At 42.8% G+C, this 262,322-nt stretch overlaps 5 protein-coding genes across 23 annotated transcripts; all 5 read left to right on the top strand.

Annotated features, from left to right (window-relative positions):
- Positions 1-5,421: 5,421 nt before the first annotated feature.
- serinc2l (serine incorporator 2, like) lies at positions 5,422-24,400 on the top strand. Of its 3 annotated transcripts, none has more exons than XM_035750464.2 (11): positions 5,422-5,623; positions 6,372-6,520; positions 9,727-9,888; positions 14,658-14,845; positions 15,437-15,516; positions 17,991-18,128; positions 18,526-18,695; positions 18,872-18,962; positions 19,443-19,593; positions 19,942-20,151; positions 20,490-24,400. In XM_035750464.2, exons 2-11 carry the CDS (start codon positions 6,482-6,484, stop codon positions 20,626-20,628), a joined length of 1,368 nt encoding a protein of 455 aa, XP_035606357.1. In that variant the 5' UTR covers positions 5,422-5,623; positions 6,372-6,481; the 3' UTR covers positions 20,629-24,400. The 3 variants fall into 3 exon arrangements, with proteins under 3 accessions (XP_035606357.1, XP_035606358.1, XP_035606359.1); XM_035750465.2 differs by having other exon boundaries at positions 5,422-5,645; XM_035750466.2 differs by lacking the exon at positions 5,422-5,623 and adding an exon at positions 5,886-6,033.
- A 23,420-nt stretch (positions 24,401-47,820) lies between these two features.
- On the top strand, positions 47,821-150,085 carry LOC118367239 (transcription factor HIVEP3-like). Of its 4 annotated transcripts, none has more exons than XM_035750461.2 (7): positions 49,833-52,935; positions 125,764-130,459; positions 130,745-130,893; positions 142,069-142,244; positions 144,868-144,969; positions 146,648-147,264; positions 147,701-150,085. In XM_035750461.2, exons 2-7 carry the CDS (start codon positions 126,176-126,178, stop codon positions 148,238-148,240), a joined length of 5,868 nt encoding a protein of 1,955 aa, XP_035606354.1. In that variant the 5' UTR covers positions 49,833-52,935; positions 125,764-126,175; the 3' UTR covers positions 148,241-150,085. The 4 variants fall into 4 exon arrangements, with proteins under 4 accessions (XP_035606355.1, XP_035606354.1, XP_035606353.1 ...); XM_035750460.2 differs by having other exon boundaries at positions 49,834-52,935; positions 146,648-147,273; XM_035750459.2 differs by having other exon boundaries at positions 49,834-52,935; positions 146,648-147,285.
- Positions 150,086-168,627: 18,542 nt separating this feature from the next.
- Positions 168,628-176,649, top strand: LOC118366519 (endothelin-2-like). Its single transcript, XM_035749136.2, has 5 exons — positions 168,628-168,783; positions 171,521-171,671; positions 172,070-172,183; positions 175,134-175,199; positions 175,343-176,649. Exons 1-5 carry the CDS (start codon positions 168,696-168,698, stop codon positions 175,431-175,433), a joined length of 510 nt encoding a protein of 169 aa, XP_035605029.1. The 5' UTR covers positions 168,628-168,695; the 3' UTR covers positions 175,434-176,649.
- Positions 176,650-190,188: 13,539 nt separating this feature from the next.
- LOC118367237 (phosphatase and actin regulator 4B) lies at positions 190,189-247,066 on the top strand. Of its 11 annotated transcripts, XM_052493979.1 has the most exons (18): positions 190,190-190,347; positions 190,576-190,699; positions 224,930-225,035; positions 225,135-225,179; positions 228,148-228,262; positions 232,959-233,120; positions 233,466-233,546; positions 234,427-234,945; positions 237,284-237,640; positions 239,315-239,458; positions 240,558-241,083; positions 241,337-241,608; positions 243,706-243,931; positions 244,073-244,128; positions 244,534-244,595; positions 244,934-245,071; positions 245,244-245,320; positions 245,509-247,066. In XM_052493979.1, exons 5-18 carry the CDS (start codon positions 228,205-228,207, stop codon positions 245,522-245,524), a joined length of 2,694 nt encoding a protein of 897 aa, XP_052349939.1. In that variant the 5' UTR covers positions 190,190-190,347; positions 190,576-190,699; positions 224,930-225,035; positions 225,135-225,179; positions 228,148-228,204; the 3' UTR covers positions 245,525-247,066. The 11 variants fall into 11 exon arrangements, 10 of the variants coding, with proteins under 10 accessions (XP_052349944.1, XP_052349943.1, XP_052349939.1 ...); XM_052493975.1 differs by lacking the exon at positions 228,148-228,262 and having other exon boundaries at positions 224,930-225,033; XM_052493976.1 differs by lacking the exon at positions 228,148-228,262 and having other exon boundaries at positions 190,203-190,356; positions 224,930-225,033.
- Positions 247,067-253,814: 6,748 nt separating this feature from the next.
- On the top strand, positions 253,815-260,274 carry LOC118367236 (regulator of chromosome condensation). 4 transcript variants are annotated; one of them, XM_035750450.2, is made up of 10 exons: positions 253,815-254,162; positions 255,077-255,166; positions 255,365-255,552; positions 257,240-257,419; positions 257,875-257,971; positions 258,183-258,305; positions 258,457-258,603; positions 258,977-259,096; positions 259,240-259,392; positions 259,536-260,274. In XM_035750450.2, exons 2-10 carry the CDS (start codon positions 255,091-255,093, stop codon positions 259,709-259,711), a joined length of 1,260 nt encoding a protein of 419 aa, XP_035606343.1. In that variant the 5' UTR covers positions 253,815-254,162; positions 255,077-255,090; the 3' UTR covers positions 259,712-260,274. The 4 variants fall into 4 exon arrangements, with proteins under 4 accessions (XP_035606343.1, XP_035606344.1, XP_035606341.1 ...); XM_035750451.2 differs by having other exon boundaries at positions 253,815-254,166; XM_035750448.2 differs by having other exon boundaries at positions 253,816-254,162; positions 255,028-255,166.
- Positions 260,275-262,322: the final 2,048 nt, after the last annotated feature.

Below are 262,322 nucleotides of genomic sequence, written 5' to 3'. Positions count from 1 at the left end.
TTATTTTCAGTTCAATACTACCATCATCAACATAAATAGTTAGCTGGAATGAAATCAGCTGGACTTTCCCAGGATGGAAACCTATCCCTCAGTGGCTTTCTAAACCTATCCCTCAGTCTTCTAAACCCACTGGTGCAAACATTGCTAGACTTCCTGGAACGCTTATGAGACAGACCAGGCAGACACAAGGGGCTAGGGTTCCGGTCAAGAAGCACAGTTTCGACTGCTCCTGCAATTTTACTTTGGTACTGCAGTATAACGGAGGCCTGGCCCAGAAAGACAGTTTCCATACATGGCCACATAGACATAGAAGATGTGGTGTAAAGTACTTAAGTATAAATTCTTTAAAGTACTACTTAAGTCGGTTTTTTTGTGTATCTGTACTTTACTATTTACGTTTATGTTTGACAACTTTTACTTTTACTCCTAAAGGAATGAATGTACTTTCTGGTCCATACATTTTCACTGACACCCAAAAGTAAGTGTCATTGAATGGGTGAGTTAATTTAATCCTAACATGGGTTTGTTGTACTTCTCTACATGCATGCAATGAAGGATGTCACAGACTTGTATCTTTGAACTTCCTAGGCTATTTAGACATTGGTTGGCATCGAACCAAGTAAGCAAATGTATTTGTGCAAAAAAAGCTGTAACTTGGTAATAGTGTATATTTTAATATTATATTTTGGATATAATATTGTATATTATTTAGAGTATATATTTTGATCCAGGTTGTGTCTCATTGAGATAAAAATCTCTTCAAAGAGACCTGGTTCGAGACCAAGATGGCGCGCAGGGGAGGGGGGTGTCATGACTCTCCTGTGAGGATTGGAATGGGTCAGATCAGCTTGGCAATTGATGACAGTAACCAGACCTTCTCTCACCCACAGAAGAAGGGAGGAGGGAACTGGGCTGATTGGACAGTTCACACCTTGTTGTAAATTACAGGAGAAGAGGACTCTCTTGTCCCCTCCAGTATGAACCAACAAAATGTCTTTGTTAACAGGATTTTCCTGCAGAAACTCTAACAACATTCACAAAAGTGAATACTGGAACAATATTTCTAACATAAGAATGTGGGAAATGGTCAATGGTGATCTAAAGAATAATCATTTCATATGGGTTTTTATTTTGTGATGCCATTCAAAATGGTATAAAGGAAATACTGTAACTTGGAAAGTATATACCCTTTATCTGTCAAGTTTCCATCCAATACGTTGTGCATATAATATGAACAATTATGAAAGTATTTTTGTTAAGATAATAATGTGATTTTAGGAGCCATAAGAGAATCTATCTCCTATAAACTGTGCATAGTAAGTAGCCACGCCCCGAGTGAGGTCAGAGAACGTGTCAGACTGATGGAACTGTCCCCTTTGGCCAGAGTGCATAAAAGGATTGGGTATAGAGATTAACATTAGACCAGAAAGCGTGGAGCGGTCTCTACACTTTTGGAAATATTTGGAACTTTGAACCTCAACATATGGTGAAGAAAATAAACTTACCTCCCAGACTATAGACCAGAACATCACCAGGCTGCAGCTGCACATTTAAAGTGGTTCAAACTCTGGCTATCAACACGTGGTGGAGAGAGCAGAAAACTAGTGATGCACCGACATGACATTTTTGGCCTATACCGATATCCAATATTGTCCTTGCCAAAAAAAACGATGCTGATAACCGTTATTTACATGTTTTTGCGGCTTTTTAGGCATTCTAGTATAGTTAAATAGTTAACACACACACACATGGTCTAAGCATTGCACTGCATCTCAGTGCAAGAGGCGTCACTACAGTCCCTGGTTCGAATCCAAGCTCTATCACATCTGGCTGTGATTGGGAGTCCCATAGGTCGGTGCACAATTAGCCCAGCGTTGGCCGGGGTAGGCCGTCATTGTAAATAAGAATTTGTTCTTAACTGACTTTTCTAGTTGTAAGGGGTGCGTAACTGGTGGCAGGGAAGTCAGACACAGGAGAGCAGCCCTGAGGTCGAAATGCGGTACCCTAGGAAGGAGATGGACTGTTGGAAGAACATGCATTTCTCAGCCTTGGCGTACAGGTCATGCTCCAACAGTCGACCAAGCACCTTGCGCACCAGGGAGACATGCTCAGCGTGAGTAGCGAAGTATATCAGAATGTCATCAATATACACCACTACACCCTGCCTGTGCAGGTCCCTGAAAATCTCACGTTAGTTTTGGGCAACAGGGTTAAGTAGCTGGCTAAATATTTATTTTCATGAACTGAAGTTCAATTTCAATAGGCGAACAACAAGTGGCAACCTAGTTAATACTTACTCACAAGGATTCCTAAATCATTCCGAAGAATAATAAAAATGACTGCAGTCATTGTTTTCAGGCTGGTTGTATTTGGTGCTAGCTAGGTACAAAGCTAAAGCTTTGAAATTGCGGTCGATCAAATGATGCTTTATTACCAACGTGGCATTGTAAACACATCGCTCATGGCCCGTGTTTGCTTGTCTGCAGACTTTTTTGTACAGCTTTGACAGTGCAACTGTATCTTTTTTGACACGCAAAGACCCAAACGGCATTCCATAGTATGTATGTTGTGAAGCTAATAGCAGTGATGCCATTACTGTGTAACTCCGGTAGGTCAACATCTGAAAAATAGCTCACTTGGTAGTGTGTACCGGTTCTCGACCAGTCGGCGAAAGCCAACATCACCCACGACAGAGAACGGTTGATTGTCAAGGGCAATGAATTCCATTATCTTGGCTTTAATGGATGGCGCCGGCCATGGAGCGGGACTGGACGCCGTGCCTGGACTAGGCATCGGCGCAGTGGAAGGCTCCGGCCATGGCGCAGGAAGCTGCGGGCTGTGGACTGTCACTGGAAGCTCTGAACTGTGGCCTGGTGCGTGGAGCCGGCACAGGTTTCACCGGACTGATGACACGATCTTCAGGGTAAGTGCGGGGAGCCAGCACAGGACGTACCGGGCTGGGGAGGCGCACTGGAAGCCTGGTGCGTGGAGCCGGGACAGGTTTCACCGGACTGACTATGCTCTTCAAAACTCCTGCGCTGCAGCATACTCCTAGCCAACATTTCTCTCCGATATCCCTCCTCAAACTTCTCCATCAACTCCATCATCTCTGGCTCTCTCCTCGGCTCTGCCGACCGCCCCTTGTGCCCCTCCCCAATATTTTTTTTCCCTTGGGCTGTTTGTAGCCGCGGACCCCGGCATCATCACTGTCCTCCATTACTCCTCGGCAACTCCCGCCATGGAAGGGTCTCGCATCCACCTAATATCTCCTCCCATGACAAACTCTCCTTCACCTCCTGGGCACGCTGCTTGGTCCTTACTTGGTGGGATATTCTGTCATGTTCGTTGTATAAATAATTGGACCAAGGCGCAGCGTGAGTAGAGTTCCACATTTGATTAATAGTGAAACTTCCAAAAACAACAAAGATATAACGATCGTGACAGACGTAGCACACATAGGCACTAACACAAAACAATATCCCACATCGCAGGTGGGGAAAATGACAAACTAAGTATGATCCCCAATTACAGGCAACGATAATCAGCTGCCTCCAATTGGGAACCATACCCACACACCAACATAGAAACACAATACCTCGAACGCCCCCTAGTCATGCCCTGACCTAAAACACCATAGAGAACTTAGAGGGTCAGGGCGTGACAATCGGGTAACAATTGAACATAGTTAGTTGATTCGATAAATAACAGTTATCAAATTAATGAGAGTAAAGTCATGACAGGAGGTAAATTATATTATATATAGTACCAGTCAAAAGTTTGGACACCACTGCTCATTCAAGGCTTTTCTACATTTTTTGTATTTTGTACATTATAGAATAATAGTGAAGACATCAAAACTATGAAATAACACATATGGTATCATGTAGTAACCAAAAAAGTGTTAAACAAATCTAAATATATTTATATTTGAGATTCTTTAAAGTAACCATTCTTTGCCTTGGTGACAGCTTTGCACACTCTTGGCAGTAATGCATAATAAAAAAATATATATATTTTAAAAAAACAAGGACTCTCGAGCACATCATGTATGCCAATTAACATTTTTTGTGATTAGTGAACAGATTTCCAAGAAAAGTAATTCAAGGTTGACTCCGTTTGTTGGAAAGAGTGGCTATTTGAAGAATCTCAAATATTAAATATATTTTGATTTGTTTTAACACTTTTTTGGTTACTACATGATTCCATATGTGTTATTTCATAGTTATGTCTTCAATATTAATCTACAATGTAGAAAATAGCAAAAAATAAAGAAAATCTCTTGAATGAGTAGGTGTTCTAAAACTTTTGACCGGTAGTGTATATTTGGCTATTTTCGCTGCATAAAATGTAGAAGAGTTCCCTTATCAGGTTTAGAAAAAAATGCCTGCTAAATGCTAACTCCCGTTCGTATAAGCTGGTAGCATAGCTAGCATACAAAAATCAGTGGTGGTAGTCAAAGTAGTTTTTAACTGTAACACACACGTGCACATACACGGACACACACACATACACACATGTAAATACGAGCCATACTTGCACACACATACATGGCCTTGCTGTTATGAATTTTGTTTTCCTTGGTGTCTTTTGTTTTTTGCATTGTTGTTTTCGGTTTATTTAATTATTATTAATTATTTAATTTTATCATGCTTAATTATTTTCTCAGGAGGGGGGGGGTCTGATATGTTGCTGGTTCGTGTCCCAGTTTTTGACCTTGTGGGTGATCTATCGACGTGCCCTTGAGCAGGGCGTTGACCCTGGTTTCTTCTGTGGGTCGTTCTGGATGGGAGTCTGTTAGATGACTGAATAATGTACATGTTGAGTGGTTTCACTTGCAAGTAGATTATATGTTTTAATATTCAATTAAAACATATATTATATTTTTTTACTGTAATGCAGGTGATTGATGACGATGACATGAACATCAATCAGTCAATCAAATGTATTTATAAAGCCCTTTTTATATCAGCCGATGTCACAAAGTGCTGTACAGAAACCCAGCCTAAAACCACAAACAGCCAAGCAATGCAGATCTAAAATGCACGTGCATGTATTGGGGTTTACATCCAGACAAGCATTATGCTCCGATTTTTACCTCAACATAGTGTGAAATACACATATAAACAATAGCCTAAATATAGGCACATGTTTTGGGAGGCAATGGGGATATTCGGGATGGAGATTTTTTACTACATGCTATCTTGGCTGAGCTCCTATGTCAAGCACCGGGAAACGGACTCCAACATCTCAGAAGAGGTAGGTGTTGTCTTTTCATTTAGCCAGCTGTTTATAATTAGCTGGATGGCTATAGGGATTAGCCCTGAATCACTATGAGTGGTGCAGTGCAGACCAATTTAATTGGATGCATTATGACAGCTCCCAGAAGCGCAATAAGTATGAATGATCTGACTTCTGCAAGGCCGCATCACAGTAAATGCTGTCGGATTGACCATGTAGAGCCTTTTACAACATTTTGGAGGCGCTGCGGTATAGAACTTGATTTGGCCTCTGCAAGCCTCCGCAATTTTGTTACACCCTCCTTACGGAGCCTCTGCAATCCATTTCCAGAGTGGAAGAAGGGAGTAACGTTGAAGAAATCATGGTAGTTGGATTAGAGACACCGGTAAATGTTACTCGCCAACAGGGTACTGACTATGCCATTCAAAGACTCTAATTACTATAGCACCTATTGTCATAGGATCTTCTGACTGGGGGAGCCCCAACACTTGTTCTAAACAATAGCATGCATCGCTTGCATTACTGTTTTGGAAACATAAGGAAAGTATCTTTCATATCAGCGAGAAGTAATTTTCAAAAAACTAAAGGTATATTACTACACACCTTAATTGGTTTAAGGTTAGTATTCCCACACTGCCATTATCTCCATGTTGCAGCGCTGGTTTATGGAAGACAGATGGAAGGCATAGGCCACCACCTATGCTAATTAGCTATCTAGTGTGCTCCGAACACCTGTGTGTAAGTTAATTGGGGTCACCTAGAACACAGTGTATGGATCTGTGCAAAACTGCTACAGTAGGTGTATTTTTCTATTTATTTAAGCTTATTTCTCGCTGACATGAAAGATAAGGCCCTTAAACACACACAAAATGCAGTCAGAGTGTAGTATAACTGTAGTTAGAGTGCAGTATGCTGCAATTGCTGCATAAAATACCACAGCGGACTTCAGTTACTGCAGTTTCAAAACTGCAAAAAAAATTAAGGGGGGCATATTAGCATGTTTAGAAAACTGTTTAGAAAGCAATGATTGACATTTGTAAACGTTAATACGTGGTGAATGTAATGGCTGAAACACCTGCTGATGTATTACATCTTTGTATTGTATTATGAATGTTTTTTTCCCCTTTCCCCAGCAATGGATTTTCTTTCGTTCACTACCCGTAAAGTAGGTGGCGGCATGCACCTTTAACATTTGTTTGTGGACCGCCATAATACCAGAGAAGAAGAGGACATCGCTTAGAAAATGGGGGCTTGCATGGCCTTGTGCTCCCTTGCTAGCTGTGTAAGTAGCACAACAAAATCCTTTCATGCTGCCGTTTCTGTGTTTGAGACATCGGGGTTAGCTAGCAAGCAATTGGTCAACGGTGTTAGCAAGCTAGAAAGTCTTATCGCTAGCGAAAGCCGAATCTGGTTTTACAGGAGACGTTGACTATGGCGCTTCTCCTTTATCGCCATATTCCACGTCTCCTGTAAAACCCATATTCTGGTCCTATAGTTAGCTAGACATGTTTGCTTGCTGGCATAAATACGAAGATAACTAGTCTTTAGCTTCATTTACCATTACCTAGTAATGCTTAGATTATTCGCCTTCAGTTTAATCCATAGGCTCCATAGTTTCTGTCTCATAATGTTTTTTTGACAATTTATTTCACCATTATTTCACCAGGGAGACCAGTTGAAAACAAGTTCTCAAATACAACTGCGATCTGGCCAAGATCAAGCAAAACAGTGCGAAAAAACAACAGAGTTACACACTGGATAGACATACAGTCAATAGCACAATAACAAAATCTACATACAGTGTGTAAATGTAGTAAGATTTGTGAGGTAAGGCAATAAATAGGCTATAGTGGCAAAATAAATACAATTTAGCATCAACACTGTAGTGATAGATGTACAGATGATGATGTGCAAGTAGAGATACTGGGGTGAGAAAGAGCAAAAAAAGAACAATATGGGGATGAGGTAGTTGGATGGGCTGTTTACAGATGGGCTGTGTCAGGTGCAGTGATTGGTAAGCTGCTCTGACAGCTGATGCTTATAGTTAGTGAGTGAGATCTAAATCTCCAGCTTCAGTGACTTTTGCAATTCGTTCCAGTCATTGGCAGCAGAGAACTGGAAGGAAAGGCGGCCTAATGAGGTGTTGGCTTTGGGGATGACCAGTGAAATATACCTGCTGGAGCGCTTGCTATGGGTGGGTGTTGCTATGGTGACCAGTGAGTTGAGATAAGGCGGGCCTTTACCTAGCAAAGACTTACAGATGACCTCGAGCCAGTGGGTTTGGTGACGGATATGTAGTGAGGGCCAGGCAATGAGAGCATACAGGTTGCAGTGGTGGGTAGTATATGGGGCTTTAGTGACAAAACGGATGGCACTGTGATAGACTACATCCAATTTGCTGAGTAGAGTGTTGGAGGCTATTTTGTAAATGACATCGCCGAAGTCAAGGATCGGTAGGATAGTCAGTTTTACGAGGGTATGTATGGCAGCATGAGTGAAGGAGGATTTGTTGCAAAATAGGAAGCCGATTCTAGATTTAATTTTGGATTGGAAATGCTTAATGTGAGTCTGTAAGGAGAGTTTACAGTCTAGCCAGACACCTAGGTATTTGTAGTTGTCCACATATTCTAAGTCAGAACTGTCCAGAGTAGTGATGCTAGTCGGGCGGGCGGGTGCTGGCAGCGATTGGTTGAAGAGCATGCATTTAGTTTTACTAGCATTTAAGAGCAGTTTGAGGTCACGTAAGGAGAGTTGTATGGCATTGAAGCTCGTTTGGGGGTTTGTTAACAGTGTCCAAAGAAGGGCCAGATGTATACAGTCTGCCAGAGGTCCGGACAACAGGCCCTCCGATTTGACACGCTGAACTCTATCTGAGAAGTAGTTGGTGAACCAGGCGAGGCAGTGATTTGACAAACCAAGGCTGTTGAGTCTGCCGATAAGAATGCAATGATTGGCAGAGTCGAAAGCTTTGGCCAGGTCGATGAAGACTGCTGCACAGTACTGTCTTTTATCTATGGTGGTTATGATATCGTTTAGGACCTTGAGCGTGGCTGAGGTGCACCCATGACCACCTTGGAAACCGGATTGCATAGTGGAGAAGGTACGGTGGAATTCAAAATGGTCTGTGATCTGTTTGTTAACTTTGCTTTCGAAGACTTTAGAAAGGCAGGGCAGGATAGATATAGGTCTGTAACAGATTGGGTCTAGAGTGTCTCCCCTTTTGATGACCTCGGCAGCTTTCCAATCTTTGGGGATCTCAGACGATACAAAAGAGAGGTTGAACAGGCTAATAATAGGGGTTGCAACAATTGCGGCAGATAATTTAGAAAGAGAGGGTCCAGATTGTCTCGCCCAGCTGATTTGTAGGGTCCAGATTTTGCAGCTCTTTCAGAACATCAGCTATTTGGATTTGAGTGAAGAAGTGTGGTGGGGGGGGCTTGTGCAAGTTGCTGCAGGGGGTGCTGAGCTGTTGGCTGGGGTAGGGGTAGCCAGGTGGAAAGCATAGCCCGGCCGTAGAAAAATGCTGCTTGAAATTCTCGATTATTGTAGATTTATCGGTGGTGACAGTTTCCTCGCCTGAAGTGCAGTGGGCAGCTCGGAGGAGGTGCTCTTATTCTCCATGGACTTTACAGTGTCCCAAAACATTTTGGAATTAGTGCTACAGGATGAATTTCTGTTTGAAAAAGGTATTGGTATTGGTCCCTGACTTCCCTGAAAAGTTGCCTATCGCGGGGGCTATTCGATGCTATTGCAGTATGCCACAGGATGTTTTTGTTCTATTCAGTCAAGTCAGGAGTGAATCAGGGGCTATATCTGTTCTTAGTTCTACATTTTTTGAATGGGGTATGCTTATTTAAGATGGTGAGGAAAGCACTTTCAAAGAACAACCAGCCATCCTCTTCTGACGGGATGAGGTCAATATCCTTCCAGGATACCCGGGCCAGGTTGATTAGAATTTAGGGAGCGTTTGACAGTGATGAGGGGTGGTTGTTTGACCACGGATCCATTACGGACGCAGGCAGTGATTGCTGAGACCTGGTAGAAGACAGGTGTATTTGGAGAGCAAATTGGTCAGGATGATATCTATGAGGGTGCCCATGTTTACTGATTTAGGGTTGTACCTCGTAGGTTCCTTGATAATTTGTGTGATATTGAGGGCATCATTTTTCGTATCTTAAATATATACGAAAAATACTATTTACTGACTCAATTAACACGGGACAAGACAAACACACATCCGACTGCTATGCCGTCTTGGATTGGAGTGACTTCCTCCTTCAATCCTGCTATATGATCCCATGTATAATTTTGTCTTGTTGCTGAGATTCCACCAAGACATTAGCATGCATTGTTCATAAAACAAGTGACTAACAATGTTGTGCAGATGTATTCATTCTGGAACCTCCACCACAATGGTTAAATGACATCAAAATGACAGTCCCATGAGGATCAATGTGTGCTCTCTTTTCTCACTTTTTTCTCCACTAGGCCTCCTGTCTGTGTGGCTCCGCTCCATGTCTGCTATGTGGCTGCTGTCCCTCCTCCAGAAACTCCACTGTCACCCGGCTGGTGTTCTCCTTCTTTCTACTCCTAGGGACCCTGGTGTCTGTCATCATGATCCTCCCTGGCATGGAGGCACAGCTCCAAAAAGTATGACACTCCGATCAGTGTGTTAGTGGTGCTGTTTGTTCAACTGCACCTGCCTGCAATTACACATTACATTTTTTTATTTAACCTTTATTTAACTAGGCAAGTCAGTTAAGAACAAATTCTTATTTACAATGACGGCCTACCCCGACCAAACCCGGATGACGCTGGGCCAATTGTGCGCTGCCCTATGGGACTCCCAATCACGATCGGATGTGATTCAGCCTGGATTCTAACCAGGGACTTTAGTGATAATCTATCCGCAATTGCTAATAAGCCACCCGTAACCACCCGACTATATGTGATCAAGTGAAAGTTTGAGGCCCGCATCCGACCCTATCCTGCAAATATCGAAAATGCGCTTAGGCTACAGTCCAAGATGGCGTAACGATTTTTGACGGGGTGCAGAATTTATTTTCTTCCTAATTTAGATATGTTTCTGCTTATAATTTCCAACATTTTGGTAGGTTATTTGTAAGTGAACTTGTCTAATTAGATCAGAATGTCATCAATTATAGAATGGACACTTCAATCTAAAATCTACACCTGCCAAATGCCGGTAGATTTTGGCATTGGCGGGTAAAGATGTCTATTTCACTAGCCATGTTGGCGGGTGGTCGGGGTTCAACAGTGTGAGTATTTCACTCGCATTTGTGAATAAAAATAGTAAGTCTGAGCACATTTAGTCAAATTAATTCTGCAGTAGCTGTTTTCAAGCATTTCTACTGTTTTGTTTCATAGCTTGTAAATGAATCGCACAAAGTCAAAGAATCACGAACCCTAAATAGCCTATTCCACATTGCGCTGCAACAGTGCCTTGCTGAATTCATTATGCCCTAATCTATGGATTTCATATGACTTGGGCAAGGGCGCAGTCATGGGTGGGCCTGGGAGGGAATTGGCCCACCCACTTGGTAGCCAGGCTCACCAACTCAGAATGAGTTATTCCCCACTAAAGGGCTTTATTACAGACAGAAATACTGCTCAGCACCCCCTCAGCTTATCCTGCAGGTGAAGAAGCTAGATATGGAAGTGCTGGGCTGGCGTGGTTACACATGGTCTGCAGTTGGAAGTACTGTCAAATTCTCTGAAATAACAGAGGCGACTTATGGTAGAGACATTACCATTAAATTATCTGGCAACAGCTCTGGTGGACATTCTACCAGTCAGCATGCCAATTGCACTCTCCCTCAACTTGAGACATCTGTGGTGTTCTGTGACGAAACTGCACATTTTAGTGGCCTTTCATTGTCCACAGCATAAGGTGCAACTGTGTAATGATCATGCTGTTTAAGGATCCGTCCCTTTTTTTCCCCTTTCAATTTTCGCCTGAAATGACATACCCAAATCTAACTGCCTGTAGTCAGGACCTGAAGCAGCAATATGAATGTTTTATACCATTTGAGAGGAAACACTTTGAAATTTGTGCAAATGTGAAATTAATGTCAGAGAATATAAGACATTAGATCTAGTAAAAGATAATAAAAATAAAAAACATGCACATTTTTGGTATTCTTTCACTGTAATAGCTACTGTCAATTGGACAGTGCAGTTAGATTAACAATTTAAGTTTTCTGCCCATATCAGATATGTCTATGTCCTGGGATATTTTTTGTTACTTACAACCTACGTTAGCTCAACTGTCCCGCGGGGGGGAGGGGGACCGATCCCGTAGAGGTTAATCATTTTCTTGATATGCCACACCTGGATATCTTGGTAAAGGAGAAATGCTCACTAACAGGGCTGTAAAGAAATTTGGTCAAAACATTAGAGAGAAATAAGCTTATTGTCTGTATAGAACATTTCTGGGATCTTTTATTTCAGCTCATGAAACATGGGACTAACACAACATATGTTGTGTTTTAGATTTTTGTTTAGTATACATTGTTTTGTTCACAAGCTAGGTTGTTTTTCTATGTTTGAGTTTCAACTTCTAGGGAAGAGAATACAATGCTTCTTCTACTAGTCAGACTCAATCTCAGACACAAACATGATTAGAGTCGGCTACCACGGTAAACTGGCACTGATTTTAATTCAAGTACTTTTCAAGTACCAATTTGAGGAACATGTCTGATTGTCATGGTATTCCAGTACTTAATTTTCAGCTTGTGAAATTCAAGTACTTTAAGCACCTTGTGTGAACCCTGACATTTTTTTGTCTCATCTGTGATATTTTGGTTAAAAATGTCAGGGTTCGCACAAGGTGCTTAATGAATTTGGCATCCCGAAATTCAAGTACTGGAATACCTTAAATCTGACATTGTCTCAAATTTGTACTTGAAAAGTACCTGAATTAAAATGTGAGGAGAACCGAAACCAATTAAATATGAAAAATATACGAAAAACATTTTCGTCTTGCAAGCATGCTCATTCCACTCACACTACTGGTACAGAACTGACTGAAGTGCAGCCAAATGTAACATCGATAGCTAAAATTCAGAGCAAATTTAAATGTAATCCTGCCTGGCAGGATATTGATGTTTATGAATGGGTTTTACCAGACCCAACCAGGGATGTAGTGAAGGGTAAATGCTGTTTACGCATTTTTTTTTTTTTTTTTTAAATAGGCTTTACTCACCTTTTTTATTTGGTTAATTACAGTTTACCCACTTATTATTGCATAGATCAATGCTCAGAAGGCTTTTTGATCTGAGTTCTAATCACGCCTACCTTTGCGAACGAGTGGAATCATGAATGATTCATGTCTACTTGTTATGGTCGCCTGCTACCCCGGATTTGCCTTGTTTAGCAGTGCATTCATTCACCATTCTGTCCAACGGGAAACTCTGCCCACGACATAGGCCGAGAGGTAAAACAAACTAACTCAGCCCAGTCCTGCAAGTGGCAGAGAGACGCCGCTGACAGTGGGATTTCTTTAACATCCCTCGACTCATGCCGTGTCAACAGACATCCCCCAAACAAACAAAAACTTACTATTTGAGAATGAGTGTACAACTGGTAAATAGTCGCTGATATTTCAGTCAGATGTTAAATAAAGATTCATTTGAAAAAATTGCAATTGTTTTTCTTAGGTAGCTCAAGGTCTCTGGCTATTAGCCAGGTAGCTAGCTATAACTAGCTGGCCAGAAGGAGGAAGTTAGAAGCTAATGTAGAATGGAGCCTGACCTCAGCAGGTGAAGTTGACTGAAATTAAGCTAGCTATAATCGAAAGATGGGCTACTACAATTTCTCATAACATAATACCTTTTATTTACAGAGAGTAGTGAGACAGACAGTGGTGAGTCAGGAAGCAATGGAGGCAAATGAGATACAAAGGAAGAGGAAGCATTGAAGCAAGCAGGGAGAGAGGTTAGTAGGACCGTGATTTCCAAACTTTGTGTCCGAGACCCATGTGGGGTCCCTTAAAATGTAAATGGGTTTCCCCGAAATAATCTTTAATCTTATTAAACACATTAATAAACTGTTTCTATTCAAATAGGTATAGAATATAACATTTTAGAGTTAACTAAGGGCCTATTTTATTTGATTTTTATTTCACCTTTATTTAACCAGGTAGGCAAGTTGAGAACAAGTTCTCATTTACAATTGCGACCTGGCCAAGATAAAGCAAAGCAGTTCGACAGATACAACGACACAGAGTTACACATGGAGTAAAACAAACATACAGTGAATAATACAGTATAAACAAGTCTATATACAATGTGATCAATGAGGTGAGAAGGGAGGTAAAGGCAAAAAAGGCCATGGTGGCAAAGTAAATACAATATAGCAAGTAAAACACTGGAATGGTAGTTTTGCAATGGAAGAATGTGCAAAGTAGAAATAAAAATAATGGGGTGCAAAGGAGCAAAATAAATAAATTAAATGCAGTTGGGAAAGAGGTAGTTGTTTGGACTAAATTATAGGTGGGCTATGTACAGGTGCAGTAATCTGTGAGCTGCTCTGACAGTTGGTGCTTAAAGCTAGTGAGGGAGATAAGTGTTTCCAGTTTTAGAGATTTTTGTACTTTTACACTGTCAGATTTCACTTTAATGTCATTGTGTTGGGACATAACATTTTGTCAAATATTAAGGCAGTTTAAATATAAAAACAAATTAAAATTATGTACACTGAACATAAATATAAATGCGTGATGAATACTAACTTAATTCGTTTTTTTCATGAGGTTGTGACGATATACTGTGATCTTGTGGCGACTAGAAACAATTGCATAATAGGAACTATTACAAATTGATGGTCCTTAAATAAATATTAGTGCTTGAAAAAAGTACTTAAGTCCTTGAATTTGACTTGCCACTGTCTGTACGAACCCTGAAATTAAATTAAACAATATACCACATTACTTCTTACTAGTTATACATTTGTTTTAGAAACATTTACAAAGCATTCTAATTTTTTGTGTGTTTTGTTGATGTAATTTTAGAGCAATTTGTTTTTAGGGGGGCTTGTGAAAAATCTGAGTGGCCGGTAGATTTTTTTTTTTATCTACCTGCCACAGTGGCTGGTGAACCAAAAATATTTTATGCCCTGACCTCCACCCACCTGCCCTTCATCTACACAACATTTCATGACCCTAAACCCGCCTGCCCCGTGTATATAACCGTGGGGACTGCGGGTTGGGAGTCAACCCGTGCATCACTAGTTTGTGTGGCGTATTTGTCAGACAATGTCAACATGTAAGAGCATAACACCTGAATGTATTTCCTATGAGTAAAACAAAAAATTGTTCTAGCACTTTCTGTGACGATGTCTTTTTTGAAACGCTACTCAAAATGACATTGAAATGCCCTTTTTATCCTTTCCCCCTCTAGATCCCAGGCTTCTGTCAGGGTGCGAGCACCATACCAGGCATAGAGAACCAGTTTAACTGCGATGTCATCGTGGGCTACAAGTCAGTGTACCGCATGTGCTTCGCCATGACCTGCTTCTTCTTCCTCTTCTCAGCCATCATGGTCAGTGTCCAGAGCAGCAAAGACCCGCGTGCAGCCATTCAGAATGGGTGAGCACCAATTTAAGATTTAAATCACTTCATTCATCAATTGTACACAAGGTCCAACCAAAATTTGACTTCGGCTTTTTCTCAGCCTTTCTGAAAGACACATATACAGGTTGGAGCGGGGGGCTGCAACACTGGGCGCGGAGCTGGTGTTGTGGTGGCGTAAGCGCCTTGCTTAAGGGCACATCGGCAGGCATTTTGAGGATTTGATACCAGCAACCCTCCAGCTTACTTCCCCCCCAGAGTTTTTCCGCCAGACCCGGGATTCGAACTGGCACTCCTCCGGTTGCTGGCTCGCCTTTAACCGCTAGTCTATCTGCCGCCCTACCACCATGCCCTTCACCTCTTGCTTTCCCAGCAGGCAAAATGGTTTGATGTGACCTCATTACAATCAGAATCCGGTTGATATGTAATTTCAACCCATTTTGGGTTGGTACTGTAATAAGTTGTGTACAAATCATATATAGGACATTTTAGTAACTTTCAGGCTCAAGTTCACTGGCTACTCTTTGAGAAGACACATGAAAATACTCAAATACTCGTTTTTTTGACGTACTGTGCTTTTTTTTTGTGAAACCTGTGTTTTATCCCCAGTTTCTGGTTCTTTAAGTTTCTGATCCTGGTCGGCATCACTGTGGGAGCCTTCTTCATCCCGGATGGAACCTTCCATACTGGTACTTTGATGATTAAACTTTAAATGACTGTCAAGTGACGTCTGACAGTACTGGCTTAATCATTGGCAAATGACTAGCAAAGCAGGAACATTATCATGTTCAAGGTACAGTGCATCGGTGAAAAATATTTTCCCTCTGAAAGATCCTCAATCTATAGTGATTGAGTTATTATATGTAAAGTATGCTATTTATGCTCTTGTGAACAAACACAATCAGACAAATAAAAAAAACATTACCTTTGAGGGCTCACAAAAGCTGATTTTAATCTTATAGCCTTTTCCTGGGAAGTAATCAAAGATTGTAGAAGCCAATTTAATGCTGTTGAACTAGCACATGGTTTACTGCACTGTGTTTATATAAACTAAAATAGGACATCCCTCACTTATTTATCCTATTTATTACCAAGCTGAAAATTATAATGGATTTGATAATAGCCACTAATAGCAATTTGATAAAGGAAGTAGGAGAGGGAAAGTAATTTTACCCTTGAATATGCCAGAAGTGAACCTGTAGACAAAGCACAATAATCACACTGTTATATGCTATATATACAAAAGTATGTGGACACCCCTTCAAATTAGTTGATTAGGCTTTTTCAGCCACACCAATTGCTGAAAGGTGTATAAAATCATGTACACTGCCATGCAATCTCCATAGACAAACACTAGCGGTACAATGTCCTTACTGAAGAGATCCGTGACTTTCAACATGCCACCTTTCCAACAAGTCAGTTTGTCAAATTTCTGCACTGCTTAGAGCTGCCCCGGTCAACTGTAAGTGTTACTGTGAAGTGGAAACGTCTAGGTGCAACAACTTCTCAGCTGCGAAGTGGTACACCACACACGCTCACAGAACGGGACCGCCGAGTGCTGAAGTGATTTAAAAAATGGTCTGCAGTGTTGTAAAGCTTGCTGCCATTGGACTCTGGAACAGAGGGGTGGTGAATCACGCTTCACCATCTGGCAGTCCGACAGACAAATCTGTGTTTGGAGAATGCCAGGAGAACGCTACCTTCCCCAGTGCGTAGTGCCAACTGTAAAGTTTGGAGGATAAATAATGGTCTGGGACTGTTTTTTTGTGGTTCGGGCTGGGACCCTTATTTCCAGTGAAGGAAAATCTTAATGCTACAGCATTCTAGATGATTCTGTGCCTCCAACTTTGTGGCAACAGTTTGGGGAAGGCCCTTTCCTGTTGTAACATGTCAATGCCCCAGTGCACAAAGCAAGGTCCATACAGAAACACCTTTGGGATGAATTGGAACGCCGACTGCGAGCCAGTCCTAATTGCCTAACATCAGTGCCCGACCTCACTAAAGCTCTTGTGGCTGAATGGAAGCAAGTCCCGCAACAATGTTTCAACATCTAAACTCAACAAAAAAAGAAATGTCTCTATCTTTCAAAGATAATTTGTAAAAATCCTTCACAGATCTTCATTGTAAAGGGTTTAAACACTGTTTCCCATGCTTGTTCAATGAACCATAAACAACTAAGGAACCCTGTGGAACAGTCGTTAAGACACTAACAGCTTACAGACGGTAGGCAATTAAGGTCACAGTTATGAAAACTTAGGACACTAAAAGAGGCCTTTCTACTGACTCTGAAAAACACAAAAAATGATGACCAGGGTCCCTGGCCATCTGTGTGAACGTGCCTTAGGCATGCTGCAAAGGAGGCATGAGGACTGCAGATGTGGCCAGGGCAATAAATTGCAATGTCTCTACTGTGAGACGCCTAAGACAGCGCTACAGGAAGACAGGACGGACAGCTGATCGTCCTCGCATTGGCAGGTCACGTGTAACAACACCTGCACAGGATCGGTGTGCACACCTGTGTGACAGGTACAGGATGGCAACAACTGCCCGAGTTACATCAGGTATGTACAATCCCTCCATCAGTGCTCAGACTGTCCGCAATAGGCTGAGAGAGGCTGGATTGAGGGTGTGTATAGGCTTGTTTTAAATATTGGTGCAGTCCATGAGGAGGAGACTCACTGCAGTATGTAATGCAGCTGGTGGCCACACCAGATCCTCACCAGACATCACAGACAACAACTTCGCCTATGGGCACAAACCCACTGTTAGTCACGTGTCTGTGGAACTTGTTCAGTTGATGTCTCAGTTGTTGAATCTTGTCATGTTCATACAAATATTTACACATGTTAAGTTTGCTGAAAATAAGGGCAGTTGACAGTGAGGACGTTTCTTTTTTTGCTTAGTTTAGTAGAAAGCCTTCCCAGAAGAGGGGGACCATCTCCTTATGAATGCCCATAATTTTGGAATGAGATGTTCGACGACCAGGTGTCCATATACTTTTGGTCTTGTGGTGTATACTTTTATAAACTATGGAAAACTCACATTTTATCCCCTCACAATACCGTAGTGTTAGTTAAACTTGATGTCAATCAACATGCTGTGGGTTCCAGGAAGTTGGTTGTATTTATTTGTTTATTGATCTGCCTCTTTTCTCCTCCGGCAGTGTGGTTTTACTTTGGCGTGGTTGGCTCCTTCATCTTCATCGTCATCCAGCTTATCCTTCTCATCGACTTTGCCCACTCTTGGAACAAGATATGGGTGGGGAACGCCGAAGAGGGCAACTCAAAGTGCTGGTTTGCAGGTAGAATTAAAGTATTTTCTCCAGAGGACACAGTACCTTAATGCTGCTCAAGAAGTTATACTACCATGACTGTGTTTATTCTTCTAGAGCAGCAGGGTTCCTCAACCCTGCTCCTGGAGACCCACATGGTGTGCATACATTTATTCCAGCTATATAACTAATACCTGATTTAACTAGCCAATCAACCAATCATCAACCCTTGATACGTTGAATGTGGTGTTAGTAGTAATGGACTGGAACAAAAGCCTGCACACTTTGTGGCTGTCCAGGACCATGATTGAAGAACCCTGCTGCTCTAGAAGAACATATACTCGTTCTATGCATCTGAAGAGTATGGGGGTGTTTGTCATACATGACTGTTTTTACCGACCCTCTCCATGTTGCCCCTCTCCCTCAGGCTTATTGTCGTTCACCTTCCTCCACTACGCACTGGCCTTCACCTCAGTGGTGCTGTTCTACATATACTACACCCAGCCTAACGACTGCACCGAGCACAAGGTCTTCATCAGCCTCAACCTCATTTTCAGCGTCATCATCTCCATCGTCTCCATCCTGCCCAAAGTACAGGTATTGTGGCGGTTTCATTGTTCCTTCATTTGAGAAGGAGGGCAGTTTTAGCAATTATACCAGTAATAATTGATACAATGTTTGGCTAGGGAATGCTTTTATTACTCCGTTTTTGTTGAAACAGTGTTGACAATTGTATGCATGTTTACCAGTGCCTATGTTTTTGTGTGTCACAGGAAGCCCAGCCCCAGTCTGGTTTGCTCCAGGCCTCTCTTATCTCCCTCTACACCATGTATGTCACCTGGTCCGCCATGACCAACAACCCAAGTGAGTCTCAGCTTCTTTCCCATTCCAGTTTCAACAGAGTTTCTACCATTGTTGTCATTTTGACTTTCTCCCTCCAGTTTGTTTATTTTTACTTTCCAAACCACTGCAGCACTATGAGTGTTTCCTACTGGTGAGTTTGGCCGACTTTGGTAGTTCACTCACCTTCCCCAACTCGTTACATTTACTAGGGCCTGGAGTTGTTTTCTTGTTAAGTCACATGGTCAGGAAAAACTCCTGGTCCTACTTATGGCTTGTGCTTGTAGTGGATCCGTGGATAAGCTCAGACAGGTGTTGGGGTGTCTCTGCAAGAGCCTGCACTCAAGTGTTGTAATTAAGAGACACTTGGTATATCTGCTGTGGTAGTTGGTTTAGAGCCCTGGCTGTTGCCTTCCTCAAGACTGCAGGTCACTTTGTGGGGGTTTTTCTTCCCCATAACTTTCCTGCATTCTATGGCTGATTTACTGTGTCTGTCTCTCTCAGACCGTAAGTGTAACCCCAGCCTGCTGAGTCTGGTGTCAAATGTCAGCTCCAGTGAGCCCACACCCACCAGTGCCCCAGGACAGGTGCAGTGGTGGGACGCCCAGAGCATTGTGGGTTTGGTCATCTTCCTCTTCTGCACTCTCTATGCCAGGTAGCTAGCTACTCCAATTTTAATCCATATCATGGCTGCTTATTTAATTGTCTGTTATGCTATGATCTTAATAGATCTCAGATTCTCTCTCCCCTTCTCTCTTCTTTCTCTGTCTCGTTCACTTTTTCCATTCTTTCCTTTCCGACCACACCTTTCTAGCTTTGCTTTACCTTAGGGTGCTTTTTAGCCCGTTTTTATTGTTATGCTTTTGTCTTTTATCCTCTTATGTTTGTTGTGTAGTAAATATTTCAGTTTTTATTTTATTTTTTTCCTGTGAAGCACATTGTGTTGCATTCCATGTCTGAAATGCGCTGTATAAATAAAGCTTGATTTGACTCCCTCCTCCAGTATCCGTTCGTCCAGCAACAGCCAGGTGAACAAGCTGATGCAGACCGAGGAGGGCGGGAGTTATGGAGGAGAGGGCGAGGTAGGGGAGGACGGTGTGCGAAGGGTCGTGGATAATGAGGAGGAGGGGGTCACCTACAGCTACTCCTTCTTCCACTTCCACCTCTGCCTGGCCTCCCTCTACATCATGATGACACTCACCAACTGGTACCAGTAAGTACAGCAACAGCTGACCATCAGAGCCACAGCTCTATAGAAATGTTAGAACATTTTACAATATTTCTAGGTGTGATATTGGGTATCTTGTGTATGTATTCCTTGTCAGTTTGAAAGCCATGGGATCAGGGGGATATTTCTTTGGGTGAATCTCAATAGCCTTTGTGTGAAAGCTTTGCGAAAGCAAATCCCTAATAGGCAGCATTTAATCCACCATATTGCTCTGGCCTGTTGTGTTTTTTCAGATCAGTCTAAATTAAGGGGGTGAGACAAGGATATGAATCTACTATAAAGATACACTCTTTAAACTGACACCTTCTCCCTTCATTCCTCAGGCCTGACACCACCACCCAGGCCATGCAGAGCAGTATGCCAGCTGTGTGGGTGAAGATCAGCTCCAGTTGGCTGGGCCTGGGCCTCTACCTCTGGACCCTGCTCGCCCCTCTCATGTTTCCCGACCGAGACTTCAGCTGAACAGCCCCACATGGTGTCACCATGGGCTTGTAAGATGTTGTGTGGAAGTTTATTATATATATTTTTTAAATACGAGTCAGCATTTTTGCATTGGTCTCTGTTGGTGTGTTTAATCTTGTTTTGATTTATTTTATTTGACATGTTAGGTATTTTATCTGCGTGGGGTATGGTTTTCACTACATTAGGTATTATTGGACGCTTTTAATATCATACTGTTTTATTGATTTAGCCATTCAATTATTTTATTTGCCTATATGCAAAACTGCACTTAACTCTGTCTACCTTAACACAATCTTCTGAGATGAGCATCGGTTTGTCCCAGAATGCACATTAGTGAACTATAGCAAAGACTTGATAACAGGCGTTTATTACCTCACTTTTACAATAATATATTACTTGGGATTCCCATGTTGTTAAAGTAGGCCTGGTTCCAGTTGATTGTATTTGTTTTTATTATGGATCCCCATTAGCTGCTGCCAAAGCAGCAGCTACTCTTCCTGGGGTCCAGTGAAATTAAGGCAGTTATAAATAAAAAAAATGTAAACATTACATTACATTCACAACACAAGTGTGTGCCCAAGGTTGGGGATTCCCCCTCATTGGCTGAGCTCCCGCAGTTCTGGAGCTTTAAGAGAGACGAGGGAGATAAACCAGGGGGGGGTTCTCCGAGTCTGAGCCCTCTTACTGAAATAATGTAATATGTACACATCCTGATTTAATGTTCACTGGACTGTGAAGTATCAACCTACCCCCTGCTCTTAACTACATATTTCTGAACCCTGGAGGTCAGTTGTAATACCTCCTACCTACCCCACCCTAAGGCTTAGCTGTCTACCCCAACTATGCCTGATTCACCTAGGGCCGACCTGAAATGTACTGTGCTGGTTCAGATATTTTCTTTTCACATGATCCTTTCCAGCACGGTTCCAGAAACTATGGTGGATGCATATTCAGGGCAGTACAGCTCAGACTTGGTTTGGCTCAGGAGTGTGATAAAGGTACTACATGTTAACTCGAAATGACACAATGAAAAGGTTGCAGTTTAACAAAGTTTACTATACCGTATGAACACACTACAAGGTACCCATTACACTCAAGGCTAAGTCCATCAACACCCAGACTTCCTGCGCATGCGCACTATTGACTGAGTGATAGCGCCGTAATAACAGAAATATAGGGATACTTAAAACATGAATTTAACACTACAGTGCTCTCAACCCCAACCGTAGCCCATTTAACTCTGGTGCTACACCAGGCCCTGTCCCTAAAGACATCTGTGTTTCTGCTCTCTAGCCCTGTTTCTGGGTGTTCTATAGTCATGGGTCAGTGCTAGTACATGCTTGTATCTGCAGTGAGGTGATGTATTCTGAGCCGATAGTGTCAAGCTCTTGGGAGCAGTTTCTCGGACACAGATTATTTTATTTCACCTTTATTTAACCAGGTAGGCTAGTTGAGAACAAGTTCTCATTTGCATCTGCGACCTGGCCAAGATAAAGCATAGCAATTCGACACATACAACAACAGAGTTACACATGGAATAAACAAAACATACAGTCAATGCAGTAGAAAACAAAGTCTATATACAGTGAGTGCAAATGAGGTAAGATTAAGGGAGTTATAAAGGCAATAAATAGGCCATGGTGGTGAAGTAATTACAATATAGCAATTAAACACTGGAATGGTAGATTTGCAGAAGATGAATGTGTAAGTAGAGATACTGGGGTGCAAAGTAGCAAGATAAATGAATAAATACAGTATGGGGATGAGGTAGATGGATGGGCAGTTTACAGGTGGGCTATGTGCAGTGATCTGTGAGCTCCTCAGACAGCTGGTGTTTTAAAGCGTAGTCCTGGACTATAAGATATTTCAATTGAGATTTTCCATTGACCATGGTTTTTAGCCTCCCGGGCTAGGCTTAATCTGTGGCTGGAAAACTCCCTTGAAGTCTGCAGGGGTTTAGGTGAGGAAGTGGGATTCTGAACCTCACTTCTGCTCTGAGAAATGCCATATGTTGCCACGATGTTACTGAGTCAGTTATTTAATCAGTCATTAGTGTACAGATCTATATCAATACATTTCAAGAACGATATGTTGGTGTTCGATGATTTAAATTGTTAGAATTCAATGGATATTGCTTTCAAATTTGATAATTATGAGTTAGATTATTTACCTCTTAATGGATATGAAGTTTCCCAATGTGACTGAAATAAGATCAACATGTTTCACTCATGGTGAAAAGATCGGTGTACTTAAGAGATGTGAAATGTTTAAATTGGTGGTCTATTGAAGAATCTTGACTGAACTATACTAATTATAAAAATACAATATTTAACCTTTATTTAACTAGGCAAGTCAGTTAAGAACACATTCTTATTTTCAATGACTGCCTAGGAACAGTGGGTTAACTGCCTTGTTCAGGGGCAGAATGACAGATTTTTACCTTGTCAGCTCGGGGATTCGATCTAGCCATCTTTATTACTGGCCCAACTCTCTAACCACTAGGTTACCTGCCGACCCAGTACAAACATTTGAGTATTTTGAATTTGATTGTTTTAAAAGTGAAATTGAAGACCATAATTACATTCTGATAAACATTAAAGTGTACAGAACACGTTCCCACAGTCACCCACCTTTTTCCCCTCAGAACAGCCTCAATTCGTCAGGGCATGGAATCTACAAGGTGTTGAAAGCATTCCACAGGGATACTGACCCATGTTGACTTCAATGCTTACAACATTCCAGTTGGCTGGATGTCCTTTGGGTGGTGGATCATTCTTGATACACACAGGGAAACTGTTGAGCGTGAAAAACCCAGCAGTGTTGCAAAACCTAATTACATTTATGCAGAAAATTAGGGGGGAAAACTAAAACTGATCATCCATGATGGCACACCGGTGCACCTGGCACCTACTACCATACCCCATTCAAAGGCACTTCAATCTTTTGTCTTGCCCATTCACCCACTGAATGGCACGCACACAATCCATGACTTAATTGTCTCAAGGCCTAAAAATCATTATTTAACCTGTCTCCTCCCCTTTATCTACATGGATCCAAGTGGATTTAACAGGTGACATTAATACGGGATCATAGCTTTCAGCTAGATTCACCTGGTCAGTCTGTCATGTAAACTCAGTGTATTGTACAGTATATGTTGCATGTGAGCATAATGTATTATGGTTCATTACCCATACAGATGAATTAACCCAAGCATGATTTCAAGTGATGATCCTTCAGTATTGAATGAAGAATTATCAAGGGTGTTTTTGAGAACAACATTGAGTGCCTTTTTATATTAATGCATTTCAAAAAGAGCTACTGGTAGATACAAATTCAAACCTGCACTAACGTGGCTTCCACATTATGTGTTAAATGAGTGTCTCAGATAATTTCATAGTTTGGTTATATAGGTACAGTATCTGCAAATTCTCTTTTTCAATAAAATCATCAACATAATCCCATGAAGGTATTAAAAAATATAATCTTTATAGTATACTATCTATAATAAGTTCTTCATAATTGCAGTAAGATTAGTGCTCATGTTGCCCACTAGGTGGAACTGAAGTTCTTTAAATATTGTTTTCCATACTGTTATCAGAACCCATACTACACAGGAGACTGCATGCAGTACACTACAGAAATGTTATAAGGATATTTTCTAATCAACGGACAGGTTGCTCAGAGCTTTACCCTGTGCTCTGAGAAACTTGAACTGCGAAGAGTGAACGTGATGTCACCAATAAACCCTGTCCTCTGGATGTTGTTGATTGTACAGTATGCTGTTGATCCTTATTGACACCAAAGGTCTCTTTTATTTTGGGAAGTTCACCAGAGGGAGAAATCTATTTTCTGGTATTATGATAGCATTTCCATCAGATTGCTACTGTAAGGGGACCCCACGGTCATCACAGCACAATCAGAGATTAGACTGAGGAGGCACTGGGGATGGATGGGGACAAAAGGGGGCACTGCAACTTTTTGTTTTTCACTGTAGCCTATCCATGGGTCTATTTATCGTGTACAGAATCAAACCTGCACTTGTTTGATATTCATTGATCATGTTATTTGAAACAGAACCTGAATGTTTCTGATGAACCATGGGACTAAGTTACACTGCCAAAGATGTAATATTTAGTTTTTAGGTACCAGTTGTGTAAAAGTAGGTAACCTTGATGTAAAGTCTTCTTTTGGCATTAGTCAAATTAAACCACCTTTTGAATTGATAGTTTCAGTTAAACCTATGCCTTAAATATGACAATTGTCTAGCCGGTGAGTGGTATGGCCTCTGTGGAAATGTTGATTATGTCCATGACAGAATGCCAAGCACATGACTTGAGTGCTTGGTTAACCCTAATTCAAGTTTTAAAGGGTGGTTGCTTTTCAGGTGTATGGGGTGACACTAGGCAGGTTTCCATAGACCCCTTTCTGTGTTTACAAACATTGCCGCACAAGGGTGACGCGCGCAAGTTGGTGGCAGAACAAGTTCGTTTAGAAGTTCGTTTAGAATGCCAGTAAAAAAAGACTGCATGTTGCTTATGAGTGCATTTCACACTACTTTTGGATTATAATTGGATTTTAAATCCCGTATGAATGTCCTGCTTAATATACTGTATAATATTGCAAATCAACTGCATTATTCTTTAAAAAGACTTCAAATAGTAAAATGGCTCTTTGGCTAGCTTTTGCTACAGCCTATGTCAACGAGCGTTAGCATTCTAGCTAACAACTGCTGCATCCAAAATAGTTATTTAGCAAAGATCACAACCAAATATAATCTTAGAGACTGTTCAAGCAAGAATCAAAACATCATTGTAAGCATGTGAGAATCCTAAAAAGTCATTTTGTTTAGAAGTAATAGCCTAGATTTATGTTGAATGGGTGCAGATGGCGTTCTTTACTGCCGTGCTTGACGTCAGTGTGTTGTATACTGGAAAGGGATCTTATGACCCAGGTTTATTCGACAAAAGCAATGTTGTGTAACCGATGTGAAATGGCTAGCGAGTTAGTGGTGGTGCGCGCTCATAGCGTTTCTATAGGTGACATCACTTGCTCTGAGACCTTGAAGTAGTGGTTCCCCTTGCTCTGCGAGGGCCGCGGCTTTTGTGGAGCGATGGTTAACGATGCTTCGTGGGTGTCAGTTATTGATCTTTGTAGAGGGTCCCTGGTTCGAGCCCGGGTCAGGGCAAGGGGATGGACTAAAGTTATAGTTTCAACAACAAAATAATTGCGACGTGTAATGGAAATGGCAGATGAAGAACTGTTCTAAAGATTAAATACATTGATCGGTTCGGCAGTGGTGGAGTTTTCTTTTGTCTAACTTTATTGCGACAAATGATCATGGAAAGTGTTTTTCAAATAAATTATTATTGCCGAATAATTTTGAAGGTAGGCCTACACAGGGCACGTGATGTTATCCCGTAACTATAACACTCCACATTTTGATTCTAAATACCTACTGCTTGCAAAATCCATTTGTTCAACTGTAAAATAATGTTTATTTGCTGGAAAAAGTTTGTCTTGACTTTCAAGAATAGCTGAATTACTTCACATTGCAATTTTAAGTTTCACCATCAAATTGTTTTCTAAATCTAAGTGAGTATAAGTTACTGTGGCAATAAGTAGGCACGTGAGAAATATTAGAATATGGCAAATATTAGAAAATTATTGCATTCTATCCATGCAGGTTTTTGCGGGCTACCTGAGACATGAAACAGATAGGTGGGAGGGCATACATGCTGTCACCACTTTATTAATGAGCAAATTCCCTAGTAGGATCATGGAAACATTTCAAGCACATTTTTATTCCACATTCTATGTGAAAGTTGTAAATGTAGAGAACAAAAAAAAGTTTATGGAAAAAAATATATTGACAAACTAAACTGGAAAATGTAAAGAACATAAAGGTCCAATACAGATGTTTATTTTTGTATTTTTTATCTCAATATTAATTATTTTAAACTTTCTTAAGCTGCTATATAAAACCGCAAGTAAAAGACGCAAAAAACAAACTTACGAAGAAGCCTAGACAAATCGCACATAGATCTACTGCTTCTTAGACTTGTTTTCAATGAGAATGACAGATCTATAACACACATTTCTGTGTGAAATTGGTCAAGTCACCCAAAAAGTTACATATTGCAGCTTTAAAGTGGTCTAAAAGAAACAAAAATAGCTTCTTAGCAATTTCTCATGCAAGAATTTAGCTTGGACTGAGTGAGTGAGTGGTCTGAGTGGGGAGGGTCAAACTGAAAGCTAGCTGTTATTGGCAAGAGGTTTGGAACTCTCTTTCTTATTTGTCTGTTAACTAATTCACCAGGAAGGCCAAAACTCCATCCCACCAAAACAGGCTGAAATTTCAGGCGGTCTCTTCAAACCGCGCTTACACTAAAATGCCATTATGAAAGTATTCACAATTTCACAGTATTATTCCAACCTGACTGCACTGGGCCTTTTTAAATTGACATTCCCTTCTCATAACCTTTTCATTGCCACCAAAGCATCTGAGAATGAAATCCATCCCATACTGTAAGATTTTAATTGCCAACAAAGCATTATTAATATTCCCATAAAACACAGTAGTGTGTTGTATGTTTTAGATTGTAAGATTTTAAGTGGGTCCATCTAGAGTACTGTAGATCTAACCCATTTGGCTCACTAGATGATAGATATAGAGGTTTGTCTGGTCTGTGCTGGTCTTGGTGCTCTATGTTCCAACCGGAGACTGAGACAGGGCTCCATGCAGCTGCCTGCCTCCTCTGTTATTTCCTTCTGGCCTCACTGGCAGACGGGGCATGTTTACTTTGGCTGCTCCTATCACAGACTCCAGTTGGCACAGCCTATGAGTCCTTAGGACATTCTGCCTCTCGTCACTGCTCCTCTCCCTGGCTGGCTTCCCTCAGCCTTCAACTGGTCACAAGGTTTATGCATTGTGTCACAGGCTGACATTGGGAAAAGAGTTCCCAAACAATTAAAGAGTGGGGCCAGATAATCGAGGCTAGACGACTATAGACACACGTAAGTATGAAAAGAGCATTTTGCTTGGATAAAGCTGAACTGTAGATTGGATCCACTGTAGTATGTGTAAGGTTACTTATGTGAGGGCTGTTAGGCAGAAGCTCATCCTACGCTCTGTTGAACTTACAGTACTGCTGGAACACAGTGTTTGGCAGAGTAGAAGTTCTGTGTTGTCACTCAGTGTAAGTACACACTGACCTTGACACATGGTTCTGCTCAGCTGCAGGGGTTCTGTCAGGTCATATGTTGTCACACACGCATGTATACACAAACTTGTACAAAAACACATTCCTGTTGACTGTCAATACACTATATTTCACCCTCTCAGAGCACACAGAGTCATTGCAGACAGTCTCTGATGTGAATAGCAGCGGGATAGTCTAGTCTATAACCTATTCCGCTACAAACCTGTTATGGCCTTTTCGTTCTTAATTGCTCCAGTCTCATAAGACACACAAAGGTTTTTAAAAATAACTGTCCTCAAGCTCTGGAACCTCCTGCAAACCTCCACAATGTTTCTCCTTTCTGTCTCCCTCATTCTCCCTAATGAAAAATCTACAGTGTACTCGTCTCAGAGCTTGCACAGAATAGAACTCCCACTCAGTTCAGCTTCAGATGGCTCATCCTGGCTCTCTAGCTCGCTTGCTTTCTCTCAAAGAAAAACTAAACTAAACCAAATAATAGATATCAGATGCACACAAACACCTTCACATATTAATCATCACCTCATAAACTCCAGCTATCTAAAATGTCAACTCTAGTAGAGCTGTAGTGTACAGGCGAACCGTCTTCTCAATGACAATGCATCTCAGATAGGCTGAGAGCTTCTCCATATTCCCTTCCCTCTATAGCCATTAGTTTCACCGGCATAAATCCCACCTTAATGTCCTTGTGGGATAATTGGTGTAATTTGTAGGCGAATGATAGATAGCATAACAAACCATTCCATGGTAGTCCCCCACCGTGCTTGGTTGAGCCTCATGGCATTGTTCATTACAGACTGTGTTTCCTAGTTACTGCGCCCCCAGAGAGTGACTCTGTCTGTCCTTATCTACTGTAGTTAGACTCTCACAGCAAAGCTTAACCCACAGAGCTCTCCTCCCTTTCTTGCCATTTAGATCAAGTATGCACAGGGGTCTATTCAGAAGGGTGCAACAACACAAACTGTTCAGAAGGAAATACACTGAGTATACCAAACATTAGGAACACCTTAGCACGGACTCTACAAGGTGTCGAAAGTGTTCCACAGGGATGTTGACTCCAATGCTTCCCACAGTTGTGTCAAGTTGGCTGGATGTCCTTTGGGTGGTGGACCATTTATTTATACACACAGAACTGGTGAGCGTGAAAACCCCAGCAGTGTTGTAATTCTTGACACAAACTGGTGTGCCTGGCACCTACCATACCCCGTTCAAAGGCACTTCAATCTTTTGTCTTGCCCATTCACCCTCTGAATGGTACATATATAATAATAATAATAATAATATATGCCATTTAGCAGACGCTTTTATCCAAAGCGACTTACAGTCATGTGTGCATACATTCTACGTATGGGTGGTCCCGGGAATCGAACCCACTACCCTGGCATTACAAGCGCCATGCTCTACCAACTGAGCTACAGAAGGACACACACAATCCATGACTCAATTGACTCAAGGCTTAAAAATCATTGTTTAACCTGTCTCCTCCCCTTTATCTACACTGATTGAAGTGGATTTAACAAGTGACATCAATAAAGGGAGCATAGCTTTCACCTGGGCAGTCTGTCATGGAAAGAACAGTTGTTCTTAATGTTTTGTATACTCAGTATATTTTAAAGAACAAATAGGTTTTTCTGTAAAGTAGCATAGGGAATTGTTTTCTCTATTCATTACATTTCTATCTTCAACATTCATAATGTTTCACCTCATTAGACCCCAGATCTTCAGAGTTTTCCCCTCTGCAGTCTTTGAAATGTCAACCCCCTTTTCCTGTTGGATTCATTCATTGTGCAAGATAGTCAGTTGGAATTTTTCACTTTGTGAACTCCATTTCAATGTTACAGACAAACAGGTCCATTAACAATCTCCTACGGATAATTCATAGTCTTCAGCCATATCATATTGATTTGGATAAGACCCCTGACCACCACTAATTACAAAATGACTGGGAAAGCCTGTCTGATGAGTAATTGCATTTTAAGTGTGGGATCCAGGCACATTGAATTACACTGCACAGAGGGGGATCTTCAGTTTAGGCTCTGCTGGCATATCTATGCTGGAAACATTTAGATCCCAATTAGGCCTCTCTAGGATGGGGAACCTGGCGCTAGGTTAGGGGGTGGGAGGGGGCTGCCTGGTAGATAGGGTCTGTGTCAGGCCCCCTCAACTAGATTCACTCTGACAGGGAGGCCCAGTAGGACTGGTCCAAAACTGTAACTCATCCACCATGGGTTCTGCTGAAGGCATACTGATTGGGTATCAAGTGGAGCTGTACCAAGTCATACATTTTAATTTCATACTCATGGTTATACTATATTTCCATTGGTTCTGTATTTCCATCCTTCACACTCCTATCCCCTGTAGACCGTGTGTGTGTGTGTGTGTGTGTGTGTGTGTGTGTGTGTGTGTGTGTGTTGTGTTGGCTGCAGTACAGATCTCTCTTGTACTGGCAGGCAGTGAGTGCTGGGCGCATGCTCTGGCTAGCTCAGAGGAGCTGCTAATGTAGTTATATAACAGGCAGTGCAGCTGGCGTCTGCTGTGAGCCGAGTGCAAGGCCAGCCTGGTTACGTAAGCCTGTCAGAGTCATATTGTAGCAGCACGGAGAGCTGCACCAGCTTCTGCTCCTCCCACTGTCTCTTGCTCTGTCTATCGCTCCCTCCTACTCTGTTTCTCTTCCACCCTGTTGCCCCCCCCCCTCTATTTTTTCTCTCCCTTCCTCTCTCTGTCCTTCCCTCCCATCTCTTTCTGTTGAGGTTCTGGAGTCAACTGAGGGAACGAAGGCTGAACACGCTAGATGATGCAGATGCATAGACTTAACATGGCTCAGGGTGGTATAGTGCACAGAGGTATTTTGTATATAAACATGACTGCACACTATTGTGAGAGAAAAAACAAGCAAGCATCCCCTCACCCCCATGGCTTGTCTGCATCGCCATGACACCATTTGACATGAAGTAACAGGGGCAAGCGTGCCGTGACTCACCACCTAAGAGCTCTGATGTCCACTGACCTTTAAACGTTTGGTTGGCCCCCTGAGTGATTGCATGCTCCCCAGTACCTTTACTGACCAGTACCTTTACTGACACAGCACTGCCATCCCACACCATCACCATCATTCTTAACTGACTTGCCTAGTTAAATAAAGGTAAACATAAATAAATATGAAGGGAAGAGAGGCAAGCTGTGTGGAAGAGCTGCTGCCTGACAGGAAATGAAAGTAATTTGCAATTGTGATACACACAGAGGTCCTTGTCATTTACATAGTTACTTTGACGACTATCTCTGTGTCACACAGGCTGTAAATGTGCAATCACTGTTTGGGCATGCAATGTGCACGCACGCATGCACACACATTTCTTTAGTGTCTGAGTACGAGAGAACAAGAAAGAGCAAAAGAAGAGAGGAGAGTTTTACTTCCAAAGAAGAATGGCCCAAAGAAAAAAAAAAAGAAAAAGAAAAAAAAAATCAAAGTTAGACAGGCCCACTGTGCTAAAATTGGACCAGCCCAACTGGCACTTGCCCAGAATGTTTAATGGCCAGTCCTCTACTGCTTCCATAGTCAAACTGCAGTGTACATTTCATTTACATACATTACATTTAAGTCATTTAGCAGACGCTCTTATCCAGAGCGACTTACAAATTGGTGCATTCACCTTATGACATCCAGTGGAACAGCCACTTTACAATAGTGCATCTAAATCTTTTAAGGGGGGGGAGGGGGTGAGAAGGATTACTTTATCCTATCCTAGGTATTCCTTAAAGAGGTGGGGTTTCAGGTGTCTCCGGAAGGTGGTGATTGACTCCGCTGTCCTGGCGTCGTGTGGGAGTTTGTTCCACCATTGGGGGGCCAGAGCAGCGAACAGTTTTGACTGGGCTGAGCGGGAACTGTACTTCCTCAGGCGAGCAGGCCAGAGGTGGATGAACGCAGTGCCCTTGTTTGGGTGTAGGGCCTGATCAGAGCCTGGAGGTACTGAGGTGCCGTTCCCCTCACAGCTCCGTAGGCAAGCACCATGGTCTTGTAGCGGATGCGAGCTTCAACTGGAAGCCAGTGGAGAGAGCGGAGGAGCGGGGTGACGTGAGAGAACTTGGGAAGGTTGAACACCAGACGGGCTGCGGCGTTCTGGATGAGTTGTAGGGTTTAATGGCACAGGCAGGGAGCCCAGCCAACAGCGAGTTGCAGTAATCCAGACGGGAGATGACAAGTGCCTGGATTAGGACCTGCGCCGCTTCCTGTGTGAGGCAGGGTCGTACTCTGCGGATGTTGTAGAGCATGAACCTACAGGAACGGGCCACCGCCTTGATGTTAGTTGAGAACGACAGGGTGTTGTCCAGGATCACGCCAAGGTTCTTAGCGCTCTGGGAGGAGGACACAATGGAGTTGTCAACCGTGATGGCGAGATCATGGAACGGGCAGTCCTTCCCCGGGAGGAAGAGCAGCTCCGTCTTGCCGAGGTTCAGCTTGAGGTGGTGATCCGTCATCCACACTGATATGTCTGCCAGACATGCAGAGATGCGATTCGCCACCTGGTCATCAGAAGGGGGAAAGGAGAAGATTAATTGTGTGTCGTCTGCATAGCAATGATAGGAGAGACCATGTGAGGCTATGACAGAACCAAGTGACTTGGTGTATAGCGAGAATAGGAGAGGGCCTAGAACAGAGCCCTGGGGGACACCAGTGGTGAGAGCGCGTGGTGAGGAGACAGATTCTCGCCACGCCACCTGGTAGGAGCGACCTGTCAGGTAGGACGCAATCCAAGCGTGGGCCGCGCCGGAGATGCCCAACTCGGAGAGGGTGGAGAGGAGGATCTGATGGTTCACAGTATCGAAGGCAGCCGATAGGTCTAGAAGGATGAGAGCAGAGGAGAGAGAGTTAGCTTTAGCAGTGCGGAGCGCCTCCGTGATACAGAGAAGAGCAGTCTCAGTTGAATGACTAGTCTTGAAACCTGACTGATTTGGATCAAGAAGGTCATTCTGAGAGAGATAGCGGGAGAGCTGGCCAAGGACGGCACGTTCAAGAGTTTTGGAGAGAAAAGAAAGAAGGGATACTGGTCTGTAGTTGTTGACATTGGAGGGATCGAGTGTAGGTTTTTTCAGAAGGGGTGCAACTCTCGCTCTCTTGAAGACGGAAGGGACGTAGCCAGCGGTCAGGGATGAGTTGATGAGCGAGGTGAGGTAAGGGAGAAGGTCTCCGGAAATGGTCTGGAGAAGAGAGGAGGGGATAGGGTCAAGCGGGCAGGTTGTTGGGCGGCCGGCCGTCACAAGACGCGAGATTTCATCTGGAGAGAGAGGGGAGAAAGAGGTCAGAGCATAGGGTAGGGCAGTGTGAGCAGAACCAGCGGTGTCGTTTGACTTAGCAAACGAGGATCGGATGTCGTCGACCTTCTTTTCAAAATGGTTGACGAAGTCATCTGCAGAGAGGGAGGAGGGGGAGGGGAGGAGGATTCAGGAGGGAGGAGAAGGTGGCAAAGAGCTTCCTAGGGTTAGCGGCAGATGCTTGGAATTTAGAGTGGTAGAAAGTGGCTTTAGCAGCAGAGACAGAGGAGGAAAATGTAGAGAGGAGGGAGTGAAAGGATGCCAGGTCCGCAGGGAGGCGAGTTTTCCTCCATTTCCGCTCGGCTGCCCGGAGCCCTGTTCTGTGAGCTCGCAATGAGTCGTCGAGCCACGGAGCGGGAGGGGAGGACCGAGCCGGCCTGGAGGATAGGGGACATAGAGAGTCAAAGGATGCAGAAAGGGAGGAGAGGAGGGTTGAGGAGGCAGAATCAGGAGATAGGTTTGAGCAGAGGGAAGAGATGATAGGATGGAAGAGGAGAGAGTAGCGGGGGAGAGAGAGCAAAGGTTGGGACGGCGCGATACCATCCGAGTAGGGGCAGTGTGGGAAGTGTTGGATGAGAGCGAGAGGGAAAAGGATACAAGGTAGTGGTCGGAGACTTGGAGGGGAGTTGCAATGAGGTTAATGGAAGAACAGCATCTAGTAAAGATGAGGTCGAGCGTATTGCCTGACTTGTGAGTAGGGGGGGGAAGGTGAGAGGGTGAGGTCAAAAGAGGAGAGGAGTGGAAAGAAGGAGGCAGAGAGGAATGAGTCAAAGGTAGACGTGGGGAGGTTAAAGTCGCCCAGAACTGTGAGAGGTGAGCCGTCCTCAGGAAAGGAGCTTATCAAGGCATCAAGCTCATTGATGAACTCTCTGAGGGGACCTGGAGGGCGATAAATGATAAGGATGTTAAGCTTGAAAGGGCTGGTAACTGTGACAGCATGGAATTCAAAGGAGGCGATAGACAGATGGGTAAGGGAGAAAGAGAGAATGACCACTTGGGAGAGATGAGGATCCCGGTGCCACCACCCCGCTGACCAGAAGCTCTCGGGGTGTGCGAGAACACGTGGGCGGACGAAGAGAGAGCAGTAGGAGTAGCAGTGTTATCTGTGGTGATCCATGTTTCCGTCAGTGCCAAGAAGTCGAGGGACTGGAGGGAGGCATAGGCTGAGATGAACTCTGCCTTGTTGGCCGCAGATCGGCAGTTCCAGAGGCTACCGGAGACCTGGAACTCCACGTGGGTCGTGCGCGCTGGGACCACCAGATTAGGGTGGCCGCGGCCACGCGGTGTGGAGCGTTTGTATGGTCTGTGCAGAGAGGAGAGAACAGGGATAGACAGACACATAGTTGACAGGCTACAGAAGAGGCTACGCTAATGCAAGGAGATTGGAATGACAAGTGGACTACACGTCTCGAATGTTCAGAAAGTTAAGCTTACGTAGCAAGAATCTTATTGACTAAAATGATTAAAATGATACAGTACTGCTGAAGTAGGCTAGCTGGCAGTGGCTGCGTTGTTGACTTTGTAGGCTAGCTGGCAGTGGCTGCGTTGTTGACACTACACTAATCAAGTCGTTACGTTGAGTGTAATAGTTTCTACAGTGCTGCTATTCGGGGGCTAGCTGGCTAGCTAGCAGTGTTGATTACGTTACGTTGCGTTAAAAGAACGAGAATAGCTGGCTAGCTAACCTAGAAAATCGCTCTAGACTACACAATTATCTTTGATACAAAGACGGCTATGTAGCTAGCTATGTAGCTAGCTACGATCAAACAAATCAAACCGTTGTGCTGTAATGAAATTAAATGAAAATGTGATACTACCTGTGGAGCGAAGCGGAATGCGACCGGGTTGTTGAGTGCAGAAGTTCTATTCGGTAGACGTTGGCTAGCTGTTGGCTAGCTAGCAGTGTCTCCTACGTTAAGGACGACAAATACCTTGCTCTTTTCTCTGAACCTCCCTTCACTCTCACTCTAGGGAAGGGGTTAATTGAATCGAGACACATATGTATCTGTGGCTTACCCCTGTAATAGTCCCTTTGTGGGTAATGCATTATGTTGCCATTGATGATCGGTTAAGTGATTTAAACTTGCAAGGAGGCCACAGGCCTAGAGTTAGCTTCAAAGTTGGCTGCAGCCAGCAACCCATCAACTCCCCAGGTACAATCAACTAGTAGGCTATTGTAACTAGAATGTGAGTGATGGGGGTGAGGGAGGTCATAATTCTTGAACACTGGGGGATCCTCTGTTCTAATTGATGCTTTGGATCTTGATGTAATTTGTGGTGTGTATAGAGCTTGCCAGCTTGTAGTACTAAAAAACAGAAATTAGTTACCTCTGGTTCGTTCAGCCATTCCTATGGGGGAAATGAATGGGGAAAGAATGGGGTTTTGGGATAAATGCCGAAAATAAGGTCTGAGGTTTACTAAGGCTTAGGACCTTATACGTTTTGTTCTATGAGATAATATTGGTAAATTAACATGACCTTTATGAATTATGAAGCCTTTATGTGCTTGTTTTGATTACATAATGTCAAGAAAACAATACGTTTTTATGATTCTGATGGCCAGATAGCTAGCAACAATGACAAGAAACTGTCGTGGTGAATTTTAAGTGGCTCGTTTCAGCTCGTTTGATCTTGTTCTTGATATCATGTCGTCTATATTGAGGTGTTTTAACTGTCACATCTATGCTAATATGGCTAACTAACCAACAACTGTAACAATATATTTGTGAGACAAGTGCTCATTGTGCAACTTTATTTATGTTTTCCATATAGTTTACATGTTATTAACAATCTAAGCCAAGCCTGTCTGTTTTGCAGCATCGGTTTTGTAACTAAACAACCAACCCATTTATAAGCTATGCTTCAGAGAGGGCTCCTTGTTGCTTGAGCATGGGTCCATTTGCAGGAAGTGTCATCCATGAAGGTGTATGGCTGGTGCTTTCGTTTCCACATTTATCCCAATCTGTGTGACTTGCTTCAGCTCTTTGAAAGTATTTGTACGCTTTGATAGTAGTGGAAAAAGTTTTTAAAGTTTTAATTAAGCGAAGCGGTGAAATATAGTCAAAGTTCAGTATATTAAAATATCTGGTCTGATTACTTTGATAGACTATATCAACCTTATTACTTATGACTTTTTATAACCTTATTACTTTGGACTGTGTTGAACGCTGAGCTGTAGTCAATGAATTGCATTCCCAGGTGGGAAAGGGCAGTGTGGAATGCAATAGAGATTGCATCATCTGTGGATCTGTTTGGGCGGTATGCAAATTGGATTGGGTCTAGGGTTTCTGGGATAATGGTATTGATGTGAGCCATTACCAGCCTTTCAAAGCACATCATGGCTATGGACGTGAGTGCTACGGGTCTGTAGTCATTTAGGCAGGTTGCCTTAGTCTTCTTGGGCACAGGGACTATGGTGGTCTGCTTGAAACATGTTGGTATTACAGACTCAATCGGGGACATATTGAAAATTTTGGTGAAGACACATGCCAATTGGTCAGCACACGTCCTGGTAATCTGTCTGGGCCCACGGCCTTTTGAATGTTGACCTGTTTAAAGGTCTTACTCACGTAGGCTACGGAGAGTGTGATTACACAGTCTGGAACAGCTGATGCTCACATGCATGCCTCAGTGTTGCTTGCCGCGAAGCAACGTAAAATGTTCTGTGTAAGTGTAACGGATGTCAAACGGCTAGCTTAGTTAGCGGTGGTGCGCGCTAAATAGCGTTTCAATTGGTGACGTCACTTGCTCTGAGACCTTGAAGTAGTGGTTCCCCTTGCAGAGGCTTTTGTGGAGCGATGGGTAACGATGCTTCGTGGGTGACTGTTGTTGATGTGTGCAGAAGGTCCCTGGTTCGCGCCCGGGTATGGGCAAGGGGACAGTCTAAAGTTATACTGTTACATTGGTGCCGTGACCCGGATCACTGGTTGCTGCGGAAAAGGAGGAGGTCAAAAGGGGGGTGAGTGAAACGGCTAGCTTAGTTAGCGGTGGTGCGCGCTAAATAGCGTTTCAATCGGTGACGTCACTTGCTCTGAGAGTGTGTGCAGAGGGTCCCTGGTCCCTGGAGGGTCCCTGGTTCGCAACCGGGTATGGGCGAGGGGACGGTCTAAAGTTATACATAAGTTTCATTTTAGTTGAATGATGAAAGTTAGAGGAAATGTTGTTGATGCAGCTAGCAAAACAGCTGTATCGTTTTATCAGTAGAATACATTTTTGTTCTGACTTCAGATTAGAAAAGTAGAGGAAGATTTCATTCACCCTCACTTTTTGTCTAAATACACTGAACAAAAATGCAACATGTAAAATGTTGGTTTCATGAGCTGAAATAGGATACGCACAAAAAGCTTATTTCTCTCAAATGTTGTGCACAAATTTGTTTACATCCCTGTTGGTGAGCATTTCTCCTTTGACAAGACAATCCGTCCACCTGACAGGTGTGGTATATCAAGAAGCTGATTAAACGGCATGATCATTACACAAGTGCACCTTAATGAAATGTCTCTACCAATGTGCAGTTTTGTCATATAACACAATGCCACAGATATCTCAAGTTTTGAGGGAGTGTGCAATTAGCATTCTGATTGCAGGAATGTCCACCAGAAATGTTGCCAGAGAATTACATTTTCATTCTTCCAGCATAAGCCACCTCCAACATTGTTTTAGAGAATTTGGCAGTATGTTCAAACAGCCTCACAACCGCAGATCAAGTGTATGACGTGTGGGCGAGAGGTTTTCTGATGTCAACGTTGTAAACAGATTGCCCCATGGTGGTGGGGTTATGATATGGGCAGGCATAAGCTATGGACAATGAACACAATTGCATTTTTTCAATGTCAATTTGAATGCACAGAGATACTGTGACAAGATCCCGAGGCCCATTGTTGTGCCATTCATCTGCCGCCATCACCTCATGTTTCAGCATGATGATACACAGCCCCATGTCACAAGGATCTGTAAACAATTCCTGGAAGCTGAAAATGTCCCAGTTCTTCCATGGCCTGCATACTCACCAGGCATGTCATCAATTGAGCATGTTTGGGATGCTCTGGATCAACATGTATGACAGTTCCAGTGAATGGTCAAGGTAGCTAATTTGTTTCTAAAGTCACAATGTTTACTCATTGTCTCATGCTTAGGATCTATCTGCTCCCCCATTGTTATAATTTTATATAATGGCAATTCATTCAACATTGAGAAGTTAGCTAAATTAGTTGATGTGGTGACTAAAACAGCTGCACCTCTTGATTGGTAGTAGATATTTATGTTCTTATTTCCATATTTGAATAGCAGAGAAGTAGAGGAAGATTTCATACCAACTAAGTTTTTGTCTAAATTGCTGGATTTTTTTTTTAAGTAGCTAAATTTGTTGCTAAGTGCTGTTTGAAAAGAAAGTTGCCAGGGTACTATGAAAAGTTGCTAAATCTAGCAACAAAATTGCTAAATTGGCATCACTGCGTCCATCGAGCAGCGCAGCCTTTTACTGCAAGGGGGCATTATATTTCCACTCTGTTAAAATCTGAAATTTGAAATGCATGACGTAACAGAGTGTTTATTGGTAATGTAATCAAGGCTTGATATGCAAAATATTGTTTGCGAACTGCTGCCCCTAAACAATTTGGTCTCGAGTTTGTTGAGCAGAGGCTGTGTATCCTTGGTTCTACAAAGCTGTGTCCATCATAACATACAATAATCAATTAATTGCATTCATTCTTGCACCATGTGATCAATTACCAGTTCTAAACATGCATTTGCCTATGCGCACATGATAGACAGTAGCTGTTCGGAGCACGTCTCCGGAGACGAAAGAGCATGTATTAATCCTGCTGAAGAAATCCGACTGTGGGGGATAGAAGGACAATGGATTAGCGCACATTCAACAAATCTGATCTAACAAAGTGGATATTTGTCAAATCCTTAATGATTGATGTATTGTAACAGACCCACAATGCGGTTACTAAAATCCATCTAGGATAAATTGGGCTGTTTGTGCTGCATAACATTTAGAATTCGGCAGGGGCGGTTAGAGCTTTGGGCTAGTAACTGGCTAGTTGCTGGATCGAATCCCTGAGCTGACAAGATAAAACAAATCTGTTGTTCTGCCCCTGAACAAGGCAGTTAACCCACTGTTCCCCGGTTGGCCGTCATTGTAAATAAGAATTTGTTCTTACCTGACTTGCCTAATTAAATAAAGGTTAAATGTAAAAAAATATATATCTTTATTTAAATCTAAAAAATAAAAATAAAATGTAAGCTGGTAGCATAGAAATCGGTGGTGGTAGTTAAAGTAGTAGTTTTTAATTGTAATGTAGTTGATTGATGACATGACGAACAAGCATTATTCTCCAATTTTAGTGAAATACACAAAAACAATAGGCTAAGAATAGGCTAACATTTAGGCTAATTTCGCTGGGGGAGGGAGGGGGGTTGAAATTGAGATGTTTGAGTTCATTTGTAATTTTTACAGGGACAGTGCACATTAATCAACGCTTCAGTAAAAGTGCCGGTTTTAGCCAGACAGCTCATTTTCAACCGCAGATCCTGGGCAGGTTATTAAAAACAATTACAATATAGACAGAAGTCAGATTGACCATGGAGAATCCTGTTGTGTTCGTTTCATGTTAATTAATTCTGTGTTCCCGGTCCAAAATGACCGCCCCATTATAGCTGATTTATAAATCAATAATAATACATATATTATCACCTAATGTTGTCTTTGATCTTTTATCAACTTAAGTTTGTTTGAACAAGTTTTGAAATTCTATTTGCTATTTATGGCCTGTAGGCCTCATTGACCTGAGCTCATACAATTCATTTTTGAAAAAAAAAAGCATAATGTATGGTTATTTTGACTATAACTGTTAAGGGATTTTTTCTCAATAATGACTAATTATGTACACATTTCAATCAGGACTGATTAATCAGAATACTATTATGTTACTGTATAGATGTATGAATTTTATTTTAATCCTAGTACTGAATATAATGTGTAATAATATGTCATTATAATCAAGAATTAGAACAATGACTGTCTGTTCCTTGGTAGAAACGAATGAACTTATCGTTAAGACTGGCTAGAATGCTTATCTACACAGGAAGAACTTGGCTTGGTCATAAATTATCTATACTGGTGGGGGTCGATGTAGGAAGGCTTGAGAACTATACTGCCATTGTACCGGAGTGGAGGAGAGACGGGACAGTTCGAAACCTAATGATGTCATTTTCAGTTTATAACCTGTTGTAAATTGAATCATGTTCAGTACTCTTGCGAAAAAACGCTAGTGCTTGATTTTGAGACTGGTCTCCGCCCATTTGATGAAAATAAGTTTCTTACAAATCCTTAGAAATGGGCTGAGTGTATTAATTTAATTGGGTATTAAACATATAGAGGAATTAAATTCTTAACAATAACAAATACTCAGATGAAACATATTGTGCTATTTATAACAGACTACTTTGTGTCAAAGTTTAACAAGGACTCTCTCCTCCTCACCAGTGTTTTATTTAATTTATTTATTTCACCTTTATTTAACCAGGTAGGCAAGTTGAGAACAAGTTCTCATTTACAATTGCGACCTGGCCAAGATAAAGCAAAGCAGTTTGACAGATACAACGACACAGAGTTACACATGGAGTAAAACAAACATACAGTGAATAATACAGTATAAACAAGTCTATATACAATGTGAGCAAATGAGGTGAGAAGGGAGGTAAAGGCAAAAAAGCCCATGGTGGCGAAATAAATACAATATAGCAAGTAAAACACTGGAATGGTAGTTTTGCAATGGAAGAATGTGCAAATTAGAAATAAAAATAATGGGGTGCAAAGGAGCAAAATAAATACATTTATTAAATACAGTTGGGAAAGAGGTAGTTGTTTGGGCTAAATTATAGGTGGGCTATGTACAGGTGCAGTAATCTGTGAGCTGCTCTGACAGTTGGTGCTTAAAGCTAGTGAGGGAGATAAGTGTTTCCAGTTTCAGAGATTTTTGTAGTTCGTTCCAGTCATTGGCAGCAGAGAACTGGAAGGAGAGGCGGCCAAAGAAAGAATTGGTTTTGGGGGTGACTAGAGAGATATACCTGCTGGAGCGTGTGCTACAGGTGGGAGATGCTATGGTGACCAGCGAGCAGAGATAAGGGGGGACTTTACCTAGCAGGGTCTTGTAGATGACATGGAGCCAGTGGGTTTGGCGACGAGTATGAGGCGAGGGCCAGCCAACGAGAGCGTACAGGTCGCAATGGTGGGTAGTATATGGGGCTTTGGTGACATAACGGATTGCACTGTGATAGACTGCATCCAATTTGTTGAGTAGGGTATTGGAGGCTATTTTGTAAATGACATCGCCAAAGTCGAGGATTGGTAGGATGGTCAGTTTTACAAGGGTATGTTTGGCAGCATGAGTGAAGGATGCTTTGTTGCGAAATAGGAAGCCAATTCTAGATTTAACTTTGGATTGGAGATGTTTGATATGGGTCTGGAAGGAGAGTTTACAGTCTAACCAGACACCTAAGTATTTGTAGTTGTCCACGTATTCTAAGTCAGAGCCGTCCAGAGTAGTGATGTTGGACAGGCGGGTAGGTGCAGGTAGTGATCGGTTGAAGAGCATGCATTTAGTTTTACTTGTATTTAAGAGCAATTGGAGGCCACGGAAGGAGAGTTGTATGGCATTGAATCTTGCCTGGAGGGTTGTTATCACAGTGTCCAAAGAAGGGCCAGAAGTATACAGAATGGTGTCGTCTGCGTAGAGGTGGATCAGAGACTCACTAGCAGCAAGAGCGACCTCATTGATGTATAAAGAGAAGAGAGTCGGTCCAAGAATTTAACCCTGTGGCACCCCCATAGAGACTGCCAGAGGTCCGGACAGCAGACCCTCCGATTTGACACACTGAACTCTATCAGAGAAGTAGTTGGTGAACCAGGCGAGGCAATCATTTGAGAAACCAAGGCTGTCGAGTCTGCCGATGAGGATGTGGTGATTGACAGAGTCGAAAGCCTTGGCCAGATCAATGAATACGGCTGCACAGTAATGTTTCTTATCGATGGCGGTTAAGATATCGTTTAGGACCTTGAGCGTGGCTGAGGTGCACCCATGACCAGCTCTGAAACCAGATTGCATAGCAGTGAATGTCTGGTGAGATTCGAAATGGTCGGTAATCTGTTTGTTGACTTGGCTTTCGAAGACCTTAGAAAGGCATGGTAGGATAGGTATAGGTCTGTAGCAGTTTGGGTCAAGAGTGTCCCCCCCTTTGAAGAGGGGGATGACCGCAGCTGCTTTCCAATCTTTGGGAATCTCAGACGACACGAAAGAGGTTGAACAGGCTAGTAAAATAGGGGTGGCAACAATTTCGGCAGATAATTTTAGAAAGAAAGGGTCCAGATTGTCTAGCCCGGCTGATTTGTAGGGGTCCAGATTTTGCAGCTCTTTCAGAACATCAGCTGAACGGATTTGGGAGAAGGAGAAATGGGGAAGGCTTGGGCGAGTTGCTGTTGGGGGTGCAGTGCTGTTGACCGGGGTAGGAGTAGCCAGGTGGAAAGCATGGCCAGCCGTAGAAAAATGCTTGTTGAAATTCTCAATTATGGTGGATTTATCAGTGGTGACAGTGTTTCCTATCTTCAGTGCAGTGGGCAGCTGGGAGGAGGTGTTCTTATTCTCCATGGACTTTACAGTGTCCCAGAACTTTTTTGAGTTAGTGTTGCAGGAAGCAAATTTCTGCTTGAAAAAGCTAGCCTTGGCTTTTCTAACTGCCTGTGTATAATGGTTTCTAGCTTCCCTGAACAGCTGCATATCACGGGGGCTGTTCGATGCTAATGCAGAACGCCATAGGATGTTTTTGTGTTGGCTAAGGGCAGTCAGGCCTGGGGAGAACCAAGGGCTATATCTGTTCCTGGTTCTAAATTTCTTGAATGGGGCATGTTTATTTAAGATGGTTAGGAAGGCATTTAAAAAAAATATTCCTCTACTGACGGGATGAGATCAATATCCTTCCAGGATACCCCGGCCAGGTCGATTAGAAAGGCCTGCTCGCTGAAGTGTTTCAGGGAGCATTTTACAGTGATGAGTGGAGGTCGTTTGACCGCTGACCCATTACGGATGCAGACAATGAGGCAGTGATTGCTGAGATCTTGGTTGAAGACAGCAGAGGTGTATTTAGAGGGGAAGTTGGTTAGGATGATATCTATGAGGGTGCCCGTGTTTAAGGCTTTGGGGAGGTACCTGGTAGGTTCATTGATAATTTGTGTGAGATTGAGGGCATCAAGTTTAGATTGTAGGATGGCTGGGGTGTTAAGCATGTTCCAGTTTAGGTTGCCTAGCATCACGAGCTCTGAAGATAGATGGGGGGCAATCAGTTCACATATGGTGTCCAGAGCACAGCTGGGGGCAGAGGGTGGTCTATAGCAGGTGGCAACGGTGAGAGACTTGTTTTTAGAGAGGTGGATTTTTAAAAGTAGAAGTTCAAATTGTTTGGGTACAGACCTGGATAGTAGGACAGAACTCTGCAGGCTATCTTTGCAGTAGATTGCAACACCGCCCCCTTTGGCAGTTCTATCTTGTCTGAAAATGTTGTAGTTTGGAATTAAAATTTCAGAATTTTTGGAGGTCTTCCTAAGCCATGATTCAGACACAGCTAGAACATCCGGGTTGGCAGAGTGTGCTAAACCAGTGGATCGAACAAACTTAGGGAGGAGGCTTCTAATGTTAACATGCATGAAACCAAGGCTATTACAGTTACAGAAGTCGTCAAAAGAGCGTCTGGGGAATAGGAGTGGAGCTAGGCACTGCAGGGCCTGGATTCACCTCTACATCGCCAGAGGAACATAGGAGGAGTAGAATAAGGGTGCGGCTAAAAGCAATAAGAATTGGTCGTCTAGAACGTCTGGAACAGAGAGTAAAAGGAGGTTTCTGGGGGCGATAAAATAGCGTCAAGGTATAATGTACAGACAAAGGTATGGTAGGATGTGAATACGGTGGAGGTAAACCTAGGTATTGAGTGATGAAGAGAGAGATATTGTCTCTAGAAACATCATTGAAACCAGGAGATGTCATTGCATGTGTGGGTGGTGGAACTAATAGGTTGGATAAGGTATAGTGAGCAGGACTAGAGGCTCTACAGTGAAATAAGCCAATAAACACTAACCAGAACAGCAATGGACAAGACATATTGACATTAAGGAGAGGCATGCTTAGTCGAGTGATCAAAAGGGTCCAGTGAGTGGAGAGGTTGGTTGGGGGTCACGACGATTTAGACAGCTAGCCAGGCCATCGGTAGCAAGCTAGCATAGGATGGAGGTCTGTTATTAGCCACCTCTTGCATTCCGTCAGTAGATTAGTGGGGTTCCGTGTGGTAGAGGGGATTAATCCAAATCACACAACAACAACAAAAATAAAAACAATAGATATAGTTATAGAGACCCAAGAAGAAAACATAATAATAATAATAAAAATAAATAAATTGTCCGATTGTCTATTCAGATAGCAGCCGGTAAGACAGCTAACGGTTAGCAGGCCGCAGATGGGCGTTCAGGTAACGGAGGACCCAGCCGGATAACTCCTTCGGGTAGATAATGTCGGCAGTCCAGTTGTGAAGGTCCGGTGGGGCTCCACGTAGGCAGTAAAACGGGTCCGGATAGGTGACTGCAGCCCAGGAGTGATTGACGGAGCTGGCTAGCTCCGGAATAATTGATGTTTGCTCCGGAATCGACGAAAGCCGATAGTCACACGGATAGCAGCTAGCTAGCTGTGAGATCCAGGTATGAATGTCCAGAGAGCAGTTGAAAATCAGGGACATGGAGAGAGAAATTGGTCCGGTATGTTCCGTTCCGAGCCGCGCTGCGCCGTACCAAAATGGCGATAGATTTTTGAGCTAAAGGATAGCTGATGACCACAAACCGTGGTTAGCTGAATACTAACGATTTGCCAATAAAGAAGCTAACTAGCTTCTGAACTAGCTTCTGATTAGCTTCTGGATTAGCTTTTGGGCTAGCTTCTGGCAAGTTTCTGGCTAGCTTCTTGGAGCTTCTGGCTAGCTTCTTGGAGGATTACAGATTTGAGGTAAATAATACTTTTTTTATAAATATAAATTGGTGAGGCGGGTTGCAGGAGAGTGTTTTGAAGATGAGTTGATGGAAAATAAAAATAAAATGTATGTGAAAAAAGTTGTAAATATATATATATATGGGGGTCTGTGAGAGGAAGTGTGCCCATCTGATGAATGGGCATGTGCCTGAACTCAATTTTATACACTAATTGTAGTCTCACCCATTCATTTCTAATGACCGGTCATATATGACCGGGAACACCACAGGTGTACAAAAGTTAAAACACCCAAAATGTTACGAAAATCCTCAAAATGTATTTTGTGTGTTCAGACGCCCTGTGTGGATAAAGTCATGGAACCTTATGACAATCAAAATAAATCAACTACATATTTCAGAGAGAAAAATGGAGGGTTAAATGAACGTGTCACATAGTCACTGTAGCAGCATGAGCAACTAGTGCTAGCAATTCAGTGAACAACTATCCTAAAATGGAAATATCTGACATGAATAACAAATAAACAAGTAATAATCAATCTCTTGAGTACCTGTTAATGAATGAAGTTGACAGCGACCAGAATAATTATCCTACGGTATAGAGTCCTCCTCTGGCATATTCCCTGGTCTGCTGTTCCATCGTTATGGACATTACAGGTAAACTTGCATGCATATCATACAGGCCATGATTTTTTAAAATGACTAAATAAACTTTTACTGACTGTTTAAGAATGATTAAAAGCCAGAACAGTGGTGTATAAATGTGAAGCTAATATTGCATTAGAGCTGTTGATGTTTTTTTCTAATGAGTAGGCGTAGATTGTGATTAATTTATACAACTATCACACCTGTGCATATTATTAAATGACACTGATGTTCAAGATAACATGCTTTTATATTAGTTGATAACTAATATTGAAAGGTGATATGATGCAATCTTAGATTGGAAGGCTACTTCATCCTAATGTGAACTACATGCAGATTAGCTCGCTCACAAGACTAGCCAAATTAGATGCATTGTTGCTTGCATGCGATTGGCTGTGGTCTTGGGGGTGGCACAGCGTTGCCTGTCAGGCATTGTTCAGGGCCTAAATGTCCCAATAAGGCTTAATTGACCCATGAGCTCTTAATTCAAGGTAAGGGACATTTAGCTTACTAACATTTTAACTTATAACGCCAGGACAGATTGACGCCAGGACAGCGGAGTCAATCACCACCTTCCGGAGACACCTGAAACCCCACCTCTTCAAGGAATACCTAGGATAGGGTAAGTAATCCTTCTCACCCCCCCCTAAAAAGATTTAGATGCACTATTGTAAGTGGCTGTTCCACTGGATGTCATAAGGTGTATGCACCAATTTGTAAGTCGCTCTGGATAAGAGCGTCTGCTAAATGACTTAAATGTAAATGTAAATAAACTGATAAGCTCCAAACACAAATGAAAGCATAATGTTAGCAATGACATGTATCATCCCTTAGTGTAGCAATCAATAAAAACATATGCGCTGATCCACCTTCCTCAGCAACACTGTCAATCTATCATCAATACATCCACTCCTATTCATAGATTTTATCTCGTGATATTGACTAAACAACTTTTGTTATGTTGTGTCCATGAGAAAATTATATTGTGATTGACTAAACAACTTGTGTTATGTCGTGATCATTAGAAAATGATCTGGTGATCGACAAAAAGTGTTTTATGTATTGATTGTGAGATACTGTACATAAGTTGTGATCTCGACATAACAATGGAATCTTTTTTTTTGTAATATGTCCTCTCTGGTCTTTCATACTAAACAGCCGATAAGCAGGATGATATCGCCTGCTCGCTAGCTGTCTTGTCCCTGGGGCGGCAGGGTAGCCTAGTGGTTAGAGCATTGGACTAGAAACCGGAAGGTTGCAAGTTCAAACCCCCGAGCTGACAAGGTACGAATCTGTCGTTCTGCCCAGGCAGTTAACCCACTAGGCCGTCATTGAAAATAAGAATTTGTTCTTAGCTGACTTGCCTCGTTAAATAAAATAAAAAACTAGCTAGGTTGGCAACGGGCTGGTTACTCAACATTTGACTTAAAATTCAGAGCTAGAGTTTTGCCTGGGCTGCAGACGGCTAATACAGGACTATTAATGTCCCAGTGCAGTACCCTACTTCCCGTGGCTTATGATGAGAGATCCTGAAAATAGTTTTTCTCAAAACTTCTTCTGTAGCGTCCGAACGGTTTGGCCGACAAACTATTATGACCCCTCTGTGGAAAGACGTGACTCTCACTAACATGAACATATTGGTTGTTTTGCCCTACGACCCTCCACAAGTGTTGTGGGACTCGTCTAAAATCGGTACCACCGATCTGCCAACTTCTGTCTGTAGCGTCTGACTGTGGAAAGGTGTCTCTCACTAACATGTACAGTACCAGTCAAAAGCTTGGACACACATACTCATTCAAGGATTTTCTTTACTTTTATTATTTGAATAGTGAAGACATCAAAACTATTGTGGCAGATGGCAGGGAGAGGTGAGGGGAGTGGTTATTGAAGGGAAATATCTTGCAGCCCGCTGGCTCTACCCCCGAGCCTTATATGGACTTCCTGCCCCAACGAGGCGTGGCTGTGGAACATTAAGCCAATGAGTGCTTGGGGATAAAAGAGGAAGCGGCCTGCACAAAGGGGCAGCGAAAGGAGGGAAAAATGTGTTATGAAGAGTGGGAGAAGAGAGAACAATATCTGTGAGATTACCTGTTGTGACCTGGACTGTCGGATTACCCCCCTTGTGTACCGAACCGTATTGTTTGAGGACTCGACTTTTAGGATTACCCCTGGATAACGGAGCGGACAATGAGAACGGCTCGTGGACTGTGAAGTAATTGGTGAATATATTTGAGATTCTTCATAGCCACCCTTTGCCTTGACAGCTTTGCCTTGTCAGCTTTGCACACTCTTGGCATTCTCTCAACCAGCTTCATGAGGTAGTCACCTGGAATGCATTTAACAGGTGTGCCTGGAATTTCTTTCCTCCTCAATGCATTTGAGAGCCAATATTGTGTCAAGGTAGGGGTGGTACACAGAAGATGGCCCCATTTGGTAAAAAACCAAGTCCATATTATGGCAAGAAAAGCTCAAATAAGTAAAGAGAAATGACAGTCCATAATTACTTGAAGACATGAAGGTCAGTCAATGTGGAAAATGTAAAAGAACTTTGAAAGTTTCAAGTGCAGTCGCAAAAATCATCAAGCTCTATAATGAAACTGGCTCTCATGAGGACCGCCAAAGGAAAGGAAGAGCCAGACTTACCTCTACTGCAGAGAATAAGTTCATTAGAGTTACCAAATTCAGAAATTGCAGCCCAAATAAATAATTCACAGAGTTCAAGTAACAGACACATCTCAACTGTTCAAAGGAGACTGTGTGAATCAGGCCTTCATGGTTGAATTGCTGCAAAGAAACCACTACTAAAGGACACCAATAAGAAGACTTGTTTGGGCCAAGAAACACGAGCAATGGACATTAGATTGGTGAAAATCTGTCGTTTGGTCTGATGGGTCCAAATGTGAGATTTTTAGTTCCAACCACCATAGGTGAATGGATGATCTCTGCATGTGTGGTTCCCACTGTGAATCATGGAGGAAGAGGTGTGATTGGTGTGGGCGTGCTTTGCTGGTGACACGGTCAGTGATTTATTTAGAATTCAAGGCACACTTAACCAGCATGGCTACCACAGCATTCTGCAGCAATACACCATCCCATCTGGTTTGCGCTCATTTGTTCACTCTGAAAATTACACTTTTTAAATAGAAAAATAACAATGCTTAAACCACATCAGGAGACTGCTTTTGAGGTCTGTGAAAAATTGTCTGGGACAAATAGAATTTTTGGGTGAGTGGAGACTGCTTCGCTCTATTGAATCAGAGTAGCAGGAATAATTTACAGCCTGCCCTTCTCTTTGCAGACAGGCAAACTAGGCAGTTCAGTTATTTAGAGAATGGTGCACAATGCTGAAAACTCAGATCTGTGCCTCGACACCTGTCCTGTCTCAAAGCTGTACAGACAATTCCTTTGACCTCATTGCTTGGTTTTTGCTCTGACATGCACTGTCAACTGTGGGACCTTAAATACTGTAGACAGGTGTGTGCCTTTCCAAATCATGTCCAATCAATTGAATTTACCACAGGTGGACCCCAATCAAGTTGTAGAAACAGAATGCACCTGATCTCAATTTCAAGTCCCATAGCAAAGGGTCTGACTACTTATGTAAATGAGGTTTTTCTGTTTAGTTTTTTTCCTACATTTGCAAAAATTTCTAAAAGCCTGTTTTGGCATTGTTATTATGGGTTATTGTGTGTAGATTGATGAGGACATGTTTTTATTTAATCCATTTTAGAATACGGCTGTTTTGTAAAAAAAAAAAAAAGTCAAGGGGTCTGAATACTTTCCAAATATACTGTAAATGTCATAGTTAAACTAAATGCACTGTATTAGCTTCCAAAATGTAAGTAGGCATTATCTAATGCATTCTGATTAAATGGCTTGTCCTGCACTTTGTAAAAACCCAGATTGCATGTTGGGAAAAATATTGGTTATTTTCTAAACATAGTATAGAACAAGAAGGCTACTGTTAAAGCTCCCAATTCACTGCTTATTGACAATGTTTCGATCCGAAACAGATCTTCGTCAGGTCAAACACACTGAGTGTTCACATCCCAAAATATATACATTTCACCTCACATGACCATGATGCATAGTGGGTGCAAAAAAACATTTGTATATCTCTAATAATAATCTATTAATCTAATAATCTAGAGATTTAGAAATGATTTCGTACATTGAGACTTATGGAGTTATTTTGTCCCATAAATGATAAGACTCCAAATGTGGATTTGTCAAGTATGGGTGAGATGAGTGTTCAGACTATGGGTGACACAATGTAGAATGACATTTTCCATAGAATGAAAAAAACCTTTTTGAGCTAAATCCACTTTTTGTCCAACCAGATACAGAAATCCCTCCCTAGAAACATACTGCAGATTGGTGGAAAAATATTTCCAATTTTGAATAAGAAACGAAAATACAGAGTCTACAAGACTCAAGTCTACAAGACCTAAAGAACAGAGGCAAGCATTTGACATTTAAAAAAATGATTCCACTTTGATAGTGAGTAATGCTGACAAGGGCGGAGCTGTGGTGTTGTTAAACCGTGATGACTATGTGAATGAGATCCGGGGACAATGGACAACACCGCTTTCTATCAGAAAGCTTGACTTTACACCACTGTTCAAAGAAGAGATTCACTGCAAGCTGATGTCTCTTATGGAAAGTGGAAACATTATGCAAAAAGAATATGAGTTCATGAAAGTAGACTATCCAATCAGGAGCATCATTCATACCTTACCAAAAATCCACAAACGACTGGATAAGCCACCAGAGAGACCTATTGTGGCCTCCATTGACTGAAAATACTTCTGCTTTTATAGATTTATTTTTAAAAACCAGTGTGGTGTGACTCCTTGCACATGTACGTGATTCTATGGACATGATTAACACCCTCAAGACAATGCACAATATCAATGGGGAGATGTTTATGGCTTGTTTTGACGTTGAATCACTGTATACTAACAGTATACTAACATCCCCCACCAGGGAGGCCTAGAAGCCATGACACACTACCTCAGTCAACGACCCACTGGCAAACTGCTATGGGTAGTAAAATGTCACCGAATTATGCCAATCTGAATGTGTTTTTTTCTTTTTTAGAAGAAGAATGTGATTTTCAGCCCTAATAATTAATTCTTGCGACATATTAGACTCTGAAAATGCTTAATTGATGACGTATTCGTTCTATTTCAGGGCACCGCAGAGGAACTTCATTGATTCCACTCCTTCATCAATTTACAAGCAGTTAACATTTGAAATTCACCCTCACATTTGATGCACATGAAATACGTTTTCTTGACATTTTGAATAAGAGGGATGGGGGGGGTTAGTACGGATCTATACAGGAAGCCGACGGACAGGAATTCCCTGTTACTCAACGACCGCTTCCACCCTACTCCGCTAAAAAAGAGCCTCCCCATTAGCCAATACAGTCGCATATGTAGGATTTGTAGTACACAGAGTGACTATGTCAAACAAACTGACCATCTGGATGAGTGTTTCAGACAGCAGGGTTACCTAGAGGAATGACACATTTTGTATACATATTATTATTTTCTGGAACCATTACATGCACCCATCTCATTGTTTTTTTAAATTATTAGAGATATACAAATGTTTTTTGCATCCACCATGCGTCATGTCTTGTGAGGTGAAATGTGTATATTTTGGGATGTGAACACTATGTGCTTGACCTGACGAAGATCCGTTTCGGATCAAAACGTTGTCAATAAGTGGTGAATTGGGAGCTTTAACTTGTTCTATACTAGTATTCTTTATTATCCCAGCACCTATGTTTTTAAGGATGTGCGTAAGACCACAAACTCTCCTCTCTAAACATAGCAATGCGAATGCAAAGAGGACTTGGTCCACAAAATAGTTGACGTGAACTGGCAAAAGAGTTGAGTCAATGTGAATACAAAGAGAACTGAGTTATTTTGCTCTTTTTTTTTACCCCAGAGTTCACTCTAAATAGGACTGAGATCGGTTCTTTTAAAGAGAACTACATGTGAAAACACCCTTAAGTAGCTGAGAAGTATACCAATGTGTTATACCCTCTAAAGTGCTGGGAAAGTGGTGAAAATGTCAGTTTGTAAAGGTTGAGACAAAAAGTAGTTGATGTGGAAACTAAGCTGTCTTTTTTTTATTGGTAGCAGATAATTATGTTTGGATTCCTGATTTGAATAGCAGATAAGTAGACCAATATGTCACACCCTAAGTTTTTGTCTAAAGTTCTGTGACAGTTGTAAAAATGTAAATTGTTTGGAAGTAGAGGTTAGATTTCATATGCTTTGTGTTTAACTTTAACTTTGGAAAGTGTTCAGTGTAGCATATTTTTGTCAAAAGTTGTGTTGTTCACAGTGAATGGTATGTTGGAAGTCTGGGAGTTGATTATATCACAACAGGGCCTTTAGACCGGTCTACACATTTTAAAGTTTGAATGAGGTGTTTAGCTTAAAGCTGCAATATGTAACTTTTTGGGCGACCCAATTCACATAGAAATATCAATTATAGATCTGTCATTCTCATTGACAGAAAGTCTAAGAAGAGATAGTAGATGTGTTCTATGTGCGATATTGCTATGATTCACGTGATTAAGTTTAATTTTTGCATCTTTTGGTTTTATACACCAGCTTGAAATACGGAAAATATATTTCACAGCAGTTTAGATTGTACACTATACTTGCTTTTTTTGTTGTCACATAAACTGAAATTGGGTAAACGTGTAGAGGAATCGTTTTCCAGGTAGTAATTATAAGAAGTATGACGAATATTTAAAGTGGGGACTTTTGCTTCACAAGTCCCATCTATTTAAAATGTCCTAGCAAGCCAGGCCAATGGGAGACGAGGAAAGGGGGCGGGATCCTTTTGACGTCTCGTGCGGCGGCGCTGAGTGTTTGTGTAGCGCGAGATTGGGTTTTTGTTGTTCTCATCAACTGAATGTGGCTTCGTAGTTCCAGTTTGACAAGGCTTAGGGAAAGCCCCCACACCCAGTTTGTTTAGTGCAAGATCTGCACTGCACACACCGCGACACAGCTGAGGGAATGCGGACTTCTGGCCCTTTCGCTACGGGTTACATTGCTACAGTACCCACACCGTAGCAAGCTGGTAAGTAGTGCTAAACGGTGTAACTTCACGCTATGTATTTTAGTCTTTCGAATGCTTGAGTTCGTGAATAATTTGATGCCATTATGTCCAAGCTCTATGAAATATGAAGAAATGTGGCAGTTCTGGGCTAATGCTGTGAAGTATATTTTTCCAATATTTGAGCTGCTCAAGATTCAAGTTGCCTAATCTCAGTGTAAAGTGGACAGTATTATATTGTTACTGTAACGGTATTGGAACTGTGGTACATGCCGTGAATTGAATTGCACTTCCTGACTGTCAAGTCACAGAGTTTCTAAACCCAGAGTCACAACATCGCAAGACTTTCGGGAACGCTTGCGAAACAGACCAACAGACCAGTTCCAGGTTTGATGTTTGACAACTCAATGAGAGTAATTCTTCCTTAGTTAATGTTCTTGAAATGTAAAGGCACAACCTTGATTCGAGCCAATGTATTAAGTAGTTGAACACTCCAGCCTCTTGAAGGTGACAAACGGACGTTTTCATTTAATTCAGAAACGACTTCATATCGAAGGAGGGCCTTTATCTGATAGACAGCTTGCACATGCGCAGTTTGGCGCGAGACGACCCCTATACCCATTTACGTGTTTCTGCGCATGAGTTTCGCGAGCGTTAACATCGCCATGACATCGCCAAGTGTGATCGTGGATCTCTGATCAACATCTGAATATGTTATGTTATTATTGATAGAAATGTTGAATGTTGTATTTTGACATAGGATAAAACAAGAATATGCTCTATATTTGACATGCGCGCATGTCGAAATATAGCCTAATATTATGCATTTCTAGTATTAATTGTGTGCGTAAAATAAATGTGCATTTTTTTGTTTATGGTTACATTCTTGTGCAATCGGGAAAAAGAAGGGTGTTAAAAAATCGTTCACCCTACCTGCCTTCATTCACCAACGTCAAGTCTGACCATTTATATGAATGAATGTGCTAACTTGCTCAACATAGTCTTGATGATTGCAGTTGATCATGTTATACAGTGAATAATAGCTTAGAATAGTCTACATAGGCCTACATCTGCCAAGATGCGAGTTCCAGAAATATAATCTTGCAATGTGAAAGCAAAGAATGCATTCAACCAGTTTTGGCTTGCTGTTGATGATGAATTCTGGAGAGCGCCCACTGCCCAGAATGAAATTACGCATATAGCCTAGTGATGGGCTGCTTTGTTGGCAAACTTGAGTCGGTGCACTGTAGTGGGTCGCCTGGCTGAAAACACACATTACAATAATGTTGATCGTATGAGATCTCCTTATACTGGTGATATGACATGTTCTGTGCATTGGTCATAGACATGGTCAATACATTTTTGTTATTGTCTGCGTTTGGTGCGTTCGTGGTTCCTTTTTACGCACGCTAAAAGGTACTGCCACCAGGGGCATTTTAGGACAAAAAGTTAGACTATACTGTAGGCCTACATGACATGCCCATGATCTAAAAATGTTTTGAATGAAATCCTGAAGCGTTTGCTTTGCATCTATTCCTTATTTCCTTTTATATTTTATATGACCTAATATATTGATGGGTCATTACTTAGTGTGTGTAATTTTAAAATCTGCATACATTTCTTTCATTTTTATACTGTCCTTCATTCAGAGAGAACTAGCTCGCTCTTTTGGAAGTTTCGAATTTTCACTGCACATTCCTAATAATCTCATTCACAACCCATCAGTGTTTCATTACAAATAAATCTACCCATTTCAATCATCTGTTGCTTCCCTCTTTATTATTTTCCCTGTACAAGTGTCATTACAGTTTAAGTGTAATACTGACTAGCACCACCAAGACATTTTCTGATAGAATGTTTCCAAGATGCTATCTGATCGTCTCCTGCAATTGGTTGGTTGGTCACTTTATTTTGTTGTTCCATTTGATTTATAATTGATTTCTGCCTCCTCTCCTAACAGCTAAGTAGGGGATGTCACTTCAATAAGGTGTTAAAATATAAACATTGTATTTTAAAACAAAAAATTGTGTTCCTCTAGTAACTAAAATACAATTTTATTGGTCGCATTCACATACTGTATTTAGTAGATGTTACTGCGGGTGTAGCGAAATGCTTGTGTTCCTAGCTCCAACAGTGCAGTAATATCTAAGACACACACACAAAAAAGTCAAATAATGGAATTTAGAAATTTTAGGTGTGTGTAGTGCAGTGCATTCGGAAAGTATTCAGACTTTTTCCACATTTTGTTAGATTACAGCATTACTCTAAAATTGATGAAATAAATCATCCTCATCAATCTACACACATTACACCATAATGACAAAGCAAAAACTGGTATTTAGAAATTGTTGCAAATGTATAAAATTTTAAATGGATCACATTTACATAAGTAATCAGACCTTTTACTCAGTACTTTGTATGATGCTACAAGCTTGGCACACCTGTATTTGAGGAGTTTCTCACATTCTTCTTCTCTGCAAATCCTCTCAGGCTCTATCAGGATGGACGGGGAGTGCCGCTGCACAGCTATTTTAAGGTCTCTCCAGAGATGTGCAATCAGGTTCAAGTCCGGGCTCTGGCTGGGCCTCTCAAGGACATTCAGAAACTTGTCCCGAAGTCACTCCTGCATTATCTTAGCTGTGTGCTTAGGCTCGTTGTCCTGCTGAAAGGTGAACCTTTGCCCCAGTCTGAGGCCCTGAGTGCTCTGGAGGTTTTCATCAAGGTTCTCTCTGTACTTTTCTCCGTTCATCTTCATCTTTCCCTCAATCCTGCCTCTGAAAAACATCCCCACAACATGATGCTGCCGCCACCGTGCTTCACCGTAGGTATGGTGCCAGGTTTCCGCCAGACATGAATCTTGGCATTCAGGCCAAGGAGTTCAATCTTGGTTTCATCAGACCAGAGAATCTTGGTTCTCATGGTCTAAGAGTCCTTTTGGTGCCTTTATGCAACACCAAGTGGGCTGTCATGTTCCTTTTACCGAGGAGTGTCTTCCGTCTGGCCACTCTACTATAAAGGCCTGATTGGTGGAGTGCAGCAGAGATGGTTGTCCTTCTGGAAGGTTCTCCCATCTCCACAAAGGACCTCTGGAGCTCTGTCCAAGTGAACATGGGGTCATGTCCCTGACCAAGGTCCTTCTCTCCTGATTGCTCAGTTTGGTCCTGCGGCCAGCTCTAAGAAGAGTCTTGGTGTTTCCAAACTTCCTCCATTTTAAGAATGATGGAGGCCACTGTTTTCTTAGGGATCTTCAATGCTACAGAAATGTTTTTGTACCCTTCCCCAGAAGGGTACCTCTGCACAGTCCTGTCTCTGAGCTTTACGGACAATTCCATTGACCTCATTACTTGGTTTTTGCTCTGACATGCACTGTCAACTGTGGGACCTTATACCGTAGACCGGTGTGTGCCTTTCCAAATCATGTCGAATCAATTGAATTTACTACAGGTGGACTCCAATCAAGTTGTGGAAACATCTTAAGGATGATCAATGGAAACAGGATGCACCTGAGCTCAATTTTGAGTCTCTTAGCAAAGGGTCTGAATACTTATTTAAATAAGGTATTTCTGTTTTTTTATGTTAAATAAATTTGCAAAAAATCTAAACCTGTTTTCGCTTTGTCATTATGGGATATTGTGTGTAGATTGAGTGGGACATTTTTAATTGAATCCATTTTAGAATATGTCTGTAACATCAAAAAATGTGGAAAAAGTCAAGGAGTCTGAGTACTTTCCGAATGCACTGCAGTAGTGTGCACTTCAACTGAGCCGCGGGATCCAAAATCCAAAACTATATGAAATCAAACTTTACAATGAAACACTGTCAGAACTTTACAAAAACAATATACCGAGGTCTCTCGCTCAGATGACATAATAATAATAATAATAATAATATATGCCATTTAGCTGACACTTTTATCCAAAGCGACGTACAGTCATGTGTGTATACATTCTACGTATGGGTGGTCCCGGGAATCGAACCCACTACCCTGGCGTTACAAGCGCCATGCTCTACCAACTGAGCCACAGAAGGACCATCATTGCTTTTAACAATGCAATGCTCACAATAGTAACTAGCAGCAGCAGTAGCTAGCAGCAGTAGGATAGAATATGTATCTGAAGAATACTTAGCATAATGGCTGTCGATTTTATGAGCTCTTAACCAACTGTGCTATTTAAAAAATAAAATGTATTTTTTATTTTTATTTGTTTAACTTATTTTGTACATAATGTTGCTGCTACCGTCTCTTATGACCGAAAATAGCTTCTAGACATCAGAACAGCGATTACTCACCTTGAATTGGATGAATACTTTTTCTTTAATGAGTCGGACGAGAGTGATTTACTCCAGACACCCAAACAGGCCCTCATCCCTGTCATTCGCAGGGAAAACGAGACTGAGATTTCGCGGAAGGAGATTGGGGTCCATTGTGAGGATCCGGTCGACGAGTGGCTAATCTGCCTTTGCCATCGGTACTATTGGCCAACGTACAATCGCTGGAGAATAAAGTGGACAAACTAAAAGCACGTACATCCTACCAATGGGACATTAACTGTAATATCTTGTTTCATTGAGTCGTGGCTGAATGACAACATGAATAACATACAGCTGGTATCGGCAGATTAGAACAGCAGCCTCTGGTAAAACACGGAGCGGGGGCCTATGCATTTATCTAAACAACAGAAAATAACTCTAGACCATCTTTACTCCATACACAGAGACTCGTACAAAGGTCTCCCTCCCTCTCCATTTGGCAAATCTGACCATAATTCTATCCTCCTTAAATTAAAGCAGGAAGCACCAGTGACTCTGTAAATAAAAAAGTGGTCAGATGAAGCAGATGCTAAACTACAGGACTGTTTTGCTAGCACAGACTGGAATATGTTCTGGGATTCTTCCGATGGCATGGAGGAGTACATCACATCAGTCACTGGCTTTGTCAGTAAGTGCATCGGTGACTTCGTCCCCACAGTGACTGTACGTACATAACCCAAACAGAAGCCATGGATTACAGGCAACATCTGCACTGAGCTAAAGGCTATAGCTGCCGCTTTCAAGTACCGGGACTCTAACCCGAAAGCTTATAAGAAATCCTGCTATGCCCTTAGACGAACCATCATACAGGCAAAGCGTGAATACAGGACTAAGATCAATTTGTACTACACCGGCTCCGACGCTCGTCGGCTGTGGCAGGGCTTGTAAACTATTACAGACTACAAACGGAAGCACCGCCGCGAGCTACCCAGTGACACGAGCCTACTAGACGGGCTGAATTACTTTATGCTCGCTTCGAGGCAAATAACACTGGTACGTGCATTAGGGCATCAGCTGTTCCGGATGACTGTGATCACGCTCTCCACAGGCGATGAGAGTAAGACCTTTTTAAACAGGTCAACATTCACAAGGCCACAGGACGTGTACTCCAAGGATGTGCTGATCAACTGGCAAGTGTCTTCACTGACATTTTCAACCTCTCCCTGCCTGAGTCTGTAATACCAACATATTTCAAGCAGACCACCCTGTGCCCAAGAAGACTAATTCAACCTGCCTAAATCACTACAGACCCGTAATACTCACATCTGTAGCCATGGAAGTGCTTTGAAAGGCTGATCATGGCTCACAACACCATTATCCCAGAAACCCTCGACCCACTGGAATTTTCATACCGGCCCAACAGATCCACAGATGGATTCTCTATTGCACTTCACACTGCCCTTTCACACCTGGACAAAAGGAACACCTATGTGAGAATGCTATTCACTGACTACAGCTTAGCGTTCAACACCATAGTGCTCTCAAAAGCTCATCAATAAGCTAAGGTCCCTGGGACTAAACACCTCCCTCTGCAACTGGATCCTGGAATTCCTAACGTGCCGCCCCCAGGTGGTAAGAGTAGGTAACAACACATTCGCCATGCTGATCATCGACACGGGACCCCTCGGGTGCGTGCTCAGTCCCCTCTTGTAATCCCTGTTCACTCATGACTGCACAGCCAGGCACGACTCCAACACCATTAAGTTTGTCAATGACACAACAGTGGTAGGCCTGATCACTGACAACGATGAGACAGCCTATAGGGAGGAGGTCAGAGACCTGACCGTGTGCTGCAAGGACAACAACCTCTCCCTCAACATGATCAAGACAGAGGAGATGATTGTGGACTACAGGAAAAGGAGGACCGAGCACGCCCCCATTCTCATAGATGGGGCAGTAGTGGAGCAGATTGAGCGCTTCAAGTTCCTTGCCGTCCACCTCTACAAAAAACTAGAATGGTCCAAACACACCAAGATAGTCGTAAAGAGGGCACGGCAAAGCCTATTTCCCCTCAGGAGACTGAAATGATTTGGCATGGATCCTCAGATCCTCAAAAAGTTCTATAGCTGCACCATTGAGCGCATCCTGACGGGTTGCATCATTGCCTGGTATGGCAACTGCTCGGCCTCCGACCGCAAGGCACTACAGAGGGTAGTGCTTACGGCCCAGTACGTCACTGGGGCCAAGCTTCCTGCCATCCAGGACCTCTATACCAGGCGGTGTCAGAGGAAGGCCCTAGTCATAGACTGCTCTCTTTATCGCACAGCAACTGGTACCGGAGCGCCAAGTCTAGGTCCAAGAGGCTTCTGAACAGCTTCTACCCCCAAGCCATAAGACTCCTGAACATCTAGACTATTTGCATTGCCCCCCCCCCCTTCTTTTACGCTGCTGCTGCTCTCTTATCTATGCATAGTCACTTGAATAACTCTACCTACATGTACATATTACCTCAATTACCTCGACTATAACTGGTGCCCCCACACATTGACTCTGTACCGGTACCCCCTGTACATAGCCTCGCTTTTCTTATTTTACTGCTGCTCTTTAACCTCTCTGTGCAAGCGTTCCCGCTAGCGACCCACCTCGACAACATCCGGTCAAATTGCAGAGCGCCAAATTCAAAATACGGAAAGAGTCATAATAAACTTTCATAAAAATACAAGTGTTATACATCGGCTTAAAGATTTAACTTCTTGTTAATCCAGCCGCTTTGTCAGATTTCAAAAAGGCTTTACGGCGAAAGCGTAAGAAGCTATTATCTGATGATAGCACAACCAGTAAACAGAGGGTAGGATATTTCAACCCTGCAGGCGCTACACAAAACGCAGAAATAAAATATAAAACATGCCTTACCTTTGACGAGCTTCTTTTGTTTGCACTCCAATATGTCCCATAAACATCACAATTGGTCCTTTTTGTTTGATTAATCCGTCCATATATATCCAACATTTCCATTTATTTGGCGCGTTTGATCCAGAAAAAAAACAGCTTCCAAATTGTGCAACGTCACTACAAAATATTTCAAAAGTTGCCTGTAAACTTTGCCAAAACATTTCAAACTACTTTTGTAATACAACTTTAGGTATTTTTAAACGTTAATAATCAATCAAATTGAAGACTGGTCTATCTGTGTTCAATACAGGAAGACCTCAAACCAAGCTACTTTTCAAGTCTTGCTCAACTCTCAACAGTGTTACAAAGTTCCTAGATGGCCATACTTCTTCATTGCACAAAGGAATAACCTCAACCAAATTCCAAAGTCTGGTGACATCCAGTGGAAGCGGTAGGAACTGAAAACAAGTTCCTAAGAAATATCGTTTCCTAATGAGAATTCACTGCACACAGACTTAAAAAAAAAAAAAAAAAAAATTGGAACGGTTAGTCCTCTGGGTTTTGCCTGCTACATAAGTTCTGTTATACTCACAGACATGATTCAAACAGTTTTAGAAACTTCAGTGTTTTCTATCCACATCTACTAATAATATGCATATCTTATATTCTTGGCATGAGTAGCAGGAAGTTGAAATTGGGCACGCTATTTATCCAAAAGAGAAAATGCTGCCCCCTATACCTTAAGAAGTTTTAATTATTTGTTACTTTTATGTCTTTTTCGTTGGTATTTTTCTTAACTGCATTGTTGGTTAAGGGCTTGTAAGTAAGCATTTCACTGTAAGGTCTACACCGGTTGTATTCGGTGCATGTGACAAATAAGATTTGATTTGATAAACTATACACAACAGCCATGATGCAACATTCAAGAAGACACTCAATGTTTGACACGTGTTGATGTTGGTCGCATACACATACATACTGTATTTAGCAGTTTGGGCCCCCGAGTGGTACAGCAGTCTGTCTCGTGTTAGAGGCGTCAGTACAGACCCTGGTTCGATTCCAGGCTGTATCAAAACCGGCTGTGATTGGGAGTCCCATAGGGCGGCGCAAAATTGGCCCAGTGTCGTCCAGGTTAGGGCTTGGCCGGGGTAGTCCGTCATTGTAAATAAGAATTTGTTCTTAACTGATTTGCTTAGCTAAAAAAAATATATATGTTGGACATGTGAGCCTTTTGTAGTGAAAGTGGAAATAATTGGTGATCAGGCAGCACCACTTGTTGGATATCTGGCCATGGTCTCATTTTAAGAGAGGCAGTGCTGAGTCAGACATGGGCCTTACAGCCCTGAACTAACAGGCAGATTAAGAACATACTCACTAGTTATGTGGAGTGATGTATACACTAGCTGTTTTAGTTTAGCTCTCCCTCAGCACATGCCACCTACAAATCTTATCTCTGGCCTGTCTTAACAGTTCGCTTCCCGCAATCACTGCTGGATTGTGGCGGTCTTGCTTTGCTGAAAAATAACACGCAGGGGTTATCCTTTAGGACATGCTTGGAAAAGCAGGCAAAATAAAATCTAGGTGGATTTATGACTTTAATTGCACCCCGGGCAAGGTGGCACTTGGCTGGTAATACCAGTTTAAGCTAATGAACAGAAGAAGATAAATGCACTATTAATGGGATAGTTCTGTATTTTGGCAATGAAACCCTTTTTCTACTTCCTCAGAGTCGGATGAACTTGTGGATGGATACCTTTTTTTTTGCGATAATGCTAGTTAGAAACTTCCTTCATACTGGACGAGAGACATACAAATGGTATCCTTAAGTTAATCTGACTTGGGGAGGTAGATAAAAAGCCTCATTGCCAAAATCCCAAGAAGAATTTAACAGATTAAGCCTAGTTCTGAACTAAAAAGCATGGTCAAATGCCCCTAGTCTAAAGGCCTAGATCCAGGCCTTGCTACCCAGTCTTTCCTTAGCTCTGGGGCTGCAGTGAAGTCAGTGAAGTACAGTTATGCTCTTGTGCTGAGGGGGATCAGTGGAGAGGCCAATATGAAATTATTTCTTCAGAGAATTGTGTTTGAGCCACTTGTTGTGCTGGTGGGGGACAGCAGCGCTAGCTCAGCATGGAGCCTGGGAGGTTTTGGGTTTGTTTCTTCGGGAAGGTCAATTGTTTGAAGTCATTGTAAAGTAAACCACTTGATCATTAAAACCATTTAGTGCTTACTCCGATAAGCACTAAATGGTTGTGGTGAAAATGGTCAAAAGTTATAGGTTGAGTTTTTATAAGTTGGCAGAAGGACACCTGCTTGTGTAACCTTTTATTTTACTAGACTTGTTAAGTATGATTACTTTGATATAAAACTTCAACTGAATGTTATTGGAGAACATTGCATAACTTTACCAGTGGGTGATTTTTATAGGGGTGAATGCTAAATATACTAGCTATTCAAGATTTTGGCATTCACTGTTTGATAGGAATTTGAATAGTCCCAATATATCAGCACGCAGGCTGTGCAGCACACAGGTACAGGTATTGTGTGTGTGTGGGTGCGACGTGCATGGGTGTGTGCGTGCATCATGTCTGTTCCTGTAGTTCTCGTGTCCCTGGCTCACACAGTGCTTCAGATGGGTGACAGCGATTTTCTGCCAATTAACACAGAACCTCTCTCTCAAACACACACACACACCTTGCGCCCCCCTCCTCATCTCTCATACACCAAATCAGCGAAGCAGGTGACAACATGCCGATTTAAATGCTGTCTGTCCTCTTCTTACTGTGTAGCTTGTGTTTATGTTCCTGTCTGAGAAACTGTGACCATGACTCTGGCTGCTATTGTAGTTGTACATTTCCCTTGCTTTGACCTGCCTGTGTTCATTAAAAGTACACACACACACACACACACACACACACACACACACACACACACACACACACACACACACACACACACACACACACACACACACAGTGTTTATTCCCAGAGACTGGTCCTAGGGACAGATGTAAACAGGCGTAGACAACCTTTTCATGTCCCTGCTGCTGGTCATTAATCCTGTTCTCTGAAACACAAGGGAATAGAACCACTGTGTCCCTCAGAGAAGAGGGAGCCAGGAACAAGGCCTTGGACACACACATTTTTGTGGGGGGCTGAAAACAAGGTCATGAATTAATTGTTAAGGCACAACATGCATCCTTAAAATGTAGACCAGAGATCCTCAATTAGATTCAACCGCGGGCCAAACATTTCTAAAAACATGTTTTCACTTTGCCATTATGGGGTATTGTGTGTACATTGATGAGGAAAACATTTTATTTAATCCATTTTGCTAACAAAATATGGAAAACGGGAAGGTGTCTGAATACTTTCCGAATGCCTTGTATATCCATGGCCCAGACCCATCCTAGTGTGTTGGCTACCTCAACGAATGAGTCTTCGGTAGCAGACTCGACTGATGTTATTGTGGTTGGTTCTGCAGTAAGCGTAGATGGGGAGGATGTTGTTACTGTAACCCTCCTTACTCCCACGTTAATCATTACATGTGCTCATATCTAACAACAGAACATGGGCTTTTGCATGGCTCAGTTGTCAAATAGCTCCCAACATGAAATGGTCTTAATGGTACCAAATGCCTGTAACCACACAAGGCCTTTAGGTAACAGCTCTCCCACTGAGGTTTAGTGTGTGGAGAAAATATTGTCTGTTCTACTTCTGCCTGGGCGATATCTTTGTGTAAACTGAAGTTGGCTGTGACAATCCCTCATTTTATAGGCTCCTTTTGGGAGAGGGAATGCAGAGAAAGTGTGTATGTCTGCTTAGTCTCTTGTGCAAGAGTGGCAGTGTGACTGCAGTGTCATACACCACAATTACTGTATGTCTGTAGTGGCAGGTAAGAACAGTGTTTTGGAGGGGTGTCTTGTTTTAGGAATGGATAAGAAAGCTACTGCCCAGAGCTGGTGACTGGTCTCTTTTATCTCATTGACATGGGATACCATTGAAATGGAGGCTTACCTGTAACCTTCACACGTTACCATTTTTCATGGAATCCTATAGGCTTGTGGATGCAGGGTCCAAATGACCAGGGCTAGATAGTGCTGTGTGGTTGGGGACAGAAGCACCAGATCATCAGCAAACAGTAGACATTTGACTTCAGTTTCTTGTAGGGTGAGGCCAGGAGAGTAGACTGTTCTAGTGCCCTGGCCGATTCGTTGATATACACTGCCGGTTAAAAGTTTTAGAACACCTACTCATTCAAGTTTTTTGTTATTTTTACTATTTTCTACATTGTAGAATAATAATGACAACATCAAAACTATGAAATAACACATGTAGAATCATGTAGTAACCAAAAAAGTCTTAAACAAAACAAAATATATTTTATTTTTGAGATTCTTCAAATAACCACCCTTTGCCTTGATGACAGCTTTGCACACTTGGCGTTCTCTCAACCAGCTTCACCTGGAATGCTTTTCCAACAGTCTTGAAGGAGTTCCCACATATGCTGAGCACTTGTTGGCTGCTTTTCCTTCACTCTGCGGTCCGACTCATCCCAAACCATCTCAATTTGGTCGAGGTCGGGTGATTGTGAAGGCCAGGTCATCTGATACAGCACTCCTCACTCTCCTTCATAGTAAAATTGCCCTTACACAGCCTGGAGATGTGTTGGGTCATTGTCCTGTTGAAAAACAAATGATAGTCCCACTAAGCCCAAACCAGATGGGATGGCGTATCTCTGCAGAATACTGTGGTAGCCATGCTGGTTAAGTGCGTTGATTTTATTTTTTTTTGTTAATCAGAAAGTGTCACCAGCAAAACACCATCACGCCACCTCCGTGCTTTACGGTGAGAAATACATGCGGAGATCATCCGTTCATCCACACCGCGTCTCACAAAGACACGGCGGTTGGAACCAAAAATCTCCAATTTGGACTCTAGACCAAAGGACATATTTCCACTGGTCTAATGTCCATTGCTCATGTTTCTTGGCCCAAACAAGTCTCTTCTTCTTATGTGTACCTTTTTAGTAGTGGTTTCTTTGCAGCAATTTGACCATGACGGCCTGATTCACACAGTCTCCTCTGAACAGTTGATGTTGAAATGTGTTATGCATTTATTTGGGCTGCAATTACTGAGGCTGGTAACTCTAATGAACGTATCCTCTGCAGTATAGGTAATTCTGGGTCTTCCTTCCCTATGGTGATCCTCATGAGAGCAAGGTTTTTTTTGCCAATTTTTTACCTCACACTTGTTTGTTTACTTGGATTTTATAATGTATGTTTTTATTTCCCCAACACCACTTTCCATCTGTATAGCAGGCCCTCATGCCAAATTGAGTCTCAAGCTTAAAAAAAAATCAACACAGCATGAGAAGACTTTGCCTTTGTTTGTTTGTCAATTAGGGTGTGCAGGGTGAATGTGGTCTGTTGTATGGTAATTCGGTAAAAAGCGTATTTGACACTTGCTCAGGTTTCTGTTGATGCATAGTTGTTTTGGTCAAATTTGTCTCCATTTTTGTGGATTGGGGTGATCAGTCCTGGGTTCCAAATATTGGGGAATATGCCAGAGCTGAGGATGCTGTTGAAGTAAAGCCAATTGGACCAATTTGTGGTCTGTATAATTTAATTTAGGATACCATCAACCCCACAGGCCTTTTTGGGATGGGGGGTTTGTATTTTGTCCTGTAGTTCATTACATGTATTTGGATAATCCAGAGTGTTCTGGTAGTCTTTAATAGTTTATTCTAAGGTTTGTATTTGATCACGTATATATTTTTCTGTTTGTTCTTTGTTATAGAGCCAAAAAGATTGGAGAAGTGGTTTATCCATACATCTCTGTTTTGGTTGGATAACTCATCTTTGTTTAGTTTTACAATTTTCCCAGAAGTGGTTAGATTCTATGGATTCATCAATTACATTGAGATTATTTCTGATGTGCTGTACCTTCTATTTCTGTGTTATAGTGATGGCGTATGCTCAGATTTTCTGGGCCTCTGTTTTTGGTTGTATAGGTTTCTCAATTTCTTTCATAGGTTTTTGCATTCTTCATCAAACCATTTGTCATGGTTAATTTCCTTACGTTGTCTGCTTGACAGTTGTAGATTTGCTAGGGAAGCTGAGGTCAAATATACTGTTTAGGTTTCCTACTGCCAAGTCTACACCTTCACTATTACAGTGAAACATATTGTCTAGAAGGGATTGAATTTGTTGTTGCCTAATTGTTTTTTGGTAGATTTCCACACTACTTTCCTTCTTACCTATAGCATTTCTTAAAATGATTCAGTTCTTTTGGCTTTGATGCCTTATGATTGACCATAGCTCTGTTCAAGAAGTGTGATTTTTGCTGTGATCTGATACGGGTGTCAGTGGACTGACTGAATGCTCTAAGAGACTCTGGGTTGAGGTCAGTGATAAAGTAGTCTACTGTACTACTGCCAAGATGTGAGCTAAAGGTGTACCTATCATTGAGTATGTACATACTGTCAAGATGTTGCCCTGTTGGGTGAGGTTTATGACCCCCCGCCCCCAGTAAATACCATGGTAACATCAAAAGTTTTGGGAATGGAACAATATTTTCCCTTCACAACCAGTTGAAAGTGTCCGTTGGTACTTAAAGAATATGATGTCAGATCAGTTTGTTTCTGGGACATTATATCTGATGATTGGACAACATAAATTGTATCTTGGAAAGTCTACACATTCTAATAATCAGATTCACATGGCATTGTTGTGCAATTTAGATGTTTAAATTTGAAACTATTTGTGAAAACATTAAATGTAATTTTAGCCTCCTAAATAAGATAATTGTTTCATAGTAAAATGTAGGCCCACTCAGTGGCCATGCCCAAGTGAACAGACTTTGGTTTAGAACTATAAAACACGCCCTTCTCTCCCCTGGTACAAAAGCCTGTTGGTGGAAGTCAAACTTCGTTCCCGACGACGTGAGAACTGGTGTCCATATGTTTAAAAGGGCTAATTTCAACGTGGAGGTGATGATCACCACGTTGAAATGGAGAATTTTCGACGAGACCAGCTAGAATACAGCGCAAGCTGATTATGGCAACTTGGTATGAACTTTGAATGATTATTCACTGAAGAAGAAGTGATACATCCTAGACGTCGAGATATCAGCTGTAAACGTACGTGGCCTAGGAAAGGACAGACGATCTCAAGAACAACAGGGTACTTTAACCTATTCGCTCTACAACACTACGACCAGAAATATTCTTCAAAAGACAATGGTGATCTCTGCTGGGTAAACCAGTCTTCCATCTTTGACCCATCTATCAAAGCGCAGCTCAGAGGAAATATATTGCATTTTCCTCTTATGAATGGGCTTATTAGAATGCGTAAGACTCTGTATTTACTGTAGCATAGCTTCTCAAGATCCAATAGATTCAATCCCTTTTGTCCCTCAGTCTTCACTCTCTTTCATTCAAACCCAACCCCCTTCCTTTGTGTAGCCAGCTGTCATATCGGGTTAGTCCACTAGGGGCTTTTCATGACATTATTAGTAATCGATGTGTGACCTATCCTCTCTGTGTGTGTGGTTATTTAGCTTATTAGCTAGGGTTTGTGCAGATAACCAAGTACCTATGACAATCAGAATGATGTTTGCATTTTTAAGCCATTTTCCTGCAATGCTACAATTTTCTCCATGGAGCTGAGAGAATTGTTTTAAAGTGATTCTTTGGGATTTTGGCAATGAGGCTCTTCATCTGACTCTTGAGAAGTAGATAAACTCGTGGATACCATTTTATATCTCTGCTAGCAGATACCCATAGACTTCCAATCATTGCATTAACGCTAGTTAGCATTGTTTTGCGAAAATAACTAACTTCCTTCATGCTGGACAGAGACTTAAATGGTATCCACGAGTTAATCTGACTCTGGGGAAGTTGATAAAGGGTTCATTGTCAAAATTACACAATTCTATATTTTCTACATAGTTTATATCTGGTTTAAGTTGACACTGAAAGTGTTTTTCCACCCCGAAAAGTAACAAATAATATGTAAAGGTTTGGGGTCACTTAAATGTCCTCATTTTCCATGAAAACATATTTGAAATGAGTTGCAAAATGAATAGGAAATGTAGTCAAGATGTTGACACGGTTATAAATAATGATTTTTAATTGAAAAAAATGGTCCTTCAAACTTTGCTTTCGTCAAAGAATCCTCCATTTGCAGCAATTACACTCTTGCAGACCTTTGGCATTCTAGTTGTCAATTTGTTGAGGTAATCTGAAGGAATTTTCACCCCATTCCTCCTGAAGCACCTCCCACAAGTTGGATTGGCTTAATGGGCACTTCTTACGTACCATACGGTCAAGCTGCTCCCACAACAGCTCAATAGGGTTGAGATCAGGTGAATGTGCTGGCCACACCATTATAGACAGAATACCAGCTGACTGCTTCTTCCCTAATTAGCTATTGCATAGTTTGGAGCTGTGCTTTGGGTTCTTGTCCTATTGTAGGAGGAAATTGGCTCCAATTGCAAAATTGAGTTATAGCCTTCCTTCTTCAAGATCTCTTTTGCCCTGTACAAATCTCCCACTTTACCAACACCAAAGCACGCCCAGACTATCACATTGCCTCCACAATGCTTGACAGATGGCGTCAAGCACTCCTCCAGCATCTTTTTTTGCCCGCTTTGAGGACAATACAGTGCCACTGACACGGCCCGCAACTAAAACATGCGGACTCTCCTTCACTGCAGCCGACGTGAGGAAAACATTTAAATGTGTCAACCCTCGCAAGGCTGCAGGCCCAGACAGCATCCCCAGCCGCGCCCTCAGAGCATGCGCAGACCAGCTGGCTGGTGTGTTTATGGACATATTCAATCAATCCCTATCCCAGTCTGTTGTTCCCACATGCTTCAAGAGGGCCACCATTGTTCCTGTTCCCAAGAAAGCTAAGGTAACTGAGCTAAACAACTACCGCCCCGTAGCACTCACTTCCGTCATCATGAAGTGCTATGAACCGCTATCATCCAGAAGGCGAGGTCAGTACAGGTGCATCAAAGCTGGGACAGAGAGACTGAAAAACAACTTCTATCTCAAGGCCATCATACTGTTAAACAGCCACCACTAACATTGAGTGGCTGCTGCCAACACACTGACTCAACTCCAGCCACTTTAATAATGGGAAATGATGTAAAATATATCACTAGCCACTCCAAACAATGCTACCTAATATAATGTTTACATACCCTACATTATTCATCTCATATGGGGCGGCAGGGTTAGAGCGTTGGTGGTTAGAGCGTTGGACTAGTAACCGGAAGGTTGCAAGTTCAAACCCCCGAGCTGACAAGGTACAAATCTGTCGTTCTGCCCCTGAACAGGCAGTTAACCCACTGTTCCGAGGCTGTCATTGAAAATAAGAATTTGTTCTTAACTGACTTGCCTAGTTAAATAAAGGTAAAATAAATAAAAAAAATATGTATACGTATATACTGTACTCTATATCATCTACTGCATCTTTATGTAATACATGTATCACTAGCCACTTTAACTATGCCACTTTGTTTACATACTCATCTCATATGTATATACTGCACTCAATACCATCTACTGTATCTTGCCTATGCCGCTCTGTACCATCACTCATTCATATTCATATTCATTCATCTTTATGTACATATTCTTTATCCCTTTACACTTGTGTCTATAAGGTAGTAAGTTTTGGAATTGTTAGCTAGATTACTTGTTGGTTATTACTGCATTGTCGGAACTAGAAGCACAAGCATTTCGCTACACTCACATTAACATCTGCTAACCATGTATGTGACAAATAAAATGTGATTTTCATTTGATTTTCATTTTTTCTGCGTCTCACTTATGTTCTTCTTTGTGATCCGAACACCTCAAACTTAGATTTGTCTGTCCATGACACTTTTTTCCAATCTTCGGTCCAGTGTCTGTGTTCTTTTGCCCAGTTGTTCACTAGTTTTTATTTCTGGCCATTTTGAGCCTGTAATTGAACCCACAAATGCTGATGCTCCAGATACTCAACTTGAGAAGGCCAGTTTCATTGCTTCTTTAATTAGAACAACAGTTTTCAGCTGTGCTAACATACACTGCTCAAAAAAATAAAGGGAACACTAAAATAACACATCCTAGATCTGAATGAATGAAATATTCTTAAATACTTTTTCTTTAAAATAGTTTAATGTGCTGACAATCACACAAATTATCAATGGAAATCAAATTTATCAACCCATGGAGGTCTGGATTTGGAGTGACACTCAAATTAAAGTGGAAAACCACACTACAGGCTGATCCAACTTTGATGTAATGTCCTCAAATCAAGTCAAAATGAGGCTCAGTAGTGTGTGTGTGGCCTCCATGTGCCTGTATGACCTCCCTACAATGCCTGGGCATGCTCCGGATGAGGTGGCGGATGGTCTCCTGAGGGATCTCCTCCCAGACCTGGACTAAAGCATCCGCCAACTCCTGGACAGTCTGTGGTGCAACGTGGCGTTGGTGGATGGAGCGAGACATGATGTCCCAGGTGTGCTCAATTGGATTCAGGTCTGGGGAATGGGCGGGCCAGTCCATAGCATCAATGCCTTCCTCATGCAGGAACTGCTGACACACTCCAGCCACATGAGGTCTAGCATTGAACCCAGGGCCAACCGCACCAGCATATGGTCTCACAAGGGGTCTGAGGATCTCATCTCGGTACCTAATGGCAGTCAGGCTACCTCTGGCGAGCACATGGAGGGCTGTGTGGCCCCCCAAAGAAATGCCACCCCACACCATGACTGACCCACTGCCAAACCGGTCATGCTGGAGGATGTTGCAGGCAGCAGAACGTTCTCCACGGCGTCTCCAGACTCTGTCACGTCTGTCACGTGCTCAGTGTGAACCTGCTTTCATCTGTGAAGAGCACAGGGCGCCAGTGGCGAATTTGCGTTCTCTGGCAAATGCCAAACGTCCTGCACGGTGTTGGGCTGTACGCACAACCCCCACCTGTGGATGCCGGGCCCTCATACCACCCTCATGTTTCTGACCGTTTGAGCAGACACATGCATATTTGTGGCCTGCTGGAGATCATTTTGCAGGGCTCTGACAGTGCTCCTCCTTGCACAAAGGCGGAGGTAGAGGTCCTGCTGCTGGGTTGTTGCCCCCCTACGGCCTCCTCCACGTCTCCTGATGTACTGGCCTGTCTCCTGGTAGCGCCTCCATGCTCTGGACACTACGCTGACAGACACAGCAAACCTTCTTGCCACAGCTCGCATTGATGTGCCATCCTGGATGAGCTCCACTACCTGAGCCACTTGTGTGGGTTGTAGTCTCCGTCTCATGCTACCACTAGAGTGAAAGCACCTCCAGCATTCAAAAGTGACCAAAACATCAGCCAGGAAGCATAGTAACTGAGAAGTGGTCTGTGGTCACCACATGCAGAACCACTCCTTTATTGGGAGTGTCTTGCTAATTGCCTATAATTTCCACCTGTTGTCTATTCCATTTGCACAACAGCATGTGAAATGTATTGTCAATCAGTGTTGCTTCCTAAGTGGACAGTGTGATTGACTTGGGGTTACATTGTATTTAAGTGTTCCCTTTATTTTTTTGAGCAGTGTAATTGCAAAAAGGGTTTTCTAGTGATCAATTTGCCTTTTTAAAATTATAAACGTGGATTAGCTAACACAATGTGCCATCGGAACACAGGAGTGATGGTTGCTGATATTGGGCTTCTGTACACCTATGTAGATATTAATTTTTTTTTATTTTTTTAAATCAGCCGTTTCCAGCTACAAAAATCATTTACAACATTAACAATGTCTACACTGTATTTCTGATCAATTTGATGTTATTTTAATGGACAAAACATTTTTTCTTTCAAGAACATTTCTAAGTGACCCTAAACTTTTGAATGGTAGTGTACTTTATATTTCACACCCAAGGATTACAATGGCAGGAAAACCCCTGCATTTGCATGCCACCAATATACATGTAAGGCTGAAGGTATTTAATACCTGAGCTTCCTTTAGAGCTTGTTTGCACAGCGGCATTGCATCTCCGTGCAAGAGGCGCCACTACCGTCCTTGGTTCGAATCCAGGCTCTATCACATCCGGCCGTGAGTGTGAGTACCATAGGGCGGCGCGTTATTGGCCCAGTTTCTTCCGGGTTTGGTCAGGGTAGGTAGTCAATGAAAAATAAGAATTTGTTCTTAACTGAGTTAAATAAAGGAAAGAAAATGTAACGGAACAAAATGCAGACATTGTGGGTAGGTTATGAATGCTGTGTTGCACGTGCACGCAAAATTTTACGTGACGTCATACCTACGTTTATATAGGTATGCGCAGCAACTTTGACATCGGTTTTTAACATTACCGTTAAACTAGACATGGCCGATACCGATGTTGGCATTTTTAGCTAATATCAGCCGATTCCGAAATGTTCACCGATATATCATGAATCTGTACTTTTAGGGGTGCCAGCTTGTCCAGTGCTGAGAAATCTACCCTGGAAGAGTTCCTATGCTCTATCAACATCCTCACTTTCCATAGCATCAGACCAGTCTACCTGTCCTAGCAGTTTATTCAATTGTTCTATGACAGTTTGAGTGATCTGGTCCTGATGGTAATTGTGACAATTTACCATGTTTTTATTCTTACTTTCCTAGTGCAGTTTATTCCCTTATGAAATTACACCACTTAGGGATATTGTGATTATTGGATACCATAATGAGATCAAAGGCAGTCAGACTGGTTACACAGATTCTTGTGGGCTCATTTATCAACTGAGTAGTTTTGCAAAAGTTAGACGAGGCCTTATACAGGGAACAGCTCATTTTCAGTACATCAGATTGGTTTGCTCTTTGGTAATAATATATCCAACCAAACTGCTTCCATGTGATCATGGTTTAAAACATATGTCCACTTTGAAATAGATGCACAAACCCCCCTCTCCAGTTTCTGTCCTTTCGGGTAATTGGGATGTTTTTCACAGAAGGATCTAGCCAAGTTTCTGTGAAACTTGACACCCCTGCATTCCTCTTTCTGGTGAGCAAGCAAATCTCATCTATTTTTGGCAGTAGACTGAGTAAATTAACATTTTTAAACAAAGCAAACCTCTGGAGGCTAGAAAGAGCACCTCAAGATCAGTTTGGGGCACTTGGTTGAATACCTCCGCAAGTTCTCTTCACCAAGGAAGTCTGCTGACTAAATTGATTGGTACTCTGTCCGCTCTCCCACAAAGGGTTCAACTCTAGCCATCTTCACGCAACATTGTGCCTCTTCCTCGGATGGTGGAGCGACCACCCCCTCCACATGGCACCTGCCAGTGTTGGTCGCAGTCAGTCTCTAGCCTCACTCCCCCTCGCTCCCTTGGCTGTCCTATACAAACATGGACTTGCTGGTGTGACTTAGAATTGATGTCTCAGAGCAGGTATTCCCAAACTGGGTTACAATGCCGTCGGGTGTAAAAAAATAATATTAGCCACATTTTTCCCCTTCATTTTCAAACGGTACATTTATATTTTACAAACGAGGCTATACATTTGGGTGAGGTTTTTTTTCTTCCCCCCCCCCTTGCCTGAGTTGCCTTTCACTGCCAAAAATGGAATTAAACCATCTAGTGTTCAGCAAAATAACACTGTCAAGTACAGGATGCCTAGTTAAATAATTAACATCCAATCACATTAACCGTTACTCTCTCACGGGAAACCTTCACTCTTGCGCAAACATTTAGAAATGAAACATATGAAAAATAAGCCACAGGAGCTTTTTGAGCGAGAATATAGATACATTTAGAGTAGTAAGACAGACATGTATAAAAGCAACATACCATTAATAAGGAGGGGCTAGAACCGTCTTATATAGTGAGCTACTGAGTGGCAGGACAGGCAAGCCCCATACTATTGTGGAGGACTTAATTCTTCCTGCTGCCGTGGATATGGCTGGGACAATGCTGAGGGAAAAGGCCAAAAAACTACAGACAATTCCTCCATCAAACAACACTTTCACGACGCATAAGTGACATGGCGAGATGTTTTGAAACAATTACTGCTTTGCATACAAACCAGTGAATTCTATGCGTTACAGCTGGATGAGTCAACACGGGCCTGGCACAGCTCCTTGTTTATGTCCGTTATGTTTATGGGGGATGGTCAATTAAAGGAAAGTATCCTCTTCTGGAAAACAGAAATTATTATTATTTGTGCCCTGGTCCTATAAGAGCTCTTTGTCACAACCCAGCTTGTAGGACGTGACACTCACTCTTATGTTTAGATGTAGAGTGTGTGTGGCAGGCTTACAATGATGGCAAAAAACAACATTGAGTGTGTGCTGACCCAGGTGCTAAAGGGTGTACGGAGCTGTAGGTTGAATGTTTGAAGGGGTACAGGACTATAAAAAGTTTAGGAACCACTGTTTTAAAGGAAGTAGGCTTTCCCGTGTGTACCGTTGTCTAGTTGCAACTTTAGTTCCCATGGTTCCCATAGGTGAGAAGCACATCAAAAGCAGCGAAAAATGTCAGCAAGTCCTTCTCATTAAATTTAGGCAACAACCGTAAGTTCCCAACAATATCAAATGTGTCCGGGGCACGACCAAAAGAGGAACGACCCCTAGGTAATTCTGGGTCACCTTCCCAGAACAAACTCCCCCTGAGAGCTTTCCTTCCCTAACCAGCTCTAGCCACTCTTGTTACAGCTTGATTTTAGCAGGCTCCAAATCCTGTTTAAATTCCCAATTCCTTTTCATATTTTACACAATCATGCTCTAGCTGTTCAAAAAGAAGACTTCTAGGACTAACAGATGGCGCGGCCATTTGTGCCCGTTACCTGGAGACGGCGAGTCCTCAGTAGAGGCTGCCCCAGTGGTAACTTCAATAATACCACTCTCCAGCAGATTGGCCTTCATTATTAACCTATTAGAATTGACGTTTATCACTCATTTCAACCTTGTAGTGTTCAGCAATCTGCAACAGCTGTTCTTTAGTACATCATTCTAATGGTTCCTCTTATGGAAAGCAAATTAACTCGTCTACATTAGACACTATAGTCAGAAGTAAATACACAAAAATATATAATCTCACTCTTCACCTCTGTCACTTCTCTTGTGGTCTGGTGAGTTCAGCAATCACACTGGGCACCACAGGAGGTGAGATATATATATATATATATATATATATGGAGCTTCCCCAAAACCTACAGTAACTCAACCCTAGTCTTCGTGCAGATTTGCAGTGGGTAATTACACACTGGAGGAAATAAAACCACCCAGCACGCAAGCAGATTCCCCCAAGCCACAGATGTGCCCTGTCTGCTCAGTCTACAGACACCACACAAAAAATTAAACAAAATGGACCCAATGTATTTCAAAATGAAACGCGTCGCTAAGCCTAACGGGGGAAAAAGGCTATAGCTCCGGGTAGTAAGTGTCACTACCCTACCCAAATCTCCCACTGAGGTACACAGCCGACTGTACTCACCTCCTCGGACCGATGTCCCAACAGCGAGTAGATCAAGAGTCTCCAGCCTGGGCAAGGGCTTGGAAACGAACCAATGTACTCTCTCCAATGCAGCACACAACCAACTATCCACTGCAGTGGCAAATTTACCAAACAAACAAAGGTAACCAATAGTGGGCACCAAACATTACAACTCAAACAAGCTGTAACAAAAAATGCAAACAAAGAAGCTACAGAGTCCACATTTTCTCCCAAACACAATACCTTCAAGATCCCGGATGAGCCCCCACTTGTCACGTACCAGCTCGAAGTTCGTAACAAATGGGAAACAACTTGGAGATAAGTAATAACAAAATATATATTAACTAAAGTAAATACAATTAACAATGATGTGTTAGTGGCTGCGTGTATAAATGTGATAATGAGGGGTGTTGAAAGGTGCCATCACAAACAAAACAGCCACAACCAAAATCTGTAAGTGTGTCTGCACGGAGAGAGTCTTCCCAGTGGATGGGGAAGAGGTGCATTTACCCTGGGACACACCCGAGCCCAGGTGTGTACCATTTCGCTGATGACCCTCCCAGCTCCGCCCACCGACATCCTATTACGGAAAACAAGAGCAAAGAGAGAGAATTCGGCAGACAGAGTGGGAGTGCCGTCACATAGCTATATTATGAATACAATATGCTGTCAACATGAGGATATGATTTGAGAGCACTAGTTGGCTCCAATAGTGGTTAGTAACTTTGGCTGCATACTGACAATGCATTCAGCACCATCCAGTGGCTAACCACATTTACAACCTTCATTTTACCAGCTTCCTGAAAAAATATTGTCAGAGGTTGCAACACAAACCAAGGGGTGTGTGAAGGGTCAATTGTAAAAAAATTCCATGACCAATTTTTGGCGACAGGTCTACCTTGTTACTTCTGTGAACTTTCATCATCCTCCCTCATGAGGGGGAGTAATTCTAAACATATCAAAATTTTTGGTAAAGGAATTTCAAGGCACAAGGTAATGCTTCTTACACTTACAGAAGGCAGAATTTTCTTTCTCCAAACTAAATATAAGTGTTAATAATAGTTGGCAGGGTTCTTGTTTTTGATGTATTTCTGAAATGTAAGACTTTTTCTGGTAGACCAGAAATCAAAGCCTTTAAAAAATTGTTGAAAAATGTGTATTTGCCTTTTATTAAAAAACTAAAATAATAATATATACACTCCACTTTCATTTGACACCCAATTTGATATGCTCCTATGAACTTCCCATGTTGGTTTTCATGGGTCCTTTTACATGGAAATGACCTACTGTTCTTAACACACCATTTTTTTTACTGTATGTTACTGTATCCTTGATAGCAGGTTGGCCCCAGCTAGCTCCGGCTAGCTAAGCTACCTGGCTGTCACCAGCAAAGCTGTCACCAGCAAAGCTTGTTTCATGTCGCGGTTGGCTCTTGTAGTTGGGACCGCTGTTTCTGACCCGAGTATATGCAGCTCGGACTCCTCTGATTTGGAGTCGGATCCGGGGATGGACGGCGAAACCATGACATGTGAGACCTCTTTACCCTAGTAAACGAGGAAGAATTTTATTTATACACTTGTTTATTTGCAATTTTTTTTGTACAATGGCTCAAGACTGATTCATTGAACTACTAGAGGAGTACAGGGTCCTAAGAGAATGTATTGCTTTTGCTAAGGAGATTTCAAGATTGCTTTCCATTTTGAACGGGACAATTCTAAATGACTGAGGGGATAATCTGGTGTGCTCTACGAGATTGGGCCACTGAGGACCACTTTCCAGTATTAACACATCCCACCAATGAGAACCGGAGGACTACTGCATCTTTCTCTACATCATCGGAGGGAATTTTGCATCCAATTAGAGGTAGGAATATTCCAACGTGTCCTTTCTCTGATATCTCGTCCAGACCTGCGACTCTCCAATAGTTTTACGGCTCTGAGCCCCTTGACTTCACTAAGGCTCTCCGAGGCCGCCCTCCCGTCCTTCCCAATCCACTTCAGCACCCAGTGCTAGCTTCTCTGGATCTGGTCCTGGGTTACTGAGCCGGCCATCCCCTGGATCAGCCACCATAGCACGTCCCACAGGCTCGCAGTGACCCTCTCTTTTTCCTCCAGTGGTGGTTGTTATAGGGAGCTCCATATTAAGGATGTGGTGGTCCTGGGAGGTCCTTGCTGTGATGAACAAGAACCCAAGTGCTCACACAGTAGTCATTAGTGTTGGTACAAACAACATCAATCTTCGTAAATCATAGCAATAGCCTAGAGGTTAAGAGCTTTGTGCTAGATACCAAAAGGTCGCTGGTTCAAATCTGAGAGACGATCCTATTTCCATGCACAAAACCATTCAAACAAAGTACGTTGGGGTTTTCCCTAAATATTTGCATAATGTCACAAACCGTGCAGCAGTGGCATCAAAATATTTTCTTTAAATAGTGTATGACTTAATAAGAGAAATAATGTATCCTGAGCTACTGAAAACAGTCTTTTTACCAGATGAAATCATGACGGGGAGCGTTTGATTCTTGTTAAAGAGATGGAGTCCAGACAGGGTAATTTAGGAAACTTTTTGAATGGACATATAGGCCTATTGAGAGAATCCTTTAACTCACACATGCAGACCCCAGTAAAAGCACCCGTCAATCAAAGCCACCAGTGTATATCAGACACACCAGCAAATTCTTAAAAACCTAGGCCTACGTTATGCTTCTCTGAAAGTAGGCTATAAGATAATGAATTGACGATTAAAGTATGAAAGCGACAGCTATGCTATAGTATGGCGCTTGTCATCTCCCGTCTGGATTGCTGCGGCTCGCTGTTGGCTGGGCTCCCTGCCTGTGCCATTGGGCCCCTGCAGCTCATCCGGAGCGCCGCAGCCCGTCTGGTGTTCGGCCTTCCCAGGTTCTCTCGCGTCGCCCCGCTCCTCCGCTCTCTCCACTGGCTTCCAGTTGGGGCTCGCGTCCGCTGCAGCACCGTGGTGCTTGCCTGCGGAGCTGTGGGGGGAGCGGCGCCTCGGTGCCTCCGGGCTCTGATCAGGCCCTGCGCCCAAACAAGGGCACTGCGTTCATCCACCTCTGGCCTGCTCGCCTCCCTACCACTGAGGAAGTACAGTTCCCGCTCAGCCCAGTCAAAACTGTTCGCTGCTCTGGCTCCCCAATGGTGGAACACACTCCCTCACGACGCCAGGACAGCGGAGTCAATCACCACCTTCCGGAGACACACCTGAAACCCCACCTCTTTAAGGAATACCTAGGATAGGATAAAGTAATCCTTCTCATGGATGCAGCTCTGTCTTGCCGTTTGTCGTTGTCTGACTGGCCGGTGTTGCCTGGAATTCATTCACCAGGGGAGCCATCTCCTTCCTCTCCTCCCCCATCTGATAGCGGAATTGAAGGAGTACAGCAATAGGAGCATGGCAATCAATGATGGTCGCATGTCTTCAGCTCGTGACAGCGGCCTCCAGCAAAACAGGCTACACTCCCAACCAGAGGCCCGGAGTGGATACAAAAAACGAATAGTTTTGCCTCCCTGTAGCCTGATCTTCCTGCACCTTCGTCGCTTGGGGTACCTGTGTCTGCGGCCGCTGTGCCTACTCCTTACCCTACGATTCCCAAGTCAACGTCGGCAACCTTCCGTCCCTGCTCTGGATCAAGCAGGGCTTCCCATCTGTCGGCAGCCTGCACCAGATGCCAGGAGCTATGGGCTCAAGTTATCCTGCCTCTCGTCGTCCTTAAATGGTTCTCTGAATCCTGTGAAGCATGGGAGTGGGTGGATTTCCTCATCCTCCTTGCCAGCTGTGATTTTGGGTAACTCCATGGTAAGAAATGTCCCTGTTCCTGGTGCAAAAGCACTTATCCTGGAGCTGAGTAAATTACATTCCTAAACTGCTCCCAAATGTTCTATGCATGGTAATCGATTTTATTGTAGTCCATGTGGGTTTTAATGACATTATGAAGGGCAACTCTGAACAGTTGGAACTGGATTTTAAAGAGCTGATTGACTATCTGCTACACACTAATAAAGACCCATCATATCTGTCCCTGTGCCCTCTCTGAATCATGGCATTGAACGCTTTAGCAGGATTCTTTCTCTTCAACTGGCTACGTGATTATTGCAGCTCAATGGGTGTAACTTTTTATAAGGAGGATGGGATCCACCCAAATAATTTTGGTTGATTTCACAGCATTCTAATGCTGTGTTGACTTATCAATGACTCAAGACAATTACTTATTGACCCAAGCCCAGCTCAGTTAATCCCTTCCATTGTTTTTCTGAGTTGTGATAATGCTTGCGCAAATGTACATTATCCCAGAGGCGTTGGCAGACACAATGTAAGTAACCAAATTTACAGTGGTTCCTCAATTTAAAAGTTATGAGCTTATGCTGTGACCGTTTGTGGTAAATGGTGGCATTCTGTCATTGCACCACACTATCACAAGGGGGAGTTAGAATGATGATCTATCAGTAGTCTCAACTGCGGCAATTAATGGAGATGTTTTCAGTCTGAGTCTCTCTCCTCTGGCACTAGAGTCCTGCATCAAGTAAAAATAACAAACTGTCGGTGGTCCAGGAGTTAAGAGAGAACTTGGGTAAATACAATGGGGAAATTTCACTGACGATATTCCCAAAAATAGGCACGGTGGGCTTTTGGTTTCTCTCCCTCTAAAAACAGAAATAAATAATTTAAAATAACAAATGGGCTTTATTTACAAATTAGTAAGAACGTCTCAACCCATGTTCAAGAATGGCATTTCTCCCTTTATTCAGATTTACAATCACTCACTTTTGGTTATTTGAAACAAAATCATCTCAAATATAATTTTTTAAACAATGTGATTATTATTAACCCTGCATTATAATTATATAAAAGCTCCTTAGATATTCTCAGATCAGATTTGCCCTAACAAAAATGCCCCTTAGATATTAATTTAGAATCCTCCAATCCTCTAAATTGAATTATTGGTGGAGAGTCACGCCATTGGAAAAAGCATTTTTAGATATACTGTAGGCCTACCGTAGGCGACACAAGTCTCACTAGTGTTGAGTAATGTATTTTTAAAAGTGTTGTAGGGCTTTTTATTTTTATTTAACCTTTATTTTACTACATAATGGTGTACTTACTCTGCTGGCGTCTTGACCCAGTTTATGCCCTCATTTGCAATGTAAACCACAACTAATTGGGGAATAAATAGAAGGGGCAAGTGGAAGGGGGGAGAGTGAGGAACTTCCCTGTTGGCCCTGGAGGCCTTTTGAAAACATGTTTTCACAAGGGCTATTAGCAGGACAATAGACACGATGTGGTCCCAAAAACATCTCTCTGACATAACGTCCAGCATATCTCGATGATGCTCGGGCTGATTCCTTTGTGAGTTATCTGGCCCAAATGTATTACTTGGGGCTCGGGCTGATTGGGGCTACTCTCTGGCAGATGATTACACGGGCTGCTTTTATATAATTAACATTTCATTATTTATTAATTCTTCCATATTTTCTCATTGTTTCTGTGATCAAAAATATTTACATTTAAAGTCTTTAATATTTACATTTAAAGTCATGTTTAAGTAGTATTTTAGTATTTTGATACTTTGCATGGCAGTTGATGAGCATTAAAAACTTTGGATGGGGCCTCCCGAGTGGCGCGGTGGTCTAAGACACATTGCAGTGCAAACTGCCTTGCTACAGATGCCGGTTCGATACCTGTGCCGGCTGTGACCGGGAGACCCATGAGACAACGTACAATTGGCCGGGCGGTAGGCTTTTGGTTTCTCTCCCTCTAAAACAGGGAGAGAAAACAACAAGCATAGCAGGCTGTGAATTCTGAAATGGGCTATTAAGCAGGACAATACTTTTTTTTCTTGTGTTCAGATTACAACCTCTCACTTCTGGTTATTTGAAAAATAAATAATCGCCAAAATATCATTATATTTTAAGGACTTGAAAATGAGATCGTGAAGTCTGCAAACAACGTTTCCAGTCAGAGAATGGTAAATGACAGTAACACATTTGTTCAGTACATTGGAATACAAAAGAAGCCATCCATCCATCCATTCCGGTAGTCTCGGACTGGGCTATTTAGCTGGACAATAGACTCTTGCCAAGGAGGGTAGGGGGAGAATTGTATCGTTACGGATTAATGTTTTCAGTTGATGCCAAACAAGTTTGATCAGGTTTAAATCAGGAGACCTACATGTAAAAGATGCAAAAAATATTTTTAGATATACTGTAGGCCTACCGTAGGTATTTTATTTATGAGCCGGAGCTGAGAGGATCACCAAAACTAAAGGTATTTTGGTTTAAGTTGAATTTCTTTAAAAAAAATGATATAGCTTATCAATGTGTAGGCATACTGTATAATAAAATTGATAATTGTGTACTAAAAACGTGAATGTGTTTTGACAGAGCTTACAACCATACCGACAACCATCCGTGGAGATCAGTGGACAAAGGGCTGGACAACGGGCCACCCCGAAAAAACGCATGGTTCCACAGAATACCAACTGGGATGAATCCCGAGGAAAATGTGGCTTATTGTTTGTCAGATAAATCATTGGGTTGAAACTACAAAACAAGAGAACACACATGGTTAATGTTATGATTTCTTTTTATATATATATTGGTCATGGCTCCCGAGTTGGTGCAGCGGTCTAAGGCACTGCATCTCAGTGCAAGAGGCTTTACTGCAGTCCCTGGTTAGAATACAGGCTGTATCACATCCGACCTGATTGGGAGTCCCTTAGGGCGGTGCAAAATTGGCCAGCATCATCTGGGTTTTGCCAGGGCAAAACTCTGACTCTGAAAAACATTAAAAGAAAGATGCCTTACGCTTGCTGCAAGGAGGCACGAGGACTGCAGATGTGGCCATGGCAACAAATTGCAATGTATGTACTGTGAGACGCCTAAGACAGCTGATTTGTCCTCAGTGGCAGACCACGTGTAACAACACCTGCACAGGATTGGTACATCTGAACATTACACCTGCGGGACAGGTACAGGATGGCAACAACAAATGCCCGAGTTATACCAGGAACGAACAATCTCTCCATCAGTGCTCAGACTGTCCACAATAGGCTGAGAGAGGCCTGTTGTAGGTCCTCACCAGACATCACTGGCAACAACATCGCCTATGGGCACAAACCCACCGTCGCTGGACCAGACAGGACTGGCAAAAAGTGCTCTTCACTGACGAGTTGCGGTTATGTCTCACCAGGGGTGATGGTCGGAATTGCGTTTATCGTCAAAGGAATGAGCCTGTACTCTGGAGTGGGATTGATTTGGAGGTGGAGGGTCCATCATGGTCTGGGGCGGTGTGTCACAGCATCATCGGACTGAGCTTGTTGTCATTGCAGGCAATCTCAACGCTGTGCGTTACAGGGAAGACATCCTCCTCCCTCATGTGGTACCCTTCCTGCAGGCTCATCCTGACATGACCCTCCAGCATGACAATGTCACCAGCCATATTGCTCTTTCTGTGTGTGATTTCCTGCAAGACAGGAATGTCAGTGTTCTGCCATGGCCAGCGAAGAGCCCGGATCTCAATCCCATTGAGCACGTCTGGGAACTGTTGGATCGGAGGGCTAGGGCCATTCCCCCCCCCCCAGAAATGTCTGGGAACTTGCACCACTAGGAAGGGTATCCTAGTGGTTAGAGCGTTGGACTAGTAACCGGAAGGTTGCAAGTTCAAATCCCCGAGATGACAAGGTACAAATCTGTCATTCTGCCCCTGAACAGGCAGTTAACCCACTGTTCCTAGGCCGTCATTGAAAATAAGAATTTGTTCTTAACTGACTTGCCTAGTTAAAAAAATAAAAATAACTGGCAAATCTGGTGCAGTCCATAAGGACTTAATGCAGCTGGTGGCTACACCAGATACTGACTGTTACTTTTGATTTTGACCCCCCTTTTTTTTTTGTTCAGGGACACATTTTTCCATTTCTGTTAGTCACGTCTGTGGAACTTGTTCAGTTTGTCTGTTGTTGAATCTTATGTTCATTCAAATATTTACACGTTAAGTTTGCTGAAAATAAACACAGTTGACAGTGAGGACATTTCTTTTTTTGATGAGTTTACTCAATTCTTACAAAAAAGGTTTTAAATTCTCTCGTACAGCCAATATTAATGACTGTCAAATGCTTTTCAAAGATGGCCTCTGGTGGTCAAACTAGCCCTAACTAGCATTAATGGCAACAATGGCTGACAATTAAATAACGTGCAATAGAATTCTGCAGTATGATTGCCACTGTTCCTTTAACTGCCCTGAATGCCTCTGCTGATCCTTCAGCTGTTGTATGCAGTAATTATGTTCCTTTTTAACCAGAGTTATACAGTTAGCACTGAGGCGGTGTGCCCTGGTAGGAAGTCCACTGTGTGCAGCTCACCCTGCAATAACATAAACAACCCAAGCTTGTCTACTTCTGCTAAGCTTCCCAGTAAAGCAATGAAAATGATCAAGCATCACAGAAAAGTGCTAAAAATAACCCACATTAACATATATAGCTTAAGAAACAAGGTTCATGAAATCCATAACTTGCTTGTAACAGATTCATTCATATTCTGACGATCTCTGAAACTCACTTAGATAAGAGCTTTGATACAGTGGTAACAATATATGGTTATAACATCTACAGGAAAATCAGAACTGCCAATGGTGTTGTTGCTGTTTGTATTCAGAACTACATTCCTGGAAAGCTTAGAGAGGGTGTCATGTTAAATACTTTTGAAGTAATATTGCTACAGGTTTGTCTGCCTCACATAAAGCCCATTCTTGTGGGAAGCTGCTTCAGACCACCAAGTGCTAACAGTCAATATCTGGATAACGTGTGAAATGCTTGACAATGTATCTGATATCAAGAGGTTTTATTTTCTGGGTGATTTTAAATATTGACTGGCTTTCATCAAGCTGGCCACTCAAGAAAAAGCTTCAAACTGTAACCAGTGCCTGCAATTTGGTTCAGGTTGTCAGTCAACCTACCAGGGTAGTTACAAACAGCACATGAATGAAGTCATCAACATGTATTGATCACATCTTTACTACTGCTGTAGAAATGTGCTTTAAAGCAGTATCCAAATCCATTGGATGTAGTGATCACAATATAGTAGCCATATCAAGGGAAACCAAAGTTCCAAGAGGTCATACAAGAAGTTTTGTAGTGATGCCTATGTTGACGATGTAAAGAATATTTGCTGATGTGTAATGAGGACCAAACAGACATTGTACTTGACACATTTATGAAATTGTTTATTCCAGTTACTAATAAGCTTGCACCCATTAAGTAAATGACTGTGAAAACTGATACATTTCTGTGGATTGATGAGGAATTGAAAAAGTGTATGGTTGAGAGGGATGAGGTAAAAGGAATGGCAAATACGTCTGGCTGCACAACCGATTTGGCAAACGTACTGCAAATTGAGAAATCATGTGCCAAACCTAATTGAAACAAGAAACTATACTATGAAACAAATATGAATGATAGTAAAAAGCTTTGGAGCACCTTAAATTAAATGTTGGGGAAAAAAGGCAAATTAGTTGGCTCATTCATTGCAAAATAATGCCACCACTGGTCATGCCAATTACTTTAATGATTTTTTTCATGAGCAAGATTAGCAAACTTTTAGGAATGACATGCCTGCAACAAGCGCTGACACTACACATCCATGTATAACTGATCAAGTTATGAAAGAGATGCTTTGAAATTTTGAATTACGTAAAGTGAGTGTGGAAGAGGTTACTTTTTTTGTTGTCTATCAAAAATGACAAGCCACCGGGGTCTGACAATGTGGATGGAAAATAATAACGGACGATATTGCCACTTCTTCTATTTGCCATATCTTCAATCTAAGCCTAGTAGAAAGTGTACCCTCAGGCCTGGAGAGAAGCAAAAGGCATTCCGCTACCCAAGAATAGCCCCCTTTTACTGGCTCAAATAGCCAACGAATCATCCTGTTACCAACCCTTAGTAAACTTTTGAAAAAAATGCTATTTTACAGTAAAGAATTTGATATAACAGACTTTCAAGCATGCTTATAGGGAAGGACATTCAACAAGCACAGCACCTAAAACAAATTACTGGCTGGCTGAGAGAAATTGATAATAAAATGATTGTGGGGGCTGTTTTTAGATTTCAGTGCGGCTTTTGACATTGTCAATCAGTCTGCTGCTGGAAACACTTAAAACATAGGTGTTATGGCTTTACTGCCCCTGCTATATTGTGGATAAATAGTTACCTGTCTAACAGAACACAGAGGGTATTCTTTAGTGGAAGCCTCTCCAACATAATCCAGGTATAATCAGGAATTCCTCAGGGCAGCTGTCTAGGCCCCTTGCTTTTTTCAGTCTTTACTAATGACATGCCACTGGCTTAGAGTAAAGCCAGTGTGTCTACGTATGCGGATGACTCTACTCTATGCATGTTAGCTACTACAGTGAATGAAATCTCTGCAAAACTTAACAAAGAGCTGCAGTTTGTTTCAGAATGGGTGGCAAGGAATATGTTGGTCCTAAATATTTCTAAAATTAAAAACATTGTATTTGGGACAAATTGTTAACTAAACCCTAAACCTCAACTAAATATTGTAATAAATCGTGTTGAAATTGAGCAAGTTGATATGACTAAACTGCTTGGAGTAACCCTGGATTGTAAAACTGTCATTGTCAAAACATATTGATACAACCGTAGCTAGGATGGGGAGAAGTCTGTCCTTCTGTGGCTCAGTTGGTAGAGCATGGCGCTTGTAACGCCAGGGTAGTGGGTTCGATTCCCGGGACCACCCATACGTAGAATGTATGCACACATGACTGTAAGTCGCTTTGGATAAAAGCGTCAGCTAAATGGCATATATTATTATTATTATATTATAATAAAGCACTGCTCTGCCTTCTTAACAACACTATCAACAAGGCAGGTCCTACAGGCTCTTATTTTGTTGCACCTGGACTACTGTTTAGTTGTGTGTGCAGTTGCCACAAAGAGGGACCTATGAAAATTATAATTGGCTCAGAACAGGGCAACACGGCTGGCCCTTAAAATGTACACCGTGAGCTAGCATTAAAAATATGCATGTAAATCTCTCATTGCTCGAAGTGGAAGAGAGGTTGATCTCATCACTACTTTTACATCACTAAGATTTTTTTACAAGCTGAATATACCGAGCTGTCTGTTTAAACTACTAGCACACAGCTCGGACACCCATGCATATCCCACAAGACATGCCACCAGAGTATTTGATCCCAAGTCAAATACAGACTAAGGGAGGTGCACAGTACTACATAGACCCATGACTACATGGAACTCTCTTTGACATCAGGTAACTGTAAGCAGTAGAATCAAATTTAAAAAACATAAAAATACACCTTATGGAACATATACACAGGTACAGACACGCATATGCGCATGCTCACTAGCCCACGCACTCTACACACACGTTCATTGTAATATTGTTGGAGATTGGTATTGTACATTTTCTATTGTTGATATTTAGTGGTGTAATAATGTTACATGATGTACTGTTTTTGTTTTATGTGTGATGTAAGTGCCTTAATGTTTTTGGACCCCAGGAAGAATAGCTGCTGCCTTGACAGCCTCTAATGGGGATCCCTAATAAATACAAAGGCATTATCCGCTTTCCCTCGCTCATCAACCCACCCATTCTCCCTTTTTCTCCCACATGATACTTTACTTCATGTTTTTCATCTGTTGTTATGTGTGAAATTAGTTTCAGTTTAGGTTCAGTTGAGGCAATTATTGGGGTGATTATCAACTGGCCACTTTATCCTTCCAATGTCGGGAGAAAGAGCGGCTGCCTGGCTGTGAGCTGTGTGCACTGTGTTTGAAGTGAAGATACATTTTTAGAAGAGCTGCGCACAGGCATACAAGTTGGTCTAATTTACTTAAGTCTACTAATGTGAACCTTTTGTCCTTTGTGTTTCTTGGCTATTTACATTGTTTTGTTCACAAGATATTTATTTCAATGTTTGAGTTTATGCTTCAGCGACGACATCAGCTACTGATCAGATTCTCATGTCACTGGCCGGGACACTAACTGGTGACTCCAGTGGCTCAAGTGCCCTCATTGCCACGGTAACCCCCTGCCCTTAAAGGGGCAGCTGACGATTTGTCTCATCTGTGATATTTTAGTTACTCTGATCACAAAATAATTAAATAAATTGTTGCAATATATCAGATCACTTCTTACTAGTAATACACATATTGTTTTAGAAACATTAGCATGGTCAACCCTTTTTGTTTTTTGGTGTAATAATGGAAAAACAATATTTTGGCTGGTAAATAATCCGAGTGGTTGTTAGATTTTAAAATCTACCTGCCACAGTTGCTGGTGGACTAAAACGTTTGTTTCGGTCCCTGAACTGATCTATTTTGTTACCAAAGCTTGAGTTTTGAAATATAATATGGTCTGAGAAGAACAATATTGGCAGGCCAGGCATATAGCCAATATTCTGTGATAATGTATAACACCTGCCTTCTGCATGAACCTCATTCCTTACAAAACAGTTTTTTGGATGGTAGTAATGTAACATTTTTTTTAAGTCTCGTTTTAAAAAAAACATCTGAGCGATAAATCTTTCTTTTTGACTGCAAAAGTGACCTTTGCTCGGAAAAGATTGGTGATCCCAATTTTAAAAGAACAAAGAGTTCTACAAGCAGTTGTTACAACAAGAAAAGTGTTGTCCAAATGCTGGTGGAGACAACTAACAAAAGAATGCACGATAATATAAATAATAATAATATATGCCATTTAGCAGACGCTTTTATCCAAAGCGACTTACAGTCATGTGTGCATACATTCTACGTATGGGTGGTCCCGGGGATCGAACCCACTACCCTGGCGTTACAAGCGCCATGCTCTACCAACTGAGCTACAGGACCACGATCTGAGCAGAGAGGTCCAGGACCTGAAGAACAGCTTGCAGTTCTCCCAGGGGCAGCTTGATGAGTTTAAACAGGAGCAAGATGACTGCAATATGCAAGTCATTGAGAGAGGACATCAGTTCTCTGTGAACCCATGATGACAATGACAGAGAACTTATTATCTCAAGGAACAATCAAGGTGGAACAACATTCTTGTGGATGGATTTGCAGAATCTCCATATGAGACCTGGATGGAGTCTGAGGACAAAGTGAGGGAAATGATCACTGAGAAACCAAAGGAAGATTGTGGTGGAGAGCGCACACAGGACTGGAAAACTCAGCACTAGCCCATAGTGGTCAAGTTCTTGAGGTTCAACGACAAGGTAGCTGTTCTCGAAAGAGCCAAGAACTTGAGAGGAATGTACATCTTCCTCAACAAGGACTATCCTGAAACTGTGCGCCAGAAGAGGAAATAACTTATCCCAGCTATGAAAGCTGCCAGAGCGCGTGGGGACATTGCTTACATCCGCTATGACAGGCTCATTGTCCAAAAGCCTGGAAGGGATGAGAAAGCCAAGCCTGTGGGTTTGTAGCGTCAACCCTGCAGCACACACACACACTCCAACTGGTTGATGTATTGCTGAATTTTTTTTTCTTCTCTTGCTTTGTTTGTTCTTCTCCATATTATGTCTCTCTGATAAGCTATCCAGGAAAGGGAAAAATAGCCCACATTAATATATATAGCCTTAGAAATAAGGTTAATGAAATCAATAACGTGCTAACATCAGATCATGTTTATATAATTAGCCTTTTCTGAAACTCCGTTAAATAATTCCTTTGATAAAGCAGTAGCTTGAATTCGAAATTCGGCATGTCGCCCCCGGTCCTCTGCAAATACTACTGCTGCACGATCAAGAGTGTCCTGACCGGTTGCATCATGGCCTGGTACGGGAATGGCTCCATCCAGGACTGTGAAGCCCTACAGTGGGTGGTGAAGACAACCCAGTACATTATCGGGACCATGCTCCCATCCATCCAGGACATCTACACTAAATGATGCCTGAGGAAAACACACATCATCAAGGACCCCACAAACCCCAGCCACAAGCTGTTCTCTCCCTTAACGTCAGGCAGATGGTATCGGAGCATGAGGTTTGATACCAACAGCTCAGAGACCGTGTCTATCTACAAGCCATCAGACTGCTGAACACTTAAACTGGACTGACCACCTGCTTTGATTCTCTGCACCTTAGCACACATGCACTCGCTCATGCACACACCCACATACACGGAGTAAACCAAACATTAGGAACACCTTGAGTTTAACCCCTCCCCCTTTGCCCTCAAAACAGCCTCAGTTTGTCAGGGCATGGACTCTACAAGGTGTTGAGAGTGTGTTCCAAAGGGATGCTGGCTTATGTTGACTCCAAAGCTTCCCACAGTTTATTCGAGTTAGCTGGATGTTCTTTAGGTGGTGGACCATTCTTGATACACACGGGAAACTGTTGAGCGTCAAAAAAAAAGCAGCATCAGCACCTAGTACCATACCCCATTCAAAGGCACTTACATATTGTTTCTTGCTCATTCACCCCATTAATGGCACACATACACAATATACAGTGGGGAGAACAAGTATTTGATAACCTGCAAAATCGGCAGTGTTTCCTACTTACAAAACATGTAGAGGTTTGTAATTTTTATCTTATGTACACTTCAACTGTGAGAGATGGAATCTAAAACAAAAATCCAGAAAATCACACTGTATGATTTCTAAGTAATTAATTTGCATTTTATTGCATGACATAAGTAGATCAGAAAAGCATAACTTAATATTTGGTACAGAAACCTTTGTTTGCAATTACAGAGATCATACGTTTCCTGTAGTTCTTGACCAGGTTTGCACACACTGCAGCAGGGATTTTGGCCCACTCCTCCATACAAACCTTCTCCAGATTTTTCAGGTTTTGGTGGCTGTCGCTGGGCAATACGGACTTTCAGCTCCCTCCAAAGATTTTCTATTAGGGTTCAGGTCTGGAGACTGGCTAGGCAACTCCAGGACCTTGACGGCGTAGTGTGTTACTAATGGTTTTCTTTGAGACAGTGGTCCCAGTTCTCTTCAGGTCATTGTCCAGGTCCCGCCGTGTAGTTCTGGGCTGATCCCTCACCTTCCTCATGATCATTGATGCCCCACGAGGTGAGATCTTGCATGGAGCCTCAGACCGAGGGTGATTGACCGTCATCTTGAACTTCTTACATTTTCTAATAATTGTGCCAACAGTTGTTGCCTTCTCACCAAGCTGCTTGCCTATTGTCCTGTAGCCCATCCCAGCCTTGTGCAGGTCTACAATTTTAGCCCTGATGTCCTTACACAGCTCTCTGGTCTTGGCCATTGTGGAGAGGTTGGAGTCTGTTTGATTGAGTGTGTGGACAGGTGTCTTTTATACAGGTAACGAGTTCAAACAGGTGCAGTTAATACAGGTAATGAGTGGAGAACAGGCGGGCTTCTTAAAGAAAAACTCACAGGTCTGTGAGAGCAGGAATTCTTACTGGTTGGTAGGTGATCAAATACTTATGTCATGCAATAAAATGCAAATTAATTACATAAAAATCATACAATGTGATTTTTGGGATTTTTGTTTTAGATTCCGTCTCAGTTTTTTTTTAATATATATATTTTTAAATTAGACTTCTACATGCTTTGTAAGTAGGAAAACCTGCAACATCGGCAGTGTATCGAATACTTGTTCTCCCTACTGTATGTCTCAATTGTCTAAAAGGTTAAATAATTATTTTTAAGCCACCTCCCCTTCATCTACAATGATTTTTAAATGGAATTTAATAAGGGATCATAGCTAAGGGATCATAGCTTTCACTTGGATTCACCTGGTCAGTCCATCTCATGCAGGTGCTGCTGCTATCAGACTCTTATTATACTGCTCAATTTATACACTTGCACCCCATCCCCCTACTTTAACGTAATGCTTTTAAAAATGTAATCAGGGGAGCTCAATTGAGACCAATTGAGACCAGGGTCTTCATTTTCAATGGTGCCCTGAGTAAAATATTAAAATGTGTTTTGTGTACTTATGACTAAGAGAACTTCAACTAGCAATACAAGGATACAACTTCAAGGAAACAATACAAAGATATATATACGGGAAGGTGTTTCTGTATGTATTCAGAGCCATCTGCATAGTTGTGGTTGCAGGTTGACCTGCCTCACCTAAAATCTTCATTTAGGGTGTTGCTATAGGCCACCAAGTGCAAACAGTTTAACTTTTTTTAAACTTTTTCCATATCTTGTTACATTACAGCCTTATTCTAAAATGTTTTCCCCCCTCGTCAATCTACACACAATACCCCATAGTGACAAAGCGGCAAGAATTTATAATCATGAAATATGACATTTACATAAGTATTCAGACCCTTTCATCAGTACTTTGTTGAAGCACCATTTGCAGCGATTACAGCCTTGAGTCTTCTTGGGTATGACGCTACAAGCTTGGCACACCTATATTTGGAGAGTTTCTCCCATTCTTCTCTGCAGATCCTCGCAAGCTCTGTCAGCTATTTTTAGCCTCCAGAGATGTTCGATCAGGTTCATGTCCTTCTTCCTGGCTGGGCCACTCAAGGACATTCAGAAACTTGTCTCGAAGCCACTCCTGCGTTGTTTTGGCTGTGTGCTTTGGGTCGTTGTCCTGTTGGAAGGTGAACCTTCACCCCAGTCTAAGGTCCTGAGCTCTCTGGAGCAGGTTTTTATCCAGGATCTCTCTGTACTTTGCTCTGTTAATTTGCAGTGATTACAGACTAGTCTCCCAGTCCCTGCCATTGAAAAATCCCCACAGCATGATGCTGCCACCACCATGCTTCACGGTAGGGATGGTGCCAGGTTTCTTCCAGACGTAATGCTTGACATGGGATAATCTTCCAGAAGCACAACCAATCTCCACAGAGGAACTCTGGAGCACTGTCAGAGTGACCATCGGGTTCTTGGTCACCTCCCTGACCAAGGCCCTTCTCCCTCTATTGCTCAATTTGGCTGGGTACCCTTCCCCAGATCTGTGTCTCGATACAATCCTGTCTCGAAAGCTCTACGGACAATTCCTTTGACCTCATGCACAGTCAACTTTGGGACATTATATAGACAGGCCTTTCCAAATCATGTCCAATCAATTTAATTTACCACAGGTGGACTCCTAACAAGTTATAGAAACATCTCAAGGAGCTTGATTTCGAGTCTCATAGCAAAGGGTCTGAATACTTATATAAATAAGTTTGTATATTTTATATATATTTTTTTTATATACATTTGTAAAAAAAAATCTAAACCTGATTTTGCTCTTCTCGTTATGGGGTATTGTGTGTAGATTGATGAGGAAAAACATTTATTTAATCAATTTTAGAATAAGGCTGTAACGTAATAAAATGTGGAAAAAGTCAAGGGGTCTGAATACTTTCTGAATAAACTGTATACTTGCATGGTCATTCAGTGACCTGGTATGACCATAGAAATCATAATATGACAGGAGAACTCTAATAATATCTGTTTTCTATGCCCCCTGGTGTAGTTAAACTCTGCAGGCTCAGTTTCATATAAGCTGATAGATATGACCTCGGGGATAGCTCAGTGAGCATATGCAGTGTAGGTTTGAGGGATGCAGTAGCCCAGAAGGCTGTGGTTCAGTTCAATCTGCTTACTGCCTCAGATTAAGCCTCCAACTCACAGTCGGTCAGTATTGGGTGGCAGATCAGCCGTGCATTCCTTGGGAAGAGCTAACAGAAAATCAATGCTTGTAACATCTCTTCTACTTCGATACAGTGCCTCACCTTCCCTACATCTCTCCCTCTCCATTTCGCTCTCTCTCTCTCGAAATGTCTTTCTCTGCAACTCAGAACTCCTTTAATGCTTAACAGAAAGAGTAACATTACTGTAAACAGTGTGTGTGTGTGTATACATTTGTAAGACCTCTGTGTGTACTTGAGCATACTCAAAACAACAATTGCACATGTGCAGCCTCTCTGGTTGCTCTGTCAAATTATATTTGTCAAATGTGCCGAATACAACAGGTGTAGACTTCACCGTGAAAAGCTTACTTACAAGCCCTTTCTCAACAATGCAGAGCAAAAAAGAAAATAACACAATGAAATAACAATTATGTGACTATATACAAGGAGTACCGGTACAGTGTCAATGCGAGGTAGTTGTAGTAATATGTAGGGGTAAAAATTACTAGGCGATCCGGATAGATAAACAGAGTAGCAGCAGCATACGTGAACAGTGTGAAAGTGTTCCTATGTGGGTGGGTGTGTGTGACGTTAAAATGTGTGGGTGTGTTTGTTGCGTCAGTCTAGAATGTTTGAGTGTGTGGGTAGAGTCCAGTGAGTATGCATAGAACCGGTGCAAGAGAGCTAATAAAAGGGTAATAATGTTAGCCATTTATTAACTGTTCAGCAGTCTTATGGCTTGGGGGTAGCAGCTATTCAGGAACCTTTTGCTCGCTCCGGTACACATGTTGCAAACACGGTCAAGAAATAACATGTGCAAGAACATTCATATCAACCTTACAGTTGCGCAATAACAGGCACATGTTTATATCTTGTGATCTGTTTGACTCCGAAGATTAAATTTGGCACACATGCTCAGGGATATGAGTTTAGCTAGTCCACACGATAGCTCAGACACCACTGACCCAATTTTGACGAAACATATATGAATGATGCGTCTTGCCATAGAAATCTGGCATTTCCAAAATTACACTGATTGGCCAGATGGTGGCGCTCCAACGAGATACAGGGTGAGGAGTGTGATCTTTCATAGGTAGCATTTTCAAACTTTGAAAGGTCACGCCCCTTACCCCGTTTGACCTAAAGTCATGAAATTAGGGACATGTGTTCCTCTCCTGACAAGGAAGACATTTGACTCGGGACCCATGTCTTCCATGATGGATTTTCCACCACTTTGAATTTTGTTAAAAAAAACTAACACTTAAAACACTACTCTTCTGGCATGGAATGGTTGATCTGCACAAAACTTCATATGTGGCGTCTGTTCAATATTTGTCAGACTTGTACCTAAAACAACAAGGCTGCTATTGAGCAATAAACATTCACGTGGCACTTAAATGCATATAAAAAAATCGAATGAAATTGTATTTGTCACATGCGCCGAATACAACCTTACCATGAAATGCTTGCTTACAAGCCCGTAACCAACAGTGCAGTTAAAGAAATAGAGTTAAGAAAATATTTGCTAAATAAACTAAAGTTAAAAAATGTAATAAAAAGTAACACAAGATTACATTACAATAATGAGGCTATATACATGGGGTACCGGTACTGAGTCAATGTGCGGGGGTACAGGTTAGTCGAGATAATTTGTACCTTTTAGGTAGGGGTAAAGTGACTATGCATAGATAATAAACAGCAAGTAGCAGCAGTGTAAAAACAGAGGGGTGTCAATGCAAATACTCCAGGTGGCCTTTTGATGAATTATTCAGCAGTCTTATGGCTTTGGGGTAGAAGCTGTTAAGGAGCCTTTTGGACCTAGAGTTGGCGCTCCGATTCCACTTGCCGTGCGGTGGCAGGCAGAACAGTCTATGACTTGGGCTACTGGAGTATTTGACCATTTTTTTGGTCTTTCCTCTGACACTGCCTAGTATATAGGTCCTGGATGGCAGGAAGCTTGGCCCCAGTGATGTATTGGGCCGTACGCACTTCCCTCTGTAGCGCTTTACGGTCGGATGCCAAGCAAGTGCCATACTAGGCGGTGATGCAACCGGCCAGGCTGTATAACTTTTTGAGGATCTGGGGACCCATGCCAAATCTTCTCTCCTGAGGGAAAATCTTGTCGTGCCCTCTTCACAACTGTCTTGGTGTGTTTGGACCATGATAGTTTGTTGGTGATGTGGACACCAAGGAACTTGAAACTCTCGACCCGCTCAACTACAGCCCTGTCGATGTTAATGGGGGCCTGTTCGGCCCTCCTTTTCGGGTAGTCCACGATCATCTCTTTTGTCTTGCTCACATTCCGGAAGAGGTTGTTATCTCTGACCTCCCTACAGGCTATCTCATCATTGTTGATGATCAGGCCTACCACTGTTGTATCGTCAGCAAACTTAATGATGGTGTTGGAATTGTTGCTTGGCCACGCAGTCATGGGTCAACGGGGAGTACAGGAGGGGACTAAGCACGCCGCACCCCTGAGGGTCCTCAGTGTTGAGGATTAGCGTAGCAGATGTGTTGTTGCCTACCCTTACCACCTGGGGGCGGCTCTTCAGGAAATCCAGGATCCAGTTGCAGAGGGAGGTGTTTAGTCCCAGGGTCCTTAGGCTATATGGTGTTAAACACTGAGCTGTATTCAATGAACAGCATTCTCACCTAGGTGTTCCTTTTGTCCAGGTGGGAAAGGGCAGTGTGGAGTTTGATTGAGATTGCATCATCTATGGATCTGTTGCGGTGGTATGCAAATTGGAGTGGGTCTAGTGTTTCCAGGATGATAGTGTTGATGTGAGCCCATGGCCAGCCTTTCAAAGCACTTCAGGGACACCAATGTGAGTGTTATGGGGCGGTAGTCATTTAGGCATGTTACCTTCACAATCTTGGGCACAGGGACAATGGTTGTCTGCTTGAAACATGTAGCTATTAGACTCGGCCAGGGAGAGGTTGCAAATGTCAGTGAAGACACTTGCCAGTTGGTCCGTGCATGCTCTGAGTACACACCCTGGTAATCCATCTGCGGCCTTGTGAATGCTGACCTGTTTAAAGGTCTTGCTCACATCGGCTACGGAAAGCTTGATCACACAGTCGTCCGGAACAGCTGGTGCTCTCTTGCATGCTTCAGCGATCATAAAAGGCATTGAGCTCGTCTGTTAGGCTTGCGTCCCTGGGCAGCTCGTGGCTAGGTTTCCCTTTGTAATCTGTTATAGCTTGCAAGCCCTGCCACATCCGACGAGCATCAGAGCCGGTGTAGTAGGATTCAATCTTAGCCCTGTATTGATGCTTTGCCTGTTTGTTCGTTCGTCTGAGGGCATAGCGGGATTTCTTATTAGCGTCCGGCCTTCACCTCTCCCTAGTCCGTAGGAGAGTTGCAGCAATAAGACTAACTACCAATTTGATGTCACGAAATTGGGGAGAAGTAAAACAAAAAAATCTATATATAAAGTAATGTAATAATCAATGTGTGAGGACGTGGTGCACACAAAATATACTTTTTTGCTTAATTTTTCATGTACCGAATAAAGATCTAAGTTCAATATTTCTCCATCACTTTTTCAACTCTACCGATAGTTTAGTCACAAAAACTTTTGGGTTAAATAGCAAATGTGCCTACTATAGTTTTGGCACGTGCACTGTAGAAAAACAGCTCGCAGATACAGCGGGTAGGCTGTGCGGGTCTGCAAGTCTGCATTATGAGAATATTATGGATAAGAGAATATTTGTATTTGTCAAATGGCAGTCACGCATCGATTATCATGTCACCAAAATAAGACACTCAATATTTATAGGAACAGAGCATCAAGCTCATCACCATGCACTTTCAGCACCCTGTGAAGCATCATAAATGATTTAATCTGTAACATAATAAACTGGATGTCTCGAGTTGTAGTGGGAGGACCACACACCATATCATCACGTGACATGATGGTTATTATATCAATATTTGCTCATAAAGAAATCTGCATTTATAAAATTGTACTGAAACTTCCAGTTTCCATCACAGCTGTCATAATATATATTTTTTTATACGATATGACTTTTGTGGATGGAAACGTGGTTATGAGTAAGACATGGAATCCAAACAAATGGACAAAACCCACCCACGGACACTCCAATCCGAACCCAATAAGTATGCAGTGTCAGTTCTCTATGTCTGACAAGTAGTATGGAGCTGCGGCTCGGAGTATTGTTTCTTTAGCCTATGTAATGTATTCTCATTGAATTTGGGGAGTGTTTTTTTTATCCATGTTCAGAGTTGTTAGGTTTATATCCCATCAAGCATCCTGGTATTACCAGGTTCTGACCACTAGATGGTACTGTTAAGGACATAGGAGAATATCTCTCCCTAACACTATTTCTGCATTATGGCAATGCAGTGTACTGGCCTGGGCAGAGTGGGAACAGAGGGGAGGCTTTTGTCAACGGTAAACCAACTCTGGGTCTGAATGGAGGTGTTTGCCGCTATGGGCAGCGAGTTATTACTTAGATTGTCTGAGCGGTGGTGTGGGTAAACTCCCTCCTCAGCAGGCTGCCTGCCGTGGCAGACTGGGAGGGCTGTTTACCACCGGAGGACCCCTGACATCCAGAAACCTGTTGCCCTAGTTTGAACACATTTAAACGGAGCTCCCACATGTTGACTCTCCCCTGAGCCTGTGTTTGTGCAGGTGAGTGCCCAACGGGTTAGACTTCATTAGCATAGTTTAACATAGTCACAGCGGTTACAAAGATCCGTTGATATGGCGCCCGGTTACACTCAACGCACCAATAATGTTGGCAGGCCTGGGATTCTGCTATACGAGGGTAGCTCTGGAGGGAATTTGAAAGTGATGGGATGTCTTTACTCAGTTGTTGAGTTGTACTGTGAGTTATTTCATTTTTCATATGACTCCCTCTCTATTTTCAAATTCTCATTCACCTCAGATTATGGTGACCTTAGAAGGACTTTATTGGCTCTGTGGGACTATAGGTTGAGTGTGAGTTTTCTCTAGACTGAGAGAGTGTAAGTAGAGGAGTGTGAAAGATGGGGTGAAAGTGTAAAAATATTTGCATGACACTTCCTTTTTCTATTTTTGTCTTCTGTCTTTCCCTCATGCCATGATGCGTCACATTTTCTTTCTTTCCTTTGTGTATCTCTTTTGTCAGTTCTATGTCTGTGGGTTGTTTTGGGTTGGGTTCAGACAGCTACTGTGGCAGTTGAAAAGACTTAGACCGACACTAAGTGTTTGGTTTACTTCTGTTTGCTTTCTGTGTGGGCCTTCTTTGGTTGTCTGCCAGTGCATGTTTACAGCTGGGTCGTTTCACCAATTCAGTGCCTTTTGAGAAGTGTAATTTGGTAAAATTCTGTCATAAAGAGCACATGTTCAACTTCATAAAAAAGGCATGTTTTCCCAAATAAAGAGGTTAAATAAATAAATGTGGCTATTAAGTGGCAAATATAGTAACAGGATGGTTAAGGGGTTGACTATTTATTCTTAAATCAGTCAAATTCCCTTGTAACAAGGGGAATGGAAGCTTGTTGAGGTCATACAAGAAGTTTTGTAGTGATTCTTATGTTGATGATGAAAATAATATTTGCTGGTCTGTGGTGTGTAATGACGAGCAAACAGACACGGCACTTGACACATTTCTGAAATTGCTCATTCCAGTTACTAATAAACAATAATGACTGTAAAAACTGTCAAATCCCCTTGGATTGGTGAGGAATTGAAAATGGTATGGTTGAGAGGGATGAGGTGAAATGTATGGCAAATAAGTCTGGCAGCCCAATTGATTGGCAAACGTACTGAAAATTAAGAAATCATGTGACTAAACTAAATAAAAATAAAATATACTATGAAACAAAAATAAATAATATAAAGAATGATAGTAAAAAGCTTAGGGGCACCTTAAATTACATTTTGGGGAAAAGGCAAACTCGGCTCCATTATTCATTGAATCAGATGGCTCATTAATCACAAAACCCACTGATATTGCTATAACTTAACTATAACTATTTTAATTATTTTTTCAAGATTAAGCAAATTTAGGCAAGATTAGCAAATTTAGGCATGACATGCCAGCAACAAATGCTGACACTACACATCCATATCTGACCTAATTATGAAAAACAAGCATTGTACTTTTAAATTCCGTAAAGTGTGCGTGGAAGAGGTAAAAAAGTATTGTTGTCTATCAACAATGACAAGCCCCCAGGGTCTGACAATCTGGATGGAAAATTACTAATAGCGTGCGATATTGCCACTCCTATTTGCCACATCTTCAATTTAAGCCTGCTAGAAAGTATATGCCCTTAGCTTCTCTCCAGGTCTAAAGTCATTCTGCTACCCAAGAATAGTAAAGCCCCCTTTATTGGCTCAAATATCTGACTAATCACCCTGTTACCAACCCTTAGTAAACTTCTGGGAAAAAATTGTGTTTTACCAGAGTCAATGCTATTTTACAGTAAACAAATTGATAACAGACTTTCAGACGTTTTATACTGTAGGGAAGGACATTCAACAATCACAGCACTTACACAAATAACTGATGATTGGCTGAGAGAAATTTATGATAAAACGTTTGGGGGCTGTTTTGTTAGACTCTAGTGTGGCTTTTGACATTATTGATCATAATCTGCTGCTGGAAAAACATAGGTGTTATGGCTTTATACCCCCTTCTATATTGTGGATACAGAGTTACTTGTCTAACAGAACACAGAGGGTGTTCTTTAATGGAAGCCTCTCCAACATAATCCAGGTAGAATCAGGAATTCCCCAGGGTAACTGTCTAGGCCCCTTACATGTTTAAATTTTTACTAGCTACATGCTTTGAGTAAAGCCAGTGTGTCTATGTATGCAAATGACTCAACACTATACACGTCAGCTACTACAGCAGCTGAAATGACTCCAACACTTAACAAAGAGCTAGTTAGTTTCAGAATGGTTGGCAAGGAATAAGTTAGTCCTACATATGGGACAAATAATTCACTAAACCCTAAACCTCAACTACATCTCGTAATGAATAATGTTGAAATTAAGCAAGTTGTCATGGTCAAAACATATTTATACATTAGCTATAAGATGGGGAGAAGTCTGTCCATAATAAAGTGCTGTTCTGCCTTCTTAACAACACGATCAACAAGGCAGGTCCTACAGGCCCTTAGTTTTGTTACACCTCGACTACCGTTTAGTAGTGTGGTCAGGTGCCACAAAAATTGCAGTTTGCTCAGAACAGGGCAGGGCGGCTTGCCCTTAAAAGTACACAGAGAGCTAACATTAATGACATGCATGTCAATCTCTCATGGCTCAAAGTGGAAGAGAGATTGACGTCTACACTACTTGTTTTTGTAATAAGTTTTGACAAGCTGAATGTACCTAGCTGTCGGTTTAAACTACACAGATCGGACATCCATGCATACCCCACAAGACATGCCACCAGAGGTAACTTCACCCCAGGAAGAGTAGCTGCTGCCTTGGCAGCAACTATTGGGGATCCCTAATAAATACAAATACAAACTGGGAGTGGCAATTGAATGCAAGCTTCACAAAAAAAAAAATGAAATTGCTAAAAAAAATTTAGCCTGTCTATCTATGCTCGACCCGCTTAGTTTCCCACCAGAAACACCAGAAAATTGCCAAAAACAGTAGAACCAGCTCACCTGCTTTTATTTAGAAGAAAATAATTGTATTGTTTTATATTGTGGTGGTACAACATTCAACCCACATAATGTGCAGTGCATTTAATGTTTTATTTTCAAAATACTTTTTTTTAACAGAACCGATCTCAAAAGCACTAATGGCTAGCCAGCACTAGGGAGTTTTAAATACTATTATTAGTCTATTTCTCCCTATTTCTGTTTGTCATTCTGTCCTTTTTTTGTCAAGTGTAGGATAGAACTGCCCCAGGGAGATGGAAAAGAAAAAGGGAAAATGAGAGTGGGGTCCCCAGAGGGTGATAATGATAGTGAGAGAAGGGGAGAGAGAGAGAGAGAGAGGCAGGGTGGTCAATCTGTGTTTTACCAGATAAGATGTCAGATCTGGCTGAGAATAAGTATCGATTGGAATTAATAACAAAAGACTCACATGCAGGACTCCATTAGTTGCCAGAGAAGCTAGTCAGCTTGAACCTCTCTTTCCTTCTCACTGGAGTGAAGCTGTGTGTTTGTGTGTATTCATAGGTGTGTGTTTACTTTTGTGCTTTCTACCTATAAGGCAATACTTTGCCCTGTAGGCCTATGTGTTACGAAAAAGCTACGACATCCCTCAGTGGCAGTTCCTTGAGGATAGTCTATCTGCAGCGTTGAAGTAAGCCTTCTTGTAAGGGGTATCTGTTTTTCACCCCCAGCCTACACAAATACAAAAAACAGGTAGAAAATGGGACAGACCCAGGCAGTGGCCCTCTATGTAAATGTAAACTAGGTGGGCACAGTCTAAATGGATCCTGTTTATATCATAACACCACAGTCTGTGCATAAAGAGGTTCTGCTTAACGTAAACACACACATCTTAAATAGGCTGCCTTCTGGATTGGAGGAATTCTTCAGTCTGCTCCGTTTTGGCCCTTTTTACGGTCTATGTCTCCAGTTTACGGGGTGCAAGTCCGAAAATATGCCATCTGTATTGCTGTCTGTCAAAAGGCAACAGGATAAACAGTAATAGCAGCATAAGTGATGAGTCAAAAGCGTTAGTTCAAAAAGGGTAAATGCAGATAGCTACCTGGACTGTTAACTATTTAACTAACCATTTTGCAGTCTTATGGCTTGGGTTTAGAAGCTGTTCAGGGTCCTGTTGGTTCCAGACGAGGTGCATCATTACCACTTGCCATGCGGTAGCAGAGAGAACAGACTATGACTTCGGTGGCTGGAGTCTTTGACATACCGCTTGGTATGGACGTCCTGGATGGCAGGGAGCTCGGACCCAGTAATGTACTGGGCTTGTACGCATAACCCTCTAGCTCTTTCCGGTCAGATGCCTAGCAGATGCTCTCAATGGTGCAGCTGTATAACTATTTGAGGGACCATGCCAAATCCTTTCAGCATCCTGAGGGGGAATAGGCGGTGTTGTGCCCTCTTCGCAACTGTGTTGGTGTGTGTATGGACCATGATAATTCCCTAGTGATGTGGACACAGAAGAACTTGAAGCTCTCAACCTGTAGGCTGTCTCATCATCATCTGTGATCAGGCCAACACTGTTGTGTTGTCGGCAAACTTAATGATGGTAATGGAGTTGTGCGTGGCCACGTAGTCATGAGTGAACAGGGGACTAAACACGGACCCCTGAGGGACTCCTATGTTCAGCGTGGTGGATGTGTTATTGCCTGCCCTCACAACCTGGGGGTGGCCTGTCAGGAAGTCCAGGATCCAGTTGCAGAGGGAGGTGTTTAGTCTCAGGGTCCTTAGTTTAGTGATGGGTTTGGAGGGTGCTGTGGTGTTGAATGCTGAGCTGTAGTCAATGAACAGCAAGCATTCTCACGTAGGTGTTCCTTTTGTCCAGATGGGAAAGGGCAGTGTGGAGTGCAATAGAGATTGCGTCATCTGTGGATCTGTTGGGGTGCTAGCGAAACAGTCTTGTAGCTTAGCATCCCATTCATCAGACAACTTCCGTATTGAGCGTGTAACTGGTACATTCTGTTTAGAGTTTTTGCTTGTAAGCAGGAATCAGGAGGATAGACTTTACGGTCAGATTTGCCAAATGGAGGGTGAGGGAGAGCTTTATATGCATATCTGTGTTTGAAGTACATTTTTTTCACCTCTAGTTGCACAGGTGACATGCTGGTAGAAATTAGGTACAACGGATTTCAGTTTTTTCTGATCCACTAGGATCGCCGCCTCTGAGTCAGCATTTTCTTGTTTGTTTATGGCCCTTTTCAGCTCATTGAGTGCGGTCTTAGTGCCAGCATCAGTTTGTGTTGGTAAATAGACAGCTAAGAAAAATATAGACGAAACCACTCTTGGTAAATATACCGAACAAAAATATAAATGCAACATGCAGCAATTTCAGAGATTTTTACTGAGTTACAGATCATGTAAGGAAATCCTTCAATTGAAATGAATTAATTAGGCTGTAATATGTGGATTTCACATGACTGGGCAGGGGCACAGTCATGGGTGGGCCTGGGAGGACATACGGCCACCCACTTGGGAGCCAGGCACACCCAATCAGAGTGCGTTTTCCCCACAAAAGGGCTTTATTACAGAAAGAAATTACTCTTCAGTTTCATCAGCTGTCCGGGTGGCTGGTCTCAGATGATCCCGCATGTGAAGTAACTGGATGTGGAGGTCCTGGGCTGGTGTGGTTACACGTGGTATGCGGTTGTGAAGCCGGTTGGACGTACTGCCAAATTCCCTAAAACGATATTGGATGCGGTATATGAGAAATTAACATTCAATTCTCTGGTAACAGCTCTGCTAGACATTCCTGCAGTCAGCATGCCAATTGCATGCTCCTTCATAACATGAGACATCTGTGGCATTGTGTTGTGTGACAAAACTACACATTTTATTGTGGCATTTTATCGTCACCAGAAAAAGGTGCACCTGTGTAATGATCATGCTGTTTTAATCAGCTTCTTGATATGCCACACCTGTCAGGGGGACCGATTGGTCCACTCTCCAATGTAATCTCGTCAGGTGTCCCGTCTCCTCCTTTGAGTGTCTGGCGATTTGGGCCTGGTCCAGGATAATCAATGTCTTTTGCCTCCGATTCATTGCAGTAAAAGTCCTCGGCCAAATTCCTTTGTCATTTGTGGCATTATTGAATTTTCTACTTTCCAGAGTGTCACTGAGCTTGCAGCCTGGTCCTGACAGCTTCCCTGTCAACAGAGGCTGTATTGTCCCTACCTACCGCCCATCCACTGTAAGCCCCACTCCTTCCCCAGTTTGAAGAACAGAGGACAAAAGGATGGGTGAAACCCCCTCTCTGGGAAGTACAGTATCGGACGTGTGTGCTGGGGCTGCCGTACGACGGCCACAAAGATCACATTCATCCCAAACACAATACAGTACAATACTATAGAGGCCCTTCGGCCAGGACAGGACCGGCCCCAGGCCACCACAGCACCACAACGCCTGCCTGCTACACAGAGTTTGGGGTTAGGGTTAGCATTGAATGGGACTAAAAATAGAGAGTGGGACAGCGAAAGGGTTGAGGGGAATGTGAATAAAAAGTGGAGAGTAAGACAAAGATGGGTGAAGAAAAGGTGGATAATGGAAAACTAGCAAGGGGACAAAGGATATAGAGAGAGAGGAAAAGTTTTTTTTTTGCCAAGGATGAGAGACTGTAGAAACACCCGTAGTGACCTGCACTGTCTTTCACTGTATCTGCAGCCCAATAAGGAGAATGGCAATGGTCCCACTGGGTAATAATTAGCCGACAGCGCTCCCTCCCTTGTCTGTATGTGTGTCGGTTGAGCTCGCGGCTCGCTTTGTGCGACTGTTTATGTTCGAGTGTGACTCACACTTCCTGTGCCCTGTCAGTAAGGCAATCCTCAATGGATCAGCAGGGCCTCCTCTCATTCTCAATTCCACAAGGAAATACTGTGCGGGGGCTTGAATGGATGAGGTGGCTCTGTAATTCATTTACTAGTGCACAGGCACCGCAGTGGATTTCTTTGGAAGGTACATTTTTTATATGTAAAGGAGAGAGCACAGTCTTATATGACTGATGTTTTGTTAGCAGGAAAAGACTGCCGTTAGACACAGTCATTGTACGTTCCAGTGTTTCTTGAGTGAAATCTTCTGGGAATTAATCATGCCTTCATCACTTCATCGCTTACTTAGTCAATAATGGTTGGCGATGATGACGGGTTGCTAGGTTTTTCCCCAGGATCCCTTCGGTGTCCTGCTTTTGCTCTGCTCCGGAGGAAAGACCTTTTTGAGACCTGTTTGTAATGGAGTCCACAGCCGACTGAGCCACTGTGCCACTGTTTATTAAAGGTGAAAAGAGGAGTAATTGTGAGGAGAGGTCTCAGATCTGGTTTGAATGAGTGTGTGTGTTTTCATTCATAGTCCTGGCACGATGTTTATTTTCCTCATAAAGTCTGACCACAAATGTTAATATTAGGGATGCAGGGTATATCGGTAAGCATATCGGAATCTGCCAATATTAGCTGACAATCTGGTTTAACGCCGATGTGCATACCTATATAACATTGGTAGATGATGTAAAATACAGTGCTACACGTGCAATACAGCATTCCTAACCTAGCCCACAATGTCTGCTGTGTAGATCTGTTTTGAAGTTTCAAAGGAAGATAACTAAAAGGCCATATGCAACGTTTGTGCTGCTATTATTTCTCGAGGAGGGGAGAAGGTGAAATCATTCAATACCACAAACCTAATTACTCATTTGAAAGTTCATCACCCCCAGATGTTCAGCGACTACAAAAGCAGAACAAACAGTGCACACTTCTAACAACTAAACAAGTTCAAGTCGAGCAGTCATTTGAAAGAGTAAGAACATTTCAGTGAGACTCAAGGGCGAAATCCAGTAACGCCAAGATAATGGAATTCATTGACCTTGACAATCAACTGCTCTCTGTGGATGACGTTGGCTTTCGCCGACTGATTGAGCACCTCAAGCCCCGCTACACACTACCAAGTAGGCGCTATTTTTCAGATGTTGCACTGTATAAATGAAACACACATCCATGAGCTACTTGCTATGGGCGTCACTGCTATTAGCTTCACAACTGACATTTGGACCAGCTGTGTCAGCCCCATGAGCATGCTGGGTCTGACAGCACAGTGGGTCGACGAGGATTTCGTACTGAGGAAAGCATGCTCAAGAATGTGCTGGTTCTCATACCGCTGCGGCCATTTCAATGGCATTTGAGAACATGTTTGAAACTTGGAAACATCAACACACTCCTAGTTGCATTCAAACTGACTCGATAGTAAGCTCATCAACTGCGTCTGCAGCAGATGTGATACCCTCTGTCATGGCATTGAAACGCCTGCTCAACAAAACTGCCGACAGACCGTGGGGTTAAAACTTGTAAAAGTACTCTACTAGAGGCTGTGAACAAGCGATTTGGTGGCATTCTCGCTGAGCCTCTTTACTGTGTCGCCACAATGCTCGATGCTAGGTATAAGGACCGCTACTTCGATACAGACAAGAAAGAGGGTTTACGTTACATTTTAGACACAGCTGGACAAAATGGAAACGGACACAGTGACATTGTAAACCGAGGAAGAGAGGCCACGGACAGACAGACAGCTGAAATTTCACTGCTTGCCATGTATGATGAAATCCTGGTTGAGAATGAAATGACTGGGCAAATGAACAATGAAACAGCACAGCAAGTAAGTGAAAGAAATAGGTTTTGATTATGTTTTACTGGTAATGGGAACATACGTAAATGCCAACAAAAAATATTGGATATCGGTATCGGCCCAAAATGTCATATGGGTGCATCCCTAGTTAATGTGCTTCGATGTTACAACAATGATGATGATCTTGATCATGTTTGTAATGATGATGGTTATTCTAAGGTTACAACTTTGTAGGTCCCTCCTACTATTAGCTATTTAAGTGTTTTCATCCATATTACCTCTACTTAACTCTTTCTCTCCATCACTCTCTTTACACCTCATCCCCTCCCTCTCTATAAGAAACACACCCACTCATGCACACATATCCGCTCACTCTCTTCCCGAATGTCTCTCAGTGACTCTGAAGCTCCTCTGAGGGGTGAAACCAGACTACTCTCTCCCAGGTAAACTGCTCTCCATCCTTGCTCCCTCATTCTCTCTCTCTTTCTCTCCTTCCTCAATCTCTCTGTCCTCTTTCACTATCTCAATCTTCTCTCTCACTCGCCTCTCACTCGCTCTCCTCTCTCACAACTCCCTCTCTCTGAGGCTAAATGGTCACTGTAATGGAATTAGTCTGTTAGATTGGGATTGATAGTCCTCATAACTGTCTGTTGTGTGATCTGCTGCTGTACCATAGGTAGTGTTTCTATTTGTGTACTTTCTCTGAATGGGTTGCCTGATTGTCTTCTTTAATCCAGTTTGCTAGTGTTATGTACTGGATGTGAGTGTAGCAGCTACCCGAGTTCTCATTCTTTCTCATGTTTGAGTGCAGCTAAATGGGAGTGAGTTTATTAAAGGGCATCTCTGAAAAACAAAGTCCTCAATACTCTCCATTTGTTTTTGGAGGGTTAATTGTGGATAGAGGGAGGATGACTAATTAGTGTGTGTGTGCTCACGTGTATGGGAGTGTGTGATGAGTCGTCTACATATGCATGATTCACAGTTATACAGGCATATACTCCCTCCACTTCCTGGTGTGGGTGGGCTCTTTGCCTTTCTTAATACGTTCAAAGGGCAGCAAAATAAGTATTGACAGCTTCTACGGGCTAATTAGCCTGGTCCCACTGGATTGGGTTGAATCCCTAGACTTTGTGAAAATATGAGAGCAGCACTTCGGTTAGAGCTTTGGTCAGTTCCTCTTCTTATAATGTTACCTGAATACATGATCAATGACCTTCATCCTAGCCCCTCGTACATTTCTGTCAAATCCTCCTGGGCTTTTCTTGTGGTTTAGATTAGTGGTGTGAACGTTTAAACTAAATTAGGATTTTTAACATGAAGAGAAATCCCTAACCGAAATATATAAATATTTTTTTGTTCCTCACCAAATTAAGTCACATTCTTTGCAGTTATCACAAAACTCCTTGCGCTGGCTTGCCTGCTCTTTCTCTTCGCTAATGATGAGTGTGTGTATCCAGTTTTCGGTCTGTTGCGTGTTGAATATCCTAGCCTATTCATTGATTCTAAGCCCGCTTTACTGGAGTTGCGAGACATTGCATGCCACAGCATTCCATTGCGATATACAGTTGAAGTCGGAAGTTTACATACACCTTAGCCAAATACATTTAAACTCAGTTTTTCACAATTCCTGACATTTAATCAGAGTCCGTCTTAGGTCATTTAGGATCACCACATTATTTTAAGAATGTGAAATGTCAGAATAATAGTAGAGAGAATTATTTATTTCAGCTTTCATTTCTTTCATCACATTCCCAGTGGGTCAGAAGTTTACATACACTTAATTAGGATTTGGTACCATTGCCTTTAAATTGCTTGACTTGGGTCAAATGTTTCGGTAGCCTTCCACAAGCTTCCCACAATAAGTTGGGGGAAATTTGACCCATTCCTCCTGACAGAGCTGGTGTAACTGAGTCAGGTTTGTAGGCCTCCTTGCTCGCACACGTTTTTTCAGTTCTGCCCGCAAAAATGTTCTATAAGATAGAGGTCAGGGCTTTGTGATGGCCACTCCAATACCTTGTCTTTGTTGTCCTTAAGCCATTTTGCCACAACTTTGGAAGTATGCTTGGGATCATTGTCCATTTGGAAGAACCATTTGTGACCAAGCTTTTACTTACCTGATTGATGTCTTGAGATGTTGCTTCATTATATCCACATCATTTTCCTGCCTCATAATCTCATCTATTTTGTGAAGTGCACCAGTCCCTCCTGCAGCAAAGCACCCCCACAACATGATGCTGCCACCCCTGTTCTTCACGGTTGGGATGGAGATCTTCGGCTTTCAAGCCTCCCCCCTTTTCACCCAAACATAACGATGTTCAAACAGTTCAATTTTTGTTTCATTAGACCAGAGGACATTTCCAAAAAGTATGATCTTTGTCCCCATGTACAGTTGCAAAGCGTAGTCTGGCTTTTTTATGGAGGTTTTGGAGCGATGGCTTCTTCCTTGCTGGGCGGCCTTTCAGGTTATGTCGATATAGGACTTGTTTTACTGTGGATATAGATACTTCTATACCTGCTTCCTCCAGTATCTTCACAAGGTTCTTTGCTGTTGTTCTGGGATTGATTTGCACATTTCGCACCAAAGTACGTTCATCTCTAGGAGACAGAACACATCTCCTTCCTGAGTGGAATGACGGCTGTGTTGTCCCATGGTGTTTATACTTGCGTACTATTGTTTGTACAGATGAACTTGGTACCTTCAGATGTTTGTAAATTGCTCCCTAGGTTGAACCAGACTGTTGGAGGTCTACAAAAAAATGTTTGGTGGTCCTGGCTAATTTCTTTTGATTTTCTCATGATGTCAAGCAAAGAGGCACTGAGTTTGAAGGTAGGACTTGAAATAAATCCACAGGTACACCTCCAATTGACTCAAATTATGTCAATTAGTCAATCTTCTAAAACCATGACCTCATTTTCTGGAATTTTTAAATCTGTTTAAAGGCACAGTCAACTTAGTGTATGTAAACTTCTGACCCACTGGAATTGTGATACAGTGAATTACAAGTGAAATAATCTTTCTGTAAAAAATTGTTGGAAAAGTTACTTGCGTCATGCACAAAGTAAATGTCCTTACCGACTTGCCAAAATTATAGTTTGTTAACAAGAAATGTGTGTAGTGGTTGAAAAATTCGTTTTAATGACTCCAACCTAAGTGTTTGTAAACTTCTGACTTCAGCTGTACAGCTTCTGATTGCCGATAGATAGGCTTAGTGCACAGTTCTGACCCTGTCTGCCTGGTGGTCGACCTGCCTATACTGTGCCCCTCCCCCTCGCAATTGAAGATGTGAGTGTTTGTGTTCTCAGAAGTACAGCGACTAATCAGTATCCTCTGTTCCAAAAATACTTAATCTTAGGAATTTGTCACATCCCTAGTTTAGATGTACATTTCGATAATGCCTTTGTGCTGCTTGTGTTTGATTTGAAGGGTAGAATTGACCTAGTCCAATTGGCTTGTGTTTAATGAAAGTGAACATGGTGATTGCTGTGAACTGCCTGTCTTATCAAAGCCCTCTGAAATCCTGCTCTGCCTGCTCACGGCCTCAGAGGCACAGCAGAGCAGACCTCAAAGAGACTGCTTGTATGCAGTTTAAGAAAATTCCCTCTGTGGGTGTGTAAATCTCCTACTACTAGACACAGTGGGAGTAACCCTAGGTGGGTCTGGGGCACGTTGGTTTTATATGCCATCTGATTTCAAATCAAATCAAATGTATTTATATAGCCCTTCGTACATCAGCTGATATCTCAAAGTGCTGTACAGAAACCCAGCCTAAAACCCCAAACAGCAAGCAATGCAGGTGTAGAAGCACGGTGGCTAGGAAAAACTCCCTAGAAAGGCCAAAGCCTAGGAAGAAACCTAGAGAGGAACCAGGCTATGTGGGGTGGCCAGTCCTCTTCTGGCTGTGCCGGGTGGAGATTATAACAGAACATGGCCAAGATGTTCAAATGTTCATAAATGACCAGCATGGTCGAATAATAATATGGCAGAACAGTTGAAACTGGAGCAGCAGCACAGTCAGGTGGACTGGGGACAGCAAGGAGTCATCATGTCAGGTAGTCCTGGGGCACGGTCCTAGGGCTCAGGTCCTCCGAGAGAGAGAAAGAAAGAGAGAATTAGAGAGAGCATATGTGGGGTGGCCAGTCCTCTTCTGGCTATGCCGGGTGGCGATTATAACAGAACATGGCCAAGATGTTCAAATGTTCATAAATGACCAGCATGGTCGAATAATAATAAGGCAGAACAGTTGAAACTGGAGCAGCAGCATGGCCAGGTGGACTGGGGACAGCAAGGAGTCATCATGTCAGGTAGTCCTGGGGCATGGTCCTAGGGCTCAGGTCCTCCGAGAAAGAGAAAGAAAGAGAGAAGGAGAGAATTAGAGAACGCACACTTAGATTCACACAGGACACCGAATAGGACAGGAGAAGTACTCCAGATATAACAAACTGACCCTAGCCCCCCGACACAAACTACTGCAGCATAAATACTGGAGGCTGAGACAGGAGGGAGACACTTTAGCCCCATCCGAGGACACCCCCGGACAGGGCCAAACAGGAAGGATATAACCCCACCCACTTTGGCAAAGCACAGCCCCCACACCACTAGAGGGATATCTTCAACCACCAACTTACCATCCTGAGACAAGGCTGAGTATAGCCCACGAAGACCTCCGCCACGGCACAACCCACGGGGGGGGGCAACCCAGACAGGATGACCACAACAGTGAGTCAACCCACTCAGGTGACGCACCCCTTCCAGGGACGGCATGAGAGAGCCCCAGTAAGCCAGTGACTCAGCCCCTGTAATAGGGTTAGAGGCAGAGAATCCCAGTGGAAAGAGGGGAACCGGCCAGGCAGAGACAGCAAGGGCGGTTCGTTGCTCCAGAGCCTTTCCGTTCACCTTCCCACTCATGGGCCAGACTACACCCACTGAAGAGATGAGTCTTCAGTAAAGACTTAAAGGTCGAGACCGAGTTTGCGTCTCTGACATGGGTAGGCAGACCGTTCCATAAAAATGGAGCTCTATAGGAGAAAGCCCTGCCTCCAGCTGTTTGCTTAGAAATTCTAGGGACAATTAGGAGGCCTGTGTCTTGTGACCGTAGCATACGTGTAGGTATGTACGGCAGGACCAAATCAGAGAGATAGGTAGGAGCAAGCCCATGTAATGCTTTGTAGGTTAGCAGTAAAACCTTGAAATCAGCCCTTGCTTTGACAGGAAGCCAGTGTAGAGAGGCTAGCGAGTAATATGTAGAGAGTAATATGATCACATCTTTTGGTTCTAGTCAGGATTCTAGCAGCCGTATTTAGCACTAACTGAAGTTTATTTAGTGCTTTATCCGGGTAGCCGGAAAGTAGAGCATTGCAGTAGTCTAACCTAGAAGTGACAAAAGCATGGATTAATTTTTCTGCATCATTTTTGGACAGAAAGTTTCTGATTTTTGCAATGTTACAAAGATGGAAAAAAGCTGTCCTCGAAATGGTCTTGATATGTTCTTCAAAAGAGAGATCAGGGTCCAGAGTAACGCCGAGGTCCTTCACAGTTTTATTTCAGACGACTGTACAACCATTAAGATTAATTGTCAGATTCAACAGAAGATCTCTTTGTTTCTTGGGACCTAGAACAAGCATCTCTGTTTTGTCCGAGTTTAATAGTAGAAAGTTTGCAGCCATCCACTTCCTTATGTCTGAAACACATGCTTCTAGCGAGGGCAATTTTGGGGCTTCACCATGTTTCATTGAAATGTACAGCTGTGTGTCATCCACATAGCAGTGAAAGTTAACATTATGTTTTCGAATAACATCCCCAAGAGGTAAAATATATAGTGAAAACAATAGTGGTCCTAAAACGGAACCTTGAGGAACACCGAAATTTACAGTTGATTTGTCAGAGGACAAACCATTCACAGAGACAAACTGATATCTTTCCGACAGATAAGATCTAAACCTGGCCAGAACGTGTCCGTGTAGACCAATTTGGGTTTCCAATCTCTCCAAAAGAATGTGGTGATCGATGGTATCAAAAGCAGCACTAAGGTCTAGATGCAGAGCCTCGGTCCGATGCCATTAAAATGTAATTTACCACCTTCACAAGTGCCGTCTCAGTGCTATGATGGGGTCTAAAACCAGACTGAAGCATTTCGTATACATTGTTTGTCTTCAGGAAGGCAGTGAGTTGCTGCGCAACAGCCTTCTCTAAAATTTTTGAGAGGAATGGAAGATTCGATATAGGCCGATAGTTTTTTTAAATATTTTCTGGGTCAAGGTTTGGTTTTTTCAAGAGAGGCTGCCACTTTTAGTGAGTTTGGTACACATCCGGTGGATAGAGAGCCGTTTATTATGTTCAACATAGGAGGGCCAAGCACAGGAAGCTGCTCTTTCAGTAGTTTAGTTGGAATAGGGTCCAGTATGCAGCTTGAAGGTTTAGAGGCCATGATTATTTTCATCATTGTGTCAAGAGATATAGTACTAAAACACTTGAGCGTCTCTCTTGATCCTAGGTCCTGGCAGAGTTTTGCAGACTCAGGACAACTGAGGTTTGGAGGAATACGCAGATTTAAAGAGGAGTCTGTAATTTGCTTTCTAATAATCATAATCTTTTCCTCAAAGAAGTTCATGAATTTATCACTGCTAAAGTGAAAGTCATCCTCTCTTGGGGAATGCTGCTTTTTAGTTAGCTTTGCGACAGTATCAAAAAGGAATTTCGGATTGTTCTTATTTTCCTCAATTAAGTTAGAAAAATAGGATGATCGAGCAGCAGTAAGGGCTCTTCGGTACTGCACGGTACTGTCTTTCCAAACTAGTCGGAAGACTTCCAGTTTGGTGTGGCGCCATTTCCGTTCCAATTTTCTGGAAGCTTGCTTCAGAGCTTGGGTATTTTCTGTGTACCAGGGAGCTAGTTTCTTATGAGAAATGTTTTTAGTTTTTAGGGGTGCAACTGCATCTAGGGTATTGCGCAAGGTTAAATTGAGTTCCTCAGTTAGGTGGTTAACTGATTTTTGTCCTCTGGCGTCCTTGGGTAGACAGAGGGAATCTGGAAGGACATCAAGGAATCTTTGTGTTGTCTGTGAATTTATAGCACGACTTTTCATGTTCCTTGGTTGGGGTATGAGCAGATTATTTGTTGCAATTGCAAACGTAATAAAATGGTGGTCCGATAGTCCAGGATTATGAGGAAAAACATTAAGATCCACAACATTTATTCCATGGGACAAAACTAGGTCCGGCGTATGACTGTGACAGTGAGTGGGTCCAGAGACATGTTGGACAAAACCCATTGAGTCGATGATGGCTCCGAAAGCCTTTTGGAGTGGGTCTGTGGACTTTTCCATGTGAATATTAAAGTCACCAAAGATTAGAATATTATCTGCTATGACTACAAGGTCCGATAGGAATTCAGGGAACTCAGTGAGAAATGCTGTATATGGCCCAGGAGGCCTGTAAACAGTAGCTATAAAAAGTGATTGAGTAGGCTTGCATAGATTTCATGACTAGAAGCTCAAAAGACGAAAATGTCATTTTTTTTTTGTAAATTGAAATTTGCTATCGTAAATGTTAGCAACACCTCCGCCTTTGCAGAGATTCACGGGGGATATGGTCACTAGTGTAGCCAGGAGGTGAGGCCTCATTTAAAACAGTAAATTCATCAGGCTTAAGCCATGTTTCTGTCAGTTCAATCACATTTTGGTCCGCCTCTACTTCACCTAAAGAAAACCGTTTCACCATGTTTCAGTCAGGCCAAACACATCAAGATTATGATCAGTGATTAGTTCATTAACTATAACTGCCTTTGAAGTGAGGGATCTAACATTAAGTAGCCCTATTTTGAGTTGTGAGATATCACAATCTCTTTCAATAATGGCAGGAATGGAGGAGGTCTTTATTCTAGTGAGATTGCGAAGGCGAACACCGCCATGTTTAGTTTTGCCCAACCTAGGTCGAGGCATAGACAGTCTCAATGGGCAAAGCTGAGCTGACTACACTGACTGTGCTAGTGGCAGACTCCACTATGCTGGCAGGCTGGCTAACAGCCTGCTGCCTGGCCTGCACCCTATTTCATTGTGGAGCTAGAGGAGTTAGAGCCCTGTCTATGTTGGTAGATAAGATGAGAGCACTCCTCCAGCTAGGATGGAGTCCGTCACTCCTCAGCAGGTCAGGCTTGGTCCTGTTTGTGGGTGAGTCCCAGAAAGAGGGCCAATTATCTACAAATTCTATCTTTTGGGAGGGGCAGAAAACAGTTTTCAACCACGGTTGAGTTGTGAGACTCTGCTGTAGAGCTCATCACTCCCCCTAACTGGGAGGGGGCCAGAGACAATTACTCGATGCCGACACATCTTTCTAGCTGATATACACGCAGAAGCTATGTTGCGCTTGGTGATCTCTGACTCTTTCATCCTAACATCGTTGGTGCCGACGTGGATAACAATATCTCTATACTCTCTACACTCGCCAGTTTTAGCTTTAGCCAGCACCATCTTCAGATTAGCCTTAACGTCGGTAGCCCTGCCCCCTGGTAAACAGTGTATGATCGCTGGATGATTCGTTTTAATTCTAATACTGCGGGTAATGGAGTCGCCAATGACTAGAGTTTTCAATTTGTCAGAGCTAGTGGTGGAAAGCTTCGGCGTCTCAGACCCCGTAATGGGAGGAGTAGAGACCAGAGAAGACTCGGTCTCTGACTCCGACCCGCTGCTTATAATGGGGAAAACCGGTTGAAAGTTTCTGTCGGCTGAATGAGCGACACCGGTTGAGCGTTCCTACAGCATTTCCTTCCAGAAACCGTGAGAAAGTTGTCCGGCTGCGGGGACTGTGCCAGGGGATTTATACTACTATCTGTACTTACTGGTGGCACAGGCGCTGTTTCATCCTTTCCTACACTGAAATTACCCTTGCCTAACGATTGCGTCTGAAGCTGGGCTTGTAGCACAGCTATCCTCGCCGTAAGGCGAGTACAGCGACTGCAATTAGAAGGCATCATGTTAATGTTACTACTTAGCTTCGGCTGTTGGAGGTCCTGACGAATCGTGTCCAGATAAAGCGTCCGGAGTGAAAAAGTTGAGGAAAAAAGAAATAAATATATGAACGGTAATTAAAAAGTGAAAACCGTAAAGTTGCCAATAGGTTGGCAACAAAACGCACAGCAACTCGAAAACAAGCCGGCAAGTTGTGACCGGAAATGACGTCCGCCTACTGTCAGAGAAAGTAACACACATTTTTAGAGCTTCTGTTCTCTGGGTTTATTTAATTGTATTCTTGTAAAAAGAGCTTTATTGTGTTTTCGGCCATTGGTTGCAAAAACACCCTCAGGTTCAGGTTTGGGCATTTGATCTGGTAAAAGTACTTACACTCTCTCTGAGAAAGAAAACCAAGAACATGGTTTGAGCTAATGTCACTTCCACAGACCTAAGTAATGAATGTTAACAAGTTGCCCCTGAGACACTGATCTAACACCAGTGTTGCATTGTCATGACCTGATGGTTACGGTGACAATTTGGTGAAGGTAAGCTAGATCTGCAGGCTGCTTTCTACCTTCAGTGACCCTCAAGCCCAGGGGTCAGGGGTTAGGGGCTGTTCTGCATGGATGCAGAAGTCAGGCTGTTCCACCACTTCCTCCTGCCAGCGTGCATTTGTACCCAAAGAGGATGTTGGGTGATAAATGTAGCCCTCTACCTCTCTCTCCATCTGCCGTAGCTCAGAGTAGACCTGTTTCCATGGAAACGAACAGCACCAGGCTGCAGCAAGGAAAGGAGAGGCGGAAAGAATGACAGACATTTCTTTTTTTTTAAACTCACATAAGAGGGTTTATCGCTTCTCCGGGCACAAGCTAATTTAATGTTTAGCCCATATTTTTATCCATAATTACCAGGCGTGGAAAGACCTGCCAAAATGAGCACAAACACATAACCCGGACTGCTCTGTATTCTTGGTGTCTATTCATATTAATATGAAAAACAGTTCTGATATTGTACTAGTGCAGCTTTTTGTATATTCATATTGAGTGACTGAATGGTGATTGTGATGATGCCCCATGTTATGTGACCTCAACTTATCAAAGTTACAGTAGATCAAGATTTGTTGCTGTGTCTCAATCTTCAGATGTCAAGGTTAACATAGCAGGACTTGCAGCAGACCCGGTTGCTCAAAGAACTCTTACAATGTAATCGCAACGTTGCTAGCTGTCATTGGCAAAATCAAGGTTTCCTCTGTCTTTTACAAACATCCCACCAATGTCAGAATAATCTTGCTCCCTTAAGAAGGGTTAGAACATTAGATTGGAGCCTGAGTGAACATTTTGCTTAAATAGTCAGCGCTGTTCCTCTCATGTCGTCCACACATTACAACCACTGACGATCGACGTGTTTTGTTAAAACAATTTTAACAACATTTCCTAGAAGTTTTATCAACAAAATTCCTTTCACCTGGAAATGTCCAGGAAAATAAATCTAGTCAGGTGTCAGTCTATTTTATCTGTTTTAATCTCCTCCTCAAGACATGAAGCAAGGTATCAAGCAAAGTGCTTCTGTTATCAGTACTGAATAATAATGCTCTGATACATGTAAGCTGAGCCCTATCTTCGTGGCTGCCATGTTGATAAGGCTGATGCCCTACGAAGCTTCTATCTTTTGTGTTGATGAAATTCCTGGAAATTCAGGGGTAACCCCTCAGGTGTTTGTGAGGACATTTTAAGGCATGACACATATCCAGAGTGAAGGGATATTTAACTTGTCCTACAGTATTTAAATGTATGTCTCTGCAGACTCACTACAAGTGTTCCATGGAACAATAAGAGAGGGAGTCTCAGAAAGCTTCTTCCTGGGTCTCCTTTCCCCTGGGTACCTTCACCACTGTTTGTGTTTCTGCTGACGGTGCACTGCACTCACACTCCCCCTCCTCCACCCACACCCCCTCTCCTCTCTTCCTAGTTTGCGCTAGGCAGGAGCTAGGCAATCCCTTTCACACCATGATATGCACGCCTCACACGCATGCACACACACACAGACATAAAAAGACACTCACACCACACCCCAAGTCTACTTGGTACTGTATCCAACTGATGACAGCAAAGGAATATACTGTACAGACAAAGGTTAAAGATAGACACTAATAGACAGCAGAGACGTGTGTCCCATTACAGGTTCCTATACTGAAGGACCTGATTCTGCAGAGTACAGGATTAGCCTTTTCATTTCCTGATACTAATATTAGCTCTGGAGTTTTGCTTGTGACAAAAAAAAAAAAGAATGTGTCACTATAAGAAAAGAGAACAGAGCTGCATCGTCGGCTTCACTAACAGTACATTCACACCCCATAGAATATGAATAGATCTTTGTGAATGAGTGAATCAGCAACCTTTCCCCATCTGCATTCATCCACAGTATACTTCTAATTACCATCCTGAGGTTCCAACATTGAAGTGTTTGGACTGTCAGCCTTCAACTGCTGTACATTTTTAGTCTCACTTCCTTCATATGGTTCCTTCTACCTGGTTATCGTAAAGCATTAATGTAAGGTAAGGGGGTCAGTGGGAAGGAAAAGCCTTTGTGAAACAACAGGAGGAAACGTTGAGAGCAACTAGAGCCACTGGGGAATGGCAAATCAAATCAAATCAAATCAAATCAAATTTTATTCGTCACATACACATGGTTAGCAGATGTTAAATGCGAGTGTAGCGAAATGCTTGTGCTTCTAGTTCCGACAATGCAGTGATAACCAACAAGTAATCTAACTAACAATTCCAAAACTACTGTCTTATACACAGTGTAAGGGGATAAGGAATATGTACATAAGGATATATGAATGAGTGATGGTACAGAGCAGCATACAGTAGATGGTATCGAAGTGTATATACATATGAGATGAGTGTGTAGACAAAGTAAACAAAGTGGCATAGTTAAAGTGGCTAGTGATACATGTGTTACATAAGGATGCAGTCGATGATGTAGAGTACAGTATATACATATGCATATGAGGAATAATGTAGGGTAAGTAACATTATATAAGGTAGCATTGTTTAAAGTGGCTAGTGATATATTTACATAATTCCCATCAATTCCCATTATTAAAATGGCTGGAGTTGGGTCAGTGTCAATGACAGTGTGTTGGCAGCAGCCACTCACACTGTTAGTGGTGGCTGGTCTGATGGCCTTGAGATAGTGTTTTTCAGTCTCATCCCAGCATGCACCTGTACTGACATGGCGGGGTAACAGGCAGTGGTTCAGTGGTTGATGTCCTTGATGATCTTTATGGCCTTCCTGTAACAACGGGTGGTGTAGGTGTCCTGGAGGGCAGGTAGTTTGCCCCCGTGATGTTGTAGTTGAGCCAGGATGCTCTGCATCTGTAGAAGTATTTGGTGAGCCAATTTCTTCAGCCTCCTGAGGTTGAATAGAGCGCTGCTGCGCTTCTTCACGACGGTCAATGGCTGTGATGTGTACGCCGATCCCTGTTTCCTGAAGTCCACAATCATCTGTCCACAATCACCTGATCTGACCCTCAGTCAATCAAGAATGGTCGTCCGCAAACTTGATGATTGAGTTGAGGCGTGCGTGGCCACGCAGTCGGGTGAACAGGAGTTCAGAACGCACCTCATGTTGAGGATCAGCGGGGAGGAGATGTTGTTGCCTAACCAGTCAGTTGCAAGACCCAGGGTCTCGAGCTTGATGAGAGCCGAATGCAGGCTACAGATTCTCACATAGGAGGGTGTTCTGGGCAGTGTAACGTGTGAGGGGTCTAGGGTGTCAGGTAGGGTTGATATGTGCGTGCATGTGTTTCTATCCCTTCTCAAATAACATGACAGTCTCTGCCATATCTCCCCTACCCAAGGACAGTCTCTGCCATATCTCCCCTACCCAAGGTGATTGTTCTGTGTGTAGCACAACCATTAGGAATTAGCCTATTATTTCTAAACAGTGTAGTTTCCTATCCCTTCTCAAATAATTGTGAAAGGAATACAATGCCAATGTAGCCAAATGAAATTAATGTTATTAATACATTTAATTAACTCAGTCTGTATAGGATTAGTTGTTTGATTCATCTCTTGTTGAATAGCAGTAACCAACTGGAGTTCCAAGCTCTAACCAACCATATATTTGAGCCAGTTGAGATGAGTTTCCAGGTGATTCATTGCCTCTCCAATGGTGTGCCTGCCTGACTAGTAGCCATTGGCAGTAGTGCTTATGCACCATTAGAATGCCTCATCACCGGACTCTTCTTTTGAAAGTTGAATGTAAAAGTTGCCATTCTCAGTCGGACTCTAGTTGTACGCTGACATTTTTTAAGTTAAATGCTGTCAACTAAAGGATTTAAAAGCTTGCTATCTCTGTAGGTGAGAGTATGCTAAGGTAGAGGGGAATCTGTGTTTAGAATTATAGAATGTTATTGCTGGTATCTATGGCAATCCAAACTTCCTTCTCTTGTGATGTACACTACAGTTCAAAAGTGTGGGGTCAATTAGAAATTTCACAAGTCCTCAACTGGCAGCTTCATTAAATCGTACCCGCAAAACAGCAATCTCAACGTCAACAGTGAAAAGGCAACTCCGGGATTCTGGCCTTCTAGTCAGAGTTGCAAAGAAAAAGCCATATCTCAGACTGGCCAATAAAAATATTAAGATGGGCAAAAGAATACAGAAGCCAGCATCCCGGAGTCGCCTCTTCACTGTTGTCGTTGAGACTGGTGTTCTGCGGGTACTATTTAATGAAGCTGCCAGTTGAGGACTTGTGAGGCTTATGTTTCTCAAACTAGACACTCTAATGTACTTGTCCTCTTGCTCAGTTGTGCACCAGGGCCTCCCACTACTCTTTCTATTCTGGTTAGAGCCAGTTTGCACTGTTCTGTGAAGGGAGTAGTACACAGCGTTGTATGAGATCTTCAGTTTCTTGGCAATTTCTCGCATGGAATAGCTTTCATTTCTCAGAACAAGAATAGACTAGACTGATAAGTTTCAAAAAGTTATTTGTGGCCATTTTGAGCCTGTAATCGAACCCACAAATGCTTATGCTCCAGATACTCAGCTAGTCTAAAGAAGGCCAGTTTTACTGCTTCTTTAATCAGAATAACACTTTTCGTAATTGCAAAAGGGGTTTCTAATGATCAATTAGCCTTTTAAAATTATAAACTTGGATTAGCTAACACAACATGCCATTGGGACACAGGAGTGATGGTTGCTGATAATGGGCCTCTGTACGTCTGTGTAGATATTCCATAAAAAAAACAGCCGTTTCCAGCTACAATAGTCATTTACAACATAAACAATGTCTACACTGTATTTCTGATCAATTTGATGTTATTTTAATGGACAAAAAATGTGCTTTTCTTTCAAAAACAAGGACATTTCTAAGTGACCCCAAACTTTTGAACTGTAGTGTATGTGAAGTCATTATGTTGCTTTGTGACATCATACATTCGGTTTACTTTTAGATATTTTAGTATATTCCAATTTTTACCATGGCAACTTAACCTGTAGTGCCCCTAACTGCCTCTCTTTCCCCATCAGAGAACTCTTTCTGGGCTGCCGAGTCTCCCTTGGCCCCCTCCTGCTAGTGGGAAATGCTCTCTCTTTCACTCTCCAAATTTGTCCAGGATTTTGGGAGTCGACCCCGTCTCCTGCTATCGTCGTTGTAGTCGAATCTCTCTCTCGACGCCGACTCCAATTTGACCAAACTGACAAAAATGTGCAAAAATTGTCAGTGTGTGTGCTTGCACGCTAATGAACTGGTTGATTGATTAGCAATGCATATGTAGCTGTCTGACAATCTACTGACCAAAATATTGAAAGCTAATCGGTAGCCTACGTCAGCCTTTTTTGTATAACTCCATAATTTTTGGAGTCAACTCCAACGCTTGTGGTCATTAGTAGATAACGTGTGTGTGTGTGTGTGCACATATATACTGTATGCATGCTTGTTTAAATGTGTGTGCTTGTGCGAGAGATGATGATGATGTGCTTGCTCACTCTGGCAGGCTTTCCCCTTAACTTCCTGGCAAAGCCCTAATGCGTGTTTCCCTGCTCTGAGCTAGAGTCTAGACTGCACTGCCATGCATAATTCAGACGGTTCTCTCCCCACCCTAAAACCGCCTATTCACTCTGGTTAAAGACTGCATAAGTACTATGCCAGAGATTATTAAGCCTTACACTGTGATGGCCAACTTGTGCTCAGGGTCAAACAACACAAGTAGGACGGGGGAAGACACTTTCCTTTCTTCTTTTTTTCTCTCTCGATTTTTTTCCTCCCCTCTCTTTATCTTCGTTCTTCCTCTCACCGGTATATTTCTATATTATTTCGCCCTCCTACGCACTCTGACTTCATAGTGCCTTATTTTTTCTCCCCATTCATCTTCCCACTCTTTACCTGTCTTTTCCTGTCTCTCCCACTCATGCCTTTTTTATTTCTCAGGCTCACACTCCTGTAGTATTCTCACCCTCATTTTTCTTTCTTGGGAATTGTGTGTGAAGAGACCACTTTGGTACATGACCTAGCTACAGTATAAAACCAATCCCTTTTCTAACTATTCTAGCTAATTCCCAAGGCAAACACCACAATGTAGCTGGACAGCTCAGAACATTTTATCGTCTGCCTCTCTTACTGTGAGGCGTTTGAGTTCATTTTAATGTCTGTTATTCTTAATAATTGCTACTGCTAATAGTACTCTGCTGTAAACAAAGTTAACCCTTGTGTAGTCTTAACATCCTATATACTCCCCTTGTCCTAAGGGTAAAAAATTACCCGCCTTCACTAAACCACTAAAATGAGGCAGTTTAATTGAATTTAAGCCCAAATCTATTTTGCATGAAGAAACAAACTGTCATTCATCACAATCATTGAATATCTGTGTTTTCCCTTCTTCACAATGTAGAAAGACTGCATTTAATCAGTGGACACCACTCGTTCAGTGGACACCTATTGTTTCCTTTACTAAAGTAAAGGTTTATTATTATTGTTCTTATTATTATTGCTAAAGGTACTGCATAGGTGTAAACATACATTTTCTCGCAAGAGATAGCACTTGTATAGGTAGCAGAAATGTGCAGAAAGTAGTTTTGATTGCATTTTATTGAAGGGAAACAATGACAGTCTTGAACTTTTTGGGCAACATATTCTTATATACTGTACAATGAGGAATTCAACTACAAAATACTAGTCTTCTCCCATTTTTTAACCATTGCCCCCACCCACAAGGTGTATAAACAACAACAATAAATAAGAAAAAAATAAGATAATAGATACAAAACAAAAACGTGAAGAACATAAATCAATCAACTCTAATTAGCACATGTAGGACAGTATGCAAGTGTGTGTGCATGGACTTTGCAGATGTATTTCTCACATGTGCAGCACATAGTATTTGTTTTACAGTCATTCTTTGGGGGGCAGAATTTGCATCTCCTCCTCTTGCCTGCTCCAACTGCAGCCTCAGGTGGATCAGGACAAGATTCACCCCCCTGAACAGCTTTCCACAAACACTGCAGAGGCTGCTGTGCGGGGGAGGCACTCCCTTATTTGAATGTGTGGGGTTACAAGTGCCTTTCCCAGCTGCTCCAGGAACACCCTCTTGTTCCGCTTATCAAGCATCCAGGTAGGGTTGATCTTGTTCCATATCACGAAGGCATTGTATGAGGACACATCAATGATGTTATGGAAGATGACCAGGGGCCAGCGGGCAGTCATCCTCCTGCAGCTGTAAGTTCCAATCACCTTGACCAGGTTGTCCACGCCTCCTTTGTTGTGGTTGTAGTCCAGGATGATGGCTGGCAAACTTTGATGAGAAGTCCTCTCTGCCCCTTGTTGATGAGAAGACTTCCCTCAACCCTCTGCATCCCAGAGACTACATGTAGCCTTGCATCGGGACCTATACACACCCGCTAAGATTAGCAGCCCTATGAAGGTACGCAGGTCAATCTCATCCACCCTTTTCCAGTTGTCTCTATATTTACGGAATCCCTCCAAATTTGTCATCTCCAGGATGATTTTCTTGATGGCTGGTGTGATGAACATGTAGAATGTTGAGGTGATGTCCTGGGCATGGGAAACTGCATGTCTTGTGGGCCCTGGGGTCATCCTCATGACATTTTGTGCTGCCATTCTGCCTTGGTTATCATATGGTGACAAGGACCATGTTATTTTGCTGTTCTTTGGCAAAAATGTCTCTCTTTCAGCTTGGGGGATTTCTACTTCATTCTTCATTCTTCCCCATCTTCTTCTTCATATACCTCCTCCTTCTAAATAATTGATCTCTTGTTCCTCCTGGGCATCTGAAAAAATCAGATCTACGACCTGTTGTGCACTGAAAAGTGCACTCATGGCTTCAGCAAAGAGAGAACTGGGGGGACTGTCATCTGCAGCACCTTTATAGCCTCTGACTGCATTTCCCATTAGTAAACAATGCTTTCAATAAATGTATTTTGTATGAATTTGTTTTTGTTTTGTCTGTGAACTTGAGTCATGTGTGGGGTTGTGGAGGGGAGATGCTGCACATGCACAATAAAGTTTTTGTTTTGTCTGAGTTCAATCAGTAGCACACAATCTCAATTTCTCATTGTGTGTGTTTTTTTGTGGTGTGTAAATGATTTTATAACTGCTGGTTCAATAACCACCCTAAGAAAATGTTTGTACCCTGGGGGTGTACAGCTTTCATTTTTTTACATGATTATTATTATTTTAATTTTTTTTTACCTTTATTTAACTAGGCAAGTCAGTTAAGAACAAATTCTTATTTTCAATGACGGCCTAGGAACAGGGGGTGAACGACAGATTTGTACCTTGTCAGCTCAGGGATATGAACTTGCAACCTTTCGGTTACTAGTCCAACGCTCTAACACTAGGCTACTCTGCCGGAAAATTAATCCAATTTCAATATAATTTAGGGGGTTTTCTCTGCTATTAAACAGTGTCGGGTCATGTTTGACCCTTGAGACAACACAAGGGTTAACCTCTGTTCGGAGAAACAGACTAAATGTATGATCATCAGATGTAGGGGAACATGGAAATGGAGCTGAGAATCAATCAATCAATTCACTTCCAAAAAGGAAGTGTTATTCTCTGTTTTATTTTCCACTGTTAAGAAGCCAGACTGTGCTGTGTTTTTCAGGAACATATGGAGAACGAGTGAAACCCGGGCTCATTAAAAAACCTGTCACTGCTGCCCCAGCTGGAGTCAGTCAGACTAGTCTAGGCCTGTTTAGCCAGCCACTGGGACACTGAATGACTCCACACAGCCTCTCAGAGAGTAATCTCTCTCTCTCGCTCGCACACTCACTCACCCTGTCAACTTATCAGTCTCTACCTGCCACTGCTTTTGCCTTACCTAGGGAAGGTGGGAGGGAGACACAGTGTTAAATGCACTAGCTTATAACCCCTACATCTATTCTCTCCCTGAAAAGTGGAATTCTGAAGTATGATTTACTGAGACGTGTGTGTTGATGGCTCTGTTCTGATGATGGATGGGCCTCAGTGGATGGGCCTCAGCTCGGACTGTCAGCAATCCGACAGCTCAGTGACATTTTTTGATTGGCTCTGGCTGCTCCCAGAATGTGTTTTAATTTGCTGCAGTACAGTAATTATGTGTGTGGAGTTGAGACCTAGGTTTCTCCTAAAGTGGGAAATATAACTTCAGATATGTCTTGATAAAAGAGGGGAGGTACACTTCCCCATCTTCCTACAGTCTTTTTTCTATCTTCAACCACTTCACCTGGCATCTCATCCCTGCCATGCTGCACCCTGGTGGCTGTACATGACAGTGCAACACAGGGGGAGAAGCTGAAGTTCTGTTGCCTCTTCCCCCAGCTTGAGAACAAGATTGAATAAGCTCAGGCTAAATTTCAAATGTTTGTTTTGACTTGAGTCACACTTTTACCCTCTCTGTTGGCACTGCTGCCCTGGATGTTGACCTGGCTTGGCCTTCTCAGAGCAGTGGTGTCTCGTGCAGACTGCTCTAGCCAGATGGTTTGGAGATAGATACACAGTGGTGTGGTAGAGTTTTCTCTCTCACTGTGTCTGAGCTCTTTTTGGAACTAGGCGGTATTATGTTGGATGTTGCACGTTACAACATTACAGGGTAGAAGTACACTGAAATAGACCGTTTCTGTATGTGGCAGAGACTCCAGCATACAGGTAGAGCAAGAATAGATCAGAGCAATAACACGGTGTTACCACAATTACCTCGCTAATGTGATCATTAGAGCACTTCCTCCACTCATCAGGCCAAGGAAATGTGGCCTTATTTGGCAGGGTCTGATTTGTGGCAGCAATATCAACGTGAGAGTCAGTGTTTGGTCACAGGGCTTTGACTAGGCCTAAACCCCATGACAGTCTGTTTTTGGGGTCTTTAGGGGCTGGCCACCTAGTCATCGATAGTGTCATGAGTCACAACTAATAATGATTAAACTAATGCCGAGGTGTATTTTGTCAGGTCTGCCTAAGCTCTGTGATTCACTTCTGCTTATTTCTGTGTTTCTGCAGATCCAGTGAGGTACTAGGTTTGACCAGAGACGGCCTAAGAGGAACAAGGAACAAACCCAGAGGTTTCTACTCACCAGAGCCACAGTGTCAGAACGGTCCAGCAGTATTCCAAGCCAAACCCTCATCTTGCTCCCAGTCCACAGTGAAGACCTATCACAATGGCTCAGACTTACTCTGTGATGAGAGCGAATCTATGTTTACCTACATCCTCTATGCTGCTCTGGGGCACTTTTTAATTATGTCTTATTTGGTCCTCTTGAATGACTTTTGGCCTGCTCATATAAAAGGTACTCCGTTAGATGTTCCCTCGTCCCAGGCATCTCTGCGACACTGTGGCTAGCCCCATGAGGCTGTGTGGCGCACTGCTCCCTGAGGCACTCCCTGTGTGTCTGTAAGGCCTCCTCCCCACTCTATGGAGGCGGAGCCCAGCCACCCTGCTGATGGGGAGCGATCCGGAAGGCAACAGCAGCCTCTTTCTCCTGGGGCCGCTGAGCCCCCCACAGGGTCCCGTCCAACTCAGCCACAGCAACCGCCATCCAAACCCCGCCCCGTCCACGGTGGCCTGGGATGTCTCCACCACCGCAAGCCTAAACGTAGCGACCTGCTTCTCAGGCTTCAGCATCAGCACAAGACCCAAGCAGCATGTCAGCTCTCAACAGACACCCCAGGTCCTTCAGGAGGCAGCTTCTCCTCCCCCTCCACCTTATCTCTACAATCCTTCTCTACCCAAGTCCACAACACTCAGGGGGTGCATTCCCAGCCCAACCAGGAAGTCCTAGAGGGCAGCCCATCTAAAAGAGGCGAGAGGCAGCTCCAGAAACCGGGGAAGTACGTGTGCACTTACTGCGGCCGTCCATGTGCCAAACCCAGCGTTCTCCAGAAACACATCCGCTCTCACACAGGGGAGAGGCCTTATCCTTGCGTCCCCTGTGGCTTCTCCTTCAAGACCAAGAGTAACCTGTACAAGCACCGCAAGTCCCACGCCCACCGCATCAAGGCAGGCCTGGCATCCAGTCGGGACGAGCTGAGCCTGAGCGGACCCGAGATGAGCGCCCTGGGAGAGGATCCCGAGGAGCCCACGGAGGGGGAGAGCACAGACTCTGAGGAGGAGACGGGTCAGTACAGGAAGGAGAGGATGAACAAGCAGAAGAGCAGCAGCAGTTTGGCGCTGTCAGGGGAAGAGGAGGGCCAAAGCTCTGACGACTCCCAGGCCGTGAAGCAGAGACTGGCCATGAGGCTGAGCGAGAGGAAGCGTGGCCCCATGGCCTCCCCGGACAACCCTCCCTCCACCTCCTCCTCACTGGACCCCAGCAGTAAAGGCAGCCAAGAGTCAGGCTACTTCTCCCTTTCGAGGAGCTCTGAGATGAGCCGAGCTGACTCCCAGGTGAGCCCTCCGAATGCCAAAACCTATGCCGAGATCATCCTGGGCAAGTATGGGCGGCTTGGAGGGCAGCAGCGCAGTCCCCATCAGCAGCGTGCCCACTCTTCTTCATTGGGGATGGAGGAGAAGAGCAGCATACCCTTCAGCATGCCCAAGATGCAGGTCATCGAGCACATCACCAAACTCATCACCATCAACAAGGCGGTTGTGGACACCAGCGAGATCGACAGCGTCAAGCCCAGGCACTCCTCGCTCTCCAGGAAGAGTAGTCTGGAGTCACCCAAGTTCTTCTCCCCCAAAGACCCCTATGTGTTTGAGCCTAAGGGAGAAAGCCCAGGTCCCAGTATGGCAGGCCAATCATTCCATCCCCATATCCAAGACGTGGGCCCATCGGGGATCCAGAAGTCCTCCTCCTCATTGCCTCTGCTGAGAAGCCACTCCATGCCCACCTCAGCAGGCCAGGGAAACCACTCCACCACCTCTCCCTGGGGGTTATCTTGTCTGAGCCACTCCTTTGATGAGCAGCAGGCCGTGGTGGCCAAGATGAGGGTGGGCGGGCAGTACCGTTTTCTGAGGCGCCAACCCGCCATCGAGTTGCCCCTCGGGGCTGGGCTAAGCCTGGAGGAGGCTGGCCCCTCCTCCTCCGCAGCTACAGAAATTGGCCTAACCAGGAAGCAGCAACGCAAAGGTCCAAGGCTGTATGAGTGCGAGACCTGCGGAGTCTGCTGTAAACAAAGGGAGAGTTACGAGGCCCACAGGGGTCTCTGCACAGGCAAGCCAATAAAGGAGCTGGAGAGAGGAGAGGTGGATGGGGCGTTCCGGGATGACCGCCCCCAGATGATGCACTATAAATTCCGGGCACTGGCCATGGCAGTGAGGAAGAGGAGGAAAGAGGAGAGTCTGGAGGAGGATCCTCCCAGCCCCAGGCCTACAGCTGTTGTGACCTGCAGCCCCGCAACCACCACTGCAGTGCCAAACCGGGTGCAGCAGAGTGAGGCTTTCTTAGGTGCTCCCTCACAGGCTGAGCAGCAGCAGCAAGACAGGAAGGGCATCTCGGTCATCCAGCACACCAGCTCCTTCGAGAAGCAGAAAAGTATATCCATGGAGAGCCAGGAGTCTATAGAGCTCAGAGAGAGACAGTTAACACCGCAAAAACAGCCGCAGCCAAAATCATGTCCCTCCATGTCCCGCCTGGTCCGCCAGCACAACATCCAAGTGCCAGAGATCCTAGTGACGGTGGAGCCTGATGCTGATATGGTGTCAGTGTCGCCCATGGCGACAGCATCCTCGTCCAAGGAGCCAGAGAGAGTGGTAGAGGAGTTCCAGTGGCCTCAGCGCAGCCAAAGTATGGCTCAGCTCCCCACCGAGAAGCTGCCACCAAAGAAGAAGCGTCTCCGTCTAGCCGAGGCTGCTGCCCAGTCTTCCGGGGAGTCCAGCTTTGAGTCGGTATCGCTGGGGACCCAGAGCCCCAGCCAGGAGAGCAGCATTTCCCATTCACCCAGCCGCTCTGCCTTCTTTGAAGACATGGGGGGAAAACCTGCTGAGCCTTCCCCCTGGGGCTCCAGCAGCACCCAGGGCTCCCACATGCTAACAGTGCCCTCAGGCCCCCACCAACAATACCAACCCCAAAGAGAGATGCAGCGCTCAGCCTCGGAGCAGGCCCCGGTCAGCCCCCAGCACACGGATGAGATCGTGGAGACCAGGAGCAAATCCTTTGACTACGGTTCCCTATCCCCGCAGCAGTCTGCTTCAGCCTGGAGGGAGAGGAGGAAGTGCCTACTGGTAAAGCACACCACCCTCGGTGAGCCAGACCACGAGGAAGGGGCCATGGCCAGCCACTCAGTCCGACCAGGGAGCACCAAGCCGGGCCCGTCCTACACCAGCCACCCTTCCTTCCACCCAGCTGAAGCCAGCACCTCGAGGCTCAGCCCGGAGGCCATAGGGAAGACCGTACAGCTGTTCCACCAACCCCGGATACTCCCATTCCCCATGCGACCAACTGGGCATGATCGGTTCCCTCTTGGCCAGTTAGCCCAGCTCCATCCGGTCACCACTGCCATCTCGGATGTCCTCTCCACCCACATCATCCACAGAGCCTTCTTACACACACACCCTTCCCCTCCAACCATACAAGTTCACCCAGGGCAGCTTCACATGGCAGATCGCCTAGGCCTGCCCCTCCATCCTATTTCAGCTCTGCTCTCCCTGCAGTACCCCACTGGGGCTGGCCAGGCTGTGTACCTCCCTGTATCTCCTGGGCTCACCATCCAAGTCCCCACACAGCCCCCCATGCCCTCCACCGTGGTTCTCCCTGCCCCAGCTCCTCAGTCCTTAGTCCCTCTGCCCTGCCACCATCCCCCGCTTGTCATCGTAACGTGCCTGGCACAGCTGACACCAGTCGTGTCACTGATGGTGCCAGTGCGCCTCCAGACCAACATGATCACCTACGCCAGTGCCCTGTACACCACCCTCTCCCAAATCCTGGCGTCAGCCCGCTCCCAGGAGCCCATCTGCTGCATGGCCATGGTTATCATGGGCCAGCTGGAGCAGGAAAAGCTGCAGAGGTCCTACCTGAAGATCCCCACCCCGGACTTCAAGAGCTACCTGCCCCTGTCTCTACCCCTGGAGCTGGGCTCTGTGTCCCGAGAGGGCTATGAGCCACTGGGGGCTGGAGGGAGCAAACGCATGCTCTCTCCTGCAGCCAGTCTGGAGCTCAGCACAGAGGCTCAGCGCCAGCAGAAACGAGTGAAGGAGGAAGAGGAGGAGGGAGAGAAGGTGGGAGAGGAAGAGGAAAATAGGGGTTCTGGGAGAAAACTGGAAGTCGGGGAAGACAAAAAGAAAGAGCCGGAAAGGGCCCAGATAGGAGTAGTAACTGTGAAAGTCGAGGAGGAAGAGAATGTACGGGACACAGAAGGGCACAGGGAAGAGAGGGTGATGCAAGGGAAGGCTGGACCTAAGAAAGAAAAGGAGAATGAGGGCCAGGGAGTGAGTGCGTCCTTTGTACCCCAGAGTCCTGAGCGAGTCAAAGCCCCCTTGTATCCCAGCCTCCACACCACCACCTCAGTCAGCTGGTGCTACTTGAACTACGTGAAGCCCAACCCTTCTGCCCAGAGGGAGCCACAAACCTCCGTTTACACCTCCTGGAGCATCAGCGTGCACAACCCCAACCTGCCAGGCCTGTCCACCAAGCTGGCCCTGTCCCTGCTGCGCTCTAAGCAGAAACACAGCTCAGAGACCTACACCATGGCCACAGCTCTAACCCCGGCGACAGGCAAGGTGGTCCCTGCCAGCAGTAGAAAGCCCCACATTTCAGAGGTAAATATAACAGCAATATTCAATATGTAGGAAACCACAGCATGGGCATATTAGATCAAAACTACCAAAACCCCTGATTCAGTTTTAGTTATGAATTATATAGGATAATGCATACCCCACAACTTCACAGCTGGAAATTACCAGACACTATGCTGTTAGATTATACACAAACAATACATGAAATGTTTGACATTAATTGTTGTTCCAATGTACTGTATATCATCATTGCCAACCAAGATGTCAGGGTGCGTTGGTGAATTTGCCCGTATCTGTCTTTGAGTGTAGGTACATGCTACCCCACCCAGCACCCCTGTAGAAGTGAAGGAGCCACCACAGCAGCCTGAGAAGGAGGAGAAGAAGGAGAAGAGAGAGGAGCAAGGGCCCTCTACCTCCAAACATAGCGAACCTCTCCGTGTCCAAATCTTCGAGGGCGGGTAAGCCCTGATCAACTAATACTAGTGGAGTTTTCTATGAGCAGATAGATTTTTCTGCAAAATTCATCATGCATATATTCAACGTTACTGACAGATAAAGGCAGTAGAGATGTAGCAATGCAGTAGATGTGAGTCATTGTATTCAGATACGGTAGCAGTACCAGAAAGCACAGAGTTGCCACCAAATGCTGAGTCTCAAAATATACATGACACAGTATAAGGGGAAACAAAGCAGTAACAGTGGAGAATGTTTTACACTTCAGTCTTCCAGAATAACAGAGAAACAGGTGAGCTAGCCCCCAGGGACTTAATTTATACCGACAGCAGAGCCTTTCCCATTCACAGCTGGTAGAAAATGTAGATTTTCAGTGGAGTGTTGAATGGGGTTGGGATTTGTGCGGTGCAGCAGACAAGCAGAAAGCATCCCACCAGATGTGTTTTATGAGATTCTCATGGGTGTTGGTATACCTTCCTCTCAATGACACGAGAGCAACTGAAGTTTCACTGCTGTACTGTACATACATATGTAGGAAAGAAATCACCTAAAGTCTCTTGAGTAAAGGCAATAATTGGGTGTGGGTATTGAACACGACTAATTGCTGTGAGGTGTGTGAGAGTCTTCCCACTGCAGAATATGCTCTCACTGTTGCTTCTGATCGCAGCTCACAAAGCTGCCTTTTCCTGTGGCAGCTGCTGCAGTCTAGCCAACAGATAGTGATCTGCCAAGAGCACAGTAAAAGATAGTGTGATAGAGCTGGAATTGAAAGGGAAAGATGGAGGGGAAATGGTGGAGAGAGGGAAATATAGAAGGAAACATTAAACTTATAGTTTCCTTATGACAGACAAGGACATACATGCATGTGTGCGAAAGAGATGGAGACAGCAATACAAACCGATAGGTGTTGATAGAAAGATGTGTGATTTTTTTACAACGAATGACAGATGGAGAACATAGGATATTAATAATGATTTCTCATAAAATTGTTACTTATACATTGATTTATTATAACATTTGTGAAGAATGATAATTCCAGCCAAAATAATATATAGGAGTAGAGCTTTCCACAAATCACCATATCATTTTCAAATAAAGAGAGCTTGCTTTGTTATAATTAGCAAATCTGAAAAATTAGAATTCCATATAGTTGGTTGCGAACACATCTACATGAATGAATCAGGAATAATGAGTAATGAAAGTTAGAGGCATAGAGTAAATATCATGCTAACCTTCCCTGTTATTGGTAATGGTGAGAGGTTAGCATGTTTTTTGAGGCATGATCACACAGTTTTGGAATATAAAAGGAATGAATCCATTAAATATAATGAAAATAAGTTATGTGTTTAATACATACAGATAAAATCAGGGTTCCCCAACTGGCGGTGGTTTTATATGGCCAACCAATTTGTCTGAGGAAAATAAATAAAACCTTTTTTATTTTTATATTTTTGGGAGGGCATGAAAGACGTCAGCTTCAAGTGATTTTAATTTTGGTAATCCGTTCCCAAGTATTCCCACGCATTATAGGTGGGTAGGCTGTTTGGCTGGATTTAGGACCGCGCCGATGCCGCAAAGCGGATGGACAGGCTGTGTGAAGGCAACGTTTCTGGAGGGCTGGCTGGACCATCACGGGAGAGTTGAACATACTGGTGCACGACTTCAGGATTTTGGGGGTTGTAGGAGTCGTGTTTGGAGTCATAGGAGTAGACCCTTGCTCAACGCCCAAAACGTTCAACTTCAATTCACTTCCACTATGAAGAATATCTTAGCCGTACTCAGTGATAGCCTAATATATACTTGAATATACTTTTGGTGAATATCCGAGGCATGGCTAGATACAGATTGCCAAGATACAGCCTATGCACATGGTTCTGACTGGCTGTCTGCCTGCCTCGAACTTCTCTCCCTCGCTTTCTCCTCTTTCTCTTCGCTATGAAAATGCTAGTGTGTGTTTGGTCTTCAGTTGTTGTGTGTAGAATAGCTCAGCTTACTTATTGATAGCCCCTACTTTGGTGAACTTGCGCAAGACATTTACAAGCCAAGGAATTGCGAAATACAGCATGCCTATAGCCGACAGATTTTGATCACCTGCACGCTTCTGACTGTCTGCCTGGTAGCCGACATGCCTACCTATGCCTGGCTGTGCCACTTCCATCCCTTTCTCTCTCCCTCAGTAGCTCGCTCTTTCTTTGCTGTGAAAGATGCGAGAGTTTATGTTCTCTTAATACACTACAAAAAAATGTTTCCTCCGTTGCAAAATACTGAATCTTAGGAGTCGAGGAGTCTATTCTAAGCTTGACACCAAGAGATGGGAGTCGACGGGCAAGGAGTCGTCTCCCAACCAATAGCTGAACATTGGCAGCTGCTATCGGAAACTCATATGTTATGCAACTCTAGAAACTCATATGTTATGGTCTTATGAAGGCTGTTTTATCTCAGCATGTCTACAGATTCTCCCTTCTCCTTGTTTTTGTTTGCTTGGAAATGTTGATACTACATACTTAAAAGAAGAAACTGTATCATTTATGGCGGCTAAGAAATGCATTGCCATTAATTGGAATGTCACAATGGATGGCAGAAATATCAAGTTATGTATCACCAGATTTGATTTATTACAGGATTAAGGGTATACTGGGCACTTTCATAAGGTCTGGATTAGGGCTGGCGATATATATCGTGTGACGATCAAAAAACGTCTATCGTTTCATATTATGCTCTATCGTTTATTTTGTTGTCGCAAATCAGTCTTTACGGCAATATTTTGCAACACAAACAAACATGGAGGAGAGGGGACACCAGGCCTGGTTTTCATTGCTGGTTTTGAAAAGGCTTTTGGAGTTTATATATAAATGCCTAGAACATTTCAATTTTGGGGAATCTCTTATAAAATGGGTTAAGGTTCTGTATAATAACCCTAGGCGTAAAATAGTAAATAATGGCTACATCTCAGAAAGTTTTAAACTATCTAGAGGAGTAAAACAAGGTTGTCCACTATCGGCATATCTATTTATTATTGCCATCGAAATGTTAGCTGCTAAAATTAGATCAAACAATAATATTAAGGGATTAGAAAAACTAAGGTGTACGCTGATGATTCATGTTTTCTTTTCAAACCACAATTAGAGTCTCTCCACGGCCTCTTAGAGGCTCTAGATACTTTTGCTAAACTCTCTGGATTAAAACCAAATTATGATAAATGTACCATATTGGATCACAAAAAAATGCACATTTTACATTACCATGTAGCTTACCAATTAAATGGTCTGACGGAGATGTGGACATACTCAGTATACAAATCCAAAAAGAAAGAAATGATCTCACTCCAATACATTTTTATAGAAAGTTAGCAAAAATAGATAAGATCTTGCTACCGTGGAAAGGAAAATACATGTCTATTTGTGGAAAAATCACCCCGATTAACTCTTTAGTTATATCACAGTTTACCTATTTGCTTATGGTTTTGCCTACCCCTAGTGACCCTGCTTTTTAAATTATATGAAAAACGAATATATAACGAATATGAATTCGGTGGGCAGAAATTATTGAATATTAAAGCATTAGACCTCTCACTAAAGGCATCAGTCATACAAAAGTTATAGTTAAATCCAAACTGGTTCTCTAGTCAATTGGTACGAATGTCTCATCCTATATTCAGGAAGGGCCTTCATTCAGATTACACCTGCTCACTTTCGGTTGTTTGAAAAAATTAATAATCTCCAAAATATCTTTATTTTTTTAACAAGCCTTAGAAAGTTGGTTGCAATTTCAGTTTAATCCACCTAAAAGGACGGAACAAATAGTACAACAAATATTGTGGTTAAATTCAAATATACTAATTGATTTTAAAAAACTGTATTTATCAAATAAATGTTTAAAAAGGTATATTTTAGTGAATGATATCATAAATAGGACTGGTGGAGTTATGTCACACATGCAGCCAACACAGACGTATGGAAATGTCTGCTCTACCCAAAATTACAACCAATTAATTGCAGCATTACCACAAAAATGGAAGAGGCAAGTAGAAGGGGAAAAAAGTAAGGAACTTGTATATCGGCCCTGTATTAAAGAACATAAATGGTTAAAGAAAAGTGTGATAAATAAAAACATATACAAATTTAATTTAAGGACCAAAAAACTGACAGCTGTGCCATATAAATTGCAAAATAGTTGGGAAGAGATTCCATGGCACATGGTTTATGAATTGATACGCAAAACAACGCTGGATTCCTCTTCAATTTAAATTACTATACAATATTCTTGCAACTAATAGAATGTTATACAGTGGGGCAAAAAAGTATTTAGTCTGCCACCAATTGTGCAAGTTCTCAACACAGAGTTACACATGGAGTAAACAATTAACAAGTCAATAACACAGTAGAAAAAAAGGGGGAGTCTATATACAATGTGTGCAAAAGGCATGAGGTAGGCGAATAATTACAATTTTGCAGATTAACACTGGAGTGATAAATGATCAGATGGTCATGTACAGGTAGAGATATTGGTGTGCAAAAGAGCAGAAAAGTAAATAAATAAAACAGTATTGGGATGAGGTAGGTGAAAATGGGTGGGCTGTTTACCAATAGACTATGTACAGCTGCAGCGATCGGTTAGCTGCTCAGATAGCTGATGTTTGAAGTTGGTGAGGAGATAAAAGTCTCAACTTCAGCGATTTTTAATTCGTTCCAGTCACAGGCAGCAGAGTACTGGAACGAAAGGCGGCCAAATGAGGTGTTGGCAAAAGGGATGATCAATGAGATACACCTGCTGGAGTGCGTGCTACGGATGGGTGTTGCCATCGTGACCAGTGAACTGAGATAAGGCGGAGCTTTACCTAGCATGGACTTGTAGATGACCTGGAGCCAGTGGGTCTGGCGACGAATATGTAGCGAGGGCCAGCCGACTAGAGCATACAAGTCGCAGTGGTGGGTGGTATAAGGTGCTTTAGTGACAAAACGGATGGCACTGTGAACTGCATCCAGTTTGCTGAGTAGAGTGTTGGAAGCCATTTTGTAGATGACATCGCCGAAGTCGAGGATTGGTAGGATAGTCAGTTTTACTAGGGTAAGCTTGGCGGCGTGAGTGAAGGAGGCTTTGTTGCGGAATAGAAAGCCGACTCTTGATTCGATTTTCGATTGGAGATGTTTGATATGAGTCTGGAAGGAGAGTTTGCAGTCTAGCCAGACACATAGGTACTTATAGATGTCCACATATTCAAGGTCGGAACCATCCAGGGTGGTGATGCTAGTCGGGCATGCGGGTGCAGGCAGCGATCGGTTGAAAAGCATGCATTTGGTTTTACTAGCGTTTAAGAGCAGTTGGAGGCCACAGAAGGAGTGTTGTATGGCATTGAAGCTCGTTTGGAGGTTAGATAGCACAGTGTCCAATGACGGGCCGAAAGTATATAGAATGGTGTCGTCTGCGTAGAGGTGGATCAGGGAATTGCACGCAGCAAGAGCAACATCATTGATATATACAGAGAAAAGAGTCGGCCCGATAATTGAAACCTGTGGCACCCCCATAGAGACTGCCAGAGGACCAGACAGCATGCCCTCCGATTTGACACACTGAACTCTGTCTGCAAAGTAATTGGTGAACCAGGCAAGGCAGTCATCCGAAAAACCGAGGCTACTGAGTCTGCCGATAAGAATATGGTGATTGACAGAGTCGAAGGCAAGGTCGATGAAGACGGCTGCACAGTACTGTCTTTTATCGATGGCGGTTATGATATCGTTTAGTACCTTGAGTGTGGCTGAGGTGCACCCGTGACCGGCTCGGAAACCAGATTGCACAGCGGAGAAGGTACGGTGGGATTCGAGATGGTCAGTGACCTGTTTGTTGACTTGGCTTTCGAAGACCTTAGATAGGCAGGGCAGGATGGATATAGGTCTGTAACAGTTTGGGTCCAGGGTGTCTCCCCCTTTGAAGAGGGGGATGACTGCGGCAGCTTTCCAATCCTTGGGGATCTCGGATGATATGAAAGAGAGGTTGAACAGGCTGGTAATAGGGGTTGTGACAATGGTGGCGGATAGTTTCAGAAATAGAGGGTCCAGATTGTCAAGCCCAGCTGATTTGTACGGCTCCAGGTTTTGGAGCTCTTTCAGAAAATCTGCTATCTGGATTTGGGTAAAGGAGAACCTGGAGAGGCTTGGGCGAGGAGCTGCGGGGGGGGGGGCGGAGCTGTTGGCCGAGGTTGGAGTAGCCAGGCGGAAGGCATGGCCAGCCGTTGAGAAATGCCTATTGAAGTTTTCGATAATCATGGATTTATTGGTGGTGACCGTGTTACCTAGCCTCAGTGCAGTGGGCAGCTGGGAGGAGGTGCTCTTGTTCTCCATGGACTTCACAGTGTCCCAGAACATTTTGGAGTTGGAGCTACAGGATGCAAACGTCTGCCTGAAGAAGCTGGCCTTAGCTTTCCTGACTGACTGCGTGTATTGGTTCCTGACTTCCCTGAACAGTTGCATATCACGGGGACTATTCGATGCTATTGCAGTCCGCCACAGGATGTTTTTGTGCTGGTCGAGGGCAGTCAGGTCTGGAGTGAACCAAGGGCTGTATCTGTTCTTAGTTCTGCATTTTTTGAACGGAGCATGCTTATCTAAAATGGAGAGGAAGTTACGTTTAAAGAATGACCAGGCATCCCCAACTGACGGGATGAGGTCAATGTCCTTCCAGGATACCCGGGCCAGGTCGATTAGGAAGGCCTGCTCACAGAATTGTTTTAGGGAGCGTTTGACAGTGATGAGGGGTGGTCGTTTGACTGCGGTTCCGTAGCGGATACAGGCAATGAGGCAGTGATCGCTGAGATCCTGGTTGAAGACAGAGGAGGTGTATTTGGAGGGCCAGTTGGTCAGGATGACGTCTATGAGGGTGCCCTTGTTTACAGAGTTAGGGTTGTACCTGGTGGGTTCCTTGATGATTTGTGTGAGATTGAGGGCATCTAGCTTAGATTGTAGGACTGCCGGGGTGTTAAGCATATCCCAGTTTAGGTCACCTAACAGAACAAACTCTGAAGCTAGATGGGGGCGATCAATTCACAAATGGTGTCCAGGGCACAGCTGGGAGCTGAGGGGGGTCGGTTGCAGGCGGCAACAGTGAGAGACTTATTTCTGGAGAGAGTAATTTTCAAAATTAGTAGTTCGAACTGTTTGGGTATGGACCTGGAAAGTATGACATTACTTTGCAGGCCATCTCTGCAGTAGACTGCAACTCCTCCCCCTTTGGCAGTTCTATCTTGACGGAAGATGTTATAGTTGGGTATGGAAATCTCTGAATTTTTGGTGGCCTTCCTGAGCCAGGATTCAGACACAGCAAGGACATCAGGGTTAGCAGAGTGTGCTAAAGCAGTGAGTAAAACAAACTTGGGGAGGAGGCTTCTGATGTTGACATGCATGAAACCAAGGCTTTGTCGATCACAGAAGTCAACAAATGAGGGTGCCTGGGGACATGCAGGGCCTGGGTTTACCTCCACATCACCCGCGGAACAGAGAAGGAGTAGTATGAGGGTGCGGCTAAAGGCTATCAAAACTGATCGCCTAGAGCGTTGGGGACAGAGAATAAGAGGAGCAGGTTTCTGGACATGGTAGAATATATTCAGGGCATAATGCGCAGACAGGGGTATGGTGGGGTGCGGGTACAGTGAAGGTAAGCCCAGGCCCCGGGTGATGATGAGAGAGGTTGTATCTCTGGACATGCTGGTTGTAATGGGTGAGGTCACCGCATGTGTGGGAGGTGGGACAAAGGAGTTATCAGGGGTATGAAGAGTGGAACTAGGGGCTCCATTGTGAACTAAAACAATGATAACTAACCTGAACAACAGTATACAAGGCATATTGACATTTGAGAGAGACATACGGCGAGGCATACAGTAATCACAGGTGTTGAATTGGGAGAGCTAGCTAAAACAGTAGGTTAGACAGCAACAGCTAATCTGCTAGCACGACAACAGCAGGTAAAATGGCGTTGACTAGGCAATGGGGCCAACAGATAAAACAAACAAGCAGAATGGAGTACCGTGATTAATGGACAGTCCAGCGTGCATCAGCTATGTGGCCAAGAGATCAGTGTCCAGGGGGCAGCGGTGGATGGGGCAGGGAAGCTGGACTGGCGAGTGTTATCCAGGTTAAAAAAACTAACAATGACTAAATAGCTTGTAGCTAGTTAGCTGGTTAGCTTCTGGAGGTTCTTGAGTGTGTTCTAAAAAATAAAAAAATAATAGCGATTCCGTATCACATTGGGTGAGGCAGGTTTCCGGAAGGTATAAACAAATTAAAAATCAAAAAGAGATAGAAAGTAAATATGGGTGTTTGGGACGCGGCGATGCAGACGGTTAGCAGGCCTGTGCTAGCAAGCTAACAGTTCGTAGATAGCTAGATAGCTAGTTGTGAAGATCCAGCTGAAAAATTTTCTGTTTGCGGTGGGAATCCGGGGAAGAATCCGGGGATGAAAAATAAGTAGGTCCGTTATGCTCTGGTTAGAGTCGCGTTGTTCGAACTGGCGAGAGCTTTCCTGGCTGAAGGTTAGCTGATGACCGGTTAGCTGAAGACCGCTAGCATGGCTGGTGGTTAGCTGGCTAGCTTCAGTTGAGCTTCAGTTGAGGGTTCGGTTCAAGTAAAAATAAATACTTTAGGAAAAATAGCTACATTGGGTGAGGTGGGTTGCAGGAGAGTATTTGGAAGCTTAGGTTTAGCAAAAAGTTTTTAAAGAGATATGCGAAGAAAAATATGTTAAAAAAGAAAAATAAACGATATATACAGGGGACACGACACGACAGGACCACTTACTGCTACGCCATTTTGGAAAATGACAGCACTTTCCTGCGTTTGCCAGCAGCTCTTTGCTGTGCTTCAAGCATTGCGCTGTTTATGACTTCAAGCCTAACTCCCGAGATTAGGCTGGCAATATTATAGTGCCTATAAGAACATCCAATGGTATGTATTGTCAAACCTAAAACTTCTTAACTGGGAATATTGAAGACTCATGTTAAAAGGAACCACCAGCTTTCCTATGTTCTCATGTTCTGAGCAAGGAACTTAAACATTAACTTTTTACATGGCACTTTTACTTTCTTCTCAACACAGTGTTTTTGCATTATTTAAACCAAATTGAACATGTTTCATTATTTATTTGAGACTAAATTGAATTTTTATGTATTATATTAAGTTCAAATAAGTGTTAATTCAGTATTGTTGCAATTGTCATCATTACAAATATACAGTGCCTTGCGAAAGTATTCGGCCCCCTTTAACTTTGCGACCTTTTCCCACATTTCAGGCTTCAAACATAAAGATATAAAACTGTATTTTTTGTGAAGAATCAACAACTAGTGGGACACAATCATGAAGTGGAACGACATTTATTGGATATTTCAAACTTTTTAACAAATCAAAAACTGACAAATTGGGTGTGCAAAGTTATTCAGCCCCTTAAGTTAATACTTTGTAGCGCCACATTTTGCTGCGATTACAGCTGTAAGTCGCTTGGGGTATGTCTCTATCAGTTTGCACATCCAGAGACTGAATTTTTCCCCATTCTTCCTTGCAAAACAGCTCGAGCTCAGTGAGGTTGGATGGAGAGCATTTGTGAACAGCAGTTTTCTGTTCTTTCCACAGATTCTCGATTGGATTCAGGTTTGGACTTTGACTTGGCCATTCTAACACCTGGATATGTTTATTTTTGAACCATTCCATTGTAGATGTTGCTTTATGTTTTGGATCATTGTCTTGTTGGAAGACACATCTCAGTCTCAGGTCTTTTGCAGACTCCATCAGGTTTTCTTCCAGAATGGTCCTGTATTTGGCTCCATCCATCTTCCCATCAATTTTAACCATCTTCCCTGTCCCTGCTGAAGAAAAGCAGGCCCATACCATGATGCTGCCACCACCATGTTTGACAGTGGGGATGGTGTGTTCAGGGTGATGAGCTGTGTTGCTTTACGCCAAACATAACGTTTTGCATTGTTGCCAAAAAGTTCAATTTTGGTTTCATCTGACCAGAGCACCTTCTTCCACATGTTTGGTGTGTCTCCCAGGTGGTAAACTTTAAACTACACTTTTTATGGATATCTTTAAGAAATGGCTTTCTTCTTGCCACTCTTCCATAAAGGCCAGATTTGTGCAATATACGACTGATTGTTGTCCTATGGACAGAGTCTCCCACCTCAGCTGTAGATCTCTGCAGTTCATCCAGAGTGATCATGGGCCTCTTGGCTGCATCTCTGATCAGTCTTCTCCTTGTATGAGCTGAAGGTTTAGAGGGACGGCCAGGTCTTGGTAGATTTGCAGTGGTCTGATACTCCTTCCATTTCAATATTATCGCTTGCACAGTGCTCCTTGGGATGTTTAAAGCTTGGGAAATCGTTTTGTATCCAAATCCGGCTTTAAACTTCTTCACAGCAGTATCTCGGACCTGCCTGGTGTGTTCCTTGTTCTTCATGATGCTCTCTGCGCTTTTAACGGACCTCTGAGACTATCACAGTGCAGGTGCATTTATACGGAGACTTGATTTACACACAGGTGGATTGTATTTATCATCATTAGTCATTTAGGTCAACATTGGATCATTCAGAGATCCTCACTGAACTTCTGGAGAGAGTTTGCTCCACTGAAAGTAAAGAGGCTGAATAATTTTGCACGCCCAATTTTTCAGTTTTTGATTTGTTAAAAAAGTTTGAAATATCCAATAAATGTCGTTCCACTTCATGATTGTGTCCCACTTGTTGTTGATTCTTCACAAAAAAATACAGTTGGGTAGTGCATAGTATTTCCGTAAGTATTAAAAACAAAATATAAACTAGTCTTTTATAGAGGAGTAGAGCTAAATGTAGAGGTGGATTTTGTATGTATTGTCTATTTGGCTAAAGCCAGGCTTCCCTCTCTAGCTGCTGATGTTGTTGGCCGAGCCACCCAAACTTAGGATAACGGTTGGGTTCTCTGCCAACCTGAAGCCTGCCTGCCTGCCACGGGCATAGACAGGCTGGAGAGAGAGAACTTCAAGGGGACTTAGAGGAAGCAGGGGTTTGGTGGGGCTACCACGCTCTGATGTAAAGAGTGCCTTGTGTAGAGTAGGCCCAGGAAGCAATCTTTACCTACTTTTAACTCTATGTATTTTGTTTTTCTTTTCTCATTCCCTCTCCCCCCACTTCCTCTCTCTGTCCCTCTCCCCCTCTTTCCCATCAGATACAAGTCTAATGAGGAGTATGTGTATGTGCGGGGTCGTGGCCGAGGAAAGTATGTGTGCGGAGAGTGCGGGATCCGCTGTAAGAAGCCCAGCATGCTAAGGAAGCACATTCGAACACACACAGACGTCCGGCCCTACGTCTGCAAACACTGCAACTTTGCCTTCAAAACCAAAGGTGAGGAAGAGGAGGAGGTGTGACCTTTCTAAATAGGAGCAAAGTCATACAGCATCAGTGTCGCTCTGTCTTTGTATATGGTTGAGCAGTTTAGCTATACTCCAAGTTGATATTCACGTCATAAGAAGGAATTCCTCTTGACCACGCCCACAAATTGAGGAAAACAAACATTTTTCCCCATTGACCCCCATTGTAAAAGAGCCAACTGTCAATTTTATTATTATACAGAAATAACAAAACATGCCGGAAAACTGCTGTGTTGTTCAATATACATATAACCAGGTAAAAAATCCCGAACTGCGGTTCGCAATGCTCCAACATAAGGAAATGGAGCCTGCGAGAAGAGCCCTGTGGCTTCAGGCAATTTGGCGTGGAAAACATGGTGTCTGGTTCCCAAGTAGGCTACATGTACAACGCATTCAGAAAATATTCAGTATTCAGAAATTCTCCTCATCATTCTACACACAATACCCCATAATGATGAAGCAAAAACAATTTATAAAATAAAAGTTTAAACTGTTATCACATTTACATAAGTATTCAGACCCTTTACTCAGTACTTTTTTGAAGCACCTTTGGCAGCGGTTATAGCCTTGAGTCTTCTTGGGTATGACGCTACAAGCTTGGCACACCTGTATTTGGGGAGTTTCTTCCATTCTTCTCTTCAGATCCTCTCAAGCTCTGTCAGGTTAGATGCACAGCTATTTTCAGGTCTCTCCAGAGATGTTCGATTGGGTTCATGTCCGGGCTTTGGCTGGGCCACTCAAGGACATTCAAAGACTTGTCCCGAAGCAACTTCTGCGTTGTCTTGGCTGTGTGCTAAGGTTTGTTTTCCTGTTTGAAGGTGAACCTTTGCCCCAGTCGAAGGTCCTGAATGCACTGGAGCAGTTTTTTTAAAATCAAGGATCTCTTTGTACTTTGCTCCTTTCATCTTTCCCTCGATCCTGACTAGTCTCCCAATCCCTGCCTCTGAAAAACATCCCCATAGCATGATACTGCCACCACCATGCTTTACTGTAGGGATGGTGCCAGGTTTCCTCCAGACGTGACACTTGCCATTCAGGTCAAAGAGTTCAATCTTTGTTTCATCAGACCAGATAATCTTGTTTCTCATGGTCTGAGAGTCCTTTAGGTGCCTTTTGGCAAACTCCAAACGGGCCGTCATAATGCCTTTTACTGAAGAGTGTCTTCCATCTGGCCACTCTATCATAAAGGCCTGATTGGTGAAGTGCTGCATGGTCGTCCTTCTGCAAGATTCTCCCATCTCCACAGAGGAGCTCTGTCCGAGTGTACATCAGGTTCTTGGTCACCTCCCTGGGCGGCCAGCTCTAGAAATAATCTTGGTGGTTCCAAACTTCTTCCATTTAAGAATGATGGAGGCCAGTGTGTTCTTGGGGACGTTCAATGCTGCAGAAATGTTTTGGTACCCTTCCCCAGATCTGTGCCTCAACACAATCCTGTCTTGGAGCTCTACGGACAATTCCTTTGACCTCATGGCTTGGTTTTTGCTCTGACAACTGTGAGACCGTATATAGACAGGTGTGTGCTTTTCCAAGCCATGTCCAATCCATTTAATTTAAGTTCAAGTTGTAGAAACATCTCAAGGATGATGAACGGAAACAAAATGCACCTGAGCTCAATTTTGAGTCTCATAGCAAAGGGTCTGGTTTTTTTTTGTATAAATTTGCACAAAAAAAATGTAAACCTAGTTTCGCTTTGTCGTTAAGGGTATTGTGTATAGATTGATGAGGGGGAAAAATAATTTAATCCATTTTAGAATAAGGCTGTAATGTAAATCAAATGTGGAAAAAGTCAAGGGGTCTGAATACTTTCCGAATGCACTGTAGCTATGTGTGTGTGAAAAAGATTTAATCACGTTTAAGACATTTAACTTGTTTAGTATAGTCTATTTGTAACTCCACTCACTACTTGTAACTGTATTGTCTGTTTGTTTATGTTGGTTTTTGCTAGCTTATAATGTTCCGGTCAGTAGGTAGCTAGCACTCACTCACTTGGCTGCTAGCACCGTCATTTTTTCCCCAAATGTTTGATTTATTTAACCTTTATTTAACTAGGCAAATAACAGTCAGTTAAGAACAAATTCTTATTTACAATGACAGCAAAATGCCTCCTGAGTCATGAAAAGGGGCATGAGGGATGTCCTACAATATTACTTTTAGTAATGAGAATGCTTGGGAGTAGGCAATGTTGTACTTTTCTTAAATGTAGTTTTGTAATTGACTAAAACAAGCCGACAAGAAAATTCAGTTTGAAGAAGGTCAAGTTTTTTGCTGTGAGCCAATGGGGGTAACCTAGGTAACAACAGGTGGTTTTCCCCATCGACGGGCTGTGATGTTCCGTCTAAAAACGACTCAGACTTAGTGTTGCAAAATGCAGGTAACTTTCAATAAATTCCCTGGTTTTACAGAAATCCTGGTTGGAGGTTTCTGGATTTCCTGCTTATTCCCTCCTAATTCCGGGAATCTAGAATTTTGCAAACCTAGTTATGCTCGACTATTTGGTTGTACTCCGGTCTCTCTCCCACCATCAATTATTCCTCATCTACCCTGCTCTGGTTCAGTCTAATGTGGCTTTGCTGTTCTTGTTTTCCTTGTCTTCATAGGGAACCTTACCAAGCACATGAAGTCCAAGGCTCATGGGAAGAAGTGCCAGTCAATGGAAACGTCTGGGTCTTCACTGGACGAGCCGGAGACCGAGGAAGCAGGTACAATACCATAGGGAGGAAACTTCACTCATCAAACATCTTTCCTCAAACCTGACACGATAGCTAGCCTTGTATCTATATGTAAGCTATATGTAAGGCTATATGTTGCTATTCTCCTTACTCTTGTGCTGAAGAGAAATTACAAATATAAAATGAATACATGAAGAATACATGGCCAAATACATTCCATAGAGTCTGTTTCTGGTGCAGGATGGGAGAGATGTACAGTGTTGTTTTCAAGGCGGCAGTCCTGGCCTGTAAAGAACAGCATTCCAGACACTCACATCCACTCCCTCTCTGTGCAGGCTCAATGCCACCCATCCCTCTCTCCATCCCTCCCGGTAGCAGACTGCACTCAACACTGAGCCAAGGACAGCCCATTCAAACAACCCTTCCATTCAAATGCCAGCTGTTAGACTTCATGAATGGGAACAGCAGCACGATTCCATTAAATCAAACCTTGCCAATCTGCTCGCTATTTATAGCGTCAGGTTGATATAATGTTATGTTGGGTAGGAAGTCACCCTGTCCTGGTCCTTGTACCCATTTCATGTGTTTGTGTGTATGAGTGTGTGTTTATATACAAAGGTATTGGGGTGTAGTGCCCATTTTTTTATGTTTTGGCTCTGTACTCCATCACTTTGGGTTTGAAATGATACAATGCTATGATACAATACTATGAGGTTAAAGTGCAGACTATCAACTTTAATTTGAGGGTCATTTTATCCAAATAGGGTGAACCGTTTAAAAATTACAGCCCATTTTGTACATAGTCCCCCCCATTTTCAGGGACCAAAAGTATTGGGACAAATTTACTTATGTATTTTAAAGTAGTCAAACGTTTAGTATTTGGACCCATGTGCCTTGCATGCAATGATTACATCAGGCTTGTGACTCGTGTGACTACAAACTTGTGACTACAAACTTGTTGGATGCATTTTCTGTTTGTTTTAGTTGTGGTCAGAATTTATTTTGCCCAGTAGTAAGGAATGGTAAATATAATGTATCATTTTGGAGTCACTTTTATTGTGAATAAGAATAGCAGTTTCTAAAACACTTCTACATGAATGTGGATGCTATCATGATTAGGGATAGTCCTGAATGAATCGTGAATAATGATCAGTGAGAAAGTTAGACGCACAAATATTATACCCCAAAAACATGCTAAACTGTCACAATAGCAGGGGAGGTTAGCATATTTGTGTGTCTAACTTTCTGTAACTTTCTCTTTCTCTTCATTATTCACGATTCATTCAGGACTATCTGTAATCATGGTATCATCCACATTTATGTAGAAGTGTTTATAACATGTTGTATTTTTATTGAAGCTCGTAGTCCAATCCAAAGTCCTGGAGTACAGAGCCAAAACAACAACAAATGTGTCAGTGTCCCAATACTTTTGGAGCTCACTGTAAGTCCATAATGACTTAGGTGAACTCAGTTTCTGGAGAGCTGCATTGTCTGCTGGTTTTCAGTCTTGCCTTTCAATCTGGAACTAGTTTAGACCAAGTGTTCCGTATTGGACAAGTTCAGATAGTACCTCCCCGTTTCACTCTGTTTCTGACTGCTTTATTCCATTTCGTGACTACTGAACACAACTGTGTTAATTTAGGTGCATTCTGGAGGACTGGAGTTTGGAGAATTAGGCTTAGTGTAAGTTTTCCCCTTTTCTCATCAGGAGATATTGAAGAGCATTTATCTGGCTCTGAGGACCAGGATGAGCACCAGTTCTCTGACGTGGATGATTCAGAGGAGGACGATGACGAGGATGATGAAGAGGAGTACTCATCTCACAACGAGCCGTCCTCCTCACCCGACTGCCGTCTGTCCACATGGGGGCACTCCAGCAGCGGAAGACGGTCCCAGCAGGGCACGCCTGACCCCTCAGCCCCAGAACCCCAGCCAGATCCCTGCCTCAGCCAGGAGCCCTCTCCCACCCATAGACTGTGGCCCAGCGGGCGTGCTTCCTCTCCAGAAAGCCGGAGGGCACTGTTCTGGGACGCCTCCCCCAGGGCCTTCTCCCCTAGCAGTGAGAGCTGCTCTCCCATCCGAAGCCTTTCCCCCAGACTGGAGCTGGCCTCCCCCAACCGACACCTCTCGCCCTCTTCCAAGAGAGAACCATCCCCCATCAGAGCTCTAACCCCCCTGTACCCCCTGCGGCCTCTGTTCCCTAGCCAGTATCGGGTGTTATGGGCCCGGGCCTCTCCCTCGTCCCCGGGGGTGCAACATAGACCTCGCAGGTCTCCCAGTCGTTTGCCATGGGACATCCCCAGTATGATGGCCAGCGATCGACAGGTGAGACAGGTGGGTTCAATGGTAAGTTATGTATATAATTCACTTGGTGATCCTGTAGTTTTGTCAGTTACAAAATGAGATGTAATTAGCCATCCCTCCACATAACTACATTGTCAGTAATGGTCAGTAGTAAACACATCTTATTGCAGAGTAATTTCCCTGTTGTTACTAAGCTAACACTCACTATATGAGAATAGCAGAGACCTAAATACATAACTATGCAACACTTTGTAAATGTACTTTTGAGAGTTTTTTTCCTGTCATCAGGCTCGCGGCTGATGGTGTTTAATGCCTGTCGTTGCGTCTTGCTTTCTCCCCTCCACTGTGTTTTAAAATCTGCATTGGAAGCCCAGTTTAGCCAAAGGCAATGTGAAAACATGTTCAGTGTTTTGTTCTACTGTGTGAAGTAATGATGAGGTACTTGCTCCCCGTACAGGAGAGGATAGGAACACCAAGTAAAGGGCAGATTGGTCCAGAGCCCTGCCTGTCATTCCCCCCAGCTTTCCGTCTGTCCCCCACTGACAGCCCTAAAGCCCAGTCCCAGTCCATGGACCGCATCTTCAGCCACCTGCCTCTGCACTCCCAGCAGGCCAGGGTGCCCTACCTGATGATCCCCATTGGGGGCATTCAGATGGTGCAGGCTCGTCCCCGTTCCCACCCCACTACCCCCACCTCGACCTCCTCTCCCCCAATGGAGGGGCTTTTACTGGGCCAGACCAGGAGGGAAACCCCCTGGTGCAGGACCCCCATAACTCAAGGGCTCAGAACTCCTGGGGACCATTGGTCTGACAGCCAGGAAGTAGTAGGAGCCAGCCAATCAGGGCTATGCATTCCCAGTATAACCCCACCCATATGTTCCAAACCCTCCACCTCGCACCAGGTTAGGATGGACCCAGGGATGATAAACACAATGCAAAAGGACAGCTTACACAGCTCCTCCCACTCACACAGGTCTGAGGGAGAGACCAGAAAATGATGGCCCTCACACAGCCAGGCAGGACCATCCCCCTAGTCAGCCAGTCCCCCCTCCCACACACATGATTGGATAGCAGTCTGAGAGGCAGGAGACACCAGGGTTGCGGTCCAGAACGACTGGTTCAGAGGAGGAAGAAGCTAAGGTGGAGACTCAACCAATCAAGGCCAGAGCACTTTACGCTTTTTGTTGCAACTCTTGTTTTTGGGTTTTGTAATTGCTTTGTTTTTACACAGTTTTCAATTCAATTGTTAACTTAACTGTTAGTTCTTCTGCAATATTCAGGTTTGTTATAAAATGCACTTTTTTATTTTTGACGATTTCTTTAAATCTCTTGATCTTACCTGTATCTCTATTGATACTGCGATCTTAATATATATTTAAATATATATGTCAAATAAATATGAATACATTTGTAAATTACCAAAATCGTTAATGAACAATAAATTCACTTTTATTTGTTTTCTCTTTGTCCACTATTACCCACCTGTAGTTACTTGTGCCTTTTCTTTCTGTGTTTGTGGTCTTGAGATGACGACAAAGAAAACAGGCTGTGAAGTTTTGATTTACACTCTGTATTTCCAGGAAGGGGGTTCCTGTGTTCCGTGATGATTGATTGTTTGTATCCTTAAAGGGATAGTTTGGGGTTAGAGGTAGTTTCGTGAGCCAATGCTAACTAGCTGTACCCGAAGACTTCCAGTCTTTGCACTAAGCTAGTTAGCATTGGCTCACAAAACTACAGCACCTCTACCTTCCTTCATACTGGATGCAGAGACATAATAATGAATTGCCAAAACACCAAACTATCCCTTTAAGGCCATTGCATTGATGTCAGGGTATTCTAAAATATGGTATATGAGGTGGTATATTGAAGGAACAGTGAGTGCTTTGCAAAGAAAATGCACTGAAGTCATATTTTTTATAAAAAGATAGTCAATGTTATGTCTCTGTACAGAGAAGAGTGCTCCATATTTATTATTTTGTTAAACTATGAAAGTTATTCTTTAAGTTTTTTTACTTGACATTTTTGGAGGGAAAAAACATGCCATTTTCATTTAGTCATGTGTCTGTCTTTTTCATAATGTTCTCAAAAGACTTGAGAGGGAGAGGAAGTTCTCTTTTAAGATTGGATATGGAACATGTGCCCAAAAGATTTTCACACAGGACATTTTTTTTTCTCTGAACCAATAAAAAGTGCACCAGACTTCTGTGAGGCTATTTTACTTGTTTTGTTTTCTTGTTTTTGAAAAATTGTATACTTTTTTTAATAGGTCAACCAAAATACTGATTGATTAATACATATAGAATGCTTCTGTTTGAATTCCACAAAATAACAACTGGAGTTAATATCCACAAAATCAAATAAATTGTTATTTGTCACTTGCTTCGAAAACAACAGGTGTAAAACTAACAGTGAAATACTTACTTAAGGGCCCTTCCCAACAATGTAGAGAAAAATAATAGAATCAAATTATAACACAAGGAATAAATACATAATGAGTAATGATAACTTGGTTATATACACGGGGTACCAGTACTGAGTGTCAAGTCCTGATCGTAGAGATCCTTTTATTCTCTATGTTTGTTTAGTCAGGGTGTGACTCGAGTGGGAAAGTCTGCTTTCTGGTTCTTTGTTTTTGGCCGGGTATGATTCTCAATCAGGGACAGCTGTCTATCGTTGTCTCTGATTGGCAATCATACTTAGGCAGCCTTTTTTCCTTTTCTCATTTGTGGGTTGTTGTCTTTGTTAGTGGCATGTATAGCCTTACAGAGCTTCATGTTTATTTTGTTGTTTATTGTTTTTGTTGGTGACATTTTAAAATAAAAGAATGTACGCTTACCACGCTGCAGCTTGGTCCGGTCATTTCCTTGACGACGATCGTGACAGAACAACCCCACCACAAACGAACCAAGCAGCGTGGCCGGGAGGAGTAGACAGAGTGGACATGGGAAGACATTGGAAGGAAAGGGATCCTGGACGTGGGAGGAGATCCTGGCTGGAAAGGATCGCCTGCCGTGGAAGCAGCGAGGAAGGCGGAAGCAGCTAGTAAAGTGTTACACAGGGTCACGGTTGGCAAGGAAGATCGGGAGGCCACTCCCCCCAAAATTGGGGTGGCATACGGGGAGGTTGGCGGAGCTAACTCCCCATGCTCACGGTAGGGAGCGTGGTACTGGTCAGGCACCATGTTATGCGGTGAAGCGCGCATTGTCTCCAGTGCGCGTTCACAGCTCTGTGCGCTATATTCCAGCTCCTCGCATTGGCCAGTCTAGAGTGGGCATCCAGCCAGGATGGATTGTGCCACCTCAGTGCTCATGGCCTCTAGTGCATCTCTTAGGCCCAGGATATCCTGCGCCGGCTCTGCACACTGTGTCTCTGTTGAAGGAATTCTAAATTCCTCTGTTTTATTTCCCAATCAAAATGAAACACTCTGTCAATGCATAAAGGGTTTGTAAGACCCTTTATTTTATAAGAATGTTTAATTCAAGAGAGTACTGGCTTCATACACATTTTACCACAGGTTATTAACTGAAAATGACGTCAGCGTTTTCTAATGTTCTATCTCTTCTTGACACTGGTAGAGAGGCCCTATAGTTCTCGAGCCTTCCCTCCTCGCCTAAAGCCAAGGTCAGTCAGTGTAGATAAGCATTCTAGACAGTCTGGAGATAGTCCGTCCCTGCCATCTGGAGATAGTTAATTCATTTCTACCAAGGCATTGTTCTAAACTCCTGACTATATTATATACAATTGGGAATGGGAGCAAGAGAGAAAATTCATATATGTACAGTACATAATAGCATTTGGACTAGTCAGTCCTGATTGAAATGTATACATAATTAGTCATCATTGATAAAAAATTCCCTTAACAGTCTCCAGTGCATCTGCACAGCCCAGTGCATCCTGTGCTAGCACCCCACATTTGCCGGGCGACGATAACCATCCAGCCAGGACGGGTTGTGCCAGCTCTACGCTTGAGACCTCCAGTGCGCCTCCATGGCCCAGTATATCCGGTGTCTGCTTCACGCACCAGGCTTCCAGTGCATCTCCCCAGTCCGGTGAGACCTGATCCAGTTCCACATACCAGGCCTCCAGTATGTCTCCCCAGCCTAGTAAGCCCTGTGGCAGCTCCACGCACCAGGCTTCAGTACGTCCAGTACGTCTCCTCAGTCCGGTGAGACCCGTTCTGGCTCCACGTAAGAAGCCTCCAGTGATGATCCATGGCACGAAGCCTCCAGTGATAATCCATGGCCCGAAGCCTCCAGTGATGATCCATGGCCCGGAGCCTCCGGTGATGATCCATGGCACGGAGCCTGTAGGACGATCCATGACAAGGAGCCTGCAGTACCAGTACTGAGTGTCAAGTCCTGATCGTAGAGATCCTTTTATTCTCTGTTTGTTTGGTCAGGGTGTGACTCGGGTGGGAAAGTCTATGCTTTCTGGTTCTTTGATTTTGGCCGGGTATGATTCTCAATCAGGGACAGCTGTCTATCGTTGTCTCTGATTGGGAATCATACTTAGGCAGCCTTTTTCCTTTTCTCATTTGTGCGTTGTTGTCTTTGTTAGTAGCATGTATAGCCTTACAGAGTTTCACGTTCGTTTTGTTGTTTGTTTTTGTTGGTGACATTTAAAATAAAAGAATGTACGCTTACCACGCTGCACCTTGGTCCAGTCATTTCCTTGACGACGATCGTGACACTGAGTCAATGTTCAGGGGTACGAGGTAATTGAGGTAGATTCGTACATATACACTCAGAGGCCAGTTTATTAGGTACACCACCCTGTTCATGAAAATGGTTCTCTCCTACAGACAGTGAGTCACATGACTGTAGCTTGCTATATAAAGCAGGCAGACAGGCATTGAGGTATTCAGTTACTGTTCAGTTGAATGTTAGAATGGGCAAAGCAAGCTTTTCACGCACGGCAGTGTTTAGGGTTCACCGAGAATGGTGCGACAAACAAAAAACATACAGCTCGTTGATGGATGAGAGGTCAAAGGAGAATGGCAAGAATCTTGCAAGCTAACAGGTGGGCAACAAACAGGCAAATAATGGAGCAGTCCAACAGTGGTGTGCAGAACGCCATTTCGGAACACACAACTCATCGGCCCTTGTCACAGATGGGCTATTGCAGCAGATGACCACACCGGGTTCCACTCCTATCAGTTAAAAACAAGACGAATAGTCTCCAGTATGTTGTGCGATCACCAACATTGGATAATTGAGGAGTGGAATTGCCTGGTCCGACAAATCCCGGTTCCTGTTGCTTGCAAGCCTCCCCCTTTTTCCTCCAAACATAACATTGGTCATTATGGCCAAACAGTTATATTTTTGTTTCATCAGAACCAAATATTTGCTCGTCTTGACAAATTGGCTTGTGAAGGTGGGTGCACATATCCAGATTAGACCAGAAAGTGCTTGTTTCATTTTCTCCGGTTTTGCCTGGCAAAGACCGTTCATATTATCCATATAAAATGCAGTTTAGCAATCTGTTACGAAGGCATCTTTGACAGAACAATAGGCTACCTGGCAATGTCTTTGATCATTTACATATTTCAGATAGGCCTAGTTTGGGTGGGTTAATTATATACCTCAGGTGGGGGGGTAGGCCTACTGGCTATATGTCTAAAGGTAGCTGTAACATTGTACTGCCTTCAATATTTATGGGATGAAGATGTAACATATTCTGGTGAATTAAATACAATATTTGTGAGGAAGAAAAAGGCTACAGACCGACCATGGTTTCCAAGCGTGTCAATTACCCATTGTTTTAGAGGGGGCACGAAGTATGTTATGATGGATGGAGGGAGGGACAGGTGGTGGTTTATGTAAGCATACCTCTTTACCTGTTAAATTGCATTTGAATGAGGGTGTCATTCTGACTGTTGTCATCCACACATCTCATGCCGGACGAACATGTCTAGAATATTATATCCAAATTACAACAGTACATGGGATAATACCACACATCATCAACACAGGCACATATCATGGCATTATGATATTGCAGGGGTCTGTTTTGAGACCTGTTCTCTTTACTATTTATATAAATAATATTGGTCTATCTATTAATATAGATAGACCAATTAATCAGTATGCAGACGATACGGTTATGTATGCCATTGCACCAACTGTTGACCAAGCTATGTTAGAGCTGCAATCTGATTTTGTTACATTACAGAATGCCCTTGTTGATTTAAACGTGTACTTAATGCGGGCAAAACGAAATATACTGTATGTTCTCTAATTCACAAAATAATTTATTTGATGAACTACATGTTTACTCATTGGATCGTTCTCTCATTGAGCGGGTTCCTGCCTATAAATATCTGGACATTTGGATTGATAAAGATCTAACGTTTAAAACACATACGGAAGAGCTAGTTAAAAAGCTAAGATTTTTTTTTAGAAATAGATCTTGCCTCTCTAAACAGCAGGAAGCAGATTGTACAATCAACATTCCTTCCAGTTTTGGACTATGATGACACTATTTATAAAAATGCAGCAGGACCACTCTAAAACCCTTGGATGCAGTCTACCATAGCGCACTTCGCTTTATCACAGGTGACAGGTTTAATACTCATCACTGCATCCTGTATCAGAAGGTCAGCTGGCCATCACTAAAGTCTTGTAGATCACTTCATTACTCCTTTTTTGTTTACAAAGCTCTGCTGAAAAAGCTTCCAACATACTTCATTGTTAAAATAAGACACCAAACCCGTTCACAGGCATAGATAACTCTCGAGGTTCCGCTAATCCATACCGATCTAGGTAGATCGCTTTCAGTTTTAATGCCCCCCCATTCCTGGAATAGCCTGCAGAAATCTAGAAGACAAGTATTACTGTAGATGTGTTGAATGAGATTTGCAGTTGGTTTTATTAAAATAAGAGATTGTTGTGGTTGCAATGTTGAATGTTGTACTGTAACTTGTAGTTTTTTTGTTAGAGTGATCATTGTGTACTGTTGTATAGTTGTATAGCTGTGCTCAGGGCACCTTTGAAAATAAGATGCTGATCTCAATGGGTTTCCCTTAACTAAATAACAGTTAAATAAATCAAATCATAATTAATACACAAATATGATATTATCATATTTGCTAGATTACAGAGCTATCTGTATCCTCTCCTGACTGGTCCAGTCAGTGTGCCCCCTCTGCAAAATATTGTTGACAGGTCTTTTTTTATAAATAATTATTATTTATTATTATAATTATAAAAAGTGGGCTTAGAAATTCTGTTTAGTAATTAATTTAACATCTGAATTATTTATTTTTCAAACAGAACAAATCTGAGGGGGCACGTGCCCTTGTGCCCCCTATGGGTATGACGCCTCTGTCCTCCATCCGATCCTGCAACCTCCCTGCCTAAATTATTACCCCCGTAGCACTCATGTTGGTAGCCATGAAGTGCTCACATCAACACCCTCATCCCGGAAAACCTAGACGCACTCCAATTTGCATACCGCACCAGCAGATCCACAGACGACGCAATCTCAATCACACTCCAATCACACGCCCTTTCCCACCTGGACAAAAGGAAAACCTAATGTGAGAATGCTGTTCATTGACTACATCTCAGCGTTCAACACATCTGCCACGCTGATCCTCAACACTGAGGCCCCTCAGGTGCGTGCTTAGTCCCCTCCTATATTCCCTGTTCACTCACGACTGCGTGGTCAAACACGACTCCAACACCATCAGTAAGCTCGGTTATTTTCTGTATACCAGGGAGCTAGTTTCTTATGACAAATGTATTTAGTTTTTAGGGGTTGCAATTGCATCTAGGGTATTGCGCAAGGTTAAATTGAGTTCCTCAGTTAGGTGGTTAACTGATTTTTGTCCTCTGGCGTCCTTGGGTAGGCAGAGGGAGTCTGGAAGGACATCAAGGAATCTTTGGGTTGTCTGAGAATTTATAGCACGACTTTTGATGCTCCTTAGTTGGGGTCTGAGCAGATTATTTGTTGCGATTGCAAACGTAATAAGAGGGTGGGCCGATAGTCCAGGATTATGAGGAAAAACATTTAGATACACAATATTTATGTCACGGGACAAAACTAGATCCAGAGTATGACTGTGGCAATGAGTAGGTCCGGAGACAAATTTGACAAAACCCACTGAGTCAATGATGGCTCCGAAAAGCCTTTTGTTCGGGCGCCGAATGGCGGAGGAAGGAGGAAGTCGTGACATGTACATTTTATAGAAATACATTTACTTTTGATACTTAAGTATAAGTATATTTAAAACCAAATACTTTTACTCAAGTAGTATTTTACTGGGCGACTTTTAATTTGACTTGAGTCATTTTACTTTTACTCAAGTAGGACAATTGGGTACTTTTTCCACCACTGTGGGCAAGGCACAGTTTTATGTGAATATAAACATTGTTTTATATTCCTGAAAATAGCATGTAATGATAAATGGTTTACAAATCAGTGAAATTACTGCATTTAAAAATGCATTTTTAAATGATTGTCATGTCAGACATTTGCTACAGTGATGGAAGTGTTCATTTTTAGACAGAGTGATAGAAAAGTATGACATTACTGGAGATGTCACCCAGCTCTAGTGTACTGCACTTCACCCATAAACTAACAGAGATGTATGTACATGTATTATTCTGTTACTTAAATCTTGAAGGCTCTTTATGGCTCTGGGATGACAAGCATAATCTCCTTTTGACAAGGCAGATGATGAGCTCTAGTGACCTCTGCTCTACTGTGCTTTTACACTTAGATAAAAAAAAAAAACCATGAGGTGTCTCTTTACGAAGTAAAACAGCCCAGCTCAGACAGACGCTTGCTGCTGTACAAATTGCAAACAACTGTAGCTAGAAATGTGAAGTGCAAACATCTCTTATCTCTATGTGAATCATTAGTGACATCTAGTGGTCCTGCTTTAGCAGAGAACAAGCAGTCACCCAGAGGTTTTAGGTAAAGTAGGTGTTAAAATGTATTAAGAAGTAGGGGAGCCGAATATTAATAATTCAGATACAATATTAACATGCTGTCATGACGTTGGCCTCTTTGACTATAGCAACCCCATCGACCTCTCCCTGCCTCCCCCCTTTCCTCCTTAAACTAGGCTGCTGTGGTCAGAGGTCATAAATTCCTCAGAAGGCCCTGCCTCATGGCCACACAGTATTAGAGATAGGGTAAACCTTCATAGAGGACAAAGGAAATCCTTCCATCGCACAGAACTTGAGGTACGAACAAATCTCATGTTCCGGAGAAAGTGTAAAAGATCGATGAAGAATCCAGTTACGAACTGGTCTGTTTGTCACAACTTGGGAAGCTCATGGGAGACGGTGTAGCCACATTACCATAACGCTGTTTATATAATAGCCTCAGATAATTGTTCTAATTATAATAATAATTGCTCTAATTGTTGTATAAGATGAATGAATGAGTATGATACTGTTTACACAATTTTACAATGTGATTTTTGGACTGTTTTATGAAGGAAAACTCAAAAAGGGATTTGGATTTTAACTAAATCTGAGGACCGCCCCTGAGCCCAGTTAGGGTCAGACATCCTGGGACAGCCCTTTTCTGCCATTCCGAAAAGAAAAAAAACTTTGAGAAATTATCACCAGACCATGTTTTTCTCCATTAGGAGGGTGACAAAGGTTGCAGACCATTGCTGAATATTTTAACCATACCACGTGGTTAAACTCTTAGACTATTGATACCGACAGAATGAGAACAAGTCTTTGATATTAATTACTAGTCTGCAGCTAGGAATTTGGTATCATTGAACGCAAAGAACGACAACCCCCGAAACATCCATTCTATAACGAATGTCACTTTGAACTTTCCCCTCTAACCAAGACAGACGGAGAGAGGGAGAGAGACGGACAATTCTACGAAAGACACAAACTTTTCACCAGTTATCAAGACGACACACTAAGTGTAAATATATATATATTGATTGCAATTGTTCCCGAATGAGTGAGCGTTCATTCGTAAAGGATTACCATTTTGGAATGAGACTAACGTGAGGTAAAATAAATAAATCATTAATCAGAAGACTATTGATCAGATATGAAAATATCTGAAAGGTTATATTGGGAAATTATAACTTTGTAATCTGAATACTTTCCTTGGTGCCCTGACTTCCTAGTTAATTACAGTTACATGATTATTCAGTTTAATCGCGTAATACTAATTACAGGAATCTTTGATAAAAACTAAGTCTTCAATTTAATGATAGTAAAGACACGACAATGCCCTACCTCTAAACATAAATAGGCCACATGCACAGATGATGGTTAGAAAATATGAGCAGGGTTTATTGGGAGTGTGACCGTCTCTAACCAGAGCCAAAAGAGACAACACTGACTGGTGAAGTTATGTAAATGTCTTTACGGCAGACAATGTCTTTGTGGAGTGAACTAGTATGGTAGTACTAATATTGGGACTGTGTTATTGGTTCAAATCACATGGTAAGCCTATCAGTGCATATAGGACCACTCCCACATCTTCTTCATGCACTACTTAATTAATTTGAACAGGGGGCCCTAGGACCGAGTTTGGGAAACCCTGCACTAGAGTATCTAGTGTCCTGTCTAGGCATGGTAACACTTTACTTGACACCCAGTGTCATAACACGTTATGACACGGCATAACCATGTCATAATATGTAATAACAGCTGACATAACTTGTCGTAACCTGTCATAATATGGTCATAACACTGTCATGATCTATATATTTACACCTGTTGTGACACATATTGCGTTATTTTATGGCTGCTTATGACACCTACGTAAGAGTGTCAAAACCCACATTTATTTTTTTCTGCCAAGAAGTTTCCTTTCGTTTGAAAGTTTGTTTCTTAAATCCTTTGTTGTTGTAAATGAATTCTTTACGGTCATGTTTTTTTTCATCATATTTAAAATACACTTTATGACACTGTCATGAAACATTATGACCACCCTATTTCACTTTACTTTGACGAAGAAAATACAAGTTTAGTAAAATATGTAACATCTGACATTTTTTTAACTGGACAATCTCAGGGGGCATGTGACTTGGTGCCTCCTATGGGCATGACGCAGTTGTCTTTCTGATCCAGGAATGTTTTATTTATAAAAATATATATTTCAAGTTTATTTAACCAGGTAAGCTAGTTGAGAACAAGTTCTCATTTACAACTGGCCAAGATAAAGCAAAGCAGTTCGACACAAACAACAACCAAGAGTTACACATGGAATAAACAAGCGTATAATCAATAACACAATAGAAAAAAGAAAAAAGTATGTATACAGTGTGTGCAAATGGCATGAGGAAGTAAGGCAATAAATAGGCCATAGTAGCGAAGTAATTACAGTTTAGCAAATGAACACTGGAGAGATAGATGAGCAGATGATGATGTGCAAGTAGAGATACTGGTGTACAAAAGAGCAGAAAAGTAAATAAAAACAATATGTGGATGAGATGGGTAGATTACTCTTGAACGTGCCGTCCTTGGCGAGCTCTCCCGCTATCTCTCTCAGAATGACCTTCTTGATCTAAATCAGTCAGGTTTCAAGACTAGTCATTCAACTGAGACTGCTCTTCTCTGTATCACGGAGGCGCTCCGCACCGCTAAAGCTAACTCTCTCTCCTCTGCTCTCATCCTTCTAGACCTATCGGCTGCCTTCGATACTGTGAACCATCAGATCCTCCTCTCCACCCTCTCCGAGTTGGGCATCTCCGGCGCGGCCCACGCTTGATTGCGTCCTACCTGACAGGTCGCTCCTACCAGGTGGCGTGGCGAGAATCTGTCTCCTCACCACGCGCTCTCACCACTGGTGTCCCCCAGGGCTCTGTTCTAGGCCCTCTCCTATTCTCGCTATACACCAAGTCACTTGGCTCTGTCATAACCTCACATGGTCTCTCCTATCATTGCTATGCAGACGACACACAATTAATCTTCTCCTTTCCTCCTTCTGATGACCAGGTGGTGAATCGCATCTCTGCATGTCTGGCAGACATATCAGTGTGGATGACGGATCACCACCTCAAGCTGAACCTCGGCAAGACGGAGCTGCTCTTCCTCCCGGGGAAGGACTGCCCGTTCCATGATCTCGCCATCACGGTTGACAACTCCATTGTGTCCTCCTCCCAGAGCGCTAAGAACCTTGGCGTGATCCTGGACAACACTCTGTCGTTCTCAACTAACATCAAGGCGGTAGCCCGTTCCTGTAGGTTCATGCTCTACAACATCCGCAGAGTACGACCCTGCCTCACACAGGAAGCGGCGCAGGTCCTAATCCAGGCACTTGTCATCTCCCGTCTGGATTACTGCAACTCGCTGTTGGCTGGGCTCCCTGCCTGTGCCATTAAACCCCTACAACTCATCCAGAACGCCGCAGCCCGTCTGGTGTTCAACCTTCCCAAGTTCTCTCACGTCACCCCGCTCCTCCGCTCTCTCCACTGGCTTCCAGTTGAAGCTCGCATCCGCTACAAGACCATGGTGCTTGCCTACGGAGCTGTGAGGGGAACGGCACCTCAGTACCTCCAGGCTCTGATCAGTCCCTACACCCAAACAAGGGCACTGCGTTCATCCACCTCTGGCCTGCTCGCCTCCCTACCACTGAGGAAGTACAGTTCCCGCTCAGCCCAGTCAAAACTGTTCGCTGCTCTGGCTCCCCAATGGTGGAACACACTCCCTCATGACGCCAGGACAGCGGAGTCAATCACCACCTTCCGGAGACACCTGAAACCCCACCTCTTTAAGGAATACCTAGGATAGGATAAAGTAATCCCCCCCCCCTTAAAAGATTTAGATGCACTATTGTAAAGTGGCTGTTCCACTGGATGTCATAAGGTGAATGCACCAATTTGTAAGTCGCTCTGGATAAGAGCGTCTGCTAAATGACTTAAATGTATGTAATGTATTGGGTGGGCTATTTACAGATGGGCTATGTACAGCTGTAGCGATCGGTTAGCTGCTCAGATAGCTGATGTTTAAAGTTAGTGAGGGAAATATAAGTCTCCAGCTTCAGCGATTTTTGCAATTTGTTCCCGTCATTGGCAGCAGAGAACTGGAAGGAAAGGCGGTTAAAGGAGGTGTTGGCTTTAGGGATGACCAGTGAGATATCCCTGCTGGAGCGCGTGCTACAGATGGGTGTTGATATCGTGACCAGTGAGCTGAGATAAGGCAGAGCTTTACCTAGCATAGACTTATAGATGACCTGGAGCCAGTGGGTCTGGCGACAAATATGTACTGAGGGCCAGCTGACGAGAGCATACAGGTCGCAGTGGTGGGTGGTATAAGGGGCTTTGGTGACAAAACGGATGGCACTGTGATAGGCTGCATCCAGTTTGCTGAGTAGAGTGTTGGAAGCTATTTTGTAAATGACATCGCCAAAGTCGAGGATCGGTAGGATAGTCAGTTTACGAGGGTATGTTTGGGGACGTGAGTGAAGAAGGCTTTGTTGCGAAATAGGAAGCCGATTCTAGATTTAATTTTGGATTGGAGATGTTTAAAATTAGTCTGGAAGGAGAGTTTACAGTCTAGCCAGACACCTAGGTCTTTGTAGTTGTCCACATATTATAATATTATAAGTCAGAACCGTGCAGATGTCACGTCCTGACCTTAGTTCCTTTTTGATGTCTCTATTTTAATTTGGTCAGGGCGTGAGTTGGGGTGGGCATTCTATGTTTTGGTTCTGTGTGTTATATTTCTAGGTGTTTGGCCTGGTATGGTTCCCAATCAGAGGCAGCTGTCAATCGTATCTCTGATTGAGAACCATACTTAGGCAGCCTGTTTTTCAAATATGGGTTGTGGGTAGTTGTTTTCCATTTGTGTTTGCACCATATGGGACTGTTTCGGTTTTCATTTATTCTCTTGTTATTTTGTATTTAGTCTTCAGTTAATTAAAGGAAATATGAACACGTACCACGCTGTGCTTTTGTCTTCTCCTTCTTCCTCAGACGAACATCGTTACAGAACTACCCACCGCAAAAGGACCAAGGAGTGGACTCCTGGACATGGGAGGAAATCTTGGATGGCAAGGGACCCTGGGCACAGCCGGGAGAGTATCGCCATCCGAAAGCGGAGCTGGTGGCAGCTAAAGTGGAGTGGCGACACTACGAGGAATTGGCTTGAGGTATCGTGCACGAGAGGCAGCCCCAGAGGAGTCACACGGGGAGATCGGCAAACTCAGGTAGGAGACCTGAGCCAACTCCCCGTGCTTACCGTGGCGAGAGAGTGACCGGGCATGCAGTGAGGCCCACAGTGTCCCCAGTGCGTACACATAGCCCGGTGCGCTACATCGCAGCTCTTCGAATCGGCCGGGTTAGAGTGGGCATCGAGCCAGGAGGGATGAAGCCGGCTCAGCGCATCTGGTCTCCAGTGCGTCTCCTCGTCCCGGGTTATAGGGCACCATCCCTTAGCACGGTGTCCCCGGTTCGCCAGCACAGCCCAGTGCGGTCTGTACCAACCTGCCGCACTTGCTGGATACCCCCTGTAGCCCGGCAAGGACATGTTGTGCAGTCTCATTGCTCAAGACCTCCAGTGCGCCTCCACGGCCCAGTGCATCCAGTGCCTTGGTCAAGAATGGTTGAAAAGCATGCATTTGGTTTGTGGTGGAATCAAATCACAAGCCCCGAATAAAATAGGTGAGTGAAATGCTAACTTTCAAGCCCATAACCAGCAATGCAGTTTTAAGAAAATACAAAAAGTTAGTTGAGGTAATTATGTACACGCAGGTAGGGTTAAGTGGCAATGCATAGATGAAAGCAGAGAGTAGCAGCAGCATGGGGGGTGCAAATAGTCTGGGTAGCCATTTGATTAGCTGTTCGGGAGTCTTATGGCTTGGGGGTCTCAGCTGTTTAGAAGCCTCTTGGACCTAGACTTGGCGCTCCGATACCACTTGCTGTGCGGACGCAGAGAGAACAGTCTATGACTAGGGTGGCTGGAGTATTTGACAATTTGTATGGCCTTCTTTTGACATCACCTGGTATAGAGGTCCTGGATGGCAGGAACCTTGGCCCCGGTGATGTACTGGGCCGTACGCACTACCCTCTGTAGTGCTTTGTGGTCGGAGGCCGAGCAGTTAAAAAAATAAAACAATTCAACAAGGAAAACAGACTGAGACCAAGGTATCTTTTACAGCTGGGCCCTGCATATACATGTTTACACATACAGTTTAGGTATAATGTTTAAAAAACTAAACAAGACAAACTAAATTATCACAGATAATAAAAAATAATAAAAAATACAGCAACAGATTTCATTGACACATAGTGTCACGTTCTGACCATCGTTCGTGTGTGTTTTGGACGTGGTAAGGACGTGAGCTGGGTGGACATTCTATGTTGTGTGTCTGGTTTGTCTATTTCTATGTTTGGCCTGATATGGTTCTCAATCAGAGGCAGGTGTTAGTCATTGTCTCTGATTGGGAACCATATTTAGGTAGCCTGTTTTGTGTTGGGTTTTGTGGGTAATTGTTCCAGTCTTTGTGTTTGTGGCACCAGATAGGACTGTTTTGGTTTTTTCACGTTGCCACCAGTCTGCCAGGATCCGCCAGAGCCGCCAGTCTGCCAGGATCAGTTAGATCCGCCAGTCAGCCAGGATCCGCCATTCAGCCAGGATCCGCCAGTCAGCCAAGATCTGCCAGAACTGCCAGTCAGCCAGGATCTGCCAGATCCGCCAGTCAGCCAGGATCCGCCAGTCAGCCAGGATCCGCCAGTCAGCCAGGATCCGCCATTCAGCCAGGATCCGCCATTCCTGAGTTTCCCCGCAGTCCTGAGCTACCTCAGTCCGGAGCTGCCCCTCAGTCCAGTGGGGCCCGTTGTTAGGGTTCCTAGGCCAAGGTTAGCAGCGAGGGTCGCCACTCAAGGGACGCTAAGGAGGTGGACTAAGACAATTATGGAGTGGGGTCCACGTCCAGCGCCAGAGCCGCCACCGCGGACAGATGCCCACCCAAACCCTCCCCTATGGGTTTAGGTTGTGCGTTCGGAGTACACACCTTGGGGGTACTGTCACGTTCTGACCATCGTTCGTGTGTGTTTTCCTTGTTTTAGTGTTGGTCAGGACGTGAGCTGGATGGGCATTCTATGTTGTGTGTCTGGTTTGTCTATTTCCATGTTTGGCCTGATATGGTTCTCAATCAGAGGCAGGTGTTAGTCATTGTCTCTGATTGGGAACCATATTTAGGTAGCCTGTTTTGTGTTGGGTTTTGTGGGTGATTGTTCCTGTCTTTGTGTTTGTGGCACCAGATAGGACTGTTTTGTTTTTTTCACGTTTCTTGTTTTATAGATTGTTGTACTTTCATCTTTATTAAAGATGTACAAAACTAACCACGCTGCATTTTGGTCCGCCTCTCTTTCCCCAGAAAACCATTACACATAGATTATTCTACTAACAGCACATGCATGAGAGCATGCCATACCAGGCGGTGATGCAACCAGAGGATGCTCTCGATGGTGCAGCTGCAAAACCTTTTGAGGATCTGAGGACCCATGCCAAATCTTTTCAGTCTTCTGAGGGGGAATAGGTTTTGTCGTGCCCTCTTTACGACTGTCATGGTGTGCTTGGACCATTTTGGTTTGCTGTGAACACCAAGGATCTTGAAGCTCTTAACCTGCTCCACTACAGCCCAGTTTCCTGTAGTCCACAATCATCTCCTTGGTCTTGATCACGTTGAGGGAGAGGTTGTTGTCTTTGCACCACACAGCCAGCTCTCTAGCCTCTTCCCTATAGGCTGTCTCATCGTTGTCAGTGATCAGGCCGACCACTGTTGTGTCATCAGCAAATTTTATGGTGGTGTCAGAGTTGTACCTGGCTGTGCAGTCATGAGTGAACAGGGAGTACAGGAGGGGACTGAGCACGCACCCCTGTCGGGACCCATGTTGAGGATCAGCGTGGCGGATGTGTTGTTACCTACCTTTACCACCTGGTGGAGGCCTGTCAGGCAGTCTAGGATCCAGTTGCAGAGGGACGTGTTTAGTCCCAGGGTCCTTAGCTTAGTGTTGAGCTTTGAGGGTGTTATGGTGTTGAACGCTGAGCTGTAGTCAATGAATAGCATTCCCCCACATACGTGTTCCTTTTGTCCAGGTGTGAATGGGCAGTATGGAGTGCAATAGAGATTCCATCATCTGTGGATCTGTTGGTGCGGTGTGCAATTTGGAATGGGTCTAGGGTTTCTGGGATAATGGTGTTGATGTGAGCCATGACCAGCCTTTCAAAGCATTTCATGGCTACAGATGTGAGTGCTACGGGTCGGTGGTCATTTAGGCACGTTACCTTAGTGTTCTTGGCCACAATGGTGGTCTGCTTGAAACATGTTGGTATTTCATAATCAGACAGGGAGAGATTGAAAATGTCAGTGAAGACACTTGCCAGGATAATAGAGGGGGGAATAGAGGAGGTAGTGTTTTTTCTTGTTTCCTCTGGTAGATATGGCAGATTAGTTCTGACGGTTGATACTATGAGATCCTGATAGATAAATCTGTTAATCTCTCATTCCCAACAGTCTAGCATTTGGATCTCATGATTCACCCCATTATTCTTCCATGATTGTAAATTCTATAATTATAATAGTACCAAACATTGTTTATGTCTCATTAATGTGAATGTCATACTTGATTTATGTCTTTAGTTTACCCAGGAAATGTTGTCTGTTGTGGCATAATACATGTCTTCATGGACAATTTGTCTAATGCAAAAGATGCCAAGCATCCTTGTGTAGGAAAAGTACCAGTTTAAAGAACTTGTACTCTGTTATATTCCATCTTAAGGTGCCAATTCTCACCAAAGTAATTTCCCAGCAGGCACACACAATTTCACCAAAACAAAGTACATGTAGTACTCACAGAGAGTTGCCATCCCTTTGACTCTGGGAACATATCTAGGAATTTTTGCACAAATAGGTGAGGCAGTATGTAGCCTAGATGTTAGAGGGTTGTGGGTTCGAATCTCTGCACTATACTGTGGCTGACCATGTGCTCCTCTGAATGTGTAGGTGTGTTATGACATGTTATATTTGTCAACAGACTGCATACTAGATACAGTACTGGTGAATAATAGACCCTTTGAAAAAGATAACATACATTTATTCACATCCACAAGAACCACTATAGTATACGTATATTATTATCATAAATGATCAGCAATGTTCAGAAGAGCGTCGAGACTCCTATGGTCATACATTACACAAGTAAAACAGATTCAGATTTACACATATGCCTGGACAAAAAACACACTCAACTCTTTTTCTCTTTCATCATACTCTAGATATGTGTGTGTGTGTTGTCGAGACACGTGGCCCCCAGTATCTACATCTGACAGAGCTCATCACAGCCCACACTGATGCTGATGACTGACAGCTGTATCCATGCAGCCTTTCCATACACATTAGCCATATTTTCCTATCAGATAATTGACCATCTATTCATCGGCCATGCCCCGGTGGCTTTAACGAACACCTAAGTTACTTTATGGAGTTAGCGATAAAATCCCTCTTGATTAACCTGGCTAATCTGAGTGTGTGGGGAGATTAACGCCACAGTTCATTTGCATGAGTGAGTGCTACCATTTGGCTATCTGCATGGCAGTGGTAAGATTCCCCCTTGGCTCCTGGGCCAGTCACTCACCCACCGCGCACTGTGTGGGTGGCACAATGCACTGGGGGTACCACTACCCTCAGGCAAGGAAGAGAGTTGTCGGTTTATCTGTGCATGGGCTAATGCCAGCCAACACAGAACAAGAGATAAAGGGATATTTTTTCTCGGGAATGCACCATGAATATGTTGGTCAAATGTAATTCCGGAAACAGTTTAGCTACTTCTGTGACAGTGCAGTTGTCAAAACAACGACAACGTAATAGCTGGCAATGGTAGTAGAGATATTGCTGTTGGTCTGTAGCCTTCATTTTCAAATACATTTTCAATACATCAAAAATGATAGAGGATTAAAAAACAAAGCCCAGAGCTTATTTCCATACTGTTCTTCAATTTCCATTGCACCCAATTTATCTTGTTCAATGAATAATCAGATGAATGTAATACTCTCAGACCTCAAAATAACGCATGTTCTCAAAACACATCTTGCCTGAATCATTTAATGTTCAGTGCCTTTGGAAAGTATTCAGACCCCTTGACTTTTTACACATTTTGTTAGGTTACAGCATTATTCTAATGGGTTACATAAAACATTTTCCTCAGCAATCTACACACAATACCCCATAACGACAAATCATAAACTGGTTTTTAGCCATTTTTAGCAATTAAAAAACAGATACCTTATATACATAAGTACTCAGACCCTTTGCTATGAGATTCTAAATTGAGCGCAGGTGCATCCTGTTTCCATTGATTATACTTGAGATGTTTCCACAACGTTATTGGGAGTCCACCTGTGGTAAATTAAACCAATTAGACATGATTTGGAAAGGCACACACCTGTCTATATAAGGTCCCAAAGTTGACAGTGCATGTCAGAGCAAAAACCAAGCCATGAGGTCGAAGGAATTGTCCATAGAGCTCCGAGACAGGATTGTGTCAAGGCACAGATCTTGGGAAGGGTACCAAAAAATGTATGCATTGAATATAATTTAATATCCCCAAGAACACAGTGGCCTCCATCATTCTTAAATGGAAGAAGTTTGGAACCACCAAAACTCTTCCAAGGGCTGGCCGCCCAGCCAAACTGAGCAATCGGGGAAGAAGGGCCTTGGTCAGGGAGGTGACCAAGGACCCGATGGTCACTCTGACAAAGCTCAAGAGTTCCTCTGTGGAGATGGGAGAACCTTCCAGAAGGACAACAATCTCTGCAGCACCACCAATCAGGCCTTTCTGGTAGAGTGAAGAGATGGAAGCCACTCCACAGTAAAAGGCACATGACAGCCCGCTTGGAGTTTGCCAAAAGGCACCTAAAGACTCTCAGACCATGAGAAACAAGATTCTCTGGTCTGATAACACCAAGATTGAACTATTTGGCCTGAATGCCAAGTGTCACGTCTGGAAGAAACCTGTCACCATCCCTACGGTGAAGCACCTTGGTGGCAGCATCATGCTGTGGGGATGTTTTTCAGCGGCAGGGACTAGGACAGTAGTCAGGTTTGAGGTTAAATTGAATGGAGCAAAGTACAGAGAGATTCTTGACGAAAACCTGCTCCAGAGCCCTCAGGACCTCAGACTGGGACGACAGTTTTACCTTCCAACAGGACAACGACCCTAAGCACACAGCCAAAACAACGCAGGAGTGGCTTCGGGACAAGTCTCTGAATGTCCTTGAGTGGCCCAGCGAGAGCCAGGACTTGAACCCAATCCAACATCTCTGGATATACCTGAAGATACCTGTGCAGCAATGCTCCCCATTCAACCTGACAGAGCTTGAGAGAATCTGCAGAGAAGAATGGGAGAAACTCCCCAAATACAGTTGTGCCAAGCTTGCAGTGTCATATCCAATAAGACTCAATGCTGTAATCGCTGCCATGTATATATATATACATATATATATTATCAAACATTACTAAAAACTGTTTTTGTTTTGTCATTATGGGGTATTGTGTGAAAGCTTGATGAGGGGAAAAAAACTATTTAATACATTTTAGAATAAGACTGTAATGTAACCAAATGTGGAAAAAGTAAAGGGTTTTGAATACTTTCCGAAGGCACTGTAGACCCAAAACTGTGTATGAGTGAAAATCATATTCTGTGGTGCACGCATGGCCTAGTGGTAACACTTCCAGCAGTATTCAAACAGTACATGTTACAACTGCAATCTTCTGCACTGTCTAGATTATAAATACAGCTTGAGAAAATAAGTAGCGTATGGAATTACACTTAAATAATATTGTTCGGTCAACAGCACATGGGGGAATTAATTTGATCTGTCAATCAATCCCGAATTGAGTCAATTGTCACCCAATGCACATCTGCACATCTGCGCCATCACCACATGCCACCACCATCTGCCAACTCCCCATTATTGGATAACGTTCCCCCTGAGCATTGTTTCCATGGCACCCTGGCCTTCTCTTGCAGACTCCATGTAAAGCAGGCAATCAGGAGCCATCTCTCTCCTTTTCCTCATGGTATTCCACTCCCTTCCTCTCCCTCCTTCCCTCCTACCCTCCCCCCCAAGGCTCTCGCCATATGTCAAACATCACTCAAAATATGACAGAAAAAGTATATGTCACACAACCAAATTGCATGTGGAAAGTCAATGCAACATGCTAGAGGTGATAAGTGAACTGTTGTCTGTCCAGTGACCTGCAGGTTGGGGAGTTGTGGTGGGGTGGAGTGAACATACCTGTAGATTCCTGGAATTTTCAGCAGAGGCTCAAACCCTCTGGAGGAGTTGTGTAACATTGTAGCAGCAGGGGGCAGGGCTTCCAGTGTGACATCATGGGGAAAGAGCACTATAAATTGAAGGCTACGGCTCAGACACCTGCAGACAAACAAGCAAGCAGCAAAGCAGAAGACACCTGGGATAATTTGCCAAAGCGCATTTAAGGATATTATACTTCACCATGAGCTCTACAAACAGACCAACAGCAACCATGTCAGCACACGCCAGCCTGCTCCTTCTCATCACCGTGTGTGTGTCCATGCAGGAAGGTAAGTACTACAGCGCTATTAATATAATAGGATTTAGGATTTGTTATTTCCTCCACAAGCAAACATAGACTTAATCATGTCATTGAAGCATTGAAAAATAATGGTCAAGTGTCTTCCACTGATCATTTTCTGAATGCATAACTTAATACAAAATATCATAAAAATATTATTTTGGAATGACGCACTATACAAAAAAAATATGACATTATATTGAGGTTCTATGCTACTGTCTTGCATCAATAAAACCCTAGCTGACTTTCCATTTAAACTAATTATTAGCCCTATAAGATGGTGACATGGTGCAGCATTGACTACATGTTTTCATTGTCTAGAGCAATGTAAAGACTTACTCATAAGCACACTCATTAAATTCAGTGACAAAATATACAAAGCAACAAGAGACACGTTTCAGCAAGCCCCGTTCCAACTGTCATGTCATCAATGAAGATTTATCGTTATAACACATTAAAACAAATGTTGAATCTCACTTCAACATTGCTGACTAGCTCAGGGGTACACATTCTCAAATGTTGATTATCTGGAGAAACTCTTCATCTCACACAACAAATTAATGATCTTGTATTTGAGTGATCTTTGTTGTCAAAAGCACCTTAAACTTGAACTTGTGAGAGCATGACAATGTTTGGTTGCTGTTTGTAGACTTCATTGTACCGTCAGAAAATACCAGAGGCTGTATTTCTCCATACTCTGGTCATTTCTGTATAGGGACAAATGAGATGATATGACTCCACTGAGTCAATAAAGAGGTGAAGTTTCCTCTAAATGTCTACCCTTCACTATTTGAATGTTTGAACAGACAGATGACAGAGATTACAGATGATTACTAGCTTTCCACGGAAATGAAATGATTAGAGTGGCAGGGTAGCCTAGTGGTTAGAGCGTTGGACTAGTAACTGGAAGGTTGCAAGTTCAAACCCCCGAGCTGACAAGGTACAAATCTGTCGTTCTGCCCCTGAACAGGCAGTTAACCCACTGTTCCTAGGCTGTTATTGAAAATAAGAATTTGTTCTTAACTGACTTGCCTGGTTAAATAAAGGTAAAAGAAAAAAAAGAAAGAGTGTGATAGATCAAGGAAAATAGCTAAGTACTGGTAATAATACACTTGTATATCCCTTTATGCTGTTGGCTGGGTTGGGGAATGAGGGATTACAACAAAAAAATGTAACTGTTACATTACCAGCATTTTCAAATAATGTAATCAGATTACAGATACTTTTGAAAAACTAGAAACACAAATTTAAATTTGTTCCACCTGAGTGAGTCTGACCACAAGTCAGAGACCACTATGATGACGCACCAAATGTGTTTGATGGATCGTGGGAAAAGAGAACGAACAGGCTTTTGTAGGCTACAGTCTAAGCTTTCCAATAATGCGATTGTTGTCAGCATTCAAAGATTATCCAACTTGAATAAACGCTTGGAGGTAAGGATGATGCTGCCTGTCAATCATTGTTTTTGAAACCAGTGGACAGCTTGTGAAAAATGTGCAACAGCCCCATAGTGCGGATCCCAGCCTACGGAATAAAAGTGGGGCTTTTATTGCTCAATCTAATTCACGCTGATAAAAAAACTAAAAATCCTAATGGACACATGCTCAAACTCACACACTTTTGAATATACCTAAAGGGGCAGTCTGTAGTTGCTACATCCATTTTTGGATTTATAAATGATATATATATATCCATTGATTCTTGAAGAATATAACTTAGAAATGCCTCATGAGCTTAGTTCAAATGTCACACTCTATGAGAACCCAAAAGATATGCTTGTTTTTCTCCATTGTAAATGTAATCAAACACTGTATAGCCTACATACATAGTTAAAACAATACTTTTTATATCATGATTGGTCAGTCCTTGCATCCATAGCTCTGTCTATTAATCTGAGAGTGGTTACATTTCTCCAGGCCCATCCCTCAGTTTTTTACTAAAATAGAGGCGGGGCGATTGTTTGGTTATTGTTTCATCTGTGGATTTGCCCTTTAAACAGCTGCATATTATCAAGATATCAAAGTGTCAACAACAAAAAGGTAAACAATAGGCATATAGCAAATGCAGCATATGGCATTCATTTTTCACATGTAAATAGTACTTTTCAGTAGTGCTCAAAACATACCATTTAATGAGAGCAGCATTTATTTTTCAATTCGAATCAATGAGCACAATCAGTACTCCATGACAACAAAATCATGAACAACAGAGTAAGTCTGGCTAATACGTCCTTAGTTTTGGGTTTGTGCTCAGGTAAAACAATTTGGCTAATCAATACTTCCATATTTCCAAGTCCTATTCTTGAAGATCAAGGGGTATAACATTTATTGGAATGACTGGAATTCTGATAGACTTTGATAGTTTTGAATGTAAAATTATAATTGAATCGTATTATTAACCCAAAGGGATGGGTTAGAATAATTCTACATAATCAAACCATAAAGTAAAATTGAACATCCTTATAAACTTTAACATAGATTTATCCTGCAATAGATGTCGTTCAATTGGTAACATGCATTTTTGTCTTCTTCTAATGTCTCTTAAGAGGAAAGTAATCTAAAAGTAACGGAATGTAATCAGATTACGTTACTGAGTTTGGGTAATACAAAAGTTACGTTACTGATTACAATGTTGGACAGGTAACTAGTAACCGTAACGGATGGTGGATCGTATGGTCTTGATGCACCAGGATTGGTTTCTAAGCTATATCCTTGTCTGTCATGTAGGTTCTGGACATCCACTGTCAGAAAGGCCTAAGTCCAGTGATCTGGCTCCACCTCACAGAATGCGGACCAAACGCTGTGCCTGCACCAACCAGCTGGACTCTGAATGCCACTACTTTTGCCATCTTGACATCATCTGGGTCAACACACCAAGGTGGGCACACATACCTCACAGAAAAATATGCATTTCTAGAGTGAAACACATGCACATACACTTACTTACACTACACACCAAGTACGTCAAACAAATACCTTCTCAGCTTTGCAGACATATACTTGAGCAATTCACTTATGTGGGTCAATTACATCCCTGTGTGATGATATCAACATTATCGATCAACGTTAATATTTGCATCATTTTTTATTTTAGCTGTGCATTATTTTAGCTGTGCACTATTATCAATATGCCATTATTCTGGCAATCCTCCCTGTCTGGCATCACTGCATTTTCATTTTATTAATGCCAAGGAACAAAGTCTATAAACATTGTGGTTATATCTTGAGGGTGACTGATAAAACTGATATTCCCTTTCTTTCTTTCCCCTTCTGCAGTAAGACCACTGTTTACGGCTTGGGCAGCCCTCTGTCACGTCGCCGTAGGTCTGCCGGTCCCTGTGTGTGTGCGGACTCTTACGACCACACCTGCACCAGCTTCTGTCTGGACAGGTGAGTTGGGGTCAAAAAAATGGCCAAGACAACTTCACACACACCACCAACGCAGACAGACAGATACTCAGTCACTGTGGAATGTAATTACTTTTATTAGTCAGCCATTTGAGTACACAGAACAATAGGGACTCCCCGTTGGAGCTCTTCAAGGTGCACAAGGCGTGGTAGTCTGAGAGCATAGCTCACTTCTCTGGGATGCTATTATTAGCTTGACCGAGTGTTATTGTGTGTATCACACAGGCGTTTCCTCTCATGGTGGAATGAATCTGCACCACAATGTTACGGAGTGCCAGAGGGGGTAGTGTAATCCCAGGCTGCTCTAGCATCCGCACTGCATGTTTTGATTGGCTGAGGGGACAGGGGAGTGAAGTGTGTAGGAGTCTCAAGCATTGAAATGCTGAGTTAAGGATTAATGGTTCCTAAGGATGAAAGAGAAACAAATACATGCACCTATAGAGACACCCAGAGACTCATTGCACTCATTGTTCCTCATTGGGAGACAAACAGGGGCCGTTTTTCCACTTAGGGACAGATAGGGCTCTATTCAATCCGTTACGTTACAGCTGGATTGAAATTGAAAGGCAATGTTCCCGCGTTAGCGGAGACTGCATTCACAGTAAACGCTGCATACAGTATGTCGGCTCAAATCCAAATGACCTTGACATTTCTAGCACGCAGTTTGTAACGCTTCAGCGATCCAGATTGGATAGAGCCCTTAGATATTATATTGTAAATACATTATTGTTTGGTCTATGACCTTGCAATGATGTCAGTAAAACTTTTAGTGTACAATAAAGTACAATAAAGTTGTCTTTAGATTGCCAAATTGGCAAAAAAAAAGAGGCAACAGTTCTCTACACACCTGATTCTTTGATCAGAGATATTGTGAGAATTCACTGATATGAGTTTGTTTGAGGGGTATCTACATTGCCTTCAGAAAGTATTCAAACCCCTTGACCTAATCTACTTTTTGTTGTGTTACAGCCTGAATTCAAAATTGATTAAATAAAAAAAAAATCTCACCCATCTACACACATCACTGTCGGCAAGCTTCCTGCCATCCAGGACCTCTATACCAGGCAGTGTCAGAGGAAGGCCCTAAAAATTGTCAAAGACTCCAGCCACCCACAGCAAACTGTACCGGAGCACCAAGTCTAGGTCCAAGAGGCTTCTAAACAGCTTCTACCCCCAAGCCATAAGACTCCTGACCATCTAGTCAAATGGAAACCCAGACTATTTGCATTGTCCCCCCTCTCCCTCTCTTTACACCACTGCTACTCTCTGTTGTCATCTATGCATAGTCACTTTAATAACTCTACCTACATGTACATACTACCTCAACTAATCGGTATCCCCGCACATTGACTCTATATCGGTACCCCCATGTATATAGTCTCGCTATTGTTATTTTACTCCCCAGTCCTTTAACGATAACAAGCATATCTATAACATGATGCTTGAAAGTATGGAGAATGGTACTCCGTAATGTGTTGTATTGAATTTGCTTCAAACATAACACTTTGTATTCAGGACAAAAAGTTAATTGCTTTGGCAATTTTTTTTGCAGCATTACTTTAGTGCCTTGTTGCAAACAGGATGCATGTTTTGGAATATTTTTATTCTGTACCAACTTCCCAATTTCCTGTCAATTAGGTTAGTATTGTGAAGTAACTACAATGTTGTACATCCATCATTCGTTTTCTCCTATCACAGCCATTAAACTCTGTAACTGTTTTAAAATCACCATTGGCCTCATGGTGAAATCCCTGAGCGGTTTCCTTCCTCTCCAGCAACTGAATTAGGATAGACGTGTCACGCTCGTCGTGACACGTTTATTGAGTGAAACGCACAAAAGAAACAATAAAGATTGAACGAAACGTGATGTTCTGGAGTGCTCACAGGCAACAAACACAAAAACAAGATCCCAGAAAACACACCCCCCCCCTAGTCACACCCCAACCTAACCAAAATAGAGAATAAAAAGGCTCTCTATGGTCAGGGCGTGACAAGATGCCTGTATCTTTGTAGTAACTGTGTGTATTGATACACCATCCATTGATACACCATCCAAAGTGTAACTTCACCATGCTCAAAGCGATATTCTATATCTGCTTTTTATTTTTATTGTACCCATCTACCAATAAGTGCCCTTTGCGAGGCATTGGAAAACCTCCCTGGTCTTTGTGGTTTAATCTGTGTTTGAAATTCACACTGTGTGTGGTACAGAGATGAGGTAGTCATTCCAAAATCATGTTAAACTCTATTATTACACACCATCCGCGTCCATGCACCTTATTATGTGACTTTTTATGCACGCTTTTATTCCTGAACTTATTTACGCTTGCCATAACAAAAGGATGAAATAGTTATTGACTCAAAACATTTCAGCTTTTAATTTTTATTATAATTTGTGAAAATGTAGAAAAAAACGATTTAATTTCAACATTATGGGGTATTGTGTGTAGGCCAGTGACCAAAAAAACCAAAATGTAATACATTTTAAATCAAATCAAAGTTTATTTGTCACATACGCAGAATACAACAGGTAACTTACAGTGAAATGCTTACTTACAGGCCCTAACCAACAGTGCAATTGAAGTAAATAATATAATATAACAGTAGCGAGGCTATGACAGTAGCGAGGCACCATTTAGTCGGGCTAATTGTAGCAGTATGTACATCTAGGTATGGTTAAAAGACTATGCATATACAGTACGATAAACAGAGAGTAGCAGTAGCGTAAAAGAGGGGTTGTAAATTCAGGCTGTAACACAACAAAATGTGGAAATAGTGTGTGAATACTTTCTGAAGGCACTGCATCTTTGTTTTCACAACAGTAAAATTCCACCAAAATTCAAGGAGCTTTTGGAGAACTCTTTCACTGATCACCGTTTTTATGATGTCATGTTCAAAATGTCTGCCCCATCTCTCTCTCTTTTGTGTGCAGCTCAGAGAACTCTTCACCCCAGACGGCCATTAAGAGCTCCCGTGCCAACCTGTTGACTTTCCTTAGGTGAGCTTAAAATAAGTCCTGGAACAGCTGTTTGCTATTCTGGTTATCAAATTAAGCATAGGCTGTACACAGAATTATTTCATATTGTACCACAAGATGACCTTTGTGATATTGTTGCTGACCAGTGTCTCTTTCCTTCATAGATATATGGTCAGAGCCTCTGAGAGAACCAGGGGATGGGCCTTCCCACCCAGGAAGGAAGCAACCAGGGCCCCTGGGCTTGATGAGCGCTAAACGACATGGCATGGCAGACAGAGTGAGGAGAGAAGAGCGAGTACCAGAACAAATTACACTACTCTAACATGGAGAGGAGCAGAACAAAGGGCTGCTGGTAGAGAGATGTGTCACATGCAGGAAGGCCACAGACCGGTGGGACTGCCTGTTTGTTTGTCGGTTTGTACCCATAAATAAAGGTTGGAAAACAAAATGTGACAGAGGCCTGAAGACAGAGAATAGATGCTAGATCTATCTTGAGGGATGGATCAGGCATGATGCATACAGGCTATTTGTGCAGCAAAATATTTCTGTTAGGGGCAGGAGGGACAAGGGTGGTCCATGCTACTGGCAGACTTTGGCCAGGTAAAGGAGAGAACACTTGATGTGTGTATGCTGGTTGTCTGTGTTCAAAACAATGGCAGACCATTGCTGTCATGATGGAAAGAATGTGACAGGGAGAATATGACGGACAGGCTACTGATACAATCATCAAAATGATGTATGAGAGAACCAGTGTTTTACTCTTTCTTTTGCCAAAATATTTAATCTCTCCATTATTTGATTGTATAATAACAACATATTATGATTGCTATGCAGGTTATTCACCAGGGGAAATGACTGAGGTCATTTAAATGTGCAATGTTTAGGATTATACACTTAGTGTACTTAACATTAGGAATACCTTCCTAATATTGAGTTGTAAAGTTGACTGGATGTTCTTTGGGTGGTGGGCCATTCTTGATACACATGGGAAACTGTTGAGCGTGAAAATCGCAGCAGTGTTACAGTTCTTGATACAAACTGGTGAGCTTGGCACCTACTACCATACCCCGTTCAAAGGCACTTAAGTCTTGCCCATTCACCCTCTAACTGGCACACATATATAATCCATGTCTCAAATGTGTCAAATCTTAAAAATGATTCTTGAACCTGTCTCCTCCCCTTCATCTAGAATGATTGAAGTGAATTTAACAAGTGACATCAATAAGGGATAATAGCTTTCACCTGGATTCACCTGGTCAGTTTATGTCATGGAAAGAGCAGGTGTCCTTACAGTTTGTACACTCAGTGTATATGTGTGTGTGGGTGGGAGTAAAAAAATACATAACATCGAAACATACAATATGGTATATCATTGACTATTTATTCAATTCTTGAGATTTTGATTTAGACCACTTCTGTATTGAGTGACTGTGTGAAGCAGTGTGTAATAATAAACAAATTAATGCTTGAATTATACAAAATACTTGACTTATTCTCCTTATTTGATTGCTTTGACTAGATGATGAACTCTACATTTACATACAACACAGTGTAATAGTTCCATTGCAAATTTTCTGTTTGGGTCAAGGAGTGCAGCCGAAATGGACTTGTCAGTCTTTGGTTTATAAACCTGCAAACAAACATATTATAAATGGAATGTGAAGGGACAAGGAATTGCACCAAAGTCACATGTGGCCAATTCTCCTGTGTTGTTTTATGGTGTGATACAGAACAAATCAAATCTATTTATATAGCCCTTTGTACATCAGCTGATATCTCAAAGTGCTGTACAGAAATCCAGCCTAAAATCCCAAACAGCAAGCAATGCAGGTGTTGAAGCACGTTGGCTAGGAAAAACTCCCTAGAAAGGCCAAAACCTAGGAAGAAACCTAGAGAGGAACCAGGCTCTGAGGGGTGGCCAGTCCTTTTCTGGCTGTGCCGGGTGGAGACTATAACAGAACATGGCCAAGATGTTCAAATGTTCATAAATGACCAGCATGGTCAAATAATAGGTCTGGGACAGGTAGCACAGTCCGGTGAACAGGTCAGGATTTCATAGCCGCAGGCAGAACAGTTGAAACTGGAGCAGCAGCACGGCCAGGTGGACTGGGGACAGCAAGGAATTATCATGTCAGGTAGTCCTGAGGCATGGTCCTAGGGCTCAGGTCCTCCGAGAGAGAGAGAGAAAGAAAGAGAATTAGAGAAAGCATACTTAAATTCACATAGGACACCGGATAAGACAGGAGAAGTACTCCAGATATAATAAACTGACCCTAGTCCCCCGACACATAAACTACTGCAGCATAAATACTGGAGGCACATCTAGCCCGTGGGATAAGAGACAGGAAGCATATTCAAGTTGTCTGGATTTAAACAGTTTTTTCCTGGTGTATACTTGGGACAGAAAGGGAAACATCTAATAAGCAATGACTGAGCACTTTGAATTTACTAAATCATATAAATTATCACTCCACATCATACTATATGTACTGTTAATTGATGAGGTTGGTGTGGAAAAACAAAAGGTCACTTTAGTGTTGTGTGAAGAGTGGACTTATTCATGAAAACTCATAGGTGAAATTGAACGGGCTAAACTTTGTAACGTACAATATATGAATATTAATTTGGCAGTGGTGTAGAACCACACTTTGAACAGTATCCTGAGACACCAAGCCACTGAAGGGACCGTCTCACCAGAATGTGAAACGTTGAAAGGATACCATTAGCTTATTAGTAGCTTATTGATGATGTAAACATGTCTGTAGTGAGGAGCAACATGCTATAATGTTGCATTGCTACGTAAATATGGGTAATTGTAGCTCTCCACAGACCTATACATTAGGATTCTCCATTCACTTCACTAGGAAACAAACTAATAACTATGACTGTTTTGAGAAATACTCTCACATGCTGATGTATGCCACGTGGAGCAAATAATCGAGAAATAGAATATTATTTTTCTATTTCTGTACAGTAGTTTTACCTTCTCACAGTCTCTTAAGCCAACGCAAACACTGCTCTGAGTTCAAACGGAGGCCCAAGGTAGATAAATGGCCAAGGAATTAAAAAGCTCAAATGAATATATATATATTTTTTTGCCCTTCAAAAGCAGGCCAGTTTGTATTGTTATAAGGATCTCTTGGCACATTTCCTATGACCAAATGTGTCATTGTGGTAGTCTCCTGCACCACCCATTCTTAGTTATCATGACCCCTTGCTGACCTGTAGGACATAGGCCTATTGCTGAGACGATGAGTAACACTAGGAATTGTCTTTACTGGAGTTTTTAATGAGATGACTTTTAAATAATCGAATCTCCCCTTCGGCATTGTGATGCAATCAGCCCAATTCCAGTCATACTTGTTGTCATACATCTACTGTAGAGTACTCCTGCGGCCAGGCTCTCCAGACAGGCCCCAGCATAGTCCTCGTGTTTCCTCGTGTCACCACAACAATAATAGACCAGAGGGCAACAAGGTCACACCATGTTCCATAATGTTCTCTTATACTGTACATTACTCAGATAATTGTGAATCCACCTACAATTCTGCATCAGAAATCTATCCTCTCCCAAAACCCTGCTCCATTTAAAGTAACCTGTTATGCTCAAATCTGCTCTACGGCAACAAGGGTTGCAAAACTCAGATAATTTAAATTCCCATAATATCCATTTGTCTTGTCTTGTTTCCATACGCACCTGGTTTTCATTTCCCCAATAAATCTACTTGTATTTAACCCTCTGTTTCCAATCATGTTTTGTGTGTAAATGTTTCATGTTATGTGGTGTTTACTTTTATGTTCCGTTTTTTTTTAGCATGTTTGATTTATGTAGTGCTCTCATTTTTTGGAACTATAATAAAGTACACCTGTTCATTATACCCTGCTCTCCTGCACCTGACTTCGCCTCCAATACACCATTGACAGGGAGGTAGATCCCTGTTTTAGATGTGGGGCCGTGGGTCATTGGAAGAATGAGTGTAGAGTGGGAATGGAGCCTGCTGCATTCGGAGGAAATGCTGCCATGCAAGCGTTTGCATCTTTTTCAAAGGAACCGCAACAAATCCCCTTGAAAGCAGCGGGACAGGAAAATAGCTGAGCATTGCCTCTGTTAGAATAGTGGGTCAAAGAGATTGTTTTTTATGTGAGGGGAGATGTAGGAGAGTCTTACACAACTTTTTAATAGATGCCAGGGATCAAATATTGCGGATTCCTTATGATGAGAAATTGGCTAACTTTGCCACAGGAAAAAATTATTTTGGGTTGAAGAATCTAGACGAAATGCCAGGGGAAAGGATTCTAAAGAGGTAACACATTAAAATGATCTGGCCAAACACTCCTTACAAACTCAGAAAACCTTGGGAGTGTTTTTAATCTCATGAGACGTTTTCTGTCGTCTTATTATCAAATAGATTTACATTTTATGTCGTCTTATCCTGAAATAGATTTATAGAATGGACAAAAGGGAGGAACGGTCACGAGAAATTAGCATTGGGGTTACCAAACCTAAAATGAACATTTTTTTTGTTGTACATGAACATGAAGGGCATTGTGGTGCATAGTGAATGCTAACGAAATGTACACTTTCTTTTCCAGAAGAGGGGGTTTCGTTATCTCCCTTTGGAATGTTTCCTGAGGATATGGTCTGGGGAGAGCAGTTAGTGAAATTCTGCAGTATAAAGGTATCTGGATTAGGCCATAAACAGAGTTCCCTGATAATTAAGGCCTGGTCATGTGTGTGTCTTTGACCTATGGTTTATCACACCCACACCAGCATGCACACACAACTCACCAGGTATGAGTATTTGTTATTGGTGTTCATCCCATGGGATTTATTGTGTGGGGTTTTTTCAATCTGGGTTTAAATTTAGTACGTAGAATGATGGAAATGTTTGAAATGTCTGGGTTGGCGCCGCCCCTTGGGTTGTGCCGTGGCGGAGAACTTTGTGGGCTATACTCAGCCTTGTCTCAGGATGGTAAGTTGGTGGTTGAAGATATCCCTCTAGTGGTGTGGGGGCTGTGCTTTGGCAAAGTGGGTGGGGTTATATCCTTCCTGTTTGGCCCTGTCCGGGGGTATCCTTGGATGGAGCCACAGTGTCTCCTGACCCCTCCTGTCTCAGCCTCCAGTGTGTTTTTCTATGTTTTTTCATTTCTATGTTTGGCCTGATATGGTTCTCAATCAGAGGCAGCTGTTTATCGTTGTCCCTGCTTGAGAACCATATTTAGGTAGCCTGGGTTTCACTGTTGGTTTGCGGGTGTTTGTTTCCATGTCTGTGTTTTTCACGGTACTGTTTCAGTTTTGTTATGTCACATATTTGTTTATTTTTTTATATATTTCATAGTGTTCTGTGTTTTTGTTATTAAAAACGTCATGAACACTTACCACGCCGCATCTTGGTCCGATCCTGCCGTTACAGAAACACCCACCAACAGAGGACCAAGCGGCGTGGTAACGGGCAGCAGCAGCAGCGGCAGCGATGTCAGGATTTCTGGACATGGGAGCATGATCTGAACTGTGTCACTACTTGGGAGGAGATAGACAGGTGGGCGGTCGACCCAGGGAGAGCGCCGTAGCCCGCCTGGGATTTTCTGGAGCAGTGTGAGGAGGGCGGCGAGTTAGGAAGCCCGAGAGGCAGCCCCAAAAATGTATTGGGAGGGGGCACACAGGGAGTGTGGCGAAGCCAGGTAGTAGACCTGCTCCAACTTCCCGTACTTACCAGAGAGCGAGGGGGACGGGCAGGCACCTTGTTATGCTGTGGAGCGCACGGTGTCGCGTGTGCATAGCCCAGTGCGGTACATTCCAGCTCCTCGTATCGGCCGGGCTAGAGTGGGCATCGAGCCAGGTGCCATGAAGCCGGCTCTACGCATCTGGTCTCCAGTGCGTCTCCTTGGGCCGGCTCCGGTTCGCCAGCACAGCTCAGTGCGGGCTATTCCACCGCGCCGCACTGGCATGGCGACCGGGAGCATTCAACCAGGTAAGGGTGGGCAGGCTCGGTGCTCAAGAGCTCCAGTGCGCCTGCACGGTCCAGTCTATCCAGTGCCATCCGGTGGCAAGCCCCCCAGGCTGTCTCTCCGTTTTCTGCCTACAGGGTCTCCCGCCTGTCCAGCGCTGCCAGAGCCTTCCTCCACTCCGGAGCTGCCAGAGTCTCCTGTCTGTCCTGAGCTGCCAGGGTCTCCCGTCTGTCCTGAGCTGCCAGTGTCTCCCGTCTTTCCTGAGCTGCCAGAGTCTCCCGTCTGTCCTGAGCTGCCAGGGTCTCCCGTCTGTCCTGAGCTGCCAACAGGTTAAACAAGCTTGAAATAATTTGGACATGGGTTGTCACTCATTATGGTTTATTATTTTTATTTATTTTGATGTTGTGCTATGAAAATGTAATAATACACATATTGAACCTTATGTGTTGCCTTGGTGGAGTCATTTACTGTTTTCAATTTAATTTAATGCATGGGAAAGCCTATCCTGAAACAATAACAGAAACCTATAATAACATAATCTGAAGTTAATACCATATTGTCATCACCCTAGACAGTTTACAATAGGAATTCTTATTGGAGATGTCCTTCTCACCTAACATTCCATGCTGTTGACATACTCTACATAAGTTAATATTGTGAGAGTCATATTCGAGCCTGGTGAGAGGGTTACACATTGTGAAACGTGTATCCAGTGCTCAGTTACCTCAAGAGGATGTAGCGTTGATTAGGGATACGCACTTGCCTATCAGGTGACGTGCCTATCAGGTGGCAATGGAGGAAGAAGAAGATGGAGAACAAAGTGAAAATGAAATGGCTTGGGAACACCTCTTATAACCTGTAGCCTGATGGGGAAGACTGGGTGAAAGCATGAGGTTTTTTCGGGCCAGCAGAAAAGTATTCTGAAGGCATAGAGTCAGGTGAAGAGTGGGAATTGTCATGTTATCAGACTTTGCATTTTCTTTGCATATATAATTATGCATAGCTTACCACATTGTTAATACTGTTATGTTTTGTGTTTCTCGTTGCTTTTCAAATCTTGTGCTATCACTCTCTTAGGGACCAGAAAAAGAAAGTTGAAATGGAAGAAGTCAACAGCTCCAGCAGACACGTTATTATCCCTGTTCTACGAGAAAGGGAAATAAGAGTGTATGGTGTGACTATAGAACAGAGGCCACAAGTCTCTGAGTTTGTAAACCTCACTGTGAATGTTAATCATGTTTTATTTTTGTTCATGTTTTGTTATTGTTTGTTCATTTAGAAGTCATTTCCAAGTTTATGTAAGTTGAACAGTAGGAAGCTTTGTTCAAGAGGAGGGACTGTTGATTTCTGAGAATATGAAATATACTTGTCAAAGTTTATTTGTCACGTGTGCTGAATGCAACAGGTGTAGTAGATCTTACAGTGAAATGCTTACTTACAGGCTCTAACCAACAGTGCCATTGTTAAGTTAAAAAAGTATTAGGTGAACAATAAGATAGGTAAAAAAGACAGTGAAAAAGAACAGCTACTGTGGTTAGTCGGGCTGATTGAGGTAGTATGTACATGTAGGTATGGTTGAAGTGACTGTGCATATATATGATAAACCGAGAGTAGCAGTAGCATAAAAGAGGTGTTGGGGGAGGCTCACAATGCAAATAGTCTGGGTAGCCATTTGATTACCTGTTCAGGAGTCTTCTGGCTTGGGGGTAAAAACTGTTGAGTAGCCTTTTGGTCCTAGACTTGGCGCTCCAGTACCGCTTGCCATGTGGTAGTAGAGAGAACAGTCTACAACTAGGGTGGCTGGGGTCTTTGACAATTTGTAGGGCCTTCCCCTGACACCGCCTGGTATAGAGGTCCTGGTTGGCAGGCAGCTTAGCTCCAGTGATGTACTGGGCTGTACGCACTACCCTTTACCCGCACTACACTCTTATTCATGTCCCTGAGGGGAAGGGAATGTATAACTTTCTTTATACATTTAGTTTGAGCTGTATTAAGCATCCAGGAGTTTTAATAAGTTAATTTAGAACCTAAAAAGTCATATTGGTTCTACACAGAAAAACAGGATACTTTCTCCCATTCCTTTTCATCCAAAGTTGAGGAGGGAGAAATGACAGGAAGTAGCAGGCTAGTTGTTGGTGAATGAGAGGAAGTGATGTGAAATAGTGGAGGGTTGATAATGATAATGAGGTCATGTTTTTCTCCCCGTTTGGCTGTTGCCAAGGTGCACCTTTGTCATACCCCAATACGATCTGTTAGCAAAAGTACCCAACCATATTTATATGAAAACAGCATGCCACTCACTGGGTATAGTTTCTGTTAAACCACTTCTATATTCTATTCATCAGTAACAATGAACGGCTATACTGTGACCTTGTGAAGTGATTTCCTATGAGAACCTGCATCATGGCTTTTAAATCAGCTGGCAGCAGAATCTTGCATCTGGCTATGCCTTTACTGGGCTGGCTAAACTCTGTCCATGGTGCTGGAAGTCTCCAAATGGTCTACTGTATAAGCCAGACTTCAAACTGCAGAAGCTAACATCACATTCATCCTTCCTATGTTCAGTTAGCCTAAACTGACAAGAAGAGATAATGCAGTGATTGAAGACTATTCTAAGACATTGCGTTCTGAGATCAGTAAATTACTAGCTTACCTCAAACGTTACTGAGCTGACATTATTTCCAACATTTTGATTTGAGGAGATATTCATTCATTTGATACAACTCATTTGATACTGAAGCCAAAATGGTTCACATCACTGCAGATAGTAGGTAAGGAGGGCACACACACAGGCTTAGAAAGTCTATATAGTTCTGTAACTGATGATATAAGAATTTGTCAGCATTCCAATAAAGCAGTAATGTCAGATAGACGATCACGTCAGATTGTCCTTTTCAAAGGGGTCTAACATATCGGTTAGGAAATAAAGAGATTGTAAAATAAATATATGACAATAATATAGTCAGACTTCTCTAAAAGAAAAAGATTCTGAAAGAAATTGTGACACGAAGGTTCATTATGGAAAAATGATGAACATTTCATGACTGCAATGACGAGATAGAAAACAGTGACAAACTATTGGTATTCATTTTAGATCCTCCACTATAATGTTATCAAAGCTTGGATAAGGAAGCCTTGTGAGAGAAAAATTACATATTTACCTGATTTATTTGATATTAATGGTTAACAATTTATATTTAGCTTATAGTAAGACATTTCTGTCCCTGCTAGTGTCTGTCTTTTCATGGGCTCCACTCTAGTTCCCTGCAGCTAATCTGGGCGTATGGTTACCAGAGATAGCTTGAGCTGACAAATTAGTTGAATACTGCATTACATAGACAGGAAAGTTTTTTACTAGAGATAGTTTAGGAGTAGCACAGTCCCTCATTGTCTCAAAATCATCCTTGCATCTGGGAAACTAAGCCAGGGTGGGGTTAAGACAACAACCCATGTGCAGATAATGACAGGATGAAGCCAGAGTGGCTTATGATGCCCCAATCTGCATGAGGGGGGTTGAACCAACCATAACTGAGCATGGTTAGTATCAGCTATATATACTACTCGGGCCAACACTCAAGGTGGGTCGACCAGCCTCATTATTGCAATAATTAATAGATATTAAATAAGATGATTGTTTGAAGAAGTGACCAAATCTTTTTTTTTTTACCTTTAAATTAACTAGGCAAGTCAGTTAAGAACAAATTCTTATTTTCAATAACGGCCTAGGAATAGTGGGTTAACTGCCTTGTTCAGGGGCAGAATGACAGATTTGTACCTTGTCAGCTCGGGGATTGCAACAATTCGGTTACGAGCCCAACGCTCTAACCACTAGGCTACCCTGCCGCCCCATCTCTCTCAGTACTGAATTTCCACGACAGCCTACAGTAAGTACAGTTGGCTGGACCTCTTTATTTCCATGCTATCCACCTCCTATCCAACCCCAAACAAACTCTGTAACTTTGCCTTTGCGTGGTGGTCTCCAAAACAGGAAGGACTGTTTCCTCAACAACCCAAATAAACAGTCACTTTTGCCCCCGTTCCACTCCCCCTGATAAATACCTCTCACTCCTATTGTCCCCGAGTGGCTGATTTGCAAAGCGACCCCAATAACCCCATAGAAAGTCTTCTGTAGCTGCACAAGTACACGTGTTGTCCCTGTGAATGTGTCGTTGTTGGCTGATTTACAGTAGGTACGTCATCAGTGCAGAGCATCTAGGAAGGCGGCATCCAGTTGATTGCTGTTTTTCGGACAACTGTGTGATCTCGCTCTCCATAACCAATGTGAGTAAGACCTTTAAGGTACAGGTCGAGAGAAGGATTATAAAATTACAATAACATTTTTATCCAGTTTAATTGAGGCCCTTAACCCCCTAATGTATCATTTCAGTGTTTGACCTGATGGGGCTTGGATAGGTGTAGCAATATGGTGATGACTCCACCCTGCTAGGAAATGGCCTCTGGGACACTTCTGCCATATTACTTACACAAATCTAGAACCTCCAGATATGCAAACACTAACTAGAAACCAATGTCCAATTCCAAACCAACCCTGCCCTAAAGTTTTATTTGTAATTGGGCACAAAATATTAATTGCTAGGGAGAAGGGGTTTTAAGGACCAGTAGGGAACTGAACAGTCAATATTTTTTTACTTGCAATAAATATATTTAATATGCAAATGAAAACATTTACAGCCAATTCTTTCAAATATTTACCAGAAAGCACACTCATTCAACTCACAGAAAAAATATACAAATATTTACATGCTTGAAAACGTTACTTACAATACAAGACAGTTAGTTGCCTGTGCTATATACTTACCAACCAACTTACCAGCTTTCACACTGCCACTGCAAGAAAACACATCTTTAAACAAATTAAAACATTATTATTACAACATGATTAAAGTTATTTACAATATCATGCAATTGACAAAATATGTAACGCCTTGAGGTGAGGAGCCGGCCAAGCAGTGTCAACAAGGTTGGAGAAAACAACAGACAAAATAGATTACAGACGACGAACCCCATGGACAGACAAATTCACGGACATTGACAACAAGAGACAAACAAGACACATGAAAATGCTTGCATCATCTCCTGCACTGGCATAGGCGGTAAGGTTGCTGCATCACAATGAAAAAAAGTATTCATATTTAAAATAAATGTCCATCAAATTAGTGCGCTAGGGCTTCATTACGCCTGTATGAGCAGAGACAAATACTCAGCAGAGCAGGGAGAAAAATACCCCCATGGATTTCAGGTATTGTGTCATGGAGGGTTCCTCACCTCTGCAGAGACTAAGACTGTTTCCAATAGCAAACCGCCCACAATCTGTGCCCCCTTTCTGCTGCTCGACGGCCGGCAACATGTACAGTACCAGTCACATCTACAGTTTGGACACACCAACTCATTCAAGGGTTTTTCAGTATTTTTACTATATTCTACATTGTAGAATAATAGAGAAGACATCAAAACTATGAAAAAACACATATGGTATCATGTAGTAACCACATTTTTTAAAAACAAATCTAAATATATTTTAGATTTTAGGTTCTTCAGAGTCAGCGACCCTTTGCCTTGATGACAGCTTTGAAAACTCTTGACATTCTCTCTACCAGCTTCACTGGGAATGCTTTTTAAACAGTCTTGAAGGTGAGCACTTGTTGGCTGCTTATCTTTCACTCTGCGGTCCAACTCATCCATAACCATCTCCATTGGATTGAGGTCGGGTAATTGTGGATGCCAGGTCATCTGATGCAGCACTCCATCACTCTCCTTCTTGGTAAAATAGTCCTTACACAGCCTGGAGGTGTGATGGGTCATTGCCCTGTTGAAAAACAAATGATAGTCCCACTAAGCGCAAACCAGATGGGATGGCGTATTGCTGCAGAATGATGTGGTAGACATGCTGGTTAAGTGTGCCTTGAATTCTAAATAAATCACAGATAGTGTCACCAGCAAAGCACCCCATGCCATCACACCTCCTCCTCCATGCTTCACGGTGGGAACCACACATGCGGAGATCATCCGTTCACCTACTGTGCGTCTCACAATGACACAGCAGTTGGAACCAAAAATCTCAAATTTGGACTCATCACACCAAGAACAGATTTCCAGCGGCCTAATGTCCATTGCTCATGTTTCTTGGCCCAAGCAAGTGTCTTCTTATTGGTGTCCTTTAGTAGTGGTTTATTTGCAGCAATGAAGGCCTGATTCACACAGTCACCTCTGAACAGTTGATGTTAATGTGTTTGGTACTATCACGTGTGGTCCCACTCCCCCTCTCTGGCACTCGAGGTCGCCAGGTTGCTTATCATTATGCACACCTGTCATCATCGTTACGCACATCAGCACTTCATCAGACTCACCTGGACTCCATCACATTATTAATGATCTCCCCTATATCTGTCACTTCCTCAGTTTCTTTCCCGAGTCAGCATTAATGTCGTTATGTGTCCCTTGTCTAGATGCTGTTTGTGTTTTGTTTCCTGTCTGTCTGTTAATTCATTAAATATTCTCTCCCTGTACTTGCTTCTCATCTCCCAGTATCTGTCCTTACAGTTACTTGAACTCTGTGAAGCATTTATTTGGGCTGCAATTTCTGAGGCTGGTAACTCCTGAGGCTGGTACCTCTAATGAACTCTGGGTCTTCCTTTCCTGTGGCGGTCCTCATGAGAGTCAGTTTAATCATAGAGCTTTATGGTTTTTGCGACTGCACTTGAAAAAACTTTCAAAGTTCTTAACATTTTCCGTTTTGACTGACCTTCATTTATTAAAGTAATGTTGTTTCGTGGGTGATTTTTTTTCTGTCTTTGTGTGTGTCACCAGGCAGGACTGTTTTGTTTAATTCTCGTTGTTGTTTTAGTGTTCTGAGTTGAGTAAATATCATTGTGAGCACGTACCACGATGCATTTTGGTCCGATCCTTGCTTACTCCCCTAACTCCTGGGGACCCTAAGCAACCGCTTATCGCTTATGCCTGGAGCCAGCCCTGTTTGTCCTGCTATCCAGCTGCAGCCAGTGATCAAATCCTCTGCAGCTAGCCTGGTCCCCCGAACATAGACATTTCTGCCTAGATTGTGGCCTAATCCATTCTACCCGCTGCATACTATTATTGTTAAAAGTATGTAGGAGGACTACTGGAATAAATCATGTCTCATAACATGCAAAGGCAACCTGTTTACAGCACAAGAAAACCTGACACAACCCACAACACATATCTGTCTCTTCACTATGTTCTGTTTTTCTAACACCTGGGAACCAGCTCATGTTTTGTTACGTTGGACAAAACATCCGGCTGCAGTGTTCCATCAACACCTCAGAGTTCTGAAGAAAAAATAAATACAGTAGAGAGCCTAACTCTACTATACTGTACTTAAGCTTGTTGTTAGGCAGAGAGAGGCATGGCAATGTTATCAGAGGAAAGGGCACATGCTCATATCTAAGGAGGTTTAATACTGCCCAATGCCTGATTACTTTATAATGTCTCAATCTAAGAACAAGCATCAAGCTGGAATCAGATTTATAGACTTAAAAATGCTTCTTCCTTGAGGAAGTTACATGGAAAAGTTGTTGACAGGCAGCTCTGTACACATTATTTACAATGATTTAGTCAAGTGCATAACGGGTTTCAAAATACTAAGAATATGTATTTTAAAAAATATCCTCCATTCAGTTCTAGATGTAGAGAACCTATTAGAGAGTACCAACGGAGTACTAAATTTGATCAGATGTGCATGTTGTAAAGGTTAAAATGTTAGCTTTCAGTATTCATCATTGCATTCCTTTGTCCAGCAAAAATGTATTATTTATTTTTAATCAAAGGAAAATCATGTTCTCTTATGATCTGTTTTCAATTCAGTGTCCTCACATAAACCTTCCAATAAGAAATATGGCATTTAGGCAAAAAATGTATATACATTAAATTGTGATTATGGAAACTGATGAGTTCTGTTTTACCAAAAGTTATTCCCCTGAAATCTATTATGGTCAATAAAAACAGTAGTGTATTTGTAATGTTCTGCCGCAGTTTCCAGCTGATCCAACCCTTTGTTTCATACTCTGTTAGTCCTTCCTTCCTGCCTTTCCTTCACATCACATCCCACTGGCACAAGATCATTCCTAGAGTATGACTATAACAATAAGAAGATAAGCAGAATGTTCAGGGGAAAGTAAACGATTTAGTACCATTCAGCCACTAGATGAGGCTGTATGTCCAATGTAAATTGAAGCTGGAGCTTGCAGAGAGTTTACAGGCTTGAGCTATTCTGTAGCCTACTTGGTTTGATTCAATCCAATTTACCTTCAATCTAAAAATTCTCTTCAGTATGATAAACTGACTTAATACATATTTGTTCTATTCATGGCAACAATTTGGCTATTACAGTTGATATGACACGTTCTATATATTTGTTACATATGACACAAGAATACAATTGTTTGACATGAACTAAGACTTATGCCTACACCTGCACACTCTTAGAAAAAGGGTTCAGACAGGTTCTGCAGTTGTCCCTGTAGGAGAACCCTTTTTTGGTTCAAGGCAGAACACATTTAGTTCATATTGGTGAAAAGGTTCTACCTGATACCAAAAGGGGCTCTACCCAGCCCATCAAGAGCTTTGTCTTTTGCTAAAAAAAAATATTTCAATCTTGACTCATCAAAAGCTCTTAAAACACATTTATCTTTAGAGTTGTCCATGCTCCATGTGTGCTCAAGTTGCGCTTGAAAGCTTATGAGACCAGTTACCAGCATATTATTATGGTCTTTAGTGATGATACAAATATGAAAATATTGAATTAAACATCGCTCACATTGAAACAAAGAATACTGTATTTTAACAGTCAGCTGTAATGCGTTATTTCATTTAGGAACATCAATGATTTTAGATTACGAAAACAGTTAAAACAGTGCGCTTGGACCATTTTCCTTACAATGCTTGCTGGGTATTGAAGTCTTTTTAATCCAAGGCAGATTCGATTTGCGACTACCGCACATAGTATGCCATTGGGATTCTCATGGCTGCGGTTTTACACAAGAACTACTACTACCGAAATGCCCTCCAGGTTGTTTCCGGTCATTCCGGTAAAAAAAAAAGTTTCGATGGGGGCCTTGGAAAAAGTGTTTGGCGAGGAAATGGCTTAGCTATATTCTAGCTATATTAAATCGACTATAACCATTTTCCAAACAAGAGGAGGGCAATTCATGAGTCAGGAGAGAAGGTATGTGAGGTATGAAGTAACATGGTGTATAAACAGAGATGGAATAATTCCCCGCAAAACACAATGAACGTGTTTTTAACTTGGCAATCACTGAGACAATTCCATTGCCATTGAAAATATAGATTTGTAAGAACTTTTTCACGAATGAAATTGTTTATTAGTATTTATTTTGTTTTTACCGGTTAAATCAGTGATTGTTTATTTTCCACCTTGGTTTGATCTCCACAGATTGCTCTGTTGGCGTTCAAGCACAATGGATGCGCGTGATGATGCTCTCTAGATGTTATCAGAGGGATGGAGCGGTGATGTTACACTGGGTAGCAATTAGCAAGTCTCTTTCTCCTACAAAGAGGTGAGCGACAGGCTGCTGTTTGTGATTTTTAGATATGTGGTGACTTTTTCATCCCTGTGGGTTGATTACAACTGCTTTGTCTATTCAATTCGTTTTTTTGTTGCAAGAATGATAGGCTACAGTTGACGAAATAGCTAGTTGCTAAGTAGGTTAACCAGAACTGGCTACTTAATTAGTTTGAAAAAAAAAACGCTATAGCTATATCTATACGGTTGGTTTCCTGAAGGTCCATCATTTGCCCACTGTTCAGCCATTAGCAACAGTTAGAAATGTTTCTGCGGCTTCCTTTGATATGCACAATAGGCTAAACTGAGTATATGAATAGGCTATGCCAACATGCGCAGTCAATCAGGAAAGCAAAGGCTAGCTTTTTCAAACAGAAATGTGCATCCTGTAGCTCTAACTCCCAAAAGATTTGGGACACTGTAAAGTCCATGGAGAATAAGAGCATCTCTTATTCCTGCTTATTCCTGCAGCCAAAGGAAGTTTAACTACTGGGTATATCAGATATCAGTATATCAGATTATTCTGCCCTGCTGGCTTCAGTACCAGTCAGTAGAGCACAGCCACCCTCAAGAAGATGGACACATACTTTGGCACATACTTACTAAATAATCCAACATTTGTAACATTTCTGAACACTCAGACATATTTTTTAGCACCAATAACAACTCTGCCCCCCCCTAATTTTATGGGAAGCTCTCCTTCCATATCTGAGGGGACAAATCATATCCTTTAGTTCAGGTGCCCGTAAGATGTATAAGGCTCTCAAGTATATTAGTTGGAGAATGAAATTAGTGATCTGGAAAATGAACACAGTGTAACATTTGACAACTCAACTCTACAAAAATTAGACTCAAAGCGATTGGAATATAACACCCCGATGACCCATAAAGTGGAAAATGCTCTTAGGAAAACAAAACTACTACGAACATGGAGATAAAGCAGGGAAGTTGCTTGCTTGGCAGATACGACAAAGAGGATGCTAGTAGAGTTATTAGCTCTATAAAGCTACCCAATAACACAGTTGTTCACAGTCCTGAGGAAATGAATCTAGTCTTCAGGGAGTTTTATGAAACATTGTACAAGTCTGAAGGGGATGTCCCTGCCACAATGCATACGTTTTTGAACAATCTCAGTGTAAAAACTTTAACTGATGAGGATAGAGAGCACTTGGAGAAAGAGATTACATCAGAGGAAATTAGGGAATCCATGTTCAACAATGCTGGGGGAAAATCACCAGGGTTAGACAGAATTGAATAGGGAATCCATCGATCCTTTTTACCCAAACTAATTGAGCCTCTTTGCAGTATGTTTAATTTTGCCATAGAGACAGAAAATCTCCCAGACACACTTGAACAGGCACTGATCACAGTTTTGTTAAAACCTGGGAAAGATCCTCTGCTTTGTGGGTCGTATAGACCAATATCTCTAAACACTTCATATAAGATTTTTGCGAAACTCATAGCTCTTATACTGGATAAGGTTCTTCCGGACTTGGTTGATATGGACCAAACAGGCTTTGTAAGAAACCGCTCATCTCCTGATAATATCAGATTAATATTTTGCATTATGTAGAGAATGACCAAGAATCTGTAGTGGCGGCTTCATTAAATGCGGAAAAAGCTTTTGACCGCTTAGAATGGAACTACCTGTTTGAAGATTTACAGAGGATGAATGAAGTATGTTGGTCTGATTAGATTACTGTACAAATGTCCGGTAGCTCAGATCCTGACGAATGGAAACATTTCCTCACAGTTCTCTCTCTCACGTGACACAAGACAGGGTTTTCCCGCTAGTCCTCTCCTTTTTTCTTTGGCTATAGAGCCACTGGCAGAAGCTTTTAGATCTCATCCATCCATCCATGGTGTTCGTATAGGTGGGTGTGAACATCTGGTCTTGCTATATGTCGATGAAATTTTGCATTACCTCACTGAACCAGAAATTTCACTCCGAGCATTAGTTGACATCCTGAAAGAATATGGTACCTTTTCAGGATATAATATAAACCTATCAAAGAGTATACTAATGCCTTTTAACAGGGCAGCTATGCAGATCCCAATCTTAGACCAGCCGTTTTCTTGGAAACCACAGAAAATGACATATCTTGGATTGCAAATTCCTTCTGAAACTATTAAGACATATCAACTGAACTATACTCCACTTCTCAAAAAGGTTGGGGAAGAATTGGATAGATGGCAGGATTTACAAATTTCTCTTATTGGGCGGGTCACTTGTAAATAATAATAAATAAGATAAATATATTACCAAAATTCTTGTACCCTTTTCAAACCTTGCCCTTTCCTATTCCCAAAGTTTTTTCCCCAAACAACTTAATAGGAAGGTTTCTTCACTTCTGTGGAAAGGGACCCCCCCCCCAGAGTGAAACTCACAACTTTATGCAAACCAAACTCAGAAGGAGGACTTACTCTACCTGACTTCCAGTTGTATTACTGGGCATCTCAGTTAAAGGCTGTGTGGGTATGGCAAGATACAACAACAACAAGTTCAACCTCTTGGAGACAGATAGAGGAAGAGTGTCAGACCTCTGCTCCATTGGCATCTATACCTCATATTAGCCCACCTAAAGCTTTGCTAGGTCTCATAAACAATCCTTTCATTAAAAACAATTTAAATAAATAGGTTGAAGTCTGTAAACAAACAGAAGGGCTTAGATCTATATATGAACTAACACCTTTCTATAATAACATAATAACCTCATTTTACCCAAAGCCCTGAGAAATGGTATTACATTTTCTTGTTTCAACAAAGGAATTAAATCATTTGGTAATCTCTATAGAGAAGGTGAACTACTTTCCTTTCAACAACTGGCATCTCATTTTCAGTTACCTAAACTAATTTACCTACAGGTTAGGCATTACATTGTAACTAATTTTCATGAATATGAATATTTTCTCGTCAGATTATTTGACCGCTGCACTATGCTAATTAGTGTAGTTGATGACAATTCTCCCGGATCCGGGATGGGTAGTTCCAAGAGGTCAGTGAAACTAATACCGGTAGAGGGGAAGGGGGGGTGGTGCTCCTGTGTTGGTCAGGGAAGGATTTTGCACGATGTGCCCCCATGTAGCATGGTGTTTTGTGTAGGTGGAAGGAATAACGGGGCATTATCTGTGTCATATTTTGATGATTGTTAAATTGTAAAAAAATAAATGCCAATCAATATATTGTACAATAAATATATTTAAAATAAAATAAATCCTGGTGAGGGCAACGAGCACGCAGATGACAGTTTGTGCAGAAATGATTTGATTGTGCAAACCCACAGTTTCATCAGCTGTCTGGGTGGCTGGTCTTAGACGACCCTGCAGGTGAAGAAGCCTTATGTGGAGGTCCTGGGCTGGTATGGTTACACGTGGTCTGCGGTTGTGAGGCTGTTTGGACCTACTGCCAAATTCTCTATAACGACGTTGCATGCGGTATATAGTTGACAAATTGACAAAATTATTTTGCAACAGCTCTGGTGTACATTCCTGCAGTCAGCATGTCAATTGCACGCTCCCTCAACGTTAGACATCTGTGGAATTATGTTGTGTAGCACAACACAACTGCATATTTTAGTGGCTTTTTATTGTCCCCAGCACAAGGTGCACCTGTGGAATGATCATGCTGTTTAATCAGCCTCTTGATATACCACACCTTTCAGATGGTAATGGAGAAATGCTGACTAACAGGAATGTAATCAAATTTGTATACAACGTTTGAGAGAAATAAGCTTTTTGTGCATATGGACAATTTCTGGGATCTTTTATTTCTGCTCATGAAACATTGGACCAACACTTTACATGTTCAGTATATTTCCCTCTTCAGTGCACATGATTTAATCGCTTTTAATTTTTTATTTTTTTTGCCGCACCCTTCTCTCCCCAATTGATAGTTAGTCTTGTCCCATCGCTTCAGCTCCTGTACGGACTCGGGAGAGTGATTGCGCCCTATTTTTATATTTTCTACATGAACTAGTGGGGCTTGTTCCCGTGTGTCTGTGCTGTCTGTGTTAGCCACCTCCAATACCTGCCCCATAAAACTGTATCTCATTATCTGATGCTGACTATTTGGGCCTGAGAGGTCTTGAAGTTAATTTGCCTGTCAGTGAAAAAGCTGTCTCAGTGCTCTTGCAGTGCTCGCCACATCCTATTGGAATGCACTGCAATGGGTAATGGGCCATTATAAGCAGAGCAGGATGCTTAACCCATCAGCTGGGCATGATTCAGTTATACCAAAGAGGAGACAGGTCTCTGACAAGCCACTTCAATAGCTCTCAGCCAGGGCTTCTGTTAGGAAAATGTTGCGCCAGACAACGTCACCGGACATTTTGAGAAATGTACCTGACACATTGTGTGCATTGTGTGCATAACCCAATTAGGGCGTCCACACACGGTTCTCAGAATGACATAAATCACATTTAGATTATGGTAATGCATTTTAACAGAAGATGCAACTCGTAATGAAGCAGCCAATAAAACGTCCTTTTCAAAAATTGGCCACAATGCAATTTGCGGGAAAACCCCATTTTAAACAGTACACCTGATAGCAGAGATGAAAATCTCTGTCAGAAACGTTGAAAGAGGGTGAATCTAAAGATACAACAACTCAGATGGCTTGCTAATATGAATGGGACTGTGGCTTTTGGCTTCTGGACCACAAAATAAAGTTGATACGAAAACCAATAGAACAGGAGAGAAATGGCATAGTCCATTGGGGAAGTAAATGGAAATACATTTGCCAAAATAAAATTATTTACTATACAGAAATAAATAAAATCATTCAAAATACTTCATCAGAAAGCATGACTTAGCCTGCGGAGTCGAGCATCATTAGCTTCTTGAAAAAAATAGCTGTGGAGGTACAAGTTCGTAGTCCTGTGCCTATTTGGGCATCATGAGTGGCAATAGGCATAGCTGATTATTGAATTGCGGCTGTCAGTGAAAAGCATCTAAAATACTTGTGAAGATAATGTGTCTTTATTATCATTTAAAAGTTGAGACAAGAAGTGGAGGGGTGTGTGGCGACGATATAGGTGTCTCTCTCCAGAATGGTTTAGCTGTATCCTGCCAATTCTTCACATTCATTGTTTTATTGATTCTCTATTTTTACATATGTCACCATTAGTAAATGTTCCATTAATCCCTGTCATTTGGTTGTCACTCTAGCTAAGGAAGAAGCTAAATGTACGAGTGATTGGGGAGGTTGTACAGTGCATTCAGGAAGAATTCAGGCCCTTAAGTTATAGCCTTATTTTAAAACAGCTTAAATAATTGTTTTTCCTCGTCAATCTACACACAATACCCCATAATGACAAAGTGAAAACAGATTTTTAGAATAAATAACAGAAGTACCTGTTCAGACCCTTTGCTATGAGACTCAAAATTGAGCTCAGGTGCATCCTGTTTCCATTAATCATCATTGAGATGCTTCTACAACTTGGAGTCCACCTGTGGTAAATTTAATTGATTGGACATGATTTGGAAAGGCACACACCTGTCTATACAAGGTCCCACAGTTGACTGTGTATGTCAGAGCAAAAACCAAGCCACGAGGTAGAAGGAATTGTCCGTAGAGCTCCGAGACAGGATTATGGCGAGGCACAGATCTGGGGAAGGGTACCAAAAAAATGTCTGAAGATCCCCAAGAACACAGTGGCCTCCATCATTCTTAAATGGAAGAAGTTTGGAACCACCAAGACTGTTCCTAGAGATGGCCGCCCGGCCAAACTGAGCAATTGGGGGAGAAGGGCCTTGGTCAGGTAGATGACCAAGAACCAGATGGTCACTCTGACAGATCTCCAGAGTTCCTCTGTGTAGATGGATGTCCTTCTGGAAAATTATCCCGTCTCTGCAACACTCTTCCAGGCGGAAGCCACTCCTCAGTAAAAGGCACATGACGGCTCGCTTGGAGTTTGCCAAAAGGCAACTAAAGGACTGTCAGACCATGAGAAACAAGATCTTCTTGTCTGATGAAGCCAAGATTGAACTCAATGTTGAGAGTCTCGTCTGGAGGAAACCTGGCACCATCCCTACGGTGAAGCATGGTGGTGGCAGCATCATGCTTTGGTGATGTTTTTCAGTGGCAGGGACTGGGAGATTAGTCAGGATTGACTGAAAGATTAACAGAGCAAAGTACAGAGAGATCTTTGATGAAAATCTGCTTGAGAGTGCTCGGGACCTCAGACTGGGGTGACAGTTCACCTTCCAACAGGACAACGACCCTAAGTGCACAGCCAAGACAACGCAGGAGTGGCTTCCGGGCAAGTCTCTGAAAGTCCAGTAAAGAGCCCGGACTCGAACTCGATTGAACGTCTCTGGAGAGACCTGAAAATAGCCGTGCGGTGACTCTCCCCATCCAACCTGACCGAGCTTGAGAGGTTCTGCAGAGAAGAATGGAAAAACTCCCCAAATACAGGTGTGCCAAGCTTGTAGTGTAATACCCAAGAAGACTCTAGAAGACTCAAGGCTGTAATTGCTTCAACAAAGTACTGAGTAAATGGTCTGAACATTTATGTAAATGTTATCTTTTTTACATTTATTTTTAGTACGCTCATCTCTAGGAGACAGAACATGTCTCCTTCCTGAGCTGTATGACGGCTGCGTGGTCCCATGGTGTTTATACTTGCGTACTATTGTTTGTACAAATCAAATCAAATTTATTTGTCACATACACATGGTTAGCAGATGTTAATGCGAGTGTAGTGAAATGCTTGTGCTTCTAGTTCCGACAATGCAGAAACGTGGTACCTTTAGGCGTTTTGACATTTTTCTTAAGGATGAACCAGATTTTTGGAGGCCTACAATTTTTTTTCTGAGGATTTGGCTGAATTCTTTTGATTTTTCCCATGATGTCAAGCAAATAGGCACTGAGTTTGAAGGTAGGCCTTGAAATACATCCACATGTACACCTCCAATTGACTCAAATTATGTCAATTAGCCTATCAGAAGCTTCTAAAGCCATGACATGATTTTCTGGAATTTTCCAAGCTATTTAAAGGCACAGTCAATTTAGTGTATGTACAATCGCGGCCAAAAGTTTTCACTGACTCAAATATTAATTTCAACAAAGTTTGCTGCTTCAGTGTCTTTTTAGATATTTTTGTCAGATGTTACTTTGGAATACTGAAGTATATTTTCAAGCATTTCATAAGTGTCAAAGGCTTTTATTGACAATTACATGAAGTTGATGCAAAGAGTCTATTTGCAGTATTGACCCTTCTTTTTCAAGACCTCTGCAATCCGCCCTGGCATCATGTCAATTAACTTCTGGCCCACATCCTGACTGATGGCAGCCTGTTCTTGCGTAATCAATGCTTTGAGTTTGTCAGAATTTGTGGGGTTTTGTTTGTCCGCCCGCCTCTTGAGGATTGACCACAAGTTCTCAATGGGATTAAGGTCTGGGGAGTTTCCTGGCCATGGACCCAAAATATTGCTATTTTGTTCCCCGAGCCACTTAGTTATCACTTTTGCCTTATGGCAAGGTGCTCCATCATGCTGGAAAATGCATTGTTTGTCACCAAACTGTTCCTGGATGGTTGGGAGAAGTTGCTCTCTGAGGATGTGTTGGTACCATTCTTTATTCATGTCTGTGTTCTTAGACAAAATTGTGAGTGAGCCCACTCCCTTGGCTGAGAAGCAACTCCACACATGAATGGTCTCAGGATGCTTTACTGTTGGCATGACACAGGACTGATGGTAGCGCTCACCTTGTCTGATGGATGCTCCAACAATCGGAAAGGGATTCAGAGAAAATGACTTTACCCCAGTCCTTGCATATTAGTCTCTCCCTGCAAGAAGTGGTTTCTTTGCTGCCCTTCTTGAGGCCACCCTCAAAGTCTTTGCCTCACTGTGCATGCAGATGCACTAATTGCAATTCATCTGATCACCCACAGCTGAATCAACTTCACCTCATTCTGCCCTTAAGCCTTCTTCAAAACAATTGTATATGCAAAATGGTTCCATCATACAAACTGAGATGACGCAGCAGACTTTGTGAAAATGATATATTTGTTCCAGTCATTCAAACTTTCAGCATGACAGAGTGATCTCCACGTCCTCGTAACACTTGTGTTTAACGACACCATGTCAGCTGGTCCTTTTGTGGCAGGGCTGAAATGCAGTGGAAATGTTTTTTGGGGGGATTCAGTTCATTTGCATGGCAAAGAGGGACTTGGAATTAATTGCAATTCATCTGATCACTCTTCACCTCATTCTGGAGTATATGCAAATGTCCATCATACAAACTGAGGCAGCAGACTTTGTGAAAATGTATATTTGTGTCATTCAACTTTTGGCCACGACTGTACACTTCTGACCCACTGGAATTGTGATACAGTGAATTATAAGTGAAATAATCTGTCTGTAAACAATTCTTGAAGACTTAGTTGTTAGCTATCTGTCTAGTTTTGCATGAGAACGCAACTCAAGGGCAAAATAGTGAAAAAACATCACAGCGGGCTCAAGCTCAAGAATAACCATACACGGTGGTTTTGTTTCTACGTTCATCAGCCAACAAAGCCTCTGTTCCTAGGGAAGACCAGCAGTCTACGGTACAACAAGCAGAGCCAAGAGTTCGACAGAGTGAGATGGAGGAGCCTCTTCAGCACATTGGGACCAAGTCTCAATCTACAAGATCAAGGTCATCAAAACAGTCAAGCAGATCCTCAACGGTGAGTTCTGCAGCAATCAAAGCACGTGCCAAGGTAGACGCAGCGCATGCACAAGCCTCCTATGCTGAGAAGGAAGCTTCTGTGATGAAACAAAAGGCAGAAATAGAGGCCAGCTTTTTTAAGCAAAAAGCTGACCTCGAGGCAAGTTTATATGTTCTCCAATTTGAGAGAACAGCTGCTGCTGCATTGGCTGAAGCTGCAGCCTTTGAAGAAGCTGTAGAATCAGAACGCAGAGAGCTTCGCAAAGAACAGGGACACAGCCCTTAAGTCCAGTCCAACGTACATGTGAGTATGTGCAACAACATGCTAGGCCCTACTTTGCTGGACTTCCATTTGAAGTGGAGAAACGAGCTTCGTGTTGACCCAGCTACATTCCATAATCCAGAAAGTAGCAAACAGAATATGAGCAGAGACTCTCCATTCAAAAGAAATGAACAGCAGCATGGTGGAAATGGAAAGCAAGCCCACTTCCAGTGACACACACAAAGCTTCCCTGAGTCACAAGTGGCACCAGACTTCATCAAGTATCTCCTACGCCGTGAGACTCCTGAAGTTTGATGATCGCCCTGAAAATGATTGGGCATGGAAAGCATCCTTTCTCAATATGACCAGTGACTTGAATTTATCAGCCAGGGAAGAGTTAGATCTAATTACCAAGTGGCTAGGGGCAGAGTCATCTGAGCAAGCAAACAGAATTAGATCTGTCCATATTTTCAACGCAACAGCAGGGCTTAACATGGTCTGGCAATGACTAGAAGAGTGCTATGGTACACCCGAAGTGATCGAGGATACACTGTGGAAGAAAATTGGTGAAACTGGCTAACAAAGACAATCACAAACAAAGAGAACTAGGTTACATTCTTCTCGAACTGGAGTGTGCTAAAGTAGAAGGGTACCTTCCAGGCCTCGCTTATCTGGACACATCTCGGGGGGTAAACTCTATTGTAGAGAAACTTCCATTCAGTTTACAAGAAAAATGGATTGCACAAGGATCCAAATACAAGGAGGACTACCGGGTAGCATTCCCACCATTCTCGTTCTTCGAGATTCATCAGGAACCTAGGTGAAAATTAGAAATGACCCCAGTTTCACCCTCTACACCTCAACTAACCAGGTGTCTATGAAAAGTGAGAAACCTGCCAGGTTTCTTACCTGTGACTGTATACAAAACAGATGTCATCTGAGACCTCAGATCACCAAACCCAGTAAGACAAAAGTTGAAAACCCTGACCATCACTGCCCAATACATGACAAGCCTCATACTCTTAAAAAGTGTCGTGGGTTTAAATACAAAACTCTAGATGAGCGCAAATTGTATCTCAAAGAGAATGGCATTTGTTTACGATGTTGTGGGTCAACTCAGCACAGAGCTAAAGACTGTAAGGTGTCAATCAAGTGCTCTGAGTGCGACAGTGACAGACGTCTTGCTGCTCTGCATCCAGGCCCAGCCCCTTCAAATACAGACACCGCTACAGCAGAGACCGAGCATGGCAGGGAGCAAGGTGACGATGCTCTTAGTCAAAGCTTATACGGCTGGGAAAATAGAAAGCTGTCAAAATGTATGTAGTGCTTGATGAACAGAGTAGCAAATCTCTGGCCAAGACAAGAGTTTTTTAATCTCTTCAACATCAATGACAACTCTACTCCATACACCATGAAGACGTGTTCTGGGGTAACAGAGACTTCTGGCAGGAGAGCCGTCAACTTCATGGTGGAGTCTATAGATGGACACATGCAGCTCACTCTCCCTACTCTGATAGAGTGTGATATGATGCCAGATGATATGATGGAGAGTCCCTCCCCCAACATTGCGTATCATCATCCCCATCTGCAACCAGTTATGGACAAAATTCCAGCTGCAGACCCAGACACTCCATCCTCCTGCTCTTAGGACGAGACATCTTAAGGGTACACAAGGTACGAGAGCAAATCAATGGGCCCCACGACACTCCTTATGCACAGCGAATCGACCTCGGGTGGGTCATCGTGGGTGAGGTCTGTCTGGGAACGGCTCACCGACCAGCCAATGTTAACGTGTTCAGGACAAACATACTTCAAAATTATCGCACATCCCATCTGAGCCCTTGCCCTGACATCATCCAGGTAAAAGAGAACTACAACAGCGTAGCTCAGAAACACATCTCTCCCTCTTACAGTGCACTCGAGAGATCCAAGCATAACTGTGAACACAGACAGCCTGGGATGTTCCGTGTTCGACAAAACACAAGACGAGGATAAACCAGCACCATCAGTGGAGGACAAAGCCTTCTTGGACATTATGGACAAACAGGTTTTCCAGGATGATGGAAACAACTGGGTGGCTCCACTACCTTTTCGCCCCATTAAACGTCGCCTTCCTAAATAACGGAGCAGGCCCTGAACCGTCTCACATCACTTCGCAGGACTTTAGACAAAAAGCCTGACCTGAAGCGTCATTTTATTGACTTCATGCAAAAGATGCTGGATAACGACCAAGCCGAACCTTCACAGCCACTAGAGGGAGACAAAGAATGTTGTTATCTGCCCAAATTTGGTGTTTACCATCCACAAAGGCCTGAACAAATAAGAGTAGTATTTGACTCCAGTGCTAAGTGTCAAGGCGTGTCACTTAATGATGTTCTGCTCAGTGGTCCAGACTTAAACAACACACTCTTGGGTGTCCTAATGTGTTTCCGCAAGGATTGCATTGCACTAACGGCAGATGTGCAACAAATGTATTCCTGTTTTGGTTTACGTGAGGATCACAGAGATTACTTAAGGTTTCTCTGGTATGAAGACAACAACCCAGATAGAAACATAACTGAGTACAGGATGAAAGTCCATGTATTTGGGAACAGCCCTTCACCAGCCGAAGCCATCTACTGCATGAGACGAGCAGCGCTACAGGGTGAGAAGGAACACGGGTCAGAACACAAGCAATATGTAGTTGAGGAACTTCTACGTCGATGATGGGCTGACATCAGTAGCTTCGGAAAAGCTGACCATGACTCCATTTTGTTGATCCCTGCCTACAGACAGAAACTAAAACAAGAGGCTCCCACGCTGAGGTCTGTCCAACGCTGGTCCGACCAAGCTGACTCCACACTCCAAGACTGCTTCCATCACGTGGACTGAGATATGTTTCGTATTGCGTCAGATAACAACATTGAGGAATACGCTGACTCGGTGTGTGAGTTCATTAGAACGTGCGTTGAAGATGTCGTTCCCATAGCAACGATTAAAACATTCCCTAACCAGAAACCGTGGATTGATGGCAGCATTCGCGTGAAACTGAAAGCGCAAACCACTGCTTTTAATCAGGGCAAGGGGACTGGTAAACATGACCGAATACAAACAGTGCAGCTATTCCCTCCGCAAGGCTATCAAACAAGCTAAGCGTCAGTATAGAGACAAAGTAGAATCTCAATTCAACGGCTCAGACACAAGAGGTATGTGGCAGGGTCTACAGTCAATCACGGACTACAAGAAGAAAACCAGCCCAGTCACGGACCAGGATGTCTTGCTCCCAGACAGACTAAATAACTTTTTTGCCCGCTTTGAGGACAATACAGTGCCACTGACACGGCCTGCAACGAAAACATGCGGACTCTCCTTCACTGCAGCCGAGGTGAGTAAGACATTTAAACGTGTTAACCCTCGCAAGGCCCAGACGGCATCCCCAGCCGCGCCCTCAGAGCATGCGCAGACCAGCTGGCCGGTGTGTTTACGGACATATTCAATCAATCCCTATACCAGTCTGCTGTCCCCACATGCTTCAAGAGGGCCACCATTGTTCCTGTTCCCAAGAAAGCTAAGGTAACTGAGCTAAACGACTACCGCCCCGTAGCACTCACTTCCGTCATCATGAAGTGCTTTGAGAGACTAGTCAAGGACCATATCACCTCCACCCTACCTGACACCCTAGACCAGAGGTGGGCAAACTTTTTGACTCGCGGGCCACAATGGGTTCTAAAATTTGACAGAGGGGCCGGGCCAGGAGCATTTGGAGGGAGTGTTTGGGCCGGATATACTAAAGCATTAAATGTAGTGTGTGCAAACCTCATAGCACAGTAAGAACACTACAACCCAATTTATTAACTGTCTTTCAAATGTGAAAAATAGCCCTTATCAGTTAATAAATTTGTCTCAAGGAATATGCAAGATATGGCGATATGAGAGTGGTAAAGTAGGTCCTGGTGATCCGCATTAGTTTCTTCCAGGAACGTAATGAACTGATGATGATTAAGTCCCCTTGCTCGTATGAAGTTAACAAGTTTTACAACTGGATCCACGACGTGATTAAGCTGCAATACAGACTTACACAGAGACTCCTGATGAATGATGCAGTGAAGTAAAATAACATCCTGGTCAGGGTTTTCTTCTTTCACTTTATCCTGGATTCTTTTCAGCAGCCCGATGTTTTTTCCAGTTAAATTTGGCGATCCGTGGTCCGTGGTGACATTGGCAAGTTTACTCCAAGGTAGCTTCATTCTCTCGATGACAGCAGACATCTGTTCATATAAGTCCTCTCCTCGCGTTTTCCCTTTCAGTGATTCCATGCTCACAAGCTCCTCCGTTATCTCAAAACTGTCGTTAATCCCTCGGATAAAAATTAGGAGCCTAGCAGTGTCTTTTATGTATTTACTTTCATCCAGTGCTAGTGAATATAACTTAAAGGCCTTTTTGTTTAACTCGCTGACTATATCTTCGTCAATCAGTTCCACGCGGCGAGTCACTGTCCTGCGTGCTAAACTGATTTTTTCAAACTTGGCTTTGCTCTCCGGACACAAGAGACCTGCTGTCTCTACCATGCACTCTTTCAAAAACTCGCCTTCGGAGAAAGGCTTGCTAGCCTTTGCTAATTTGAATGCCAGCAAATAACTTGCCTTGGTACTTGACTCTTGAATTGCAGTTTGTCGGTGAAAAAAGTTCTGTTGACTCTGTAAATTAGCTGCCAACCTCTGAGCAGTAGCCGCCCGTTCTTGTGTTGACTGCTTGCTAGCATAGTTTGCATGCTTCGTGGCAAAGTGACGGCTGATATTGTACTCTTTGAAAACCGCAACAGCTTCTTGGCATATCAGACATACAGCTGTTGATCGGACTTCAGTGAAGAAGTATTTTGTTGTCCATCCACTCCTTATTAAACACTCGGCATTCGCTGTCCACTTTCCTTCTCTTTGGTCCGCTCATTTTCACAGAAGGGCTTAATGGTGACGTGAAACGAAGTGAAAATTAAAGTGAAATAAAGAGAAATACGCGCCACTCCAACAACGGTCAATGTGTTTTGAGTGCACTATTGGGGAAACGTGGGCATTGCAGGGAAAGGGGGAAAAAATGAGGTTTTTACTATAATTTGGACAAGTTCGGCGGCCCGGATTAAAAAGCCTAACGGGCCGTATGTGACCCGCGGGCCGTAGTTTGCCCATGTCTGCCCTAGACCCACTCCAATTTGCTTACCGCCCAAATAGGTCCACAGACGATGCAATCTCAACCACACTGCACACTGCCCTAACCCATCTGGACAAGAGGAATACCTATGTGAGAATGCTGTTCATCGACTACAGCTCGGCATTCAACACCATAGTACCCTCCAAGCTCATCATCAAGCTCGAGACCCTGGGTCTCGACCCCGCCCTGTGCAACTGGGTACTGGACTTCCTGACGGGCCACCCCCAGGTGGTGAGGGTAGGCAACAACATCTCCACCCCGCTGATCCTCGACACTGGGGCCCCACAAGGGTGCGTTCTGAGCCATCTCCTGTACTCCCTGTTCACCCACGACTGCGTGGCCACGCACGCCTCCAACTCAATCATCAAGTTTGTTGACGACACAACAGTGGTAGGCTTGATTACCAACAACGACGAGACGGCCTACAGGGAGGAGGGGAGGGCCCTCGGAGTGTGGTGTCAGGAAAATAACCTCACACTCAACGTCAACAAAACTAAGGAGCTGATTGTGGATTTCAGGAAACAGCAGAGGGAACACCCCTCTATCCACATCGATGGAACAGTAGTGGAGAGGGTAGTAAGTTTTAAGTTCCTCGGCATACACATCACAGACAAACTGAATTGGTCCACTCACACAGACAGCATCGTGAAGAAGGAGCAGCAGCGCCTCTTCAACCTCAGGAGGCTGAAGAAATTCGGCTTGTCACCAAAATAACTCACAAACTTCTACAGATGCACAATCGAGAGCATCCTGGCGGGCTGTATCACCGCCTGGTATGGCAACTGCTCTGCCCACAACCGTAAGGCTCTCCAGAGGGTAGTGAGGTCTGCACAACGCATCACCAGGGACAAACTACCTGCCCTCCAGGACACCTACACCACCCGATGTTACAGGAAGGCCATAAAGATCATCAAGGACAACAACCACCCGAGCCACTGCCTGTTCACCCCGCTATCATCCAGAAGGCGAGGTCAGTACAGGTGCATCAAAGCTGGGACCGAGAGACTGAAAAACAGCTTCTATCTCAAGGCCATCAGACTGTTAAACAGCCACCACTAACACGGAGTGGCTGCTGCCAACACACTGACACGGACTCATCTCCAGCCACTTTAATAATGGGAATTGATGGGAAATTATGTAAAATATATCACTAGCCACTTTAAACAATGCTACCTAATATAATGTTACATACCCTACATTATTCATCTCATATGCATACGTATATACTGTACTCTATATCATCTACTGCATCCTTACGTAATACATGTATCACTAGCCACTTTAACTATGCCACTTTGTTTACATACTCATTACATTTACATTTACATTTAAGTCATTTAGCAGATCTCATCTCATATGTATATACTGTACTCGATACCATCTAATGTATCTTGCCTATGCTGCTCTGTACCATCACTCATTCATATATCTTTATGTACATATTCTTTATCCCCTTACACTGTGTATAAGACAGTAGTTTTGGAATTCTTAGTTAGATTACTTGTTGGTTATTACTGCATTGTCGGAACTAGAAGCACAAGCATTTCGCTATACTCACATTAACATCTGCTAACCATGTGTATGTGACATAACATTTGATTTGATTTGAAGAAGCTATCATCATTCTAAGAAAAACACAAGCAATGTTGGTGGAGTCCAACATGAAACTATACAAGATTGCAAGATAGCAAAACAGTTATGGAAGTCTTCCCTATGGAGGACCGGGCAAAAGACTTAAAAGATCTGGACCTAGGAGTTGATCCTCTCCCCTTTCAACGGAGTCTGGGACTTTCCTAGAATCTGGAAACAGACAGCTTCTCATTCCAGGTGTCCCACAATGAGAAGCCTTTTACGCTGAGAGGCATCCTGTCCACAGTGAATAGTCGTTATGAACCCCTTGGGTTCGTGGCTCCAATAACAATGCAAGGTAACACCTTAATTAGAGAACTGAGAGAAGTGGACAAGGTGTGCATAATTATTCGGGCAATTTTACCTTAATCTTAAGCAGCTTCATTATGTAACTGACACCGAAAAGTAAAAAATTGTAAAATGCCTTTCGGGCGGATGCAACGCTCTTGAAATAGCTAAACTATTGAGGCGTGACCACTGGACAATAAGCGTTTTTTTGCAAAAAGTCAACTGGGGCGCAAGAAACGCATGGAGAAGGAAAGGTGCATATTAACTTCAAAAGATTTGAGAAGAATTAAACGTCAAGCTACCAGGAACCCATTATCCTCCAGTGCCACCATTTTCCAGAACTGAAACCTACCTAGAGTGTCCAGAAGTACAAGGTGTCAAGTGCTCAGAGACATGGCCACGGTCAAGAAGGCTGAAACATGACCACCACTGAATAAGATTCACAAGTTTAACCTGTTGATCCTACCCCCTACTTTTTCAAACATTCTGTTAAAAATCGCGCAACATTTCAGCGCCCTGCTACTCATGCCAGGAATATAGTATATGCATATGATTAGTATGTGTGGATAGAAAACACTCAGACGTTTCTAAAACTGGTTAAATCACGGCTGTGACTATAACAGAACGTGCGTTTCATCGAAAAGCGCAGGAAAATCTGATCACTGGAAACTGGAAAATATATCAATGCGCCACTTGAATGTATTGTTGACTAGAAACCACATTACCTGGAGCCGAGGTTGCAATACCTTCCACACGATGTCAACAGTCTTGTCATTTGCCTAGGATTTGTTTCTTGGTCAAACGAACAAGAGACAGCCCATTTCTTCCGGTCTCCAACAGGATATTTTGGTTGAGATTTATCTGGACATTATTTCAAGACGTAGAGCTATAGAATATACATCGCCCCGTGATCAATTTGATCGATTATTAACGTTTACTAATACCTAAAGTTGCATTACAAAAGTATTTCAAGTGTTTTGTGAAAGTTTATCGTCGACTTTTTTAATTAAAAAAATGACGTTGCGTTATAAAAACGCTGTTTTTTTCCTTGATCACACAGTCTTCATAGATCGATATCTAGGCTATATATGGACCGATTTAATCGAAAAAAAGACCCAATAGTGATGTTTATGGGACATCTAGGAGTACCAACAAAGATCGTCAAAGGTAATGAATGTTTTATATTTTATTTCTGCATTTTGTGTAGCGCCGACTATGCTAATTATTTTGTTTACGTCCCCTGCGGGTCTTTAGGGGTGTTGCATGCTATCAGATAATAGCTTCTCATGTTTTCGCCGAAAAGCATTTTCAAAATCTGACTTGTTGGCTGGATTCACAACGAGTGTAGCTTTAATTCAGTACCCTGCATGTGTTTTTTAATGAACGTTTGAGTTTTAACGAGTGCTATTAGCATTTAGTGTAGTGCATTTGCATTTCCAGATGTCTAGATGGAACGTCTGCATGTCGGGTGGAGGTAAGAGGTTAAGCGTCAAGATTGGGCAAAGAAATACCTGAAAACAGATTTTTCTGGACAGATGAAATTAGTGACTTGATGGACCAGATGGATGAGCCCGTGGCTGGATCAGTAATGGACACAGGGTACCACTTTGAGTCAGGCGCCAGCAAGGTGGAGGAGGTGTGCTGGTATGGGCTGCTATCTTTAAGGGTGAGGTAGTTGGACCTTTTCGGGTTGAAGATGGACTGAACAACTCCCAAACCTACTGCCAGTTTCTGGAACACACTTTCTTCAAGCAGTGGTACAGGAAGAAGTTCTCAGCATTCAAGAAGGCCATGATCTTTATGCCAGACAATGCTCCATCACATGCATCCAAGTACTCCACTGCTGGCTAGCCAGTAAAGGCCTCAAAGATGCCCGAATAATGACCTGACCCCCTTCCTCACCTGACTTAAATCCTATTAAGAACCTGTGGGCCCTTCTCAAATGTAAGATTTATAGTGAGGGAAGACGATACATCTATTTGAACAGCATTTGGGAGGCTGTGGTTTCTGCTTCAGCGAAAGTTGATCGTGAACAGATCAAGAAACTGACACTCTAAGGATGGAAGGCTCATGGCAGTTATTGAAAAGAACGGTGGCTTTATTGGTTTTTGAAAGGCCAAAAATGTTATTTAATTATAATTTTGTGTTACTTACTCTAAAAATTGAGAATAAACAAGTGAGTTGGAATAAATTATTTTTGTAATTTAGTTGCCTAATAATTATGCACACTAATAGTTGCCTAATAATTGTGCACACTTATATATTCCCCTGAGGAAGATGACAACTCACTTTTCCTTTGTTAAACATTCAGGTTTGAGGTTCAATAACATTTTGGATTGACTGAAAGCATTGTGTATAAAATTAATCATGAGGAATACAATTTGCCTAATAATTGTGCACGCAGTGTATAGGACTAGGGCACATATAATAATCAATCATTTTGCTCTTTACTTAACCATCCTACATATAAAATCTTATTTCTTCATAAAAAATTGTGAATAACTCGCCACAGGTTAATGAGAAGGGTGTGCTTGAAAGGATGCACATAACTCTGCAATGTTGGGTTGTAATTGGAGAGAGTCTCAGTCTTAAATAATATTCCACACACAGTCTGTACCTGTATTTAGTTTTCATGCTAGTGAGGGTCGAGAATCCACTCTCACATAGGTACATGGTTGCAAAATGCATCAGTGTCTTGACAGCGCGATTTGCCAAGGCAGGATACTCTGAGCACTGCCCTATCCAGAAATCTGTTTTGAATAACATTTTCACAGAACCGCTTGTTTCAATTTTGATGAGGCTCTCTTGTTCAGATATCGGTAAGTGGACTGGAGGCAGGGCATGAAAGGGATAACGAATCCAGTTGTTTGTGTCATCAGGAAAATACCTGCATAATTGCGTACCCAACTCACTCAGGCGCTTCACTATATCACAGTTGACATTGTCCGTAAGCTTGGAGTTCATTTTCACACAAAACATACAATTTTTTATTTTACCTTTATTTAACTAGGCAAGTCAGTTAAGAACAAATTCTTATTTTCAATGACGGCCTAGGAACAGGGGCAGAACGACAGATTTGTACCTTGTCAGCTCGGGGGTTTGAACTTGAAACCTTCCTTTAACAAAGTTAACAATTTTCACTGTAGTTTCCAAAACGTCTTTTAAGCTGTCAGGCATTCCCTTGGCAGCAAGTTCCTCTTGGTGGATGCTGCAGTGTACCCAAGTGGCGTCGGCAGCAACTGCTTGCACGCGCGTTACCACTCCACTATGTCTCCCTGTCATGGCTTTTGCGCCATCCGTACAGATACCAACAAGAGCAGCAGCTACGTTTGGCTATATATGGACCGTTAGTGGAATTCTTGCGAGAGAGTAGCGCTTAATGTGATTGGATGTTAATTATTTGACTAGGCTACCTGTATTTGACATGTTATTACGCTGAACGCTAGATGGTTTTAATTGTATTTTTGGCAGTGAAACGAGGCTTCTCAGGCGAGAATAAAACCTCACCCAAATGTTTAACCCTGTTGGAAAATATAAATGAACTGTTTGAAAATGTGAAAACATTTATAAAAAAAAACATGTAATTTGGCGTACCCCTGACGGCATTACACATACCTTACCCTAGTTTGGGAATACCTGCTCTAAACCAAAAAATTTACAATTATTTTAAAGATTTAAATTACAACATTACAATTACTCAATGGAAAACAAAGAGAGCTAGAGAGACTTCATCAACATGTGGTTGGGATTATCATCTCTACTGTAGGTCTAAAACCGCATGGATGGAACATGGTGAAAAATACTCCATGCATTTTCAGCAGAGAAATATTTCCAGAAAAAATATAATGGAAGGAACAAATTATTTCAAACCGAAGCCAGCCCTAAAATCTCACAAGTATTCACAGAAAAGCATTTTGCTACACCCCCAATAACATCTGCTATATATATGTGTATGTGACCAATAAAATTTGATTTGAGATTTTTTTAAATTGAATATCCCCCACCTGAAACGTACAGATGAGCAGCAGCTTTTAGGTGAAGGTTTTATCATGGTGGAAGAATTACTTTATGCCATTGAGTCGTTCAAAATGGGAGACTCCCCATGTTTTAGATGGAATTCCAATTGCGGTATGTTCTTCACAGAAATGTAAGAAACCCTTACTCTTCTTTCTGTGCTGTAAACCAATCCAGGACCCAACAGGAGTCATTTCCTTATTAAAGCAAGATGCGAACGGTCAAAATAAAGACCCAATTAAACTTAAATTGGAGACTCCTCGCGTTACTTGGTTGTGATGCCCGTATACTGTCAATCTATTTCCTTGAGAGTTAGAAAAGTCCACCATGATCAAGCAGGTTTCTTGGCAGGGACATTCATAAAAGATAGATCGTTTCAGAAGGCTTCTTGAAATTATGGATTATTATATTTTTGTAGGCTACACTGTGGCATTGCTGATAGCTGTATTGTCCAAATGTGTTGTGTGTGAGTTTTGTGTACATTGTTCTTATGATTGTCTTATCCTGTCATAAATTATTTTAAAATCTGTTAATTCATGTATTAATTAGTCATTTACCTTAATCATTCTTGGAGTGGAAACTTTATTTGCAGAGTTCACAACCAGCTACACTTGTTAGAAATACGGTTTGGATTATTTCATAACCATAATTTGAGATTTGTCCATTTCTTTCATTGTCTTTTGTTTGGTGTGCTCCATATGAGCGTTGAGCATGTCTGGTTTCTCTTTCCTGATAATGTTGAGGTAGTGTGCGCACACCTGAGCACGCATAGAAGTACCTGGCCTACTGCACAGGAAATGTAGGAAAGTGTTTATTTAAAAGAGTATGTATATCCATTGCGAATTATAATATTTAAACTATAGTTCCTCACAGTAAGCTATTTGAAAAAGGTTTCAAACAATTAAGTATGTTTTCAAAATGCATACTGCCTCCAGCTCCTATTGCAGTGGTGGGTGACGCACTAATAGGCTGTTGCCTGCACTTGAATGTTGAATGGGAGGCGTGCTTCAATTACCAGTTTAGAATTGTTGTTTTTTAAGTGTGCAATAAAACTGTTTTAAACATGCGATTTGATTTGTGGCGCAATAAAAGTACATGTTTTACTCTAGCAGCAACCAGCTGATGAGCTGCAGAAGAAATCCCACTCAAAATAGGCTCTGTATGCGCGTGCGTATGATAGTTGTGTTGGATAAATAAGATGCATGATGACTGGCCTCCCGGGTGGCGCAGTGGTTAAGGGTACTGCAGCGCCAGCTGTGCCATCAGAGTCCCTGGGTTCGCGCCCAGGCTCTGTCGTAACCGGCTGCGACCGGGAGGTCCGCACAATTGGCCTAGCGTCGGATGGCCTAGCGTTGGATGTGCGCTGTGTTAAGATGGCTGGTTGGGTTGTGTATCGGAGGACGCATGACTTTCAACCTTCGTCTCTCCCGAGCCCGTATGGGAGTTGTAGCGATGAGACAAGATAGTAGCTATTGGATACCACAAAAAGGGGTAATTTTTTTAAAACAAAATAAAAAAAAAAGATGCATGATGACTAACGAATACACAGGCCAATTTAATCACACTAACCTATAGACCGATAAGCATGGCGGTGAAATTTATTTTCATCGACTGGTATTTACACCAATGAATTAAAAAGCATTATTTATCCGAGCATTTTTATCGGCTTTTCATGTATTCATTTTTACCGGCTAACAGAAACGCTGTCAGTTAATGTACTCTATTCACCCTCATCTTAGTTCACTAGCAGGGTGGAGGGTGCAGAGACTGCGGACTCACTGGCTTTAACAGTGGAAGTGCATATAGGCACAAGGACAGAAATATGGGATGCAGGGAGCTTGTGAGATGGCTGTGTGAAAATACTGACCATGCAAAAGGTGTGGTTTCAAGCTAGATTATGCTGATACATGACAACTGTCCAAGCCAGAGAACTTGTCTACTGTATGTACTGTAATCAGGAACTTCACTTCCACATACCACATTGAGTGGAGTCCTTACTTCTGCCTTTTGGGCAGAGGATAAAAACACATTCTCATTGCTCGTAGTGACCGAAGAACAGTGAATTTCAAAGGTCCATTTGCACTAGCTTACTGTTGAACAGTGCTCTAAACAGGTGGAGAGAAGAAGTAAAGTTTTTCAGAGGAGAGGAGCATTTTGGGCTCCTTGGGAAAGTGGGCCATAAGTCCCTGCGGTGAGTGGTGCTATTCTGGGGTAGGCGCGGTGATGACGTGTAGCTGGCCCGGATTGAGAACAGACTCTATATTCTGTCTGTATCCGAGAGGGGGGGCTGGGGAGCGGTGCTGATCGGAGAGATTCGCACGAGAGGGACCAGAGAGGCTGTATGTCTGCCACTGCGCACCCAGCTCCAAGACACCTTTGACAGGGGAGAGATCTGTCATAAAGGCCCTTCCAGAGCAGTGAGTATGGCACTGGGTCCACCTGCTTTAAGCTCTGGTTCTGGACAACTGCAGTGCTTGGCAATGCATATCTACTTCTAGATGTGTAGCGCTAGATGCATGTCATAGGCTGAGCTCAGTGTTGGCTTCGTGAAGCGTAGAGAACTGGGGATAACTATTTTTCCTCTACTTTATTTGCGGCTATTTGTTCCCAAAAACCCAAGCAACCCTGCAGTGAGAGGAGGTGGGCTGGGCTGCTATTTAAAGATCACATAACCAAGCCAGCTGCTCCCATTTCCGCTCGCGTTGTAATTGAATCATCGCTAGTGGAGTGCCAGCCAGTGAAGGTGGTGCACTCTACAAATGATTATATAGTAGTGACTCAAGCAACAACAAGCTTGTGATTCCTCCTGACCTGTGCTTTCTGACCTGTGATGCCTGGTACTTGTTGACTGTGAAGGGGGATAGGTGTGTGTGTTTGTGTGTGTGTGTGAGAGGGGTGCAGGCAATAGCAGGACTTAAAAGTAACCTCAGAGGAAGAGTTGTTGTGGGTTTAGTCTGCGGGTCACCTCAGGTTGTTTGCTACGGCAAGAGAATCTTTCATATCAATCGGAACTGATCAGAATGAGTTCTAAGAAAACCACTGACCCGGAGTTCATCAGGATTGATTCAATCGGCTACTCACCACGGTGGAAATCATTACGGTCTCTAATTAGTCAGGACCAATGTGTGTGCCAGGTCTCGCACCCTCCTGCTTGACAGTCCGTGTGAGGTCAGGTGTAGTCGGACTGGAGACTGACGTGTTATGTGTCAAAGACAAGTGATCTGGCATCGCTGTGGTGGAAGAGTGAGTGATTGAAGTCTCTGGACTGTCTGACTTTGACACAGTGAGACTTGTGGCGGCGCTGAAAAGCATTGATTGAGCGCAGCGTTATCGCCCAGCAGTGAGACTGTTAAAAACTCAAAAGGGAAACATTTTCATCCCTTTTCCACAAGCACCATCCTGAGGGTGTGCTGTGAGTATGAGAAGAAGAGAGAGCGATAGAGGGAGAGAGCACAAATGACATGCAGTGATGCATTCAAAGGCTGAGAATAAATATGAGGGCATAACGAGATGTATAAGATCACACACACTTTTCTAAGATCGGGAAATGCTCGCCACTCTGCTCTAGATTCTGCTGTGACTCACCAAGCAGTGGTACTGGGCGAGTCAGGAGTGTGAGAAACGTCATCTTCAACCACCCTGACGTCTGCTGCCTCTGTGGTGTGTGTGTGTGTGTGTGTGTGTGTGTGTGTGTGTGTGTGTGTGTGTGTGTGTGTGTGTGTGTGTGTGTGTGTGTGTGTGTGTGTGTGTGTGTGTGTGTGTGTGTGTGTGTGCTTTCGCACCGTGTCCAATAATTCAGTGACTGCCTGTCATTCAATGCTAAAAGTCCAGTACATTTAGCCCAGGCTCTGAACTCAAGGAAAGGATGGGGCTTATCTGGTGTCACTGCCACTTGTTCAGTTTCATTCCTTTACCCTTTTAGCTTCCTTTTGTGGTTGAAAAGTGAAGCTTTGTTCCTACACTCATACAGCAATAGAAACTCATAAGGGGTAATGGTGCTTCTGAAAGAGAGCAATCAGTCATATTAAATGGTAGCCTGATGATGGGAAGTGTGTGTGAGCAGTAGAACCCTCTGCATAGCTGAGTCCTAGACAGACTATTAGCCTAGGTAATGGCTGTGTGTGACTGTGTTCATGCATTTATGATTGCAAGTGTGTCTGTGTGTAATAGAGCAGTAGAACTCTGTACTTGGCTGTGTCCTGGACATAATTATTACCTCACGGCAGGGCATTGATTGGATGGTGTTTGTTTATAGCTCTGGTCAATGGAGCCTCTCAGGATGACAGCCATCACATTGTTTTAACAGGCTTTTCCCCATGTAGTCATGGGTTACTAACACACTATTCATTAAAGAAAGACAATGTATAGTGATAGTCATTTGTAGGGCTGGGAATTTCCAGGGACCTCACGGTATGAAATTATTATGATACTTAGCTGCCAATTCAATATGTATTGCGATTCACACAATGTTATATGTATTGCAATTCAATACTGTGATTTTTTTGCAATTTCGATGTTACAAACATATTGGTCTCCATGTCTGCTGCAGAGACGAGTACCATGAGAAGTTTTGATCAGTTAAATAAAAGTGCTGAAAACAAATTGGCTCCCTATAAAAATAAAATTGAGATCAAGTTATAATATTTCGGTGCAGGTAAAGCAAACTCACAAAAATGATATTGTCAAAATGGTACAATATATCATAATAATATCCCACTAGTGATAGCGGGGGTACTATCACTAGTACCCCCGCTATCACTCATGCAAGAAATTGAATTTATGGGTCTTTCTATAAACTAAGGTACCAGTGAGGATTTCCTACACTGGATAACTTGTTACAAAGCTGTTGATAACCGAAAGAGTCACCTTACCTTTTATTTGTTATGGATCCCCGTTAGGTCTCCACCGATAAATCCATGATTATCGAAAACTTCAATAAGCACTTCTCAACGGCTGGCCATGCCTTCCGCCTGGCTACTCCAACCTCGGCCAACAGCTCCGCCCCCCCCCCCGTAGTTCCTCACCCAAGCCTCTCCAGGTTCTCCTTTACCCAAATCCAGATAGCAGATGTTCTGAAAGAGCTGCAAAACCTGGACCCGTACAAATCAGCTGGGCTTGACAATCTGGACCCGCTATTTCTGAAACTATCTGCCACCATTGTCGCAACCCCTATTACCAGCCTGTTCAACCTCTCTTTCATATCGTCTGAGATCCCCAAGGATTGAAAGCTGCCGCAGTCATCCCCCTCTTCAAAGGGAGACACCCTGGACCCAAACTGCTATAGACCTATATCCATCCTGCCCTGCCTATCTAAGGTCTTCGAAAGCCAAGTCAACAAACAGGTCACTGACCATCTCGAATCCCACCGTACCTTCTCCGCTGTGCAATCTGGTTTCCGAGCCGGTCACGGGTGCACCTCAGCCACACTCAAGGTACTAAATGATATCATAACCGCCATCGATAAAAGACAGTACTGTGCAGCCGTCTTCATCGACCTCGCCAAGGCTTTCGACTCTGTCAATCACCAAATTCTTATCGGCAGACTCAACAGCCTCGGTTTTCGTTTGACTGCCTTGCCTGGTTCACCAATTACTTTGCAGACAGAGTTCAGTGTGTCAAATCAGAGGGCATGCTGTCCGGTCCTCTGGCAGTCTCTATGGGGTGCCACAGGGTTCAATTCTCGGGCCGACTCTTTTCTCTGTATATATCAATGATGTTGCTCTTGCTGCGGGCGATTCCCTGATCCACCTCTACGCAGACGACACCATTCTATATACTTTCGGCCCGTCATTGGACACTGTGCTATCCAACCTCCAAACGAGCTTCAATGCCATACAGCACTCCTTCCGTGGCCTCCAACTGCTCTTAAACGCGAGTAAAACCAAATGCATGCTTTTCAACCGATCGCTGCCTGCACCCGCATGCCCGACTAGCATCACCACCCTGGATGGTTCCAACCTTGAATATGTGGACATCTATAAGTACCTAGGTGTCTGGCTAGACTGCAAACTCTCCTTCCAGACTCACATCAAACATCTCCAATCAAAAATCAAATCCAGAGTCGGCTTTCTACATTACATTACATTACATTACATTTAAGTCATATTCCGCAACAAAGCCTCCTTCACTCACGCTGCCAAGCTTACCCTAGTAAAACTGACTATCCTACCGATCCTCGACTTCGGCGATGTCATCTACAAAATGGCTTCCAACACTCTACTCAGCAAACTGGATGCAGTCTACCACAGTGCCATCCGTTTTGTCACTAAAGCACCTTATACCACCCACCACTGCGACTTGTATGCTCTAGTCGGCTGGCCCTCACTACATATTCGTCGCCAGACCCACTGGCTCAGGTCATCTACAAGTCCATGCTAGGTAAAGCTCCGCCTTATCTCAGTTCACTGGTCACGATGGCAACACCCATCCGTAGCACGCGCTCCAGCAGGTGTATCTCACTGATCATCCCTAAAGCCAACACCTCATTTGGCCGCCTTTCGTTCCAGTACTCTGCTGCCTGTGACTGGAACGAATTGCAAAATCGCTGAAGTTGGAGACTTTTATCTCCCTCTCCAACTTCAAACATCAGCTATCCGAGCAGCTAACCGATCGCTGCAGCTGTACATAGTCTATAGGTAAATAGCTCACCCTTTTTCACCTACCTCATTCCCATACTGTTTTTATACTGTTTTTATTTATTTACTTTTCTGCTCTTTTGCACACCAATATCTCTACCTGTACATGCCCATCTGATCATTTATCACTCCAGTGTTAATCTGCAAAATTGTATTATTCGCCTACCTCCTCATGCCTTTTGCACACATTGTATATAGACTGCCCATTTTTTTCTACTGTGTTATTGACTTGCTAATTGTTTACTCCATGTGTAACTCTGTGTTGTCTGTTCACACTGCTATGCTTTATCTTGGCCAGGTCGCAGTTGCAAATGAGAACTTGTTCTCAACTAGCCTACCTGGTTAAATAAAGGTGAAATAAAAAAATAAAAAAATAAAAAGCTGCTGCTAAGGCCCGGCAAATTAAGGCAGTTATACAATTTTAAAAACATTTACAATACATTCATTACTGAATTGACAACACACTAAGTGTGTGCCCTCAGGCCCATAGTCCACTACCACATATGCGAAATCCATGAGTACATGTGTGTATAGTGCGTATAGTATGTTATTGTGCCTGTGTATGCATGTGTCTGTGGCTCTGTTTGTCACTTCACAGTCCCCGCTGTTCCATAAGGTGTATTTTTACCTGCTTTTTAAATCTGATTCTACTGCTGTGGAATAGAGTTCCATCTAGTCATGGCTCTATGTAGTACTGTGCGCCACCCATAGTCTGTTCTGGACTTGGGGATTGTGAAGAGACCTCTGGTGGCATGTCTTGTGGGGTATGCATGGGTGTCCGAACTGTGTGCTAATATTTTAAACAGACAGCTGGGTACCTTCAGCTTCTTACAAAAACATGTAATGAGGAAGTCAATCTCTCTTCCACTTTGTGTCATGAGAGATTGACATGCATGTCATTATTGTTAGTTCGCCGTGTATTTTTAAAGGCCAGCTGTACTGCCTTGTTCTGAGCCAACTGCAATTTTCCCAAGTCCCTCTTTGTGGCATCTGACCACACGACTGAACAGTAGTCCAGGTGCGACAAAACTAGGGCCTGTAAGACCTGCCTTGTTGACAGTGTTAAGAAGGCAGTGCAGTGCCTTATCATGGACATACTTCTCCCTATCTTAGCTACTGTTGTATCAATATGTTTTGACCATGACAGTTTGTAAACTGGGTTACTCCATGCAGTAGTCACCTCAACTTGCTCTATTTCAATATTATGCATTACGAGATGTAGTTGCGGTTTAGGGTTTATTGAATGAGTTGTCCCAAATACAATGCTTTTAGTTTTGGAAATATTTAGGACTAACGTATTCCTTGCTACCCATTCCGAAACGAACTGCATCTCTTTGTTAAGTGTTGTTGTAAGTAAACATTGAAAAAAGCCCGGGCCTAAACAGCTACCCTGGGGAATTCCTGCTTCTACCTCGATTGTTTGATGGGCTTCCATTAAAGAACACCCTCTGTGTTCTGTTAGACAAGTAACTCTAATGTCAAAAGCTACACTGAAGTCTAACAAGTCAGCCCCCACAATCATTTAATCATCAATTTCTCTCAGCCAATCATCAGTCATTTGTGTAAGTGCTGTGCTTGTTCAGTGTCCTTCCCTATATGTGTGCTGAAAGTCTGTGGAAGTCTGTGAATTTGTTTACTGTGAAATAGCATTGTATCTGGTCAAACACAGTTTTTTCAAGAAGTTTACTAAGGGTTGGTAACAGGCTGATTGGTCGGCTATGGGATAAATGGGATAAACAAACATACAGTCAATAACGCAATAGAAAAATCTATGTACAGTGTGTGCAATTGTAGTAAGGCAATAAATAGGCCGTAGTGGCAAAATAATTACAATTTAGCTATTAAACACTGGAGTAATAGATGACCAGAAGATGAATGTGCAAGTAGAGATACTGGAGTGCAAAGGATCAAAAAATAAATAACAATATTGGGATGAGGTAGTTGGGTGGGCTATTTACAGATTAAATGATCGGTAAACTGCTCTGAGGGAGATATAAGACTCCAGCTTTGGTGATTTTTGCAGCCAAATGAGGAGTTGGCTTTGGGGATGACCAGTGAAATATACCTGCTGGAGCGCGTCTGTATGAATCCCGCTTAAAGGATCTATAGTCCTAGACCTATGTTGTTGTATAGGTGGAGATATGGACCAATTTTGCATATTCACTTTTATTCCACCAAGTACACATGTGGAACTGCATGAAATATTTTACTTTTTTTTTTCTCACCATTTAGAAATATTTATCTCAATGTCACACATTGGCCCCATTTATTAATAGAAAGACCCTTACCCCGGGAATACGGTATATTTCAACACTACTGTTGGTACAGAAACGGTAGGACGGTATGAAAATCTGGATACCGCTGTCGTGTCTATACTATGGTTAAATGAGATGACATGCTATTTTCAAATCAATTACCTAACGTGATTGAATTAAACCATGCAACAATTAAACCATTAACCTCTTGGTCCTACCTGGCACGCAGGCGTCGCATCTAGAGCTCTGGAAATGCAAATGCGCTACGCTAAATGCTAATAGTATTAGTTAAAACTCAAACGTTCATTAAAATACACATGCAGGGTATTGAATTAAAGCTACACTCGTTGTGAATCCAGGCAACAAGTCCGATTTTTAAAATGCTTTTCGGCGAAAGCATGAGAAGCTATTATCTGATAGCATGTAACACCCCAAAAGAGGGGACGTAAACAAAATAATTAGCATAGTCGTCGCTACACAAACCGCACAAATAAAATATAAAACATTCATTACCTTTGACCATCTTCTTTGTTGGCACTCCTAGACGTCCCATAATCACTATTGGGTCTTTTTTTCGATTAAATCGGTCCATATATAGCCTAGATATCGATCTATGAAGACTGTGTGATAAACGGAAAAAAATAGTGTTTCATAACGTAACGTCATTTTTTAAAATTCAAAAAGTCGACGATAAACTTTCACAAAACACTTCGAAATACTTTTGTAATGCAACTTTAGGTATTAGTACACGTTAATAAGCGATACAATTCTTCAGGAGGCGATGTCAATTCTATAGGTGTCTGTTTCGAAAAAATGTCTTGGAGAGAGCTCGACCAAAACATCCGGTCGGAGACCGGAGGGAATCGATTCCCTTGATTCGGTTAGACCAAGAATCAATTGCGAATCAAATGACAAGACTCTAGACAACATGTAGAAGCTGTAGGCACTGCAACCTCGGCCTCATTTAATTCGATTCACTTTGAACAATTCCTTGAAGTCGCGGATGGATATTTTTTTCCATTTTCAGTGATCAGATATTCCTGCACTTTTCGATGAAACGCACGTTCTGTTATAGTCACAGCCGTGATTTAACCAGTTTTATAAACGTCTGAGTGTTTTCTATCCACACATACTAATCATATGCATATACTATATTCATGGCATGAGCAGCAGGGCGCTGAAATGTTTTTAACAGAATGTTCGAAAAAGTAGGGGGTAGGAGTAACAGGTTAATAACATGGGGCACCACGGAAGCATTCGTTTATGTAGAGCGGCTATCTCCCGAATCCGCTCTTAAAGATCTGAAGATCTTTCATATCAATCGCAGTCAATCTGTCATGAATTATTCTTTACCTAATATCAGTCTCATCTGAACGTCGTAAAATTCTTGGTTATCTGCACGAACCCAGCCTTTACTTATAAATCAACAATACACATATTAGCTCAATTATTTATTTACTAATTTATTAAACAATTACAGAATATACAATACATAATAACATTATACATTAATTACCGTCCCTAGTGGACTAAACAAAAACAGTTTGGTGAAAACACGATGAAGAGAAGTGGGTTTTGGAAGGAAGACTAAGGAACATGGGTCTTTATCGGACCTGGGAAACATAAATACATATGCACTATTGATCGCTCATTCGGAAAAGCAATGCATTGTATTTACGTGAAGCTGGCTTCAATATTTGAGCTGGTGATGTAAGACTATGGTTTGCCCAGTCGATGTCGCCCTTGTCCTTTGTGGAATCTTCCGGGTCGTCATGTGAGAGGTTCAAGTGGTCTGAGAGGTTCACCTCACTCTGGAGCTTCCTCGTCGGTCATTGTTCTCGTACTAGATTTGCACATATGTTCAGCTGCAGTCTGATGTGCTAGTTTAGTATGCACTTCTTCTTTAGGTGATCAATAGTTCAGAGTTCATACCATTTCACGTGTGGCGCAAGCTCTCTCGTTTCCCAGCCTGTAGAGTTGAAATTAGCCCTTTTCGACGTGGAGGACATGTTCTCCCGTTATTTGGAACTGAGTTGACTTTTCGTCACGGAGGCTTTTATCCAAGAATGTAAAAGGGTTGCTTCATAATTTCCAACTAATGTCTATTCACTTGGGTGTGGCTACTGACTTAGTTAAACTTTACAATGAAGGCCAATTCTCTAATTTTAAAGGTTAACGTTGGGGCAAGTTCCTCAGGGAACTCCACCCCTTCCCGTTCAGCTGAAAAGGTGGCGCAGGGAATTCAAAAATATTCTTTAGAAATATTTAACTTTCACACAATACCTCAAATGAAAGATAAACATCTTGTTCATCAACCCATCATGTCAGATTTTTTAAATGTTTTACAGCGAAAACACAACGTATATTTATGTTAGACCACCACCAAACCAAAGAAAAAATGCGGCCATTTTTTCCAGCCAAAGATAAAATCACAAAAGCAGGATTAGAAATAAAATGACTAACCTCTTGAAAATCTTAATCAGATGAGTCATATGACATGTTACACAGTACATTTATGTTTTGTTCGATAATATGCATTTTTATATCCACAAATCTCGATTTACATTAATGCTATGTTCAGAAATTCCTCCAAAATATCCGGAGGAATTATAGAAAGCTACGCCAGATAACAGAAATACTCATCATAAACTTTGACTAAAAATACATGTTCTACATATAATTAAAGATACACTGGTTCTTAATGCCACTGCTGTCAGATTTTTTAAAAACGTTACGGAAATAGCCTAACATTGTAATAATCTGAGACGGCGCTCAGACGTAACCGCCATGTTGGAGTCAACAGAAATACGAAATTACAACAAATATTCCTTACCCTGATGATCTTTCATCAGAATGTAGTGCAAGGAGTCCTATTTCCACAATAAATCGTTGTTTTGTTCCATAATGTCCAATACTAGTGTCCAAGTAGCTGCATTTGCTATCACTATCAGCTCACGTGCCCAAAAACTGACTGCTGGTCCAAATGAACTCGCACGAAAACTTCCAAAAGATATATATTCCAGGTCGAATAAATTGGTCAAACTAAGTAGAGAATCAATCTTCAGGATGTTATTATCATATATATCCAAAACGTATCATACGTTTTCATCTGGAGCCGAATGGAACAGCCGTAGCACCCACAGAGAAATGCGCCACAGCAAAATGGCATTCTGTCAGGATACTGACTATTTTCCCTCCCATTAGGTCAAAATTCACAGCAAATACTCCATTACACTTTCTACTGAATGAGGACATCTAGTGGAAGGCGTAGGAAGTGCTCCCAGATCCATATCTTGTTGGGAAAGGAGGGGACGATGACTTCAAAGTTGCCCCAACTTTCAGAATTTCACTTCTTGTTTGGAAGATTGCCTGCCCTATGAGTTCTGTTATACTCACAGACATAATTCAAAACCGTTTTAGAAACGTCAGAGTGTTTTCTATCCAATCGTAATAATAATATGCATATATTAGAAATCTAGGACAGAGTTTGATGCACAATTCATCCAAAGTGAAAATACTGCCTCCTGTCCTCAACAAGTTAACATCACATTACATAATTTTGCAAATAGTTTAATCTTTACTCATTCATTTTATACAAGAATTAGATGCAAGCCTCATAACTGAGGATCCTGTATAAACAGAGTTAGGGTAATGTGGCTGTATTGTCTTTCATGAGGTCACAAACATGAAACAAAACGGACTGGTCGTAGCTGGCTTCTCCACTGACTGTTTACACATTTTCCAAAATAGGAATATTGTTCAATTCACAAATTCGGGGATGTAGTAGAATTCGGCAGGAGAGTTCCTTTGTTCTACTGTGACCCTCTCGCTCCCATACGGCATGGTCAGGGAGACGAGAGAATTTACAACGTGTAGTCGACAGTTCTGTTGACTGTTGTATTTAACATTCGGCAGCCCTCTTCAAATAGTCTATTCGTATAAAACATTTTAAAAATATATATAAAATGTCCAGCATGCTATTCTAGTCTAGCTTTTCCTGCCAGGGTTTTTTAACGAGAGGGCAGCGGAGCACAGGCGCATGCGTATTACAAAAGAGACGGAGGCTATAAGTTAGAAGCTTATTATGCATAACTCATCATTCATTAGCTAAATGTAAGGCTACTACTGCATTGAATGTATTACCTGAAAGAGGTAGGCTAGGATGTTTTGAACAGGATTATCTATTTTCCTGCAATTTGAAGGGAATTGATGGAGAGTCTGCTCGTGCATGCTCTGATTAAAACCAATGACAATAGAGTGATAGGCAGTTTTTAAAACTGCAGCTTCAATAAAAAAAATCTTTACAATTAAAAAATCCGCTGATCACCGAAAGCCAGACGGAGATGTGAAAATTATACGTGCATTCGGTCCTTGTATTACTGTAGCAGTATGCTATGCCGCAGCAAATGTAAGCATACCTGTCACAAGTTACCATGATGGGTCAACATGTTGTGTGAACTGCATTCCATACCGAGATGGTCTGTCCACACTATGAGCATTTATGATTGATCATGCAGAGAGAAGGCCATAGGGACGCCAGGTTTAGACATTGCATATTAACAGTTTAACGTCATGCTGTTAATATACATAATTTATTATAATTTTCTAGTTTCTCACAGTTATTTAACCTGGGAAAAAGGAGTGGCTTTAGATGGTTCCCGCCATTCAACCCTAACCTGCACACACACTTTTTCACCTCTCCCTTGACACTCCATCATCTCTCCCTTGACATGCACACACACCATTCCTGTGCTTGTCCTTCATTCTCCCTGAAAAGGTCCCTGTTACAGCAGATCTGCTCGAGTTGGCAACACTAAAAATAAATTGTGAACGTGCTCCCGTTCTGTTCCCAAGGTTTAATATTGTCCCCCTGGCTATGACACTGTTACACCAAGCTGCAGCTAGAGGTGTGTGTGCGTGCGTGCGTGCGTGCGTGCGTGCGTGCGTGCGTGCGTGCGTGCGTGCGTGCGTGCGTGCGTGTCTTTTAACTCTTTTCCCAAGTTAATATTTAGTTACCACACACCACAATGTGTTCATTGCTAATTGTTTTTATTAACTAGCTTAGAATTCAGATTTGGATGTAAATCTGAAGAGGGGAAAAAAATGCATTTTTCAAACAATCGTCAAGACGATGTGTGTTTGCGTGTCATAGTGATGCTACCCTTCTCCTCACTCCAAATACTCTAAATATGTAAGTGTTGTTTTATGTGGAATGTCACTTGTTTATCAATCCCCATTTAAAACTGGTAAAATGCTCTCCCCTCCAAGCTGTGTGTGACTGACTGTGTGTTGTGCTCTCTCTGGACAGAGGGACTGAGTCGAGAGGGCATCTCCAGGGAGGCCTGAAACCTCTCCCCACAGACCTACCTGCTGCTGAAGACCACCACCTCCCAACACCAATGACCTTCTCCAGTGTACATCTTTTCAGTTTTACATAAATGCTACTCATTAAAGTTGACCTTTTGCCATTTACCTCTGCAGGCTAATAAATAATGTTGCCGTTTCTTTTTCAGGAACCGTTGACTGTTGCTCCTCAGACCTTGTAATGGAAAATCGTGGTAAGTTTGGCTTCTTTTTCATTGTGGTTTGTGTAGTAGTGCAATATAGACCTGGGTGTGTTTATGGGGCAGTTTGTTTTTGCTGCTACTCGGCGCACAGCAGACAGCTCAGTTCTCTATGGCATCCGCTGTAGGCAAGGGAGACAGGCTCCCTCCCTTTCTTGTTAGCACCAGTCTGTGTGTTGAGCTTCAGTTCCGTCTGCCTGCTGAAGAGGCCTGGCCCAGTCTTTTTTCCAGGTCGACAGGTTCCGGGCTCATGCAGATTGGCCCAGCTCTGTCTCCTGCTTTCTGGAAGCCAGCCCAGTTTATGTGGGGCAGTGAGAAAGGGCCGTACAACTACAGACTCCATCTTCTGAAGCAGAGAAAAGGAAGGGTCATATCTAGTCAGTTGTAAAACTGATCTGTGTATTCCGCATTTAAACCAAACCCTCTGAATCAGAGAGGTGCGGAGGGCTGCCTTAATAAACATCCACTTCATCAGTGCCTGGGGAACAGTGGGGTTAACTGCCTTGTTCAGGTGCAGAATGACAGACTTTTTTACCTTGTCGGCTCTGGGATTCGATCCAGCAACCTTTCGGTTACTGGCCAAATGCTCCTACCTGAGAGAGACAGCCCAAGAAGGTCAGAGACCTCATCTGTTCAAATCAGCAAATACTTTAGCTTGAGCTTGCCTAGCACAATGGAACCAATATAATAGTCCCCAAAGTGACCTTGGAGGCGGCTTATTGTAGAGAAATTAACATTAAATTATCTGGCAATGTTACCTAAATAGTTTTGGTGTTTTCTTTACTCTGAATGTTTTTTTTTCGCTTGTTCAATTGTCTATTTTCTTCTTCGTACTTTTAAAACATTAACATCAAACAAGTGCACACTTTAAAATACAGAGCATAAATCCACTTTACCTAAAGCAGAATTTGAAAATGTTCCACAAATAACCCTGTCTTACTGTATGATTTCACATGAAAACCACAGTGTATTTCATGTTCATACAATAGAAACACTTATATATGAAAACATAAATAACTGAATGTTTTTCTACAAACTGCTACCAATAAAGAAAACTGACAACAATTACATTCAGCTTTAAGATAGTGGCACCACCGTAAAATCGTCTTTCTTTCATGCACCCGCACTGTCTGCACTAAACGTTCACACTCCAGATAACGTGATAATACCTTGACAAAGTTATTAAATTGCATGTTATGACATATTTTTTTTGATATTAGAACTTTTGGAAGTTCTGTTAAAAAGAACGGACAAGTTTACATCTGCAAAGTTCTGGTGCTTTCTTTATTTTGAAGAAGGCTACTTGCACTTGGCCAGAACTTGCTGTTCTTCCTGACTACCACAGTGCAACAGCACCATCTATTGGCCTAATGGACTACTAATGCTAAAGCATGTAGAATATACAATTTTAGATTAATTCAGACAAATACATGAACAAATTGGTTTAAAAAATAATAATAAAGGGGTGTCTGTTTTTAGTGACTTTGTTTTCAATCCATTACAGCAACAATTCTGGTGGACATTCCTATAGTCAGCATACTAATTGCACGCTCCCTCAAAAGCTGTGGCATTATGTTGTGTGACAACTGCACTTTTTAGTGTGGTCTTTTATTGTCCCCAGCACAAGATGCAACTGTGTAATGATCATGCTTTTTAATCAGCTTCTTGATATGCCACACCTGTCACGTGGATGGTAAACATGGTAAACATGGTTGTCATGGCTTGCTGAAATGACATGGAACGAACCAGTATCGTCTCAGTATTACTCTTGAGTGCTGACTGGAAGAGAATGTAAAGAAGGCTTTTGTGAAGCATATTGCATTCATTTTTCACATTTACATTTTAGTAATTTAGCAGACGCTCTTATTCAGTGCGACTTACTGGAGCAATTAGGGTTGTGCCTAGCAGATTTTTCACTTAGTCAGCTCGGGATTTAGACCAGCAACCTTTCTGCTCTTAACCACTAGGCTACCTGCCACCCCATGACCTCCTCAGCAGTACTAGCGACATTTCTGCTGATGGAATGCTGTGTGGTCTCAGAGCAGACACTTCCTCCTTTCTCTATCTGAACTACATCTCCATTGATAGAGGGCACAGATAGAAATAGATATCTCTCCCAAAGGACATGCTAGTAGATTTGTACCTGCTCTGGTTTTCCAGCTTTAAACTATTTCATTTTTATGTCGGAAGTGAGAAAGAGAAGGTACAACTTTCTATATTTTTTCCCCAATTTTTGTGTTTTCTCTCTCGGACAGTGGCCCATCCTTTTAGTTCTCTGTGACTACTCACACCTCTCAGCCCTACTGGCAGAGTTGCTGTTAGGAGCCCCCTGCTCATGCTGTACATCCATATGGTGGCTCCATAGAGACAAAATATGAATACCTCAGTGGGTGTCATTATTTAACCTTTGACCTGGATCTGGCCACTGTCAGGTCACATGAGCAGTCAGAGCCCACCGCTGAAACTACTTTCATTACTACTGGTTTGGTCTATTAAGCTGCTGAGTGCCCCATTCAAAGTGGAAAGAGATCCTGTGAAGAAGGATCCCACCCTGGGTGGGCATATATGAAGGACTAAAGCTAGAGAGGTTAGCCAGAGAATGTTGGTAAATTCTGTCACTCTCATACACACACACACACACACACTAAAATACAAGCGCATATTTATACACCACCAGTGCAGCACAAAGGAATGATAGGCATCCGTCTGTGAATGCTGACTGGCCAGAGACCCAAGGAGGGAGGGTCAGTGAGAAAGGGAGAGGGTGGGGAGCACTTCAAGGGAGCAGGGAGGGTAGGTCTTACGGAGACCGAAAGAGGGAGGTAGAGTGGGAGGAGTATACCAGAGGGGAAAGAAAGTCGCACAGAGTTTCTGGCAAAGTAGACAGAGGTGTCCGGGAAAGAGGAGACCAGGGAACTTGGTTGAACAAGCTGTGGACCAGGTGTGCTCCTCCTCTTCCCAGCACGGAGTCCCTATTCCTGGGTAGAAAGAGGAAAAGAGGCCCCTCTGGGGCTGGATCATGGGACAGAGCCTTCCTCTGGAGACCCCAGCTCAGGACCAACACATCCACCGTAGCGGTGAGTTTCTAGTTTACTCACTCACATACACATGCTCTATAATCAGTCTCACAAGTACACACAAGCACCTTTATAAATACACTCAAGCACTTCTAATACAATCCTTAGTGTTCAGTTTTTCTAGTTTCTTTTCAACATCTTAGCTGCGAAGGAGAGAGGGCAACGGAGAGGCGGGGCAGGAGATTGTGTAATCAAAAATGTTGCACACTTTACCACAGGAAATGTTAAAAATCACTGGGATCATGTGGATGAATATCAGCTGTGTGTGTGCGTGCACCCACATTACTGAGTGCAGGATAGCCTTCTGACGTGATGTGTGCAAAACAAAAAGATTAGCCGCATAAACACATGCCTCACTGTTTGTGGCAGTAAACTGAGATATTGAAACATTTTTCTGAGGGATTACTGGAAATAGGATTGTCTGTCAATGTGTAGGGCGTTATGTGCTTTTTTGGAGCCATTGCATCCCCCTTCCCCCAGTATTGTTGTGGTCTGTTATCCCATGGAGGTTAAGCCTAAGAGATTGGGTAGTATTATTATTATTATTTTATAGAGATGAAGTATGGCAACCAGCGAGAAATCAGCCTAGTGTGCCAATAACAAGTTACAGGCACACTAGGCAAAAAATCAACCAGCCCATCTGGCATTTGAAATGCCAGATAGCCAGTCCGATCCGGTGTGTAGGTGCAAGTACACAAAACCAGGTTTAGAAATGGCTATCTTTTCAACCAACAACTTTAGGTATTGGAATTACCTCTCTGGTACCACCCACTAGTGACTAGTCAAAGTGACTAGCCATTACAAAACACGGAAAGTGAGGGAGAGGGTGGACTCTTATGTAAGTGATCAGGCTGCTCGAGGCATCGGGCCTGCTGCTGAGGCCCTTAAAACAACTCGATCTGCTCTCCACCACATGCTCACCTGACTGCTCCTGCAAGTCAAGGGGCTAAGGCTAAACCTGGATCATAATTAACTACCGTTTTTTACGCAAGTTATGTTACATAACAATGTTTCCATACTCAACGTTACAGCTTGTACAAAATGATGCCATAGATTTTTCAACTAACCTGCTCCTGGCAATACTTTTCTCGTTTCGGGTAAAAGGTTATCTTATAAATATTCGTGTCCAGTTGCTGAGCACGCCCGCATTCTCATTGACGGGGCTGTATAGTGGAGCAGGTTGAGTGCTTCAAGTTCCTTGGCATCCACCTCACCAACAAACCAACATGGTGCAAGCACACTAAGACAGTTGTGAAGAGGGCACGACCAAACCTATTCCCCCTCAGGAGACTGAAAAGATTTGGCATGCCGTCCTCAGATCCTCAAAAGGTTTTGCAGCTGCACCATCAAGAGCATCTTGACGGGTTGCATCCCTGCCTGGTATGGCAACTGCTCGGCCTTCGACCGCAAGGCACTACAGAGGGTAGTGCCAGTACATCACGGGGGCCAAGCTTCGTGCCATCCAGGACCTCTATACCAGGTGGTGTCAGAGGAAGGCCGTAAACATTGTCAGACTTCAGCCACTAGCTAGTCATTTCCGTTACACTACACATGGTGGGTGTTTAAGACCCTACTCAAGTTTGGCCAGCACCCAGTCAGTAGGCACCCCCATGGATGCCTTTCAGAACCCATTTTAAGGCTCATTTTGTTAGTTCCCTATTTCTGTTGAGGAGCGATATTATTTTTTTCTTATTTGTGAATGTAACATAACTAGTGACGACCAAGTCTGACACTGTTTCCTAATTGGCAAGCTCTAGATGGGCTGGCTTCCTGATTGGACAGAACTGTCTAGCCTGGTATCCTGGCTGTTACTGCATCATTCACTTTGAACTTGTCATCCAGTCCTTTGTTTTTACATAGTGGATTGCGCTGTCAGATTTCTGTCTCATCAGCCCAGCAAGGAAATTTATAAACTTGATCTCGACTATAAAAAGCATCTAGACGTTATCTCACATTTCTTTGACTAACATTTAGTTTTCAACCTCTGAGATTTGTATAAACCTTGCTCTCTGTCTCTCTGACATTTGCAACATTGTTTCAATATTCAAATGTGATCTTCAGCTGTCCCATAGTAATGAACGTGTCGGGAATCGGAACAAGACAGCCAGGCAGGCAGCGTTTCTCAGCCAGTCGAAATCATGAATCAGCTTGAATTATTTTTATGGATATATACAAAGAAATGTCAATTGAAAAAGTGCAGCTAGTTTGCAGTCTTTCCAGCTTCAGTTTGAAGTGATTGTGTTAACTGTGTTATTGGCTAGCTCTTCTGAACAACAGTGTCCTGACAAGTGAGCACATTTTCTATGCCAGGCGAAATCGTGCCTCATTAGCTCATTTTTACGGATGCGTACAAATAAATGTCACTAGAAAAGCGTTTATACAAATTCAAGTGCAGCTATTTTGCTGTTCTTCTGGCTGCACTGTAAGTTAGCTGTAGTTGCCTAGCTAGCAAGCAAGGGATAAGAACGTTGCCAGCAATGGAACATTTAGACTGAACTGGGTCACGTCTCCAGCAACCGAACCGATAGAATGAATGACCAGACAGCTTGGGTAGCAACTCTAGATTTGTGTCAGGACTATATCTTGTGGATGGATGAAATAGTATGAATAAATTGATCAAAATAACGTTTTTAATGAAAATATGTCAATCGTTATTTGAATATGTTGGTGACCCATTGTATAAAAGTGATAATGCCCTCGAAGCCAATGTTTGAAGGATATATTGGCACAATTTGCTAACACCTGTGCCAATATATCCTCCAAACACCGCCTTCTCGGGCATTATCACTTAATATTATGTCCTGTGTGCTTTATAGCCTACAATGCAGGCTATCAGTTGAAACAGGCTCTCTTTTTCCATGTCCAGTACAGTAAGATGTGTGAGGGGTGGAGGTTGTCTTAGTTCTGTCACAGTTAGGATCAGGGTGGAGTGCTGTTTCCTCCCTGTGTTTCCCAGACCTCACCCCCCCCTTCCTCTGTCCGAGTCACACAGCTGCAGACAGCCTACACGAACCGGACCTCCACTCACTCTTCAGGCACCCTTTTGGGTATAGGAAGGATCCATTTGTTCACCTTTCCAATCTCTGGGATAAGATCAACTGTATTTCTTGCTACCAGCTGAATGGAGTGAATGTTCTGCTGCTGTGTGTTTCTGGTAGTATCAGTCAGTCAACCCACTGTGGATCTGGAGTGTGTCGGCCCAGCACAACCAGCACTTGTCCTGTTTGAGTGGATTTTAGCTAACCTGCCTGCCTGCCGTGCTCTCCTTGTCAGAGGCAGACCGCTCTGCCAGAGCCTGCTGTGCCTGAGTGTAGGAGAACCAGGGGAGTTACAGACAACTGCATTTAGCAACTCGTTCTTTGGACATCATAACCTGAATCCACTGGTTTTTGTAACTTCCTGAGGAGCTGGATGTATATGGTTTGGAGCTGGCCTCTGAACTTCGATGTTTTGTCTGCATGTGGTTTAGCAGCCTGCTGTGGGTCTTTGCGCTGTCACAGCCGCCCCCAGCCCCTCCCTACCTAGGGTGTTGGGATCGACTCGGGACAAGAGTTTGAGTTTTTGAACACAACCTTCTGCCTCCTTATGGCATGTTGCCTCAAGTCCCACCACCATGGAAGCTGGACCCTGATCTCCTACCCAGGTAGACTAGCTCTGTAATATAACCTCCATGACCCTGCTTTGGAGCCCATTTCCACCTTTTGACATGTTTCCTATACCTCCACTTCTGGTCTTTTGAAGGAAGGTAATTGTATAATATCTGCCCATCAGCAGCTGGAAAATAGTGGGTTTTTTAAGCGTGCGTTGATGTGTGAACCGAATCGCTGTAGTAGTGTTATTGCCAGGACATCCTGTTTTTGCGGGACTGGTTGGTTGTTTTGCCCCAGCCCTTCTACACAGTAAATATTATGTCTGCTGAATTAAAACCTCATCCTTAGAGGAACCTGGCTCACAGAGATGTTCTGTGAAAGGCCTTGTGAAGCTCAGCACGCCTGTCAGTCACCTGAGCTGTTACCATGGCAGCTGGATGTCTGCGTGTCTTGGAAAGAGTCCTACCTCCCAAATTATTTTTAAAGGTGTATTTGTTAGTGAAAAATGTGTGTGTGTGCTTCCACATAGCCTGTTGGTGTTGAAAGGCTGATAACAATATTTTCCCAGTAGGGAGGAATGTGAGACTGTGGGAAGCTATGGATGGAGGCCAGTGCAAGAGGGACTCTCCCTTCCCAAAGCTGTTGGTGACTTGGTTGTGAATGTGTGGAGGAGTACATAAGCATTCACCATCACCCCGCCAAAGCACACACAGTCTCAGAGCTCTGAGCTAAAGATAATAATCTTCCTAATGAGCCTGGCCCTCCCATGTTCTTTACTCATGGTGCATATGGGTGTCAGTCTAGCATAGCTAGGCTAATGTTCTTCTGCACTTTACTCTGAGTGCGTATGGGTGTTAGTCTAGCTCAGTTAGGCTATAGGATAATGCACTTTACTCGGAGTGCATGGGCCAGGCTAAACAGCAGCTGGTGCACAAGGTTTTGCTCGCCTCAGTTAGAGCTCAGCTAGGCTACTGTGAAAATGTCAGGGCTCTGGTTACCTCTGCTCTCTGTGCTGCTGTTATGTTGTAGATGCCCAGTTATGGTTGTCATATTTCAACAATGTTTCTTGACTCTCCATTATTTTCTCTCTGACTCCATTGCTCCAGTTGATGAAGTTGACCACCTGCACAACACGACGGAGGGAGATGGGGACAGCACCCCTCTCCCATGCAAGGGCAAGGGCAAGTTCTCTACCCTTGGCAAGATCTTCAAACCATGGAAGTGGAGGAAGAAGAAAAGCAGCGAGAAGTTTACGGAAACTTCAGAAGGTTTGTGTTCCAGCTTCATTGTGTTTGTTAGTTTTTACGTGTTGCATTCAATCTTTATCAAACACCTTTCAGTATGTTTTCCTGTCTCCTGGTGATATGTACATGCCATGGCCTTTTCCAGTGTGTCCAGTTCAGTCTGCTTAAACAAAACAATTGTTATAGTGGTTAGAATAATATCATTTTTATCTGAAGATCTGTAAACTTACATCTTTGACTTCTGGAACGTGAAATGACACACTAAAATTTGAAATATTATCTTCGGTTTTATATGCTATCTGGAAGAAATCTGAAGAAAAAAACTCAGAGCCTTAATGCACTGGCTTAAATTCTGTGTGTTGACGGCAGTTCTGGAGAGAAAGATGTCGATGAGGCGACCAAGGCAGGAGCTTATAGAACAGGGAGTGCTGAAGGAGCTCTCAGAGAATGGTAAGAGTGCTGCCACTGGTGATGTCACTCACTCACCTGATCCTCACATGACTCAATCAGCCAGTTCCAGTTGGCTCCCTACTCCTTTCTCTTGCACCTAACATTTTCAATGTTTCTATATCTGTAAAGTGTAAGCAACATGGTGGACGCTCCACCACTACCCTGCATATACCTATCCAGACCCTTCAGATCTACAAACATTTAAGGGTTATGGCAGCCAAGGAGGCGGGAACAAATTGGAAATGGCTTTATCTTTATCAGACAAAAGTCCATGGCTATCACACCTACACAGACCGCATAGTCGATAAGTAACAGCTTCAAGTTCAGCACACTCCATGGCAGTTGAAGAAAGTCAAATTCACTCTCATGCTCCTTTTCAACAGTATAACTATATATTTTGGGAAGAAAATGACATGGTGTTTTTCTTGAGCTGGGGAAAGTGGAACGAATTGCGCCCTGAAGCGGAATAGCTTTTAAAGTCAGTGTGTTCTGTGCTCTTACTCGCTTTGCCGGCGTCAGTGTTGCAGAGGCCCGTTTATGAAACATATTTCACTCCATGGCCAGAGCTCTGGTCCAAAGGGGTTGGCAGTTAGGACACCTTTCTAAAACCTCTCATTCTGAAGGGGCCTGTGAAATCATGTCCAGATGCACAGAGGGAACCAATCCAAAAGTCCATCATGTGCCCTATTTCAACAAGCCAATTAAGTTTGACCATTTATTGCAGAACAATTTGAGTAGAGATAATGGCTTTGTTAGATTTCTGACTAACCCCTCCCTCACACTTGGTTAGTGACTCAAAGTAGTGCTAGTTTATAGATCTTCATATGTGTGAGTGACTCTGTATGGAATGTCTCACTGCTTGTGTCCATTTTTGTGACAGAAGGGGACGATCCTCACAGCCCCAAACAGTCCTACGTGAAGAATGGCCACACCCTGCCCGTGGGTGGTGGTGGTGGTGGTGGAGGGGGCAGAGGGCAGGAAAACCAGACAAGACCCCCCTCAGACCTTGGGATGAACCCCTCAGACTTTAAGATTAACCCAGCCTGGCTGCCCCAGATAGAGGACCACAGGGTCCGATTCCCCCCGGACGTAGACCGCCAGGGTGGCCACAGAGGCTCAGGACAGCAGGAGGAGGGCCGGCGAGGAGATGGAGGGTCCCAGGGGGAGGGGGAATGGAAGTCTAACATGGCCTGGCAGGGCCAGGCGATGGTCCAGGTGCAGGGGATGGGACAGGAGGAGGGTAGACGCGGGGGCAGACTCCACCCTTCTGACGGAGACAAGCGGCCGGGCCTGCAGAAGGCGCCATCAGAAGACGGTAGGAGGAGTCGCCCTGCTGAGACCGCATGGAAACCTACCCTCCCCCGGCACGCGTCCTCAGAGGAGGGAAGGGCCCGTAGAGGTGAGCTATTAACACCAACACATTATTGTACTTTTTAGATATGTGTGTATTGTTGTGACTTGTTAGATATTACTGCACTGTTGGAACTAGGAACATAAGTATTTCGCTACACACGCAATAACATCTGCTAAATATGTGTATACGACCAATCAAATTTGATTTGACACACACGCGGCCTTATTCTGTGGAGTAGGGTGAAGCTGTCCTTAGACACTGATCTAAGGTTTGTGTTTTCCCCCTAATGGAAGATTTGAAAACGATCAGCTGATCCTAGATCTTTGCATAAGGGCAACTTCTACCTGGAGCCTGGTTTTCTGACTGCCCTCTCTCCAGTCAATCTTCCTCCTCTTCAGTTCTCTGGTTTGGCCCCAGATATAGACAGGAGTCTCGGAGCCTCTTTGCTCCCCAGAGTCCTGCTCCAGCTATGCGTCTTATTCGGGAGCCGAAGGGAATAGAGGGACTAGCTCATCCTCTCCTCCTTTCGTAATTAATGCGGCATTATCGTTTTAACGATTCCTGTCCTTAAAAGCTAATGCCTGTCAGCTCAACCGTAACCCTGCTGAAGAGCTAAAGCTAATTGATACAATTCCAGCTATTACACAAGGAGCTAAATGGTCTGTAGTGTCTTGTTTCTTTTAGATCTTATACTCTCCCTGATTTATATCTTAATCTTCTCGCTTTCTCTCTTCCTCTCCTTTTCTTCCCTTTTACCTCTCCCTCGGTTTTCTCTGACCTACAGTGCCTTCAGAAAGTATTCACACCCTTGACGTGTTTCCCGTTTGTTGTTATAGCCTGAATTTTAAATGGATACAATTTATATTTTGTGTCACTGATTTACACACAATACCCCATAATGTCAAAGTGGAATTATGTTTCTAGAAATGTGTTTCTAGAAAGATGAAAAGCTGAAAAGTCTTGCGTCAATAAATGTTCAACCCTTTTGTAATGGCAAGCCAAAATAAGTCACTACAAAGATACAGGCACCCTTCCTAACTCAGTTGCCAGAGAGGAAGGAAACTGTTAGTTTAGATTTTAATGGCTGTGATAGGAGATAACTGAGGATGGCTCAACAACATTGTAGTTACTCCACAATACTAACATAAATGACAGAATGCAAAGAAGGAAACCTGTAATCCAACACACCGCGGAGTACCATTCTTTATAGCATTCTTTCAAGCATGGTGGCTGCATCATGTTATGAGTATGCTTGTCATCGGCAAAGACTAGAGGATTTTTTTTTAGGATGAAAGGAAATGGAATAGAGCTAAGCACAGGCAAAGTCTGAGAGGAAAAACTTGGTTTAGTCTGCTTTCCAACAGAAACTCGGAGACACATTCACCTTTCAACAGGACAATTACCTAAAACACAAGGCAAAATATACACTGGGCTTGCTTACTAAGACGACCTTGAATGTGCCTTAGTGGCCTAGTTTCAGTTTTGACTTAAATTGGCTCTGTGGCAAGACTTGGAAATTGCTGTCTAGCAATGATCAACTTGACAGAGCTTGAATCATTTTTTAAATAATAATGGGTAAATATTGTACCATCCAGGTGTGCCAGAGACTCAGAGCTGTAATTGCTGCCAAAGGTGATTCATGTATTGCCTTAGGGGTTGAATACTTATCTAATGAAGATATATTATGGTTTTATTTTCCATTAAAAAAAACTGTTAGAATTTTTCTTCCACTTTGACATTAGGGCATTTTGTGTAGATCATTGTCAAAAAAGGGCACATTTTAATCCCACTTTGTAACACAACAAACTTTGAAAAAAGTAAAGGAGTGTGAATACTTTCTGAAGACACTATTTCCTATTTTCTCTGTGACATCAGCATGTGATAAGGACTTGTCTATAAATAAACTTCAGCTTTGAGGAATGGCGTGGGATAAGAAGCAGGGTGGACGGCTAGGGGAATGGGGGTTTAGTACTGTAATTACAGCACTGTTTGTCATTATCAGGGGATCAGCTGTGTAGATAATCTCATACAAGTGTTTTGACACACACACACACACACACACACACACACACACACACACACACACACACACACACACACGCACACACTAGAGTGACTGAGTGAATGGCACAAATTGGCTCAGTGCTTCAACCCAAGACTGAAACATTTGTTTTTTTTAGGGATGAGATAGTATCTTTTCCATTTTTGAAAGAGCCAAACGCACCCAAAAAGGCTAGCAGTGTGTAGTGAGTTGTTGTGTGTGTGGTCTTTGACACAAATGCGCTCATGTGTCTCTCATGATGATGATTTAGTTATTAAATGTATAGTGCTCTTTAACACATGTATGTTATGTAACGTGTTTTGTGTGCTGTGTGTTTTGCAGAATCAGAGAGCCATTTTGTTCCTGACCCAGATTTGCTGCGGGACACTCTCCGAGAGTCTCTGCCCCCCAAACAGTCCGTTATGCCCCCCAAGTGGCCGATGAGCTCCACCCCCGAGCCCGGCAGCGAAGGGTCACCCTCATCCCACACCCCATCCAACCACCCTGCAACCACGTACTCTTCCTCCTCTTCTTCCTCTGCAGTTGCATTGCCTGCCCGAACTGTCTCCTCTGCAGGCGCCAACCCCCAATCTTCAGCAGTAGTGTCCTTCGCTCCATCCTCCACCCCCCAGGCGACCAAGCAGCCTCCCCTCCCCCTGCCTAAGCCCGTCAACAGGGGCGTTAATGCTGCCATGTTGGGTGAGTAGTAGTACTAGTTGTGGTGATTGTAGTAGTAGGGACCGCAGCTGCCTGTTAATCACGGGATGACAGAATTAGCTTATGAGATTCCAGAGGAGACCAGGTGCAGCTTGCATCAATACACACACACATTCACTCAGTGGAGCTTCCTCACGTAACATGTAGTTAAGTGTCACATGCATACATGTCTGCAGAAGACTCACGTTACATGCATAGGCGTTACTACAAGGGACATGTATGTACACATTCTATCTCACACACACACTTTGCCGCTCATCTTTATAATGATGTTATCCCTGCGGCTCCAGCAGCTGTTCCCTAGACGATAACGTAATAAGACTGAACTATTTTAGACAGCAGCAGCAGAGCAGATTTTCCCTGGCATTGTATCTCTCCCAGGACACCACTGACTCTGGTGGCTCTGAGCCTGCTGCTGCTCAGCTCCATACGGAGGCAATATTATTATTGTTTTTACCAGGGGCGTTTCTTGTCAGGGGAGCCCGCCTTTATTCACTGTTCTCTTTGAGATCTGATACGCCTATTACCTTAGGACTGTTTAAACACATTTTTTTTATATATTCCCTCTAGTTTCCTGTGCCATTTTACATGTAGGTTGGTTGGTTACGCCTGGAGTTGATAGGCTTGGAAGTCATTTGCCATGCACTCGTGTCACCTATTTGCCATCTACAGTCTTTCAAGCTATTTCATATGTACGTTCTAGAATGTATGTAGACATTTCAGCTCTCACATTATGTAAACAATTCTGATGTATTAAACCATGTCGGATTTGTTAAAAGAGGTGGCATAGAATACTCTGAACAATGGGGACATGATGGGGACATCAATGGGGACATGACATGATACTGAATATGCAATCACTGCTTTCCCCATTGATTCCCCTCTCACAGCCCAGGCAAGCCCCTCAGACACTTAGCGCAGTACTCTAATTACGCAAACCCTCTTGTTCTGGGTGCTGGTAGTGCGTTAAGTGTAAGCCACCTTGGTCGTGTTCATTAGACACCACACGTTATTTTTAAAATACTGACTGAAACCAGGAAGGACTTCCTGGACTGTATTTAAAATGTTGTGCTATGGTGTGCCCAAATGAACACCACCCTAGTTTATGTGTAGTTAAAGTTAAGGTGACCAGATATTGGAAATGAAAATCATGGATTTTTTTTATATGGGGCTAGCTGTGCAAAAATATATAAAAAAACAATTGTATGGAACTATAGTTAACTATCAATTTTCACTATATTCCTTTCAAATACTTGTTTTAATTCTAACACAGAAATGGATCACTTGTTTAGCAGAATCACTTGGTTGTTCATGCAGTGGTTACATGTTACATGTTTGTATCAATGATCAAACGTTCTCATAAATGGTCAAACAAGTTTGGTACAGGGATAGACAATTTGTACATGCAAATCTGACGAGATACAATGTTTTGATTATTGAAATATAAACCTCATTATCAACGGTTGCATCTTGTTTTCTGAGGGATAATCAGGGATAATTTTGGGGTGGGCAGCTCTTGCCGGGGACAGGCCACTAAAATTGGGGACCGTCCCTGGTAATCAGGGACGTCTGATCACCCTATACACAGTGTATATATTCAGCCAGCCTTATATGAGAGCTGAAGGCCTGTGTGTCGTGCCTCTCATCCCCTGCCAGCCTCCACTCTACAGGGGGGTGAGAACCAGAATGACTCCCAACTGCCCCTCTACTGGTCCTGCTGGAAACGCGAGGGCGACTATGATGTCTACCTGTCCCTCCCTGTCTACCTGTGCCGGCGGGATGGCAGAGGCCTGCGGTCAGGTAAAACAAAGGATGCCCACCAATGCCCCTCTTCACTGGCATCGCCGCAGCAACGGTGCCCACCTTGTCTCTCTAACGTCTTCCCAAGCCTGCGTTTTATGTGTGGCTGTATGCCACACCCCTGTTAACCTCAACCTTCTGGTTACTTGCGTCATCATATTTCATTATCCTGACTTGAAAAGCCTCATGCCAAACGCTACCTGGATGCAACTGATGGACTAACCTATAACGGCCTGGATTGAGTGCTCTCTTCTGCTCATGCCATGTTAGGCTGCATGCGTGTAACAAGGTTGAGTGAGGTGTGCGTGTAAGTGGGTGTACGTGGGCGTCTGACCACCATATGTGTACTACGACCTCTGGCATGTGAATGGGGGAGTAACTGAGTGTCTCCCGTGATGGCTAGCTGTGGCAGCCCAGCGCAGACCAGGCTGCCCCATAAAGGCTAATCCACACATCTGCTCTGGAGCGAGAGAGGAGAGAAGGGGCTTGACTCTGTTTAAAGCAGATGTTAAAATCCAGTTTTAGTATGCTTCATGTCTGGCGCTCAATCAGTCTGCTGCTGTGATCTATTGTACTCCAATGCAGTATGTATCCATGGCTTTGTATTTTAAAGCTATTTCATTTTTACACATTCACCAGCAACTGCATCGAGCTTACGTATTTAAAGGTTTGCATGCAATCGCAAAAGGTCTATTCCAGCTTGGTTGAACAGAGTTTTTTCATAATTCTCAGTTCAGAGATGCTCAGAAGCGATGGATGCATACTGGCCAATTCGATTTGTATATGGTCTGTGTGTGTTCTAGTGCATATGTACTTATTCAAACCCTCACTGTAACCTTGATTGCCACATGCACCCATTTGTAATGTAAGACCCTGTCGGATGCACTCATGTGGACCCAGTCATGTGACCTGGGTTTGTGGACCTATGCATTCATGTGGACTCAGTCATGTTACTTGGGCTTGATCTTACATGTAAATGGAGACGTTAACAAGCTTGTGCACTCACTTGATCCGCAGTTGAAAGCCCAGATATAGGTGTAAGTGAACGTGTGTTTATCAGTGTGTGACACATTCAATAAACTGTTTCTCCATCACACAGGCAACCTCACCCAGGCCGGTACCAGACTGGTGCCAAATAAGCCCTCCCCACCGATGCCCCCCAAGAGGACCACCCCTGTCACAAAGCGCAACCCGGAGGACCCGCCTGCGTCCACCCAGTCTGTCTCCACCCCCTCCCCTTCCCTGTTTTCTCCTGAGGACCATCATAACCACTCAGCAGGCTTCCAGATGCCTCCCCCATCCCCGCCCTTACCCAACCACATCCCCCCTTCTCCCCCCCGCCAGCATCTGCAAGCACACTACCTCCACCACCAGCACTCCTACCAACATCCCATCCCCCAGCCCTTGCTCTTTGACCCCCCCAGCCCCACCAGTGAGCCCCCCCAGCGGCCGGCCCCCGTCCCCCTGCACATCATGATCCAGAGGGCCCTGTCCAGCCCCGGCCCGGCCCAGCCACATCCCGACGGCTCCCAGCGCTCAGCTCACTCCCTGCTCTTCGAGACACCGCCTGAGTACCAGGGGGATCGCAGCCGGCCCCTAGCCGTCAGCATCCAGCCTCTGAAACTGTGAGTCCTATATGTCACTGTGGTATTTCCTCCATGTTCTAGACTTGAGTAAAAATCACACCTGAAACAATAGATGTAAAGTTGGCAAGACCTTGTCTAGGACTTATGAAAGGATCTAGCCACACAATCTTTCTGTGATGCCAATGATTTATTATCAGATTTATTATCATCAATAATGATATGTGACTGACGGCTTTTCCTATTCTGTTGAAACCTCATCTGGTCTCCATCGCTCCATTTCTCACGCTATCAGGGCTGAGGATGACTACTCGGAGGAGGAGGAGGATGATGAAGAGGAGGAGTATGATGGGGAGCTCCCCCAGCCAGAGCTGGAGCCACGGAGCAGGAGGTGCATGGTGGGAGAGCCCAGCATCAATGTCATCCCTGAGGGACCCAACAGCAGTGAGGAGGAGGAGGAGGAGGAAGAACAGCAGGACTTGCAAAGGGACGACAGTGACTCGGACGGGCCAGTGCTCTATAAAGATGAAGATTCAGACGAGGATGAGGAGGATGAGCCTCCACCCAGTATGTATCTCTGTCTCACTTGAATTGCTTTATGAATAAACATTTATACTCAGATATAGCAGCATCTTTAAAATACTGTAAAAGTATATATGCCACCTATCAGACACATTTTAGACGTGAATTACAGTAGTGTGAGCGCATACACTTTTTGTATGTGACTATTGATCCCTGCGGGAATTTACCCCTCATTTGTCATTGTTAGCACTGCACTCTTACCAATTGAGCCACACATGATACCTATACAGTACCAGTCAAAAGTTTGGACACACCTTTCTTTCTACATTGTAGAATAATAGTGAAGACATCAAAACTATGAAATAACACATATGGAATCATGTAGTAACCAAAAAAATATATTTTAGATTTGAGATTCTTTATAGTAGCCACCCTTTGCCTTCATGACAGCTTTGCACACTCTTGGCATTCTCTCAGCCAGCTTCATGAGGTAGTCACCTCCAGGAGGCTGAAGAAATTTGGCTTGTCACCAAGAGCACTCACAAACTTCTACAGATGCACAATTGAGAGCATCCTGTCGGGCTGTATCACCGCCTGGTACGGTAACTGGTCCGCCCACAACCGTAAGGCGCTCCAGAGGGTAGTGAGGTCTGCGCAACGCATCACCGGGGGCAAACTACCTGCCCTCCAGGACACCTACACCACCCGATGTCACAGGAAGGCCATAAAGATCATCAAGGACAACAAACACCCGAGCCACTGCCTGTTCACCCCGCTATCATCCAGAAGGCGAGGTCAGTACAGGTACATCAGAGCAGGGACCGAGAGACTGGAAAAACAGCTTCTATCTCAAGGCCATCAGACTGTTAAACAGCCACCTCTAACATTGAGTGGCTGCTGCCAACATACTGACTCAAATCCAGCCACTTTAATAATGGAAATTGATGTAAAAAAAAATCGCTAGCCACTTTAAACGATGCCACTTAATATAATGTTTACATACCCTACATTACTAATCTTATATGTATATACTGTACTCTTTTTCATCTACTGCATCTTGCCATCTTTATGTAATACATGTATCACTAGCCACTTTAAACTATGCCACTTTATGTTTATATACCCTACATTGCTCATCTCATATGTATATACTGTACTCTATACCATCTACTGCCTATGCCGTTCTGTACCATCACTCATTCATATATCTGTATGTACATATTCTTTATCCCTTTACACTTGTGTGTATAAGGTATTAGTTATGGAAATGTTAGGTTAGATTACTCGTTGGTTATTACTGCATTGTCGGAACTAGAAGCACAAGCATTTCGCTACACTCGCATTAACATCTGCTAACCATGTGTATGTGACAAATAAAATTTATCTGAATTGAATTTTAGATTTTTGGTTCCAACTGCTGTGTCTTTGTGAGATGCAGAGTAGGTGAACGGATGATCTCCGCATGTGTGGTTCCCACCGTGAAGCATGGAGAAGGAAGTGTAGGGGTGCTTTGCTGGTGACACTGTCCGTGATTTATTTTGAATTCAAGGCACACTTAACTAGCATGGCTACCACAGGATTTTGCAGCAATACGCCATCCCATCAGGTTTGCGCTTAGTGGGCCTATAATTTGTTTTTCAACAGGACAATGACCCAACACACGTTCAGGCTGTGTAAGGGCTGTTTGACCAAGAAGGAGAGTGATGGAGTGCTGCATCAGATGACCTGGCCTCCACAATCACCTGACCTCAACCCAATTGGGATGAGTTGGATCGCAGACTGAAGGAAAAGCAGCCAACAAGTGCTCAGCATATGTGGGAACTCCTTCAAGACTGTTGGAAAAGCATTCCAGGTGAAGCTGGTTGAGAGAATGCCAAGAGTTTTCAAAGCTACCAATATGGCAAAGGGTGGCTACTTTGAAGAATCTCAAACATTAAAATATATTTTGTTTTGTTTAACACTTTTTTTGGTTACTACATGATTCCAGATGTGTTATTTCATAGTTTTGATGTCTTCACTACATTCTACAATGTATAAAATAGTCCAAATAAAAACACTTGAATGGGTATGTGTGCCCAAACTAATGACTAGTACTGTATATCTTTGTATACCTGACTCCATATCTCTGTGGTTCTTGTTCAGGTGCTTTGGCCAGCAGGGTCAGAAGGAAGGACACTTTAGCTTTGAAACTGAGTAACCGACACGCGCCAGAGAAACAAGCTCGAGAGGACAAGTCCAGCGATCACACCGAACGATGCACTCCGGGACACACACCAGGACACACACACCAAGGGTCAACTGGGCTGACGTGGCAGAGCAGGGAGCAATGGGAGGCCATACGCACACAAATAGGCTCTGCACTCACAAGGTAATAGATAAAGCCACACAGTCTCACTATCATTTTCTTCTCGCTCTTCTCTCTCTTTCTCTTTCTCCCTTTTCTCTCTCCACATATACACACACCAAATCTAACACAAGGTTGATGTGATATTGATATTCTAACTTCTAGGCGTCTCAGCCAGAGACCCAGTGCAGAGGAGCTGGAGCAGAGAAACATCCTTCAACGTAAGTCTTTCCAACTCCCCATCACAATTTTTTCAACAGGTGAAAGCTTAGTGGTGGAGGCGTGAAGCCCTTGCCTTCACCTGTCTGATCATGTCTAATCAGAGAACTTTCTTCCTCCCTTCCTTGAATAATGCACTTTTATGGAATTAGAATGGGGCCTAGATCTCTCTCAGTAAGGATTCTTGTTATTTATATAAATGAGGCCACATTTCAAGAGCATGAGGCCACTTCTTATCATCGTGGATTAGAAGAAAAAAATTATGTCGGTGTACTTTTGATTTGTACCTAGTACCTTTGTTAAGTCCCATTGGAAAATCCAATCTTTGTGAATAGACAACAATTGCACAATTTGGTGAATGTCTGTACAGGGTTCTAAACATTGGTTTGACTCGCTCTCCTTTCCAGCCAAGAACCAGGTAGACAGGCAGGCAGAGGTCCGAGAGATCAAACGTAGGCTCACCAGGAAGGTATGACCAGTGACACGCACACACCACTGTTACCTGTAATAAGATAGTTCTCTCATTTAACAGAACATTTACATATAGAGGATTAACTAGAGTGAATTTTTATAAAACGAGCTGAGAGAAGATGGAAGGTAGTCTTATTCAAGGGAGACTGGCAATGAGGCCCTTTATCTACTTCCCCAGATTCAGATGAAATTGTGGATACCATTTTGGCTCGCAAAACTACCTCTAACTTCCTTCATACTGAACATAAATTAATCTGACTCTGGGGAAGTAGATAAAATTCGTCATTGCCAAAATCCTGAAGGTATCCCTTTAAACTCTTTATACAACTCCTCTAGCTGAGTCAGAGGCCCACGGTTGCTGAGCTTCAGGCCAGAAAGATCTTGCGCTTCCACGAGTATGTGGAGGTCACCACAGCCAATGATTACGATCGGCGAGCGGACAAGCCCTGGACCAAGCTAACACCCGCCGACAAGGTACAATCAGCTGTCACTCATAGCTCCCTAAATCACGGCTTGTAATGTACTTATTTATTGACACCAGTATATCTTATTGCCTAGTAAAGGAAGTATATATTTCTGTCTCTACTTTAGTATTTAGATGCTGCCTTGTGTAAGTATTCACTATATTCATTTCCCCTCTGTCCAGGCTGCCATTCGGAAGGAGCTCAATGACTTTAAGAGCTCTGAAATGGAGGTTCATGAAGACAGTAGGATCTATACAAGGTACTTCCTCAGCTTATGGAAAACATGGAAGTTATATACACCATTCCATAATTTAGATCTTGAATTAACATACTAAGACATTTGTTTCGGTCCCTTTAATTGGCAGCTCTTACAGCCATGGAAAATACCTTTTTGATATGTTGAGTTGTTGTGATTTATCAAATTATCATTGATGTCCCTTTCTTTAGGTTCCACCGGCCTTAGTATCCACCCCATACTGGAAAGCACTTTATTAACCAGTGGCTGGCGGAGTCTCTGGAGAGGAGTCGTAGGGTCTTGGTGCTCCCTAAACAGACTGCCTTTTTATGTTGCTGAATGTAAGGTACAGATCATCAAGGAAGGCCCTGGAATTGACTGAACTGAAAACAGGGGGACTGAGGACCGGATGCAGTATTTCTCCCGGACATTAGGGGGAACCAAGTGCCAACAAAGTGGAGAGCTGGCAGAGGGGCTTGACCGAGAGGACTGACTGGGAGCCACTGCCAATGTGTGTTATCCCTCAGGGACTTGGTTCCACTGACAACGGCCTTTTGCCTTTTTTCTGCTTTTACTCTGTATGGCACAGTTAACCCATGTTGCAGAGATGTAAATGTAATAACATTACAGTAATAATAGTCCTAATAATGACTGCTACAATAATAAACACAGTGATAATACATGTTAGAGAGGAAGCTGCAGAAAGAGGATGAGGAAGAAGACGACTGTGGAATTTGCCGTTCCCCAAGACTGGAAAAGCTCTGGGATAATTGTGTATAGATTTCTGTGATTTGTTAGACTGAAACTTTGGAGAGTTCTAATAATGACAACTGTATCATATTTTGATCACAACATAAATTACTGCTTTTATTTTAACCTGTTTTGTAGTGTGCATTTTTACATTTTAGTTACCTAGCAGACGCTCTTATCCAGAGCGACTTACAAGAGCAATTAGGGTTACGTGCCTTGCTTGAGGGCACATCAGCAGATTTTTTTCCCCCGCCTAGTAGGCTTGGGGATTCGCACCAGCTAACTTTTTGTTACTGGCCCAACGTTCTTAACCGCTAGCCTGCCCTGCCTATATTTGTATTTGGCTGTAACGTTGGGGTGAGCATTTGAGCTGATACTAGTCATAGGAAAGAACACAATGAGGAGGTAGTTGGTGTGCTATTCTTTTTATTTGTTTCGTTCTTTTTTTGCCAGACACTGATCCCCATGCTGACAGTAGAATGCTGGTTTTTCATGTAGCAGATTTCTACAATTCGCTGCATGAGCCAACACAGTGCAATTATTGAATCAATACATAATTCTTTTTTTATTTTAATTTTTTTGTACTTCTCTAACATAGGTCAAACCATGCAATGCTGCAAATAATAGCTGTTTAAAAATGCTAAGATCATGATGGCATCTTAAATTAAATAAAAGTTGAAATGTTACACATCTTTAGAGAATGTATCAAAGTGCAGTTAGTGTAGATCAGGATTTGATTAATCAAACATGAAAAAACTATTTAGTGCATTTTACAGTTGACGGGGGAATCATTTCGTCAGGAAAATGCTTTTTTATCTGGAGAAATGTATCATGCGTCTTCTGGTCAGTAGATTACAGGGTCCTTTGCTGTACAGATGCATTTAGGTTACTGTTGTGTATCTTTTTCTTCCTTATTATTTGAAAATAAATGTTAAATATAGTAAAGTATTATATGTTGCTATTTTTCTAAGCACAAAATATTACTATATAATTAAACACTACAACAATGGGAATTTTTAAGTGTACCTGTTCAGTTTTACTCATTTTTTTTAAATGAAATGTAGAATTTTAGTAACTGACTAAATAGTCAACTATAATTAAAAACCTTAATCACTCTTTTTGTCTTGTTGTTGGACTTATGCCGCGTTCACGTGCTATAGTCGGAACTAGGAAACTAAGAAAAGTAAGACTTTAACTCTTTGCAGTTACACGTGCCGCGTTCAAACAATTAGCAAGTCTAACATCTTTGAGTTTCCTACTTCCGACTAGCACTTGAATGCGGCATTAATAGCTCACTTGTGAATAAATATGTGCGTGCTGTACTGTAAAGTGATGGTTCACTCCAGAATGAATTGCCTAATTTAGATTGAGTCCACATCCCACCTCCTGTCATCAATTGTGAAGATCCAGCTAAATCCTGTAATTCCAAATGAATGGGAAAGATGGGACTTCATCATTCAAGATGGTGCATCTCTCATTCATCTACGATGCAGGCATATAGCTGAATCACAAGAACCTACAAGTGGATCTAGACTAGTTAATATGAAAAAAGATCAAATACTTTCTGGGAAAATGTTCATGTTTTTGTTGTGTATTTTAGAATATTCGCATGAAAATGTGTCTCCAATTGAATGGAAATCTAGCTATTGTCTGGGTAGGGAGGGGAAAACTGAAAACTAGCTGTTATTGGCAGAGGTTTGGAACTCTTTGTTTTTGGTCTATTAATCAATTTACTGCATGGGGGATGTCATCATCGAAAGCTGAAACTCCTAGCCATGCAAACCTGCTGATTAGAAGGTCCTGTGTAGATTGCCTTTTCAACCAGCAAATATCAGGAAATTACACTGAACACACTCTTAGTCTTCGTTTGCATCAGCTGATACAATTTTGACTAGCTGGGCCTTTAAATGCCCACACCAGTAAAAATCCACTTTTCTGAGATGAAAGACGATAGCCAGAGTATTTATTTTTTATTTATTTTATTTCACCTTTATTTAACCAGGTAGGCAAGTTGAGAACAAGTTCTCATTTACATTTGCGACCTGGCCAAGATAAGGCAAAGCAGTTCGACACATACAACAACACAGTTACACATGGAGTAAAACAAACATAGTCAATAATACAGTAGAAAAATAAGTCTATATACAATGTGAGCAAAGGAGGGTTTAAACACTGTTTGCCATGCTTGTTCAATGAACCATAAACAATTAATGGACATGCACCTGTGGAAAGGTCGTTAAGAACCTAACAGCTTACAGACGGGAGGCAATTAAGGTCACAGTTATGAAAACTTTCTACTGACTCTGAAAAACACCAAAAGAAAGATGCCCAGTGTCCTTGCTCATCTGTGTGAACGTGCCATAGGCATGCTGCAAGGAGGCATGAGGACTGCAGATGTGGCAAGGGCAATAAATTGCAATGTCCGTACTGTGAGACGCCTAAGACAGCACTACAGGACGGACAGCTGATCGTCCTCGCAGTGGCAGACCACGTGTAACAACACCTGCACAGGATCAGAACATCCGAACAATAAACCTGCGGGATAGGTACAGGATGGCAACAACAACTGCCCGAGTTACACCAGGAACGTACAATCCCTCCATCAGTCCATCAGAATTCATGTTTATCGTCAAATGAATGAGCTTTACACCGAGGCCTTTACTCTGGAGCAGAATCGATTTGGAGGTGGAGGGTCCGTCATGGTCTGGAGCGGTGTGCATCATCGGACTGAGCTTGTCGTCATTACAGGCAATCTCAACACTGCGTTACAGGGAAGACATCCTCCTCCCTCATGTGGTACCCTTCCTGCAGGCTCAGCCTGACATGGCCCTCCAGCATGACAATGCCACCAGCCATACTGTTCATTCTGTGCATGATTTCCTGCAAGACAGGAATGTCAGTGTTCTGCCGTGGCCAGCGGAGAACCCGGATCTCAATCCCATTGAGCACGTCTGGGACCTGTTGGATTGGAGGGTGAGGGCTAGGGCTATTGCCCCCAGAAATGTCCGGGCACTTGCAGGTGCCTTGGTGGAGTAATGGGGTAACATCTCACAGCAAGAACTGGCAAATCTGGTGCAGTCCATGAGGAGGAGATGCACTGCAGTACTTAATGCAGCTGGTGGCCACACCAGATACTGACTGTTATTTTTGATTTTGTGTCCCTTTGTTCAGGGACACATTTTTCAATGTCTGTTAGTTACATGTCTTTGGAACTTGTTCAGTTTATGTTTCATTTGTTGAATCTTGTTATGTCATACAAATATTTACACATGTTAAGAAAATAAAATAAACGCAGTTGACATTGAGAGGATGTTTCTTTTTTTTCTTTTTCTTTTTACTATTTTCTACATTGTAGAATAATAGTGAAGACATCAAAACTATGAAATAACATGGAATCATGTAGTAACCAAAAAAAAAGTGTTAATCTAAATATATTGTATATTTGAGGTTCTTCAAATAGCCACCATTTGCCTTGATGACAGCTTTGCACACTCTTGGCATTCTCTCAACCTGCTTCACCTGGAAGGCTTTTCCAATAGTCTTGAAGGAGTTCCCACATATGCTGAGCACTTGTTGGCTGATTTTCCTTCACTATGCAGTCCAACTCATCCCAATCCATCTCAATTGGGTTGAGGTTGGGTGATTCTGGAGGCCAGGTCATCTGATGGAGCAATCCATCACTCTCCTTGGTCCTTACACAGGCCCTTACACAGCCTGTAGGTGTGTTGGGTCATTGTCCTGTTGAATAATAAATGATATAGTCCCACTAAGCCCAAACCAAATAGGATGGCGTATAGCTGCAGAATGTGTGTAGCCATTCTGGTTAAGTGTGCCTTGAATTCTAAATAAATCACCGACAGTGTCACCAGCAAAGCACCCCCACACCATAACACCACCTCCTCCAAGCTTTACGGTGGGAAATACACATGTGGAGATCATCCATTCACCCACACTGCGTCTCACAAAGACACAGCTGTTGGAACCAAAAATCTTCAATTTGGACTTCAGACCAAAGGACTGACCAAAAAATCTATCAACATTACATCACAAATGTAGATTAGTGTTGTTTTTTTTCATTCATAAAAAGAAGTCTATGAAATGTACATGCCTGCATTTCACATGAAATGTGGGCTATTAGTCGTGTTTGCTTATGACGCAAGTGGCATCTATTTCAGTACCAATGAACTGGGCAGCTCCCCCAACAGAATCAGCTGAAAAACCGAACATGCCTCCAACGACGCTATTAGCTGTCGCTCTTACAGGTTCACTCTAAGTGCTTGTTTGGGAAACACTTAAAAGGTTGCATCGTAAATAACGATATTTCTTACGACAATCGTAATGCTTAAAGTGGCAATCAGCAGTAGAAACAATAACAAATCAATCACATTTATTTATAAAGTCCTTTTTACATCAGCAGATATCACAAATTGCTATATAGAAACCCAGCCTAAAACCCCAAACAGCAAGCAATTCAGATGTAGATGCATGGTGGCTAGGAAAAACTCCCTAGAAATGCAGGAACCTAGGAATAAACCTAGAGAGGAACCAGGCTCTGAGGGGTGGCCAATCCTCCTCTGGCTGTGCCGGGTGGAGATTATAAGAGTACATGGCCATTAAGGCCAGATTATTATTTGACCCTGCTGGTGATCTATGAATGTTTTAACATCTTGAAGAACAATCACAGTGAATGTAGAGGGGGCAACAGGCCAGTACCTCAGGAGTAAATGTCAGTTGGCTTTTCATAGTCAAGCATTCAGAGGTCGAGACAGCAGGTGTGAGAGAGAGGGAGAGAGAGAGAGCAGGTACAAGGTAGCAGGTCTTGTGAACAGGTCAGGTTCCCTAGCCACAGGCAGAACAGTTGAAACTGGAGCAGCAGCACGACCAGGTGGACTGGGAACAGCCAGGAGTCATCAGGCCAGGTAGTCCTGGGGCATGGTCCTAGAACTCAGGTCCTCTGGGAGGGGAGGGAGTGAGAGAGAATTAGAGGGAGCATACTTAAATTCTCGCTGGACACCAGATAAGACAGGACAATTACACCAGATATAACAGACTAATCCTAGCCCCCTAAGCAAATTGGAGTGGGTCTAGGGTGTCAGGTAGGGTGGAGGTGATATAGTTTAATGACTTTTCCAAAAGCTAATTGGAGTCAGGAGTCAGCTAACCTGGAGTCCAATCAATGAGACGAGAGTGGAGATGTTGGTTAGAGCTGCCTTGCCCTATAAAAAACACTCACAAAATTTGAGTTTGCTATTCACAAGAAGCATTGCCTGATGTAAACCATGCCTCAAACAAAAGAGATCTCAGAAGTTTACTTGCATAAATATAGAAAGGGTTACAAAAGTACATCTGAAAGCCTTGATGTTCATCAGTCCACAGTAAGACAAATTGTCCATAAATGGAGAAAGTTCAGCACTGTTGCTACTCTCCTTAGGAGTGGCCTTCCTGCAAAGATGACTGCAAGAGCACAGCGCAGAATGCTCAATGAGGTTAAGAAGAATCCTAGAGTGTCAGCTCCAGAAATCTCTGGAACATGCCAACATCTCTGTTGACGAGTCTACGATACGCAAAACACTAAACAAGAATGGTGTTCATGGTGGGGCACCACGGAAGAAGCCACTCCTGTTAAAAAAAAACATTGCCGCACGTCTGAAGTTTGCAAAAGTGCAACTGGATGTTCCACAGCGCTACTGGCAAATTATTCTGTGGACAGTGAAACTACAGTTGAGTTGTTTGGAAGGAACACACAACACTATGTGTGGAGAGAAAAAAAGCATAGCACACCAACATCAAAACCTCATCCCTACTGTGAAGTATAGTGGATGGAGCTTCATGGTTTGGGGCTGCTTTGCTTCCTCCGGACCTGGACAGCTTGCTATCATTGACGGAAAAATTAAATCCCAAGTTTATCAAGACATTTTGCAGAAGAATGTTAGGCTATCTGTCCGCCAATTGAAGCTCAACAGAAATCGGGTGATGCAACAGGACAACAATCCAAAACACAGAAGTAAATCAACAACAGAATGGCTTCAACAAAATAAAATATGCCTTCTGGAGTGGCCCAGTCAGAGTCCTGACCTCAACCCGATTGAGATGCTGTTGGATGACCTCAAGAGAGTAGTTCAAACAAGACATCCCAAGAATATTACTGAACTGAAAAAAGTTTTGTAAAGAGGAATGGTTCTCTTTAAAATTCATCCTGACTGTTGTACAGCTAACATTTGGTTGAGGTTATTGCTGCCAAAGGAGGGTCAACCAGTTATTAAATCCAAGGTTTCACATACTTTCCCACCCTGCACTGTGAATGTTTTCACGGTGTGTTCAATAAAGACATGAAAACGTATAATTGTTTGTGTGTCATTAGTTTAAGCAGACTGTGTTTGTCTATTGTTGTGACCTAGATGAAGCTCACATCAAATTTTATGACCAATTTATGCAGACATCCATGTATTTCTAAAGGTTTCACATACTTTTTCTTGCCACTGTATAAAATATAGCATTTATCAATATAGCTAGTACAGTATATTGTTTTTTAGGGGTGCTACAGCACAGTCAGCACCCCTACTTCCCGCGGCTATGCCTCGGTTGCTTAAAAGCTTGCCAGTCTGGGCCTAAGCCTGTGTTCTTTCGATCTACCTTTAAACCTGAATCTTTTTTAAGGGATTATGATTTTCCACAATAGTATTGATGAGGCTCAAAGCTAAATCTGGTTCAGGGACAGCTGAGATACAATCAAGGTCACTAAAATAAAGATTGTGTAAAAAAGCCTGTTCACTGAAGTTTTTTAAATTAGTCTGTGATGACACAAGGCTTAGATTTTTGTATTCTCACATCTCTAACACACACAACTGGGCAATGGTCACTAATGTCTTGGGGCGAAGACACCAGTAGAAACATATTTCTCAGAGGTATTCATTAAAATACAATCAATCAGAGTTGACTTTGAAGGATATTTAGGGTTATGCCGTGTAGGCTTAGTCACTAGCTGGCCTAGGTTTAGATCCTTAATCCCTACCACATACATGTGTACTCCTCCTTTTCTTTCTTAGATTCCTTTCTTCCTTTCCTCTCTCCTTTTCCGTTCCTCCTTTTCTATATCCCTTTATTTTTCTCCTTTCCTAGCTTTCTTTCCTTTTCTCGCTCCCTTTCCCTGTCTCCTTTCCTAACTCTCTGTATTTCTCCTTTCCTAGATTCCTTTCCTTTCCTAGCTTCCTTTAGAGAAGCACCTGCTTTCAATATACTTTGTATCCCTAATTTACTCAAGTGTTTCCTTTATTTTATGGCAGGCATCAACAACGCACAGTAGAAAGGAAAGGAACGGAAGAAGGAAAGGAAGTTAGGAAAAGAGGAAATGAAAGGATGCTAAGAAAGAAGGAAATTAGTCTAGGAAAGAAAAGGAGCTGCAATCTGTAACTTTTGGGACAAATTGTCTAAATTCACATAGAAATATGAGGTATAGATCTGTCACTCATTCAAAATAAGTCTAAGAAGCAGTATATCTATGTTATGTGCGCTATTTCTATGCTTCCCGTTAAGTTTAGTATAGAGAATCATGGTACCAGCTAAACGGCTGTGAAATATATTTTCCATAACAAAAAACAATATTGTATTTTCAGCTGTTTGAAGCTGATGTAGAAAACTCAAAGTAAAATAATCAAAAACTAGATTTAAGTGCTTGGTTTGTCACATAAACGTATTCGAACTGTTAGATGTTTAGCAGCCAGGAAATAGCGCTGCGATTTCTGTATAGTACAGCTTTAACGCCTTGATCAGACTGACCGCCAATGCAGCATAATCGATTCTGCAGTCAAACTGTTTTTAGTTGATATGTGTGCAAGTTCAACATTGACCTTTTGCTACTATTTCTGTCAAGTCTACCTATACTATTTGATGCATACGTTTAAGACTGTTTTTGTTTTTACTAAACAGTGCGTTCTAAATAGTACATACGGTGTGCAGTAATTGGCACGACAGATTTCTAACACCGCCACTGTCTCTTTAAAAAATTGACGGCGCGTGGTCTTTGTAGAGCAGTTGCAGACTGGGATAGCTTACAGTAACACGCACACTGAACCAGTGTTGCTTCATCTCTGTCAGCTACCAGTGATCCACGGTACAGGCAAGTATGTCGTTATTTAATATTTTCCCTTGGTGAAAACGGAATATACGAGTTATCTTTTAATATAACCACGAGCTGTTAGTTATTTGGATTCGTTTGGCGGGATATTTTCATCCATGTACCAATGAATCAGCTAGCAAGCTAACTTTCAGATAACATTGCCAACAGGAGTTGGCTAACGTTAACTAGCCTAACCTTCCCGTTTTAAAGTGCAGCTAGTTAGCGTTAGCTTTGCTGGTAAAATAGCGAATACGTTAGCACACTTTCTGGTTTAAACAAACTCAATTGCCAACTGGTAACTTAGCCAGCTAACGTTGTCATTGCAACCACAGGCGCTTGTATGCTAACATTAGCTTAGTTCTAGCTAACAAGCTAGCTGACCAATGTGACTAAGTTCTGTTTTTACTATAACCATATACACCAGTCTAACAAGTGAACCGACAATTGATGGCAGTACGAGCTATAGCCGTCACGATGTCCATGGCAAGTGTATCAACCACATGGCTAAAGTTAACATGATGGTTGTTTGCAGCCAGGAACAACTAGCTATATTGTTTGCGCCTGTCGATCGTAACGTTGCATACTACTCTAGTCCAAGTCTCGCTGCACGTACATCTTGTAACAGCTGTCCACATTTGTTAGGCTAGCCGTTGACTGAATAATAGCCAATTCCTGACATCTGTTCCAAGTCAAATCACACTGCCCTTTTCCATAGGTGACATTTCACTTTGTAGCTGATATCCTACTGCAGCAATATTACTGTACCCCAGAATTGGAATTTATCTAGAATGGTGCTTCCTCTAATAACCTTCCTAAAACAATTATTTGCTATATTAAATGCAGTCTTCATTTTCTGTTCCTACAGGCTTGTTTCCCCCTCAAATCTTCTCACACGAGTTGTGTGTTTTGTGCAGGGTCTGTTGTAGCCATGTCTGCAAAGAAGGCTCCTAAGAGACCGAAGGAAAGTAAACCAGAGGAAGTAAAGGATCCTAAGAAAGTTAAAGGTAAGCCACTGGCTTGACTCCATTAAGCCAATATGAAGTCTATTGTTAGATGTTCAATCTCATTGTCAAGCCGCCCACTTAAACACACCCCTAGTATGAGTCCTTTGAAATATAATCATCATTAGCATCTGTGCTTGTTAATTGTGCCATTTTCATAAAGATACTAAAGTTTGTATTAAATAATACTGTTGGTGTCAGTTTCCCACAGCAGCCATGGGCAGGAGAAGGGTCTGGTTCTAGTGCTGGGCCAAGGGGACGTAGGACAGCTGGGTCTGGGTGAGGACATCATGGAGAGGAAGAGGCCGGCCCTGGTGACCCTGCCTGAGGGTGTGGTGCAGGTGGCGGCGGGGGGCATGCACACAGTCTGTCTCAGTGACACTGGATATGTGAGTGAAGGTGGCAGATCAACTGTCTCAAGATACAGCATCCAATTTCATAAATCCAGATTAACCATGCTACTGGTCTTTTTTTTTTTTTTTAAATCACTGAAGTTTGAGACTTATCTCCCTCGTTAACTTTAAGCATCAGCTGTCAGAGCAGCTTACCGATCGCTGCAGCTGTATAACGCCCATCTGTAAATAACCCATCCAACCAACTACCCGTCTCATCCCATATTTGTGTTTGTTTTTCTACTCTTTTGCACACCAGTATTTCTACTTGCACATCCTCATCTTTGTATATATCACTCCAGTGTCAATTGTTAAATTGTAATTACTTTGCCACTATTGGCCTATTTATTGCCTTACCTCCTTACTTCATTTGCACACACTGTATACAGATGTTATTGACTGTACGTTTTGTTCCCATGTTTAACTCTGTTTTTGTCGTGCTGCTTTGTTTTATCTTGGCCAGGTCGCAGTTGTAAATGAGAACTTGTTCTCAACTTGTTAAATTTAAGGTGGGAGGAAAAAAATGCTCGATTGAGAATATCTATTGGAAATGCTTTTTAGTTCAGGCCCTGTATTCATGAATTGGCTCAGAGCTGTTTATTTCATCAATGATGAAAAATACTTGTCTTTTTCCTGACGCAAACAAATGACGATAACGAGATGAAATGCCCTGAAAACTATAATTATTAGAAATTATTATATTTTAGTTGACAAATGTAAAGAGATGAGAATTCCACGTGATACTAATTGACATAATTTCACATGAAGTTCCTTTTTAGCCATGTGTGTCCTGTCATAAGCATATTACATGCCTTTGGAATATAATGCGATCCTCTCAGTGGTCTTTCAGTTCCACTGGCTGATCTGTCTGGCTCTACCACACACACAGCTACTAGGAGGTCGTCACTCTTTTGAACTGATGTGCAGCCAGGACACTTAAATTGTAACTAACCTCAACTAGAACCAATAATGTTTACTCTCTCACTTTCATATAGGCTATTTTTGCTTTGATCACATCAGAAGATCTATTACCATGTTCGCTGTTATTCATCTGTTGACGCTCTTGCGTGCGGGAAATGCGAGTACGGTTGCTTTTATCTGATTGGAAATACTAGGGCTATTTGCTGAAATATTAGGAGTAAATTATTTGTTTTGGCATTGTTGGAAAGCTCCGGTTCTCCTATTTAAAAAAATAAATAAAAAAGGAAAGTAAAGGGGGGTGATTCACTGTTATTTAGAAAATCTGAGCTGTATGGCCCCAATGACTTTTACTAGTAGCCAAGGCTTTATAGTCTATTATAAATAATGGCTGACTTTTGTTATCTGCTACGAGCAATGTTGCCAGCTATGTGGGAATTGTAGCCTTGTCCAAATAGGCCTATCTTAATGTGAACATTGTTGAAGTTGGAGGTAAATATGAATATGTGACCAACTACAAAAGAGGAAATTATTAAAACGCCTGTTGGCTAAATCTAAAATGGCTGCCAAAATTAACACTGGCTCATAGTAAGAGTGCTGATCTAGGATGTCTTATTTTAAAAGGTAAAACTGATCCCAGATCAGCACTCCTACTTGGGAGACACTTTTTGAATATACGCCCTCGACTAAGATTAACCTGTGGCTGAGAAACCGTATCTTAAGGATATATGACTGCTTAGTAACAAGATGCTTGTCACTGGTGTAGATCTACACGTTTGGCTGCAATGACGAGGGTGCTCTGGGTCGAGAGACTACAGAGGAGGGCTCCGAGATGGTGCCAGGAAAGGTGGCCCTGGACGAGAGGGTGGTTCAGGTGTCTGCTGGAGACAGTCACACAGCTGCACTCGCAGACGACGGCACAGTATACATCTGGGGCTCTTTCAGGGTGAGTAGGGGACAGGGTTTAACCGCTGTCAAACTCCCTGGAAACTGTTTATGTTACTCAAATAATCTTAAATGGACTTGCCATTGACTTTCATTGCATCTGCCTTTAACTAATCAAATAGAATACAATTTTATTTGTGACATGCTTCGTAAACAGGTGTGGACTAACAGTTAAATGCTTATGGGCTTTTCTCAACAATGCAGAGAAAGGAAATGGAAAAATAAGACATTAATACATGTAATAAATACACTGAGTGATAACTTGGTTATATACACAGGGTTCATATACCGAGTCGATGTGCAGGGGTACGAGGTAGATATGTACATGCATTGTATAACTAGGAATAAAGTAACAGATAATAAACAATAGCAACAGCATATGCCATCTCTATCATATAACAAATTCAGAGAACCTGCAATTCTCACTAATTTCACACATTGTCCCATTTGCATAAGGATAACAGCGGAGTCATTGGTCTACTAGAGCCTATGAAGAAGGTTACTATGCCTGTCAAGGTCCCCATGAAAGGGCCTGTGATGAAAATAGCATCAGGTGAGAAATTGGGGCTCTGTCCCTAACCTTCTTTAAGGTTTCTCTGCATAAGTTCTGCTTCCCCGGAGGTCTGGACCACGTTCAATAAAAATATAATGATTAGAACTGACGTGATTCCTTCTGCAGGTCAGAGGCATGTTTGTCCTACATCTGAGCTTTGTACCATATCGTTTCTGGTTATAAGACCATATTCATGACCTCTGACCCTCAGGTAATGACCACTTGGTGATGCTGACCGCAAGCGGTGACCTCTACACATCAGGCTGCGGAGAGCAGGGGCAGCTGGGAAGGGTGCCAGAGCTCTTTGCCAACCGAGGGGGCAGGAAAGGGCTGTGTATGTACCAACTGAAACCATTTACCTCTGACACGGTATTTATTCAGCTGCAGTTTGGGTGTGAGCACTCAAATGATGGATGGATATCTACCATTCTCTGTGTTGACTGCTATGGGTGACAGTCAGGACATGTGTTTCTGTATGATTACAGTGCGGTTGCTGATACCTCAGATTGTGAAGGTCCAGTCTAGAGGCAAAGTTCACTTCACAGATACCTTCTGTGGGGCTTATATGACCATTGCTGTGTCAAAAGAAGGCCACGTCTACGGATTTGGACTGTCAAACTACCATCAGCTTGGTGAGCATAAGATAAAAATATATTCAACGACCTTCAGAAATACTGTAACAGAACTTGGTTTGTCCTCCAATTTGAGCTTAATTCATCAACTATAGCTAGGTTTTCATCCAATTGGCAACAGATTTTCATTGTTTAAAATCTGCATTAAGAAATATGCACATTTTTTACTTTGTTGTTAATGTCAATATATGCCTGTGCATAAAGGCATTTCCATCAGCATTTCAAAAAAAGAGACTTACTTTATTTGCATAAAAAGGTTGGCTGGAAACCTGGTTATTTATGCACACTGAGTCTCTAATCTGCTCTAGAATTGCAGTTGGGTGTGTTGGCGAGTCACACAGTACCAATTGACCTCCTGTACTAATGTTTCCAGGGACCAAACTCATCGACACATGCTTCGTTCCAATAAAACTTACCACCTTCAAAAACTCCACCATTAACTGGATTGGCTTCTCAGGGGGACAGCACCACACAGTCTGCCTCGACTCTGCCGGTAAGCGCATCGGGGCCCATCTTTTATTTTCAACTCTCTTGATCAGATCAACCATGTTAGAACTTGGACTGTTCAAGAATCTGTCAACTGCATAGTGCAGCACAAATTGGGAAGATAGTGATGGCTCCTTCTCTGTCCTATAGGGAAGGTGTACAGCCTGGGTCGGGCGGAGTATGGGCGTCTGGGTCTGGGCCAGGGGGCAGAGGAGAAGAGCGAGCCCACGCCTGTGGAAGGACTGGATGAAGCCCAGGTGGTGGCATGTGGGGCATCGGTCAGCTACGCTGTCACCAAACAAGGTGAGGTCATAGCTAGTGTATTTTTGGTTCATAAAAAAGAATCTCCTGCTGATGTTGTGAATGTCTACATTGTGTGTAATTGTGATAGGAATGACTCCAAGGCCGTTGTCTGTATATGGTCCACTGATGTGTGTTTATTGCAGGGTCTGTGTATGCCTGGGGTATGGGCACTAACCTCCAGCTTGGCACGGGTGAGGAGGATGATGAATGGAGCCCTGTAGAGATGACGGGCAAGCAGCTGGAGAACCGCATAGTACTGATGGTCGCCAGCGGCGGGCAGCACACAGTCCTGCTGGTCAAAGACAAGCAGGAGAGTTGATGTATCCTCAGGCAGGGGAAGGTTGATCTTGTTGGTCTGCACCAGAGGGATCTGTGTTAAATACCTACATGTGGGTGAGGGGTTTGTGGATGAATGTGCCTTCCTGTGCTGAGCCAGGTAAGCCATGGAGGGAATGTGGTGATGGGGCAGTGGTGAGACTGACTAGTCTCTGTTAAAGAGTGCACTGATCTCTCCCACTCAGTGCAAAAATCCCCTAATGTATTTGTATGTGGTTCAGTAGATCATGATCATTAAGAAAGAGAAACACTTTTTAAAAATCTAGTTTGTTTAGTTATTTTTGTATGACAATCTTTAGGATGCCAGTCTGTGTATGTGGGGAAAATAGTGGACAAGCCTTTTAATGACATCCCAAGTCACAGCCTTTTAAGATTCCCATTTTTGTTCCAAGCAATAACCCCCCCCGGCATCAGTAAGATGAGTACTTGTATTTCTTGTCAGCAAGGCCCTTTTGCTTGAACCATGTAGTTGAGACAGCTGTTCACTGTACCCCTAGCACAATTATTTGCTGGTCCAACTTGGAAATAAAGTACAATTTTACTGTTTGGATATTATTTTTTTCACACTGCAATGGCAAACTTTGTCCAGGGGTTGTCGCTGGTAATACATTGAGGGCCTAATAAGATGGCCATAGTGATGACTTGAGTAAGACAGCCACACATTTATCAGTCTGTCAACATATTTCTATAAGGCAAGACAGTGTAAATTAAAATCACTTGAAGTTGCAAATGATTGTTCTGTGGCATAGCTCAACCACAGGCTGCCTTTTGTGCTCGTGAGAAGGGAAATGTTGTGTCCTTGGATTTTTGCAATGGCTTTCATCTGACTACTGTTTCTAGAAAATAACTACATATTTGCTAGCTATAATACCTACACTGAACAAAAATAAACACAACATGCAGAATTTAAGATTCTACCGAGTTACGGATAATAAGGAAATCAGTCCATTGAAATAAATTCATTAGGCCCTAATCTATGAATTTCACATGACGGATTACAGATCTATAAAAATGTAGGGGCGTGGATCAGAAAACCAGTTAGTATCTGATGTGAGCACCAATTTATAATTTGTATTATTGAAAAAGTTGCTCCATTCTCTAGCTAATTAAAAGTTTCTCTATCTTCTCACACTTCTAATGTCATTACAGTAGCTTATGCTTCAGAGGGGGGAGTGATAGGTAGCCTAAACACACACACCCATTGGCAAAGATTTTCTGCTTGCAGGCGGATGCTGGTATAAGTTTGAGGGCTTTGCATAGACGCTTTGTTTCATTTTTTTTTGTGGTTCTAGAAAAAAATACCTGGAGCGTAAAATAAAGTTATTTAAAAAATGGTTCTATTCCAGAACCGCATTGATCACTTTTGTTCCGATTCCCTGAACCGGTTCCAACTCCTGGTCCTCCTTGTTGGCTAGCGGGAGCGACACCAGTAGACAGTGTCCTTTGCTCCTGCTTGCCGAACACCTGCCCTCACCCCGTCGTTAACAGAACTGCAGGAAAACAGTGCCCAGCAGGGGGTGGGCGAAGGACCAGTTAACCCTGCCTCCCACTAGCACAGCAGGCATATATATATACACGTAGAGTTGAAGTCAGAAGTTTACATACACTTAGGGTCATTAAAACTGTTTTTTCAACCACTCCACAAATGTCTTGTTAACAAACTATAGTTTTGGCAAGTCGGTTAGGACATCTACTTTGTGCATGACAAATCATTTTTCCAAAAATTGTTTACAGGCAGGTTATTTCACTTATAATTCACTGTATAACAATTCCAGTGGGTCAGAAGTTTACATACACTAAGTTGACTGTGCCTTTAATCAGCTTGGAAAATTCCAGAAAATGATGTCATGGTTTTAGGAGCTTCTGATAGGCTAATTGACATCATTTGAGTCAAGTGGAGGTGTACTTCAAGGCCTACCTTCAAACTCACTGCCACTTTGCTTGACATCATGGAAAAATCAAAAGAGATCAGCCAAGACCCCAGATCAAAAATTGTAGACCTCCACAAGTCTGGTTCATCCTTGGGAGCAATTTCCAAACGCCTGAAGGTACCACATTCATCTGTACAAACAATAGTATGCAAGTATAAACACCATGGGACCACGCAGCTGTCATACCACTCAGGAAGGAGATGTGTTCTGTCTCCTAGAGATGAACGTACTTTGGTGGGAAAAGTAAATCAATCCCTGAACAGCAGCAAAGGATCTTGTGAAGATGCTGGAGGAAACAGGTACAAAAGTATCTATATCCACAGTAAAACGAGTCCTATATCGACAGCAATGAAGTAGCCACTGCTCCCAAACCGCCATAAAAAGCCTGACTACGGTTTGTAACTGCACATGGGGACAAAGATCGTACTTTTTGGAGAAATGTCCTCTGGTCTGACGAAACAAAAATAGGACTGTTTGGCCATAATGACCATAGTTATGTTTGGTGTAAATAGGGGGATGCTTGCAAGCCGAAGAACACCGTCCCAACCGTGATGCACGGAGGTGGCAGCATCATGTTGTGGGGGTGCTTTGCTGCAGGGGGAAAGGTGCACTTCACAAAATAGATGGCATCATGAGGAGGGGAAATTATGTGGTTATATTGAA

Source organism: Oncorhynchus keta, chromosome 34, assembly GCF_023373465.1.
Source record: "Oncorhynchus keta strain PuntledgeMale-10-30-2019 chromosome 34, Oket_V2, whole genome shotgun sequence".
Lineage (NCBI taxonomy): Eukaryota > Metazoa > Chordata > Actinopteri > Salmoniformes > Salmonidae > Oncorhynchus > Oncorhynchus keta.
This window is presented reverse-complemented; position numbering and strand designations above follow the sequence as displayed.

Excerpts from the sequence above, each read along its gene's own strand:
- serinc2l (XM_035750464.2), top strand. The coding sequence starts at position 6,482 with ATGGGGGCTTGCATGGCCTTGTGCTCCCTTGCTAGCTGT. Across the intron at positions 18,129-18,525 it reads CTCAAAGTGCTGGTTTGCAG|GCTTATTGTCGTTCACCTTC; the intron begins GTAGAATTAAAG and ends CCTCTCCCTCAG. Across the intron at positions 19,594-19,941 it reads TTCTGCACTCTCTATGCCAG|TATCCGTTCGTCCAGCAACA; the intron begins GTAGCTAGCTAC and ends TCCCTCCTCCAG.
- LOC118366519 (XM_035749136.2), top strand. The coding sequence starts at position 168,696 with ATGAGCTCTACAAACAGACCAACAGCAACCATGTCAGCACACGCCAGC. Across the intron at positions 168,784-171,520 it reads GTGTGTGTCCATGCAGGAAG|GTTCTGGACATCCACTGTCA; the intron begins GTAAGTACTACA and ends TCTGTCATGTAG. Across the intron at positions 172,184-175,133 it reads ACCAGCTTCTGTCTGGACAG|CTCAGAGAACTCTTCACCCC; the intron begins GTGAGTTGGGGT and ends TTTTGTGTGCAG.
- LOC118367239 (XM_035750459.2), top strand. The coding sequence starts at position 126,176 with ATGGAGGCGGAGCCCAGCCACCCTGCTGATGGGGAGCGATCCGGAAGG. Across the intron at positions 142,245-144,867 it reads CTTTGCCTTCAAAACCAAAG|GGAACCTTACCAAGCACATG; the intron begins GTGAGGAAGAGG and ends TTGTCTTCATAG. Across the intron at positions 144,970-146,647 it reads GCCGGAGACCGAGGAAGCAG|GAGATATTGAAGAGCATTTA; the intron begins GTACAATACCAT and ends TTTTCTCATCAG.
- LOC118367236 (XM_035750450.2), top strand. The coding sequence starts at position 255,091 with ATGTCTGCAAAGAAGGCTCCTAAGAGACCGAAGGAAAGTAAACCAGAG. Across the intron at positions 255,553-257,239 it reads GTCTCAGTGACACTGGATAT|ATCTACACGTTTGGCTGCAA; the intron begins GTGAGTGAAGGT and ends TCACTGGTGTAG. Across the intron at positions 258,306-258,456 it reads AGGGGGCAGGAAAGGGCTGT|TGCGGTTGCTGATACCTCAG; the intron begins GTATGTACCAAC and ends GTATGATTACAG.
- LOC118367237 (XM_052493975.1), top strand. The coding sequence starts at position 190,605 with ATGCGCGTGATGATGCTCTCTAGATGTTATCAGAGGGATGGAGCGGTG. Across the intron at positions 237,641-239,314 it reads CGTTAATGCTGCCATGTTGG|CCTCCACTCTACAGGGGGGT; the intron begins GTGAGTAGTAGT and ends ATCCCCTGCCAG. Across the intron at positions 244,596-244,933 it reads AACGTAGGCTCACCAGGAAG|CTGAGTCAGAGGCCCACGGT; the intron begins GTATGACCAGTG and ends CAACTCCTCTAG.